At 38.7% G+C, this 288,358-nt stretch overlaps 5 protein-coding genes across 8 annotated transcripts; 4 read left to right on the forward strand and 1 right to left on the reverse strand.

Moving 5' to 3' along the window:
• Positions 1-26,746: 26,746 nt before the first annotated feature.
• On the forward strand, positions 26,747-91,350 carry PRICKLE1 (prickle planar cell polarity protein 1). Of its 2 annotated transcripts, none has more exons than XM_083859655.1 (8): positions 26,747-26,902; positions 83,200-83,378; positions 85,645-85,758; positions 86,602-86,739; positions 87,228-87,431; positions 87,935-88,121; positions 88,260-89,123; positions 90,354-91,350. In XM_083859655.1, exons 2-8 carry the CDS (start codon positions 83,247-83,249, stop codon positions 91,208-91,210), a joined length of 2,496 nt encoding a protein of 831 aa, XP_083715781.1. In that variant the 5' UTR covers positions 26,747-26,902; positions 83,200-83,246; the 3' UTR covers positions 91,211-91,350. The 2 variants fall into 2 exon arrangements, with proteins under 2 accessions (XP_083715781.1, XP_083715782.1); XM_083859656.1 differs by lacking the exon at positions 26,747-26,902 and adding an exon at positions 28,569-28,587.
• Positions 91,351-93,691: 2,341 nt separating this feature from the next.
• Positions 93,692-160,064, reverse strand: PPHLN1 (periphilin 1). 3 transcript variants are annotated; one of them, XM_083859968.1, is made up of 11 exons: positions 160,001-160,022; positions 158,227-158,334; positions 154,532-154,574; positions 153,353-153,444; positions 150,007-150,195; positions 149,512-149,567; positions 132,305-132,555; positions 128,772-128,851; positions 125,685-125,804; positions 123,040-123,180; positions 93,692-98,102 (listed from the first exon to the last, which is right to left on the reverse strand). In XM_083859968.1, coding segments are annotated over exons 3-11 (1,140 nt in total). In that variant the 5' UTR covers positions 154,533-154,574; positions 158,227-158,334; positions 160,001-160,022; the 3' UTR covers positions 93,692-97,892. The 3 variants fall into 3 exon arrangements, with proteins under 3 accessions (XP_083716094.1, XP_083716095.1, XP_083716093.1); XM_083859969.1 differs by lacking the exon at positions 158,227-158,334 and having other exon boundaries at positions 132,347-132,555; positions 160,001-160,064; XM_083859967.1 differs by lacking the exon at positions 158,227-158,334 and having other exon boundaries at positions 160,001-160,064.
• A 153-nt stretch (positions 160,065-160,217) lies between these two features.
• Positions 160,218-170,246, forward strand: ZCRB1 (zinc finger CCHC-type and RNA binding motif containing 1). Its single transcript, XM_083859518.1, has 8 exons — positions 160,218-160,301; positions 164,871-164,958; positions 165,109-165,137; positions 167,310-167,421; positions 167,504-167,611; positions 168,376-168,485; positions 168,582-168,657; positions 170,002-170,246. Exons 2-8 carry the CDS (start codon positions 164,875-164,877, stop codon positions 170,131-170,133), a joined length of 651 nt encoding a protein of 216 aa, XP_083715644.1. The 5' UTR covers positions 160,218-160,301; positions 164,871-164,874; the 3' UTR covers positions 170,134-170,246.
• Positions 170,247-202,263: 32,017 nt separating this feature from the next.
• Positions 202,264-234,702, forward strand: YAF2 (YY1 associated factor 2). The gene is made up of 4 exons (XM_083858738.1): positions 202,264-202,449; positions 202,587-202,712; positions 222,421-222,573; positions 225,134-234,702. The coding sequence occupies exons 1-4, from the start codon at positions 202,424-202,426 to the stop codon at positions 225,369-225,371; spliced, it is 543 nt and encodes a 180-aa protein (XP_083714864.1). The 5' UTR covers positions 202,264-202,423; the 3' UTR covers positions 225,372-234,702.
• A 7,904-nt stretch (positions 234,703-242,606) lies between these two features.
• GXYLT1 (glucoside xylosyltransferase 1) lies at positions 242,607-276,379 on the forward strand (the record flags this gene model as incomplete). The annotated part of the gene is made up of 8 exons (XM_083860053.1): positions 242,607-242,788; positions 250,528-250,620; positions 260,953-261,127; positions 262,087-262,212; positions 263,020-263,271; positions 269,229-269,352; positions 269,667-269,839; positions 271,847-276,379. The coding sequence occupies 8 exons, from the start codon at positions 242,607-242,609 to the stop codon at positions 272,006-272,008; spliced, it is 1,287 nt and encodes a 428-aa protein (XP_083716179.1). The 3' UTR covers positions 272,009-276,379.
• Between the last annotated feature and the right edge of the window lie 11,979 nt (positions 276,380-288,358).

Raw genomic sequence — 288,358 nt, forward strand, 5'->3', positions numbered from 1 at the left:
AAGCTAAACATGTCACTTTTGCAAACACATGCACACACACATGTTCACATCCAGATACACAATGACTTTTAAAAACTTAATGACAATAGAAATAGTTTCATGTGGAAAAAGGGAGGCCCTGACCAGAGCCATTGACTGCAGCAGGCTGTGCTCATTCTTGGGCTCCTCTCCAAACCTCCCTCCAGCCCTCCTGTTTCACATCTAGTGTAAAGATATTTCTCTCCCCCAGACAGTTTCTCACAAATCTGAAACTTGGGATTTCTGCCAGATGCTGGATCTTAAGCTGAGTCCTTTGCTTTACTGCGACTTTTTCCATGTCCTGTCCCTTCCCTTTGGTCTCAGAGAGCTGCAGCAGATAGCAGCAGTCAGGATCCTTTTTCATCCTCTTTCTCTCCTGCCCTGTGTGAACAAGGAGAACACTGATTCCTGCTCAGCCATGGGCACACAGTCCCAGGTGTTTTAATATGACCTCAAAAGAGAGGATTTGATGAAGCTAACTGAGGAAATCACATGTTTGGGCTGGAGTGTTATCAGTTTTGAACCACCATGGCTTCACAAGGGGAAAGTTCTGCTTATCAAGACTGATTTCCTTTTATGACAAGGTAACCCACCAAACTGATCAAGGGAAACTAGTTGATGTAATCTTTTTGGATTTCAGCAAAGTTTTTGACAATGTCTCTCACAAGATCCTTCTGAACAAAATGTGTAGCACAAGGCTGAATAAACACATCATATAATGGGTGAGCAACTGGCTCACATGTTGGGCACAAAGGGTTAAGAGAGAATTCAACAAATGAGAGGGCTGAGCAATCACCAAACATATGAAGTTCAACAAGGGAAAGTGCCAGATTCTGCACCTGGGACAAGGCACCCCAGATGCAGAAAGACTGGGGAATGAGAGGCTGAGAAACAATGCCATGGAAAGGGACCTGGGGGTCCTGGCTGAGGAAAAGTTGAATATGGATCATCAGTGCCCTGGGGCCCCAGGGAAACAGTCACAGCACCAAACCTGACAGAGTCCAAGAAGCATTGGGACAACACTCTGAGGCACATGGTGTGATTTTTGGGAGTGGTACTGTGAAGGGCCAGGAGTTGGCCTCGTTGATCTTTGTGGGTCCCTTCCCACTCAGCTCATTCTGTGATTCTGTGATTCATCAAAATCAAGGATGCAGCTGCAAGGGTGTCTGCTTTTTCAATCTCCCTCCTTCTTTGACAGCAGTTCAACTTTCAGACATACCTTGTAACCACAATGGTTTTGCCCCAAAATATTCTACTTTAGACAGAAATTATGCCCAGTATATTCTAGGATCTAAATTATAACTGCCAGAATTACAAAACCAAAGTCATGCATGGTTTGCATTACCAGAACTGACTCCCTGAGGATCTGAAGTCCTAATACATTTTCTCCCCATGCAGACTGTGCTGTACTCGGGAGCTACAAGGCTTTGCATTCCACTTCATATTTTAAATTGTGTACTTGCTGCTTGGAAATGCTTTTACCATGAGGATGCCCTATAAAATGTTTAATTCCCCTGCTCATCTACACAGGAGTTACAGCACAAGTAATGGCAGAAGACACTCCACTGCCACTACTTCCTGAGTCACCGCAATCTTATTTCTATGGCAATTTCATAGAGATGATGCTTAGTCAAGTAATATTATGGGATCAGACATTATTGTGGTCCCAAGGTTTATGGCATAGCACATGGAGCAACTTCGAGGATTCCTGCTGCTCTCAAGTAGCTTACAGTTTTTGGTGTGACTATTCCTCGGTTATTTTACCATTTTACTTAACAACCACATTTATAGAGGTAACTCCAGTTGTGTAAAAGTCCATTTTCTAAGATAACAGATGTTTCAAGTCAAAGAAGATATACCCAACTCACCACCGAGTTAGTCATTCAGACTGAACACCAGAAATGAGAAATAAGAATTGGTCTCACAGGATTGCAGAGAATTCCTCAAATCACTTACAGTCATGATTATCCATGGTGCTCATATGTTGGTTTACTTTTCAATTGAAAAAAATTATGCTCCCCAAGGCAAAAGATGGGTGCAGTTTCAGAGATAGTTTACTCTAGGAATTACTCCTCACTATGGCAAGCATGGTTCCCAGCAAGCCATGTGGTACATGCTCACACATAGGCATGCAACTGATACTCTCAGCATCAGTACTCTCATAAAAACACCAGTCTGCAACATTGCCTCATGATTCATGCACCTTACGCTGAAAAATTACTGGCAAAAATAGGCATTTATATATACATGCCTGCACACACACGTCTTATGGTCACAGAGATACTACTGGTGCCTCTATGCACTCAGCAGCTCTGCTATAAACTTCCTCAAAGGGGTGCAAGAGAGATTGCTCTATCTGTACTGTTTAGGCACTGTTTGGTCCCATCCTGCACTATTCTTGCTGTACTGGAAGAGACATCTTTCCTTGGAGCACTTCAATCACTCATTTAACAATGTTTGTATAACTGCTACATGAGGTGACTGTGATCCTATAAAGGAAAACATACAAAGAGTACAGCAAAGGAAGGGAACTAAGTTTGCACAAGCATCTTAAATTTGGCATTTCCTACACTATGAGTGACTTCAATGTAGATCTTGTATTGTGTTTTACTGTGAAAATTCCCATCCTGATTGTAAGGATATTTCTCCACTACAGATCACAGAAAGCTTGATTTGAAGTGCTCCAAAATGGGAGCTCATCATCCTTACATTTTTAACTCTTTTTGGATCCAAGCCAGAATTGACTAGTTTAATGTGTCACCATAACAACTGCTGAGCAGTCCAGTTTAAGCATATTTTCTCTACTTTTTTGTTCAAAGAACCAGTAGCAGAGACATAGATTTTCACACTCTTATTCTGAAACAGGCTCAAGCAAACCAAGGCAACCATTTTGAACTGTTTGTCCTCGACACACAATAGACCACAGGCCAAATGTTTCCTTGGCCCCAAGGGGTAAAGCCATTGAAGAACAAACTTTAAATCCATTATTATTGTTGTGTGCTCAGAAGAAATTCATACTTCTGACAAAATGTTGGTTTTGATTTAGTTACCATCTTTTTAATATTTCATTTCCATTCCTAGCAAATCTTGAATCAACATAAATAAATATATCTAAGCAACAGATTTCACATATCAATACTTTCAAGGATATTTATTTTTTTAGTGAGCACACCCAAATAGATTTTCAGATGAGCTTTAAAATGATGGTTTCTTTACAAAAAAAATCCTTTACTGGGATCAAATACTGGAAAATGCTTGATAACAAAAACTTTACCTAAAATAGCTCATAGTACTTAAAGTAACAGACATGTTTCATCTCTGAAGCATTTAAACATAGCAGGATTCTTAGTTTTAGAAATATTAAAATAAAATGTATCTGTTTAATTACCAAGATTTTGTCATTTAAAAAATTAAAATAAACACAAACTTCCATAACAGATTTCCTATAGAACCCCCTTTGCTTTACTCACCTGTTGGGGCTGTGGACAACAGAAACTGAGACACATGTGGAGACCAAGCTGCTACTTGCTTCTGCAGCTCCGGTATTGAACTATGCAAACAACGTTGGAACAAGATGAAGAAAAAAGTCTCAAATATACATGATGCAATATAATTTGTAAGAGGTTTCCAGCTTCATCAGATATAAACATCAGGATTAATTAATGAAAGAGGCAGTTCTGCCACAGCCATGGTGCTATGCACACGTGAATAGCTACACATGTCAGAAGGCTGGGATGCAAGACAAAACATTGGCCAATATCAAACAAAAGCAAACATGTATCACACCCTTGTTTTTTACACTGCTCCTTTTGAGTGGCTACATAACATGAATTCATTTTCATGTTAGAGATGTCCCTGGTCATATAAAAAGCCAGAATAACATCCTGAGTGCTGGAATCTTAAAGCATTGCTGATGCCTTTGAAAGCTCATTTACACTAATTCAAATACCAGATGTCGATATCAGTCAGTGTACTTCTTAAAGATGCTGTCTAGAACACTGTGAATGGGTAAGAATTAGAACAGCTCAAGGCAAATCCTTCTGTGGTCTTTCTACAGATGGGACTGCAGCTGAACACCTGTAGGAAAGATTATGGACAGATATCTTCAAAGACCCAAAAAAAGAAGAGCATTAAGGAAAACAATGTCCTGTGAATTCAGGAAACTATATTTGGATCACTACAGTCACCAGAGCACTGCAGAAGTCAGACTAATTTGTCATCTAGAAAGTCACAAGAGCTAGATCTGTCAAAAAATGTGAACCTCCACCAGCCCCTATCCTGTTTCAAGGCTAGAAATAGCATTTGATTAAGTAACTGAGAAAAAAAAATTAATTAAAAAGTAATAAAGCAGCTTGCAAGATCATAGCAGTGTACTATCCCAAAACTATGTAGATCTATGATTTATTTACACACATATGAATCATCCACTGCCATTTTTCAGGGTTAAGACACAAACTTTTAAACAACACACAGTAACATACATATTCACAAGGATTTTCTCAGACAGACAAATTTTCTCAAGTCTTGATTTTGAAAAAGCAAATGGATTTCTAGAGTATGTTATGATACTTTGATGGGGAACCTAAGCTCAATTTCAGTATCAATGTTATTTTGTGCCTACACTGCTCAGACAGAGGTCTCTTGTTGTGCCAGTAACTACCATTAAATCTCCACATTTTGATATGATTAGCTACTGACTCATTGAGAAGAAAGCCCACCAGTTATTATTCTGAAAAATATAGATTTAGTGGCGATTCAATAAAAAATAATTCATCTCAAATGCAATTCTCTTGTAAATTAGTTGAAAATATAGGACAAGCTTGTCTGGCTGAGGCAGAGATTAAATCATCAGGAGCATATTGAAGTATGCTCCACAGATCTTTAGAAATTCTGGCAAGATTTCCATAGAGCTAATAGATTGTTATCTTCTCTATAACTAAGCAAGATGAATCAATCCAAGGAAAAGTGATCGAATTTCAAAATAGGATGCTCCAGATACTCTTTTCTAACAATCTAACCAAAAATTCCTGCCCTGATTCCCTATTCATTCCCTCATTGCACAGGATATTATGAGGCTGTCCACACTAAACAGTGTGATTGATTCAGTAGTACAATAATGGAGTCATCCAAAATCCTAAAATAAACAACAAAAAGAAAAGACGAAGTCTGTGAACTCCATTCTTTCATGAGAAGGAGAAATCCTTCTTAGGGAAGGATTGCTATTATTTGGGAACAGAAGGGTAAACACCCTGTTTTTGAGGGGAAAAATACATGTCTTGAACTATACATGCGTTGTTTACCCCAGTGTGCCAAGGACCATTCACTACTCAGTGCCCTCAGGCCATGGTCCATATTATTCATCAGAATTACCATAAATCACAACACCAGACTAAACACCTTCAAGAGCTGCTGAAAGACAAATTCAGCATCTTGTATGTTACTGTTGATGTTTGTGGTGTTGTTAGTAGGCAGGGAAGTGCAAGGCATAATAGAGAAAATTTTCCTACTATGTCCTATTCCCACAACCTTTTTCACATTTTCTTTAAATCCCAGGTATGCATTTCTTTCATTGTGGAAAATTTAAGGCCCAAAACTAAAACACTGCTTACAGTAATGCTTTCTTGAGTCTTATTAACTTATGAACTTTTGCTGGGTTGCCCAGCACTCAGAGCAGTCTTTCTGTTATTTTCCAAGCTACATCAAAATGTTTGTCTCAAGGGCCTGAGGATTTTTAATTTTTGGTAAGGGAAAGAATATTCTCAAGAATAATTTTCTAATGATAGTCATGTCAGCTGTAACTGTGTTTTTCTCTTTATTCTAAGCTTAGTGGTCCCTGTATACTTAGCAGAGAAGGGAAGCATTACTCCAATTCTAGACAAGTGATGTACAGGTTACCTGATGTTATTCCTTCTAGCAGCCTTGGGACTCAGAAGAGGGCCTCATCCACACAGTGGTAATCTATACCCAAAACTGCTTATACTTCAGTGACTCAGGATATTACACAAAGATCTCAGCAGACTCCAGGTGAACTGCAAGGCAGTGCAACAAGTACAACACAAGCTTTTGCTTACAATAGCACCTATCATTCCCATATACACTAGATCCATATCCATGAAAAATATGTATAAATACAAATAATGGTCTTTAGCTAGCATCATTCACAGCTAAAGATAAATAATGGACAATATGAATTATTCGTGTGTCCATGCTTGGACAGTGACAGACCTTCCTTCCTTTCCTATAAAGCCCATTTGTATAAACAGTACTTTTTGCCTCTGAACCATATGAAGTGAGTCCTGAAAAGAAAACACATTGCTAATGGGATGTGAAAGCCTTAGCGTAGCATATCTTACAGACTACAACCTCTATTTGGCATATACTGGACAATATTTAGGTGATTAATATCCATGCATTTCCTGAACCATGCAGGGCAAAGTCATTTAATAACAATCTCTGACCTGTGAAAAGAGTCACAAGCTTCCCCTGATGCCTGAAGAAGCAGCTGCAGCATCAGTCAGTCAGAGATGCAGGAGTATCAGCAAGCTCCCCTGCCTTGGTGCAGATGAAGTAGGACCACTCTGCACATGGCCAAGCAACACAGAGGTCTGTGCTCAGATTCAGCTCCTGCTCACACCCAGAGCTAGCAGCCAGTGTAAATTTTGCCACTGTATTTTGCCTCACCAGTTTCTGGAAAACTTGAGGGCAAGATGGCATATTTTAATTCTTTCTACTTTTTATCCTTTTCCCTTCTGGAAGCAAAGCTCTTTGGTTGTTATCCTTTTCAGACACCTGACATGGCTAGTGATACAGTAACTTCAAGCCACAGCAGCAAATAATGATGCCAGGAGTCCTGAACATTTAGTGCCTCAGCAGGACACTGAAAATCAAACATGGCAAACCAGCAGCTCTCCTTCCAGCAAACAAATGTCCTGAATTTGCTTCCGAGGGAATCAGAGCTTCTCATCCTCCAGCATCAGCTTCTTAGAGAAGAAAACTACTTACATCTTGTCTTGTGATGCAAGATGTAACCAAAAGTATGTATTCTATTACCATCTGTTAAAACCAGGTTGGGCAGTGTTCTTTATCTTTTCCATGATCCATGCCTCATAACTCCAGGGGAATGTCTTCTGTTAATGGGCCATTGAATCTCACTGCATGACTGATAAAATTATATCATCCCATTGTGAGATACTCCACCCAGGAGGAGAAGCCAAGCATTCCTACCTTGGATATAATCTGAGATTTGGAACACCAGAGTCAGCCTTTGCCCACTGGATTCACAGAGGAAGACCAGACCCTTCTTCATCACCACTGGACCTTCAAAGGAAAACTACACCCTTCTACAGGATCACTGCTTCAACAGAACCATGTCTGTCACTCCAGGAGGACTGCAGCCACCATTTAGTCAGACTACTACCAACACCCTGAATGACAGGGTGTGAGGTTGCATTCTGACTCTGTTAGTGTTTTTGTACTCCTGCATTCTATTTTAATTTTCCTATTAAGTTGTAATACTTGTTTTTAAATCTATACATACTAGTAAAGAACTGTTAATCCTAGTCTTGTATCTTTGCCTGAGAACCCCTAAATTTCAAACTTATAATAATTTCGAGGGAGGGGGTTTACATTTTCCATTCTAAGGGAGGCTCCTGCCTTCCTTAGCAGACACCTGTCTTTCAAACCAGGACACATCTAAGAACTCCAGAGATCTCCTTGACTAGAAGAGGTCCTTAAGAGCAAACTGGACTGGACCTAAGTCCACAATATGATTGCTTTGTGTTGCTATGTGAGGTAAAGTCACAGTAACCTCCTAATACAACTCCAAGATTAGGGGCAAATTTGAGTTAGCAATAATCACTATGGGCATGGATCTGCAAAGAGTAGCCAGGCTTGCTCTTTAATACTTACACAAAATAGACACAGACCAATGCTTGAGAGCAGTCCAGAAAGAAAAAATGGTATTATGTCTTGCTTGTTTTTTTTCCTGTGGAGCAGGGAGTGTGGGGATTAATCAATATGTCTGCAGTGTAGATGATGAGAAGACGTCGGCTCCCATGGAACAGGGAGAGAACCAGCCAGAGTGTGCAGCCCTGTGCTGGGGCAGCTGCATGCCACTGTCCTGTGCTGCCCTGGAAACCTGCACAAGAAAATCCAGAGATGTCATTCCATGGGCCTCCCTTGAATACCAGGAGATTCACTCATGGAAGGACAAGCTAAGATTAGCTGTTCCTGACTTTTCCCCAAACTGAGCCACCTGCACAATGCTCAACAGCAACACAGCACCAAATCAGTCCTCTCAGCTCTGACACTACCCAGACTGGGTAAGCTTTAAGTCTCAGGATGAGCTTTGCAGTTTACAGACAGTTCTTTTAGTATGTGCTGGGTGATTTTATGCTATGTGTAGTGTATTATAATTCACTATATATCCCCCTTCTCACTGCAGCTTCAAAGAAACAAACTTCTTATTTATAAGTATTTTATTCATTTGGGGCTACAGGCAACCTTAAGTGAACCCAAAGGTAGAGACAGGTAACAAAGACAAGACCTAACCTTGAGCATGTTAATGGTGAGTTTTGTTGGGAATTTTGTCAGAGCTAGGATAAGAGGAACTGGCCGCAAAGAATTTCTGGAAGCATAACTCTCTCAGAAAATGGAACCTATTGAACTTCTCCTAATTAGCAATCAGGCTCCTTTCATTCATCTGAATTACAAACATCAGCAAGAAAGGGAGGGAAAAATCCACACTGATGCTTTACATCAATTAATTCCAACAGAACATTGGAGTTTTTATATTATTTAACCTCCTATATAATTATACCTCTTGCAGTTGTTTGTTAGGTATGTAAAGTTATCCCTTTTTTCTGTATCATTTGCTTCATTTCTTCCAAAATTTTATCTGTCATTAAATAGTTGTTTTGGGGTTTTCTTTTAATATAACAGTTCTTTGGTTCTGATTAGCCATATGTCATTACTAACATTGATCTAACATCAACATCAACAGTAATGCAGGACCAGACTCTGGTCTCATTACTTGCAATAGTCAAAACTTGTACCTCTGCTGACTTCAGTGTAACCTCTTGTGAATATCTGTTCACCAATAAAAGAGCTTCACAATCTGGCATGTGCTGCTTTGTTGGTTACTGACGCTTCTGAGTTCAGCCAACTTTCAAAAAGACAGTGACATCATTATTCTGTCATTGATTTAAATCTTGACAGTCTTGTAAATAAGCACAGGTGAAAGAAAAATGTTCCTGTTAGCCCCATTTTATAGATTTGAGAAGGTGCACAGAGAGATGATGCACCACATCTAAGCCTTGGCTTATGAGTATTTTAGAAATAAGATGGAAAGTGACTGCATCACTCAGTACTGTGGCTCATGGGCTATAAGACAGATTGTCAGGAGACTTCTGTCTGCAGCTCCTGGGTTCATGCCTTCTGAGGCCAGGATGAAATCCAGACCTAAGTTGTTCCTATCTATTATTTGTGTATTTATAGGGTGTCAGTCACTGAAGTACTGAAATGCCAGACTAGCCCAAGGCCACAGACCCAGAATCCAACTGGAATTCAGATTTTAGGAATTCCTCAGTCCCATTCCCATGCTCTGTTGCCTCCTCTGTGCCACATAAAAATAAAGTTCAGGCCACCTTTATCTCCAGGACTATTTGATTTCATACAATGGATACAAGAACAACATCACTGCTGCCAGAAAATATTTATCTGTTTTGGCCACATTTCTATAGGAATTTTATGATGCAAAAGAGCAGTGCTGCAATCACATAAATTAGGAGACTTATTTCAGTACTGTGATAATAAGCCAATGGCATTCCCCTTGCTTGGAGTGAACATGAAGGAGTAAGAGAAACAGTGGTGATAGAAAATAGATATTAACATTCAGCCATATCTCCAGTGTGCTCAGCAAAGTGCTAGTTTGCTATCTTAATTCGCTCACATTTTTTTTTGCCCTGTTCAAGACCAAAAAAATGCAACTTGGGACAACAGTGAGGCAGCGCAAGAAATGAACAGCTGCTTTCTTAAAGTTATTTTGTTGCCCTTACTTATTATTTTTTTCTAGTAATAAAAATCCTGTTATGAGCAGGGAAGGTGACCTTTTATGCAAGTTTTGCAAACTAGAGGGACTTGGATACCTCAAATCTAAATCTGCTGAGGAATCTAGAGAAGTTAACTCCTTCATTCTCCTCTTGCCTAAACCAAGTCAAATCAAAGAGAACAGAGCAGGGCTCACCTAATGAAACATGTCTGACTGTATCTGAGTTAGTTATCCATGTTCCCTTTACTGTTAACAGAAAGAAACAGGCAACTCAGCTAAGGAAGGCCAGGTAAATCTTACTCTATTTTCTTTTCTTCAGTAGTTATGTGGGGAGTTTGTTGGCCATCTTAAACATGGCTATCTGTACTAAAGTCCTATGAAACAAATCCTAGATTGAGTCACCATAGTTTAATCAGCTTCATCCTTATTGATTCTGGATGATGAACAGTTTAACACAAGGCATGAACTGTATAACCATTTATTTCACCTGCTTGAAATAAATATTGTAGCTTATCATTTCCCTGTTCTCTCTGAAAGACTCAACCTGAAGGCCCAAACTCATTAGGTACCAGTGAACTACAGCTTCTCTTTAATGAGTAAGAAACAAGTGCCAAAGACTTGAGCTCACAGAGCTTCTCTGCCCCCCTGTCTTTTAACTTCTCTCTGTATTCTTCTCCCTCATCTAAGCTCTCATCACCATCTACAGCTTTTAGCAGCTGGTGGCCATGATAAAGCAGGTCAGCTGCTGAAATTCTTCAGATAGCTTTTGACAGTCAATTTGGATCAACAGTCTACAGGAATAGTACATTTCTGAAAGCCACACTCATTTTATATGTGAGTGCAAATGGCTAATGTTCAAATATGTCAAATGGCTCAGGATTAAGTGCACTGGAAAGTATGAATTTAATTTCCTCTGTTTAAGAATTAGGAGAGAAGGTTGTTTTTAAATTTCCCAGTTGCAAAATAGTAATTTTATTTTATTTCAGGCTTGTTCTCTGTGAGGTGAGGTGGTTGGTACCATGCACAGCATTAATTCAAAAATATGCTTAAGCACACAGAGTTTTAAGCAAGCAAGTAGCCCTAATGAAGTAAAGAAATTAATATTGCACCATCATTCAGTAGTCAAGACCTGAAAGTCTGAAAAAAATAGTTTCTATTTTCATCCTCACAGGAAAAACAAGAGAAAAACATTTATTTTTTTAAAACCTATTTATGCAGTAACTAATGGCTTGACTTTGGACTGTGGCATTGTCTTGATAAATGTTCTTTCCAAGATACTCCTTAGTTTAGTCTGGACCAGGGAGAAAGTGCGCAAGCAAGAAAGATTGACACACAGTTGTGTTTGAGGCCAGATTACCCAGAGGCACAAAGTGGTGGGCAGCCTTCCTTGGGACCCCGTTCCAGTGACATAGTATGTCTTTTCATTAGAGAAAAACTGCTTTCAAAGGCATCATAGCAACTCCTGAAGGACGCTCTGACATTCAATATGGGACAGAGAGTTACTGTTTAACACTGAAATACTGTTTTTTAGATAAACATTACATTTAAGTAGCAAGAACACACATGAAACTATTGCAAAAGTTAATGTATTTTCTTTGCTGCAGCTTTGTCCTTTATGTTATTTTTCTTGAAGAAAGAGTTTAGTATTGAAGGAAAGGTTCAAAAAGCAGCAGTAGTATAAACCAAAATTTACTTGCTCAGTAACATTGTGTATTCACCAAACTGTTCCATCACTGGTTTCGATGTTTACTCCTGAGTAATAGTTTAATTTTTCACAACTCAAGGATCTTCTCAGTGGTGCAGGAAGAAAATAAAAACTTCCATGTGTGTGACAACAATCTTCTGCCACAGCAATGCATGTCATCTTACATGCAACCTTTTGGGCTAAATTCTGCCCTTAATTATACTTGATTCATGCTGTTGGCATGCATACTTTTACAGGACTTTAAGAGAGAGAGATCTGTTGTATGGCTATTATGAGTACAGCTCTGCTCCTATGCTAATCTTACTTCACCAGTCTCAACCAAGTTGCTCTTGATTTATATTAGTTTACCAGAGATCAAGTTCAAGCATGAAAACCATCAGGAAGTTATAGACCTTTATTCAAAATAAAAATATCTTCTCTCATTAATCAGGAAAGGCTGATGGAAAAAGTAAAATAGTGACTTTACATTTTGTTGATATGTGAGAACGTTTGTCCAAGTACTAAATCCCCCTTTAAAGAAAAATAACATGTGCTAAAGCTTTAAAGGGAGTCCAAACAGAGCATTAATTGAGGAGATTGATTTCAGTTCTCCCACCCTAGTTTAATAGGCTTTTTCTCAACTGGATTTTGGGGAGACTGGTCTTTTAGACCACTTATTCTTAACAGCAGTTAGGAAGAAATCTAGAAATTGATTTATTGTGAGGATTTTCCATCAAACACAACGGACATTCTGTGCTGTCTTGTTTTTTGCTTTTTGTGGGGTTTTAGTTTTGGTTTGGGAGCATGAGGTTTGCCTACTTTCTAGCTAATATGAATCCATTAGGGTTTATACTTTGCATCTATGAGCATGATATATCTTCCTCTGACATTGAACACAAAAGACTTGGACCCTGTATTTAAAAAATGAACATTTCATGCTGGTATTATCCTGCAATACCAGCTCTTATTTTCAAGTTGCTTGGAACTGAGAACTTGCTAATACACTGCTGTGCTTTAGAACTGCTGTGTTAGCTGAGGAGAGTAGAGTTAGGTCAAGCCTGAGAACAAAATATCTCCCGTAACAAATGTAGCATTTGACCAAAGACCAAATCCTGGTTTGGTTTTGGGTCATAAAGGTGCAAGCCCCTCATCAATCAAGTTCTTTTTTGAACTGATCTTATTCCAGGACATTAACTCTTAAGAGCCCCAGGAGCCAAAACAGAGAGGAAATTACTCCTTTTAACAGAGGATGCTCTTGTAACTGCAGCACCACGACGCCCCGACAAAGGCGGCTGTGTCCGTGTTTTGGGAGCCAGAGCTTGGGGCAGCTCTGCTCAGGGACCTACCCTGACTCGTGGTCATATTACGGGTGGGGACACGCACTCAGAGGAAGCTGTTTCTCCTTGTTGCTCTAACCTCCTGCTGTTGGAATCTCTGGCACAGAGGAGTGTGATCCAGCTTTACTGCAGCCCTGCTAGCAGATTTGGTCTGCTCTGCGAGCACCGGTGTAACTCAGAGCAGTCAGACACAGAGCCAGGCCAGACCCTTGGCTGCATTCACAGACCACACACCAGCAGGCTTAGCCTTCCATCAGCTAGTAACAGCTCAAGCTGCTCAGAAACCAGGAGGTGAGTACTCCTGGATTTTTAACAGCACAGCTTTTAATTGCGAAAATGTTCTTTCAGGTTTATTTAAGCCACAAGAGATCAGAATGGTTGGCAGGGGATCAGCTCCCCAGAATAGTATTCAAGGCCAGGTTGGATGGGGGTTTTAGCAACCTGGCCTAGTGGATGGTGTTTCTGCCCATAGCAGGGGGTGGGAACTAGATGATCTTTAAGGTCCTTTCCAACCCAAACCATTCTGTGATTCTATGAAGAGTGTCCCAGGCACATATCTTTCTCTCTAGGAACAGCTATGTCCATACCATGGCCAGAAACTGCTGACTCTGTGATGCAAAGCACATGATCTGGCTCCTGTACTACATTTCCTGTCAAAGCTGTACCTAGAATTTATGAAACTCTGCTGATTTTTTTCCCCTTCTGTTCTGTTTTAGATCAGGCTGAGAATACATCTGAGCATTCAGAGATTTTTAATATTGTCTTTTTCTGGCTAAACAGATGTAATGTTTTATTGTTTTCCCACACTTCAGGCTTTCCAAAATGTACTGCTCTTGCAAGTATAAATGTAGGGGAGGAGATAAAATTGGTAATTATATCTTCTATCCTTTCTTATCAAAGCTGTGTGTTGGACAAGAGGGAGAAACTGAGAAAAAAAAATGAGAATAAAATTTATTGCAGACATTTCTCAGATGAATATCTTCCAACTAAGCTTCCTCTCCCAAATTTTGTGATTTTGAAGACAGTGTATGATATATCTCATATTCAAGGATTTAAATGTGGGGGTTTTGCAGTTCAAGAAAATAATGTTTCCAGTCTAATTCAAACACCAGGGGAAAAAAGTGTGTTTAGTGATATCTCCCAGAACCACATCTGCATTGTGATTGTATAGCAATTTTTAAAAGCCTGGCCTGTCTATAGAAACCAGCTGGGGAAAAAAAAAAACCCACTATTACTACAGGAACCTGAAGGAAAGCACAGTTGGTGGATGTTCTCACTTGCTCTCCAAACACTATAGCATGTGCTTCTTTCCCCAGGACATACAGTATGATCTCAAAGGAGCATTTGCCTGTCACATTATACCCTGGAGCTTTGAATCAGTATTTGCCAACTTCTGCCAACCTCAAGCACTTAAAAGTCATGACTCCTACCCTAGGTCAATGCATGATGATCTCTCAAATATGTGGATGCTTTTTCCTGACCCTTTCATTTTTCATTAGAAAGTTCAGATCTTATTTTTAGATCATATCTTTCCTTGCCAGATATCCATGTAGTGTTTGCAGCACTGCCAGATCCAAAATATTGAGAATATTGAGAAGTACTTTTGGAAGTTCTTTACAAGACTCCCACTTGGGAGGCACAGCTGTAGTCAGCTCACCATGGCTTTGTTTAGGTGTTATGTAACCCTCACTTCCATAAAAATTCAGGGACGTTCATTCCCACATCTACAGCTTAACTTTCGAAGCAGCTCAACCCAGAGAGCAAAAGCAGGCACACACTCTCCAGTTATAGATCAGTTCAGCCCCCAGATCATCTGTTCACATCTGTTTCTTGACCTAGCATCACCCCTGCTCCTTTTGCAGCACTGGAGGCTCCACATCTCATGGGGTCAGTCTAGGGAGGGTTTTGTCCCTTCCCATCCTTTTTGCCCTGAAGAGAGAGACGCCACCGTCTGAGCTAGTAAGATGAGGACGGAGTGGATAGTGAGGCCCACAGTCCTTCTGAACTGCTGGGTCTTTCCCTGACACTCTATTTTTCTTCTCTCCTGTGGGGTTAATTTAAGGTTCTCCTTCCTCCTCATTCCTACAGCCTGCTCATGCCAAGTGGGAAGGAGTTCTGTTGGCTGTCCCCAGCAGTCCTGCTGTCTTCCCTGTGGCTGCTGGGGACATTGCATAGGCAACAAAGAGAGGACTGCAAAGCATGCAAGGACTGCAACCTGTCACTCACCCGCCTCAGTGTTTGCTGCACATGCTCTTAATACCAAGGCCTAAAATGGGACGATGCTATTTCTTTCCTCCCGTCCCTTGAGAGTTCCAGTCAGGCTGGTTATATTCAACCACACTTGCAGGAGAGATGAGATCTTGTGTCTAAAGCTGCTTTCCAATGACTTCTTTTATTCTCCAACTAGAAATTTTCTGGGACTCCATTTCATAAAATATCGAGTTTATCACATTTCTTATTACTTTTAGTGCCCAAGCTGTACTGAAACATGCTGCTATCAGTTACACTCATAGTTCAACACTCCAGTAGGAAAATTGGCTAATCAATCACTCACATGAGAGGTAAGTTTCAGGTCTGGCCTTAGGTTCTGAGGTAGATTTTTACAGTTCTTAGTATAAATTATCATTATACCATTCAGCTATAACAAGCAATTGGAGTTACCACAGTAACTAGTGAGAAAATGAGGAACCTCTAATACAAAACAGTGGTCTTTCACCCTGCATATAGGCATAGAGCATGCATTAAGTTCCTTGAATGGAAACTACAGAATGACATGGGTGTTACGAGTTAAGACAAACAACAGGGTTCATATGAAAGATCATCTATATAATGGGAATTCAGCTTTGAAGTGAATGTTGCCTTTGGGTTTGAAGTAAACATGGGGTTAGACTTTTCACATTTTTCAATGCACTCTCCTCCTCTATATCTATTTTATAGTGATCTATTTGCCTTCTGAAACTACAGCACCACATACATAAGAAAGAAGAATGGTTAGCTGTTTATGGGTATAAATTCTTTTCATTCTAGTCAATGTGATGAAGCACCATGAATACTTCCACACAACAGTATCTTTAAAAATAGATTCAGCCTACCAAGTAAGACTGAAGAGGAAATATCTGGGGAAGAGTGTTGTTGCATCCCAAAACCTTATACTTTAGTATCTGGGAAGTTATGAACAACATGTAGGCAGGGGAGGTTCCTGTAAGATTTAGAGAAAAGAATATTGAAAATATAAAATCCGATTGAAACACTCAGCAGAATTAGGAAGCCTAGCAATCTAGAGACAGCTGCCTGGAAAATGGCAGGGAGAGAAAATAGCGAAGAAGGTTTTCTATGAAATATGAGTAATGGTTTAAAAGTTTGCTACTGCTGAATTGAGTAGCCATAGGACAAGATAGGATGTTGTTGAGAAACTCAGTCGGCTCTGTTTACTCTTTTCATGCTGGAGGTTATTCTTTATATAAATATATTTCTACAACCACATGGTCCTAGGGACTGGATTAGCAGCCTTACATCTTTCATCACTACTATACCTGTCAAAGGAATTGTACTTAAGTTATTTATATATTTTCATCTTTGCAACTCCTCTTAAAGGACTCCTCAGTGACTTGGGTCTTGCATGCAGGACATGAAGTCTTGCATGCATCTCAGTGTGTCGGGTGAGAGTCATGGAGAGCAAAGCTCTCTGCCATATTATATATAACAAGGAATCAGTCAAATGAATCAAGTGAAGTCCAACACCTCCAACAATATCCACAGTGGGACTGATTTTGATGATTGTGTCAAGATCTATCCTCACTGCTTGATATTTCCCTTCTTGAATGTATTTACTAGCACACTCTCTCACCCTCCACTACACCTTCTACAAGCCTGCTGCATGGAAGAAGTATCTTTTTGCACACTGATAGTAACTCAGCCTCTCAAAGGCACAAAGTCAGCTTTTCCCATTTGAATTGGGAGATGATGCAGGTAAAGAAAGTAGTGTCAGCAAATTTCTACTGGTGAAGAGAGTGGTATAGTCTCTACTAGATTCTGTTTTACAGGCAAAATTCTGCTTTCAGAGTAAAAGAGCCACTTTTCACTGACCTCAGCAGAAGTCATGGGTGAGTATCTGAGGGCAGAGTTTGTCCCCTTGACATTTTTGTGAATCAAGAAAAGAGAAACTAGTTGTTCAAGGATTTCCAGGTCTAGCTAGTGCACCAAACATACCCATTACTTCAGATACATTTTATACACATTTACCCTCACAGTATCCTGTACCTTGTATTTCACTTTTGTTTGTGAAACAAAACAAAACAAAACAAAACAAAACAAAACAAAACAAAAAAGGAGGATGTTCCTTTTGCACTACATTTCTGTGAATAACAAATCAGACTCTAAAGAGGTCATAAAATTTGCTTATAGGAGTCAGATTGATAAAAACCTTTCTGGTTGATAAAACCTTTTGTGGACACAGTGTTGCATCCCTGATATTTGAATGCTCTCTTCCTGAAGAGGAACCTTTTAAACAAGCACCCTGGCCCTCAGTAAGGAAATAAGGGAGGGAAAAGCCCTTCACTGCTGCTGTCAAAGCTGTACCACCACCCAAGAACCCTGTGCCCTGTTTCTCCAGTGTAGTTTTCAAGTCATTCTTCTGCAAAGTAGGAGACATTCATTTTAGCCCTTAAGCTGTGAATGGAAGAGAAACAAGGTAGTGAAGCCTCAGGTTACTGCTCTGGTGACCAGACTGATGCATGAAAGGTGGGAATCACACTCTCCACCAACTGTTACGTCAATCTGAGCCTGAATTTCTTACAATTGGTAAAATCACTCCCTTGATTTTCCAGGCCAGGACCACCTTTTAGGAAGTACCAATACAAGTACAAATTTTCAAAAGAGAGTGCTCTCCTCAGTGTTATGGCCTTGTCTGCAGGGTCTTTGACCAAGTCTTAACTTCAAAACTATATTCATTAGAAAAGCAAATGCTTTCACTTACTGAATGCAGTTTCTTCTCTCTCCCTCTTAAAATATATTTTCATTTTGTGTGTGTATTAGTTACATTTGAAAAATCATGAGCTAGGGGTCAGTGAGATTTTGCCATGGTTTGACATAGCTTTGACAAGTACTGACTAATCATGACAGATTTCCCACTGATTACATTTCAAGTTTTGCCACTGAATCAAATAGGGACTTTGCAAGGTGTCTTTGTGAGCAAATTTCTCAGATTAGTACAATGAGAAGAATGAAAGGGATCTGAGTTAACAGGCACAAGAAAATACTGCTTTCTAAGTATGAAGGAAATGTACTGAAAGATTTTACAAAATGTTTTTATTCTGTATTTTTTGTACCCAATTTTAAGCACATTGGCTCAAATGCTTTAATTTGATACAAATAAGCAATGTACAGAATAAAATCATGCTGTATTATAGAGAATCTCAAAACAATCTTTTGAGTTCAAACTGAAAGAGAGTAAACTTAGGTTAGTATATGTAAGAACTTATTTACAGTGAGGGTGGTGAGGCACAGGTTCCCCATCCCTGTAAGTGCTCAAGACCAGATTAGATGGGACGTTGAGCAACCCAGTCTAGTGGGATGTGTCCCTGGCCATGGTAAGGGCAGTGGAACCGGATATCTTTAGGTTCCTTCCAACCCAAACCATGCTATGATTCTATAATCTGAAGAGTACAGTCAGTCCTGAGAAATTTTCTTCCCAATTAGCATAAAACTGGCCAAGTAATTCAGTGTGAGTTTGCCAAATCCTGCTTTGCTGACTCCTTTGTTTTAACTTTCTGGGGTTTCCATTATATCACGTTTAACTATTGTAAAAGGCAATATAAGGCATATTTAACTGATAGATCAGGTGGCTTGACATATTTTCACATCAACCTTGACAGATAGATAGGCGGAGCCTGAGAAAATTACATCTCTAAATGAACAAGGATGCCTTTTTATAACCAGTACCTCAGCTTATTTAATTGTTGACATCTCAGCAAGGCAACTAATATACAAAGAACCTTACAGGATGGAGAATGAAGTACAAAAATTTGGCAACTCCCTTCTGACTAGAGAGAGACTTAGTGTAAAAGGGAGCTGTCATGGCAATAGCAAATTGTGTTGTGACACTCCATGGAAGAGAAGAAAACTGAAACACAGATCAGTGCTTAATTATCAAAAACTGTGGGAAAAAAACAACAAGCATTCAAATTCTGTAAACATTTCTGATTTTCAGAAATGCTGCCCACTTAATATTCTCTTTCCCTTCTGTTGGATTTCTGGCTCTTACCCATCCCCAAAGTGCATCCTTTGAGTAATTTACTCATGGCTTTTATGTTTCTGTGAAGTCTCATGTTACCAAGTTTTAGAACTCAAATGCTTTCCAAAAATGCATTTTGAAATTATTTCAAACTGCTAAAGGAAGCAGAATCCTAAATTTGTCAATATATACACCAGCAGCATAGTGTCTTCAGCCAGTAAATAAATAAAAATAATGCAATATTGTCTGATACATGGGAATACAAATAATTTGAATAAAGAACATCAAATTCTGAAAACAAGATATGCATTTAAAATACAGAAAGAAGATGTGTTGCATGGTTTCAATAATATAAATCTGAGATTTTTTTTTTATTTTGTTTGAGGTCTTTTTTTTTCACATTTATTTTTCAAAGTAACTTTCAACAAATTTTGAAAAGAAATTATTTATTGATACTTTAAGACATAATAAAATGCATTTTGTCTAAAAGAGAGGAGCGAGAAAAGGAATAGTTCTGATAACATTACTATTTCTGCCTCACTGCACAGGTCTAGCTAAAATGCTATTTAAATTTGATTGAATTCTGTTTATCCTTTTCATTTTCCAAACCAATGGCCATTTAGGCAATGGAATACATTTACCCATGTGCATGTATGTTACCTGCAAACTCTGCATTTATGGCTCTGAACTAGTCATATGCATGTCGTTGAGGCAAAAAGACCTTAAAAACTGTGAGACAGCTCATATCTAAATCATAGTCCTAATCGTAACAGAAGGTGTATTCCCAGTATATGAATTTCAAATCTACCTAAATATTTGTGCTCTGTGTTTACTGCACTCATCCTATCAGCATCAAAACAATGTCATGTGAGGTTATTATTTGCAACTAATAGCTGCATTCAGCTACATAGTGCGAATAGTGATTACTTCCAGAGAACATTTCTGGGGTTAAAATATCCCCCAACTTTATCAATTCTTCTGAAGTATTTTTCTTTTAATTTGAAAAGGAAACATAATCTGGTACATTAGTGACCTTCCAGTTTACTTCTTTGGGTGGAAGACAATTTCATTCATCTCACTTTTAGCACAACGGTCAAAAAATCCTGATCACTTGAAGAAAGTTTTGACATCTGCTGGGGACTGCTGTCAAGGTCAGACTTCACTTTACCTGAGTCCAGCTGACTGACAAGTTATTTCAGTAACAGTGGTTATGGTTCAGACTAGTGCTGAGGTTTTTATTGTTTCTTGGAGAATCTTTTTCTAGGTATGACACATGACTGAAGACAAAAGGATACTTTCCATTGATTTAAATGTCCAGCAAGTCAGGCCCTTTATTCATGGAAATAACCAATCAATTAGTAAATTTTAAAATCTATAAGGCTTGTAAAACTAAATCCTTACAGCAATGCAAATCCATTTTCATTTCTGGCACTTAAAAACATGAATTAGGCTAAAGATAAATTTAGCCCAGGAATTAAATGTTTAATTTGTTTTTAAGAATGTGCTTTATGTTTTGGAACTGTTGCATTGGTCACGTAATAATGGAGGAAATTAAAATCTATAATAACAACATCATGTTTGCATTAGACAGAAGTAATGCATGGGAAAAATAGAAAATATTTCAGGCATCAAATGTCATCTCTGTCCCCATACATGAATAGGCTCTTTCAGATTACGCTTTTGTACAATCATTACTCAGTGCCTCAATCAGGCTACTCACATTTTAATTTCAATTTGATTTAATTGCAAGAATTGTAATTTCAAAAGAAGTTATCAGTACAGAATCCAGTAGTGTTTTATCTTAATTACATCTTATTCTTCATGCCATCTATTCTTCTCTAAGAATGATGAATAATTGATTACAAGATTTGCCACAATTATTTGATGAAAAATCAATGGTATTCAATCAATTTGTTTAGCGATTGTACTTTGCAATTTACATTTAAGTAAAAGATTAAGATCTCTGCATAGTTAAAAAACGAAACATGTTTAAATAATGTTAAAACCGTAACACAGTGAAACAAAAGTTAATCAAGTTAGGGTTGTGATTTACACTTTTGCCATTATAGAGAAGGAAAAGGACAAATAGTGTGGCATATTATCCCTAACTTCTAACACTCTGGCTTCCCAAAGTGCCTGTTTTAAGCAAATTGAATTTACTAAGAACAAAAGATACTTAAAATAATTATTGTTATTTATTTAAAATAATATTTTTTTTGCCTTCTGTGAAGCAGTTTTGGGTTTTCTCTGTGTAGCACTTACAAAACTGGATCAATCATAAGAAAGGATTAATCACCAAGTGTCTTATTGCATGGTGGATCAGACACGTGCTCTCAAAGATATTTTCTCTCTCAAAGGGGAGGAAACAGAAGGTTGTTGTTGTCTCCTGTTCAAACAGAAACACCTCCATGCAATGAAATGGCCACTGGGTCTTGGGGAAAATGCTGTGAAAAATCCATTGTAGTCTCATGCAGGTAGGAGACTGGTGGGATGGGGAAATAGATATGCAAAGAACCACTGGGTCTCTGAGTATTCTTTTGGAACTAGAGAAATGCAGGGAATTCTGCCATTGTTTCTTGAATGCAACCAGATTCATCTGAAACCACTCAGAAGGCAGAGTACAATCATCCATGGCTGGAATAGTTACAGAAATGTTGGGATGTTTTCCAAGAGCTGCTCCAAACGTCACTGCAGCTCACAGGACTGACTCCAGCTCTGGCAGAAGGCAGCAAGGCATTGCAACAGATCTTGGAAACAGGACTGGCATTACTTATATGTATTGTAAACTAAGTGTTGCTTTTTTCATCTCAGTCAAATTGCCCATTTTTTCCTAGTCCACAGGAAATAACTAGGCTGGAAGAACCAATGGAATAGTTTGTGATCAAAGGCAAGGCACGAAGCCTTTGTATAAGGATAACAGTTTAGCCCAGGAAAGACATAAAGTGTCAAACATCAAGGGAAGGTACCTGTGAAAGAAATCCATAAGAAATGGTTTTTTAGCTGGCCATGCAAGGATTCAGCTGATTTTTAAACAGAGATTAGGCAGGACAATACAGCTGAAAAAGTTATGGGGCCTTAGGATGAGGCCAAAACAAACAAAACAGACAAAAATCAGCAGGAGGGATCTTATACAAAAAATGAAGGACTATTGCAAAAATAAATCAAAAAAGGAGATACAGTAAACTGGAACAATATTTGAAACTGGAAAGCCTGAGAAGTCATTCCCTCTCCAAAATGCAAGCATGCACTCCAGCTTTGTCCTGACCTTGTGGCAGGATGCAATTCCCTCCATCCTTGGATGTTTCACCCAGGTCTACATGAGAAATCAAACCTGGAACACTGTTATGGGACTCATAGTACTCCTCAGTCTATCCCTGCTTTGACTCACCAGTGACCAGGTTTCCAAATACCCTGCAAAACTATGGAGCACTCAGAGAAGGTTTGGTGTAGATTTTTGGGTTCATGCAGATAGAGAAGACAGAACTGGCAGAGACGCTTGCTAAGGTTAAGGGGAAAATCACCCTCATAATGTCAGTTTGAAAACTCATTATTAAGACTGGGATGTTTCTTTAACCCAATTATATACAATTGATAAAGAACATATTGCTGGGTACAAGCCAAAGAAAAGAGTTGAGTATATAAAGAATCAGCATCTGAAAGCTTATGCCTAATTGCTTTAGCCAGTCCACATTACTTGATTATAGTGAAAATGTCCCAAAACCATCAAAACACCTAACACTGAGTTTTAACAAGTTGTTCTCATTAATATTAATAATTTATGTGCTTCCATACAGCTTTTTGTCTGAAAAACTCTGCATAAAGATTAAATAAGCCTTATATGACCCATGTCATAAGTAAGACAGTTTTATTCTCTCCATGCAAACAGGGAAACTGAGGAATTCCTACTGCTGCTTAGAGGCACATATAGGAAAGGAAAGGCCATTGTATCCATTATGACGTCCCTTATGAAGAAAGACTAAGTAATAAAAAGAGAAAGTAAAAATCCAATGTACAGTGTTATAGAAAGTAAGCAGCAGAAATTAGAGCAATTTGTTTCTCTCCCAAAATCCCCAAATGAAGTGGGTCTGTGCTTCACGCCTCAGAAAAAGGCTAAACCAAAACAAAACAGTACAACTGGACCTTGCACAAAATCCAAATCTTGCCCCTAGTTTAACAAAAATTTGTTTTAATACACAGTAAACCCATCACAGACATCTGTGGTGTGGCCAAAAGTCAGTGTAAAGAACTGCTGTGTTTTACTCAAAACTCTCCATCTCCGAGCATGGCCTTTTTCTATTTCCCATGCTTAAATGGCTTTAGTAATCAGACAACATAGTCAGACCTGTATTGGCTGAATCCAACAGCTCTAGATCACAGGATCAGGGTTGGAAGGCACCTCTGAGGGCTGTCTGGTCCAGCCACCTTCCAGGCCAGCCTCAAAGCTGCATCAGTGCTAGATTACATGTTTGTTACACAAGGAACTACTCTTGTTTGCTTACCTGCAGTTCCAGCTGCAACTCTGTATGTTTCTATATGTAAACATGGGATACTTTAGAGATAATAAGAAATATTTAAAGTATTCACTGGAAGAGGTGGGATTGGAAAAGAAGGTCTGATTGATTGCTCTAGGCATTTCCTTACAGGCTACCTGTATGAATCTGTACAGAGACTTTCCTCCTACTTCAGAATCACAGAAAAACATCTCATACTTCACATTTTTAAATTTTAACCTCCTGCAAAGTGGGCCAAAAACTGCATTCCTCACATGAAATTAATGATAACTGTTAGCAATATTTTCTACAGAAAAATTCTAAATACAGAACATGTCTTAGAAAACATTTTTCATTAAATAGCCAAGAGTCTCATGGAATTTGGGGTTTTTACTGTGTTACAGTACCAAAGGTGGGATTCAAGCCCACTCGTTCATCACCAGTTTTTTTTCTTGCATAGACATTTTTGAAATATTTAACACAAATTTAAGATATACAAACAGATATTGTAATTCTGGGCCTTTTTTATGTGTAAGCTTTCCTTACACCCTCTTGCAACCTATTCCAGTGGCAGACAAGACCTCATCCTCAAATTATCCACACTTCAAATGAATGAAAAGTGCATGCAATTAAAACCTGTGAACAGTACCTGGGGAGAGAATGTAACAAAAACACAAAACAGCCAAATAGTTCCCACAGAAAATGAAAAAAAAAATTGATGGAAATATTATTGTCCCTTTCTCTCTAATTGCCTTTACAGGTTGTATTTTTTTTATCTTTCCTGCTGTTTGCAGTAGGTGTGTTTTCTCTTGGACACTAAGCAAGCCCTGTAGGTGCAAAGAGAAAACTGTCTCTAATGTTTCAGGGTTACAGTTGGTAACTTGGACATGCTGTATGTGTGTCCATGTTGTGAAAAACAGAGCAGGTTTTAACACTTTTTAAACAGCCATGCTCGATTTGCATTGCAGACATGGCCATAGAATGGGTAAATTACATTACTGTAGCAAACTTCCCAGGCTACCCATATGGTTAAGTAGGAACTAGGAGTTTATAGCTTAATTAGAGGCACTTGTAAGTGAGGATCAGATAAACAGATACACAACTTAAAAGAGTGCATTGGCCATAAATTCTTTCATTCCAGATTCAGATCTGCTAATATATGACTTCAAACACCTTTGACAAGGTTATTTAAAAGCCAGGCAATCTTATTTCCTATGTCTTTGGAACATGAAGTGGGAAGAAGTAAATGACAGAAATCATGCATTGCTGCCAGCGGAGCCTAAACGTATTTAGATCTTTGTGATAAGTGACATAGAAATGCTTGAATAGGTGGCAGGGAAGAACACAAAACAAGGGACAAACAGCTCTAAGGCAGCAGATGGCTCCTTTGCCATCCTTGCCACCCTTTTCTTCTCATTCCCTTTATAACTAATTTTACAATATTATTATATAATGTTATTATTATATATTTTACAATAGATTTTTTTTTTCACACTCCTGCTTCGTCCTCTGTGTTTTTTCTTCAGTTAGAGGAGAAATGCAAAGTCATTCTGACAGAAAGAGTGAGAGAGACTGGCTCTTCTGAGGTTTCCCCTGTCCCTGTACAAGCCTCTATTCTTTTTGTCTGAAAATGTCAATGATTCAATTTGGAAAAATTTATTTTCAGACTTGGTTAGTATTTAAAAGGAATTGAAAAATTAACATTTAAAAATTGAAAAACTAAGATTTAAAAGTGTACCCAGGGTTTGAATTGCCGCTGAAATTTATAAGGTAATAAGTAATTTTAGCACTCTTGACCACAGCAAAGTTGCAGTCTATGGTAGTCTGAAGTTGTTTACTCTGAGTTAAGTTTTTATTTTTTAAGGTGGAGAGAAATGATTTAGACCAGACTGGAATACAGATAAACTTATTCAGTTAACAGAGGAAAACCAAATGTGCTTCAAAACTCTAAGGGAAAATTTTCATTTCCTCATGTAATTCCTTGTTTAGAGAATCAAGAGAGACACTGCCAGAGACACAGCTTTATATAAAACAAGTGTGTTTTCAGGTTCCAAACACAATTGTTTCACCAAGTGGGAAGAGTTTGACTGCCTAGAAGTCACTCTGGCAAAATTATTCTCACTTTTCAATTTGCACCTATAGAAGAAATATAACATTGAGTCAAATGCCACGTTACTCATCCTTTGATGTTCCCATAGAGGGTTTAAACACTGAGACCACCAGAGAACCTGGAGCTCAATCCTCGTTGCTTAAAGAGTGTTAGGTGTGACAACAGGATCCAGGGCTGGGGACTGCAGATACCAGCAGTGCCGCTAAAGGGAAAAGGAAAGGGTTTTATACGTGTGCCGGGCTACTTCAGTGTCCCTTTAACGCCGATCACCGGGGTTTGACGTCCCTGGTGCTGACACCGGGGCTGCTTTGCCCTCGGGCGGCTGCGGGCCCGCCCCGCCTCCCCCACAGTGCCCGGGTGCCGGCCGGCCGCGGCTGTGCGCAGCGCCCCGGGAACGCGCGGGCCGCAAACGCCCGGAACGCTCCACCGCACACACCCCCCGCACGGACCAGCGGGAGAAGTCTGTAATTAACTTTCCCCGTCCCGCTCCCTCGGTAACAGCTGGCGGCTTCAGAGCTCCGTCTGACCGAGGGAAAGCGAACGCAGCACCGGCCGGTGCCCCGCCCGCTCCCGGCCTTCCCTCACGGGTTCTCCCCGCTCTCCCACCGGCCCTGCCGCGCCCCGAGCTCCTCCCGGCCCCGCCCCGCGCCCCGCCCCGCCGGGCCCCGCCCCGCCCCGCGCCCCGGCCGCACGGCGATTGGCGGGCGCGGCGGGCGGCAGCCAATGGGCGCGGCGGAGCGCGGCCGGCGCCGTCCCGGGCGCGGGGCGGCCGAGCCCCATTAGGGCGGGGGCGGGCAGGGGCTGGGGCAGTCGCGGCGGGGCGGCCGAGGAGGCTCCGGGCGGTCCCTGCCGGAGATGCGCGTCTCCCGCCGGCGCTGACTCCGTGGGACAGAGCCGGGTATCCGCGTCCCCCGCCGTCTCTGTGACGGACCACACCGCCTCCTGGGAATACGTCGCCGCGGTCCGGCCGCTCTGCGGGGAGGGTAAGTGGAGGCTCCGCGGAGTGACGGCTGACGGGCGCCCTGCGGCGGAACGCCCGGCGGGTTTGGCGGAGCGCCGTCCGCAGCCGCACCGTGCCGCTGGCGGCGGAGCGCTTCCCACGGTGCGGCGGGGGCCGTGCGCCCTGCCCGGGGCTTGCAGAGCCGGTGAGGAGCCGCCCGAGCCCGGAGCCGGCGCTGCGCCGTCCTGCGCGGAGTTGTCGGACGGGGCTGCGGGCTTGGGAGAGCGGAGGAGGCGCTGGGGAGCCCCGCGGCGGCTGTCTGTCTGTCTGTCTGTCGGGGGAAGGGGTCGCCGCCGAGCCGGCTCGGTGTGCCCTGCGGAGCCAGCGGCGCCCGCGGTGCCGGTCCCAGGGAGGGTCCGGGTGCGGGGGCTCAGCTGTCGCCTGTCAGTGCGGGACAACCGGCCCTTTCCAGGCAGCCTCCGCCCTCGCCCTTACCCTGAGCGGAGCGTCCGCCCCTGGGCGCCCTCCTGCCCTGGCGGGGCCCCGGCGGGGTCGGTCTCCCATCCCGGCGGCATCTCTCGTGCTGCCCGCCTTAACTGCGGGCTAATCCCGCACCCACCCCTGCAGCCACCAACCTCGCCGGAGTGTGTGTTTGTGCTTCCCCTCCTGAACGAAGAGAGCTCTGGAAGGGCGATGGACCGTCCGCGAGCCCCCTCTCCCAGAATATTTATCCCCCCGCGGGATTTGGAGCGCCGGCAGCCTCCATCCATCAATCGGCCGGGCTGGGCTGGGTCCAGGCGCCTTCGCTGTGCTCCGAGCCCGGGCGGCTGGTCTGGACTTTGACAGGGATCTCTCACTGTACCCAGCGGGGGTGGCCCAGGAAGGCAAAATAAAGCACCACCAGTACAAGTGTTTCTAAATGCCATCAGCTGGAGAGCGAGGAAACGCAGCGGGGGGTATTTTACAGGCTCGCTGAGAAATATTTATACAGCGAAATTTAATGGTTAACAATCCGTATTCTTAACACGCTAAAACCTAAAAAATTGCATAAATAAATTACTAGCATTATTCTGGCAAAATTCCCTGTGGTCATTGTATAGCTGGTAACTAAGATCCTTAAACGACATGTTTTGCACGGCAAACTCTAGAGTAAATACTGAGTTTTGGGGGAGTTTTTTGGTGGTTGTTTTTTTTTGGTTTTGGGGTTGGGTTTTTTTTGGTAGGATGATGTTTTCTCCCCTTTAACTGTAGTTCTTAATATTTCTAGGGGGAATTAATGTAATTTGTACTATTTCTTTGCAAGGCATGTTTATCACAGTGGCCGGATTTTCATCCCACGATGTGAATAGATCAGAATGAGCTTGGACAGAGAATGGAAAGGAAAGGAGATATAAAGAGCCGTTACTCTGATGCAGTGACAGATCCTTTCATTTCTCCCTGCAGAGCCCCGGATGAGCTGGGCTGGTGCAGTTCTGCCAACAGCACAGTTAATTGTGTCCTGTAAATCAAGGTCCATGGAGCTGTTCTCTTTCTGTACAACAAAAGGTTTTGTAATGAGTAAGCCCAGATCAGTCATATAAAAATTTTAACATCAACTGGGCAAGGTGTGTGTGTAAGGACCTTACAGGGTTAATAGCTAAACTATTAAGATTGGAGTCAGATGTGAGTAAAAGCAACAGGAGAGTCTGGTTTTTCCTAATATCCTGTAGTATGATAACTCTGAAAAAGGTAATTGTTTAAAAAAAATCTGTTTCAATTTAAGATTTATTAAGCAAGGAGAAACTTACGTAAACATAAGAATCCCTTTCTTGTTTGGAAAGGCAAGAAATGGCTAGAAATGTCATCTGAACTGAAAGACTACAAACTATGTGTGGATTTCCATGCATATGTGCAAGAATGTTATTAATCTCATTTTCAGCCAACTTAGTCTGTGTCTTAGGGGGAGTGAGGTGTTTTACTCAGGCCTTTGGCAAAATGGCTTCTGTGCCTTTAGTGTTTGGTGGGGTTTGTTGTGGTTTTGTTTTTTTTTTTTTTTTTGTTCCTCCCTAGCAAATGAGTTATTTCTAGCATTTAATAAGACTTTAAAATACAGGAGCGAGAGATAGCAAGTGCCTTCCAAAGAAGGAGAAATGGAGGGGGTGGGAGGGGGAGTCAAGTTTTACTTACATATGTTATAAGTTGGGGATGTAAATTTGTATATAAGGAGAAGATCTGAAGAATGACTTGGCACACTAATGACCTGGCTTTTTGGAACTTCAAGAGTTTGGTCTGTCTCCCCCTATAGTTATAATAAGAGATTAAATGCATTTGGCATATTTAATTAATTAGCATACGAAAATAGGATGACTTTTACTTTGTCATTGTTTTCCCGTGAAACTTCTCTATGCTAATGAATGTCTACATTTTTAAAGAGTAATTTAAATGGCTTTGCTTCATATTATGCTTTTGCAGATTGGTTTGACCCTTTCTGATGCTGAAAGCCTTTGTAGCATAGCCTAAAAGTCCTTCGCCTTTGTTGTATGAATCTTGCGTAATAAATACATTGTCAATGACTGCTATACACAGCTTCTAACAGAGCAGACTGAAAGTTGCTCTTAAATTTAAAGCCTCTGTTTGCTTGGGTGCTATGTCTTATGCATTCCAGACTTAATTGGATGTGCAGTGATGAATTTCTTTTAAAACAAACAAACAAGCTGGGTTGTGTTTCTGTTTTCTCTGACTATGTTATCCTAAAGTAAAGAGATCCCTGCTGCTGGGGTATAAAAGCATGCTCCTAAACATTACTTTTTATTGTTTTAGCACTTGAGAAACATCATTTGTATTTCTGGGAAAACTGTTGCATGATAAAATATTGCACTAAGAATGCTGTATTGAGATGGGTCCCTTGTGACCAAGTGGCTTATATCAATATTCAGTTTACCCCCTTGTATTAAGGCTTAAGCTTCAGTTTGGCCAGCGCTGGTTTTTGCTTATGCTGTTTAAACAGAAGTAAACTTGAGGTTAGCTCTAGCCATTAGTATATGCTTGGTGTAAGCCATGGAAGCTAAGGTCCTGCTCCTGGAAATGTTTACAGAAATGAGTAGCTTTTACTTGTGTGCTTAAATTGTTTGGATTAGGAGTTGTATGATGGGAAGAACCAGCTTGGAAGGATACAGCACAGCTATTGCTCATCTTTTCCTCCTCCCACCTTATAGCTGAAGAATGATGGGAAGAAACATGTTTGGCAAGTAATAGCACACTGAAGTCGTGGCATTTCTGGCAGAAATTCCCAGATAGACTATCAGATCAGCTTGCCAAAATTACATGCTTTTTTCAGAAACAACTCTTTGGCTGCTGGTTCATTGACAAAGGATACTTCCACCTACTGAAGAAAATTTCACAGGTGGTCTGCTACAACTCTTCCTCTTTGTATTTTACTTATTTATAATAATCACAAAATACATTATATATTTTTAGCAGACCTAAAAGAACATTAGACTTCTCAGCACAATGTGACAATACTCCTTAAGCATGTTCTTGTGCAATGAGGTTTTTTTTTAAATGTACTAAATGAGTGAAGTGCTCATATGCAGGAGGTAAGAGCCAACACAAACACTTTTAGTATTTTTAAAATGTCTGTAAATGACAACTTTTTGCTAGTTTACCTTTTCTTGGAACACTGCCTGGAAGGCTTCTTAAAAGTTCTTAAATATAGCCATAAGGTTGGTGAATTGCTTGTCAAGATCATTACGAACCTATCAAGCCCAATATTTTGCTAGCTAGTAAACATGGGTAGAAAGTCTCTCAGGTAGGCCTTTCATTTCCAGTGGATTACACATCAACAAATGCCAGAACTGTGTTATTTCAGTTGTTCTGTACCAAAGTCATGTACTCCTGCCTAAGGTCTGTGTTTGAAGCATTGATTTATAGCAACTGATAGCTCTTGTTGTTCTGTCTTGTGTACTTCTCTCCCTTATTTTCTCTCTCCTCTGTCCCCTCTTTAAGATGCAAGAGTATTATGGAGTGTGCTTGTAGGTTTGTACCTATAACACCTTTTATTCATTCAGATATTCACCTTTTATCTAAGGACAGATCATGCAGTTCACAATTACTTTAGTAAGAATTTTTTTTAAATGTTTCCAGTTGCACACAATATTAACTTTGTGGAGTAGTTGCATGTAAAAAAAGCATTTTCAATTGCCATCCAAATACTGAAATATAATTGCTTGCTTTTATTTAAAATAATTTTGTTTCCTGTGATGTTTTTCTAACCACCTTTTTGAGCTTGTTGCCTTCTAATCTTGCATCAAGTAACCTCAGACTTAATATTACATGATTCCAGAACTAGGCTTCTCTGTCGGCAGAATGCCAAATCCTGTCTAATGTCTGTGTTAATGTAGTGTATATGAAAGCTGACTTCTCTGTGGATTGGAACACTGATTTGTATAATTGCAACCAGCATGATTAAAAATCTGCATGTCAGTCTCATGATGCTTATAATAAAACTTACAGATTTTTTTTAAGCAGAGTGATGTTAGTTCCTTCAGTATTCCTTGAGTCTTCATTGTCCAAACATACTCATTTCTGAATGTGCTTGAGTGTTTAAAAAAGAAAGTAAGAACATGTATGCAGTAACAGATATAATAATAATGTTGGATTATACTGCATGGTAGGACTGCACCCTCTTGTTCTGTAGGAAAGCTGCATCTTCTCTCACTAGTTTTAAAAAGGCTGATATCAAAGACTTGTCTCTGAATCTTTAAACACATCTAGACAAATGCTTCTCTGCCTTTCCTCAAAGCACACATCTCGCCTGTACTCCTGTGGTCTCTGCTGGAGCCATGTAAGCCACTCCTGACACAGGCACTGTAATTGTTCAGCTTTACCCGTTTTGCTGTCCCCTGATCTGGTCATTAGCAAAGCACTCCTGTGACAGTGGTAGTGCTGGCTCAGCAGGAGCCTCTGCCGAGGCACCCAGGCACTCTTGCTCAACCCGTTGAGCACTTGGGCTTGTCGGACACTGCCCTCACCCATGGCCCATTTCGGTAGCAACAGAGACTCACAATAACCATGGCACAAATTGAAGCCACCTTGTGCTTTCAGATGTGGATCAACTTGTCTAACAGCAGTAAAACCTGACTTGTTTTCAGGTGTGTTAAAAATTAATGCATGATTAGTGAAGGTATTTTTTAAGGAACTCTTTTTGTAATCAAGCTTTAATCACCCAGAAGTTCAGAAGTGTTTATGTAAAGAAATTGCATGTGTTTGTGTGCATACTTTAGGATTAATATATTTTTACTTTATTTCAGAATCTTTGCAGGAATTGGTATTTTTGTATAAAAACAAAAGCTTCACATGCTGAGATGACTATTCAAAGTATGAATATTTATATACTTTAAAATTAATTTTATGGAGGCACTAAAAATGTCTGAACCTTGCATATTTGCATCTCTATATACAGACTGCTAAATAAATTATGCTAGGTCTAGAACTTCACTGGAGAATTGCAGATGTCTTTTGTAAAAGTATACATATGGCTTTCTGAGAGCTTTGAACTGTTTCCTCATGCTTTGCTCATCAGAAAGATGGTATGGAAAACTTCATTGTGAGAGGGCATTTTTCCAGTCTTGTTTGCAAAGCATAGTGGATCTGTGTGGTAAATATTGAGTTTTCATTCATCCTCGGGCTGAAATGAGCTCATTCTGTGCATATGGAATACAAGAAAAATATATACAAAGGATATGTTTAATAAAATTAATAGTATCAAGTAAGTGCAAAGAAACTTGCAAGCCTAAACAACTTGGCAGGCCAATAGCCTGCAAATGTCTTAGAGTACTGCCAAACATGTAGAAAACAGACCAGGCTCTCATCTGTTATGAGGTACCAAAAAACTTCCAGCCTCATGAGGGTGTTGTTTACCCAGGATGCAGCTGTGTTCTGTTCTCTCGGCAGCTTGGTGTAGGTTTGGATTTCAGCAGGTATCTGCTAGGAGGTACCAGTACTATTCGGGAGAAATGTGAGTGCCTAAAAAACCAAGCAGTTGTGTTACAACAGCACTCCATAGACAGATCCCAGAGTGTGGGTGCCTTTTTACAGGGGATTTGCCTCTCCTTGGGAGGCTCTGGGGAAGGAAGGAGTGTACCAGAATAAGTCTGGAGAAAATGTCTGCAGGGTAAGAGGAAGGCCTATGTATTGCTGTTGTGATCAACCATGAGCTGCCAAAAAGCTGTAGAAGTGCTTTCAGCAAAGGATGCTGTAGAGTAGATTACTGAGCTCAATGGTTTCTTTAGCTGTTTGTGAATCCAGTAAATGTCAAGCTTTAACCCAACCTTTCATACAGCCCATCTGCTTGGACAGTATTTGCTGGGGGTTTCAGGGGGTGTGAAGCTGAAGTTCAGTGGTCCAGGCTAATACCCCATTTTGTTCTCGATATATGATTTTCCGTTATATAAAACTGTTGATGCCATGCAAGAACAGCTTGCATGTTTTTAGAGTAGCTGTTAATATACTGAAATTGAACAGTGCATGTATTTGATTGAACTGACCACAGTGACAAACAGGCACCTGTTTCATTGCTGCAGATTTATTGCTTTTTATATTTCTTTGCAAAATGTCCCCCGATGCTCAGAGCTCTATTGTCTAGCTCTCAATGTGCCACCTTTTAGGCTGTAATTTTGGAAGATTGCTTTTTTAATATCTCCCTGTCTTGTATTGTGCTGTAGCTGTTCATAAACATTTCTGACCTATTAGTGGATGTCTTATTAGCCTGGAGCTGATGCTGTCAAGAGGTATTGATATTGTGATGGCCCTTTCACAAAGGTATACTTGGTGGTTTTTTTCTAGGAACTGGGGTGGTACCAGGCTCCTGTTCATTTAAGGCTTTTTTTTTTTTTTTTTTTTTTTTTTTTTTTTTTTTTTTTTTTTTTACTTTCATGCATAAGTCAGTGTTCAACATCTAAATGCTAAGCTCAAAACAAAGTTGGATATTCAAGGACATATATTTGTTCTTGGATCTCTTTCTACCTTCTGAAGGCCTCTGGAAGAGAGGCCTTTGAAAGAACATGTCTCATGGAGATCAGCAGATATACCTTCAATTATGCAGATAGAAGTCATGCTCCTTTGTGCAATTCTCTGCATTTGCCTTCATCCTACTTTGTTGCATACTAAATCAGCTGATGATATCTAATGCAGTTTTGAGTAGATAATCTAGACTTGCTTTTAAAAGGAAACTGTTGGCACACTGTCCTGCTGGAGTACTGGGAGGTGACTTAATATGTGAATTGTGACAGGGATTGTGCACATGAGCGAAAGTGGGGAAAATCCATTTCCAAACAGTAATGTTCTGTCAGTGTTAGACTCTGAATAAATATGAATTATTTCAATTTTGCATTTCTATGGTATATAAAATAATGAATTAAGTCTGTATTCCTTCTGTAAAACACTCAAGCTGTTTCTCTTGCACTGTCACATAGTCATGCAGGCATACCTCAAATGGAGATACAGAGATAGTTTGAAAATATTCGGGACTTTTTTGTTTTAAGTGAGCTTCCCAAATCAGCCCAATCAGTACAGAACAGTACAAGGATTATGTTTGTGCATAGTGGGGTGGTGAAAGAGGAGCTTCCTAACTACATGCTACTACCAAGCAAAGAAAAAAAAAAGCCTAAGAAAACATAGACTATAAAGCTGTAGCTTCTGTTCTGCTATACCTCCAAACCATGAAGTGATTTTGTCACCTATGTCACATTTAGGACTTTGTCTGACTTGAATTCCAGTCTCAAGTGTTACTCTTTCTAACCTCTGTAATACTGGCTGTCCAGATGATCCTGAAGAGTTTTGGAAGATCATCTGCTTGGGCTTGGACATAAATGATCATTGGGCACTGTTTCTGGTGATGCAAATAGGTCAGATCTCCACTTTCTAGGAATGGAAACTCTCTCTTCCACGAATAAAATGGCGTGCTCCTCATTTTATAGAATAGCAGTAGTAAAATATAAATCAATGATGTCTGTCTGAAAAAAATGCAATAGCTATTTTATCTCTAAAACTTTTTTGGTTTTTTGGAAGCCTGTTTACTGACTGGGATTCTGACTTACTAAAATCCTCCCAAGTCTTAAAAAAAAAAAACAAACAACCCCACCACCCCTTAGGTAAACTGCAAGTTTTCTTCCTCCCCCACCCCCAGCTAGAGCCTTTTTGCCTGCCTTTGCTTGTGTACTCTATCGGTTTCACAGTTCATATACTTGTGTTTTTTTAAAATCTCCCCCTGCACTCTGGTGGGAAACATGTCTGCTGTTTCCTTTCAAGCACACAAGGCTTGATTCTCTTCTCACAATGGCATAAATTGTGAAGAACTCCACTTGAAATCAATGGAAGTAAAGACATGTAAAATGGGGTGAGAGAAGAGCCTAGCCTCTGGTTTCTATTTTTAAGTGAGTCTGGTTAACCTAAAATTGTTCAATGTGCCTCTGTGACTTTAGTTTGTAGATATCAGTTACTATGCTTGTTACTTTTGGTACATAATGTTTCATGTTCATATATAATACATCACAGCTAGCACCCCTAATCAGGATGCACATGTCTTTAATTTAATACCTTGGTACTACTACGTCAGTTTTGGTACATAATAAGTAATATGTATGGTAAAGTACTTACCTTACTAGAGTCAGATCCTGCAAAAAGTCTGGGGTGTGGCTGTATTCCTGTGCAGGCCCCAAAAGAAAGAGCCAATCCAGCATCCTATCTCTACAACTTAAACTTTCTTTGTGGTTTTCTCTTGCTTCAGTAGTTCTAATCTGGGAATCTTGTTCCTCATTATCCAGGTTCAAAAGACTAATTCTATATAAACAATGCTCTTCCAGTTACTGTTGCTTTTTCTGAACTTGTGAAGTGTTTAGTTCCATTCTTATGCTTTGTACATGTTAAGAACTTATCATAACTTCAAATTTTCTCTGAACAGTGAAGTACTTTGCAAGAAACCTGGTATATCCACACACGGTTTTTTTCTATTGCCCAAGTTTTGGTGGTTGTTCACATTTGTTTACTTTTTGGCAATGGATTATGGTCCTTAATTACCATCAGTAGTCAAATAACTGAATGAGATTATACAGCAGTGCTGTAAAAACTGTTCATGGTAGCTGTGATCTGTACATGTGTGGATATCTTTGAGAACAGTCACCTCATTCATTAACCAGTGCAACAGGCTCCAACTTTACCTCTATTTAGTTTTTGAAATTAATGCAACCTTCTCTACCTAACTGAAACATTGCTTTGACTGCCTCTTTCTATCGTTTAAAAAATGCCCATGAAATAGTTGGCTCTTGTAATGTATTCAGACTTGGAGTAAATTTATTGGCGTATTTGAATTTTTTTCTGCTTGAATAGCAAATCACAGGTGTCCACAAGAGGGTCTCTTTAAATCTGGAGTAGACTTAGTATATCCTTTAAATTTTATCTTCAATTTTATTATTATGAGGATAAAATACCCTGTGGTGTTTACCTTTTAGATATTGAGCTTTCCCCTTCCATTTTAGTCCACCAGCCCCCAAAAAGTCAAGAAGTTGCCTAGCTAGTTATGTGGTGGCCTTATATATGAGGGACAGAAGATGTCATAGAAGTTTGCTGTGGGTTGCACTGGGTTGGAGTAATGCAGATCTCAATATTCAGTGTGGCTTCCAAGTGATGCGGAGCTGGCTTCTGACCCCTTGACTACAGTTAGTAATTCCAGTAGTGAATTCTTCCTTGTCCCTGATAGGTTTTGCATGGCTTACCGTGGGGAAAGTGGTTTATCATAGTAAGTTCATTGTGGCTTTAACTATGGCTTTTTTAAGTATGGCTGTCAGACAGTGAGGTGGTGTGGTGGAGACCAGGAAATGGTCTCCATTAAGCTGCTGCTGTGAACTGCTGTGGTCATGAGCAGAGTTGCTTGTCTACAACTGATGTGAGGAGTGGTGGGGTCAGAGAAAGGTGTTTGATAAGGATACATGTGTTTGTCAATTCAATGTGCTTTTCCTAGCTGGAAGCTGGATATTTCTCAGCTTTGTTAGATAGAGCTATCCTTGTTGTGGAGTAGGGAACTGACAACCTTCCAAGTGCAGGTGGTCTTCCTTGAGGGGGGCTTTACTCATATTTATTCTTAAGGTTTTAAGACTCATTCTGTCATACCATTTTGAGGGCATTTTTAAGCTCTTCCGAAAGTTACGTTTGTGGAGGCTGCAATGCATATGTGGAACAGAAATTACTTTTGGTAGTGTTTTCAAGGCATAAGGTCTGGTGTGCAAAAGTAATTTTTGGGTACAAGGGAAAAGAAAGGTGATCTGGTTTAGAATATGAGACTCTGTAGGAAAATTAGTCTGTAATACAGATTGGTATATACGGCAAGCTTGCAGAAAGACTGAAATCTTACGAAGAACCTTATCAGGTTTATGGATGAAGTGGCTTCTATTGGAAAAGATAAAGGAATAGAAAAGCATGCTTCTGGCTCTGTCATTAGTTGTAGTGGTTAAGAACAAATAAAAGGTAATAATGTGGAATCAAGTTGATGACTTAAAGGCTCCGAAGAAACTTAAGACTTTCTGCCTGTTGTGAAACTGGTGATGTAGGACTTGACCTCAAGAAATGGAGATGGTTTTGGGGACTCAGCGTTTGAATCTGTTTATAGGTACTTTTGAAGAATTGTCACCACAAAACACAGAGCTGATGGTGCAATGCTTCTGCAAGACAGAAATCTGTTCTGGAAGCAGCAGTAAGCCCAGGGTGAATCTTAGAAATCAGTCCTTCTTGTAAATAATTCCAGAGCCATTTGCTTGCAGTCTTGATTTGTATGTAAGTATGCTAAAAACTATGACTACTGTATACTTCACTACCTATTCCAGCCATCTTTAAAAGCTATATTTTTCACAGTGAAGCTTTCTGACAAGAGACCTCAGATGGATTCATAGCACTCATTTCTTTTGTGGCAGAAAGCAAAAATGTATGGGATCAGAAGTCTAAGTAGATTAATCCTTCTGTTCAGTTAGAGGTCCATGTCATGGTATACACCATAAGAAAATGTTTAAAGCTCTTTAAGAGTATTCAGGTGTTAAGGACAAAGTGTGTGTGATGGGGAAGTAAAGCAGTATTTTTTTTTTAAATGCCAGCAGGCTCTAAGTTTTTTATCTGTGTCCTGTTTAAGGAAAGTTAAAAATGACTAAAAATTGGTATGCTGTGGAAGGGTGCACGGAAAAGATATATTTCTTGACATACTTCCAAAAGTACTATTTAAAGACGGTTTTGTAACATTGGTGTCTTAGCAGCATTCTGGTATCCTCAGTTTTCTTTCCTGTGGAACAGTTCCAGCTCTCACTTTCAAATTAGCCTGTTGTGTGATACCTTATGAAACAAAATAAATACCAGGAGGACACACTGCAACACTTATGACTAAATTTGACTCCAGTATGCACACAGCTTGATACAGCTATGAATTTTGTCCTTAAGAAACATTTCAGAAAACACTTGATCATGTGTGCACATGCTGCACCTGTACCACCGTAGATGTACACCAGGCACACCTATATAAGGAAGCCTGAGATCCACATCTCCAAAGCTGAAAGGTTTGTGTAGCTGTCAGGTTAACACTGGAAGGTGCTTTACCAGCATGGAGGGCAGAGCATTCCAACATGTGGTCTACATGGTTATCAAGTCAGTGCTGTGACAGCTTTCGGCAGGAAAAATGCTTGAGAAAAGTCACCTTGAAAATGTATAGATGAAATATATGCAGAATTAATGTACAGTCCTGGACATTTTCACTTAAATGCTAAAATATGAAGCTTGAGTTCTAACTACACTTCTGGCTCTGCAAAGAAAACCAGACTGGTGTGATAGTGCCTGCCTCACCTCTCTTGCAGCTGGTGACTCCAGGGTGTTACAATTGGGAAGGCAGCAGCCGAGACTGGTTAGGCAAACACCAAGTACAGACTCAGAGATGGCAGAAGATGAATTAGTTAACTGGTGGGGTATGGAAGGCTCAGCTGTTGGTTTTAGGGCTCTGGCTGCTATTAATGTCCAGTGTGGGCCTCACAGTTGGAGGAAAAAAGGCCATGTGCTGTTACCTCCTTGCCAGGGGGACGTTCAGTGGAATTGTTACCATGGAGTTGGTGTGACTTGTGATGGTGGCCTAATGGGGAGCTGAACAAAAAGTTGATGAATTGTCATAGAATGATTTGGGTTGAGAGGGAACTGAAAAATCACCTAGTTCCAACCCCGTGCCATGGGGCAGGGACATCTCCACTAGACCGGTTGCTCAAAGGCCCCTCCAGCGAGGCCTGGAATACTTCTGTGGATGAGGCTTTTCTGGACAACTCCTTCCAGTGTCTCATTAACTTCACAATAATTACTTTCTTATTAATACTTAATCTAGAGCTATCCTCGTTCATTAAAAATCCAATACCCCTTGTCCTATCACTGCATGCGCTTGTAGAAAGCTCCTTCCAGCTTTCTTGTGGGCACTGGAAGGCTGCTATAAGGTTTTCCTCAAGGCTTCTCTGTCCCAGGCTGAACAACCCCAATGCTCTCAGCCTGTCCTTACAGAAGAGGTGCTCCAGCCCTCTTATCCTCCTGGCATTCCTCTTGACTCTCTCCAATAGGTCCGTGTCCTTCCAGTGCTGCGGGCCCCAGGGCTGAGTGCGGCATTCCGGGTGGGTCTCACCAGACGGGTGCAGAGGGGCAGAATCCCCTCCCTCAACCTGCTGCCCAGGACACATTTGGCTTTCTGGGCTACAAGTGTCCATTGCCAGATCATTTTGAGCTTCTCAATGCGCCCAAGACCTTCTCTTTAGTCCTGTTCTCAGCCCATTCTCTGCCCAGCCTGTGCTTGTGCTCACCCTGACCCAGGACCTTGCACTTGGCCTTGTTGATCTTCATGAGGTTTGCACAGACCCTCCCCTCAGGCCTGTGAGGGCCCCTCTGGGTGTCATCCCTTCCCTCCAGCACGCTGACCACACCACACAGCTTGGTGTCGTCAGCAAACCTGCTGAGGGGCACTCGATGGCGGTGTTCGTGTCACTGACAGATGTGTCACAGCGCCGGTCCCAGCACTGACCCCTGAGCAGGACCGGCTGGAGCCCGTCCCGCCCCGGTCCCGTCCCGTCCCTCAGCGCGGGGGCGGCGCCGGCACCGACCGTTGGCTGTGCCCCGCCCGCGCCCGCCAGGTGGCGCCCGTGCGCCGGCCCGGCTGATCCCGGCGCCTGCCCGGCTGATCCCGGAGATGGTGTTAATAAATAGCATTGACGGGCGCGAGTAAAGGAGATTGCTCGGCTTTTCTCCTTGTGCTTGTGGCGCTTGGGAGCGCATCTGCCTAGCTGTGTTTTCGAGACTGAAGATATTTCAAGGGCTGGTTTGGAGTGACACCAAAAGCAAAGGTTTTTAATTTCTCTCAAATTGCTCAAATCATTCTATGAGTGATGTTTAAATAGTTTTGAAGGACAGAGAGCAACCTGTCCGTGCAGGAAATACCCAGAGAACTGGATATTTTTCCTATTCCTCTGCTTGATTTGTCTCTGTTAATTTGTCAGTGTTCAAAATTTTACCAAAACCTAAAGGAGAGGGGAACAAGCCTGAAGGTCCCAGCCCATATGCTTGAAGACCTGCATAGACATTCATCTTTTGGCACGACATCTGGCTTCATGCCTTCTGTCAGGAGGAGATGGACGTGACTGCCTGGGTAGGGCTGGAGAAGGGGGATGTAGCCCCCCGGTTTCCCAGCTGGCTGGGGGGTCCGGCAGGAGCCTGGCAGGCTGTGGGGCTCTGTTCTTGCAGTGAGCTCTTCCTCGCCAGGTTTTCACTCCCCACGAGACCCTCTGGCAGCGTGTGTTGCCTGCTGTGGAGCAGCTCCATAAGCGTGCAAGTGATCCCAGCACGTAGGTGGAGGCAGGAGCCTTCTGACAGCCACTCCACAAACACCAAAGACAACACAAGAAATCCAAGCACTTTGATGTGGTTCTCTAGGCCCCTGGTAAGCTGCCCAAACTAGTTTAACCAGGCCCAGAGGCAGAAGAGGTAGAAAGAAATGGGCTCTGCTGAATAGCCAAAGGAGGGCTTCCTTATCAGCCTCATTCCTGGGGAGCTTTTGTGCTGAAGTGAGCCTGTCCCGAAGGTACAGGGGTGAGATAGGCCTGCTGAGACTGAAGGAGAAATGCATCTTCTTATTAATTGTGAGGGGACCATCCAGGGTCAGTAACTGTTGGTTCTGCTTTTGAAGGAAGGATGGGCAGGTACTAAATTCAAGTCTGCAGAGTAACCCTGCTTGGGCTGCAGGCTGTGACTGCCACCACATCCCACTAATGGCCTTAGAAGGAAAAAGGGCACCTCAGGAGGTCGCAGGGACTTCAGATGGACTGGGCCTTCAAACAACAGTGTCCATATCTTTCCGTGGATATAGGGTGACCATCAAATAAGGAAGGGATGTGACTTACCTGGCAAACAAAAAAGGCTGACAGCCTGTGCAGCCAGATTTGTGGATCAAAGCTGTCGAGCACCCTGTGCTGTGTATGGTGAGCTCCTCCACCTTGATTAAGCTAGTCTAACAGCAGAAGAATGGATGAAATATTCAGTACTGAGAAAATTTTCTGCAGAAAAGAAATAGGAAGGAATTGCTGGTGCTGCAGAACTTGGGCATCTGGCCAACTTGACCAAAATATTCTTTAAAATATGATGGTGGTTTCTCAAAATTTTAGGCATGTGGTTTGAGATGTTTTCAGTTAAATCCTTGTAAACATTATCCTGTTAACATGAAGTGTTTGTAGCTATATGGACTTTCTGATGGGGCTGTGAGCCAGTTCTTATAGTGAATCACCTGAATGGCAGGTGTTGAAGCCATTCTCAGATAGACCAGAAGACTTTTTTCTTTCTTTCTTTCCCCCCCCCCTAATCTTCTACAAATACGGATTAGGGCTACAACAAACAAGACCCATCTTCCCACAGGAGAAAGAAAGCATTCTGTCAGGAGTGGTGGGTTTGGGATTTTGGTGAATTTTTTTCCTTCTTTTTTTTTTTTTTTTTTTTTTTTTTTTTTTTTTTTTTTTTTGGTTTTTTTTGGTTTTTTTTGTTTGATTCCTTGATATCAATCTTGGGAAAGGGAACCCTTGGTGGTAAATAATTGCATTAGGAACTAGCAGGATTGGCTTAATCAAAGTGCCTTGTTCAGCAGTTCATTACTTAATTGTACAATGGACTTTCTCAGCACTGCTTCCTGGTATTCATCCAAGTCCTTCAGCTCTGATACCTGTAAACAATTAGCATTCTCCCACATGGTACACAAACACTTGATCAGTGTTTAACAGGATATTTGTGTGTGGCAGGAGTTTAACCTCCTTAAGAATCTTCCTGTACTCCTTCTGCCTTTCTCTTCCATGGTTTTTCCTCCCAGTTACTGATGTATTAAATTTATATACAGATTCTAAGTACAGCTGTCTATATGTGATGCTGCTGTTTTCTCTGTTCTAAGAGCTGTAATTGCACAAAAAAAAAAGTCAGGTTTTAATTATGTATCTCTAGTAATCCTCTAATGTTCACACATGCTTTTCAGTTTGTTATGGGGTAAACTGCTGATGGGAACATGATTTTCCCCTTTCTCATATTGGAAAAAATTAAGTAGTTCCTGGGACTTCTGTGATGTTCCTTTTATTGCTGTCCTCCTCCTGGGTTTGAACAGATTACAATGCTATTTGCCTCTTGATTGGCCAAAAGCATGGTACCTGGAAGTAAGAATTACTATGAAATGTGCATTACCCACTATGTAGCTTGACCATTGGGTGACATGGAGTTAGACCTGTGGTGCTGAACCTCTTATAAGGTGTTAAAATGGATTGAAAATCAACATATGATGAAAGACTCTTAGAAGCACATTTCTGAATTACAGGACTTAGATATGTAATACATACAAATGACCAGAGTCTGGGAGCTACTTCTTAGCCAGTGGTGAAGGGGTAAGTAAAACCAACCCCCAGCTGAACAGTAGAAGTGATTGACTCTTATGTGCTTCTGCAAAATGGAAGATATGTCTGAAACAACAGCTTTCTTTGAGTGAAGCATTGCCAGCCCTGGTGCTAGTTTTATTGTCTGAGGATGAGACATGAAAATTGCCATAGAGAAGTTCTCTATGCTGCAGTACTGCTTTGAAAAAGAACCAAGCCCCAAATTTGTGAATGTTGTTGCATTAATTAACTTCCAGTTTTCATCAGATAATGCACAGCCTAAATGATGTGTTTACAAAGAACTTTTTAAAATGTATTGAAGTAATAGAAACAATGCAGTGGCATCTGAGATGCCCATCCTTTGAACAACAGCTGTGGTTGAAGCACTTGAGGATTTGATGTATTATGCTTGTAATTCTCTTGGTCTTCAGCAATCTCTGCAAGAAGCTGACTGCAAGGATCAAAGTTACCCATATTTTACACCAAAAAATTGTGAATAACAACTAATACCAGCAATTTACCCATCAACAAGTATTTATTTGTCAACAAAGGCCATCAGAACAAAGGAGAAATGGAACTAGCTCTTTTTTAACAGCTTTTTTTTAATATAATGACTAAAGTTTCTTAATATCTATGCTTTGCATTTAAAAGTAGAGGTACTTTTATTTGGAACTTGGAATATGTATGTCTTACTGCAAGTACTACCAGTATGTTTTGTCTGACTGACCATTTCTTATTAATTACAGAGCTAGAAGTAGATTGGGTTGATAAGGCATAACCCTGAAGCTGCTTCCTGTACATGATCCTTAGTGTTTTTTAAATTCTTTTCTTATCACATTCTAATCATGTCTGGCATCATGACACATGCCTTCAGGGGATGACTGGCTGTGGTCCTGTGGGATTTTTGTTTAAGTCTTCTAGCGTAAATTTTAGGAAGTTTCTGTTGACTAGGTAACACTTTCAACTTGTGGATAACATGTTGTCTGTACCCTGGCATGTAAAGACTAGTACAGGTATATAAAACATTGACATCACAGGCAACAGTCTGAAGTTGATATTCCATAGATCAGTGTTTGTGCTGTGACCAGAGCAAGCTAAGATTTGACAGGATTGTTAGGTCAAGGAAAGCCTAGTGAAGTAAATAAAATTCTCAGTGTTGCTTCAGTCTTAAAAAATTCCTCTTAAAAGGTAGACAGCTCTTGCCCTTCACTGAAGCATGAACTAAGTATCAAAGAAATTTCTTGAAATAAGACCAAATGCACTGAAAAACAAGTGCAGAGTGTTTTTGGTTTTTTTTTCTGGAAGCTCAAGTAAGTTAACTGAAGGGCTGTTGTTTCATCAGTGAGTACTGCTGTCTCCACACAGCACCTCTTTGCATCATAAAACCATTCTTTTAATGAAATCCTGAAATATCTCCTATCTCTTACTGTAGAATGTGTAGCTCTGGTGCCACTAGCTGGGTGGATTTTTTGGTTTGTTTTTTTTAATAGGACTGAATTAATTTGATGGACCTAGTTTGTGAATTTCTTCTGTAAAGCCACCATGTGGTGCATCAGGGCAGCATCTGAACAAAATGTTTCACAGAAGTATGTAGTATCACTGGAGAACCTATCTCATAAAGCAAAATGAAGATCTAAAACACTGAAAAAGACCATCCTCTGTAGCATGTCCAGCTCACAGTTTCTTAACTCTTCTAAGCTGATGTTTCGTGAAGGCAGCTCTTGGGCAATTTTATCCTGTATAAAAATAATCAGTTAACAATTCTGTACTGCTGCTGCCAGGTCTTTGGAAGCTTCTCCCTTCAGACTAAAACAATGTTTAATCAACCATCTGTACACAAACAAGGCAAAAAATCCACTTTAAAAAGGCAAGGCAAAAGGTCACTTTAAAAAAATCCATTGTTTTTCAGGAAGTGTTCATACTCAATTTAGAGTTAACACTTAAGCTGTATCTGTTTATCTGACTTGTTTTTGGCTTGTTCAATAAAATTGTACTGTACTATCGCTACAGAATACCTTAAATTGTTGGAATACTGTGACATCTGGCAAATATTGATTACTTTGGCAGATTTACACAAGATTATGTTTATTCCATCAAAAGCACTTTTTTCATCTATATGTTAAATTTTAAAAAAAATTAAGAATGTCTGAAGAAAGTTATTTGTTCCTATCTGTAGTAGAGTCTGTCAGGAGGACATTTAGAAAATTTAACTTCTTATATAACAAGTCTTATTTCAATTTAAAGTATTGCATGTGTTATTTCCTACCACTGGTTGACTTGGTCTGTGCGTGGGTCTACCCTTCTCCCAATCAGTGTTTTGAGTCCTTGATGATTAGAGTGGTGAATACAGAAGAAAATGGCACTCAGAGGAACACTGGAAGAATGCAAGAGGTAAAGAATCTGGAGAGACAGAGAAAAGAAAGTAATTACCATATCTCCTTTTCAAACAGTTCCTCCTTTCATTTGAATAGTAAGAAGCTTATAGTGACCCTCTACCGGTAGTAATGAGATGGCAATATAACTCTGACCTGAGTGGGAGTTTTTCACTTCAAAGGATAACTTAAGTAGGGTGTTGTACTCATCAGGGGACAAAGTTACTGTGTGAACAGTGCATGCACATCTCTACCACCTACTAGTTTGCTTAGAAAAGCACATACAAGGATATCATGTAAAAAATGTTAAAAATTCATTTTAATGGAGAATGACAGTAAGCTGTAGTGCTTCAAGTATGTTCTCACCAAACTGAACTAGCCACCACATTAGGTGGGAGAGTTTAATCACAGTTGTAAAACATCAGTCTTCACATCCACAGACCACTGGAAAACTCAGGATTGGACACTTAGATTTACTTTATCATTTATGCTTATTTATATCAGGTCAAATGAATGAAAATCCTGTGAGAGAACTGGTGTAGTTACTGTGTTACCCATGTACGAGAGAATACAGGTGTACAGTTTTCTAAAACCATTCTGCTTGGAAACAACCTCCAAAGGTCAGTTGATGTAATCTTCTCTCAAAGCAGGGTTAGATGAATTCAGACCACTCTGTATCAATGCAGCATTTGGCTTTCTGCAGCATGCAGCAGGTCTCTTAATGAATAAACCAGTATTTCTCTGAACTGTATCTTCGTAAATTAAACACCTTTAGTAAATCACGTATTCCTGGAAGAATGGGAATAATAGAAGAATGCAGGTTTTCCCCTGTCTGTACAGTTACTCTTTGAAGCTGCAGTACTGCATCATGATCAGTTGCAGAGTATGTTGACCTGTCTGACTGGCTTCCTTCATTCTTAGATATGTGGTAGCTGAACTAGCTGGCTTCAGGGTAACTTAGGGGCACTTGAGTTACTATATTCTCCAGTGTTGTTAGATGGGATTAAGATTCAAGTAACCACTAAGTTGCTTTTCTTTTGAAAATACCTTCTAAAATACTAATTTTGAAGCTGTATTCGTGAAATATAGGCTTCATCTTGCTGTTTAGAGATGTGATATAAGCAATAGTCATTTGGGCTTTGTAATGCTAAAGCATCTTGCTCATTATGTGGGACAGCAGACCCTGCTCATTCATGGGCCCACAAATGGTCAGGGATTTGTTCTTGAAATATTTACAAGATCTTCAGGAAATTCTTCAGAAACAACTGCTTGTAAGTACCAGTCCAGGGTACTTCCAGAGGAATACATAAATAAAAGGCAATTAAGATTTTCATCTTTTAAATCTACATGATATCAACTGAGGTTGAGAAACTGGTCATTCTGGATGAGTAGCAATCTTGCAGCTGAACTTGGACCTCTGAGTTTGTTTTGTTTTCATATTCAGTATGAAATATGAATATGAAAATATGAATTCAGTATATTCATCATGCTCTCTTGCAAGGAGCCAAAGTTGCATGTTTTTGTACCCTTTCAGACAAAATTTCTATGGGTGTATATTCCCTCCAGGTAATCTGGTAGTAAAGGGAAAGTTTGATAAGCCATAGTTATATACTTAAAAGAACAACTCTGAATTTTTGGATGCCCAAAGGTATGTTTAATGATTTAGCAGAAATTGGTATTGGGTTGGAGGTTATTGTGGAGGCTGTAATTTGATTCCTGGTGGTTTTCTGGGCATCCGAGGCTGTTTAGGGAACTGTTTGAGGTACCTGAGCATAACAAGCCTATTGCCAGTGGGTGCTGGTGGCACTGCTAGGTGAGCTGGCCATGCAGGAAAATCATTCCTTCTAAGGAATTCCACTGCTCTGCACTGATGCTCAGATCCACACTCTAAAGGGTCCATTGTATTTTCAGGGTTTTTTGTATTACTGTCTAGCAGTACTCTCAATCTGTTACTGTTCAGTCAGTCTGCAGTGTTCAATGTAAGTAAGTAAAACTTCTTTATTCTTTCTGTAAGCTGTTAATCATTCGTAATTCTGTTTGTATAAAGTATTCCAATACTTCAGCTGTAGATGTTTGTATATTATACTTTAAACCTCTAGTTGTCTTTGCTAATACAAACAGCTAATGGAAAACAAACACCTGATGGAAATCTATCCTGTGTTCTTCCTTGCCTACCCCAGTGTGCAACTGCAAAAGAAGAGAATAGTTCCCATTCAGGGTGTCCCACTGAATGTGAAAGTGGAATCACTCAACAGGGACACAGCAATAATGGGTTGAGAACAGAAAGGGGAAAAGTGGTCACAGAGGGTTCCACTGGTTCCACTGGCTTAGAGCACTGTTTAGATAAGTGCTGCTATAGTCTGCCTCTCCCCTTGTAGTGGCATTCCTGGTTGTCTAACCTGATGATTAAAAAATCAAATCAACAGGAAATTTCACTTTTCTCTCCTTTTTTTTTTTTCTTTTTTTTTTCTTTCTTTTATTTTTTTCTTTTTAGCATTATCTTTCTGCTTGTTTAAATTTCTGCACAGTTCCACCATGCAATCAGCTGAGTGCATTGCTAACACAGTGCCTATGGTCAGTAAGAAAGAAGAAGTCAGGGTCCATGCAGCGTAAATGGGTTCAGTTTTGTCTTGAGTCCTCAGTTATGTAGTTCTTGTGCATCTTGCTTTGCCTTGTTCTTCAGTTGAACCTACGTCTCTCCTTCAGCCCTGTTTGCATGGCTCACTTTTACGACTTCACTAATAGCAAAATGTTCCTCAGAAATGTTGGCATGTGCTTAAATTGTTGGGAATGTTACTACCCATGGTCACTGCTCTTGGTGGTGCAAATGTTGTTAGGGATTGGAGCACTTTGCCTGCCATTTCTGCATCAGCATGGCTGGTCACCCAAAAATTACTTTGCCAAAAATTACTCCCCCTCCCCAACAGCTGTGGTGGGGCGTAGGGTGGGTTGAGGAGGTTTCAGTCTAAACCAGGAATAGAATCATAGGTCTAAATCCAAATGAAGGTAAAGAGTACATGCTGTGGGGAAAAATATGTGTATTTGGACCAGGATGAGGGAAGTAGTTAAAAAAGCTGACAGACTTTTAAATTTTTTTTTCCTGTAGATAAAATCTGAGATTTATCCCTAGTAGCTTTCTTATTTTGTGATAGACTGTGGGATAGAATTAATTCAAATTAAAAACAAACAAAAATTTGTATCTAATTAATTGTGTTTGGTTCTTAGTTTACTGTCCAGTCTTCTGAGTCTTTCTCTAGCTTACTGTAACTTATTTTGGTTTGTGGTTGTTTGGTTGGTGTTTTGGTGTGGGATTTTTGGTTTGATTTTTAAGTGCCAGGAAAAGATTCCAAAGCTTCGCATTTTTCAAATGAAGGGGTTTGTATGTCACACTTTTGTCATAGTGATGTTCATGCTGATAAGGAGAGCAATAGTAAGAGATTTAAGAATGCTTTGCAGTAAATGTCCACCTCTAAAAATTTGTGGAACTTGCCAGATATTGAGTGCTTACTTTACTCTGCAGTGTAATTATGCTGTTTGCTTTTGTAAACATCTCCAGATTTTCTGTTCTTAGTTTGATTGTTTGGTCTCCATTGCACCTGTGAATGCAAACTCAGGTCTGGTGCTTATAAACAGCTGCTTGTACATATCAGGTGTGCAAAGCTGAAAAAGAAGGCTTAACAAAGAAACCCCAAGCAAACAACAACAACAAAAAAGAACAACAGAAAAAAACCCCAAACAGAAATACCAAACATTTTTAACGCATTCCTATTGTGTGTTCACTCCTCTGCTTTTAATGAGTACTTCAGAGGTCCCACTTTAAAGGCTTGTAGAGGAGTGCTGTGCCAGATTAACTTCCTCATTAAGTTGTACAACAGTAAATAGATTTTGGTGTTGTCAGAGAAGAGTTCCTTGAGAAAGGGAAATCTTACAGAGTGTTAAAGTTAACTGTTATTTAAGAGATGATGCTCTGACATGAGTGCATACTTTTAGAGATAGTTGAATAAAATATTTTCTTGGTAGATCAGCTTTGTGATCTAATGGTTAAGTTATCAAAAATAATCATACAGTAAATTCAACATGTTTTTAAATCATGATCACAACTAAATCTTTAAAATACTAGTACATTGTTGCAGAGAGCAAACTTTTGATTTAGTAGTAGTACATTATTGTGAGTCTCAAAATTGGTTATGATAAACTTCACAAATTTTTGAACTAAAGCGTGATTAAGCTTGATCCATGCAAGTTGTGGCTATGAAAAATTTGCCAAAATTTGTTGGTTCATTATATTCTGTCCTAGGGAAGGGGGATCCTGGATGCAGCTGTGTGCCAAGTGCTTTAGCAAAGAATCCAAAAATACAATGTACAGAAATAAGTTCATTTGAGGTGATACCTCTCGTTAAGTGATAAATTTATGTTGAAACTCTACATTGCCAGAAATCTGTGCAGTTCTTACTGTGGTTAAAATTTCTTGTGTATTCTTATAAATGTAATTGTCAGAAGAAAAACAAAAGGCATCAGATCAATTAATGCAATTTAAAAAACACAGAACAGGCCATGCATCTTCAAACAGCTCATTGAACTGCTACATGATCTCTTCTGTTTACACTGTGTGCAGAAAGTCTGGATGTTTAAAAAAATGATTGGACAAAAGAGAGCAGGCAAGGAGTGGAAAACAAAGTTGCCAGATCCTCCAGCTGCGGTAAAAAGGTAAACTCAAATGCTAGCTGTTGAGGTTTCTACAGCACTTGGCTAATAATGCATTATCCTGCTGTATTCTTGAGTTTGAGCAGCTATTGTGCTAAAGTGTGGGTCCTGGCTTGTCAAAGTCTTTCCCACTTTCTGTGTCCAGGAATGGCTGGAGCTCTGAGAGAACAGATTGTCTGGCTCTTTTTTTCTTTTTTTTTTAGCCAACCTTGTTTCCAATCTGGTCTGAATGCAATCAGTTATCTGTAGATAGCAAGCAGTGACTGGCAATGAATAATGTCTGTGTTAGTTAGAAGTGACATCTGTGACTTGCCAGACTGCCTACGTGAAATGCCTCCAATGATCTCACTGTTGCTCATGCACCCATGTAGGAGGGGACAGCAGCCTTAGTGCAGGACCAGAGTGCTCTGCTTCAGTTTGTTGACCTGGGTCATGCACTGCTCTAGCCTGAGATCCCAAATCATGGTATATGTGATCCACTTTAAAATGGCACCAAGGCTGGAGTGAGGCCACATGCCACTCCTGTTGATGATGGCTGTGCCCTCTTCTGGTATTGTACAAGTGGTAGTACACAGGAAAACCAGGACTTCAGAAACATTTCTTCAGGGCATTTAATTTTCTGAAAGAGCTTATGTATTGAGCTTGACTCATGAGGATTTTGCAGAGAAAGCTGAATTTTTACTTCAAGGGTCAAAACACAAATCTTTTGAAAGTGATAACATGAACAGTAGATCAACCTGGTGGTGGCTGAAGAGTATATTTTAAGAGACTTCTGAGCTTCATCTGCCTCTCAGAAGGAAACAGAAGGATATTTGCTCAACTGTCATTAAAACTAGGATTTAAAAGGCTGTAGTTCCTCTGAGGTGTACCTGTTGCAGTATAAAATAAAGTCTGATTCAAAGGGCTGCAGTTGCTAACTGCTTGCACTTACAGCCTACAGAAGATATTGATAACAGATTGCTCTCACTGTCATGGCAAGTTCTTTATCCCACTATATTTCATGATGCTGTGAGGCTTCAGCCTGGTGATCATGGCATCTTTCCCTACCTGCCCTGAAGTGTGTGTAGTGTTTGTACTGTTTATGTTTACAGGTGGGTCAGTGTTTGCAACCTTCAGAACAGATGGAAATACCCTTTTTAGAAGGGAAGAAAACTAACAAGGACAGTTAATTGAACAAAATCCACTTATTTATCAGTAACCTCTCACATCTGTTAGCTGTCCTGAGTGTTGATTTAACAAGGAATCTAGAGATAGGTTTAAGTATAGAAGAAGGCTTGTTTGCTATGCTCACATCTTTCTTCTTGGTTCACATCCTTTTCCTCTTGGAAAGAGGAAAATGACTCTCACATATAAGCTGTAGTATGTTGTGCAGAGAAGCGGTTTTAGAAAGAGTTCTAATAGTGAATTCTGTCTAAGGAGCAATAATTACAGCTTTGAAACCTCCTGAAGCAAATGACTGAATGCTGTCTGAGAATGCTATTATTTTGAGTCAGACTTGATGATTGCTCTGGGTCACTACCTATGCAGGACCTTCTGTGATTTTTTAAAAAGTAAATCCACATCATAAGATACTTAGAAACTCAATTAGGGTTAAACTCATCAACACCAGGTAAGGGGTTTTTTTGATTTTTTTTTTTTTTTTTTAATCTCAGTTCTTGGTGAGTTGTGTGTAATTAAAATACTGTATAGTTTGGATCATGTTAACTTAATCCTGAGCAAGATCTCTAAAGCATAACTATTACTTATTTGTATCAATTAATGGTGAAAAGCTAGGTAACTGAGTTTAGTTATGTCTAAGGAAATCAGACAGTGTTGTGGGTTAGGATGTCTCACAGTTCTGACCAAGTTTGTGTGTAATTTGTGTCCTGGACCCTCGATGTTCTTTGGGACTTTTGTTATGGACAAATGAATAAAGCTTTGCTGCTCTGTCACTATTTCTCAAGCCAGCAGGAGAGGTCTTGGGCTTGCTGTTGGCTTTACATCTATACTCTCCAAAAACCTAGTAGCAAATGGGATGAGTTGTTCTCCATCATCTATGTAGTTAACTGGTTAATTTGAGGAACTATGCTATGCAGATATGAATATTATCCTTTGAAACCAGCCCTTGAATCTGCACACAGGTCTTCTTTTGCAGCAGATGAATAACTTGTTCACACATGTTAAGGTGTGTATTTACAGAAGTTCTGTTTCCTGTCTAGCCAGGAGATGGCTCTGTCTAGCCATTCCCAAAGCACATCAAGATTTCTGAAGCTAGGGATAATTGGTATTCCTTGGGAGAAGTGTGTTTAAAATTGGCAGTTTATGCATCTATTCCATGAGTCACTGGATACTGTAGGGGAAAGCTTGAATGGGAAGGAACTCTGAGCAGAATTACAGTAGGAAAAATAGTGCATACTGACATGCTTGCCTGCAATTGGAGATCTGTTTGTAGGTCAAGATAAAGACCTTACAATAACCAGAACTGGGCTAAAAAAGCCTGGCAAGCAGTCACAGCATTGTCTGGCTGCTGCAAACACAGCCTTTGGGCTGAAGCATAAGCAGCTGTGAAGCATGGTTTTCTTACTTCTTTACAAGTGTTGTTACACCTAGTAGCTGCTTCCACTGATCTTAAAATAAAATAATAATGGTACATGCTGAGTGGACTCTGATATTTCATCCCATGTCAGTCACAGGAAGAAATGAGAGAGCTACTGACACAGTCTTTGGTACTTAGTGGTCTAGTACAAGATCGGGGGATCCAAGAGGTGTGAATAAACATAGACAATTTTACTAAATTAAAACACCAAGGCAAATACTTGGGAACACTCATCAAGAGCAGTTGTTGTCTGTCTGCTGCAAAAAGTGAGGAAAGCACATATTGAGTCTCATGTGCTGCACTGAGGGAAATATCGTATGGAGGAAATGTTACATGTATGTAGATTTTATAGTTAAAGAACTCAGCTAAAAGAGCAGATGCAGTCTGAACATGAGTTGTGTTTTTGACCTATTAATGCAGGTGGTGAGGATCATAATCAATACTTTTGTATCATCTAAATGTGCACAAGTGAATCCTTGATGATGAGGTCATGTGAAGTAACTACTGAGTATCTTGTCTACCGATGTAACTTCTTAAATCAAAGAAAACAGGAGTGTTTCTCCTGGGCAGTAGGTTATTAACAGTTGCTTTTTTCCTAAAGTCAAATTAAAACCAGGTTCTTGGGTAGTATAAAGCTCTTTATTGTTCTTGTGGTGTCTTCTGTTGCATTGCGGATGACTTGCTGAATTTAGACATACATTGGTAAGTCTGTAGCGTATTCACCAGACATGGGTCTCTTAAGGTAGAAGATTTTAGTCTAATTGTACTCTCTACTGGTAACAAATGTTGCTAAGACTTTGCGTAAGCAAACATTACTGAAAAAGGAGGGAACTGCAATTTCCAGCTAGTAAATATTAGAAAGTTTGACATTCTTATTGTCCCAACTTCTAAACAGCTGGACTTCTCTGTGAGTTTTCACTATGGTTGGTTTTGTTTTGGCTGGGAGAAATGTGAATATATTTGCTTTTCTTTTTCCTTAGTGGTTTTATGAGTAGCTTTTGGGCACACAAGGCTGACTTGTTTGGATATGTTGTTGTTGGGGTTTCTTTACCTGATATTTAAATCTTTATCTAATAATACTCAAGTATTTCTGACCAAATTTCTGACTAAAATCTATATGGCTGAATGGTCTTGTGTAAATGCTTTGTAGTGTGACAACATATGAAGAGCTAATCAGTAGAGGGAGCTGTGTGGAAGATGAGTGGTTTTTTACTTTCTGGGGTCCAAGTTCTTCAAGGCAAGACAAGACTATTTAAAAAGGTTTGGAGAACTGACTGATTTGCTGTAAAATACCACTGGCTGTTTACTTGAGGCACTGGTGTAAACTGATGTAAATGCATTTCTATACAAATAAGTATAGTTGCAATTATCCTTTTCCAGATGCTTCTGAAGCCAAAAGCTGATCATAAGAAAGTTAATTTTGACATGCAGGTCCCAACTGTACGTATTTTGAGCAACAAGTTACAAAAGAGAATGAAAAGCACTGATCTTTTAAACCCATGAGTATCTGTAAGGCTTCTCAGTACAGGGAACATCTTTGTCATAATTTTTCAGGGTTGATTTACAACTGTACGAACACTTACCCACTAAGAAAAGTAATGGTACTTGATTTTCCCCCCACCTTCTTTAATGCTTGGACTTTTTATAGCTCTAAAGTAGGATGGCTTGACAGCTGCCTCATGAGCAGCTGAGACATCTTTATTAACACTCATCTTGGAGAAGTGTGGGATAGGCAGGTGAGGAAGGAATATTTACTACAGTCATGTAAAGAGAAGCTATTCCAAACTCTTGGCACATTTAAGATCAAGAGGATTTAGAAAGCAGACTTGAGCTTTTTGTGATTCTTTGATTTTCTTCTTCTGAGTCTTCTAAATCTATGAGAATTAATGTGGGGCTTTTAGTGCAGCACTGTGAAATAGAAGGTTTGCATTAGTAAGCTCTTCACTTCTGATGCACAACAGCTGGTTGTTGAACATGTAATTTTGCAAAAGTTAAAATAAGTGATTTAAGAAAGAAGCTTTTGCTTGTAACTTGTGCATGCATGTAATTAGTAGGTTTAAACTTTTCCATCTGCGTGATTGTTCTTTTGCATTACATAAGTCTTCAAGAACAGGTTTAATTACCTAATTAAGGCTATGGGTATTATTTCCTGTGGAACATTTTAATTACAAATAAAATCTGAAGTGAAGTATCTAATGTTGAAGGAAAAGGTTTGTTCTGAGATTTTACAGCCATTATGCTGGTGTAACTTAGTAAATGTTTCCATATGAAACCCTAAGGAGTGGGAGCACTTATTTACATATATCCACCCACAGGAGCAATTCCTCTAAAGGTAGCCTGCAGAAGACATTTTTGAAGGTGCTCTCAAGCCACCTTTGCTTTGTACCTCAAAACAGGAGGCCTAGAAATGGTTGCAGTTAAGTGGTATATATTCTTTAAATAATGGTTTCTTGTACATGTGTTGGATTAGTTACCTACATCTTGACAGACTGGTGGTCAGGTTCTCCACAGCATGTGTTTTTGAAGGTCTGCAAGGTACAGGACAACAAATTGAATTTCTTCTAAACTTAGATCCCTGAAGTATTAGAAGGTGTTAACTAGTTCTTTAATGATTAAAAAGTAATTATCAATTTCATACATCAGACTTTTCTTTGTGATGAGAAGATAATAGAGAAAATACCTACTTAGACTTTCTCTAAGTCCTGGATTCTCAAAAATGTTGATCTTTTGAATTAAACATTGAAACCTGGAAGCAGATTGGCTGAACTCTTATTTGGTTCTTCAGATTTTATTCTTTTCAAGAAGGCATTTTATGTGAGAAGATACTCTCTCAGCTGTCAAGAAAATGCAAGCCAAAACCTGTATTTTTGCAGCTGTTTTTTCAACCAAAGCAACAAAAAGCAGGTAATCCTATGTGTATGGTAATGGCTCAAGAACTAATGCTTGTACAACCACCTGAGTTTTCTGTTAGCGAAGACCTGAAGCTTTAGTCTGAAAATGATTTGCAAGTAAGAAAAATGTACTTGGAAAAGGACACTCTAAAGATCAAGCCCACAGACTGCTTTTGTGGAGGAAGCCACGTTCTCCTTTCTACAGGAAAGAAAGTGAAACAGATGGACCAAGTGGTTTGGCAGAAGCAGAAAGTTTTATTGTTGGAAAGGATTAGAGTTTAGGAATTTTGGTTTAGTGGCTTGCACACACCCTTCTGACTAAGTACTTATTAATTTTTTTTAATAAGGATGTGGTTTGAGATACTGAATTTCTTGAGGGGTTTTGTTGAGAGGTAGGGGAGGTAGTCTTTCTTGACAGTTTAATTCATATGGGTTTAATGCTATGAACTGGAAATGCAACACAGACAAGGCTCCAAAGATGAGCTCCAGAAATCTCTCTTGCTGGGGAGAAGAATATCTGTGATTTTTTTGCCCTGGTGAAGTGAAATGTGGTCACAGATACGTGCTTGCATTCAGACTTTCCAGTGACTGGGAGAGTTGTGGTGGAAACAAACCAGATGTCATACAACTTCCCAGAACACGCATGAGCCTTTTTTGGGACTGGCAGTGAGAGAGGTTAACCTATTTCTTCTGTGTTGGTGAAGCTTTATGGAATGTACATTCTGTGGATGGTTCTTGTTCTCAGTGGATTTTTTTCTCCTTCAGTAGTCCATGTCTGGCTCAGGGCCCTAGAGTGCAGCAAATCAGGTGGATGGAAGAGATGTGTCACCTGGCTGTTAGGCTAGTGCTTTAGGAAAAGCAGCCATGGCTTTACACAAACTATAGCATAGCTATTCAGGCTCTAGCCATAGAATGAAATTAAGGAAAAAATCCCCAGCGATTTCAGGCTTGTTAAGCTTGAAGATTTCAAGTTAACGTATTTCGGGGCAAATGCCTCTTGTACCCACACAAATAATTAAGAAAGTTCTGAAGTCAGTTTCCATTAATTACTTTGGAAACAAATTTTACTGAATACAAAATGAATCTTATTCCACCATAAGATAGATGAAAATACTTCTTAGAATAAACTACTTTGCATCTTTTAGCTGTCAGCGTGCTCTTTAAATTGTGCTATTACTTGCTTGTATCAACCTGTCTGCTGTTGTGTCCTTAAGTGCCCTGGAATCATCTTCCTTGCTTATAGGCTTGCCTGTGTGTGTGAATACATACATATACATACATGTAGTGTGTATCTTCCTTGCTGGAGCCTGCAGCCCAGCCTGTCTTCATTGTAGTTCGCTGTCTGCTGCCCGGTTGTCTTGGTTGAAGATCTTTCCCTCCCTGTCTTTCGGAGTCCTGTCCTGAGTACAGCAACCAAACTGTTGAGAGAGGGAGGGAGTGTCTGGATCAGTACTGCAGTGAAGTTGTCAAAACTGAGGTAGCCCTGGGCAGAGAAAACCCAAGGCCTGTATTGTGTCACTTCAGATCATGAGACAGGTGATGGGGCAGGTTCTCCTTTCTGCCAAGCAGACTACCGTGGATATTTTTGCCATCAGGAAATGGTTGAAACCTGAAGCTCTATTAAGATTCTAAGCCAGAAAAAAATCTGATGCAAAATCCAGTCATGGTGCTGGGCATCCGTTATTCCTGGGCAGAGGAGTGAGCAGCAGATGCTGGGCTGAGTGTAAAGCAGACTGCATTCTACACTGAGCAGATCATCCATGGCTTACTATGGCTTTCTGGCTTGCTCTTCTGAAAACTCTGCCTTTTCAGGAAAGTTGGCTCTGTACCAGCATTGTCTTTGCTGCAAGGGCAGCCTCTGGAAGTGCAGATGCTGTTACTGAGCCTGCTCCTGCTGTCCCTTTCCCCTTCCCTGAGATGTCCTGGCACTGCTGGAGCCTGGTGAGCCAAGATCCAGTCTCAAACAGCCTCCAGTACGTGGTCAGTCTTCTCATTCCAGTACTTTTCCCTCCCTATAAGCAGTTCAGTGATTTATGTGGCTTAATGGAAGTTGTCTTCTGTTACCTTTCCTTTCCCTTCCCTTCCCTTCCCTGCTCTGCACAGCAGTGCCTTGTGTTTTGGCCTAAGGCTATGGGCCTCCCTAAGCAGCTTTCCTCCCAATTTCCCAGTCCCAGCTCAATCTGCTCAATCTGCTGTGTTGGTGTTGGCTGTTTCCCCACGATGCCAGTGCTGACTATGCTGCTTATTTATCCCATTGGACATTGTTAAAATAAAGCTTCAGTGTCATTTTTAGGCTATTTGGTAGATGAGTGCTGTTTTTACCTAAGGTGTCAGTTTCATTGATATTCATTGATTTAACTGAAAGTAATAATCCTTTCTACATTCTGTCAAGTATTGAAGTCCTGTCTGAAACTTACCTTAAACAGCTTTGCACTTAGAACATTTTTCTTTGGAATGTTTTTTTCCCTTGATGAGTATGTTTCCAGATCCAAACTGTTGGTGTTTGCTCCCCTCTTCACCTGAATCATTTCTTCTGCTCCTGGGTATCACAACTCCTTGTTAGGATGGGGGATGAGGATGGGGAAGGAGATTGGTTGTTCAATCTCTTCCCATCCTTCAGCTGGCAGGAAGATGGTGATTCATCCTGTCAGCTTTCACTTGGAGCATTTCTAGACCCCAGATGCATGTTCTCAGCATTCCCAGATTGGCTCTACTTCCTTGGAAGTAGAAGCTGTGGGGGAATGCAAGAGACCTCCAATTTTAGCAGCACAAGAGCTCTGTAAATGCAGCTATATCACTGCTGGGCCAAGCTGGATATCCAGCTGCACTGCATCATGTGGCTTTATGAGCCTGTGTCTCCACCAGCTTGTGAGTCTCTGTTTCTGATCTGTTTCTTGGTGTCGGCACGCACGTCTTTGCAGATGTGAGAGCTCAGGGGTCCAGCCCCAGACAGTTGTAATTCTTTATCTTGCTATTTTAAGCACTGACCCTTGAGCTGTGATTGGCAGGGAGCCCAGCAGCCATATGGCAAAGGGCATATTGCCCGATGCTGAATTCTCTTCACTGACTCTATTTGGAGTCATATGTAAGTTTTGAACCCTCCACACTTTTGGATGGACTAGCCTGTTCTTCCTCTTTGAAGCACTCTCACCAGAAACAAGTGGGCAACAGTGATCCTTAAACTACAAAGGAGGATTTCAAACTTTTTTCTTACAAACCCCATGAAATGAACTCTCCAGCCAGGACTTTCCTTAGGGAGATGTGCTTAGAATGTGATAAGCAACATGAGCAAACCCAAAAGGGTGATGGAGTGGCTTAAGACATAATAGCATTAATGAAGGGATCAGATCTTCTAGATCAGTAGTAACTATTTCAGAAAACCTAGTCCACTTTCCGATAAAACTTTACATACTGAATCTTGCTTTCTTTGGCTCTCAGGGCTGTCCTGGATTGCTTGTGTGTTACACTATAAAGTTAGGCATGTGGTATTTTTAATAAATGCTTATTCCTGTTTCTTGGTCTAATGAAGAGATGTTTCAGGATAAGCTGAACATTGCAAAATCTTATTTCAGTGTTTATTTTTCGTCAAATCATGTTACAAAATGACAGGTTGCACAGCAGCTAAAGCATGATTGTCAAGGGAAGCCATCTAGATATTAACTGATTAAATTTTAACTAAGCTTTTCCATGATAGAGCTGTTTTGTCAGCCAGGTCCCTGCTTATGTATGCATTTGAAGAGTGGCATTAAATTAACTGTTCTCCTTGAGTTAAAACTTACACGGGCATTTTAGCCTGCTGTCCCATAGTTTCCTACTATAAAATTTGCAAAAATCACTTTATGATGATTAAATCCACTGTAAATTACTTGTTTTAAATAAATGTGTGCCATACAAGTAGTAGAAATTCATGCCTCATTGCTAAACTTAAGATTTTAACTCTAGCTTTTTTCTTCCCATAAAGCCCACTAAATAGTGTTAGATACCTGAGGATCATGGATCATTTTTCAGTAATACTGGCTTAAGATTTCTTCTAAAGGGAGAAATTAATATGCTGCATCTAATTACTAACAGAGTAAAATGGCTGGATGATCCCTGGCAACCACTGGAGTAATAAAATTCTTCTCTGGGCACAGGTTTAGAGCATCCTCTGTCAGAGTGCTGTACGTGGCTTGATGTTGAAGTGCTTTCTATTTCAGCATGTACACCTAAAGCAATATGTTTACCAAGGCACAAAGACTTATCTGTACAGATGCTCAAGTTTTGAGGTCTAAAGAAAGTGGGCAGCTCCAGGGAAGGGACTGCTGGTGTACGTGCTGGTTCTGTAAGCATACTGGTACACACCTGGAAGACTCAGGCACAACTGCTTGGTTTTAACTTTTGAGAGAATCTTTTCTGAATGTATTTGATAGAAACAGGCATAGAGGTTGCTAGCATAAATATTTTAGAAATCTCTTACTAAATTCCTCCAATTTTGTCTTCTCTGAAAAGCAGGCTCTTGTTGAAAATATTGCTCCTCCTAGAGAGAAGGCAAGTACCAAGTGTTTATAGATTAAAGAGATATAGACCTTTACCACTTAAGAGATCAGAGAACTGTGTGTTTTGCTGTACTTCTGTGACTAATTGAAAGGTAATGCATCAGAAGGGAGGTGGGAAGCAGAGGACAAAAGAAAGGAAGACAGACTATAGTGTGCAAGTCATAACCATGAGCTGTACTACTTTGCTGCCGTGGGCATGGAAGGAGAGGGCACATGAATGTACATTAACTGAGATGGAATAAAGCTGTGAGACAAAACTGTTTATAACTTGTGTGTTATCACACCTCAGCCTATCAGCCGTGGAGGCTAGGGCTTTATTTTGTCTTGGCCAGTTTTAGTAAAACTCCAATGTTTCCCTGTGTTGTGGTTGTGCCCTGCAAGGTTTCACATGCTGGCATAAACTGCTCTTGCAGCTTTACTGCTGGGATAGGTGGAAAGTGTGTGGGTCTCTGCTAGTGTTGTGTATCTTAGTGGGATGCGATAATATAATAGCTTTTGTTTGCATGTGTTCTTTGTAATCATGCTTGCAGAGGCTGATATGCTGATATCCAAGTGAAAAGGCTTTTTGCCATTAGAAGGGAAGTACAGTAACTGGAAAAAGGATAGTTCCTTCTGTGAATATTGAATCTAACCCATATCTGAGTTTAAACTGCTTTTGAGAATTAAAGCTTAATTTAGTCAGGGTTTGTTTGTGCTATCAACAGGCCTATTTTAGAGGAGATGACCTTGGTTTGCTGTGGGTCACAATGTTTACTCCAATGTGTAAATTGTGGCCTGTTGATCAGACAGGAAACGTTTTGGGTTGAAAGCTTCCTGTCATGTCTCATTCATGTGAAAATGAAGCTTCTTACTGTTACAGTCCTTTCTGGCACATCTTACCTGTGTCCCAAGGGTTACAAGCTAAGAGGTTGAAGGAACTGCACTGAAGATATTCCAAAGAGACTGCAGCACTATTTGCAAAGGATGCTGTTCTATCCAGGTGGATGGTTGGGCTGAAAAAATAAGGCTGGGACTCTGGGCTGTTCTCCAAAGAAAGTGGGGAGAGAGTTAAGTGAAAAGGAATTTTAAAAAGATGAATGACGTGCATACTTTTTGTGCTCAGGGCAGCAGACCTTTACTTAAAACATATGGTTTGTGTGAAGGTCACACCAAAGGAAGATCAAATACTGGGAAAAGTCTGAAGCAAGTCATCCAAGATCTAGGTAAAGGTATATGCATCCAGTGCTGATGCAAACGGGCAGATGTGGGATGACCACATATGCACCTTAACATGTGTGACCTATATCACATGATCCTGTGATAATTAGAGAGTGACCATGCTGACTATGCCCAGTCTCCTCACCTTATAGCAAGCTAAAAACAAACCAACCCCATGTCTCTTTAATCATCCAAGGGAGTACCGGCTGTCCTGCCTGTACAGCCTGCTTAAAATCAATCCAGGTTGGTATGTCAGACATCAGCTAATCAACAGGTCTGCTCTTGCAAGTGTCCCCTCCTCTAAGTCCTCCTCAATAATACTACTGTCTGCATGTTTACTCCTGTGGGAAGGAAAGTTGCAGGTTTGCAGGATATTCACAAGTCCTGCTGGACCTGCTGCAGCAGATTCATTGAGCCTTATCTTGTGGTAGTCCTGTTTGTCTCTTGGCCAGGTATGGGCTTCTCTGTACCTGGGAAAAGAAGAGGACCTGCTTTGGCTGTAGAGGCATGTGATGGATTTGCTTCATTTCACATGACTTATTTTATTACCTGTTTTTCATTTGCTTTGTAAGGACTCTGACCTCTACATGAAAAAGTCTGTTGGATAGTGATGGCATAGAGAACTTGGCAAAATCAAAGCATTTGCAACATCTGTATCTTTGAAGTGCCTGTTTAATAGTGCCATTGTCATGCCAGTTGGAGGCAACACTTCTCTTTGCAATTGAAAGGCTCAGCAGACCTAGCTGATAAGCACTGGTGCCCTGCTGGGAAATTGACCCTTTGAACTGGCAAGAATCTCTGCAGATAAGCAAGTAATGGAATTTTTATCAGGTCTTGCTTTTTATTGTAGCTTGTTTAGGGTTGTCAGGCTTTCTATGTAGCAAAAGTGTTTTCTCTCTAGTCTAGTAGGTGAGGGGGTAATGTAATATTCACAAGCTAAAGATGCGGCTTCCAGGCTTGGAGGGGATAGCCGTGCCATGGTCTCAGAGAACAGAAAAGAAACAATGACAGTATAACTTAAATAACAAACATATGTTGATTTAAGAGCCAAACTTGCTGAGCGTCCTAACTCCCAAGGGAAAGGAGAGAAGTTTTGAGGATACTCTTCAGATCTTCATAAAACAGAACTAAAGTTTTTTCACTGTTTCCTTTTTTTTTTTTTTAAGCCAGGAAGCTTATTTAACAAACTTCAGTTTTAATTTCGCAATCGAAATAAACTAAATTAAATAAATTCCTCTACATTAAACCTCATAGAAATATTTGTTTCAGCAACATAACAATGGTTGAAAGCTAAGCACTGTTAAACACTGGGCTTTTTCTGTTCGGCTGGGAATCTGCTTTCATTTAAAACGGGGATTGAGCATTTCAAGTTTTTTCTTTCGAAGCCATAAAACAGACCCATTAGACTTCTTGTCTCAAATCTCAAACAAAAAAAGCAATGAGAAGGAAACTAAAATTCAGACTCGACCTGGTTTTGAGTCATGTTGTGTCCCTGTTCTGAACTGTTGATATTTCCACTCTGACCATTCCAGGAAAGCGCAGGGCCTTGTGCAAGGGCTGCTCTTGTCTGTGGGATCGTTTGAGTCGGCTTTGCATGTTCTGAACTGGGGCGTTGCATGTTCAGCCCACACAGTCTGTTTAGCAAAACAGCCATTTCTGGGAGCCTACACATTCAATACAGATGGTTTGAGTTGTGAAGTTTGAGACAATAGCAGAGAAGATATGACTCTATTAAAGATGTCAATTTGAACAAATCTATCTCTTGGATGACCTACAGATCAGAAGAAAGCTCTGAGGGAGAATATAGCAAAGCGATGTGGGAAGCTGCTGCCATTGCAGTGGGGGACAGGACATGTTGCTCTGAGTACAAATTAATCAAGTTCAGGCTGACATTCCTTCATGTCAGGTTTCCCCTTTGGTCTCCCTAAGACACTGCTGCAGTAGAAAACGTTTCTCTCCAAGTAGTTTTATACCACCTAATTGCTCTTTAAAATGTGCTTTATTCCTTGCTAATGATGTAGCACTGCTCTGCTATATTAATGAATTTGTATTTTAAAGAAGGAGGGCAAGGGCTGGCATATGGCAAATACATGCTTTAATTCTGGTAAGCACATGATTTTGTAGATAAACAAAGCTGTTTCCTTATCCTCAGCATGTACTTTTTTTTGTTGTTTTGCTGATAATGAGAAAAAATTAACAGTGTTAAACTTGATTGAAAACAGCAATATCGTCTGAAATTAATATCTGCGTGAACGACATTGAAAGTCCTTTGCTTTTTTGCATTTACTCTAGGGTTCTTTTGTAAGTGTAATATGCATTAAAAAGAATCATCCAAACTCAGAAAAGGGGTTTCAAATTTCTCTAATTTTGTTTTCAGTCTAGTAACAATGGTTTCTCTGCATTTGCTTCTCAAATGTATATAACTAGAAGCTATTTTTATTAAAAATTTGATTCTATCAAAAAGTTTCCGAATGATGGAAGAGTTTCTGAAAGTATTTTATAAAATAGATGTTTTGCATTGAAGTTTATAACTACTTCCAGCACGCAGACTGGAGTAAATCATCACTCCAAAATTTATTTTTATAAGGACGTGTTTAAAAGACGTGTGGATGCAGCACTGGGGGGACATGGTTTAGTGGTGGACTTGGCAGAGTTAACGGTTGGACTTGATGATTTCAAAGGTATTTTCCAATCTAAATGATTCTGTTATTCTAAGGAAATTTATGTAAGCCTAAAAATCACGGGAAGGCAGCAGTTACACTGCTATTCCATATTTTAACCATGTTTATTAAAGTCAGTGGAAGACTTCTCAAAAGCCAACACGATTACCTATCTGGGCAGTGTTTCATTTAGCAGTAACTGGTCCTCTGACCCTGAGACCAGGTGCTAGACTGTCCAAATCCATTGCCCTGGCCCATAGTTTCCCTGCACTGTGCACTGCACCACACACGTGCGCTTTTCACAGACCTTACTCTTTAGTGGATTGTTTTATTTCACATTCAGCACATCTGAAATACTCATCAGGGAGCTGAGAGTGAGTGTTGTGTGTGTTGGGGTACTACATGAAAGCATGGGCTCAAGGACTCTTTGAGGTGGACTAGAGGACTGTGGAGGGAGGATGGAGAAACCATCTCCCAAGCCCAACCCCTTCCTGGCCCACAAGGTAGTAACAGTCCGTGTATCCTACTCACTGTGCCCAGCAGTGCTAGTTACTCAAAACTGCCCTGTGAAGTGTGCCACCAGAGAAAGGGTGGGAGTGACTGCAGGCTGGGGCTCACCCTTAGGCCCTGTTCCTGTTTAATTTACTAGAGCAAGGATGGTTGGAGTGTCCTTTCAGTTAAAGGAGGGCCAAGGTACTCTTAAGTGCTGGTATTTGAAGTACTGGGGGTGTTTGACACTGTGCAGGCTGCAGCTGCACCAAAAGCTCTTGGCCTGTGTCTCACTGGTTCTCCCAGACCATGCTCTGACATCAGTGTTCTCCAGTGTCTCCTAGACTGGGGGTGAAGGCTTTCAGCACTGTTCTCAGTAGAAGTGCACAGTGTAACCTGCTCAGCCAGTCTGCCCCTGGGGGCTTCCTTTCTGGTGGCTGCCTGTCTCCAGGGAGACAGTGGGCCAGAAGTGCCCAGAGCATCACTCTGCACCTACAAGGTACAGGTGCAGTTAGTTTATTCTGCATATGCAGTACATGAGAAGTTAATTTAAGGTGTAAAAAGAGGAGCTGGGCTGAAGAAATGCTGTAATGGGTACCCTTCCTGAGACTGAACTGTAGTCAGTGGTCTCTCCAGAAAAAAAAGTTTGGCACAGCTGCCTTGCAGTAGTGTTGCAGAGGTAGCATCACCTCGAACTATTTACTGAAGCATTCTAGCAGCGAGGCTCGTTGAGTTTATTGGGAGGGAGGCAAGTGCCATGAAAAATAGGAACTAGTTTATAAAGATCTCTGGCATAACCTAAGTCTATTCCCACTTTATAAGATAACACCCTTATTAATATAAAGCCCAGCCTCTGAAATGACTTCTCTCTGCCAAATCTGAAAAATGTCTTTGTGCCCTTGAGTTGTGGGAGGAAAAAAGAAGCGAGCATGCAGTTTGGGGTCATCCTGTGATATTTTTTTTTCCTCTCCTTTTTCTTTTGAAATAGAGAAATGACCTATCCCTTCTTAGTTGTTTCCATGGACTGAGCTGTAGATGTAAATTTTTTAACCCCTTGTTATTTATGCTGTGTATGATGTTTTCCACAGCACAATGGATTATTTTTTGTTTCTTTTTAATTCTGATTAATGATGTCTGATTTCTTCTTATGCCTCTCACAGAAGGGTTTTAGCTCTGCTCTTTGAAGCAGATGTACACCTATGACAGCAATTAGATAAACTCCAGGGACTGAACTTGCCGTGATCCCCTCAGAGGGTTTCTCCTCAGGGTCCACAAGCAAGAGAGCTCCATGCAGATCAAAACATGTTATTTAGCTGGAAAAATGGATTCTGTTGCTGCATTGGTCTTCTAGATAAAAGATGTGCATGATGAAACCTTTACTAATCCAAGGGCAAAGTTCCAGTCATTCAGAACAAACCAAGCAATTTGTTGCCCGTATTTCATGTATGCTCCTTTGCAGGTGAGTTGAGGCAGCAGTGCTTTCAACATTCTTGTATTGTTTCCCCTTATGGTGAAACATGTTTTCTTGTAACATAAGAGTTGGAACCAGAGTTGGAACAGTGTGACATTAATTTCTCCATTGTTGCAAAAAGCTTTTCTTTGCTTTCATTTAACTACATCAAAGTAGCAAAATGTTGATGATATACTGATGCACTATTTTATAATATTGTCAAAGCAGCTTTCAAATAAGTAATGAATCTGTGAAAGAAAAGGGTGGTATCAGCCCATGTTTCAGATGAAGAGTGCTGGTCACAGGAAGTCAATACTTAACCTTGATCTGTATTTGAGGAGTTGGGTTTATACATGGCACTCTGTTTTCATAGCTGTTATTTCTTTCTTTAAATGTTCTGTATGGGTCTAATGATACAGAAACTTCATTCTGTCTCATTGATCAGAATTGCAGGGTTAATACACAGGTATCTTCCTGAAAAATGTGACAGGATGCTACTATTTTGCAGTGGGTACAGTTGCTGCTGCTTAGGATAACTAAGAAAATGTACAGCTCTGCCTCAGGTAGTCAGCATTGTTCCAAAACGAAAGCTCACTGTTCAACAGATTCAGTCTTTCCCAGGACAACCCATGTGCTTAATTAGTACCTTGGTGTTCAGAGCAGAGACTGGCTTTCTAAACCATGGGGTTTGCTTTGGGTTCTCATTAAATGTTGTATGCTGTAGTGTGACACACAATATGCCCTGCAGTGTGTCATGTGCTGTGATGCTAATCAACATTCAATACCAAAGGAGGAGAGCAGCTGCTCCACAGTCAGCATGTCTGAACAGTCCTGCACTCAGCAGGGTATCACTTAATTCTCACTAATGGATAAAAAACTGGCCTCATAACACTTTTGTAAATGAGGCTAATGATCAGGGAAAAAATGCAAACTAGTTTTCATTTATTCATAGAGATACGTGTAATTAGAGGTAATAGCTGGATCCAAAAACTTGCTCTCCAGCATTTATTTGTTGATAATACAAAATGTGAATGACTCGTTCCACTGTTTCTCTCTTGTGAAGTTATTAACTTCACATGGGACTTGAAATACCTATGCTCTTAAATTCTCATTGAGAGAGTTACAAGACTTAATGGGAAAAAGCTACAGATAATTGCATCTCGTAAACTTACCTCAGTCATTTTCAGTGTGGTAACGGATTTCTATTGTAAATCCACTGCTGGCAGGATCAGCATATTGCTTCAGGTTTTTTTACCTTTTTCCATTAGCTCCGCTGTCTTCGGTAGATTAGAGAAATCAAGTGGAGGCAACTTGTCCATTGCAATGATGGCAGCTGAGTAATAAGGTTGTAATTAGGTACGAAAGTCTTACCTTAGCATCTAAGCTGCAGAATATTAACTGCCCTCTTCTACTTCCCCAGCATTGTTAGTTTTCCTCTTTCAGGAAGTCTGATATTCCCCTCACAGGTGTGTTGTCCCAGTGGCACTGCTGATGCCACTTGACCATACGTGTCCTGAAGGATCAATCAGGACATTGTGTCACATTGTGACATAGTCTAATGGTATCAAGCAGAAGTTGATCTACCTGAAATTTTAATAAGTCATCATCTAGTTGGGTTTGCTAAGTGTTGAGCATATGCTTCTTACCCTGCTCTACACTCTGGTTTTGACTACGCCAATTTCTCAAAGTGTAATTTTACATGTGTGATGTGCAGGGAGGAAGTAAATCCAGCCTAAACCTAATTTACAGGAGGAAGTTGATCAACACTTGAGGCTGTTGCCCCAGCACAGAGCCAGTCTGGGTTTATGTGGGTATTCCTTATTTTATGTAGCCTAATGTTGCGCAAACTAGCTACATAAAATGCCATGAGTGTGGGTTTCACTCCTGCTAGGCAGGCCCCTTTCTGGACCTCTGCACAGTAACTAAGTCTTGAAAAATTTTAGGTTTTTTGTATTTGACCAGTACACCAAGGATTGATTGAGGAAGGACATTTTTAATCCAACTACAGTTGGCACCATGTTGATTGTCAGTATTCTCCGTTTGTGAGTCCTCCATTTCCTAGTGAAACTGTAGCTAATTTAACTAGATGGTCTTTTCAAACCTTTTATCTTTTTTCTTGTTTTCTTTTCTTCGATGTGCCCATTAGGCACATCTGTCAAGTTCCTCTTTCTGTGCATGGAGCTTACACAGCAGTCTGAAGGTGTGTGTGGGATATCTGCTGATGAAGGCAAATTGTCCAAACCTAAAAAGTGATTCTTGCCCAAATCCTCATCCTGCTCTTTGGTGGAAAAAGTGGTTCTTGCTTTAAAACAAGGGAGGGAGGTTCAGAGTACCTTCAGAAGACTTGGGTTCTTGTTATCAAGTGGAAGTAAAGTCCAGGCCAGCTGTCAACTGTATTTACAAAAATAATATTATTATCACTGAATTATCACTGACTCATTAGTTCTGCATATCAGAGAAGCATTATGAAGGAGTACCACTGAGAGAAAGTAGCTGCTGACTGAGGAGGGAGGAATTTATGTGTAACACAAAAATCCAAAGATTACATTTAAGCTGGAGAGTTATGTGTCTATGGCTGTTGTGAAACACTGATTCTCATCTTTCCTCTGCTCATTGATTGTCTGAGAGCTGATCTTATCCTAGCAGTAAGTTTTGTAGACAAGAAAGCAACTTAGGAAAATATGCAAGTATAAAGGGACTAAGTTGTTGAAAGCTTAAAATAATACTAAACATACATTAATATTCTTAGGACTTTAAAAGTAGATTCTATCTGTGATGAGTGCCATTCTTCTGACCTGTAAAAATGCCATGTCTTGACAAATCACCTGTCATACATATCTGAAGTCATATCAAGCAGCTCTGATATTCACAGGTTTTACTTAACAAAAACCTGGTTTGTTGAAATTTGAGTTCATATTGCTATCTCAAATATAGGCTTTCAAAACCTATTTTAAAAAATATTATGTAGTGGAAGGGTTGGATGCTTTTCTTCTGTTTCCTTCTGAAAGTGGTCAAACCTTTTTCAGAAACTGTAGAATTTCACAAATTAATCTTGAACTGTCTTTGTGCAAGTGGCCTGACACTTAAGTAGATTAGCTCAGTCTCTATTATTGGAACTGGTAGTAATGGTAAAATGGTTCAATTTATAGTGGCTGAATATAAATATATTCTAATATTCTAAAAAATGGGGGTGAAAGTTATCAATTCTACAAGCATGCATTGCCTATGGCCATAGATTGCATTAAGCACTTATTCACTTCCTTTAAATTCTGGTACTCTTTCAAAGCTAGGTGTTATTATTTCAAGGCTATGCACCCGAAGGAATTCATCCTTCTAGGCAAGCTGCTAAGAAAAGCCAGGATGTGCTGGCAAGCCCAGGTGGGTGTAGCCTAAAGCTCCGTGGCTGCCAACTGAGTATCAGATGTCAGGTATTGTCAAGCAGTTGCTGTTTCAGCAGCTGACAGTTCCATGAGGGATTAGGGATCAATGGATACTGCACAAAGGTCACTCATGTCAAGGGCTGAGTGTCTTAAAACAATTTCATTTGTACTATCTGCTTCATAGATGAAGATTTTTCAGTACCATAAATAATAAAAAATATTTTGCTCCTAAAATATTCTTTTATATTCTAAAGAGTCTACAAACATTTCTGTAAACATAGTTAAGGAAATACATATGTGTTTGAGGCTCTAGAATATTCTATAGTAGTGTCATGTTGATGAGATGAAGCTTGATATTTAGGGGATTTAAACTGATTTTCCCTGTTGTAGTTCAAATTAATTATCTCGCCAGTTGGTGTGGAAAGGATAACTTTCCATTAACTGTATGACTGCTAGCTAAGAAATATAATTAACTGGATTTCTATTTGAATATTTGTTTAACTACAATCTTCAATGTTATCCTTCTGAATGAATAGACATGCATCTTGAACTGACACTGCCTGCCCACTTGGCCTTTAAATTCCAGTGCAGTGGAGATGAAGAGAAGGAAAGGAGCACTTTTATATTTCCAACCACCCAATCCTAAGCATCTAGCTTTATGGAGAAGGAGTACTATTTCCTAGTATCATCATAGAATCATAGAATAGTTTGGGGTGGAAGGAACCTTAAAGATCATCTAGTTCCAAACTCCCTTCCACTAGACCAGGTTGCTGAAAGCCCCACCCAGCCTGGCCTTGAACACTCCCAGGGATGGGGTATATCAAGCCATTGCAGCTGTTTGTGTGCCACTGTCCGGCCAATTTCTTATCCTTTCAGATGCCTGTGGATGGTGACTCTGCTAGGTCTGGGGGTTTTATTGAATTAGCACTTCTTGCCTAATCTTTCTCCTCAGTTTATATCTGAGTATCCATAATCACAATGGTATTTGGCATGCACCTGGGCAAAGTGCTCTTGGAGCCTTCTTCCTGACTACCTTTTGATGTGGTTTGGATGTGTCAGTGTAGTTATGATAGCTAGCTGCTGACCAGGAGTGGGACCATCCCTCTTTGTGTTCCTCCTGTTCCATTCCTAACACTAATAACTGGGCTAAACTCATCCTGCAATAAACCAGTTCTGGGAACTAAACCAGCAGAGGAAAAACTAATCATGCTTAAAAGAAGCGGGGGGGGGGGGAATATAAAGAAAGAAGCAAAAGGAAGGGGAAAAAGAAAACTCCATAACCTCCAGATCAGCATTCTTCACTCTTTTAAGAAGGCTGAGTTTCCCAAAAAATTAACTCAGTCATCCCATTGCCCCCCTTCCCTCAGGAAAAGAAACAGCAAATTTCAACCATCCATGTTTACCCCACATCTTATTTTGTCACACAGAGTTAGATTCATGTTAGTGAGGTGAAGTTTGTGCTATGGGCAAAAGCCCCTTAACACTGGATTTTTATTTGCCCAGCCATGTAAATGGGGGATGGTTTGTTGCCTATTTTGGAGTAGTGGGTTACATTACAGTGCTTCCATTGGGAAACAAGGGATTGGATTTTTTTTTTTTACCAAAATGCCAACATATGGAGTTTCACAGTGCATTTAAGAAAGACATGGGAGTGAAACGTTTGTGGCTTTCATTGAAGGAACTTCAGCTAGGTGGATGACTTTTTGTTATATTCTCTTTTGGTTTCTTAGCTTTTTTAATTTCAGGGTTGGAGAGAATAAGAGGAAGGAGGAGATAAAAGTATCACTTCTATTTTAAGGCAGCAGTTTTAAGGCAACACATTGCAAAACTGTCAGTTCTGGAGTCAGGCTGTCATTTGAATGCTGCCTAGCCCACTCAAAGCCCTCTTAAGTGTGAGGAAAAAGAAACCTTACACAAATCAAACTACAGATACAGTAGTGGCAGACTGGATAGAAGTGCAGTGAACCTCTGGTGAGGTAGAAGCCTGCCCAACTTTGTTTGCTGAGCAAGAAGGGAGAGGACTGTTCTCAGGCTCACCTGGCACAATTATTTAGACATTGATCTTTCTATGCAAAATACTGAAATACTTATTGTATTTTGGTGATGCTTTTTGGTAGAGTTTCATGGTCTTCAGTCTTGGCAGCTCATCAATCAGGTAGTGTCTCTTGCAGCTGCTTTACTAAAGAAAGCTAATAAAAGTGTAATGCATCTCATTGTCCACCTGACATTTTTGCATTCTTCTTGTATCATCTGCCTTGAGGTTGACATGTGACATTAATTTGGTAAAATAAAACTAATAGTTAATCTAAGCATTGTCCTCTCCCTTGTATTTGTAGTGTGCTGTGCATGCAGCTTGTGGAAAATGGCAGCGTATAACCATGCAGGATACCTGTTTCAGTGGGTGCTGGATTTCCCTCCTTCTGCAGAATTTTAAGCAAGAAGAGATTATCGCAAACCTTTGCAAATCTCATCTTTGGCTTTAAACTCAGTTTTGTTTTCTCTGGATATAATGCTGCAGGAGCAGTGGTAATCCTCCATGTCAAATTTTGCCTTCACCTAGAGTCAATCACTTGTGTTTTTGCCTGAGTTCGGGCTATTGAAAAGCATTGCCAGTGATAGAAGACTGAGTGTAACTGGAGCATCACTCACACAACAAAACTGCACTCACAAAGGGTTTTAAATTTGTTTTCAAATACTAGCTCAAATATTTGTTTCAATTATTAGTTTATAATATTATAACTGTATTATTTTTGTTATTATATTAATAATTTCTTTACATGGGTGCCAGCTCCTGGGTAAATGTCCCTTTGTCTGCATGTATGAATGTTGACCACAGTAGAAGATCCACAGAGTTCATGCCTTTTCCTTTTTTAATCTAAATCAATTTTCAGACCAATTTAGATACATTGTGAGGAGTTCTTCAGAGGCAAGGCCTGGGAGCAGAGCTTGACACAGAGATGACATCATTCACCATCCACACAGGCTTTGGCACAATACTTGACTGAAATTCCCTCAATAAGCAAACAATGTGTTAGCATGGGCTCTGCAACACCTTCCCCATTGCATAATGGAGTTTGTGCTGGGGTGCTATTAAAAACCCAGGCAGCAATTCCACCTGCGTCAGCCTCTGCTGCTGGCAAAGCACTGCAGGCTCACGTGGTTCCCGGGCAGTTGTTGTGCCTTGTGCAGCCTGGGAAAGGAGCACTGACCTGCTGAGGGTGCTGGGGTGCTTAGGGGAGCCCCACTCACACCCCACAGCTGGGAGTTGCAGTGGGCACCTGGGTGTTTACCTGTATGACTGTGGGCTGCACCAAGCCAATTATGATAAAATCAAGATTGCTGTTTTCAGGAGAGCCTGTGGGGTTAAGAGTTTCCAGATACAGCAACAGACCTGTTGGTTCAGGAGCAAGTCCTAGCCCGATCTGACAAGGAAGGGCATTTTAATGAAATTTTAATTCTTTGCTGCTGAAGCAAAGTAGGATCGTGGTTTTAGAAGGTGTGTTGGTCTTCAACTCTAAGAGCGTTTAGCAAAGGAAATAAAATAAACCTCTCTTAGTCAAGCATTCCCAACACACAGCAGTTTTATACTAGCCAGTCCTCAGGCCATTTATAGCTGGTGTAGCTCTCCAGAGCAAGCAGTAGAGACTGTTTCCCACCTCGATGCCTGATTGCTTGATACCTCAGCAGATTTATGTACCATTGAGAGGTGAAAATAAAAATGAACTACTATTATTATTAGTTTAGTACTACTTGATTGTCTTCTGATCGTTACCTGATGTTAATATTTCCATTGGTGTATTGACTTACTGAGGCTGGCAGAGAAAGGGCAGGCTGTTAGGATGACAGGGAATGCAGCAAAGAGAAGAGTGGAAACCAAGCACTGTCATACAGTCACAAACCCTTCCTGGGCAAAAATCATTCTTATGTTTTTAACTTGTTGCATTTCATATGCATGCTTCCTTTTAATCCCTGTATCTCTTTACTGTATATCATCTCTTGTGTTTTACATGTATGTCTTCTACAGAGGTGCTTTTCTCTGGATTTTAAATGTTATCTAAATGTTGTTTTTAAAATATTGTTTAAAGATTGGCAAAGAGTCAGATTTTGGATCCTTGAGAAGTCATGAGCTGCTGCCTCCATGCCCTTTCTCTGCAACCTCATAAAAGAAAATAAGGAAGATGCCAGTCAGTGGTACAGTTCCGAGGCCTCAATACCTTGGTAACACCCCTGGTTTGCTCTGCTCCCAGCAGCACATGGTGATCCACTGTTGGATCCCCGATTTGGAGGGACAGGAGAAAGTAGGATTGAACAGGGAGAAGTTTCACCCATGGCTGTAGGCATGGAGACCCATTTAGGCCTTTGCCTGGTGACCCATTGGGGTCCTTCAAGGTTCATGCTTTGCTTCCAGGACATCCCATGAGTCAGGTGTCTCCTAGTGACTGTAGACAGTGATAAAACTGTGCAAACTGTTCCCATCTATGAAGGCATACTTCTACACTCATAACCTGTGAGAGGAAGCCTAGGACTGGTTTTGGCAAGATGTTTAAATATCTAGATGTGCAGGTTGATGTCCATGGAGGTTTCTGAATACACCAAGTGCTCTTGGAAGTCAGACCATTTTTATACACCAGCTAAGCAAGTGTATGTAAACAGCCAGTTTTTCTGGAAGAGAGAGGGAGAAAGACTGGCAATTCCATCTCTACAGCAGTCCAGTCTCACAGGCATCAGTCATGGTTTCTCCTTGTGCTAACACTGGCAGGTCTAGGGAATTATTCTTCAGTGGGTTGGATTTTCCTGTTGATCATCTCAGATCATGATGAAACTACTTTCCTTATTCTGATCTTCTTGCTCCCTTGAGGCACAGACCCAGAGCCACTGAGGGTGGAAAGGACCTTGGTGCTATAAATGCATCCTGGAGTTCCCTGTGCTGTAGCCTTCAGGGAGGACCATACATGGTTGAATCATCATCCCTAAAATTCCTGAAGGTCATACCTGGCTGTGTCAGACATTGCTTTGATTTGTGCATAACCACTGCTTGGGAAGCAATTGTAATTCCTGCTCCATGGACTCCTCCTGTGCTGTCACATATATGAAAAATCTTTCCTGCTTTATTTAAAAATACAAAACCTAGCTTATTTTTTCTCATTGATTTCTCTGAAAGAATTATTACTGAGATTTTCTTGTTGTTGTTTTTGTTCTAGTTTCCATTCACCCTTCTTCATACTTTCACCTTTTATAGCTGAATTGTGACTTTTTATTTTAAATGAACACGGGATATGATAATTAGAATCTTGGGATGGAGGTGGTGATTGTTAAAGGGTGATGATGTAGATGGTGAACTCCCCTTTTTATCCACTAATATCCAGAACTATCCAGAACTAATCAGGCTTGAGAGGTGGGTGTTGTGCCACTGTCCTACCTAGAGAAGCTGCCTCTGATGCACAAGAGATTAACTCATTTTCTGCTGCTTGGTCTCTCTTCTGTGACTGCCAACAAAGGTAGCAATTAACCAGTTTTATCTCAGAGGATGTTCCCTGATCTGGCTAATTTGGAACTCAGGAACCACACTGACAGCTCAGCAATTTTCTTAACAGGCCAGAGAATATCCTTGGCCTGGTCAGTAGTACAAGAAAGTTGTTACCTAGACTAAATTTGTACTAATGCCTTTGGGCAAAAGGTTCCGTATCCATTACAGGTGCCTTGAAGCATTTGGTTGTTTGAAGGCTCAGCTCTACCCAGACACAGTCAAGATGTGGTGCATGCTGTAAAGGACCAGTCAGTCTGTGCCTGTCTTTTTAGCTTGCTTTTTTTTTTTTAAAGGCAATTTCTGTGGCATAGTTTGTACTTCACATAATGAGTATGTATGCTGTCATATTTGTTGTGTGAAAATAAAGAAGAAATCATAGCAACACATCTGTTCTTGTGGAAGCAGCCGAAATCAAAGGAGGTAGTTCAGGAATGACTTTCACAATTTGCAAATGCCTAAGGGGAGTTATGATAGCTCTTTCTTTAGCCTAGTGTTCAAGGGTACCATAGAATCGAGTGTTTGAGCACTGAAACAGCAATCTGAGATTTAACAAAAAAAAAAAAAAAAAAAACAAAAAAACAAAAAAGAAATGAAAAATAATGTACTGTAAAATAATTGACCACCTGAAATAATTTAACAAGGGCTGTAGATGGATTTAACAGAACTTGTGAGTTTTTCATTGCTGGTACTTTTAAATCAAGATAAAATGTTTTGTTCATGCACACAGAAAATGTATGAAAATCTTATGACCCCCATTAGTTCAGACTAGAAGATCACAATGGTTGGTTTTGGCTTGGTAATGTATAAATGCATTGTCCAGAACAATATAGATAGTTTCTGTTCTCAAATCACAAAAGTCGAGGAAAAAAAATAAGAGCCATGTAACAAACCATCTCTGTACACCCTCCAAAACTTCAGTGGCAAGGAAAGCTTTAGCAAAATGGGGGACAGCATGATTTTCCAAAGTAGGTGAACGTGTCATCTTTGGCTTTGGTAGACACTTGGTCACAAAACTTCACAAACTTATCTGCAATCATTGAGCTGGTTGCGCTGCAGAAGTTCCCAAAGGAGATTCTCATTTTTGCAATTTGCTGTGCAGAGGTGTTGAGCCCTCGGTGTGGGGACCTGCTGAGAAAATGTCAGGCTCTTCTGGAAAAGGAGGAGACAATATATGCAAATTGTTGGTATTTATTCAGTCATGTAGTGGGGGAGAATAAACATTATTCCTGACATTTCCATTTTCGATTAATGATGAATGGAGCTGGCAGATGTTCAGCTGGCCGCCAGATGGGGTCTGCTCAGTCCAACAAACAGAATAGGAGCAGTCTGGGTCTCCTGAAGCCAGCACTGACAAAAGCTCTGACAAAATCTCTAGTTCATCCAAGTGATACGCCAATTTTGACCTCAAAACGACTAAGCTGTTTAAGAATGGAGCTAGTACAACCAGAGAAACTGCTTATGGAAGTGAAATGGGGTGTGGAAGGATGGGAGCTGGTTAGTTTGCTGGAGTTTAGCAGGTTTTTTCCTGCCGCAGGAGCCACAGAGTGCAGCTTTGATTCCCTGTGAGTGGAGCGGCGCGGGGCCTTCTGCCTTTACCCGCGGTCAGAGTGCAGTGCTCGTGTCCCTGGGCCCCTCTCCTGCCTTAGCGGGGGGACCGGCTGCGTGTCCTCCGCCCGGGATGGGACGGGCTGTGCTGCTCGGGGCCACAGAGCCCGGCCTTGGCTCCTGCTCCCTCGGCCGCTGCCTGCCTCTGGCCATGGGGGATCAGCCCACGGGAGGGTTTGTGGAGGCTTCTCCCGGCTCCCAGAGACTCGCGTGTGCCCAGCCGGGGGTGGGGGTGACAGGGCTGGGGACGGGGCCGCTCCTCTCTCTGAGCTCAGCCCGCGCCTCTGCCCGGCGGCTTCCTTCAGCTACTGCGGGCAAACCATTCAAACTGCAGAAGTGAATTTAAATCCATGCAAATTCGGTTCCTGGGAGAAGCGCTAAGTGTCTGAGAAGTGTCCCGTCGCCGTCCCGCATGGCGGCTCAGGAGATGAGCCGGCCCGGGGCCGGGATGGGATGGGATGGGATGGGATGGGATGGGATGGGATGGGATGGGGGCTGGGTCCCGCTGCCCCTGGCAGGGTGGGGCGCGCCGGGGCCGCCGGTGCTGCCGCTGTGACCCTGAGCTGCAGCGCGAATAAATTCCCTTTGATAATGACTTCCCCAGGGAGACAAAGAGCAGGAGGGAAGAGGAAATTTGACCGCGGTGTTCACGGTTCCAGTGGCGGTGCCGGGGGGAAGCCAAGCCGCCCGCCGGCCTTTGAAGCCGAACCACCCCCCTCTCGGGGCTTTTATGCTTCGGGCCTGGGGGAAGTGGTAAAAGCGGGGCCCGGCTGGCTCTGAGAAAATGCCCCGGTGCCGCTTCTCTGTGCGAAAGCTGGGGCTCGGCCGCCTCTTCCCACTTGGAATGTCCCAAGGGAGGCAGTGATGGACGGCTGCTCGCTGAGATCCTCGGCTTCAGATAGGGTTTATTATTTTTATTATATTTTTATTATTCATGTACAGAGACCTGGAACAAATGTTTTCCCGTCCCGACCCGAGTCCTTCCCGTCGGGGGGCGGGGGCCGGGCCGGGTCAGCCCGGGGCGCCTCCAGGGCGGGGTGGGAAATCTATTTCGGGCTGAACACCAACAAAAGTACTGTCGCCAAACCGTGTGTCCGCCGTGTCCTGAGCGCAGAATTTATTGCTTCTGCAGGCGCTCGGTCCCCTGGGTGGGCGGTGGCAGGAGCCGCTCCCCTTCCCACGCTCCGTGCCCTCCTCGGGCAGCGCTCTGAACGAGGATCGCTGGGGGGAGAGTCCTCCCGCCGCCTCTGGAGGAGCGGTGAGGGGCGCGGGCTGTGCCGGGGTGCCCCGAGCGCCAGCAGGAGCTGCCGGGGCCGCTCGGGAGCGGGTCTGGGAGGAGCGCTGGGAGCGGCTCCCTGCCCTGCCCGGCCCCGGTTTGCCGCCCGGGGAGGGGCCGGGGCGGCGCGGGCATCCCTCTCCCGCTGCGCTCCCGGCAGGCGGGACGGGGAAAGGAAGCGGTGGCGCCGCCGGGCAGGGACAGGGCTGGAGGAGCCCCCGCCGCCCCTTCCCTGGGCAGGGCCGTGCCTGGCGCTGGCGGCTCCTCCGGGCTCCGCTCCGGCTGTGCGGGTCCCCGCAGCCCGGGCTCGGCAGGGAGCCGTACCCCGCATCGCCTCTCCTGCGCCGCCTCCCCGGCTCCTGCCCGCTGTTTGGGTGTCGCACGGAGGTAATTTGCGGTCGCTGTGTCTGCTCTCCCTCGGGGCAGCCTCGCCGAGGGGCAGGGGACCGGCGGGTGCTGGGGCTGCCGGCGCTTTGCGCGTCCGGCCCCAGAGCGGGGGGACCCGCGGGGACGGGGGGCCTCTGACCCGCCTTAACCCCTCTGAAACTTGCACAGGGTGGAAAACCTCCCTATGCCCTTCAGGGATCTCTGCCTGCTGAGGAGGGCACCGGCCCCGCTCCTCCGGGCTGAGGGCGCGGGGCTGTCAGGGGGCACGGGCTGGGCGCTGAGGTTTTTTACTTTCCTATTTTGTTACAATTCCTGTCTTGTGACTTATTGAACACTTTCTTCGAGTGTTTTCTCTGGAAACTTGTCTCAAATGAGGGCTGTGAGCCCTAACAAAGAAGGGTGTTGTTCGACAGCCAACAGGTGATGGGTTGAAACCTGAGTACATGTGTACATTGGAGTAAAGTCTGGCTGCTGTTTAAAATAGAATTTTTAAAATCAATGGGAGACTGTAAAAGGCAAGATTTCCTTGTTTCTAAATCTGTACTCCTCTTAAGGAGAGAAGGGGGAAGCATCCGTGAGAATGCCTCTTTGCCGGCTGGAGGTTTGGGTCGTGCCTCCCTGCGCTGTGCGCCTGTTTCCATCAGCGATGAGCAGAGCCAAGGATAACACGGCCAGATCAGATGTGTTGGCGTGGGGCGATGCTTTGTCACGGGGCTTCCTCCTTTCGCTGAATGCAGGTAGCCTGCCTTTGCAGTATGGCTCGTCAGAACAAAATACCCTGAGAAGGATCGTCTGGCTAACAGTTGGAAAAGTGGTCTTTGCGCTAGGATGCTGCAGGAGGAAAGCACTTAACTCCTCCGTTGGCCCTTGTATATTGGGTAACAAAAAGGAAAACAGTCCTTCTAGGGTCCATCTAGAGGTCTTTTGAATGAACAAGTAGACTGACTATTCCTTCCTGACTGCTCTGGGTAGTTCATTATTCAAAAGGACCTAGCAGCTGTGTTCTGATGCAGATTCTCCTTATCAGTTCGGGATCCGGATTTCCCACACAGAGAGCTCTAGAGCTCACTGTGGATATGTTATTTGAACTGTAGCTAGGGAATGGGACTTCCTTATCATGTGCGTAATGCATATTGGAAATAGGCTTTGAATTATTAATACTTTCTTTGTGGTGGTTTATTGTTGTTATATTGTGCCCTTCCTCTTCTAATGTAGTTATCTTGCACCAGAGATTGAATAAGCAGGTGAATGGGCTGACCATGCTAATCTTGAGTCGTTGAGCCTTCATTGTGAAGGGATGCATGTGATATGCATCTTGTATCCCCTATAGCCTTGTTAACAAGCCTTCTAACAAAAAAGTTGTTAAAACAATTTGCCCTGCAGGACAGAGTAAAACAGCAGGGGGTGGGCAAAGAGATGTTTGTCTAACTTTGCTTACAAATCATGACCTCTTCTATCTGGTCAGGGGGAACATAATCAGTGAGCTGGAAATCCTAGCATGGGGATAATCTTCATATAGGCTTCAGCAACAGCTTTGTTTTAAGTTTGATATCTTAGTATTTTGTGTACCCGTAGCTTTGTAATAAGGAGTGTAGTTTGTCTTTGCCTCTAAGGAATTTGTCATATGACTGTTTTAATTCATCAGTGGAAAAAATACAGTAATTGCTTTTCTTTTCAAATCAAATTTAGCTGTGTAACTCAATTATGTTATTCATCGTTGTCAACCTGCCAGTGAAAAACCTCTTTGTAGGCTATAAAGCCTTTTTTGAGAGGCAGTATTTGAACAGAGCTGAAACCTCAAAATGTTCCATGGACTTTAGGAAAGCAGAGCAAAACAACACATCCTTGCTGTGTTTTGTAGGTGTCATGGCAAGAGTAGAAAGACCACCTTTCTAGTCATCCCTTGGAAAGCGCTTATTTTTTCAGCTGTTGTTTATATTCATTTGAATCCTCCTTAGGATGTAATCATTTTAAACAGATCACTTTGAAGGATGAATGAGGCTTGGGGGCAGGGAGGAAGAGCCCTGTAGTTTTAAAATGCAAACCAAATTACACTTTAACGGGAAAGGAAGAAGTCCTAAACAAGCAATTGCTAAAATAGTTCTTCAGATAGCCTGCTGTTAAGATAGGCTGGATTAGAAACCTTTTTCTCAGCAACCCCACAGTATTTGTGATGTGGCTCTATTTCAATGTGGTGTATTGTCAATCATTTTATAGCCAGCTTCACATTTGCCCTATGGGAGCGTTTTTCTTTTAAACTGAATGATGTCCTTTGAGCTGTCCTAATCCTCTGTTCGTTGAGGTTTGTGGACCTTGCTTTGAACATTTATAATCACCTTGTCTGGGGAGGAGAACGCTGATTGTAAAGTTGCATTTTACATTTGGAGGTAAGATGCATTTTTCTTTTACTTGCTACAAGCCAAACTTTCAAACTGCCCTGTATGACTGGAAGCTGGACCTGTGGGTTAGTGGTTTCCTCTTGTTGGAGCTGGTGTGTGCTTTCTGAAATGGATGTGTCAGAGGAGGCCCAGGCAGGACCAGTCTCTTCAGGAAAGCAGCCTCATCTCTCTCTTACCACTGCCTTGTCTTCCTTAGGAATTAGGCAACACTCCTACACTTATGTACCTTTGCTGTGCTTAAGGTCCTGATGTTCCCCAGTGCTGCTTTGTTCATTGTGGGAGTAGCCTTAGTGTTCAAAATACTCAGAAAAGTTAGTAAATAATCATGCATTCCAGTTTTGGATTGTTTCCTTGTCTTTCAAGAGAAGTTGGAGGTGTTAATATTTGATCTTGTGGAGAGAGGGTTTTGAACAATCAATATGAAGCAATTACTCAGTTACTCGGTGTGCTTGTGAGTGTTGGGTATTGTGAGAACAAGGCAGGAGTACACTCTGTTCAATTGCCCAGGCACTGCCAGAGCTGAACTTCTTTGGCTAAATTATGTTTCCAGTCTGCTTCCTGTGGGATGTGGTTGAGGTCATGCTGCCTAATGAAATATTGTCAAAGATGTTTAACCTACTGACTCTTTTTATTCCTGTGATATTGGACAGGAGTCAGTTCTTGAAGAGGGACCATTTGACCAATACAAGTTCTTGCAATGCCCTAGGAACCCTAGGAACTGGAGATACCAGCTTAGGTGTCAGTGAATGGCACATTATTGCAAACCAAGCATCTGCCCCTTTCTAAAAGGAAATGGTAAAATAGTTCATCTGCTGCTGAGGTCATCTTGGAAGGAATTCGGCTGCTCAACGATATTCCTAGTGACTTTTAAGAAGTACTTGGATATAGGGGACGTGTGACACAAGCTGCCAAACTGAACATCCCTATCCATCAGCAACAGTGAACGCTGTTGCCTTTTGTTCCTAGAGTGATTTCCTAACTGCATCACATTATTCCTCTGTCCCTCTTTCCTTGCACCCCAGATTTATGCAAGCAGTAACAAAAATATGCCTGTTGAATGACTTTATTTCCACGAGTAAGTGGGAAGGGGAAACAGTTTTGTATTCCTTGTCTTATCGTTTGTTTCTGAGAGCAACTAATTCAAGAGATACAGTATGTACCAGGAAGCCTGGCTTTCTATTTTACATATATAGGACTGAGCTTTTAGGATTGAGTTTGATTATACTTACCTTCCTTGGGGAAGATTGTAATATGGTGATTTTAAGCTCAGAAGCTCTGTTGTGCTAACCTTTAGTTGTTCAACTTGAGTAAGATTTCAGACATATGCCTGACAGCTCACCAGCTTTCCAGAAATAGCCTGTTCTCAGAGGGGAAGTTGGCAGGTTTGCTTGCCCCATCAAATATTAAATTAATCTTCTATTACAGGGCAGCTATGAAGCATGTTGGCATCTTAGCAGTGCACCAAAAATAGTGTGTATGTTTTTGAAGTAAAGTTAAACAATTCTAATTTTTTGGACCACTAGCCTGGTGGAAGAGTTACGTAATCCCATCTCTTTTTATGGGCTATGGGAATGTATAGACATAAAGAAAATAGGGGTAGATGAGACTATATACTGGATATTATAATTTCTCTGAGTTTGTAGCTTTTGGTTGCATATGGCCACTTTTTATGAAGCAGGTTTGGGTTTATGTGCTGAATTATCAGAATTTGGCACTAACCAATGCCTCACACTTGAAGGAGAAACTCCTGTTGAGTAACCAGCAAAATATTTGGGTAAGCAGTCTTAAATCTTCCACTTGTGATCTAGGAGCAACTTATTTTCTCTAGAACAGTGGTGATGAGACTGGAAATGTAACATAGGACCCATGAGAAATATTTAGATTGCTCTTCTCATTAGACCCACCAGCAAGGGTTATGTCAAGGAGATTAAAATTCTCTACAGCTTGGATTTAGCACTGACAAAATTGGATCTGTGTTTAGGTAAACAGGTGAAAGAATGTCCTCAATCAGGGAAGGAACAGCTCATGCATAATGTGGTACTGTAAGAGCAAGCTTGTCCCTACCCCAAGTAGTCAGGATATCTGTTGTGTTAGGAGAAGTTCTCTGTGATTTTGATTATCTGTATTTCATTGAAATGCCTCATCTGAATTTTTTAAGCACTTCTGCTAGAATTAATATAAGACATATATCTTGTTAAGCTTTTTACTGCAACTGCTGTGGATCTTGGTGAGAGCCTTCTTTGCCAGTTGTGACTCAAAACAACCCCACTGATATTAAGCTTTGCAGGCTTCGTGAATCAACAAAACCATCTCAACTTGTAGGGTTTTAAATTGACAGAATAATCATGATGTATTTTACAGAGACTAATCTGGCATAATTGGATTTCAGATATTCAACAGGGTCAATGCCCTTCCGCTCCCATACAGCTCAACTAAAGTTCTCAGAGGAATCTAGCAGATGCTTGCTGCTCTGTGCCTGCCTTGTGAACAACAGGATGCTACTTGCAAAACCATCTTTACCCAATAATTTCTTTAGCTTTTGACAAGTGTTTGTCACATCTTTTGTTTTACTAGGTTAATGGTAGTAATGGCTTCAGGAAGAGTTTGCGTCGTTCCTATTGTTAGTGTCTGCTTAATGAGTCTTTCCTAGATTTACCAAATATATATATATATATATCCTGTGATGTGAAACAAGCGGAATTGTAAAATGTTACACGTGTTAATACTAAAATACATTGTGATTGCTAAAAGTGGTAATCTGTGACTAGGTTTCTGGGGTTTTTTTCCTTCAATAGTTCTATAACTTTTGAGCACTTCTGAATTGCTTGTAGCAAGCTGTAATGAAGCTTCACTAACTTATCGTTCTGGGCAACAAGGGATACTAAACTGTTGTAAGATCGTTTACACTGATAATTAGTTATTCATGTTCAAATCTATTAAAGCTCTATTAATCTTTTTCTCCAGATCACAGCTTGATGAGCTACAGCTGAAGTATTTAAAACTTCACACTTATGCCATTGGAGATGGAGCCCAAAGCCAATAACCTCGTTTTTGGGTGTCAGCGGAGCTCAACCTCTGATGATGACTCTGGCTGTGCCTTGGAGGAATATGCCTGGGTCCCCCCGGGCCTCAGACCAGAGCAGGTACCAACCATGTTTCTGCATTTTAAAAATAAGCTTCATAAGGACGGTATGAGGGAGTGATATGCTGCCTCTATAAGTCTAATTAAATTCTTATAATGTACAAAACTTTAATTCATGTAGAGCTTTTGATTTCTTTTTTTGTTTCCTGTCCAATGAGACTGTGTGTAGGGAGCTTAAAGTTCTCAGCCCTGAGGAGTTTTATGTTCCAAAAAAGTTCCCAGTCAAGGTTTTTCAAAAAGTATATGCTGCAGAGGTATGTACTGCCAAGTAAAAGCAGCATAGAAGTTTGCTTTCTTTTTGAAAGAAGTTATTAGGTTAAATTAAAACTCATGGCATACCTCATGACATTGTGCTCCCTGGCCAAGTATTTCACTGCACTTGTATGACTCTTTAAATAATTAGGCATTTGACATATAGAACATGGATGGTAGAGCAGAGCATATAAATGAAAGTGTTCAGTCACTGTGACAGGTAATAATGTATTTTACACTTGTTTAAATAGTTGTATGGCTGCCATTTGTTCATGCCAGGATTTCTCTTGCATGGTGTCTGGAGCTGACACTTGTGGTTTGGTTGGGCTCTTCAGTCCCCTTTTTTTGTCACATGGTAGCGGGAATAAAAGTGAAATTACTGATGACCAAGTTGCTATGGGAGATCAAAATGAACTGCTCATGGTATTCATTCATGGTATTGATGATATAGCAACTGTGCTGAAGCTGTGTATTAAGTAATATTCAGAACTCAAGACTTCAGTGTTAAATGGCCAGGGTGGGTTTGCAACATCTGCTAAAGGAGGCAGAGCAATTCTGGCATGTTTATACAGTTCATAGTTTTAAAAAGTGCAAAAGATGTCTCTTTTTTGCAATGCAGAGATTTTCTTAATCATGAGTAAAGTAACAAGTCAGCAGGAATGGCAAATAACAGGCTATTTTTAGGGCAACTCTTTTTATCACTTACTTAAGCATCTATAAGAATCCTGATGAATCAGACCTTAAGGCAAACAGCAAGCTAACATTCCACCAGAACAATTAAGTGCCCTAAAATATCCTCATAATCCCAGCTAGCCCAAACTCACTAAAGAAAGGAGAGTTTTTCCCCCAGAAGGATTACTTATTTTGAGAACAGTGCAATAAACTTGAGAAAAGGGCATAAACTATTTTTGAAGCTTCACTTCTTGCTGCATGTTATCTTTTTCTGGAGCACCCTGAAATATCGTCAGTAGCAAGTGGGCTTACAGTAGACTTCAGTTGTTTAAATTTTGGTTAAATGAAGACCAAGTCATGTTTTGTACAACCTGTCTCTCGTAATTTTGATTGCTTCCTGACTTAAATGACTGATTAATGCCTTTTTTTCATCTGTCTTGCACATAATAAGCTGTTGACCTGAGCATTATTTAAATCTGTATGGCAAGTAATATTTTTGCCAATAGTCAGCTCTTACAGCCCCAGGCCCCGTGACAAGCTGGAAACTGCATAGGAAAAACAATAAATCTGTAGCTGTTCCACAAAAATATTTTTTGCCATTGGGCTTTGTCCTAGTGTTCATTACAGCTTTCCTGTCATAATACTCTTTGGAAAAAAAAAAAAAAAAAAAAAAAAAAAAAAAAAAAAAAAAAAAGAAAAGAAAAAAAGAGTGAAGACTGATACAAAAACATTCATCCCGTGAAAATTTCCTAGTTAATTTGCATCTGATTGAAATGTGGCAGGATCCAGCCTCCTCCCAAGGGAAGGATGTTTCCACCTTCTTACCAAAGCCCACATGGAAGCAATGAAAGCTGATGCTTAGGGTGAACCTGATCAGCAGGAGACTACAAAACTGCTTTTGTCTCAACAATGTGTAAAATGCAGAGAGCAAATTAAATTTGTTTATATAGTGGCTGTTTTCTGGAAAGCTTCATGTCTTATGTGGTAAATTGCAGAGGGAAACTTGGAATTTCCATGGAGTTGTTGACCAGCCCTGAAGGGGGTGGGAATAATGAGAACATTAAATGTGCATAATTTATGATACCCCCCCTAATTGTCACTGCAAATTGCATTCCAGAAAAGCAATTCAGCAGCTGGGTGCTAGTTTTATCAGAGAATTCAGGTTTGCTGAGCTGGTTCATCTGGGTCTTGTATTTTCAGCACAAACCCTGTCACAGTCTAATGTAGCGTGACCTCTTCTTCCTTCGTAAATGAGACCTGAGATAAAACAGTAGCCGAAGGACACTGGCAGTGCTTGGGGCCTGTGTGTCCCTGGGTCTGAACTCTGCATTTCTCCCGGTCAGGTCCAGCTGTACTTTGCCTGCTTGCCAGAGGAGAAGGTCCCTTACGTTAACAGCCCTGGAGAGAAACATCGCATTAAACAACTTCTCTATCAGCTGCCACCCCATGATAACGAGGTAAATACAGAATTTAGGATGAACCATCAGGGCTTGTGTCTCTCTGGCAGCTTTTCCGTGGAGAATTACCTGCCTGTGTATTTATTACAAGCCTAAACCATGGCCTGCAGTGGCATCTGAGCTATAAAGCAGCACGGTGTGCACACTGAGTCCATTGTTCAGCTGTCCGCTGGGTTTGTGTGCAGATAAGAGCTGTCTGGAAGGACACTGCCTTTGCTTGTTAGGGAGGCTGGTGTCACTGCAATAAACTTAACACAAGTCGGTTTTATAGTGTTTGCAGCCACCCACCAATTACCAGGAACCTACAAATTCCTGAAATTGCATTGTGGCACACAAAAAGGATGCTTTGTGATAGTAAAAGGTTTGCATCTCAGTTATGCAGTGTAATTTAGAGTAGAAGTGAAAATAACAAACAAGCTCTTTGTAAGGAAAGGGGCGGGGGTGTCAGTACTTAAGGTCTTGTGTATACTGCAACACTTAGTTGTGGGCACTTAACCATAAATCTAAAGGACAATGTTATGGTTGATTTAGGTTCATTCCGTTATTTTAGGTTAGCAGCAGATTTTGGGTTGGCTTCTAAAAATCTCTTTCTTGCCTAAACAACTCCTTAGTTCAGCGTGGTGGGCTTTTTCTTGTAATGAAAAAAAAAAAAATCTCTCCATACTATTTTTGTGTTATGCCATACTACCTAAATATTAAGAAGGTAGAGAAGGCAAGCAGGAAAAGTTTAATGATGATTGGCAGCATGCCTGATGAATTCCATGCATATATACACTTATTCACTCGTCTGTTACATTAAAAGCTCAGTGTCTAATATAAGTTCTCCTGTGTTTTCACTGGAAGGTGAGATACTGCCAGTCGTTAAGTGAAGAGGAAAAGAAGGAGCTGCAGATGTTCAGTTCTCAGCGCAAAAAGGAGGCCCTGGGACGAGGCACTATTAAACTACTCTCCAGAGCAGTGATGCATGCTGTTTGTGAGCAGGTAACTGGTGCCATAGGCTAGCCACGGGGCTGAATTATGTAAAACTAGAGTATCTCAGTATTAAAATTTAAATTTACCTCTACAACATCAACAACAAGAAAAAGATTATTTTTGAAACTGCATGGAAGAAGAAAGAAGGTAGTGCTTCCTTAAGCAAAATGTTACTTTGATACTACTGGGAAGGAACCGAGTGATATATTTCCTACTCAAAAAAACCCCAAAAAATCCTAATGCTGACTCATACTAAAGTAATGACAAATAAAATGCAGACATATGCTTTAAAATGTTATTTTGTATGAAATAAACTTATATTCACAGAAGGTTCATTGAGATGTCGTTCATCTATACCAAAACTGATAATATTTTTTCCTCTTGTCAGAATTTTAGAATAAAGTCTCATATTGGGTTTGGTGTTTTAACTTAGTTTAAATGCAAGAAGCCAGTAGTTTAGGATGGGAAGTGAGTTCACTTTCTGGGTTTGTTCCTAGTGTGGTACAAAAGTAAATGGCGGTGAAGTTGCAGTTTTTGCCTCAAGAGCTGGGCCTGGTGTGTGCTGGCATCCCTCCTGTTTTGTGTGCTTCACATGCAATGAGCTGCTTGTTGACCTTATCTACTTCTACCAAGATGGAAAAATTCACTGTGGCAGACACCACGCTGAACTACTCAAACCTCGATGTTCAGCCTGCGATGAGGTAAATAATTCACATTTTACAGCCAAGTTACACTCCTGTTGTTCAGTTGACAAATTGTATCACTTCGGAAATTCCTAACTCCAGATGCAGTCACTTAAGAAGTCAGGACTCTGCTGCTTAGATGTGTTTGAAAGCTGAGGGATATTTAATTTCTTGTCAAACTGGAAATATTACTAGCAATAAAATGGTATTTATAAAGCAAATATCTGTTTGTTTAGAATTGAGCATGCTGAAATATTACAAAATATTGTCCTTATAGAAGCTTCTTTAATGGTTGAATTCCTAGGTTCCTTTTTTTTTTTTTGCTTTAGAGTGTACTGTTTTTCTTTCTTGTTATTTTTGTTATGGGAGATTGTTGTTTCTATCTTTGTAGTCAAGAGGGAGCAAAATAAAAATAAATTTTGTGTGTGAACTGCAAAGTGTTAGGATAATTTATATGCTGTAACTCCCAAGGTGAGATTTTGGCCACTTAACTAAAAGTGTCCTTTTTTATCTCTGAAAAGATAATTTTTGCTGATGAGTGTACAGAAGCTGAAGGTCGCCACTGGCACATGAAACACTTCTGTTGCCTCGAGTGTGAAACAATCCTGGGTGGACAGAGGTACATCATGAAGGATGGGCGGCCCTTCTGCTGTAACTGTTTTGAATCTCTCTATGCAGAATACTGTGAGACCTGTGGAGAACACATTGGTAAGTGTGTCCTTTTTAAGCATTAAACTTACAAATTAAGGGAAAGGCAATTTATGAAATGATTTCACATTCCAGAAGTATGAATTCTGCAAGTGATTTTTAAAGAGACTCAGAGCATTGCATTTTCTCTCCTTCCAGGTGTTGACCATGCTCAGATGACCTATGATGGACAGCACTGGCACGCCACAGAAACTTGCTTTTCTTGTGCTCAGTGCAAGACCTCTTTGCTTGGCTGCCCTTTCCTTCCAAAGCAAGGGCAGATTTACTGTTCAAAAACCTGCAGCCTGGGGGAGGATGTTCATGCCTCTGACTCTTCTGACTCTGCGTTTCAGTCTGCTCGATCCAGAGATTCCAGGAGGAGTGTCCGCATGGGAAAAAGCAGCCGGTCAGCCGACCAGTGCCGCCAGTCTCTCCTCCTGACACCTGCCCTCAATTACAAATTTCCTGGCCTTTCAGACAATGCTGATGATACTCTTTCTCGTAAGCTGGATGATTTAAGCCTTTCAAGGGAAGAGGCAGGCTTTGTTAATGAAGACTTCTGGAAAGGAAGAGTAGAGCAAGAAATGCCTGAAGACCCTGAAGAATGGGCTGAACATGAAGACTATATGACTCAACTTCTTCTGAAGTTTGGTGATAAAAGCCTCTTCCAGCAACCCACTGAAGTAGACATTAGATCAACTGAACACTGGATTTCTGATAGCATGGTCAAGAGTAACTTGGACTTGGAAAAAAATAATCCAAGCCTAGCAAGTAAGAAGTATCAATCAGACATGTACTGGGCCCAGTCACAAGATGGTTTGGGAGACTCTGCATATGGCAGCCACCCAGGCCCTGCCAGCAGCAGAAAAATCCAGGAGCTAGACATGGAACACGGGGCCTCAGGATACAAACATGACCAAACACAGTGGTATGGAGGTTCACTTGAGTGTTTGTCTGACCTGAAACAGCAAGAACGAAGCGTTCGAGACTCAATGGATTCTTTGGCTTTGTCAAACATAACAGGTAATGGGGAAATAAAAGAATGGTTTTGATGGAGCAGTCAACAAAAGCATGTGCGTTGGAGTATTTTGAAGGAAATTTTTTTATTTTGATGATTTCTAAAAAGCTTTAGTATCAAGAGATGCATGTAAAGTAGGCAACGGCTTTTATCAAGCACATAATCTTTCACAGGATATGTTTCTGCTACTTAAATTGTATTAGATTGTTCTCCTTTCTTTTTGAATTCCCTTTTTTTTTCTCTTTAAGAAAAAAAATTGATGTTAAACAGTCTTCAACTACACATTTATTATGTACAAACCACGGCTTTAAGCAAATGACTATTTTTCCATACCTTTATGTATAAGAAGTTGCATTATATATTAGCATGATATTAATCTACAAAACACTTTCGATAACTTCTTGATTTGCTTGTAAAAAGATGTAGAAAATCTGAAAAGATGGTAAACTTCTAAGCCTTAGGCAATTAAGTTTATGAGATTATTTTTCCACATTGACTAAAGTAAAACTGATAATCCACTTTTGTGAACCTCCTTGTCAAACATAATTGAAGTTACCCAAAGGGATAAAGTGTGCACTAACCTTCCTTTCTATTTCTGTACAAAAAGCCCAAACCTGGCAGTTAAGACCCATTTGAAAAGTTGCCCAATCATCATCTCCTCTCCTTTCCTCCTGTAACCCAAATTACTGTAGCTACTTGTCTAGCTGAGGCCCAGCCACAGGCTGGCTGCATTTGCCAAGCAGCAGTGAAGGAAGTGGGGAGGGAAGCTTGGGAGGAGGAGGCACTGGAGGTATTGCACCCGAAACCATCACAGGGCACATGACGCTGTCCTTGTGGGAATGAAGGGTCAGTGGATGCAGAGGTGGAGGACAGCAGGCCAGCTTCCTTTTGATGATTTTTTGAGAGTAAGGATCCTTTTTTGCCAGGCAGTAAGCTTGGTTTCCCTGTTGCAACAGCTGGAACATGAATTTGGCAATACTAGAAATGTGAAATATTTTAGCCTTAAGAATGGCAAGCATAGACTGCAGAATATGATCGCTAATTCTTTGGTCATCAGAGCTAATACTTAAATGTTTTAAGTAAAAACAAAGCTTATTCTACTATGAAAGGAGTCTATTTGGTAGTAGTTCAAAAAAACACTTGGCGACAAGAAGTGATTCGTGTTTTGTTATAATACTTGTCTCTTTGGTACTCCTCTCATTTTCTATTTCCTCCTTTCTCCATTCCCACCACAGGGGCTTCAATGGATGGAGAAGGCAAGCCACGACCATCTCTCTACTCTTTGCAAACTTTCCAAGAACTGGAGGTGGAAGACTGTGAGAAGATGAGCAACATGGGAACTCTGAATTCTTCAATGCTCCATCGGAGCACTGAGTCCTTGAAGAGTCTGAGCTCAGAGTTGTGTCAGGAAAAAGTGTTGCCAGAGGAAAAGCCAGTGCATGTGCCTGTACTGAGACGATCTAAATCCCAGTCTAGACCACAACAAGTAAAGTTTTCAGATGATGTTATTGATAATGGAAGTTATGAGAATCTTGAAATACGTCAACCTCCAATGAGTGAAAGGACTCGTAGGCGTGTTTACCATTTTGAAGAGCGTGGAAATCGGCCCTCTCACCATCGCAGAAGAAGTAGGAAGTCTCGTTCAGATAATGCACTTAATTTGGCCACAGAAAGAAGATGCTCTCCAAGAGAGAGATTTCGTTATTACTCCCCTCAGGATCATGAAAAATTTATTCAGAATAGAAGCTCACGTGAGCTTCGGGCCTATATTCAAAATGCAGAGCTTTATGGACAATATGCCCATACCAGGTCTGACTATGCACTGCGGAATCAGATGGTTGATAAGTTTTTTGGATTGTATGGTGAGGAAGATGACTCCTGGTGTTCAACTTCATCCTCATCATCTGATTCTGAAGAAGAAGGGTATTTTCTAGGACAGCCAATTCCACAGCCACGGTCATTGAGATATCCATACTATACAGATGATCTTTCTGGTCCAACTACTGCGTTATCTAGTTCTCAGTTTGGACAAAGGACAACCAAATCAAAGAAGAAGAGGGGGCACAAAGGAAAAAATTGTATTATATCTTAATTAATTAATAGTATTTCTTAATTGGGAGGACCAGTCAATTCTGTAGCTACAGTTTGAACCACATGTTTTTATGTAATAATTGTACTTAGGCAAGTTGCTAAAGTTCATAATGCTTTGCCACTGTAAATTATAACCATGCCAGTTTACATTGTAAAAGTAACATTCAGAAATGTCACTGCACCAAATGATCTGCTCAGATTAGGTTTACATACTGTGTTTCATCTGTCAAAATATTGTTGTTGCAGTTCTTAATACAGACTTTTTGTAGGAATTTTATTTTATGCTCACTATTCACCTACGTCTGAGAGAGAGGATTCAACAAAGATGAATAAATAAAAATGTCAGTCCTGTGCTGTAGCTATAGACACGCAGGGTGATCTTTGACATCTTCTCTTGCTGCCAAGAAAAAGAAGGCTCTATACGTCCTATACTGCCCTTTCTTCACTGATAAAGGTCACTCTTTTACATTCAAGTTGCCATACAAAAACTGGATTCTTTTTATTTGTGAAAATGCTCCTTAAGAAAGCAAAAATCATAATGTGGGAGCTGACATGCTTGAAGCCTTGATGTATCCTAAAGCAGCAGTGAATGTTTTGTACATTTAACTTTCATGGTTTTTCCTCTACTATTTTTTGAGAAAGTGTGAGGTGGTTGGTTTTGGTTTGAGGGTTTTTTCATGCCTGTTTAAAGGAGATATTAATTCAGCTCCTGGAATTTGACTTAGCTGCCGATGAGTGGTGATGTTTTTTCTGCCCCCACCCCTCAACAGTGAGAGGTACAACTACTGGAGTCCTTTGCTCAGGCATGTAACCCCATTTAAGTCAATGGATCTACTTATGTAACAAATATTTTCATATGGGTTTAAAGGATTAGGCTCCGGAATTGTGTCTTTTCACATGCATTATCCAGGTTTTAAAATGTATTAGCTGCAATTCTAAGTAAAAAAACCATTGGTATTTATAATGTAGTATTTCATAGGCTTAAATGTATTCATAATTTAACAGTGCAAATACTAATGTACATATTGTACAGTTAAAATTTTAAAATCTGAATATTTTTATATCCCTGAATTTGAAGAAGTTTGTTACAATATCAGACTAGATTTGTTAGAGGTTTAACAGCAGTGTTATGGATGAAATATTGCTTGTATTTTAGTCAGAGGGTTTAAGTTGGAAAATGTTCAGTGCAAAACAGCTTAATTTTGTCTACTAGGTATTAAAAGCTCTATATGCATGGTGGGGCTATGTAAATACTCTCTACGGCCCTCTTAATCTTGCAAGTATTATTTATGGGTCAAGCAAAATGTAAACTATATAAATGTAAAAAACCACACAAGCTTGGAATATATCATTACAACCAGTATGCAACTCCTGTGGATGTGAAATTTTTTTTATTATTGTTCCCCCTCCTTCCCCAAAAATAATTTCTGAAGTTTGCTTACCTAAAGGAAGAGAGATACTGAGTGGTTCTAGAAGGCAAGCTGGCAAAAGCTATAAGGAGATAATCACAGTAGTTGCCTTGAACTCATATATGGAGCAGGAGCTATTTGAAGTTATAATAAACTTCTTCCACTGTTTTAAATTAATTTAAATTAATTTCTTAACAGTGATATCCACTAATGAAGATAGTATATGCTAAAGCCATTGGCTTCTGACTACCTGAAGAAAGGGAACTGATGAAATAATAGATGCTTCTTACCAAAAAAGCCTGTGAAATGGAACTAAGCTTGCCCTTCCTGATGACAGAGAAGTATGGAAACAAAAGCAGCTATAAGTAAGGGATGGAATGAACACAAGCACTGGTTTACACCCAAGAAAATTAGGCTATTGCTAAGAGTAATCAGACTAGCAGTTACTTGCTTGTATTTTTCAGGGTAAAATGAGCAGCAGATCCTTTCCTCCCAGAGGTGGTACTCACCACACAAGCCACTTTCCTAGTGCACACGTCTTGTGGAGGTGGAAGCTGATGAAAGCCATGGCTGATCCCTTGCGTGGGGCGCTTCCATCTGGCTGCCGTGGGGCTCAGGCAGCTTTCCTGGCAGCCAAGTCCCCGCTGGGCTCAAGGAGCTTACAGCCACCACACTGGTGGGACTTAGGGGCTGGAGATGCTGACTTGTACATAACCTTCCCCAGGATGCTCCAGCAGTGATTAGGACCTCTCATTCTCACCTGCATTTCCAAAAATGGGAAACCAGGATCCAAAGAAACAAAATGCTGTGCCACTACTGCTGTGTTCCTGTTGGACCAAGTAACTGTCTCATGGAGAAATGCCTCCACAAGTAGTTCTTCTGCTGCCACACCATCTCCTGAGATGCAGCAGATGTACTCTCCCAAACTGCAGTACCTTATGGAGTACTACAGTTCTCCTAGATTGTTAACTGCTTCTTAATACTTTCTTTTTTAAAAAAAAGTTTAAAGGTGACTATACAACTTTGTTTATGTCAAGCTGAAAAAAAAATCTTACTATTTTTTACAACTTCTTATGAGAAATATTTCTAATTGCTTCCTCCACCTTGAAGAGAATGCCATGGGACATAGTGTCTGTGACCAGCACAAGACTCAGAAACAGCCACACAAGCTCTAAAGTGGGGTTAGTGTTACTGGAAGTAGTACCTATATTCCTGGTGGAGCATATAGCCTGGTAGGCACCTAAGCATGACACAGCTGCTTACTCACTACCCCCAGTGGGATGAGGGAGACAAAAGTAAGAAAAATAAGAAAACTCAGGGCTGAGTTAAAGACCATTTAATAGAGATAAACAAACAAGCAAAAAACCCCAAACAGAAATAATACCAAAAAACCCACTAGCTCAGCACTAGCCAACTACTACCCAGTCTGTCCTTGAACAGCAGCAGCCCTGGCAAGCTCCTTGCCCCCATCCCTAGTTTTATGTCAAGCATAGTGCCCTATCACCTGTGGTCAGCTGTCCTGGCTGTGTTCCCTCCCAACATCTTGTGCACTCCCAGCCTTCTCACTGGTGGGGTGGGCTGGGGGGCAGAACAGGCCTTGACTCTGGGTAAGCTCTGCTCAGCAATAGCTAAAATATCACCATGTTTCCAGGAAAAACATGAAGCACAGCACCACTGCAGCCACTATGAGGAACATTTAACTCCATGCCAGCCACACCCAGTACAACCTTCATGACAGTGAAAAATATGAAGGCAAAACTTTATCAAAACTGAAAATCTTGCAGACAAGAAGACAAGGATTTGGTCCTTCTCTGATAGGAGAATTAGCATGTTCTAGGAGCATTACCTCCTTTCACATCAATAGTGTTTTTGTTGCTGATTTTCACTTTTACTGCTTACATTGTCAATTAAAGCTGCCAACTTGCCCCAGCGAGGTTACAGAGGTAACCCCTTCAGTCTTGGCAGACAGCACTGAATTTCCATACTGCTTCAATTTCCACCTTCTTTTTAGTTTTTAAGGGTATCTGCAACATTAACAAGTGCGAGGAGTAATTTCTGTTTCCAGGAGCTCTGAAGGTGACAAATTAAATTCCTCCATCACAGCATGCTTCCTTCCCCCAGTGCTCTTTCCAGAGCCCCACTGAGGTTGATCAATAGACCAGGGACCAGGGACAATTTTTTTTCCATGACATGAAACTAATCCAAAATACATACTTGTAAAGCAAGCAAGACTAAAAGCCATGTTTCTTCCTTCAGTTAAGGGACTGCCATAATATATTTTACTTACATCAACTCAAAGCATACTCACAAAAGGTTAAATGCAAACATTCAATACAATGCCAAATATTAGATGGAAAATCAGTTACTTATCACTTGGAAATGTGAATTAAACCCTTCAGAGAAATAACACTTATAAAAACTCAAAAGACTCCATAGTGCACAGGTAAAGTTTAATCAATTTTTAAAAAAAGGCAGATTAAGCAAATGATTAGGCATAATGAATGGGGTTGCCTCAGGCTGGCAGCTGGTCACCAGTGGGACTCCACAGGGCTCAATTTTAGGGCCAGTGCTCTTTAATGGAGATAGACAAGTCAAATGTACATTGAGTGAGTTTGCTGATCATACTAAACTGAAAGGAACTGTGGGCTCCCTCAAGAGTAGAGAAGTTCTGCAGAGAGATCTGAACACACTCACAAGCTGGGGGGCAATGACCAGCTGCATGAAGTTTAACAAGGGCACATGCCAGATTCTCCACCTGGGACAGGACAGTCCCAATTATCTGTAAAACTTGGTAAATGAGGGGCTGGATAGTATCCCTGCAGAAAGAGATTTGGGGGTCCCAGTTGTTAATAAATGATACCTGAGTCAGCAGTGCCCTGGCAGCCAGGAGGGTGAACGCTTTCCTGGGGTGCATCAGGCACAGCATTGCCAGCCAGACAAGGGAGGGGATTGTCCTGCTCTGCTCTGCACTGGCAGCCTCACCTTGAGTGCTGGGGGCAGTTTTGGGTGCCACAATATAAGGATATAAATCTATTTGTGTGCCCACAGTGGTGTGACCTCACTGCATTCTACAGGTTCCTCAAGGTGGGCAGCAGAGGGGCAGGCAACAAATTCTCTCTGGTGACCAGTGACAGGACTCAAGGAAATGGAATGAAGCTGCATCAGGGGAAGTTCAGATTGGACATGAGAGGGTGTTTAGTCACTGGAACAGGCTCCCCAAGGAACTGGTACAGCCCCAAGCCTGCCAGAGTTCAAGGAGCATCTGGACAATGCTCCTAGTGGTTCAGTGAGAAGGAGGGAATTGGACTCAACTAACACTACAGGTCCCTTCCAGCTTGAGATTCTGTGACTGTAAACTTAGGTCTTACTTTACAGAAAAGCACTTGAAAACTTCGATACTTTTATAATAGTAAACTTAATCAGGGTTCTAACAAAGAAAACTCCTAACAAACTGTACAGTAACAATGGAGATTTTTAATAAAAAATATATTACACACATTATAATCTTTCCATTAGCATTTCTAACCCAAAGTAGAAACTCAGATGTAACATCCTGAAGGCTCCAGTCCTGTAGAGATGTACTTATGCTTCTGCATCAGAGAAGACTTTGACTGATCTCAGTAAACCAGGTTGTTGCCAGAAGGGGCAGGTCAGGTCTCACTACTATGTCACAACAGCTTGCCTCTTTTCCCCTCTCTCCCTCCCCAAATTAGCATCCTGTAGGATCCATGAGCTGATTCCCACTCACTGTGCAGCCCACACAATCCCAGGTGCTAACAAGGGTAGTTGCAGGTCATCTCCTTGGAGCAATGTGAACTCTTAGAAAACAAGAAAAGTGAACTGCAAAATCTCCCCTTACTGACATGAGAACTAACCAGGCATCTCAGGAATCCAATGCAATACATATTTAATGTACCATATCAAGATTGCATGTGTAAGATGCTGTGATACATACAGTACCTTGTACATGAAATCTGGAAATAGTGAGTTTGGTTATTAACCCTTCTACAGAGTTTCACATGTTCTAAATGCAAATGTATACAAAACAATCTTATAAGTATGCTTATACATACTTCTTTGTGATTATGACTCAAATTATCCCTTTCCTAAAACGTTCATAAAAAAACCAGTATGTTAATAATTGTTTTCATCAGGATTCCACCGAGTCCTAAATATTTTTCACTGGGAATCTCTTGGCTTTATTCAATCACTGTTCCCAAACTGCAGGTTGTTCTGTCAGGTCAAAAGTGGTGCCAGACACTAACCAGGATCACCTAAGTTTGAAATGATAGTGAATTTGAGGCTTTAGGGATAAACTTTGTATTACACCTAATCCAAAGCAACCTGGGTTTACTGGAGAGATGGCCCTGCTCACTTTCCTTGCCTATCCTCCAAACCCCAATTCCTGCTCCTTCTTGAAGCTGGAAATAAAGATTATACACAGCCTCCTTATTGTTAAAACTGATGGATGAAAAGGCTTGAGAAGTTATAAGTGCGGAGAGTGACAGAGTAGGAAATACCACCTTTCCCTGCTCAGTGGCTGCCTACAGCTACATTCTGTACAGTGTTGTCAAACAGAAAACAGTAACAAAAAATTGAATCCATCCTACATAATACTGATTACTAGTAATGAGGCATGATATGGAAAACACCAAAATTTAAAAGGCATTTGTAGAACCTGCAATTAGAGGAAAAATACAGCACTTCTTATATCAAGCAGTTAATTGCTCTGGCAGTTGGAGACTAGAGATAACCCCTAGTGTAATTTTACAGAATTCATCTGAAGTTTTAAATTAAACCAGAATACATAATTTAAATCATAATTGTGACCAATTTTGCAAGTTTTCCCTTCCTATAGTATGTACGATAATAAGACGTATTTGTACATAACTTGAGGAATGAGAGCGGCTTCATGAAATTTTAATAAAAAATACAATGTTTCAAGTTACACTTGTAAGCATCAAAGCGTAAGTGTACAGACATCAGACTGATCATTTTTTCCAAGGTAACTGTGTAAGGTTTCAAAAATAGTTTGTTGCTTTACAGCATTTTTGAAAAGAACATCTTTTCAAAGGAATATGTGTCAAGAAGAACAGGTAGGATGAATACAGTCATGGAGACCACAGTGGACAAGGGAACAGCCACCTGAGCTACTACAAAGGAGCACAGGCCTTGGGTTCAAACCTCGAACAGGAGCTCTGCTTTCCCCACAAAAAGCAGATTTATGAACTATGGCAGACACAACGCAGAGGGTCTAAAAGCATATTTTTGTCCTTAGTATGAGCCTTCTTTGAAGGACTCTGACACATCTTGGTTGGCAGCATCGTACTGAGCAATGAAATGTTTGAGTTCTTCAACGCATCGCTCACCTATTTCATGCAAATTCTGCCTCAGGGCAAACTGAATGGACTTCTCTAATGATGGATCTTTATCAATTAGCATCTTCACTACCATGCCAAAGGTTTCACAGTCTTGTCTGTAGACCTAGAAAAAACATATTTTAAAAATTATTAAATGCAAAACTCTTTACAGTAGCACACCAGCAGCCCTTACTGAGTTAGATCCAAATGTAACAAAGGATATTGGATTTAACATGAGCTTCAGCTGTAAAACTTACTGGCCATTTCCTTTCTTCTGACCTGTGCTAATAAAAATGTAACTAGCTCAGCACTATCTGGATACCAAAAATAACTTTTATGGGATGAAATACTATAATAGAGAAATGAAGTTCCCCTTGCGGCAATATTTAATAAATAACAGTAGAGCAAAGTACAAGTACTAAAATCAGATTTTCTTTTCATTTCAATATATTTAAAATTAAACTACGAAATGTCTAGCAATCTCAATCTACATACAAAGCACCAATAATTTAGTTTGTAATATTTCCTACTATTTTAAATACAAGTTGTGTTTAAATAATTTCACCAAATTTTGTTTGTTTGTTAGATATCTGTTTCTTGTAGAAGTCCTTGACAAAGATGACTTTAATTAGTTTGGATGCATTGGTGATTCATTTAATCACCATTTAATCACCAAGGATTAAAGAAGTCCTGGCAGCAGTTTACCTGAACCCATCTGACCTCCTCCCATAAAGAATGAAGAGTTTGCAAGTCAATCATACACCACATTTGAGGTGAAGTAACATTTCATTATCACTGCAACTGTTTTTCAGCAACAAACATATGACCATGATGCAGTTTCCAAAGCAAGGCAGTGTCATTTAAAATTTTTTCCCAGATTCCAGGTAAGTTTATTAACTTAAACACCCAGCAAAAAAGGAACTTCTTAAAGTCTTTCAACTGCAGCTCATTTTCAAACCTCTCAGGCCATTTAGAAAATACATTAGCTTTTTGACTGAGGATAAGTAAGTTTTCTACCTCCATACATCCTTATTTTGAGGGAAAAAAAGCTAAAATGTTGATATTCTTTCCAAGTATGATTATCTTTTGGTATTGTCTGCTTATCTTAGAACTTGTTTTTCAGAGGGATGTGCAACCCCTTCTCTTCACATTTATCTGTATTGTGGACAGAAATGATACAACTGTATGTAAGCAAATCCCCTTTACTAAAAATGAAAGAAAAAAACAAACAAAACACACTCATCTCTCCTCCAGTGAAAACCCACCCTAAGAACCAGTCTGAGGTCAGCTCAAGCATTTTCATGTCAGAAAAAGGGCAAAAACCCCCAACATTCTGTACAAAACCAAACTATTCTTAGAAACACAATGATTATCATGATACCTTTAATGAAGGCAATTCTCAAATGCTTAATAGCATAGTCTAGGAAAACAGTTTAAGATCAGACCCACTTTTGAAACACTGGTCGGCAAAGAGAACCTTTTTGAAGGAACTAATCTTCAGAGGAGAGAAGAGTGTAGCCCAAACCAAACTTGAGCTAAACATTTTTTAGGTATGGAAATGTGCATGGCATATCTTCAGAGAGGAGTTTGTTTCCTGCTTTTTAGTTCTTTGGTAGTAAAGTAACAGCACAAAACCCAGACTTCTCAGAGCTCATGCTCCACAGCAAGTAAAAACATGGTACTTGGTAAAAGAACTTCAAACACAGAAAAACTTTGTTACCTTTTTCTCACTTCCTAAAGAAAAAGCTCAGAAAGAGTTGCACGGGGAGGCACCCAAGGCTACAACTGAAGGAAATGCTCTACTTTTCATGGGTCTGCAAACTAATGGGAAACGGTGCTATTTGCTACTTCTCCCACACACCACAAAGAACTAACAAAGATGAAATTCTCTGACTCTTAGCATGTAAGTACTAGCTTGATCTAAGCACATTTTTCTTCCAAACTTTCACAAAAGAAGACTTGGAAGAGAATCAAGAGACCCCTTGTCATTGCTGAATCTGAAGTCAGAAGTCACTTTGCTGTCACAACAATATGGAAACTAAACACCTTCATCTGAGAGATGAACGTTTTCAGTACTTTGTGACAAAAGACTTTAAAAAATAGAATTTACCTAAATTAGGGAAAGAGGGCAAAGGTGGAGCGGGAAGGCACATTTAACAACAGAAAACAAAGGAAACAGCTCAGCTCCCCTAAGAATAACTGACCAATTTTCTCTCAACAAGCTTTCTGGCCCAGCTGCTAATTTTGATCCTCCTGGTACAATCTGCCTCTTTCACAATTGTGCTGATAAATCTATTTGTATAGCTGCAATGTAAATTGCATCATTGAGATGCTCTCTTTTAAAATGACTTCCCCCCCCCAAACTAATGTGATTCAGTGATTCAATTCTAAAACCAGATGCATCAGCACAACTGAAAGAACTGTGAGCCATGGTCAAAACGTGAACATTTCACAAACCTATAAACAAAACAATAACAAAACTATAAACTTCAGTTTATATCTGAAGCCAAGGCACAACTACCAACTTTCAGAGACATGTTACTATGCTTTACAGAAGGAAAAGGATATTATCAATTATGAGAATATCAATACAGAATATGTTAATTAATTACAGCTTAATGGTACAATCAAGTACTTGAAAAATTTGTAAAAGTACTGAAAGCTCTTGAAAGAAGAGGAATGGTGGCATGACATTAATATCTATCATTAGACAGAATAAAAGGAGGCTATTTCTGAAAAATAAGATGAGAATGTGATGCTTGAGGAAGAAAGAAAACTGCAGACAAGATTCTAACCATGCAAAAAGAGCTCTCTGTTGGAGAAAAATGCTGGAAGAATGTTTGACCCAACAACATATGAAAATAACCCTATCTTTAAAATTCCAGCTGATACTGATTTTGAGCTCAGACCATGGAAAGCTCATCTGTAAACATCTGGAACTAAAACCTGAAAATGATTCCATATGTGGAGAAAGACAAAATAACATTTTTAAAATTAAAAACAAGAAAGAGAATGATACCAATGACATGATTATTCTGTCTGACACATAAATCAGATAATCCTGAAAACAGCTAGAGCCACAGGGCGATCATTTACCGAGGCCATAGCACACATTCATTCTCTGACCTAAGCTACAGCACCAGCATAATGGAAAGAGCATGTAAAACTTTAGTAAGTAGATGAAGAAGAAGTAGAAACAGCTGTTCTACTTTCAAATACGTAAATACAATTTTATATACACACACTGTATATATCTGTATGTATATGCATCCTTGCTTCTCCTTGCGTGGCAAGTTTTTAAGCAGAATTTAAGTTCTTTGAAGTGTTTTCCAAAACATTGTTTTTCAGCACATCTGGCATCTGTGAGGTCACAGGATCACAAATATGCATATTTTTATGTTACTCTCATGGAATTTTAGAATGTTACATAAGGGCATAGAGGCTCTGGCTGAGATCAGCCCTTTGCCATGCTATTCTCTGTGTAAGTACTTGATGCAAATATAAAGTTGTGATGCACCTGCAATATGTTAGTGAACATATCTCATTTATTTGAGAAAGCTAAACCAAAATTTGCACTTAGAACTGTTTAAATATAGCTAAAAGACAGTTAGATAAATGGAGATGTCAGTTGCCCAGGTTGGAGGCAATCAAGCCCTAGAACTCCCCAAGCAGAATGAAACTTTTGAGAACTCCCTCATCTATATCTATGCCAAATTTTCACAGTGAACTTCAAAGTGCCATCAGCAGTGTCTTGAATTACAGTGTATGACATTGACATGGAAAAAATTATGGATACCACACACTCTCTTCTTCCAGCTCAGCTGTGGAATGTGAACCTCTGAACAGGAAGAAAGAGTGGCAGAAGCAAGCACAAGGGGACTGCTCATGTCTTTGCCTGCCATATCCCTTTTTCAATGATAATCTAAAAATGGTCTTGGCTTAAACTGAAGAAAAACATATTGAATGGCTTTGCTGATGGGTGAAATTACACATAGCTAGGGAACACCTTGACAACATGCCTGCTACTCACTGACAAAGTCCATATAATTTTCTGACTAGCACAGCACCATGTTTTTCTTCAAAACTGTTCCAGAGCTGCACATACACTTTGTGTAAAAGAGCTGCTGGACTATATAAACAGTAATGACAATGCAAACTAGATCTTAGGGTGTTCTCCCCTGCAAATAACTACAGGCTGCAGAAGAATCATAAGAGCAATCTTGATCTCAAAATCTTGCATACCTGGCCAAAACCCAGCTTTAGTTCAACAGCAAGAGCAAATAATGGTATTCAAAAGGGATGAAGACAAGCCTTATTTCAACCCATGCACCAAGTTTGCCCAGCTTAGCTCTACAGACTGTGCAAAGAAAGTTTTTTTTAACTTCTCAAGGTGACTCAGAACAGCTAAAACCACAGTATCTATTCTAAACAGGCTTTGAGGAAAAAGGAAACAAGAGAGAAGTTATCTGATAATTTGAATAACTCTGGAAGAGTGGTCCCATCAGGATACAAAAGTTAGCCTCTGTATTTCTCATGTCCACAGTGTGTAGAAAGTAGAACTGAGTAGCAAATGGGAGATGCAAATTTCTCCTGTTTCAGAAAGGACTCGAATGAATCTCCACTTCTCATTTCTGTGAGAACTGTTCTAATGGATATGCTTCATTTTCTATGCAGATATTAAAACACTTTCCTCTCCAAATACAGTTTTGAATTAATATGACACTGTCACTTTTTTTGAATGCTCTTGGCTTCATGCACACATGAAATCCTCTTCAACAGAATTCATCCAGAGACTTGCAAATGCCAGGCTTGAGCAGCAAACTCCAGTGCAGAAGGGGGTACTTCTGCTCAAAAAGACAAGCAGGACCAGCAAACATGATAAAGACCACATCCATTAGGTGGATACGATGATTTAGCATGTGAAATTGATGCCCATGATTTAATCTGAAATTTCCAACACCTTGCTCTTTTCCCCCACAACCTTTCCTGGATTTGAGTGGTTTTAGCATTCCATACATTTCAAGATTCATCTAACACTCTCTCGCCTCCACCACAACTCCTTCAGAGCAACACGACACAAGTCTCGACTCTCTGAGCAGCTCTGCACCATCTGTACACAGCCCACCATCAGTGCCTGTGAGTCAGTACTCACCTTCAGAGATGCCTGTTCTCAGCTTCTCATCCAAAGGCCAAAGACCCCCAAGGCTCAGTGAACACAGGGGAAGGAGCTAGGGTTGTGCCTCAGCAACCACTTAAACAGCCTGCAAACTTTAGATACTAACTCACTTTGGGAAGACCCAACATGCCCAGCAATCGCAGTTTTGCATCTGTGATTCACTCAAGTACTCATTTAATATATTATCTTTCAGAAGACAGAAGCTTTTCAGTTACTAAGGGCATATTTCCCATACGTATCAAATACTCCATGCAAGGAGGAAAGATGCAACGTGCTCACTGGTAGTTGTTTGATTTCTCACTGAAAGGCAGAGCATCAACATGCAGAGCACAAGTACAGCACCAATTTGAAAATCATACCATGTCCATTCCAGACACTCCATGAGCAAACTGCTGGAAATTTCCCTCACTTCAGTTATGCCCCAGGGCCTCCCTACACTGGACACCTTTTGTTCCCTCATCTAAACTATGATAATTGGTTTGGTATAGCCCTCTGGTGGTATAAACCAGCTTATTTCCCCTCCTGAGCAGACTTAAAATAAGTCTGACAAACCACTCTTCTATTAACCAAGCCACATCTATGACAGGTTTTCCCAGCGCGGGTGAGACAGACTATGAGGTATAATTTTTCTTTTACTCCTAACTAGAAACAATACTGAATTTTTTTGTAATGTAGACCTAACTCTAAGCTGATTGCATATGCAGTCAAATTTGGATTTTAATTGTGCATGTAAGCTTAAACAAATTGGGAAACTACTGAACATTGAATTGCCACTATCACAGCTTCTTCTTTGTCAATGGCATCTTTTAAAAGGAATTATTACCTCTCCCTAAATCTCTTATTATTAATTTCTTTATATGTTATCTTGGAATATTTTTGCAACCATGGAAATTAGATTTCATTAACTTACCCAAAATTTACTCTTCCAAACTACAATAAATTAATCCTCTACAGAAATTTTCATCACTGCAGTGGCAATGTAATTGTACTGTTGTGTTTATGAGTACAAAATATAAGTTTATAGCTCCACAGTGCAAAGAATGCTCAGAACTGTTATTAAACCACTTGCAGACAATTTTCATGATCAAGACATTTAAAACTGATTTTCAACTAAGACAAACTATTTTTTATGGTTACAAAAAGCTAAATTAACATAGAACAAGTTCAATGCTTGGTTACAACAGTATGCAGTTTACAGTGCCATACAATTTTAAATTATAAAATATCAACAAGTGTACTCTATTCCTTTCTTAAAAAACACACTAACAATTTTGCCCTGTATCTATGTAGCATTTTCTGTACCCATTAATCAATGTGTTTATAGACCAATTAGATACTCATTGAAATGCAAATTGGGGGAAACAAGTTATTCAATCTATTATGTAATAATGAACAATTTCATGTTCATTTGCTTCTTACTGAAGATATGCAAAATATTAAAGTTATTTGCACTTAAATGCAATTCTACCTCCCTTTCCAATGAAACTTGCAAGCTCCTTTTTAGGAACTTCAATAGATTTAATCAACTTTCAGAACGAAAGCCCACTATTTTTAGCATCTAAATATCTGAATGACAAGTCTCCTGGAAGCCCCGTGTGTGGAAAAGATGTTGATAGAGCCTTCACTTTAAAAAAGAGATAGGAATTCAGATTTGAACTTCACTTTGTCCACAAGGACCAGTACGGCCACATGTGGGGGCAGCAGGTGAGGAAAGCACAGCAGGGGTGGGTGCTGGGAGCCACAGTGTTTCTGTTCAGCTGGTTTACAGCACTTTGCATCTAGGTCACAGCACCATTCATCCCTTTGACTAAACTGATCTGATAGAGGACATGCAGTCTAAAACAGTGCCGCAAATTCCAAATAGTTGCTTTAAAACTACTACACACAAGTTTTCAACAAGAAGCAAGAATTTATTTTAAATATTTTGCTAGTAAATCCATGTGCTTACTTTAGTATTTTTTTAATACTATGGTGGGGAACTTAACACAAATGTTTAAATGAACAAGAACTGGTACACAACAGAAATGGACATGGCGATACACTTCATTTAATGTTACATTTTGGCAGGAACAAGTGTATTATTATTTCTCCAAGAAAATGTCTTGCTTAGTCAAGCAGAAGTTGCTCCCACGTGGGAGAGCAAGGACTATTATGTTACATGGTTTTACTGGAGATAATTCTTTACTAAACCAATCAGACCACATAATAACAGCATTTTAACACCAACTACAGGCCCTTGGAGACCACTTTGTGTGTGGCCTAGATTTCATAGGCTTCTTTACAACAGATGTGTTGGATGAGGGTAGAGTTACTTCATATATTAACTTGTGTGTTCCTTAGGTAAAACAGCAGTATGAGTTTCAATTCTGCTTCTTACATATTCTTATAGAAAGTGTGTGCCTTGTGCAAGGAGATGATAAATATGAAATCAAAACATCCACTGCAATTACAATTGATCAGTTTCTAAATCTCTCTGGGAATACTGATGATCTCTTGAAGGTGTGTCAATGGCATCTTTTCAACTCACATATAAGAATACCCAGCTGTATGTTTAAGAATGCCAAGGTACAAACAACTGTGCCGCCAAGTCCAAAAGTTGTACAAGGGCAATTAATTATATATATTATAATTTCTCTTTGTTCTATAATAATATGCAAACGTAGAAACTATATTTTTGTAGGAGCACAAATGAAAACAAAATCCTAAAAACTCCCCTCTCCAAGAGATGCTAGAAAACTCCCATTAGTTGAAATACACCAGTTCAGGATTAAACAGGAAATAATCAGCTTTATGCCAAAGGAAGTGCCTCACCCTACAAGTTTTTATTTATAAAACACTGAATTGATGGAAAGCCACTTCCTAAATCTGATCCACAGTAAAGTTATTGCTCCATCCAAAACAGGAAGGGTGAAGTTTATCCACAAAAAACTCTATGTTAATTGTCTTGTAAAAATGCTTTAAATAATTTTCAGTTACATCCACGACCATAAAAGAAAGTGATACTCATTTAAGCTCAGCAGAATGGGCTGTATATTAGGAGCAACAATAAAATGACAAACCAATCTTTCTTGTCATACAACCAAATATTTTGTATGAAATTCACAGTAGTTCAAAATCCACATAGACTGGTTGAAGTCAAGATCAAAAATGATGCATTCAATTTTACCCAAAACTGACTTGTGATGACTTAGTTTTCCCTCAACAAAAGTCATTCCACTTTCAGTTTCAACAAATATCCTCAGCTACAAATATGCTCAGATTCAGCAACATTCTGCATTAAGTGGGCTCATTTTTGTTAATGGGCATGACAGCATTTTATCCTGAAGTGTGGATTGCCTGTATTTTTCTCCAACTGCACAATGAAAATAAGCAGTAATAAGAAGCAAAAACAACCCCCCCCCCCTTTGTTTCCAAATAAGAGCAACTCTGAGCAGATTAGTAGTACAATTAACTGGCAGCAGCATTTCTAACAGAAATTCAAAGCTGGTGGATCTATGAGTTTAAGAACCAGCCCTTAAAAGAGAAGATTTCCTCCCCCCATCACTATACAAAGAGCAACTTAATTTTTTTTTCTTTATTGGTTTAAAATATGCTTAAGCAAGTTTGAAATTGCAGGCTAAAGGGTAGTTTTTTTCACCACATATAGAAGCAGCATAAAGAAAATACTACACAAAACAAGTAAACTACTGTATGTAATGAACAGCTTTTCAGGAAAGAAAAGCAACAGCTGCAAGAAGAAAAACAATTACTTCGATTACCAACATTTTATGACTTGGTTTATGTCAAACCTTACTGCTTCTGAAGGTTTAGAATTACTTCACACATTACAATAGTCTCACAAATCAGTTTTATTAGTGCCTCAATAATGAACCAAACTTTTTTCAAGTCTAAGTCACTGTCCTGCCTTTACCCTTGAAATAGTCACTCATCATTTACTTTAAGTACTATTTCCAAATCTAAAACCAAATAAATGAAAAAGTAAATTATTTTGGAAGACTTCTCTAATCTTTCCTTAGCTTGTGGACAGGTATCTTTGTCCACATGCAGCTGTGACAGCTGAAAAGGCTATTCCCCCTTCCCAGTTGTCAGCATCCCTATACTGGAAACCATAATTCCCCTTCTTTTTGGGAGCCAGTAACATACAGAACTACTCCTAAAATTAATTCTTAGGCAAAACCAGTCTGATTAAGTCACATTCTAGGACATCAGTAAGGCTGTAGGGAGGAATTACCTATGCTGAGTGAAAAAATGATGAGCAGCTACGGATGATATCTAAAGAGGACATTTATCTATAGCTTTACACTAGTGTGTCCACATTGAGCTCATCTGGAAATACTCACAGAACTTCCTAACCCAGAACCTAACCCAGAGAGACGAAGAACACAGGATCTATGTTTAAATGGTCACCTATCTTAGTATGTAACTTCAGTCAAATACAAAATACATACAGAAATAGAACACAAAGCAGGTGCAATGGCTGGGGTTGGAGCAGGTCAGAGAACCTGTATGATGAAGCCTCATTTTTTACTGCAAATATGTTCATTCCTTCTGTGTTTTTAGCATTCAACGCACAAACTATCTCTCCTTCTAAATCTGTTCCCACAATTCTAGTTATTTCCACATCAATTTGGAAGCAGAAATCTGATCCAAAAATTGGTAAAAACAGAAAGCATGTCTCTCCCTAAAGACAAAGCCACAAGGAATAGAGATTTTATTTTATGGTTAGTAAATCATATGTCTTACGGCAGCGATTACCAACTGTGGTTCCATGAGAATTTAGTACAAGTTCTGCATTTACTGAGTGGATGTACTCACAGACTGTATCCCCACAGTACTTGGAATTAATTATTTGATAAGTTTGGGTTACAGTCATGAGTAATACTGAAGAATCACAGCCATCAGCTGGTTCAAAAGAGCTTGGAAATCACTAGTCTTTTTAATTGTGAAAAACAAGCCCACTTTGTACTTAAAAACATCTTCTAAGAACACTGGCTTCCTACAGTCTCTTTTCAGGCTTTTCTTAATGAGATAGTTACACAAGGCTGCAGAATTTCAGCACAAGAACTGTTACCTATCAAACCCACTAAAGGAATGTCTGCCCTATTCAATCCAGTGTCACTGAACATTTTCCAGAAGTTGCCTGATGGGGTGGGTGAATCGACAGAGGACAGATTGGGAGCAAACTTGGCAAGATATGTGAACACACTCATGACTTTTTGAAGTGTTCGATTGTCTTCAGATTCTGGCATACACTGAAAAGCTTTGATTCTTTTCAAGTCCGGCTTCAGTCTTTCCTTATAAAAAGAGAGAAGAAACTGGGATCACCAAATACTGTTCTGCTGGGGTTTCTTTTTGAGAGCTTTAACTCTGTATTCTTCAGACAGCTTAGAGCAGCTTTCTGTGATCCCTGACACCTACAAATTTTGGTAGGAGCTTGATGCAACAAATCCACCAAGACCAAATGTAACAGGGATATTTCCAGTACTCAAGAGATAAAACTCAGAGTCACAGAACCATTAAGGTTGACCTTTAAGATTGAGTCCCGCTGTAAACATAACACTGCCCAGTGCCCCACTAAACCTTGTTTCTAAGTGCCACATCTACACATCTTTCAAATACCACCATGGATTCCACCACTCCACTGGGCGCCTTGTTCTAACGTTTGACAACAGTTTTGGTGAATTTTTCCTAATACCAAATTCAAACCTCCTCTGGTGCAACTTGGGGCCATTTCCTCTTGTCCTGTCACTTGCTACCTGTGAGAAGAGACTGACCCACCGGGCTACAACCTCCTTTCAGACAGTTGTAGAGAGTGGCAAGGTCCCCCCTGAGCCTCCTTTTCTCCAGGATAAACACCCCCAGCTTCCTCAGCTGCTCCTCATAAGAACTAAGTTTCAGCCCCTCCAGCAGCTCTGGTGCCCTTCTCCAGACAAGCTCCAGCACCTCAATGTCCTTGTAGTGAGGGGCCCAGAACCAGCCACAGGATTCGCCTCACCAGTGCCCACCCAGTACAGGAGGACAATCACTGCCCTGGTCCTGCCAGACACTAATGCTGATATAAGCATACAAGCAGTCTAGACTCAGTTTTCTTCGATTTACTTCATGAAATATCCTATTTACTCCAACTATAAACAGAGAGGCTGATTATGGTATCAGTATTTGTTCACTAGTAACAACAGTAAAGCATCATGTAAATTAACAAGTCAATAAAAAAAATAACTTGAACAAACTAGCAGCTGCCCTCAAACTCTGTCAGCTTCCTGCAGGTTACAGATTTCTTGAGTATCACCAGCAGCATTACAAATTATGGTCACTTCAGACATACAGGAAATTCTGCATCTGGCCAATATTCCAAAGTGTAGAACTTCACTTTGGTAAATCACACAGACAACTGAAGGTATGGGGGACTTGTTTAACTAAATAATTCATCAAATTTCAAATTACCACCACCATGTTGATGATTTGAAGAGATCCAAATAATTAGAAAATCTGACAAAAATCTGCAAAGATACTTACTTTGCCATTTTAACCTTACCTTTAGACAGATATAAGATGTCATGAATAGTCTAAAATAACTCACTTTACAGTGACACCAAACTAAGCAATTTCAAGTCAAACAGCTAAAACTGAGGGAAAGAGTAAGGCAATAAGGAGGTAATACAAAAGATCTAATCTAGATAATGAAACTTGAAACCATTGAACTACAAATAAAAATATTTACTGAATAAAATGTACTGTTACAACATAAACTTTTTATGCCTAATCTCTAAACAATAATAGCTGCTGCTGATAAAGTCTACTGATGCTGGATTGATACAGTGTGTTTTGGATGAGAACAGCATGGAAAGAGAGCAGTGAAGTCTCTTTTGATAAGCAGAACTAAACAGTTTAGTGCCTAAGATAAAGACAGGTTCCTAAAGGTCAAACACTTTAATGCAATAGCCAAAAGAAACAGTACCATACCATTTACCTTTTAACCTTACTTCATACAAAATTACCACGTTCTCAAAGATACAGAATTCACAGAGGTTATTCATATAAACATTTCCTGAAAAATAAGGCATTCCTTCCTTTGCATAGCCTTTCAGAACTCAAAAAAAAAAAAAAAAAAAAAAAAGCCAACCTACAAAAAAACCAACAAAATACAAACACCCTCCCGCAATAGCACAAAAAAACCCCCCACAAACAACTAAAAAATACCCAACTAAACACAAACAAAACCAAGACCAAAAAAACCTGAACAGCTCATGCTAATAAAGACTGAACTATAGTGTCTGGAATCAGAATTAAATTAGGAAAAAAATACTTAATTGTTTAGAACAGAGCAAGCCAAATTAAATAAAAAAAAAAAATTAAAATGAATTATATTTTCTTATTTAAATCAGAAAATCCAGTGGGCTTGTTGTTCCTTAAAATCACATAAAGGTATAAACATTGCACACTTCCTATTTTTAAATCAGCTGATAAAGAATTTTGCTATTTCAGGGTTAAGTGTACACAAAGAATTGATTAACATACCAAACAAATAATTATTTAATTTATTTATGCATTTTAGAGTACCATGGACTGTGTAAAATAATAACAGCAACTGTTCAAGGGGAAAAAAAAGTTGCCGTCTCTAGGGTAAGTCAAGAGCTTACACTCTTGATGAAGAAAACACAACTAACACTTTCCAATTTTTGGCTGCAATGCACCTAAACCAGATTTTAGAAACTACTGCTTAGTTTTAACATAATCAATTTACTCTCTTTATATTATTTTAACTTAGTATTAATCTTTTTCACTTGTTTACATCTTTTCTTCGTTTCCTTAGTTCATCAATGCCCAGCAAACTGCACTATGGACAAAGCCAGATCACTCTTCCTGCTCCAAAGACTCTGCAGTTGGCCAATAACTACCTAACAAAGGGAGCACTACTATGTCTGACTACCTTCACTTCTCCCATATTTTATCTGAGTCCTCCCCATCCCCTTAGCAAGTATTTACTCAAGCTCTCATAACCCTAGTACCCCGAAAAAATCAAAAATTCATTAAAAAATATTTTAAGTCAATTGCATTATGTGAACGTCTTTGTATCACCTCGTGACAGAAATGCATTTACATTTCCTGCATTTCTACCAAACAGGAAAATAGAAACAAAAGGTAAGTTCCATAACTGCATGGAAACATTATCTAAAGACTGGAAACACTGCCCATGTATACATTACATACATAGGCACACATGTTCTTTCAGAGCTGTAATGTAATATGTAATACAGCAGCTTTAAGGAATACAGTAACAAAACTACTGGCTTACTAGTTACACCTACATGCTGAATGATACAGTGAAATAGATTGCAAACATGCCAATGGAAGTTTCTGCCCTTACACCCATAAAACCTTACCTGACACCGGACACTGAGTTATTCATACTCAGGTAACATGCTAAATGTCCTTGTCTCTTTTAAAATCTTAGCTGATCCACAACAGACAAAAAACCAAGCTCAGCACTTTATCCCCAACAGACCTTTGCATATCTCAATATAACTCCTCAGCAACATGCACATATGTTTTGTTACGAATACTTAGAACAACCTTTACAGTAGATGAGATACTTCTCTTTGGGATCACTGCTCTGGCTGTTTACTGTGACACGAATAATGCCTACACACATTAAAAAGCTTCAGAGCCAGCCCAATATAATGATACACCCTTTTCTGGGTAGCAAAAAGTCCATCCTGCTTAAAGCAGAAAGGAACACTCCTAAAGTACAGCACTTTTTAGTAACTTATCTGGGTCATGAGACACCATATAATTACTTGCTTATCTCTGTTTCTCATTTTAGCAAAAACATAGTTGCAAGAAATCTCCTTCTATAGCAACATAAGAAAAAGGAAAACTGTACAATGAGCTGCAGTGAGGGTAAATTTGACAAAAACTGTGAAAGGCATTAAAAAAAATTTGTCAGGGCATTTTTGAGTTATGGCTAGACCTACACTTAGGTAAGCAGGTTAATAATTTCATTAAAAATTCATTTTTACATAAAGTCACATTACATTTACATCCCAGTTGACAAATTCAGTAAACTGAACAAAACAGACAACAGAACAACAGCAGTGAATGGCATGTTTATCAATTTTTTTAGTAAGCAATTTCAGGTACTTGATGCAGGAATGCTGCACTTCCTGCCTTACAATTGTGGCTTCCTGCAGACGCCTTGAGGGCATCCAGAGAGGAAGACACCAAGCTGGAAGCACCTGACTGCTCCCCACTTGTTTCTGGCACCAGAAATAGCAGCGGGTTTTCTCGCTCGATGTAGTGTCTCCGTCCTCCAGCCAGAGAGAAACTCCACTGCATTTGCCCATGGGCTTTAGAGCTTCTGTGGAATTAATTCCCATCTCCACCCATGTTCCCCTTCCCATTCCTTCCCCCACTCTCTTGGCTGCAGTTCCTGATCTTGGCAAAAATATCTTTTTTTTTTTTTTTTTTTTAACTGCAAGGCCAATCCCACCCTTGTTCATTGCTTCCCACACTCAGCTACTAACCCTACCTCTCCTGTAACCATAAGTCCTTTCATCTCTTCCAGATATCTTCCACGCTCCAATTCCAAGGTCACCTCATTCCTCAGCTAGAAACAGTTGCAAGAACTTAGGGACCAGCTTGTTTCACAATAAATCAAAGTCTGGCTCCAACAGGCCAGGCAAAAGGGGCTGTTCTGAGGCATTAGTGCTTCCAAGTGCATTAATTCTCACAAATACATAGAACCAATCCTGTCAATGTTAGAAGATGGTGAGGTCTTAAAGGAAGATGACAGTTCATCTGATCATAGCAGCTTTAGAAACTGAACAAAAACTTTTTTATCTTCCCTATGATAAGAATAAACAGTTACTGTGCAAATACCATCAAAGAGTACAGCTTTCTCTAGATTTCTGCCTGATGATTAAGTAACTGTGTCTAAAGCAGTACTTTCAGGATACTGATTGTTCAGAGACAGTAGTGGCTCTGCAGACAACATAGGGTGGCTACTCCTTTGTAGAAGCAAGGACATGTAAGGAAGCACACTATGTTTAAGAGAACTAGTTAAGTACGTGCCTGCAAATTTTTCTTTTTTTTTTCTCTTGATCATGGTCAGGCCCCACAAAGACTACTGTGCCATCAGAGGGAACAGTACAATACAGGGATGAAATTCCTCAAACTATGGTTGCCACCAAACTCCTTGTAACATGTAGCTGAAGTCTGCAATGCTACAGGTTGGTTTTGACTGCAGCACCTGCTTAAGGGGACTTCTCAACGTATAATGGGATGCAATCATAATAGTCTCCACTGGAACTCATACAGTTTCTGTTACTGCCTATTTTCATAAAGCTTGTAACAACTAATCATCTTGGTTTATGCCTAAATGTAATTCAGTTGAAATCAGACAATAGAGTCGAAAGATAACAGCATAGATACTGAGATTGCACAAGATAGTTTCTCCAGGAAGACAAGTGAAGAAGAAACATAATAAAATGGGCAAATTTCCAGCTGGAGATGATCACTGAAAAGCTTGTGTCAGCATACCCTAATCTATTTATGATTTTGTGTTTAAAAATGCTTATGTGGATTTTTTTTTATTTAGGTAGCATGTGGCCAAAAAAGTTAATATATAAATTATTTACTATACTAAGGTGGTAAATTGCTTGTGAGGTGTGTAATTATGGTCAAGTAAGCACACACAGTACCCACGTAAGTGGAACATTTCATGTTGTAATGAAACCAAGTATTTAAGCTATCTGGAGTAAGGAGAAGGGGAAAGGTTGCTAACAAATAGATTAAACCTTGGAGAAACAGTATCAAACACATCTATTACAGGTTACTAGTGTCATTCAGAGCAGTACTTGAAGTTCAATAGTTCAGAAAATTAATATATGAACACAGCGCAAGGTGGTAAACAACCAAGAACAACCCATGACCCACTCAATATTGTCAGTATTCACCTTCTGTGGTTTTTTCAAGTCAGACTGACTCTTATTAGCCTTTCCCAGTCAAAGCAGCAAGATAAAATAGGCACATGATAAACTTTGTCCTGTGGGGAATCTTGGCCCTGGTTTTTCTGCCATATTTTGTAAAGCATGCCATTGTGATATCCATACAAGTGTATGTCCAGACAACCACAGAAGACTCACATCACCACATGAATGCAAATAAGAGTCAAACAAAACAGGAAAGTGATCTTTGGTGAGTCAGCAATAAATGGTTGTGTGCATTAGTCATTTATACCCCAAGATAAAAAACTAATGTTTTCATAATCTTAACTTAAAGAATCAGCACATGCATAAGCAACTAATGCAACTATAGATTTCTTCCTGACATAATTTAGGAAATTAAACTTTAGAAAAGTTCCCAATTCTGATGCCTTTTAAAGCTGTAGTATTATGCTGTATTTTAAAGGTCAGACAAAATGAATAGGCATAATTTGCTCATCTTTAAAACATATTGAGTTTAACCTACTCAGTGGAACAACTGCCAAAAGAAAGAAGACATCAGGCTAGGTGAGACACTGAGAGACAGCACATAAATTTTAAGGACCAGGTGACAAACACAACTTGTCACCGAAGCGTCTTTGGTAACAGATGATCCTATATTTATACATGAGTCAGTGTTGTATATAAATCAGATTACAAACGGATTAGAGGAATAAACTACAAGCACCAGGAAAACTGTCTACAAAACAAGCTTCTGCTGTATAAAGAACAGTCTGTAAAAAATGCAAAACCCCCCCACAAAACTGTAGATTTACAATTCAGCAGATTTTCCCTACTTACACGTTTTGTGTGTGACACTCTCCTGTTGCTGTCTATTTCAACCTCCCAAGGCCTGAAAGTACTTTTCAGTGCAGAAGAAATTGAAACCAGCTTCCATGCCAAATATCAAGTCCTTCCTGTCACTTACCCTCTTGCCACTACCTTTCATTTGCCACTTTCCATGAGTTTTCACTTGTTTGCTCAGTTACCACCATCCCATCATTGCATATGGTTTTATGAAATCTCTCCTCATGACACAGTTCTCTGTTTGCCCTATATATATCTTGTTCTAAGCACCACTTGGACTTCTGCATCCTCTCTTTCAGAAGATCAATACTCAGACTGTACCAGGAATACCGATAGAGATAATACATCATCAATGTTTGGGGGAATAGAGATGCCAGACAGTAGTTCTTTGAGCTAAAGCTATTTCTGGTGGAATTTAAATTTCTGGATCTAATTACTAGGTATAGGGGACTGATTCAGTTCTTAGATTCTGTTTCAATCCAGGAAGCAGCAAGTTTCCCTAATTACAGTGATGTTGTAAGAATAAAAAATACTTAAAACTTTAATCCTTAGTAGATTGAGCCTACTAAGAGATAATTTTATCTTTAATCCTTAAAACAGTTCAAAAATAAAAACCACACTGCTAACCTACTTCTTAAATCCACCAATGCCCTTCTGTTAAAGCAAGAATAAGCTGGAGAGAAGGATCTATCCTCTGAATTAAATCCAAGTTATTAAAACCAACAACAAAAGCCCATCATAAAAAAAAAAAAAAAAGGAAAAAAAATTCAAGAAACAAACCCAGACAAAACAAACAAAAAACCCCAATCCACAAAAAACAATAACCCTCACTCCCACCGAAACTACCACCTTTATCAGAAAGGCTCAGATGATTCATTTCTGGTTTTATCCTTCATCATTCCCAGGAGGTTTGCCAGTGTCAATTCTGCTTATCCTTCCAAGCATCTCAACTTCTGACAGCTTTTTCAGTAGGCAATCTCTCAAAATTAATTCCTAATTATATGTCAAGGCCCACACATTTTTAGTGAGTTCCATCTCTTCCTAACACCTTTTCCAATCCTGTTGACACTCATCATCTCTTGAAACTAATCTTTCTTCTTTCCAGCCCACTCACTATTATAGTTTCCAAGTCTTTTATCCTGTTTTTCCTCTTTGGGTTTCTCACAACAGAACCAGAAATTTAAGTCAAACAGTCACTACCACCTTTTGATTGAAAAAATGCTATTTAATAAATAACTCCTTAGACTTTCACTTTATCTGACCAAGAAGTTGATCTTGTCTTTTGGATGTGAACTACAGTTTTTCACAGTTTTTCTTTTGGTTTCAACTAAATCCAGCAATTTCATCAAGTACCTAACTACTATCCCTCTCCCACTTAACTCTTCCAGAGATCTGCCACTAAATTGTAACACCTGTAAACATTGCCCTTTAAAAATGTCTGTAAGCAAACAATCCTCTGAGATCTTGCAGTGCTGCTTGATCACATAATGAAGTGCTACTACATGAAAAATTCTACATTTGTCAGTGGGTTGAATAGCCAGCATTTGGCAATTTCAAAATAATGTGATCAGCACAGGCCTAAAACTGTTTACATGAAAAAGCATAAGGCAAACATGATCTTCATTGAATGGTGGTAAAATCTAAAGGTGAGTTGCATTTAATTCAAACCTCTCTAAGAAGTGCCCCACTGTTACTGGATAAATGCATACATTTCTGGTATTAAATTCTCTTAAAATTACTTCCCTATGAGCGCTGCATATTAAATAACACTCATTTTTATCAGCTTCCCAATGAAAAAAGCTGCTGGCAAAAATCTGAAATGTGGTAATATATTTCCTTATTAAACCATACCTTCAGGTGCTGAGTGAAATGAGTTGCACTGCTTTTGCATATGCAGCAGTTTGTAATTACGAACACAGCAGTGCACACCAAATAACATATTAATGTCCACAGAAGAGGAATACAACAAAGCTGAGCAAATGGAACGTGCAAGATTGTAACTTCTAAAGCATGGTGGTCCAAACACAAGAAAAGTTAAGTAGCTGAAATTTTCATGTCCTTTTACAAGTATCCTGTTTTAAATAAATATATTTGTAAGGAGAATAAAAGATACAGTGAAGAAACTTACCAAAAGCTTTTATATTTGCCACCTTGTAGTTTCACAAACATGAAAACATAAATTTCTAACAAATAGATAAATAGGTCATATTTGCAAAACTGAAAGACACCAGCACAAAAAAACCCCAACAAACCAACCACTCCCCTGCCCCCCCCCCCCCAAAAAAAAAAAAACCAAACACAAAACTTAAGGTGAGCATGAAATATAGAGATCAAGTAAGCATGACAATGTGACTGATTTCATTTTGTAATGGTAAAAAGGATGTCTAGAATAAATACTAAAAGATAGTAGAAAAATTAGTAGGTCAGAATTTATATGAAAGAAAAGGTAGAATAGAATATGTAGAAAGAAATAAATCACTTGACTTTTATACATAAGGAGAAGGATACTGATACAAAAAACTAATGAACCACATAGGCAAATGATATAATTAAGTAAAAGAGTTATGATCATTTCTTCTGAGAAGCTTAAGGCAAATAACAAAACCTGACACAAATGCTTTCCTGATTAGGAAAAAATAAATCAACACACTTAATTACAACATACATTTAAGTAAAATAAACATAAGCTCAGAGGAGGCAGGATACATACTACGCTACCAACCAAATTAGACTGATGATGATGAGTCTATCATTAAGGCCTTGTCACTGTTTATTAAGTACACAAGGTTTGAAGGACAACAGCAAAGCTAGGAAGGAGTGAAAATCTACAGCTTCCTCATCTTTTACTCTCATCTGGCCTATTACTCTTGTCTGGTCTACTCCTGTCAAAAACAAAGCATGTCTGACCTCATCTACAACCAGAAATAATCCTTTAATGTGTTTTTAGCTACTGTTCCAGTTCCTTCAGCTTCACTTAACTCACCTACTTCTTAACTTATATTTTAATTAGGGGAGTTTTTCTAACCTAGATAATTTTGCCTGAAATGAGCAATAGCACAAGCAGACCAACAGGTTAATCTAAGGAAATGGTAACCAGTTTCCCTGGCTCAGCTGAAGTGAGCTTTTCAAAAGAAAAGGTACATCCCAGGGCCAGCTCTGACTCCTTCATTCCTTCCTGGATTCCCATTACTCCCATTTATTAATTTACTTATTTTACTAAAACCACTAGAACTTAAGACATTTAATCTGTCACATCCAAGCCTTACAGAACTTTTCCCATGAATTTATCCCTAGCCAAGATGAGGAAGCTAGTTCACTGTTTACATCCTCTTTCATGTTTATACTGTGGAAGAACTGTAAAATAGTTTTGCTTGAAGCAAAACAAAATTACCAACAGGAGAGGTTGAGGGCAGGAAAGCATACAGTAAACTCCAAAACACTACACAAACTGTAGCTATTTTATTATGACAGAAATGCCTGTATAATTTTCTTAATTTTTTTGGTATTAAAACCAAAATTTTTTTAACAAAGTCTTTCCAATGTAAAGTATCACTTTGTGAGAGGTCAGTCTTCTCTCAGAGCAGCATCTCCAGAGAACAGAGTTTCATTAACAAGTATTAAGTACACATAAAGATAATTCAGCTATTGCTACACAGATCTTACCAGAACAAGAGCTATGACAAAGAAGGGAAACAAGAAACAGTTCTTCTCAAACTACACACACATTGTAACTGCTAAAACTTATTTTTCTTACTTAATTGTAACTTCTAGGTCAGAGATGCCAGTATTTCACCTAAAAAAGGTAAAGGAGTTAGACAGCAGACCTGGAAACAGAATTTGGACAGCCTGGACCTAGCCACACCCCCATTTTTCCTTCTTTCTATGCCCCATAGCTATGAAGGTTTAAACAAAAGCTTTACCCATTAGGGTAACAGTTCCTTAATACTATTGAGGACTCTTAACAAGCAGTATTAATTAAGAATGTAAACTAAAGAAGCAATTAAACTACATTTAAACATTTAAAAATATTGTTCCACTGAACACTTAAAAACATTGTGAACTGAAAGCATAGTCAGGCAGTGATTTCATTAAGAATAAAAAAGCACTCATGAATGTATTAATTCCTGTACCTAATTAATTCCTAAGATGCCAGAACTCTGTGGTACTAACTAAACTGAGACAGAAACTCACACTGATTTTTTTTGCCAGAATCAAGGAGGGTACTTGGTAAAATTGTCATTTGGCAAAATTTGCCTTCAGAAAAGAATAGATTTTCAGAGGTAATACATGTCACTCCAACTTGAATATGCAACATGTAAGAAAAGTGGACACATAATAATGGACTAATTAACACAGTGTTACAGACTTGATGTCTAGACAAGATAAGACACTTCAAGAATCCCTGCTACCCCGAGCTCATGAAGGAAGAACAAAGAGATAGCCTTTTGTGTAACACTGATGCTGAATAGCTCCAATTATGAATTTAACACCAGGGACATATTTGTCATCAGTTCTGAAAAAAACCCCACACTTCAGCACATTACATTCTAAAAGCATAAGCTGATCCTTAACTATATAAAACCAGAAACTAAACAACTCCAAAATATTACCTTAATGCATAATGCATGTTATTAAATGCAAAGATATTTAAAAAGTGCATGAACTGGTTACATTAGCAAACTATAGACATTCGTTGATCCTGACACGGAGATGCAAAATTCTCTATGTTGTCTTCAAGTAACCAGACCAATCTCTTAAACATCTGTTTAATGGGTTCTACCTCACCATGCTCAGACAACATTTAACACCTCATTTCAAAATTGTAAAAGCAAAGAAAAGAGGGAAATGCATGTTCAAAGATCTAAGGAAACACCTAACTTCAAAAAAAACCAAAAAACCCAACCAAACAATCAAAAAACATCCTAACCTAGAAAGGCAATTATCTTTGTATTCTGTCTATTAAAAAAACTCTCAAAAGCTTTTTATTATAAACGGAACATAAAAAAACACCTCATGGAATATATTAAAATAGACACATGCATTAATGCTGCAGAATTTCCACTCCATACAGAAGCACAAAGATTGAAAGAACTCTGCACCTGGATTGAAGGGAACAGTTTCCACACTACCCACCATACAAAAGTGCCAGAAAAAAACCCTATTCTTCCAATCATGAAGTGTCAGAGCCAGAGGGTTCTAGGAAATGAACCCTTCCCTGAGAGCAGCAGAGCAGAGCAGAGCCCACTCCCAGTGGAGCCGGACCCAAAAGCAGGGGACCAAGGAGCTAAGATTCTGCAGTTCAAGAATGCAGACTGAAAGCTGTCAAGAGAAGAAGGGAGTAGAAACCATGCCCTTGGTGGAAAAAAAGCATGTTCTGGAATGCAATGGCAGCTGAGCTCAAGACACTGGAAGAGGCTGCCCAGGGAAACAGCGGAGCCTCCTTCACTGCAAATACACAGGGCTCAATTTGACAGAGCCTGAATGACCTGATCCAAGACCCTGTTTCAAGGACTTTGGCTCACGTAAGTCCTATGCAACCTAGATGTTTTCACAACAATGTCACTACGCCTGTTGTTTCAAAGATGAGAACAAAAATGTCCAGGATCTGTAGTTCCAGTTCAGAAATGTTTTCAAGCATCTGTGCATCTGCAACCATATCCTTCCTTTCCAAATAATATTGGCACATGTCAAATGAAATACATACTTCAAAGTTTTTCTAGTTTGGGAGTGACACAGATAATTATTGGCTCTGTTTAAACAGTGTCTGGATTTTTCCAAGCCTTTATCCATAAGCAGAACTTCTAGTTTTACTCTCTTTGTGTCACTTTCAGTTCATATTTGCAAAGCAACTGCAGATTCCTAAAAGGTAGTCACTATACAGCAAACAGCAACAAGCCCTTGGTTTGACACATTTTGCCCTGTCATCATCAGCACACCAAGAACTTAGTTTTTCTTCAAACTACAAGATTTTACATGAATGGTTGCAGTAAGTCCCCCATCAAATAAATAATATACAACTATTTTCTTGATGAGCCAGAGTGATAATTTACAATCACACTTCATTTAAAATTCTGAAATTGGTAATTGTGTTATTGTAGCTTAGAGAAAAGGCAGAGGCAATTTTACAAAAGAGTGATATGAGTGATACACAAGATACTGAGATGGACTAATTTAAAACAGAACACCTGTATGAATATTTCATTCAATTGCTCAAGGGATATTTTCACTTGTTTGTCTTAAGAGAACAAACAGACTATATCACAAACTACCACCTCCCTCCTGCCCAGGGCATCAGACTGCCTGTTTCTCTGCTGCACAGCAATGGATGTGTTCATTGCGACACCATGCATGTTCTGTCAGCACAGTTTTTTGCCTCTGGGTCTTTCTCCTCAAATAGTATCAACCTGTGAAGTCAAAGTACATATTTGGAAAATTCTGCTCCTTTTCCAGGTTAGAGCTTTGGATACAAATGGATATGGAGAGGGCAAAGCAAAGAAGGCTTTATCCGGAGTCTGGAACAGCCAAGAAATACTTGGTAATCAGGTTGAGAATAAATATGAACCAAAAAGCAAACACAGCAAAGATCTGGTGCTCTGAGAGAAAGAAAAATTTAGGAGACAGAAGCAGAAAAGGTTCACTGGGTCAAACTTCACTTCCAGAAACATTAACTGGGCCCTCACCAATTCTTTAACACATAACCAGTGAACATGCCCTGTCTGACTTCATTTCTTACTTATTTTAAATACCTTAATAGCTGTCCAGTGCAAACTGAAAAACGACCTCTTGAAAACTTTTAGATGCTGAGAACTCTAAGTAAACACAACAGTGTACAAATTTCTACAGACTGATTCCATATATGGTAGGAATATTCACAGCATTTTATTATGATGACTCATTATGATATTCATTATGATTATGAAAATCATCATGACTATTACAACATTTTTTTTAAATCCAGAAAATTAAATTGCAGATCCAGAAGTTAATTTTAAATATTTATGTAAAAATTATGAATTTCATTTTCCAGTCTTAATTTTTAATGATTAAATAAAAATCTTGTCTACCTCTTAAAAAATTCACAGTACCTGGTTTATAAGAAAATAAGCATCTTGATCAGTTCAGTAATATACTTCTATCATCATTCCAGAATCTTATTTAAATTCTGCAGAAGCTGACAGCTTCAATATTCAAATCAACAACAAGAGAAACTGGTTGTGCAAAACCCAAATCGAAGGTACTACTCAGGCTTTTGTGAACCAGAAGTATTCCATTTATAGAACATAATCTAGATTGCCCTAGAATTAAGTGCAAAATCTACCAAACACAATAGCATTAGATCATATAGAAAACAATATTTGGATTTTATGACAAAATTTTCATCCAATTTCACTATTAACCTCTCCTTAGGGCCTAGGGAAAATTAACCATAGATTCACCAGCATGAGGCTAACTAATCACAACAGCTCTTTTTTAAAAATCTGTTTCTAGCCTGTGTATTTTTCTTCATTGTCATTTTTAAAAAGTCCTAATTTTATGCATTTTGTCCTAGCTCTTTTAGGCCATTTGTGACCCCTGTGATCAGACACACAGGGATAAACCAACTACAACACGGCTCTTGTAGTTACAGCACACTCTGCTACACTCCATTCCAGCAGGACCCCACACACGTCGAAAGCTGTTCCCACCATGAACATGATTATGCAAAGTCGATATTAATAGAAGGGAAAAAAAAAAACCAAACCAAAAACAATTGAGTAGAAAGCTGTTTTTCAAGTGTCAATAAAAAGGAACAGTGTTGCAGCTCAGGAAATGGCCTTACAGGCAACTGAACAAAGGCCACTAGAATAAGAAGGCACTCGTTGTCTTAGCTTACAAGACAGCAGTTGTTGCATGTAAGTTGCAGAAAACTACCATTCATTTCCATGTGCAGATAAATGCCATGGTTCTTTGGAATTAAACAGTTGGAGATGTTACCACATCATCTTGAAAAATCAAATTACATTCATATTACACTCCGAGGAGGAAAAAATAAATCAAGGTAATTTTAGCAGAGCAAATCATTACTGTATTAGTGACAAAATACCAAGAAGACTCACCTGTTCAATCTCCTTTGTCTTAGCTGCAATTGCTTTTGAACGACTAAGAAGCTGGCTGTCCTCATATAATTCTGTATTATCCATTAGATTTGCTTCTGCTTCCTCTGTTTGCTCAATGTATAATGGAGCTGAAGATTCAGCCTTAAAAAACCAAAACAAACAATAAATTCAGTTTTCAGAGAAAAATAATAACTGGAGTGTGAGGAAAAAACCCCTAAAGCCCAGATACAGTCATAAGAAAAATGAGTTTACTCATCAAGACTATTAGTGCAGTATTATTGCTACAATTCTAACAGATACAGAAATACGGATTTTAAACAAGTAGAAAACACGACATGATAAAACCTGCTGTGACACAGCCTCAACTGTGTAAAGACAATTATGTCAGATAACCTCTACCTGCTCATCCACTGAGAAGAAATTTGTGTATGTGGTATTTTTAACACCAGAAAGCAAGAAAAATCCATAATGAAAATTCTGAGAAAAGGATAAGAGTAACAAAATCAAAGTACATAGGCTTCAACAAAATAAAAATGTTGTCAGGGAGATCTCTAGAAGCAGGGCCACAGGTCCTGTTAAAGGAAGTGCAATAACTATCCTACAGCAAAGGCAAACATGTGAGTTGAAGACTTCTAGTAACATGAAAAGTCAAACTGAAGTATAGGAATTGTATAAACTTCCCTCTAAGACAGAAATTAAGACAGTATTCCTACTCCAAAGAAAACAGATGCCAAGTCCAAGGACTTTATATAGAAAATGTAGTAATTTTGTTTTACAGCAGGATTTAAATCCAGTATTATAAAACAAATTTGTAATTTCTTTTTTTAAATAGGATTTGAAAATTGCAGAAGATGAAAAATAGAGGTGAAGAATCTTAAGACTTAACTAACATGAAAGAGAAAAGCATTAGACAGAAAAAGGAAGTAAAAAGCTTAAGTGGTCCCATGAAGATACGCTCAAACCTTAGCGGCAAAACAAACCATTAAGACTGAATCCCAAATCTTGCTATCCCAATAAAGAATGAAATTCCTGAGAGTGAAGGCTACTAAAATGCTCAGTGCAACACTAAGTTCATCTATTAAGCACTATGTAAGATAAACAGGAAAAAGTTAAGAATTCTTGCAATTCGTATGTGACAGCCTACTAATCAAGGTGAGAACTCCTTACTTCTAAGACTAAGAATGAGACGCCTCACCTCCTTCACTAGCATTTCTACAGCCCACTTTCTTAGTCAATAAATCTTAGGCTACACCACAATCAAGTACAATTGCTTCAATTCAATTCCATATGTTTAATCTTTTTGCCATTGCAATTTTCTCTGAGGTGTCTAGGATGCCTTGAACAACTTCTCCACATGGCTCACCGTTCTTTCCTCCCTTGCATTACCTTCCCCTAATCAAGAAGCACAGTGATATTTCTCTGCTGAACCTCTCAGAAATGTCCATGCATTTGTTCTCCCTCATATGGTATTCATCCCTGGATCAGCTGTTGCTTTTTCTTCACTCTTACACTTCCTCCCCTTTTTTCTTTTCTTAATTGCTTTTTCCAGTTTATATATCTAACTAGACCTTCTGACCACTACTGAGGAGCTGCTCATGCATTCATCCATTTTATCAATGGACAGGACTTGAAAGTCCAGATAAATATGGATTCAGTGAGTTTATTTCTCTAACCTAGCCCTTGTATTCTACAACTGGAAATGTGATACTTCCCAAGACACATTCATTTTCTCTAAAATTATTTACAAACAAATAAAAAAAAAATCCAACCCATTAACTGGAAAGGTTAAAACATGACTTTGTGAAGTAGATACTATTTTGCTTTTTTTAAGAACCCCTCTAAAGCTGAAACAAAGTGAAAGTTAAAGAGAAAATTACCACAGAATTAAAACAGATTATTTTAGATTACATAATATTTGGGCTGTTTTAAATGACTAATATATTTTCCACTAACATAACAGAACCCAAAAAGACATTCTATCCAAGAGCAGTGTAACAAATGAGAAGGGCTATAATCTCACTTCAATATAGCCAGAAAAAGACAAGGAGAGGTGAAAACAAAAGGGAATAAACTGGCAAATAACTAATGTTGATTAATAATGAAATAACCATTCTGGGGAAAATAAAAAAAAAATACCCACTGCATTAATAAGGTAAGCTCTATTTTTAACATAATGGAGGATTGCTTTCTGAAAAAGAATACAGGAGATGGGAGGCTGGCATGGCTTGAAACAGAACTCAACAAACCAGAGTTTCTCTCCTTCAGTCTTTACATGTACACTCATGTTTTGACTTGGAAGTCCCCTTCTAATTTTCAGGAGTTCAGCAGGCATACAGACCTACACTACTAGAAGAGCTCCTTGGAGAATGCTTGGGAGAACTGAAATTTTATTGTGTCAGTTGTAGCTCAACATCAATTCAAATTATACTAACAAAACATACTTTGGCTTTGTGTATTTTTTCAAAATACATAAATAAATTGCAAGATTTTTAGTCTCCCTCTCATTCCCTTTCAACAAATATTTAATAGCAGAGGCAGAAAAATTCAGGATTAAGTTACAAAATGTGCCTTTATGAAGAGTACAGAAAAACGAGAGCCTATTGTTGTGACACATTGAATGAAGTGGATTAATAATCCTTTCTTACATCATACTCTGTTATTTCAGGTATATTGCTTTCCTCGGCCTTCTCTGACTTCTCAGCTGCCCACTTGCTTGCAGCTTCTGCAAGTTCCTTTTCTGACAGTCTGTTGCTCTTCTCCAAGGCCTGTACAAAAACATTAGTCAAGGTTTAACATGAAATACACTTACATGTGGCAAAAATCTTCCAAATTAAAATAAACAGTTATTCCAATCCCTAAAACATTTTAACATAGGAAAAATAAAGTTGAAATTATTTCATTTGCTGTCCAATTTATTTAAAAAGAAAAGTGGGAGGAGAGAGAGCAGATAATAAAGAAACAAGAGAGGAGGAAAAAAGATAAATCAGTGAAGGCCAGTGGACTGCTAGAAAACCATTATACATTCCCAATAACGTTTATTAAATTCACAGGTCAGAGATAATAGAAAAAAAAATTTGAGACCTGTTGGGCACTGAAAGAAGTCAGATACAAGAGTGGAGTTAACTAATAACTCAATATGATTTTCACGTATAAAACGTAAAAAAATTTAAAATAAACTGTTAAATACTAGGTAGGGTATAAAACCTGAGCTAATTAGGGACAAAATATATTTTATACAAACTAAATAATCAGAACTGGTTCTATTAAAACCGATTATTTTTTATTGGAGGGAATGCTAATAATTTATAATGGAGTTAGTAATGACTTTATGTTCTTCTAAATCTACCTATTCACACGGAAATTCTCACATAAATAATATCTAAAAATTGATTTCTCTTTAAGAACGCTATTTGGCTTTTACTATCAGAGCAGCAACCAATGACAAATATCAGTTTAGGAATAGCTAGCTTTATAGATCTTGTTACTCAAAGAATCTATATCACTCTACCATTAAAAACTTCAGCATTAAGATGGGTATCTGAAAAAGAGACACGAAAATTCTGTTGCCTGAAAAAGGCTGTAACAATTTCTACCCAATGCCTGTTCCATCTTAGCAAACAGGTAGACAAAAAAAAGCAAACAAAAACCCAGATGAAAGAAACCAACATTCCATCTCTTACCACTAGTTCATTCTAAATTACATAAAAGGCCAGTACCTAAACTCCTTTGGTCTTCACATCTCTTGTGCTTACCTCAAGCATACTGTAGTATAGCATAAATACACAATTCACAGAACCCTTCCAGGATACTGTGTCACAAAGATACCACCTTTATCCGAATTCAGAAGAGAAATTCTACACAATGTTCCAATAGGAATCTCTGTTTTCTCTAACTGCAAATTACAGAATTACAACCAGTGAAGTCAGGAGGTGACAAATTTCAACATGCAGGGATATGAAGAAGGCGCTTAAAAGAAAGGAGTAATAGAATTCATAGAAAATCTCACATGACCTGCTACATTTCCACAAGCCATAAAAGAAATTAACTAATAATATCTATTGGAATACAGAAAAAAAATCTGTTTAATCTCACTAAACTTAATTCTATAGGTTGAATGTTAATAAACACGTATTAAATCTTAAGTTAATTTTATGGAATAAAGTAATGGTATTTGCACAGGTACATTTCAGCTGAAGAGACAGAACAGGAATATATTTCTCAGCTGAAAATAGCAGCAGCTATTTAGGCTGCAGACTTGCAAGAAACAACCAACTAAAAGATCTCATAAAAAACCTAAACTCCTTTCTCTCCCCACCCCCTGCCTCAAAACAGAAGTCTCTTTTTTTGTGGGTTTTTTGTTTTTTTTTTTAATCTCATCAATTACACAGAAAAGCAAAAGCCTGTCACTCTGCTCAGCAGCTGTCCCTGTCTCACACAACCCTTTGCTCTGTGCTGGATACAGCCTCCAAGGCTTACAGTCTATACAGTTAATAAAGAAAAACACAAAAGATTTCATGCTATAGTCAAAGACATCAACATGTATTAATTCATATGCATGAATATGTAAAAAATAATTGTAGATAAAAATACCTTTTTAGATTTGCAAATAGATACTACAGTGAAAAGAGGTATTGCTATGGAAACATATACCTTTGTAAGAATTTCAAAGCTAAATTATAACTTAGAGCATTGAAAATCATCTCCTTTAATTGCTAATACATAACATATAACTAATTTCTCAAGCCTTGATAAATTGTAAGACTCTGGCTCTGCAGATATTCATGTTTTGCCAAGACTACCTCTGTCACTACTTCTGAGTCAGTGAAGCACTTAGGTAACTTAACTGCTCAATGCAATTCCAGCCAAAAGGCTGATTCCAAAAGGCTCCACTGACACAGGGCAGTTACATTATAAGCAGATTTGGGGACTGAAGAGAAAAATCAATAAAAAGTCATGGAAGTATTTCCATTTCTGAATCCGATGCATACCAAATAAATATTTATGCAGTCTGGGGAAATGACTTCCACCAAAGTTTCATTTTGTGCAGCCTATATGAAGTGGATATCCACTGCCAGCAGACACTTGCAAACTGATGGCAAAAAACCAATACAGCATAAATCAGACCTGACTGAAGAAGTAAGTGGAATGCTTAAAGAATACAGAGTTCAAGCTCACACTACATATTAATACAAGAGCAAGAGATTTCGCAATGCCTCCTTGTTCTCAAAGGTGTGTATTAAGTAAGGCTTTGATATTAAACTGCGGTGTGCTGAGTCTAGAAGCAAAATAGGTGAACTAATTATAAAGTGTATCTTATTATCCGAATCAGTGTAACTTGTACATAATAGCTTTTACCTTATTTTCCCTATTTACATCACTGAAAATACATTGCTTGCTTCCTCCCTTAAGGACAGTGGCAATCAGCTAGCACAGCAGTTCTAAGAGAGATGTGTAAGAAATAAATACTTAAAATGACATAGCACAACCAAAGCCTGGGGTTTTTTCCCCACTGAATAACATGGCAGTTGTGTCTGTGTCAAAATGAGTGGTAATACTAACATACTCACAACAACACAGAATTCTGAGACCAATTATTGTAAGGAATAGGAAGTAATATAGTAAGGAATATGCATTTTAACAGGTGTATGCAGTATCTCCTTTCAACTGAGGAAAAAAATCCAACAATGAGCAATCTAAAACCATGGTGTGAAGTACTCAAAAAGAAAATTCACCTTTGATGAAGGTACTGATGTGGACCCTGAAGGTGACGCATCTCTTGATGTTTTCAGTGACTGAACTGTCCTCTCTTTACCTACATTTAAGAAAAAGTTAATGACTGAGAGATTAAAGATATATATTGCAAATATGCTTACTGGCTTAGAAAAATTGCAGTGAAATCTTCTCACATCAGACATGAACCTTATCACCCTCAGCAACAACTGACAAGAAGAAATGGCCTCAAGCTGTGCCAGAGAAGGCTCAGGCTGGACATCAGGAAGAATCTTTTCACTGAAAGAGTGGTTAAGCTTGGGAACAGCTGCTCAGGTAGGTGGTGGAGCCACTGTCCCTGGATGTGTTCAAGAAATGATAGGACATGGCATTTAGTGCCATGGTCTAGTTGACAGGGAGGTATTTGGTCAAAGGCTGGACTCGATCTTGGAGGTCTTTTCCAACCTTAATGATTCTATGATTCTATAAAATCTATGTACTCCATCATCTGGTAAATATTGGTAACACTTTTTTTCTCTTCCCAAGGAGAGAAAAGATACAGCTGTGTAATTTCATGCATTTAAGAAAACCCACTGTTCTTTTTTCCATCATTAACTGAAAGGGTCTATCAGTATGATTGTGCGAGATGATGTGATTTCACTTTTTAATATCCCTGCAATAATATAAACAGTTGAAATATTAGACACCAGTCAACCACTAAAAGTAACAAGGTAGTGTATGAACTAGTTTAGCAGGGCACAGTATGTTGAAAAGACCTGCCATGGGAAACAGTCCTGTGCTGTATCAGCCACAGAGTAGATGCTTCTTGTAAGATCACTGTCTTTCTTATAGAAGTTAAAATTGGCAAAATGTTAAATCAAATTTACAGTGCTAATCACAATATGTGCATAGTCTTGCCATAGACCAGTTACAGGCAGCCCATAGCAGCAGAACTGGTTGCAGTGTAAACTACTAGTTTTCAACTTGTGGTCCACAGATTACATCTAAAACATCTGCAAAAGCTAAATAAAACAGCAAACATGTTGTCTGTACACCTAAATTAACCAGACTATTCACACTCACTGGGAAACAGTTGATTGATCAGAAATAAGCCCAGGTAATGTAAACTTACATTGGCTTCCATTAAATTTTTATAAACACAATTATTAAAGGGATTAATTTTGAAATCTATTAAAGAGCTATGAAAATTGGGATAGAAATTATTTTTGTAGAACTATAAATGCAATTTTTAATTATGACCTTAAATATTGCTTTAATTTATTGAGTCAAAGCAACAAAGCACAGAACATCTCCCTTGTCACCACTAAGTAACACAAGCGTTGCTCCTGTGATACCTGCTTTTCAGTCCCATAGATGAGCCACCTCCTTTTAAATTCATGGACAAATCTAACTCTGCCTCCCACATGCCTCCTTTGTCAGACTGGATTCTTTAAAGATTATCTCAGTTGAATGGATTATATGTTTGCACCTGAACAGATGAAATGAATTGATACAAATGGCCAAAAATTATTCAAAGTCATCCAAGTGAAAAACCACCATTTAATTAGAAGACATTATTAGGCCTTTTTTTTCTCAGAGTGTGTGTGGCTATTTTGATCCCCACAGCCCTACCTGTAAAATTAAACATGACATTCTCCAAGCACCAGTATCTACCTTCTTGCACTTCCTCAGCACACTACTCTACTGCCTGGGCCTGTGAAGGAATACCATCCTGCTTCTTTCCGCGCTCTCCCATCACAAATGAATGCTTGACCTTTCCTTTAGCCCTTTCCCCCCTTTTACCAAGCTTCTTCATGTCCCCACAGTTTTCTTTGTTTAAATTCTGTATTTATCTTAATGTATGAAGGGTTGTAGAGCATGGGATATTCCTTCTTTAGTGGAAGCCATGTGGCCAAACCAATTCAAACAGCATGATTTTAAACAGCATTATAACATTTTAGAAAGATGTCCTGTTGCAAATTCCACATGAAATAGTATGTACTTTGCATGTTGTAAATCCATTTAAATGTACTACTGACATATATGAGATGTCCCACTTGATGTTGCTTTTTAAATATGCAATACATGAACTTACCTAAGGCAAATCACATTTAAAAAATCATTCTAAAAGCGTTATTTAAACTATTTATACCTTGCAAATAGGTATTTTAATTCAGTCATCTAGAGGGACATTTTAGAAGTCCTCCTTTCCAGGAAAAGGAATAAAGAAATAGTCCAGTATACAACTCACGTGGTCTCTTAAAACTTAGCTGAAGGTGATTGGGAAAGGTATTTAACCAGGCAAATGGGAGAAAATATCAAAAACCATAGACCTAGATGTACATTCCTCTCTTGATTGGGATCTTCTCTGGTTTGTGAACATATTTGCTTCTACATCACTACCTCCACTATTGTCTGAGTAATTCTTACAATACAGTATATATATACATGAGCGATGTCAGTTTAAAATTTAAAAAAAACCCATGAAACATTCCAAAATTCTGTATGGTTTCTCACAACATTGTTTTCCTGTCCCTAGTAATTACAAGCTGCACACCTACAAGACTTCTAGAAAATTACTTAACTATCTTATTTTTTCTTCCTCTCCTACACTTAGAGGAATTTATGTTCACTAAGTATTGCTACAAAATGTTAAAAGCACTGTAATGTTAACTAAACTACAAAGATCTTTTTTGACAAGAAGTGCTGCATAATGGTTCAGTGTCACTTTGGAAACACAATGTGCCTTCTCAGTGAGTAAAAAAAACCCACGTAATTTATTTTTAAAAAGCTACCAAAATGAACAATTTGCATAGTTCACTAGAAAGCATTTGCAGAAAGGAAAATCAAATTGGATTAATTTACATAAGCTGTACAAACAGAGTGGCTAAGATTGTAGTGTACTAAAAAAAGCAATTTCTTTTTCTTTTTCCCCAAAATCATTTAAATATGAAACCTCTCAAATATTTTCAAAACAGATGACTCATTAGACTTCTGGGAAGCATTAAGAGCTAAGCTTTTAAAAGTCAGAATAGACTAAACTGAGATATGCTTCACATATCTTTGAGGAGATCTGAGAGGTTCTGACATTGAAATGTAATTGCTAAAAAACAATTAAGTTTCAAAAGCCTAGTAAAATTTAGAGAAAATTCAACAAGTAGAAGTATGTACTTCCATTTTTCCATTGTTTTAATCCCTGATTTATTCTGGTTGCAGGAAGAAATGTCTTTATCTGCTGTAGATGAAGCAAAGTTTCTTGTCAGTGAATCCAATGAAGCACATAAAGAAGTAACAGGAGCTGATGCTAAAAAGAACATAAAATACTAGAAAAAGCTGTGCAGCTGAAACTCCTACAGTCAGTCTAGACCTGAGACCAAAATAACACCTACAATCTCCCACATGAAATACATAAGGGAACAGAGAGAGCAGACAGCACATAGATGGTACAAAATGTCAGCTTTTCCCATTTTGAAAAGAGCATGTAAGAAAAAAAGGCTTATACAGTGAGTTGCAGTTTCACCTCACTAACCAGTTCACATCATTAATCCAGCATTACCTTGCTGAGAAGAAATATTTCTTTTATGTAAAGATGACATACTTCTGCTATGCTGGTGGAAAGGATAGGCTTTGCTTCTTTCAGGAGAGTAGCTCCTGCTGCTGACACTAGAGCCAGATCTGCTGTGCGGAGAATCCCTTCGGCTCCCTGGCGATTCCCTGAAGAAAGGAGAGTCTCTCTTGTGAGGGGATCGATCTCTTGCATAATGAGAGGAATAGAAGCTTTTCCTTCTGAAGCCATCTCTGACATCCCTTGGAAGACAACAGAAAAATACAAGTCACTTGGCTATCCTTCCAATGTTTATGGAACAGCACATATACAATAGCAACAGTTCATGCCTGGTAAACACAAACAGGTTAATCGTCATCTGCGCAACACATTCAAAATCTCTGGTGTTTTCAAGAGTGCTAGGCAAGGAATGAAAAACAAGCAATAAAAAAAAGAAAAACATCATTTTTTCAGATTTCATGGAGGTACCTCATTGCTAGAAGCTAATTCCTTTCTATTTCTTGATAATACAGTCAAAATGTAAGAAAAAGACATTGACGAAATGAGAACTCTCACAATTTTTTCTCAGATTCAGTACACTCAACCTGGAAATTAGCCTTAATTTACAGTAGCTAAAAGTGCATATGCAAATATTGCTTACACTATTTGGCATTTTTCAGGTATGTTTTTCTCTTATTTTCAAAGAACAATATTCCTCATTTGATTTCACACACCTTGCTACACAAAATATCACTGAAGGGTTTCAGCTTATATCCAGCAAAGACAAAAAGAAATCTGCAGAATATCTCTTCTCTCACCCCTGAATCCACCCAAGGTCAACTCTTGAATGAAAATATGAAGATTTGTATCTCCTAAATATGTTTCTCACAATATTAATTTTGAACTTTAATGTAAAATGTCACTAACCCAACTGATTTAAAATCACAATCTAAAACACCAAAACTTTATACTAAATTTAAATATTGTTACTCCAGACCACAGCACAAATGTGTTGGTTATTTGTAAATCATATTAATGTACATATAAGTGCAAAGATGAAAATAATCCCTAGCATCATTTCAAACTTTTCCTATAGAATCTCAGAGCTAAAAGACATGAGCCAACTGAATCTAGATTTGTCACTTCTGCCTTGGTCAGAAGAAGCATTGGTAAGAATAGCAAGCCCTTCTCAGCTTCTCCATAGAAATCTCCAAGATTTCACAGCATTTCTAGTAAATCAGAACGTATCTTCTCTCCTATTGCACATCAGAGTCCAGAATTTTAAATAGGGGAATGTCTCACAAAAATCTGGCGGTTTCATTTAGCATAATGTAGCTATAGCTAATTTTATGTTGGTGGAGAAGAAGAAAAAATGTACAATTCCTACAGCATGGCACAGGCCCATATTTGTGACAAATAGCAAAGGATTTCCATGTGCCAAAGGTGCCTTGGGCTACAGAAGCTTCACAAGTAGCACCACAAAACAAAAACTGTGACACTGATGGTTTTACACAGTGCAGGTTTACTTTTTGCATGGAAAGCACATCTTCATTATATGTATGAACATTTTATGTAGCAACAGACATGAAGTGTAAGTTCAGGCTTGAAGAATACTAGATTAACTCAGCACTTTTTCTAGCTAAGTGGGGGGTGATTTATTTATTAAAGAACATATTGATCAAATATTTATCAGGAATGAGTTAGGCACAGCCCACTTTTTCTTCCATTTCCTTCTTAATCTCTCTCTTCAAATAATGTTATTTATTTTAAAGCCCAAGCTTTCTGGCAGACCAGTACACCACTTTTATGTGTAAAACACATTTTTATGACCACATTATTAAACCCTCATATACAGAGCAGTTTAGTATGGTAATGTTTACAGAGCCCCAGTATTGCACATGAATAATAAATGCTCTAATATCCATGCAAGATTTTAACAAATATATAATTGAAATGCACTTTTAAACAGGAAAACATCTGAAAGCCACATTCTGCAATAATATTATGAACCCTAAAATAGAATCTCAATTTCAATTTTCAAATTTTTATTTCATCACTCCATGTTAATTCTTAACAGGAGCACATCTCATACAGAGCATTTGAGCCATTAACAATATAAAATCAGTTTGGGACAGCATAGCAACAGCACAGCACTTCTGATGTTTTCCATTAATGTAGCACACTGAACAGAACAAAGCAAGTATTGTTGTACAGTTATTTTCTTCCTTAAACACTTAAGCTAACATACACCTGCAATTTGGTAATGAGGGCCCAAATTCAGCAAAGCAGTTAAGCACATGCTTCAGATTCTAACACATACTCAAAAGGTTTATTGAGCAGGGACAATATTTAGTAGAGATGCAAAATACACTTTAAAATAGAGCTACTGACCTTAACAACAAATGCAGAATTAATTCCTTTTATATAGCATCTCTCAAATCTTTGTATTTTGTGTTCCTAATTCACACTTAACCCTGAAAGCACAATTTTGTTCTCTCAGCAGTGTTGCAACAGGAAGCAGTATTGTTGTTAACCTCGATGAAACTTGAGCATTAAGTTCTCACTAAAGCTGACAGTCTTGGAGGAGCTTCTGAAATGTTACAAAAACAGCCATACTGTGATATACCATTCACCAAGGGCAGCTGGGGGAAGAGCTCCAGCCTGACAGCTATTTCAGTTCACCATCAGTTCCAGTTTTCTCAAGGATAAAACACAACTACAGAACAGAAGAAGGTATGACTTTCTGCACAGCAGCAAACCAAGGGAATATAACACCGGGGAGATTTTCAGTTGCCTTTGGATCACAAACAACACATTAGTATAGCTTAAGCTCTGTGAAACAAAGATTAAGACAAACAAGTGTGTCAGATTTATCTCTTAAGAGTACTTAGAGGTAAAATTAAACCACTTCCTGGATGTGAAATACCAGGGAATAAAGAGGAACTTGGGTACATGAAGCACATCACATGCAATAAAGGAAAAAGCTTTACGGTAAGAGGACTCTTAGATCTCTCTCATTGAATTTGTGTTACTGGGCAACAGCCTACAATATTTTGTCCTCGCTATTCTCTGGGAATTCTATATCCCATTACATTCAACTTTTCAACTAGAACATTAATCTACATTATGGTCCAGCCACAGTGAACATAACTCACTTCTTGACACTGAGCTGAAGACTGGAAAAAAGCCAGCATATTGCTGTGGAACAGAAACAAGAGGTCTTCCAGGAATTCAAGGTGATTGCTGTCTATAACTTAGATTAAAAAGTCAACAGAGATGTTTTCATGATCCCTTCCATCTGAGAAAGACTACTGTTATTGCCAAAGGGATTAAATGCTCCATATACAGGCTCACGATTAATTACTAACCTGGCCTGGAAATAACTCTCACACTTTTATAAATAAATTGAAGAAGCTGTAAATATCTTCTGCAACACCAGACTTCAGTGCAAAGAGATAAAATAGTCAAGATCTGAACTGAATCCTTAACTGAACATACTTTTTCTGTCTCGTAACACAGATGCAAGGGGAAGGGGGGAGGAAAACTGTAATTCCTTTTGCCTGCCTTTTCAGGACATTGCAAGAGCTAACAACACGAATCAGATGATGTAGAAAATATTTAATAAAATATGCAACCTCCCCAGCCTCTAGAAGAAGAAGCAAGAACACCTCCACTTTTAACATCTTCCAAGTAAATGTAGGTGGTGCAAGATTACAGCCACCTCTCTCCCAGAACTCATTCAATTTCTTTCCAAAGTACACAGTATATGGTTGTGCAACAAACTAACAACTTACTCAGGTTCTGCTTTGGAGATTTGCTATAATATCTCATTATGGTCCAAAGATCCTTATGCAGATTTATCCCAAGCTAAAATAATACAGTGAATTACACCATCATAGATAGAAAAAACTGCACCTGGTTCAAATGGCTTTCATTTGAACATTTGAAATGATGACAAGATTTTTTATTGACAACTGGTTTTCAACATTTTATGACTAAGCAAGTAATTGGAGCACTTGTGATATCTGCATTTTGCTCTAAATGAAATTAACATAATTAGGAGCAGTCAGTGTAATCTTATTAACAGCTTTCTGGATGAAGGCAAAAGGAAACAGGCATTGTGAAACACTGTTTCAAGCAGAAAATGATATTCAGAAATACTAAACATATAAAAAAGATTGAAAACATAAAAATATTTCATCATTTTTATGCTGCACACAGTACTTCTCAAGTTATCATAAGCAAACACCAAATCTTCACACTGATGCCATTTGTCCACGTCACTGAGTATGAAAGCTACTCAACTCCTCTCTCTCCCTGCCACCACCTCAGGATGTCATGACAGATCAGAGAATAAAAAATAAGACAATCTGAATATTATAGCAACATTAGACAGAAACGTTTCTGCGTCCTTTAATTGAATAGTAAAGCTATGCACTTCAATGGCACTGGAAATCCCACTACATTGCTCTTTCTCCTTAGCACCCTCCTCCTTTTACTGTCATTGATAATGTACCATTACACTTGCTGCAAGAAAAGCCTACCTAATAAAAGTATATTGAGACTAAAACTATCTATTATCTGACAATTATGGTCAATCACAAACAGAAATTATGGTCAATCACAGACAAGGACAGAGAAACAAAGCAACAAAGAGCCCAGAAAAACACAGATTTAAGTTACTAAAGAATTAAGAGCAAACAGCTTTAGACAACTCTTTGCAGAATAAAGACAAAATACGTTAGACAAATTAAGATCAAATTAGACAAAATAACTGCATTCAAATGCATGTGATCTTGGTTTTTTCTTCTTTTTAAAAACAAGGATTTAGTAACACCCTTCCATTTCTCCAAAATAGAAAACAAAGCGTAAGTTTTAAGTTCCAGAGGGAGTATTTGCTTAAAGTGATGGACCAAATTACAATTTCTATAAACAGCTACAATATTTACAACTGCACTTTGAGCATCCCATCAGCCCAGAAGGGTAAAGCAGTTCAGACAACCAGCTCAGGGAGCAAACCTCTCCCATTTTATGACTCTATGGAGCAGCAACTAAATCAATTCCTAAACAGACTTAATTCAAAATGGAAACAACTGAAATCTTTTACGTCAATATAAACTTTAAAATTGGAAAAAAAGCCAGAAAGCACAAAATGGTACTTTACATACTTTTTTTCCCGCCCCTAATACCCTAACAGAACAGAGAAACTGGTCAACATATTAGCCCCTAGACAAATCTCCAACGCACAGAGATTCCTATGTAGGTGATTGCAGTTTTACTGTTGTACTGCCTCAGACAGAGACGAGCACACAGGAAATTAAAACATTTCCCTGAACTACCAAAGGACATTGTTACCCCTCAGAAGTGTCTTTTCTTTGAGGGCTTTGAATTTATTTTGTTTTTCACTTCACACTTAGTACATGCCAAACAATTTAAAAATGTAGACAAGCACTTGCCTTTTATACACACAAAGCCCCAGAAAGAAATATTTTTGCACTTTATTTTAGGGACATATGTGAATTTTATGTTCAGCAAGCTATTACTCTTTCCCCAAAAGCTATATTTAAAATCCTTCCACAGAAGAACCCAGAAACCATGATATAGCTGCTGGAAGAGCACTTAAGCTTTTCATCAGTGTGCTGCAGAATGTGATTAGTTCATTGACAAAAGAATGCAACAAGGAGTGCTAGGATATGCTGATTCGATCAACTCTTGGAGCTGACTTTCTAACACTATCAATAAAAAGCTGTAAAAGGAAAGAGCAAGTTGTAGAACAGGTTTGTAAGCAGTAATACCTCATGTCAGTAATACTGACAGACAATACCCTTACTATATTTACTTTTTTTCTATTTCCAAATCTTTTAATGAGATCTATAAATCAGAAAAACACTCCATTTTTTCTCTGTATGGGAAAAATACTTCACAGATCCCTATGGTTTTATTTTTAAATTACAGTGAGATTTGAAGCAGTTGGGTCAAATAGATTCCACTTGTTTATATGCCTCAAAGTGTTGTAACAGTGGTATGGACTTATGTGTAGCAAATTTCAGTAAAGTTAGCACACTGCTACCTCTGCTTCTGGATTTCTCAATATAAAAGACATTATACACATATGAAGAAAAAAATCTATTGCACATAATGGGATTTTTCTTTATGTGATCTCATTCCTTCCTGTCAAGTATATAGTTTGTTCAAAATCAGAAAACTAAAAGAGACATTTCCTCTTATAAATTATTCAGCTAGGCAGCTTTATCTTTTTTTATTTTCCAGTTTGCTTTTTCCCTTCACTTTCATTACAATTTACATTATCTCTATACTAAACATTAATATCTCTTGCCTCTTTCTGTAGGCCATTTCCTATATATTATAAATATCACTTGTTTGAACATATTTAACAGATAGATAAGCTATGCTGCTTGGGTAAATTCCTTAATAAAAATCCTTTTGCAACTCTGGTATGCTTTATTTCAGTGATTTAATAACAGTTAACTTTGGAGCTCCAAAACAGCTCATACTGATTGAAACTGGTGCTGCTGCAATCCTGAACTCTGCAACCTTCCTTGGATCCATATTTCCATCTGTGCCTAAGCTGGCATTGATATTTTCTCTCAAGACAACAAAACTGACAGACAAATATTTAATTCATTGTGGTGGGTTAGCACACTGAACCAACCTACATGAAATGTACAAACACCTGAAACAGAACCAGGGAGAGGGGAAGGACTGCAATGGCACCTGCTTAGATAGTTAAAACTGCTGTGGAAATATACTTTTACTGTAGGAAAACCAGTCTCTCTACCACATTCGTGACTTTTAATTAATTATAAATAAAACAGGTTCCTTCACAGAATTCTAGAGCAGTTGAAGTTAGAATCTGTAAGTTTCAAAGAAGCCTCCTTTTTTTCTTCCCTAAAATAACAGACATACATATCTAGCAACACTGTCTGGCTGTAAAAAACTAAGTTCGAAGATAAATTTTAAAACAGAATGTTGTTTAACAGACATAAGTTTTAGTAAGTATTAATAAATTAATAGTAGCTGAAAAGAGGTTTTAAAGAAGGTAATTAATTGCTTTATACTTTAGTCTCCTCTGTTAACATAATCTTTTGCCTTACTTAGATAATCCTTGTACAAAATGCTTCAAAAACTGCATCTAACAGCATAAAAACTGTAGAATGCATACTGAGTCTAGTAACCCATTAAACCTGAATTAGTTTGCCCATCTACTCTATTCTGATGAGATCCCACCTGGTACACTGCACCTAGCTCTGACGTCCTGGAAAGACATGGATGGACAGCTGGACCAGGTACAAAGGAGGGCAACAAAAATTATAAAGTGGGATGGAGCACATCTGTGATGAAAGGTTGCAAGAGTTGGTGGTGTTCAGCCTGGAAAAGAAAAGGCTCTGCCAGGAAATATTTATGATGAGGATGCTGAAACACTGAAATAGTTTGCCCACAGAGGTGGCAAATAACCTGTCCCTGGAAAAACATTCAGGGTCAGGGTGGATGGGGCTCTGAGCAACTTGATCTACTTGAAGATGTTCCTGCTCACTGCAGGGGGTTGGCTAGATGACTTCTGAAGGTACCTTCCAACTCAAACCATTCTATTATTCCATAAGTCAACGCATTAAAACATTTTTTCCATTTTACTTTCAGATTTCATAATCATGCTCTCAAGCATCATTTCCAAAAAATAATTAGGCTTACTAGGCTAGATAAGATATGACTTAATTTAACACATGCACCTGTTGAAAGTCAGTCTTATGAAGAGGAAGACATTTCCACAGCTGGCTGACCTTGTTGTGTGTAATGACACTAACATACAGTTTCACTTACACAACAGCATTTATTGTCAGCTCATAAACAAGTTCTACAGAGCTTCATATGCAAAGGAAAGAACCTTTAAGGTTATGCAAATATATATCATGAACTAATGTCCAGACTAACACCGGCAATAATTTGTTACCATATAAAAATAGTATAATCTTTTAAAAATAATACCAATAGCATGAGATCATGGAATTGCTTTATTGATGAACTTTTCTTCAGATGTAGATCATAACACTCTAAACACAAGAGTAGATGGAAATGGCATATCAAACATTTTCTCTTTAAAGCAAAATGCTTAACAAATGGATGCCTAAACTATCAGTGACACAAAACTTTTTCCTATCCTCTCCTGTATCCTAATATCCCCACTCTCTCTCAGTGGAAATCAAATCTAAAGCATTTAGTATATTCAAAATATAACAAACAAGTCCTTGGAACATAACAGATAATGAACAAGAATTTACCCTCATAAGGGAAATTATGTCAAAGTCCTCTGTGAAATGCACCTCAACATGAGAAAGCCATGACTACATTCATCAGCCCAATTCATAGGGCTGATGAATGACATGATTTGATTTAGTTAAATGCCATCTTAACAGGTGTTGTCTGGACTCAAAGGGAGACTCCTCTCCTCCTCTTCTCTTTCCTTCTCCCACGATCTCTCAGTAGCTAGCTGTTTTTCAATGAAGTAGTTAGGAAACTTTTCCAGAATAATCAAGTGCTACCCATGGGAGTTTGCCTCATTTTTTCCCAATCCAGCATTAACCTGCTAGTTTTGATACCATCTATAGTGCTAACTATAAGACTGGACCAGGTGAGCTCACTTTACAAAGACTTCCTTTAAGAGACATGTTAACCAAGACCTTACAGTGTAAAGGTATGTAATCTTATTTTTAGGCATGTTACCCTACCACACACTGTAAACAGAGGAGCTCCTCACAGTTTATTAGCATACCGTTTATTATGTAAACAACATTTATTAGAAGGAAATCATAATTCTCCCAAGATATGACTTAGTTTTAAACGATGAATCAATGTTATTACAAAATTTAACTGAGTTTGCACAGACTACTGAATTTTTCCTTATAGGTGTATCATATCAACACCTGTAGCAAACACTTCTAACACAATAGCCCCTGTTAAAAAAATATAATGACGGCATCAATTTTATACAACAATTTAAAACCTTAAAAAACTACAGTGGCAAACAGTTGCACACACAAAAAGCCATAAATCCTTAAAATGTAACACAGCTTTCGATCAAAAGCAAGACAAATAAACATGATAGCAGTTGAGAATTGACATGATGAGAACTTCTGGGGTTTGGGGTTTTTTATCAGATTTGGTGCGTTTGCTGTAATTTTGTCAAATAAATACTTAGAAGTCAATTTACTACCTCATCATTCCTTATTCAACAATTTTTAAGACTATAAAAATGTTCTTTGCGAAGTTTATAAATATCTGTCTTTATCCTTTCTCAACACCTCAGACTCACAGCAGGGAAGTTGTATTTTAATGTAACTGATACATTTAAAAGGATCAAAGTATAAAAAATGCTATCCACACAGAATCAGACTGAAATACCTATTGTAATTACGCTTTACAAAACAAGCATACCAAATTTTCTCTCAGGGCTTTTAGAGAAGTAAAATCCAAGATTTAGAACCATCCCACATTTCATATAACACTCCAGCTCTATTGTAGGAGGCTGTTTATTTACAAGCTCAGCAGAAAAAAAAAAATCATGTAGTGGGAAGTCCTGCTAATTTAATCATTTAAATTCCTTTCTCTCATCCTGAGATGGAAACTGCATAACCAATTAGAATTCTGCAAGATCCTCCAAAAGGAACAAAACTATCAGTATGCAATTACTAAAAGCGAACTTTTTTTTAGCATCAGATGGATAAATTTTGCAAAGAAAATAAAATAGCCTTCAATAAATATCACAGTTAATTGTTATGCAAAGAAAAATATTTAAAATATTAATCTCTCAGCAACGAAAAGTAGCTGCCAGTAAAAGCAACATTCACCTTCCAATTTAGCCACACAATTAGCTAAAACATGTATCCTAGGGTGACTTAATGACGCTTGTATCCCCAATACTCTGTTCTGTTTATGCTAGATATTAAGTTCTGCACCTTAAAGATGGGTTCAGAGAACAAAGGAAGGAAAGAAGACGCGTGGAGTTTGTTATCAGAAACTGCACTCATTCATCCGCATTCCTTCATTCCTTCTCACGGACTGTGTTGGCTGCAGCATGGACAACAGGAGAGAGCTCCTCTTTGCTTTTAGTTAATTTTTAGCAAACTAAAGCAGAAAAATTCTCCGGACTGTGACTCTTCTTTTCCTTGGAACTGATCAGCCCTGCCCTAGACTGAAAACCCAAACCCAAAAAACCACTGGGAGCTCACACCTGTGGCTCACCAGGGCCCAGGATGCTGCATTTCAATGCAGGAGGGACTGATCAGGGACTGGGTGAGCCGAGCTACACTCCACAGCAAGGACTTTCTGAATTTACATCTCTTCAGAACAGCAAAAGTTTTTATTGTTTAATATTATTCAATTTTTATGCTTGTGAATACTTTGCTTTTTAAATAAACAGGTTTTTTCCACTTTTCTCCAAGGAAATCTTTTCCCTAACCAGCTAAAGGAGGAGCTGCTTAAATCTGCTTTCTGGAGAGACACATTTAGAAATTTCCTCCCAAATTTGCCCTAAACCAGGACAACATGTAAAAAAAAAAATCCCAGTTGAAAATAAGAGGAATTTCTACCCCCTCCCCATACTTTTACATTTAGGATGGGGGCAAAAAAGTTCTTCAGTTTAAACCCTGTCTACTAAGCTCTTCTTTTCTCTCCATTCTCAAGTGACAAACATTTCAGAACTGGATGAACAGCAGTCTTGCTTTGAATGAAGTTTGCAGCATAATTCCAGATGTATGCACACAAGGCCCATATGCAGCAGAAACCCAGTTTGACATAAAATTCCCAGTAAGAAAACAGGCAGTGTTCATATAGTTGGTCTCTGAGTTCTAAGTTAAATGGAAGAAAGATTCACCACAGCAATAAAATCAGACTTGTCCAAATGGAAACTTTTTTACTTTCAGTTGACGTCCAACAGTGGACACTTCTGAACTGCTTTTGATTATACTCAGTGTTCAGCACAGGGCATTTTTAAAATGCTATGTGGTATCTGCATGAGAAGATTTGAGTTCTTAAAATCCATTCAAAATAAAAACTTACAGACCTACAGAACCCCAAAGTGCTGACATACAATCTGACATATTTAACTCTGACTGAGTAATGACAGTCAAATTATGAAACATAAATCTCAGTTTGCAAACAAATTGGTTGTCCCAAGCAAAAAAGAGCTACAGCCCGTGGAGCAGAAAGCGGTTCTTAAAGAAAACGTAGCAGCTACTGAATCAGTAAGAGTGCTGCATAAAACATGAACTGAATATGAAGTCATCAGATATTTAGTGTAAACCAGAATCCACTTTTAAGTTGTGTATTACCTATTATCTTGTTCCAAAAGCTTCTAATTTTCCCCCTCCACCCTCCAAAATATCATAAGCCAAGATAAACCGATTTAGCTAGCAGCTTAACACAATGGGTTTTCTGAGCAAAAGATTTCAACAGACAAGTCCTTGCCTGGAGTTGTAGACAGGTATAACGAATCTACCACAATGATCTATTATGAGGAAACTGTAATTTTGTATATGAATAAACAAGCTAACTCAGCCATTTGAATACCTGAGAGGTTCAATGTTCTGGCAGAGATTCTATTTATTTATTAAAAGAAAAAGGCATGTGCTAATGAGTATGATTACAACTCTGCTTATCAATTTTTGTCAAAAGCAAGACCATTTTCTTTGGGTGACTGCCATATTTATTTGCCTCCACACGTGCTTTTTAATAAAGAATGAGTTTCTTGTATGGTGTCCCTTAAGAGCTGTCAAACATTGCAACAAACAGCAGACTTATGTACATTTATAGCACCATCTCATAAATCCCTTTGGCTAAGTTTATCTTCTATATGCAAGACATGTTACAAGAAAGTTTAAATCCAAAGCCTAAAGGCTTCCCACAATATAATACACTGCTTTAAAATATTATACTATTTAAACATGTTCACTATTTCATTAATTAAAGAACACATACAGAGAGGAGAAAAAAAACCCAAGAAACAACCTACCCCCTGTAATTCAAAGGTTATTGCACAGTGACAAACTGCCTTGGCCTGTTACACATCTGGACTCTCTATATCAAATACTGCTTGAGAGAAGATTAGTGACCCTTACTTTTATCTGGAAGCTCTCTCATCAAAGATTTTCATTTAAAATAACCCTTCTTACCAAAGAAGAATTTTCTTCTCAATGTACAATCTTCAGACCACAACTCTACAACATCTTGTCATTGCTTTGTGCACTTACAAGGGGTTAATCACTAAATGGAAGGGTAACTCAAGCAGAGATCAAAAAACCAGGATTGCTGAGCTTCTGCCCTCCCCCCCCCGCTTTGCAAACAATTTACTCCACAGCCTTCAGTAAATACATTCTCACGTGAAAGTGTATGCATCTAGAAAAACCAAGATATATTATGCTTTATCACCCTAAAGTGGTAATTGCAAGTTTAATGTTCAGAAAACCACAAAAATTTTTCAGAGGAAAGACAATGAGCCACTGATTTAAAATACTTCCAAAACAAAACATAGAACTGGTTGATGAATCTCAGTTGTTCATGGATCACAAATTGTTTACAATTAAGTTCCTATATTTTGCCAGACAGTTTTCTCTCATTTCTAGCACCAAAATTATTTCAGTATTTCCATTTATTACAAAATATTTTCTAAGTACTCCATGAAATAAGCAGATCTGCTTTTAATGGACAAATGCATTAGTATTAAAGACTGGACTACTAACACTACTTCCTAATTTCACTTAGATCATGGGAGAAAAATCCAACCTACAAATAAACAAAACAACACACACAGTAGCAACATGTTTCCTCTACGAACAAAGGAAAAATTATTCATATAAACAGCTGAAGAGGAGATATTAAAAATGTCCTATGTAATCCATTTCTCAGGAGTCTACTTTTTACTTATTCTACAAATATGGTAATCCTTATTTTACCAGAATCTGGGCCTCAGGTAACTCTAAGGATCAAATTTATTGCATGTATAGCTGGGATTTACAAGTGCGTCATTTTGTAGCTTCTCTTTGAAGATGAGTCTTACCCATCTTAAGTTGCCAAGTTTTGTATATTTCACATCTTGTGAACTCAGTTTGGTTGGTAAAAAAAAAGAATGAAGTAATGCTCTGTACACTCAAAAGGATTAAAATTTGGCATGACTAAAGTGAACAGCAGCTAACAAACTTCTAAAGTATTTCACACTGAAAAGTTCATCTGACCTTATAAAAATGAACTTGGATGCAAAATCCATTGCTATTGAGGCCCATAGGGAAGTACTGCAAACCGGAATCCTTCAACATATAGCTCAACATAGTTCCCTGATTTTTTAAAAAAAAATCTGACATGCATGGGTGCTTTGCATAAATGAGTTTAATATATTGCTGAAGACAAGTAGTAACACGGCTGCAGAAATTATCAACCTCAGTACAAGATAAATGTACAAAAAGTCACCTCTTAATGATCTCCATTCCTTTCAATTGCTAAGTCTCACAATTCTCACAGCATCAGCAACCAAGACATTAAAATTGCCTTTAATGTGTGCAGAATTTTTTCTCCAAACTGATGTACAATTTTTTACATATGCCACGACACTTGAACCAAAAGGCACTTCAAATCACATTAAAACAAAACTCACATCAGCTTCTGGAGTTCAGAATTCCTTAGGTGACAACAGGAGAGTAAGAGCTTGGAACTCATTTGTGTGCCCCACATATCCTCTGAATTACTTTATTTTTTACGTATAAAATATTTATTTTTGCGATGAAAAAGTCATGGTCTAGATGATAGCCGTTCACTAAACATAGTATACAACAGGGGTAACAACTCTCAAAAAGCATGTGCTCCAGAAAATAGCAGAAGGATCAGTAATGCTCCACTCAGCGCTAGATGTGATAATGTCTACGATGTAAATGACAGCTGCTTGGAAACTGGAGCATAACCCTACATGGAGGAAGGCAAAAAAAAAAAAAGACAGTAAGCCAAATACTGGAACATCAGCAATCCTCTTGTCACTCATGGAGAACTGCTGCTGGTCACTAGACATATCACATCTGAAGCCACAACTCTACAAATGCTAAGTAAGCAAGCATATCAGATTTTTAAGAAAAAGCCAAGAAGCTTAAAAAACCTCAACAAAATACCACCAAAGAAACAATAGGAAAAGAAACTCAAAAAAATCCCTAACTGCTGGTTTATTCAACAGCAAAGTTTAAGAGAATTACAGAATGATAGAACATGAGAGGTTGGAAGGGACCCACAAGATTGCTGAAGTCCAACTCCTGGCCCTGCACAGGACATCCCCGAGTCACACCATGGTTCCTGAGAGCATTGTCCAAACACTTCTTGCACTCTTTCAGGCTGGTGCTGTGACCACTTCCGTGAGAAGCCCATTCTGGTGCCCAACCACCCTCTGAGCAAGAAACCTTTTCCTGATAACCAACCTAAACCTCCTCTGACACGTCAGGCCATTCCCTCAGGTCCTGTAACAGGTCATGAGAGTGAAGAGATCAGTGCCTGCCCCTCCTCTTCCTCTCACGAGGAAATTGCAGACTACAATGAGGTCTCCCCGCAGTCTCCTCTTCTCTAGGCTGAAAGACCAAGTGACCTCAGCTGCTCCACATAATCCTTCTCCTGAAGACCCTTCACCATCTTTGTTGCCCTCCTTTGGACACTTTCCAATAAATTAATATTTTTCTCATATTGTGGTGCCCAAAACTGCACACAGGACTAACTCAGGGACATTCGATATTGCAGATAAGCAGCATTTTACTTTGGGACAATCTCAAGTAATGTTTTTAGCACTCTAAATCAAGATAGCGGGAAGACAAACACAAAGACTAAGAGATCAGAAACTACTTTCTGACAAGTATGTTTTCAAAAACCAAAATGTGAATGATGAACAGTCAAAAGGAAATGCTAACATCGTATTGACAACAACTTCTTACAGCACATTTTTAGCTGCTATTTGTGATTTTAAAAATAGTCAAGAAAGCGATTATTTCTGTCAATAAACAAGCCAATATTTTTAAGAATTTAGAGTCACTGTGCTAACTATGAAAACCCATTAACCATACAAGTCTCCTGATTGTCCAGATTCTAAGTATCCTTTAGCCATGTTCCATGCAGTTTTTTTAAAAAGTTCTTCTGGTTAAAATAATCTTAAACCTCCTCCATCTTCCTCAAAGAAAAAAAAAACAACTATATGTACTCCAAAGAACTTACCTGAAATAACTTTAAACATATCCAACAAGAAGGAATTTTTGCATAAATTAACTTTTTAATATCATGTTTTGTGGAGCAAATGTCTTTGAAATAGAAAGTAATTAGCATTTTCACCACAGGAGATAACATATACCATGAAATGTACTTTGATTTTCTCCTTGAGATCCACTACATTGCTCAATAGTGGGCAATATGCAAAAATAGTAATTAAGTTTATTACAAACATGGAACACTACAAATGTTTAGCAGTCTGATCTCAAGAATTTACTTTCAAGATTATTTACTGTATTTATATAATGACTCAGTAGGATTTCATTCAATTGCAATGGATCTTTATGAAGTTCATTCACAGCATTATTGCAGTTGTGTAACCGTTTTATACTCTGAAGCATGTAATAAATACACAGATGGGACTATCATATACCACACAACACACTTACAGAGCCTTCAACAAAATGAGCTGACCTTTTAACCTTACATTTTGAAAGGAAAAAATCAGGATGCATTTAACACAATCTTTTGACCACTGGGTGCCACTCTTGTTCTGTGTACAATAAACTGGCTGACACTCAGCCTTTTCAGGTTTTTTCCTAAGCTTTAAGCAGCTCTGATTCTTCTAAATTGAGAGGAAAAGATGAAAAAAACTTTTACACAAGTTTTTATTAAGCACTCCTTTTCAAAACCCTTTATTATTTCTTCTAGCCCCAAGAATGCAATTCTGAAAGAAGTCCATTTCACACAGAGCTTTACAATATATGAAGGATTTCCTTTATTGTGAGGTTATAGAATAACCCATCCATGTTATGCCTAAATCATCCCATTCAATGAAATAGGTATCTACTGCAACTGTGTGGCCCTGTATGGATGTTCCTACTAACAGCTTCATACTGAGTTTGCAACAGCACAAGACTAAGGCCTTGAGCAAGCCTGTCTGAGCTTTTTCTGACCTGCTTGCAGTCTTTTTTTTAAACTTGCTGCTGGTTTAACAGTAGTTTTTCCAACTGGCCAGATGTCTATATTTAACTCGGTTTACTTCTGTTAATCTTAGTATGGTACAACCATAGTTTTAAATACATAGCAGTAACAATGAGCTTTTCTGTGATATTACGAGTAACACCACAATGCAATATCTACAAATACAGGCCTGGTATACCACACATCTTGAGAAGTGGAAATGCAGGATGTGGCATATAAAAGCACAGCCATCAGATGACATTTTTAGATCAGACTGCTACTATTTCACCTATACTAACAATCGATTCCTGTCTAAATTTAAGGTGACTTTCATCCTTGTCCAAAAATTTTGAGTGCAACTCTATTTTGAGTGCACTTTATTTGCTAACTCAAATAATCCCTATCAAACATCATTGCAGGCATATGCCTGCATTACAGCCCTATGATTTACTACTAGTCCTTAAATTTCATAAATGGGAACCTGAGGTACAGACTAAGAAGAGTTCATAGAAATTAATGTAACATATGATGGAAACATATACTCATTAGTTCAGCTGAGAAAACAGGGAGCTCAGAAGAGGGCTGTGGTGAACTTCCTAATTCCACGATCTATCCCACCAAACTTTAAAATGGCACAGGTATCATTATATTGCATACCCAGTGTAATGCAGCTGCAGAATCCAATAATAGACCAAAGAATTCTCTTAAATCTTGTAAAAAGTGTGATTGATCAGAGCTGCATTAAATTACATACACTTCCAGGTTACCATCCTAAAGATGCTATCATTATGCCTCCTATCCTTACTAAACAAATTCTAAAATAGAGACTTTCATGTTATAGAATTTCTTTAATTTCTACTTCAATACAACTAAAACACATTTTTCCACTGTTGTCTTTTACTTCAACAGATGTCCTTTCCCTGTGATTTCACTGGTCTGCTCTACCAACCATTTTGATGACCAAGTAAAATGCCCTAAATATGCAACCTATACATGGAACTACTAGAATCAAAAAATACCTGTATTCAGGTCTTGTAGGATGACCATCCCTTGCCCATCTGTATCCTGATTCATCCTGCAAAACATATGCAAAACGACTGCATGACATGTATCTCAGTGTCAGATGTCAAGTACAGTTAGTTGCCAAATGGTTACTTAATTACTGCAAAACCAAAGCATTTAATAAGCTAAAAAAATATTAACCCCTGCAGCAAGTATTTTCTCAATTTATTCACTGTATCCCTTTACTTTTTATTCTCTTCTTCTGTCAATATTCAAGAGAGCAAATCTGCAATGTCACACAAAACACAAGAACTACAGAAGTTTCCAAAGCGCATATATTTATATGTGCTCTGATTTCAAGAAATATAAGTTATCATCAACACCTTGAAACTACAGAATTTCAAACAGCTGTGTTGCAGGGCGCAACAATAATGACCTTCCCAGTATTTGAATTACCCAGTATTCAAGCCTTAATGGGAGAATGAACATCATAAACACATGAGAAGACTCACCTTACGCACGCCGCGGTGTGGGGGGCCACTCCTCCGGTCGTGGGCAAAGCTCCGACCCTCGTGACCCTCGTCGTAGTCTCTGTACTCGGCGTGCCCGTAATCGTCATAGCGACTGTAATCCCCATCCCCAGGTCTCTCCAGCAGTGGTGGCTTCTTGGGCACAATGTTCACTATTCTGTGGTAATCACCCTAAATAACAAAACAAACATAACAGCAAAAAATATTGCTTTCAACAGCTGAAAATCTGCAATGAATAAACAAAAACAGAACCAAGTTATTTCTAAATAAGGGATTTAAGAGAAGAAATTGCACAGGGAAACAGTGAATATTAAAAATCATGCCAGAATAACTCATTAAATCTAATTGGACATTACTCATATTCAATTCATTAGGCATTACAAGTTTAGTTATAGAGGGAGAATTTCAAACATGGTTTAATTGTCTTTTGAAAGTTTATAAGCAGTAGCATTATTTATTTTCTGAGTATCAGTTAGCTCCATGTATTTCTCACATTTTTACGTTATCTTTAGAATGCAACAAAGAAAGTTACCTGTGATGCCTACAAAAAAAAAAAAAAAAAAAAATACTCCATTTGAAAATACTAACAATTTTCCTCATGTCCATAACATCCTCCACACTGCAGAGACTGTAGTTAAAATAGACCTTGCTTCATAATCTGAATAGACAAGCACACACTGAATACAATGCAGTATAAAATGACAGAATCTTAACACTCAAGGTTTTTCTTTTAGTGCAAATTTCAGGCAGCTTTTTTGCTAGAACACAAAATTAATTTATTTCCTTCAAATAACATGTCATATACCATTTGTCAAATACAAAAATTCTTTGTTTATTAAGTACAAATTGCACAACTGCAAAAGATACAAATTCAATTTTATTAGAACTAAGTTTTATATAAGTCAACTGCAAATAAAAAGCAAATGAAAACATGAATGCAAGATTTTGTATTTTAAATAGTCTTCCTTTAGCAAAACATTTTTTAATGGGCCTTAAACACAAGCTACAAATGCAGAGACTAGACTTAGCATGTGCAATTTAGCATGGAGGGAAGACACTAAAGCTATTTTTTTAAAAGTAAGAAGTCACAATATAATGCACTGATGGTTTTTGCAGAAAAATACATTGCATTCACAAACTACTAAATACTGTCATGCAAAAAAAAAAGTTAGCTCTGATTTCAGAGACGACCCAACAGACTAGAGAGCAATCCAAAAGCCAGCCTAGAGCCATACTGGTGCAAAGTGGAGACTACATATACAGTCACAATGCTTGATCTACTCATTGAACATCCTCCACGTGTAATTTTTTTTTTTTTTAGTTTGGTGTCTTACAAAGATGTGCTGTGCAGCTTAAATAAAACTGCTCCATGCTTTAACCTCACTCAGAAGACCCCAACACATAACTATACTGACAAACAGAGGAACAGTTACATGAAAGCTCTATGAGGATCCTACTTGCACAATTGTATCAAGTGCTTGCAATTTTATGCTCTTTACCAGTATCTGTGTTTCAACCACAATCTGTACTTGATATACAATTAGCACCCAGTTTAGATGAGGATATACCTCTTGCTCTCTTCAAAAAAAAGATACTCCATTTCTGTAGCATCAGCACACCTCATTTCCAAGATACTAACTATCAGTAAGCACCAAGCATATTAAGAGATTGAACAAATTAATTCTGTTTCACTTGTCTAATCAAAATTAAGCAGACTTCTACATGTGGACATAAATACAATGGCACAGGCTTACAAGGACAGGAACTGCCTTCCAGCTATATTGAATCTGCAGAGCTGTATGAGAAGCAACTCCATATCCATCTTTCAGTATAGCAGAGAGACACTATATCTTGGTTTGCCTAGCTTCTGGGAGAGTTGTTTTAGTACAGATGGATAATATTAACTGTGGTGAGTGTACTTTGTTACTCTCTTCAGCCCCAGTTCCAAATATATGTTATATAAAGCTACCATTGAACTATCTAGTTAACTCTTGCATCAAAATGAGTGCATCACATCTTTCAGACTGCAAATTTTCATAAGGCCTAATCACACATTATTCCCTGGACAGCCTGAAAGACTACAGGAATTTAGAAAAGTCAATGATGCAATAGTTAAATTAAACTGGCAATATGTTATTCGAATGACTTTAAAAAAAAAAAATCTGTGAAAATACATTCTGCCTCTCCTCTTGCCCTATATAAGTATTTTGGAGAAAGATGTAGCTAAACATCCTGTGAAAATCAATCTGATTTCCAGCTTGCTGAAAATGCAGAAATGTTGCAGTTGCCTGTAAAGAGTTAAAAACGTCACAGAGCGGCCAAACACTAATAAACTACTCAACAGAGAAGCCTATGTAACTAGTTACTAAGTTACTACTCTTGGTAAGCTTCCAAAGAGAAAGCTGAAAATGTAACAGGAGGAACCCAGAAGATACAGTAAATCAGCTATGCTATTATTTACCATAGCAAAAGAGAAGTCAGGTAACAGGCACTGGTACCCAAAATTTCATTATGCCAAAGGTACATTACACAGAATGTAAACAGAAATATCAAAAATTTTAATTACAGTATAATACCTCCAAAGACAAGGCTACAACCTGTTTTATTTATTTGTTAGAGACTTCAGACACGGAAGAAAAACATCACCCAGCTCTGTGGAACAGAGAATTCCTAAAAGCATTCTGAAGTTATTCTATAACACAGTAAGGACAGCTTCTACATTTGTTTTTACAAGCATAACATACATACACAACACATCACAGAAGACTCTGTAGCTACAAAGTAGATTTCTGTTCACACTCTTCTTGTAAAGCATTTCCCTTACAGGACTCCAAAGCATAACTTTAGCAAAGACTTTCAACACTTGTTAAAAACATCTTATCCTATAATTTAACAATCATAAAAAACCTGTGTTGGTGACAAGAACAATCATGAAAGAAATTCCTTTATCACCTCAAGCTATTTAAAAGAAATATTAACATAAAAAGATTATGGAAAAATATAACATAGTCCCTTTGTCCCCAGAAGTCATTAAAAATCCTGTGTTTAATAACAGAAAGAATTACACCAAAAAAAATTAGTTTACCAAAATACAAATATTCTAAAACAGTTCCAACAGATTTGAAAATTTAAAAAACCACAAAAACCCAAGACTTAATTCTATAGGCAGCCTATTATTTCTGTGCAGATGCATGTGCTAGATTGCTGACTTCAAGGAACAGGGAAAAAAAGAACTTGGGGTATACTAGGAACTTACACAGGTACATAAATACAGCCTCTATGGTACAGATGATTGTATAAAGGTATACAATGCTTACTATACACTTACATCACCATGAATCCTTGGAGGGAGACGTTCTCTCGGAACCCTTTCATAGTCGTATCGCCCCTCAGACCACATTTCATCTCTTCGATATGCCACTAAAGACAATAAAAATACAACTAGTGAAAACCAGACTCATTAAGAATAGACAAAAAGACAGTAAGCAAAAAAAATAAATGTTCCAGGATTTCTCCCAATATAATGTATTATGCATAAGCCCTGTACATACATTTTTTTATTATCAGCCCTTTAAAATAAATCTTCCAAGTTATGTAAAGTATGTAATGTACTTGGAGCAAAAATAACTCAGAGTATGGGCAAGAACATGGAACTAGAAATTAGTTCAATATAATCAGTAAAATTAAAGGACTTAGAGATACTATAAACAGCTCTATTGAAATATACACATATTGCAAATACTAGATGTCCATACACCTGCTACACACACCTTACAGCAATTTTAATACTGTTCTGCTAAAAATACTGGAACTTTAAAAAAAGTAATTCAACATCTATTTATTAAATAATTTCTACTTTTTAATAAAACATAGTAACTTTGACTTATTTCATCAACTCAACCAGCTTGAAAGAGATCAAAATGCAGCACATCATTTCTTAGTACAGAGCCCCACATTTTGATTATATGGATAGAATACATTGTTCACAACATGCAGATACTTCCTGTTTTAAACTGGGAGCCAGCAGAACAAAAAAATACCTCTGCCCAGAGAAAAGCGACTTTCAAAGCAGAGATAGTTATTAAAGCAAGTGGAAATAAACCATCACCCTAAAAGATTCTAGTCATGCTGTGCTAGACATCACAGACTTGAGGAGTTCAAACCTTTCTGTTGATTATAAAGGTGACAAATTATCTACTATACAACACTGAAGGTACATATGCAGCTGCTAGAATTGTATTTTTCAAATCTTCCCTTCACAATAGTAGCTCTGGCTGTTAAAAACAGTCAATATGGAAAACTGACAGCAGGTCAAATTCAGAAATACATAATGTTACCTACTTGCACAAAGTAAAAACACTTTATGGAAATAGACTTCTGAGGCTATATAAAATTATTGATTTAAACAAGTTAAGAATCAACATAACAAAAGGATTTATTGACTGTAAACACAGGTAGCACTAATTCTGATATACACTTTTGCAAAATATAACAAACACATACTTACTTTTCTGTCAGTTTTAGCAACTCTCCTTCTGAAGATCCATTCACTAACCAACAAAAAAAGAAACAGGTTAGCAAAAAATATGAATATATTCATCATAAGTGCATTTATTTCTGCTACATAAATCAGAGAGGTACAATCTAAATGTCTAAACTACCTGTACCCTGTGACCTGTCTTTGTAAAGAAAAATAAGATTCAGTTTCATGTGATGAGAGGTTAATGAAAAGCTTGATTTAACAAAGGCTTTTCTTTTGGTAAAAGAGAGTAAATCCTGATAAAGAAGCTCTTTCCTCAACTACAAGATGCATCTATGTTCAGAGACTTTGACCCTACTTCAAATGAACCAGATTATCTTCTTAAAATATAGTCCCATTTTGTAACAGACTTGACCTTGAGTTTGTTCTACAACCAAGACACAGAACTAGTCTGATGTAGCTATAGTTATAGATCAAAAGCTGACTAAACCAACCAGCTGATGCTAGTTTTGGTAAGGACAAAAGAGAATATCCACTGTCTCTGCCCTCTCCAGTAAGCTCCATGAAAGAGTTACTAATTCTGAAACCACTGCTCATATTGCTGCATTGGATGGTCAGGTGCATCATCAGAAACACCTTCCCGGCACTTTCACAGTAACTGCCTCAACTTTTCTTTATTTTGTACTTCACTGACTTTTTCTAGAGCCTTAAAAATGCACACCAGGGCTGTGTGTGCATGAACAGCTCTCAGACCAACCCCATGCCCTCCTTCCCACATTACCAGGAGGATGCTCTATCTGCTCTAAAGTTGTCCTCGCCATCCTCTTTTCTTTGTGCCTGGAACATTACTGGAACATTCTGCGGTTTTATGTACCAGGAGGGACAGAATTATCCACAGCAAGACAAAATTATTATGCTGAAAAGGCATATACATGCTCTGCCTTAAAACACTTCACTGCTGGGCCCTTCATGGCCAGGCCTGGCCCCAGGGTGGACCATTCCTTCTGTCTATACCTGCCCACAGCTGGGAAGCTGAACTGCCCACAGCAACCACTCCTCCCCTGCTCATCCACAGCCCACCCACCTCTCACACAAACAGAGATTTAAGTACTTGATGGCAACTCTCAGTTTTTTTGGCAAATAGCAAAAATACCAGAAGCTGAATTCAGATGAGGTTTTCAAGAGGGCTGCTTTTTTTTCTATTTTGACAAATATAGTAGTGACCCTGTCCTTTCACCTCCAGAAGTTATTGAAACTGTTAACTGAACACAATGTTCAAAAAGCAACACATCTCAGATAAGTGCTACAGAAGCTGAGTGCAAATTTACACCTCATGCTGCTTTGTCAGTCAAACCACATCCAACATCCCAAGACTGGTAGCAGACACCAACACTCACACATACACTTTATATTATCAGGCAGCAAGGCTGATAAAAATACTCTCTTTTTTATCACTGTTGGACCTCACTGAAATGGGCAAGAATTAAAACGAGTATTTTGAAAACAAAAAAAAACAAAACAAAACAAAACAACCAAAACAAACAAACAAACAAAAAAAAAAAAAAAAAAAAAAAAAAAAAAAACACCAAGATGGGAAAAGGTAGAGATACACTATCAGACTATCAGAAAAGTCAACTGACAAAAAAAAAAAAAATATACACTAGACAACAAACAACTATGCAGGTGAAAGAAAAATCTCATCGCATTTAGAGGAACGAAATGAAAGAAGTTAATCAGGCAGAATCAACCACCAAGTACATTGGTTAAAATGCTCATAAGGTAAACAAGTAGAAAAGATCAATTTTATACAGAAGACAAAACAGACAAATTTTAGCTGAGACCAATGAGATAAAATAAGGATGTATGTGAAAATACCAAAAGAAAAAAAAAAGTTTGAAGGGGAGAAAATGTAATTCCCAGCATCCTGAGCACCTTCTTTTGCTTGTATAGAAAAGACAACAATTCATTTCTTATACTGATGTGTCCTAATACAGCTTTAATAACAACCATGGGCAGTCTAAACTCCTAGGATCAATATCAGAAGATTCTGTTATGAGGAACATACTGTATTAGATAATTCGTGCTGAAATAAAGTATAAATAAAAAGCAATAAGCAAATATCGGTTCCCGGGAAAACTAGGTTTGCATTCAGGGATGGGTGGCTCTGGGAAAGGAAGAAAAGAAATCAACACCTAGAAAGAAAGTCTCAGCCCTGGAGATGGACCATTAATTGTGATTAATCAAGGATATGCCGAATCAGATAAGCCTCAACGACTGAGAGCACCCGATGCTGCCTTCCCGGAAAATTCATCAATTCATCAGGCTCTGCCCGAAAAACTACTCAGAAGAAAAACTGTTTCAAAAGAGGACTCATGAATACACAATCCAAGCAACAAAGGAACCCGGCCTGGGGGGAAATAAAGAGTATACAAACTGGACTCATGGTGGTGGGATTCGTGAACAGGGAAGGGATAGGTGCAATAGAGGCCTGTCCATACGTTCACCCAGTCTCGATCCCGGGATCGGGGCTGTCCTTTTGTCGTGGCTTTCCAAATTTACTGTTACACAAAAAATAAATTATGATTATTTTATTTTCCAAATCTGGCTGTCTCATTTATAATAATTCCATTAACAAAGACTAAAGAGCTCAAATCTCAATTTTTTTTATCCTGTATTGAGATTCATCTGTTTTCTCAGTAAGTACAAAGTTGTTGTAAAACAAAGAATGAGAAAAACCTGGTTTTGTTTCACACCTAATATTATAACCCATCCTGATTAACTATTTTCTAGTAGCACATACAACAAAAATAGTTGATACTTAATATCATGATATATAATCACTTGCTATATTAATTTAAACTACCTCTTCCTATTTTTGATCAGAGGTCACTATTTTACCTAAAGCGAACTCTTCTCTCAAATGAACACATTCTGTAAGGGCAGAGACCGTTCTATTAACACAAGCTGCTCTACTGTAGCAGCCACCAAGAATGGCTTTACTCCCATTAGCACTATGTTGTGCTCTATGCTAATATAGGCTTTTTCATCAGGCAGACTACACAGGTCTCTTCAGATTTTTTCACCACTGGGCTTTCTTTATCTAACAATCAATTGTTAATTTTTTTATTCTTTTTCGCTTTCTAAATAATATGTGCTAAAAATTCCTGACGCATTTGCAAAACCACTCCAGTACTTTGAAACATTTTGTACACAATCCTTGTCTGTTTACAGTTACTCAAGACATCAATTTTCATCAAGGATACAAACATCTACTTCTCCATTATTTGTAATTTTCTAGGGTGTGCTTTCATCCTTCTGCATTTTTGTTTTCAATACATACAGCTTCCTAATCCAGATGGCTACATCTTTGCCATATGTGAAAAAAACATAAAAACAATGCTGTGCTGCAAATGCAGAGACAGGCAGCTGAAGTGCCACCCATGCCACTGGGATAAATCTGGTTTTATAATGTTACTTTGATAAACAACACAGACTGACAAATGTGAGCCAATGCTGTCTCTCCTCTACTTTGGAAAGCTCTCAAAAAAGCTCAAACGCTTTCGTACAAGATATAGGAGAGCTGTAACTTATTAGCAATATCACTATAAAACTTGCAATGACTCCTGCTGTGAGGATATAAAGACAGACAGAAAACACTGTTTTATCTTTCAACAGTTAGTTCTGTATTTGATAATCTTCAAAGATATCACAGTGTCTCTTACCTAGACACAAGGCAAGGCAGACAAAAATGGGTTTGGAGGAATAAACAACTTTCCCATCTTCCCCTCATACATGGGACAGGTAGAATACACTGAATAGACACAGTCCTACTGGTAAAATGAAAAAGCAAAAGAGTAAGAGCAGAGGGAAAAATCCAACACATCAGGAAATAAAATAACATGAGAGAGGCTTTAAGAAAAAAACCAGAGATTTAAAGACAATCTGTCTCTGCCTAATAGCAAATATTGGGCTATATTTCAAAAGCAATTAGAAGTATGACTGCAACAAGTCTAGGGATATTCACCTAGATACCAAGCAGCTTTCTTCCAATCTTTCTCAACCCATTCACAGTAATTCTGACTTCAAATAGCATGCATAAACTGAATATAATTAATAACAGCAGCAGCATTCCAGTGAGGATTTACAATCCCACCAGTTCCACTTCCTTACTACATCATTCTAATATGTCACTGGGACAAGAAAAACAGAAGCAATGCATTCGGGATTATATTAATAGAATGACTGATATATTAGCACTTATCTTTGCCTGACCACCTGCAGTTACTGACCTGTCCATCATCAGTGTCAATGCCATGAAAAGCAGATTCTACCAGGCTCTGATCTACTGCAGGGATCGCCACTGCTCCCGTGGCTTTCCATCCTGCAGCACAAGCACTCTGACAACAAAATACAGCAGCTTTTCATACTGCTGCCATAACCAGTCAAAATCACAATGCTCTCAAAAACTACTCTTGAAGGCACCAACCAACCCAGAGCACTTCGCCCAGGGCAAATCACTGTATTGAACTGTCCTCACTGGTTGTGTGTGTATTCACATTCACACTGTGTGGGTATCTTTTTGTATATTTCTGACTGTCTTTGTTCCATTGAAGTCACAGATAGCCCAGATAAAGAATTTATAGACTGTTCTTGAAAACTCCAATGGATGGGAAAGAGCCTACTTAAGAAGTATGAGTAAGAATAAAGAATCATGAAGAGCAGACTTGAGATGCTTAAATAGTAGTAAGGACTTAAAATACTACAACATATCCGATTGCTAAACTAATCACACAGATCTATTCTGAAAAGACTTATTCTAGTACTTATTAGAAAATGAGCCGAGTGACACACTCATGTCTTATTTATCCCTCTAGAAACAATAATGATACTGATCCTGCACCAACACACCCACCACACACGCCAACGAAAGTGTTCACAATGCGATTTATATAGCCTCCAAACATTCGGCACGAATTATTGTTTAAAATTACTCTCAGAGGTATGTACAAGCAGGACGATCCTTCCCTTCAAAACAAATGCACAAATTAAACTGAGGATCAAAGTCTTCTGTCCCACACGGGTTTTAAAGAGGATTCAATGGTAAGGCATACAAGCCGTCTCGGGTACTAACCCAGCAGCCGCCCACCCACAGGAGCCCGTCCTTCCAGCGCTCCTGTCCCACCACTGAATTTCCCCCACCCCGTGGGCAGCCCGGCTCCCCGGAGCTGCCGCCGCCCCTCGGGCTGCCCCCGGCGCTCCCAGGCCAGTGCTCCAGGTGCCGCTTCCCAGGACCCCCGAGCACGTGCTGGCCCCGGGGGCGGGAAGGGGCCCGGGAGCCCCGCGGGGAGCCCGGCGCGCCCCCCGCAGCCACCGCCCGCAGCCTCGGGCCGGAGGATCGGCTCCGGCTCCAGCCCCGGCCCCGCTGGCTCCGCAGAGGAAGGCGGCTGGCTGGCGGCTGGCTCCCGGCTCGGCCCCGCACCCGGCCCCGCCGCTCACCTGCCCCTCGCTCCCGCGGCGCGACAGCTCCGCACCCCCGCCCCGCTTCCGGCGCGCCCAAGCCGTCAGCGGAAACTCCCGCCCGCCGCAGCGCCGCCGCCGCCGCCCATTGGCCGCAGCCGCGCCGGGAGCTGCGCGTCGGGGGAAGCGCGACGGGCCGGGCGGCGGCCAGAGAGCCGGGAGCCGGAGCCGTGTGTCCCGTCCCGTCCCGCCCCGCCGGGCCCGCTCCTGCGCCTCTCCGGGCCGCGCCGCGCCGCGCCGCAGGATGGGCTCCCGCGCGGGCTGAGCCCCGCCGTGACGGGTAGGCCGGGCCGGGGGCACCGCGGGTGTCGCGGCCGCTCCTCCACGGCTCGCTCGCTTCCGGCCTCCGCGGAATAGGAGGGGACAAACAAGCGGCTGGCCGGGGCCGCGCTGCGGTTGAGGAACGGCAGGGTGATGTCAGGGCTAAAGTGTTAACAGCGTGTGGAGGTTTCCTGAGCAGATCGTGCTCCGTTGCTTTAATGTCGCTTTGTGTCTCGTGATATGAGGAGAAAGGGCCGTAATGAAATTAATTACCCAGACCTGCCCCTCCTGGGTGAAGTTCTGGGTGAGGCCAGATGCGATTGAATCAAGCAGCTCTTCTCCCATATGGGAATCCCTTTTAAAAGTCACTGTTGAAAAAGCATTTCTGGGTTTTTCCTTTGGAGCGTGGGGGAAATGGTAGTGTAGAAATTAAGAACTTCTGAGGGCCTGGGTCTCTCCAAGTGGAGGCTACAGAAGACAGCCCAGGCCTTGAGCACTCCTCACTTCTGTAGGTGTCGTGCATTTGTTGTCGAGTAAAGCACTTACTGCTGATCATCTTAATTCACAATAAAGTATCAGCAGATGCTGTGTAGTACTGGGGATGAAGGTGAAACCATATCATTATATCAGTCTGTGATTAAATTGTACCAATTTCCGCCAAGCTCGATGGGACACCTATATGTAATATGGAAAAGGAACATATATAAATGATATGTGTTTGATAAATAGTCCCTGCTGATGGTCTGGTTCCCCAGTGTTACTGTCCCCAAGCTACATTAGATCAGTATGTAAAAGTGGTTTGCTTCAAACCACAGTTTCTTTTTATGTTCCCCTTTGGCTTGAACAGATTATATTCCTTCTTTGCTGATAGTGCTAACCTTATTTATCAACTCTTGATCGTCTTTAAGTTTTGCTTGGTGCTATTTCAATGACTAGGAGATAAAACAGATTATTCTCATACAGCTTGTTCCATGCCCCTTGTGCAGGGCACAATTGTAGCAAGTGGTTGATACCCTCGCCAGGGACCAAGGGGAACAGGAGTTTGGTTTCGTCCTTTACCACAGACACTTCAAGCTCCTGCCACAACTAACGGTTTGTTCATTTGGGTCTAAATCTGTTGACACTATTATATCAGGAAGAAAATACTGTGTTTTAAGGGTCAAGATAGAAAAATTCGAATTAATTGGCCTGAGTGGGAGTGTCTTGAGAAACTTGCTCACAAATCATTTGTACATACTTCAGTTGATTAAATCATAAATCTGACCTTACTGTACTGCACTTAAAAATAAATGTACAAATTTCTGCTTTTAGGTTGAAATACCAAAGTTAAGTCATGAAAGTATCAGTAAATTTAGACTCCACTTGATGATTCAGAGGCATCTGAACTGTTTTGTTGGTGTCCTCATGTGTTCTGGGATAGAGTAGAAAAGCCAATTACTGAAATTAATCATTGTCTTTTTGTGATATCCCCAATGCTAGTGACAGATGCTGCCTTAAAGCATATTGGATTGAAGCAAAACTTTCTCCTGTACCTGATCTATTTTTCAGGAGACTTAATAATTACTGACAGATGGCTCCTGTCAAAAAAATAGCTTCTTTTAGTTCGAGTTGTTAGAAAAGACAAAAAAGATTGAATTCAAGAAGTCATTGTAATGAGACATAACTCTATTGTCAAAGTTAATATGTGAAAATGATAAATGAAGAAGGCATTAATATTACAGAGAGGCCATTACATTAATGGGAGTTGTGTGCAATTCTATGGAGGCATTGTATAGGCTTTTAGCCAATGCTTTAAAGTTAAGTAATTAAGATAATAACTTGAAGATCAAGAAAGCCCCAGAGAAGCATCCAGGATAAAATAGAAATGTTTTGATTTGTTGAAAAGCTCTAGCTCTACCTCTTGAAGCCAGGCTGTACCTAGCTTTCAGGTGAGTCTCCTGCAATAAGAAGACTCAGATGTTGTTTTTTGGTTCATCTGGAAAATTTTCTGAGGGAAGGGGGTATTTTTTTTTTTTTCTTATCAGCTGAGCAGAGAGTCTGGTAATCATGGAGAAAGAATGTGATGAAAATGTTGAACTTACATTAAATAGTTCTATCAAGTTAGAAAGTTCCAGAAGTAGCAGGATTTTCAACCTTGTAATGATCAGCCTCCAAATGACCTTTCTTGTCTGGAGAGGTAACTTAAAGCTGGAATTGGCATTTTTTACTCCTCCCACTAGAAAACGTTGTTACAATAAATGGGGATAACCATACAGTTGCTGTACTCCCTCTTGTATTACAGTTGTATAGTGAGTCAGACATAAAAAGTAAGAAGTACTTGCACAACAGTCCTAAACAATACAAAATGCTAAGAATATTTGGGCAGTTGGAGCAGCAAAACTGTTAAGCTTAAATTTGTCCAGGGGAGTAGAAATAACATTCAGCCTCAGCTGTCTGGCAGCCAGCAGTCTCAGGGTGCAACTCTTTCAGCTTCTTCTGGAAAAAGCAGTGTGCAGCTGAAAATGGTGATTCTGTAGGCTGCTTTCATTAATAATTTCCTAACAGGTGAACTGTTAGGCCAGTAGTAATCTCCACATGATGCCTCACCTTCTCTGTGGAGGTTTGCACCGTGGCATTGTGGAATCTGCAGGCTGACTGCTGTGATGCTGTTCTCCCTGGTGCCTGCCCATTAAAAGGGGACTGCTGTTACAAGGTGCTCCAGCTTCTCTTGCCTTTTAGGCAGAGTGAAACAAACCATTGTATTCAGACACTTGAGGTTCACCTCCAGTGTTTTCTCATCCACTGCTGCAATATATTAGCACTGGCAATATACCATAGTGCAGTGCTGAGATTGCTCTTCTTGAATCCTTCTATCCACTGTACATCTAAATAACTGCACTTCAGGCCATCTATTCAAATGGCAGGTTGCCAAGTCAGTCTGGTTAGGCTTGTCAAGGATACTAATGCCAAGCAGAAAGGAATTTGGAGTAATGAACCCAGTCTGCCTAACAACAGATGCAACGTGTGGCCTTTATTGCAAATTTATTCTGTTTTCATTTGCTTAACCTTTGTGTTGCCATTTTTGCTCATGCCAAAAAAACAGTCTCTGAACATGGAAAACCTCAAAATTCAATCTCTTGGAACCTGCCACTCAAATGAATTGTGATACAGTAAGCATGTCAGGAAAGAGAAGCAAAGCACTTGGACAGCCAGTGTCTACTGGGAATATCAGGCCTTCAGATAAGTAAATCATGAAATGCCAGAAAGTATCAGCCAGATTAGAGTGTGATATTAGTTACTTTGTTGGCACTTGGCCAAGCAATCTGTTCAGACTGGCTACCCAAGAAGCCCCCTAAGAAACTGTAATATGGCAGATGCTGATTTTAATACTTTAGGGTTTTTTATCCTTTCATCAGCTTTTGCCTGCATTTTAAAAATGACTCGGTCTTGGTGAAGAAGTGGCTTAATCCTCAGTTGGGAATTAGTAGAGGTGCCAGGAAGCAGTAATAAGGCTGTAGGAAAATGGACAAGGAGGTAGAAATTGAACTGTGTAGGGAATGAGTTTGCTGTACTATTTGGTGTGGCCTTTCATAAGGGGTATGTTTTGATTTTAAATTTTACTCACCTAGCTCTTGGTCTGAACCATGGCTACAGAATGGATCAAAGAAAGTGTTTTGCACAGACTACACCACTAAAATTTTTGAGAAATGTCCAAATGTGAAGAAAAACATTGCCTCAACATTCTCAAGTTAGTTTGGTTATTCTTCACCAAGTATTAGAGGATGTGTATGTGGTTATAACAGTATTTTTAACTGATTAGTTGTTTCCAGACATACTCAGTTTCAAGAAAAGATTGGAAATTAAAATGGAAAGATGGGAAATTTTCCTGCTTCCTACCAGGAGAAATCTGCCTAATCAGAAGGAGGAAGGAGGGTGCTCTTCTATAGAGATGCTGCTTTATGGTCAGCTCTGGACACATGCAGTTCTAGAGGAGTGCAGACTCTTGAGCAATAGTTAAGAGAGAAAATGAGAGCGTGCTGCTTTAGCATCATACCACCTTGATTTTAAAATGTATTTATCTCCCTCCCCACAGTAATTAGGAGTCTGCTTTAGGGAAACTTTTTTGTTTCTCCTTAACCAATTTATTTTATTGCATATTGAATGCAGCTGAACTGATACTTGTATAAAGAATCAGATCATGCTGGTACTAGTACAAAGGTCAGTAATTTGACACATTGGCCATAATGTTTAATCAATGGACATTGCTTGTTTCTTTTGGCCCCCAACCTTTCTAATTGCACAGATCAGCACAGGATTATTGTAAGTACACTAACTTGCCAGTTTTTTCTTGACTACAAATTGACTCTAGAGCAAAAATATGTTTGGATCCAGGAGAGGAAGAAGGAATGTATGTCTTCTGTAGTCCATGAAGGCAAATACTAATTTTCATGTAAAATGATGCAAGGGAAATGAAAGCTGTGTTCTCCTGCAACTTTATAATGGCTGTCTGGGCCAGGTTTGAAATATAATTGAAAGTTTTGAAACTGTTTTTTAAATTGATTTCTTTGTTCAATACAGTTTAACTTTTCTCTCTTTTTCCTTTCCTCAGAAAAATGAGTGGTGGGTTGGCACCAAGCAAAAGCACAGTGTATGTGTCCAATTTACCCTTTGCTTTGACTAACAATGATCTGTACAGGGTAAGTTTTAAGAGATTGATTGTTTAGATAAAACCCGTTGACAATTTTGACTGTAAAATCAATACCAATATATGTTTGTCATGATAAATTTATTATTAGTGAAATGCAATTATCTGTTGTTAAATCTTTTTATTTTCTTTTATATTTCAGATATTTTCAAAGTATGGGAAAGTTGTCAAGTAAGTGACCTGATATGGCTTCTATTTTTGTATCTCTCATTTTAAATATTTTATGTCTTTTCTTCACTTGAAAGCTTTTTGTAATTAAAGTATCAATGTGGAACTGTATTGAAGTTCTGTTCATTTTTAATATCGTATAAATTTAATTTAACAACTGGAAGTTCTTCCAGTTACATACATAATACAATAATATTTGTGTTGGGGACAGGTTTTGCTAACCGTTTTTTAAGAGCAAGTAGAACATTGTTAGTAGAACATACCATTAGTCCTTTCTCTGAAATAGTTGAAACAGTGTTCTTCTATTCTTCTAGTATTATTCCTCTTTCCTTAAACACTGTGGGGCACGGTGGGTAAGTGGGAGCTTCTTCTCATGTGAGCTGGATGTCACAGTTCCCACAATTGCAGGGTACAGTTCTCTCTGATTCTAGAGGGGCTTGTCATCGTGACTACTTAGTATTTTACTTAAAGCCAGATGTAAGGCTGCATTAATGGCTTCAGTATGTGGGGTATTCAAGAACAATATATGTGAATATCTGCCTTTGTGTTCAAATAGATAGAAATAGATAGAAAGAAAATAGATAGAAAGAAACACCAAGGTAAGGAACTGACTGGTTTGTTTAGGTTTTTTTAATTGGTCAGAATAAGGAGACTCAAGTCTTCAGTTTGTAATCCTAAACCAGCAAGCATCTTCTCTAATTTATGGCAGCTGTTGCAATAAATAATCTGTGAGACACAGAGTTTCAAAGTTTTTGAAGTCTCAGAAGTGTGTTTCAGGTGACAAATAGCCAGAAAAGCAAATATATCCTGACTATTATGACTTCCACTGAGTTTGTTCAGTAAGAAATCAGACTTTCTATGGCCCTAAGCTTTTTAAAGATTTGTCACATTTGATTCTTTCTGTTCTTATGTTATTAACTGGTATGTTGAATATCCTAATCAGAAGCCTGACAGTCATACTGGGCTTCTGTTGGAATTCTTCAAAGAGTAGCTTGGCAGAAAATTGAATAGAATTGTTTTAAAGTCAGTTTTATTGACACTTGAACTTGATACATGCAGTTGGACATGTCCTGTCCGAGAGGCTTTGATAGTAAAACTGTTAAGCTGAACCTTTTTGTGCATGTATTTGGGGAAATTTTATAATTTTTATAAAAATTATAATTTTATAATTTTTTTTTACTATGTAGATCATCTGTTACTTATACAGGTTGTATGGTAGGCCTTCTGTATTGAAGTGGTGTTTGGGGGTTTTTTTGTTAGTTCTTAGAGTTTTGGCTTGCCCTATGGCTGAACCTTGTTCTGACTGTGGTGGACACAGGGAGGAGTGTATTCCATAGTTTTTTACACATACTTTGGTTTTTATGTACATGCAGCCTGATGTTCTGATTCTCACTATTGTTGTTTTGTTAAGTTTTTTTCAGGACTATATACAACTGACCTTAAGATTGAAAGAATTGAGGCTGTGTGGGTTCTGGCCATACACAAGCCCTGGCCCTGTCTTGTAAATTTTTATCTTCAGATTCTGTTTTACTGTTTCTAGATTTTCATGAACTTCTCAATGTGCTATTGAAGCCGTTGATTTCAATGTTAGACTGAAGATTTAACTTTGTATGTCATGTGAAATAACACATGCATCCATGATCTTTGGATTTCAGTTGGAGATATTTGTAGAACAGTACTGCGTATGGTTAGTATTTCCTATTTTAGCTGTTCAGTGATTTTACCTGTTTAGCTGATTAGTTCTACGTGAACATAGATTTCTCATTTTGGAGGCAGTTCACACTGTGCTTTTCATCAATAATAGCAATGGTAAGATTACCCATGAATTTTCCTTTCACCTCCAGTAATACATAGTTCCCTCAAGTTAGGTTGCTTGTAAATCTAAAGATTATGTTCTCTGTTCTTCAAATCACCCAAGGGAATTAAGAATGATACTGATCCCAGAAAGACCCCACATGCTTTTTTAAAATCATTTCTGCTCTATTTCTAAATATACAGCCAGGTTACCTGCTCTGTTGAATTTCTATTTAATGCGTATTTTTATTCTTAAGTATACTTCAACCCTTTTGCTGTATAACAGAGGTAAGATCCCACTGAGATCTTTGAGGAAAAAATATCTCTGAAGTAATTTTAGTGTGGTTCACTAAAATCAATAATGGTGTTATATGTTTCCAGAGTTACCATTATGAAAGACAAAGACACCAGAAAGAGCAAAGGAGTTGCCTTTATTTTGTTTTTGGACAAAGAATCTGCACAAAACTGTTCTCGGGCACTTAATAACAAACAGGTAAGTTGTGGAACGTTTTTATGACAGGAGGATTGGGCTTTCAGTCCCAAAATATTTACTTTTTCTTTTCAATTTTCTGTAGTTGTTTGGAAGAGTAATAAAAGCAAGTATTGCCATAGATAATGGAAGAGCAGCAGAATTCATTCGCAGGCGTAACTACTTTGACAAGTCCAAGTGCTATGAATGTGGGGTGAGTAAAACCAAAAACGTAGAGAAATGGACAGAAGTTGTGGCTTGAGATAAGAACAGCTTAATAACGGAAATAACACTAAACAGTAGTAGTAATAGTAGACAGTAATGAAAGTAACAAAGAAACAAAACCCAAGAAATATAACTGATGCAAATGAAAACTATTGCAATGATAACCTCCTACTCATTGCTTCAAAGTATCTGCTTTTGCTATATCTTTGGAAGTTCATGATTTAGTTGGCAGGAAAATAAATACAGGAAACAACTGGTTTATATACAAGTGAGTTTTAAGTTTTAAGTAGTTCCTGACTTTTCCTGAACATAGTAATGTAGGACAATGATATTTGGATAGTATTTAATGTCCAATACAGACTTGATTTATATTCTTAACACTTCTTACAACAAAAATGTTGCTTCATTCCTGTGTCTTAAATTGTTAATTCTCAGGTTTCTATCTTGTCTTGAATATAAACCATGTGTAGTGTTATTGTTGTTATATGTCTGTTACTGCAACAGACAAAAAAAAAAAAATTCTACTGTGCTCGTAGCTTGTTTTCAGTTTGCAGTTAAGCATGCATATCACCACAAATCTCTTCATTTCCATGGCAAGCCTAGAGAAGAATTTGTCTTCTGTGTGCTAGTTCAGCATTCCGTTTATCGTACTAATCGCTTCTATTTTTTCCCCCATGAACTTCCCTCATGATACGTTTTAACATATAGTTGTTTGTAATGGCTTCTGTTAACCAATATTTCTTTTTCTCCTAGGAAGCAGGACACTTAAGTTATGCTTGTCCTAAAAATATGCTTGGGGAGCGGGAGCCACCAAAAAAAAAAGAAAAGAAGAAGAGAAAGAAAATAGTGGAGCCAGAAGAAATGTATGTATATTGAGTTACATGTTAGTACATTTTTTAATTTTCATACTAAACACTTAAATTAAAGATCTATTTTTTTTCTCTCTCTGCACAATGAAGTGAGGAAGAAGAAGAAAGTGAAGAGGAAGGAGAAGACCCTGCTCTAGATAGCCTCAGCCAAGCCATAGCTTTTCAGGTACAAAATTGAAGCATGGCATATTTATTATTATTTTTAATTCAACTCCCTTATTTAGCTGCTTTTCAGAAGCTCTGATATACATGCATAGGTCTATCTGCTCTATATAGCACTTAGTGGGCTCTGGTTTGGTAGCAGTAGTTGGTAACTATAGTTGGCTTTAAATTGCAGGCATGTTCAGTGGAATTTTATTTAGGTTTCTTGCTCTTTCAATATTGCTGTATTTGTGTGATGCAGCCTTTTTTTTCCTTCAAGTTCCTTTGCTATTTGCTTGTAAGACCTCAGCTGTGATGCTCTGCTAGGCTTTTGCCCACAAATCCCTGTTTACTTTGTTAACTGAGGAGACAGAAAAACAGTCATGTATAAGTGACCAGACACATTCTCTGTCCTCACTGGAATGTCCTTGAGTCATTTATTACTGGGACACTTCCTTTGCCTAATACAGACCATCACATTCTCTAATAGACCTCATCTCCCAAAACATATTGAATCCATATTTTTTGATGTAGACAGATTATCCAACATCTGTATTACTGCCTTTATTACTTCTTTATTACTACACCCTTTTGCTTCATGAAACAAAATGTGCCTGATCTGATACCCAAATTTCTTAGCTTCCTGGTCAACACTGTTGCCTGTGTGTCTGTCCCCCCCAAAAACCCTCAAGAGTTAATAACTTTATTCTGAATATGACTGTAATGAGTGCAGGAGTTTTACATGATGTAGTCCAAAAAAGTGATTCAAGTATTCACAATGTTCTTCCCTTTCCCCAAAAACTCCACAATTGGAAATAAAACCTATAAAGCCAGGAAACATTCTCATTTCTATCACCATCCAAAGAGTTTAATTGGTAAAAATAGGAAGCTTCTATTTTAAACTATTAGTTGAATAACCTTCAGTAATAATCCCCAAAGGTACTCATTATGTGAATGAATGACTGCAAAGGACAATAGATAGAAGACTTATTAATGGAACAAAGCTGATTCAATAACATCAATTTAAAAATGAGGCATTTTTTGCTTTAGATCTCAGCTAAAGAGATCTGCTTAGACTTTTTGCTTTAGAGCTCTATATTTTTGGAAGTTTGCCATGGGCAAAATTCTTCTTTTCTGAGAATACAGGATAGTCCAGGCAGCTGCTGTGGTATAGAAGACAGCTTATATGTGAGAGCTACTTTCAGAAATGTTTCCTAGTGCTTTGATCACACAGTTTACCTGGAAATAAATCCTTGTAATTCTTTAACTTATTTAATAATTCAATGCATATTAATAATTAGCATTATTATTTGTACTGCACCTTAATTTTTCTTAATCTCAGCTAATGCTTCTCTTTTCTTCGTTATAGCAAGCCAAAATTGAGGAAGAACAACAAAGATGGACACAGCCTGCAGGGGAATCTTCAATTTCAGATGATTCAAAACGTCCACGGATTAAGAAAAGTGCTTATTTCAGTGATGAGGAAGAACTTAGTGACTGAAATAATACTGTTCTAAATGCATAGATAAAATATATATAGTGTACATTTTGTAAAGTGCTGCAAAGTGATCTGTAATACAGATTTGTTTTGGTGTTGCAAGACACTGAAAATCATGTTGTGTTTTTTTGTTTTTTTTTCCTGTCCCCTGACTCTTCCCATCTTTTTATATCTGTGTCTCAAAACCTTAACTTTCAAGGCAACTTTTTAGAAAATGATGTGATTGTACCCTTAAATCCAGAGGAGTACCTGTGACAATGCATCTTGCAGTTAGTATCTAGACCCAAGTCCTAACACTGAAGTGTTTCATGAGAGAATTTCCCAAGGCTTTTTTCCTAAGAGGAGATCCTCTTAGGATGACTGCTAACACCAGTGATGCTTTATGTATTGATCTGTTTGGAAGCAGCGCTTTAGTGGTATTTAACTAGAATATGAAACTTGCATTAGTTGAATTTCAGCTTTAAGCATTGTCTTTTTAGTCTTCATGCAGTACTGTAATAAATTATTGTCACATCAACACTGTTGATCCTGACTGCAGTTTGAGTGCCTAACAGTCATTAGGGTCCACAGGATCTAACCTGCATCACAGCCATCTGAACCTGTCAGCAAAATCCAAAAGGCATAGTTTCCTACATGCCTGAAAAACAGCTTTCATGTGTACTTGGAACTGTCATGGTCTCCTAGCAAAGTGTGTTGCCACATATTTTGCAGACAAAGCTTTTCAGACTTTTTGTGTCCTTAGATCTCTCTAGGGTTGTAGGCATGTTCTCCTGTAGCTGTGATCGTTCACAGAAGCATGGTGATGGTGGTACCCATGTTTATATTTTATCTTCATTTTTTAAGGAGCACAATATAAAATACATTCATAATTTCACACTTGGAGGAAGAGACAAGCTGGCCTCTTTCTATTTTCAGTTCTTCCTGTTTGCTCATCAGGACTTGATTTTCTTCCAAATATAGAAAATGTAAATCTAAATATACCATTATGTATTCTTAATTAATACCAATTTGCATTCAAATATGTAACGGGGTGCAAAGCAAAGAAACATGCATACACACCCTCTAAGCTAATATAGTGACATTCAGAATGTCATTTTGGTGTCTTCTGTTGTTCCTTAAACACAAGAATTCAGAAACAAGAATGAAGAAATACAAGTGTTTTCTGTGCAAGCTCCTCAATTCAGCAGAATAGGAGGGAGTATTGGGCTCTAGATATAGGAGGATCTGGGACTCAGTAATCCAAGGAACATTTTCAAGACGGACTGACTTTTTGCTAAAAGTACTGTAAATTAAAGCTGAAGCTTCCTCCACTGAATTTCAGGAAGATCTCTTAATACTGACTGAGAGCTAAACTGCCAGGCATAACTTACTGTTAATAAATGCAAATCACTTTACATTGTGTATGCGTGCAATAATGAAGCTTGAGGAGTTCTAAACTCTACTAAGGAAGAAAGTAATGCTACCAGCATGCTTTTCTTCAAATATTAAATATGGGCTCAATGGCAGTCCCACCTTACAAATAAAATAAAAAAATTAATTAAACACACACACACACACACAAAACAGAAGATAATGCCACACTGTAAAATCAGAGTTTGTCTTCTTTTCAAATACCATATTCAATGCTGGTTTTAAGAAAAGATAGAAACCTAGAATGTGACAGAGGACCAGTTTGACTTTATCTATAACTTTGATTTGAAAATATTTGATAACTTGTAAGAATTAAGATTTGAATGAAGTGAATAGACAGCAAGCTTCAGACTTTTATTTCATTACACCATGTAATGTAGTAGGGGGACTCACTACTGTGAGACTTTTTCAGGGTCATGGGGTCAAAAGGACTTATATGTGGAACACAGTATTTTAAAATGTTAAAGTTTCTGCTCAGAAATACCCTCAAATTAAAAAAAAAAAAAAAAAAAAAAAACCACACACAAAAAAAACCACAAAAAAAACCTGACTGTTGTTCTGACCTGATACAGTACTTTTTCCAGAGTTCCAGTAGCTGAAGCACGTTGATGTATCTTTCTAGTCTGCTGCTTCTGCCTCACAGCTTTCCCCATAGGACTTGCTTTGCTCAGTCCAAACTATTACAACTGACCCAGTGTTGTTCCTCCATGCTCTTTTGTTCCAAGCATAAAGTTCACTTGAGGTAGGTGACATTGGAAAAGAAACATAAAAATTAACCTATTTCTGTGCAGAATTGACATTTAGAATTTTTTACCTTAAATCATCTTCCTTTAACAGTTTTCTTCATTCTGAACTTCTGTTGAACAACTGTGTGTGTAGTTTTTGTCTTAGAAGAATGCACCTAATGCCTAAAACACAGTCTAAAGGGACTTTCAGAAATAGGGGTTTTGCACTTGGCTTCCTGTATAATTTTAAGTTTCAGTTCTTTGTTGGCAAGATAACAAAGCATTTCTGGGTGAGAAACTCTGAACATTAGCATTAGATAACCATTATGTTAGACAGTGTAAGTACTTGTTCTGCTTGCTTGAATATAAAGTTGTTTTCTACAGCACTCCCAATGCAGCTGCCTCATTCTGAAAAAAAAAAAAAAAAAGGCCAAAATTTGTCAATAAAGTCTCTATGACTTTCAGTGTGGAGGGATTTGCTCGTGTTTATGCCTACCCTCACCTACTCTAATCAGCATGGCTTCAGCTTTCCACCTGAATCCCATCAGTGGTGAGGAGCAAGGGAAGGTGTTAACAAGGCTCCTAATTTAGATCAGGCCAAGAGGGTGCAATTAGTCTGCAAAGCTCCAGCAATGCAGTGGTGCTTTTATCAATTTGGTATCATAAAGCAAAGTGATTGTGGAAGCAGGAAATGTGTTGGTGGCTCTGGGCCAGACAGGTGAGACTGTAGCCTTATTATCAAAAGAGAAGAATAGAAAATGCCTTGTAGAATGCCTTCCTGTTATTGTTAGAAAAACCACAGAGTTTTCTTCTGAGAGGTTCATGTTCGAGTTGTATGTTGGTTTGGCGTTATTTTTAATACTTTGAGGCCTTACCTTAGGCTTGCAAGCTGAATTCTAGTTTTAGAGTATAAGTAATATGTAATCATAATATATGATTGCATATTTTTATACTCATATATTACATATGTTTATGTAAAAATATATAATCTCTGATTATGGAGAAAATTAGAGAAAAGTGGGAGACTTTTTTTTAATAATGTCAAAAACTTGTGCAAATATCCACTTATTATATTTGTCTTTCATATTTTCAGAACAGCTTGAAAATTGTCAAAATATGTTCTGGGTCACAGGACCTCTTGTCTATTGAAATGGCTGACACAGTAGTGTCTACAAAACCACTAGGAGATGCCTTTTATCTGTCCTTGGGGAAGAAGGGGTATGGAAGTGGGATAAGGATGATTAGCTTACCTGATTATAAATGGTGTTACTCATACTGTGCCTGTGCAACACTTGTTAAAACCATTGCAGCTATGAGACACAGGAGTAATTTTAGTCCATGTTTAGCAGGCTCCCACTATGTTTTTGGCACAGTCAGGTTACTACTCTCAGCAGAGCAATAGAAAGGACTGTAAAGAACCATATAGCTAAATAGGTGATCTTTGGAAGAAATTGTAAACAGCTAATCTTGGGCTTCTGGGTCACTGTGTTTTCTGGGATAGCCCTTCCTTAATCTGTAGAAGTGACTGACTGTAGCATGGGAGGGTGAGCTGTGCAGGCTGTTTAGCTGTAGTCTTCTGAGACAAAAAATAATAAATGCCGTTTTAAAATATCATGGTTTTCATACAGCTTTTCTAAGCAATTTAGTATGCGCTACTATGAATGTTTCTATTCTATTTTGCATCTGCAGTGTCAGTATGATTACATATTCTATCATTCTTCTGCTATTGCTCTTCTATAAAAATATTTCAAATAATATTCTTCCAAATGTATTATCTTAAAATAACTGGTATTAGAAGGCTGATTGCGTCTTTTTAGTATAGATTACAAAACCATTTTTAGGTGTCCTTAAAATGCTTATCCTCACCAGCTTTGTTTATTTTATAGATCTTAACAGGGTGAAGGTTTTTTCCCATAGCTGTTGAAGGCAATATTACAAAATTACTACACTGCTCCTTCTTTACAGAAAAAGGTGTAAAGTGGAGGATTTAATTACTTTTAATGTAGATGACCTTATTTCTTGTATCTATGCTGGTATCTGTAAAGCATAACGTAGAAGGAATAAGCTGAAGAGATTGTCCATATAAAGAAAGCAATATTTTTTTAGATGAAGAATTCTACAGGTTTGAGAAACAACATCCCTGTCAGGCTAACCCTGACCCTGCTGTGCATTCAGACAGACAAGATGTGTGCTTTTGCATGCATTTAATGGATGTGACAGGTAATGCAGCAAGTAAAGAGTTGCAGAAATTGTGGCAGTAGAATGTGATAAAAGCATGTGAAACATTTAACCAACCTAGTTAGGGAATGTAGGTCACAGTGCCTTGAAGAAATACCACAGTTACTAATATGAGAAGTTTCCTGTCTGATAAATAGGATGCTCCAGAGAATCAAAAGCAACTCTGAGGTTTCAAGTTCATGAAAGGCAAGGGCTATGAGCCTACATCAAGATGAGCTTATCCATGAAAATTCAGTTTTATCAATATCCAGTTAAAGAGAATTACAAGGCATCTAAATTTAGGTACTGCTTTAAGCTCAGTGCAGTACAGCAAAAACTGTCACTTGGTTGCAGGAGTAAAGATGCATTATTTTAGCTGCTTATGTGAAGGCAGAGGATGTAGATGTGTTCTGTTCAAAGAACAGATGTGGCTGTAGAAGAAGGAGAAACCCAAAATAGAACCAAAAGATGTATTAAGGACTCTGTGGGTATACTGTGAAATTCCAAGGCACTGAATTGTATTTTTAGAGTGGGATAGAACTGCTTGTACCTTGTTTGCTTAATTGAAGAATGAGTGTTTTATATCTGAAAATTATGAACCTTTTGGAAGTACAAGTTTGTACTGATGTTCAAGATGTTCAAAAAAGGAAGAGAAACTAAAGGAGGATACAGTTCTAGAAAAAGACCTCACTTGAGATATATTTGATGTGCGAATTTGATTAGGTGGCAAAGAGCCATCTGCCCACGAAGCCTGGAGCCATGAGGGTGCATATAAAATGAAACGACTGAGCAGCATATGGCAGTTAGGAAAGATGAGAACATGCAGTACTTGGACGCACTGCTTTTGAGTTCATGAACTGTGTATCTGGTATGAGTGATCATAGTGCTTGAAATTATGCTCTTTCCAAGAATGTTTTTGAAAATTCATCAGCTAGGTTTATTTTCATCTGCTGCAGCATAACATCTTTAAAGAGTTTTTTTACTGTGGGAGGCTTTCACAGGAAAAGCTAAACTGAGGAAACTTGGTTAATTAAAACCTGGAGTACAGTTCTGTAGCAAGGGTGGATTCTCTGCGAGTCCCATGCCTGTGGCATCCCAGAGAATGCAGGGCCCCGGGCCTTATTCATGTTCATATCTAATTTAGCTGAAGCTGCTGGAGAATGTCCAGAATTCCTTTTCATTCACTGCAAAATTTAGGTCAAGCCCATGATTAAGTGCTTGAGCTCAGGACAAAGTAGCCCTTGAAAAACTTTCACCTTTTTTCACTCTTTTGTTATTTGTGCTAGGATAGTGAATTTTGTACTGTACTGCACACCTTTGAAATGGCAAACTGGTTGACAGGAAGGTACTCAGCTCTCTTGATCTGAATGTGGTAGGAGAACTGCACACAGATTACTTTGCACCTTTAATGATGGGGCAAGGAGTAATTATTGTAACAGCATTGTCTGGATGCAATTTCACTGCTTCCAGCGGTTGAGAGGCAGCAGAGAAGGGAAGAAGGCAGGCAGGGCAAAGGATAAGTAAGGCAAATATCCATCCAGAATAAGTCTGTATCAGTTATGCTAAACATTTTTAGGTTTCCTTCTACAAATTGTCCTCTTCACTGTACTTTAGATCAGAGTTTATGTGGATTAAATATATGTGGTTGTCTGGAGTGTGTAGGTGTAATATGTCTAATTGCACAGACTTCATTTCAGTTACATGGAAGTATAATGTGGATTATATTAATGCAAATGAGGTTCACTACATCTTTGCGTTGTCTTCCTGCCTTAACTGGCTTTTCCTGGAGCACAATGATACCTATCTGTTAACTATTTTTTGTAAACTACATAGGTAGATTCTGACAGGAGAGACTTGAATGTAGACAGCACAGTTATCAACTAAATTTAGTGTTTAAATAAAAGTCAAGGTTTCCAATTGAAGACTTTACTTGTTCATATTTTTCCTTCAGTAAGCTGCTAGTAATGTGAGTGGTTCTGTTATCTTGTCTTACTTAACTCATCTATTTTTTTAATTAATCAGAAAAATATAAAATGTTTAAAAATGTAAACAACTCTAGCAAGCTGAAGTGAACAACTAATAAAAAAATTCATTTTATGTTTTGTTCTAAAATTACTTGTATTAATAATGAATAAGGCACAAGAATTTAATTCCAAAATCTGCTGACTGGGAAATTTCCTTACATGTCTGTTTCTCTCTCTTCCTCTGCAACGTATTTGGTATAGTTCTTTCACGTAATATGAATGAGTTAAATTGAATTCACTGAGATTACTAAAATATACATGGTCATTATTAAATGAATTATAGCAAAACCAGCAATGAATCACACAGGTTAATGTTTGCTGCTACATTTGTTGACAGATGTATCATACTTGGGCTTTAGCTGATGAGAGAGGCCAAGAAACTATATCTCAAATGTCTAGACATATTCCTTTGGCGAATACTCAAGTATGAGTTGCATACATGCCTCCAGTCTAAGTGATAAGTGCATTATTCATTCATAACAGGTTTTAAAACATGTATTTTGTGCCACAGCATTATGATAGGCAGTATTTTTTATGTTGCTATCTTAAAAGGCTTATTAGATGTTCCATTGGTTTTTTCTTTCCTTTTCCCCTCCTTTTTAACAGTTTCAGAGTTCATTGTGGGAATCTGCTGATGTTTGGCAGAAAATACTTTAGAATCATATCTTGATTTCTAAAATAGAAAGCAGTGTAGTGAGGAATATCTGTAATATATGTACATGACTTCAAAGATACTGTCTTAAGCTTATGCATTTCATCTATTGTACTGCAATTCACCTAGAAACAAAAATAAGCTCAATGTCCCTTTTAGTAAAAACAAGCTAACCAGCAGATGGCTATTCCATTTTTTGATTTTTATTTCTATAGATCTATAGTAAGGTTGTTTCCCAAATGTTCATATTTCTTTCTAGCACTATTACTGCTGAATAGTGGTTTAGGGAAATCACATTTCAACTTAAATTTCAGTTACAGGGGGGAACTGAGAGACTAGGAGGAACCTTACTAGACTCTTATCATTTACACAGCATGAGTGGTTTGTTAAGAAACAGGACAGCAAAGAAGCCACTTTGCTGAAGAGTAACACCAGGTAATTGGTTGTTCACCCCTACTGGTTTCCTAGCCTACTTGTCTCATCCAGAGACAGTAGCTCATGTTTCACTTAGTAAAATTGTCATTGATACCATTAATTTTCAAGTAGAGCCACAACAGAACTGAAGCAGTGAGAAATGAGAATTTGGAGCTCATGGGAAGTGGTCAAGAGCAAAACAGGCAGTTCTTTAAAAAAGCAGTAATAAAGGCACTATTGCCAACTACTTCAAAGTGGAATAAAATTAGGACTGAGCTAAGAACCCAACTTATGAAATCTTAAATGATGGTTAAAAAAAGGGGGCTGAACCTTGATCAGTTTGCTAAGTGTAATTAGCACAAGAATACAGAGGAAAAATCAAAGGATCAGCCAATTAAACAAGAAATAATGAAGTGTGTTGTATAAAGATTGAAAAACAAGGAGTATGTTCATAAGGTAAAACCAGGGAGCAAGTTGATCCATCCTTCAACAGGGAGGAGTCTTCATTGCAGCATCTGGAAAGGCTGAGGTGTTTCATCCTTGGCAGAATGGGCCCTCACTATCAAAGCCAACTGCAATGCTAGTAACAACCCATCAGAGTGAAAAGTACAGCTGGGAAAGGAAGGGATAGGGAATGCTTCAGTTGGTTAGATGTTGTTAAAGAGGTTGGGCTTTGTAGAGTGCATAGAGAACCTAGGAACTTTTAGGAGCTGTCTGAGAATATATATTTACAATTACACACTCAAATTCTGGTTTTCAAAAGTGGGAGCTGAGGAATTTTAGACCTGTGGTTTAAAAAAAAATCCAGGAACAAAATTATTAAGCAAAGATGTGAAATGTAAAACAAAATTAAGATAGACTCTAATCAATCTAATGTCTTTCTGTACAAGGTTGTAGCTCTTACATGTAAAAGAGAGGTGGTAGATGTCGTTTATCTTGACTTCATTAAGATCTGTGCTATTGTGACATGTTAACAACATAATTGCTATTTCTACAACCCAAGTGAAATTTGGGGGAAAAACTGCTTTTAACACCTCACAGATAAAGTGAGGAGATGTGCTGAGGGGGGTTTTGCAGAGCTCTTTCATGAATGAGATACTGTTTTGTAGTCTCTTTAAAACCTTGGATGGTGGAATGGAAAATATGCCTGTGAAAACTTTGAATAATGAGCATCATAGGACACCAGCTGTCTTGGCTTTTCATCTGATACTGCTGAATATTGAATGGGGATAAGAATAGCTCTTCCTTTCCTGGTGGTTCCTGAGCTAATCCATTACCTCTGATGACCTCTGCAAGTACCTTTTGCTCAGCCCATGCTTCTTCCATGCTGGCATAGGCTGCACCAGCTGAACTGATCTCTGCTCAAGGCTTATGTGTCTTTGTCCTAGGGGGACAATAGCAAGATGTTTGATAGCTAGACAGAATATTTAAATAAGGATTTTCCAGATAAAAATGAGACAGAATCCCCTAAATCTGGTTTTACACACCTGACCATTTTTTCCTGAATGATCTAAGTGTTCAGAAGATTCTGTATCTCTTTCCCAGAAAATGGTAGAACTAATGTTTGGTTCATGAACACTTCAACATTTCAGAAAGTGAGCCTTTAAAGCTTGGTGGGGTGAGTTGCTTTGGTTTGTGGAGAGGGGCCAGTTGTCTGGGGGGAGTGTTTTATTTGTGAGGTGTTTTTATCTTCAAAGATCCTGTCTAGCAAAACAAGACTCTCTTTTCCTTGGAGGCAAGTTATAAGATCTTCAAAGGTCATAACTGTCCTCTGTCTTTCAAGGCTGGGGCCTTGAATATTGAAGCCTGTGGCCATAGACTGTGTTTCCCACAACCCCAAAAAAGTTCCCTTATGCCTCTAGTTGTGATGCTTCTCTAAGTATCAATAAGCTGCCATCACTATAAATACCACATTTATAAAACACTTCAGTGCTTTTAGATTGAGGACAACCCTATCTTTGCCTGGGCTTATACTCCTTTACAGCAGGCTACTGGTGCTCTGGTGGAGTAGCTGGGGTGGTTGAACATCTGTTGCCAATGTAGTAAATGCCAAAGCTGAAATCCATACTTTCAGGGCTTGTTTGCGTTCAGCCCCTTTAGTCTGTCCACATGAAGTTTATCAGCATGTGAGGGAAAGAAAAATGAGAAAGAGACTCTTGAGGGACAAAAATAAGGGACAAAACTGAAAAAAAAAAAAAAAAAAGGGGGGGGGGAAGGGAGGCTGCTCTTTAAGTACGTTCTTACATTTCAAGACTTATCTTTAGTTGGAAAGAGAGTCTTGTCTGGAATCATTGTTTAAAGAGGCAACTGCAAGCATTTTGCATTAGATACCAAGAGACAGTAAACCTGGGTGAAGTGTTGGACATGTTCATTACATTTCTTATCTAATTATTTGATACTATCAAGCCCTATTCACCAGCAACCCAGACACTCTCATTATGTACAGAATGATGGTGCTAAATAACAATGCGCTAAGATGAGAAGAGTCAATGCTTTAACTGTTTTGCAGCCCTCCATGTACGTTTGCAGAGAATAAAATGAAAATTTCCAGGTCCTGCTTTGATAGATCACAGCTTATAATTATAGTCACGTTGCATGGGAACGTGGGCACACTGCTGGCTAGACTGGAGAAAGAGACAGATAAGAGCGAAACATCCCCGTTACATTTTCTCTCTAAGTGTGCTAACTTGTGACTATTTTAGAAATTTGGATGTGTTCATGCTTTTTCTCATTTCCTCATTTGTATAGCTCTGAAAGCACCGGTGGTTCTGCTTAGTTTCACTTCTAGCAAATTCTTCTTTTGCTTGTCCTTTTTTTATTTCCACAGTGATCAATTTACTGTCCTGTGTCCCTTTTCTCCCTCTGCCCCAGTGTGGGCTCATGGCCGCCTGCAGAGCTGTCCCCACCTCCCCGCCTGGAGGCAGCTCCTGTGGTTATCACCTCTCCTCCTCTCCTCTCTTCCCCGACACAGGCGAGAAGCTGATGACACACAGCTTCCTGCTTAAAAGCACCACCACCGCCGCCTTTTATTTATTTAATAGCCGTCTTTCACAGCAGTGCTCTAACGCTGATCGTCGAAGATACGGGTAGAAGGTCCAAGGGTGTCTGACAGAGCCGAGGGCAGAGCTCTGCTCTCTAACCCTGTCTCTGCCTGTACCGCGGGCTCCCGCCTGAGCCGGCGCCTGCGGGGGCCCCGGGCAAAGCACCAGACGGGCTTTTCACTGCCCGCCTGCCCGCAGAATGCTGCAGATACAGCATGCTCCTCTACATGCCAGACTTGACCACACTGATGGGCTATACAGTCCCTCCGGAAGGTGAAGTGTTCCCAAAAGGGGTCGAGTGCTTGTTGATACGGCTCTCCTGAGACCAGCCCAGCTGCCCATTTTATCCAGTAATCACTTATATTTGACTTAAGTGATACTGGAAATTAGGTAACTGTTTTGGAGTAGAAACTATGCATGCTGAGGCACCTTCATGGCCAAGATTTTTTTTGTGTGTGTGAATTACTTCTTTTATTTATGTTTAATTTAGCCCAGAACAAATTACTGAATAGATTTACTTATTTAGGTAAATAATCTAGGCATGATTATTAACTCAAAAGTAAGAACTGCACAGTTTACTCCTTACAGAGCTCCTTAGAGAGGTACCAGTTTCTTTTAATTTCACGGTAGAACAGATTCTCTTTCCCAAATGTTGAACTCAATTTTGAATCTGCCAGGCCTTTTACAAATGATACGCAAATGCACCTAACAATGCAGGTAACAACTACCCACAAAAAACCAGCTAATATGCTGCCTCCCAAGCAATGTTGCTTTTATCGGTAACCTCCTTGGAGAGAGTTATACTGCAATTTCACCCAGGTGTCCTACTCCATACTTGATATTACTCAAGACAACAAGAAATAAAAGGGGAAAATGCTGAATATGCGCTTCTGAGGGATGAATGCCCTGGAGCAATAGAAACGTAAGGCAGGTCCCCCAGGAGAAGAGTAGGATTAATGATCTTGATTGTTTTATAATGATCTCTGGTATGTTTTTCCTGTCATATGGGGAAAAAAAGCTATTTGCTACCAAAAAAAAAAAAAAAAAAAAATATATATACATAGTAGAGCCTATCTCGTGCTAAAAGACAAGGGCATGAAGTATAAATAACTTAGTGAGAGAATAAGTATAAAGGAGTCCTCCATAGTTTCATTGAGGAATGTGTTTGTAACAGTTTAAGAAAAAATAAAAGAAAAAACAAAATAAATTCACATTTAATTTGAAGTAATTCTCACATGTATTTAATTTCTAAAGTGCACAGACTGCGTCTCTAGCTGAGAAATTAAAAGCAAACTAAAGAACCCAAAAAGAGTAGGAAGTAGCTTATGTTACCTTATAAAAATATATTTTCTTTCCATAGAGAAATTGTGGTCAACACATTCTTCTACAGGAGTGGTTCATGCCACATCTTAATCTTGTACAAATGTGGGCTGCCACCAAAGATGGCAGCCTTTCTGTCTTCGTGTCCCCACTCCCATGTGTGTCCCTGTTCTTTTCCTTGCCTCACATCAAGGGATTGTGCAGTTTCAAGGCGAATCAGCTTCCCAGGTCCAACAGAAAATAAACAGGTTTTTAGTGGGGTAGTTAGCTTTGGGGTTGCCCAAGAGATCTGAGCTGGAGGTACGTGTGGAAGATGGGGAAGAAACTGGTGGGTGGGTGGGGGTGACTTCAATGATTCTGTCAGTTTTAGCTGGAGAAGCATTTTTGACTTCACTGTTAGGCAGCTTCAAAACTGGAAAAGCACACAGGGAGAGTTGTTCTCTATCAATATGCTGCTCTTGATCAATATGCTGCTGGACCAGCAGTAAAGATTTGGGGGAGGAGGAGGTTACAATAAATGTGATGGAAGAGGCAGAATTCTGAAAGGTTTGAATGCTAAAGCATATGGGATATTTGGAGAATGGGAAGCCTCCAGCTCAGCTCTTTTTGAAGAACGGAAGGAACTAGGCTCACGCATCTTCCATTATCTAGTGACTGATGAGAGTTTTTACTGAAGAAATTAACATCTCATTCAGGTTCAAACATGGTTCTAAAAATATGGTTTTCTCATTTGCTTTTGTTCAGATATTTGCTACTGATCACAATCTGGTGGATGATGTGCTATGAAAGGTGGAGGCAGCATAAAATGCCATGCTGAATAATTGATCACCAACCCTCCAGGCTATGTCTATGGATGAATGCATATGCCAGTTAGGATGACTGTGTCCCTGGTTAATGCTCTTAATTGACAAACACCTGATCTGAATTAAAATAGTATTTTTTAAGACATCTTATTTATGTCAGGTCTTTCATATTTTACAGTGTTTCTCTTTTGTGCATGTTTTTCTGATTAAATGCAGGCACCTTTTGGCCCTTTAATTGTAGGGACATTTAGAAATTATTTATGTATTTTTTTTAAACTGTAGCGTAAATCTTGATCATGCAAAATCAATGGAAAATCTCCTGTTCACCTTCCCGCTGTACTTCTTTGTCCAATGTCTGTTGCTACCAAGTAGTTATAATTCCCACATCTTCTTAATAAGAATTAGGGGAATAAATAAAAGCCAATATAACAAGTCTCTGTATCTCATTCACAAAGGCAACACAAAACAGTAAAGAGACAGAAGGCTAGACAAGAGTGCTGCTGAACTCAGTATATGGCAGAGATTTCCCACCTTTGAGTCCAGTCTAGAGATTTCTTGGCCTTTCACAAGAATCATAGGAGGATAACAAATTCTGTCTTCAAGACCAATAGCTCCAAGTCCTAAAGAATCAAAAATTTTAATGCAGCTGATATCATGCACATGGTGCCTTCCGGAATTTACTTCAGACTCTGGAAGAAGGGAAAAATATCAAAGGAAAATTGAAAAAAGCAGCAAACAAAACAACAACAGCCAAAAAACCCTCCTGAAGGAGTTAAGAGAGTTGGGAAAAGGGCAGAATTAGTACCAAAAGATGCCACTGTATATGAGCTCTCCTCTCAGCTTCTTGAATCATCTCAGCTTTCTCTATGTTGCATCTTCTGAAGTGCAGAGGCTCTTAGTGGCCTTAGGCCATTCTCTTACCTGTTCACCTTTGGGACAATAGTGGTTATTTGAAGGCAGCTGCCTAGATTTTCTCCCCATGTGACTGTTCACACATTGGTTATGTTTGTTTTATATTTGCTATGATAAGCTGATTAACTGTTTTCTATATAAATTGTTTAGCATGACCTTGTAAGTCTAGAGTTAACATGAATTATAGAAAGAGATAAAGTAAAATTTCATCATTAATAATTTTTTTCTGGTTTTTTTCAAGACATTTTTTACTTTTCTTTCAGGTGAGAACTTTCTCCAAAGTATACACATATGTCCACACACCGTGTACTGCATGTTCCCTTTTGCATTACAGGAATATTAATAAGGATATAAGGGCCAAGGTGAATCTTTTGAATGTTAGAAAGCAGCAAGTTTAAAATCCTCTTATTAGTCTTTTTTCATCTGTATTCTGCACTGAAGCAGATGGAGATCCCATGGAGGAACAATATGTGCTGATACTGCGTAATGCACTTTGCACAGGGGACTGAGTCAAGGCCATGTAGTCACCTGGCATCTCATGATTTTTGGGTGACTGAATTGCTACCCATATAACAGACTTTCTAAGTAGGTTTCTTGCTTCTTAAAAAAAAATTTATATATATATATAAAGAAGATATAACCGTGTATGGATGTCCCATATTATGGACAGATCTCCTTCTCCAGATCCAGCTGTGCTGAGGTGAAGAGTTGTTCTCCCTGCAGTTCACAGTCACCCACCTCTTCCCCAGGAAATGTTCCTTCTCCCAGGTACCCACTGGTTGAGCCTGCTGTCCACCTCCAAGGTTGTTGAAATCATGAAATCATTCCAGGTTAGACAGGGTGAGCAGGAGGCTTCATTCACCTACTTCATTCAGGTTGAAATGGTTAGAGGAAAGTAAAGCTTCCCAGGGAGTTCATAACTCTTTCATCAGACCCTGAGAAATGCTACCCATGAGCTGATTCCTCCTGAGAGAGGAGGATAAAAGTGTGCCAGTGCACTGTTTGCAGAGGCATTTCCCGAGTGCACTTCTGCTTACACCTGAGCAGCCCAAACAGGACAGTGGACATTTTGTTCTCTCCTTGAATCTATATTAGATGCTCTTGTGACAGAGGAAAGGCCTTTCCCTGGAAAATACAACAAACTTTATGTAAATTGTGCATCTTCTCAAATAAAAAGAATTAATTTTGAGGGGAGGGGAAAAAAAACAAAAAAAAAAACAAAAACAAAAAAAAAAAAAAAAAAAAAAAAAAACAAACAAACAAAAAAAAAACACCCTAAGCAAACCAGTCTAAAATCTCTGCTTTGATCAGGAGATTGGACCAAAGACCTCTTGAGATCCTTCTAACTGGAATTATCTTGAGAATTTTTTTAAAGTAAAAAATAACCAGCTCTAGCTGGTTATAGCTGTCACTGCTGCTATCAATTGAATGCATATAATTAGTGCTTTGGGGAACTTTGAGGAGGGTTCCCATTACATCTGAGACAATATCATGCCTAGTTGTTCACAGAGGGATGGTTTCCAGTCTGCCAGTCTCTGGTTCCTCTAACTGCTCACATGGTCCCACAATTTTTCGGATCTGCTGGCTGAGCTGGTAGAAAACAACCTCATGAGCTGATCTGGCTCACCCATGGATCAGACAGTGACAGAGACAAGAAAATGGGTAAAGGTGGAGCCACCCAGCTAGAAACAAAACCCTGCTAAAGCAGGGCCTTAGCTTCTAGCATTAGCAGTCTGTAAGATAGTACAGTTTTATTCTTGTAAGCTAATGTAGATGTGTGTACTCACTGCCTGGGTCAGTTCTCCCATTATCATGTTTAATTATTTAATACAGCATCTGATCCTTTAGGACTGCAACCCCATGATGTAAGCTGGTCTCTGTGCCTCTGTCTTTCAATGTACAGGCTGAGAACTTAGGTTGTGAGTGCCAGAAATCAAGTCATGTCCCTGTGAAGTACCACTTATGTCTCTGCTATTAAATAAGTGATAAACTACAAAGAGCTTTTCACTTCCCAGTAAGTTGCCTGTTTGCAGACTTTTCTGTCTTTTGATCAAAGGTCAAATTCAATCTCTTTTTTTGTTAGAACAATTTGGTTTTTCTGACTGATTTTCAGTGCAATCTCCAATGCTATTCTTTTGCTGAGGGTTACTTATACTTGTGTTGCTGACTTGTGTGCAATGAAGCTTGAGTCACTGCAGCCTAGAAAGAACAGGCCCGCTCTCTCCTCCTTACCTCTGGTTGCTAGCTCCTGCTGTTTCCAGTCAAACAGCTGTGGGCTGAGCTGGACTAGCTCACAGATCAGAGCAGAGAAAATGAACTCTGCAGTAAACCCAGCAGAGGGGTTACAGTCAGCCTGGCAAGGTGATCCAACTCCCCATGCCCTGCTGCCCTGTCCCTAAGGCACCCAATGCATGAGGGAGACAGGAACAGACCACTGGGCAGGGAATGGGAATGCTCCCTTGGGCAGCAACCTACAGTTTGCAAAAAGGGATTGTGAAATGGCACGATTAGTTACCGTTTGCTCTTCAGAAGTACTTGCATTAAAATTTTTTTTTCAGGTGATTTTGCACATAAAAATATTCTATGAGAAATTTCTTGTGAAGCTGCAGAGCCGGTAAGACACTCTATCATAACTTCTTTGCCAAACAAATGTAATGGAAAAGAATTATTATTTTAAAATATTATTTCATTTGGCAGAGAACAAAACCAAGCCAGAGAATATTTTATACTTCATCAGTTAAATATTTACGATAGTAAAGTGAAGTGGTGGTTTTCTTTTTAGCTTTTGGCAACAAATGCAATGATTAGCTACACACGAAGTCCATGTGAATGAATAACAGTATTTTGAAGAAGCTGTCAGAAGCTTATATCACAGCTGCATCTATTAATACAGTGATTTCTAACTCAGACTCCAAACTTAACACTATCCATTAAGGAAGACTGTGGAGTGCTATAATTATGTCAGAATACTTTGACTGTCAATAATCAAGTCACTCTTAATGTATGTATTCATATCCATTAGCACAGGTTTCTAAACAGAGAAGCTGTAAGTTTGGGGGGGTTTGATACAACTTAATCCATACATCATTTAACGTAATCCAGAAAAATAACGATTTGTCTATTATTTCCACATCAGCAATTTTTGTGGAAACTGACCACTTTGATGTGGTTCTTTTTTCTAGCAAAGTTTTCGTGCTAATATGTGCTTTCCCCTAGCCTCTTCAGGCTTCTCAGAAGTGGGACAATTACTCCAGACTCAGCAGGAACAAATTCCAAATTATCCTCTAGCTTCTTTTTGCACACTCACAGAAAACAAATCCCCTGCAGTTATTCTCAGAAGACTTGAGATTCCATCTGCTTACTTTATTTGAGGTGAAAAAGGAAACCCCAAGAAGATAAAACTGATAAGTCACCATTTAAATCTCTTCAAAATCCAGAGTGAATGCTTGGATTTAAGCAGAGTCACTGAAGATTTACAGTGGCAGGCAGACAAGAACTCAGAGAACTCCAGGGCTGAGTTAGGAACACGTGTAAACAACCTCAAAGCAAATTTAAAGAAGACTGAATTTGTGTCTACTGTTTATTTCAGTGTAAACACATAATGCTTGAAATACCTTGAAATACAGTCTGTGAATCAATTCAGGCAGTAAATTTGACCTTGTCAACTACCAAAAGAAGGGTCCTCAGCTGGCTCACTGAAGGAATATAGCAGACTAAGGTCCAGTGATCAGCTCCTAGTTGAGTGTCAAACTAGGCTAGAGTAAAGGAGAATGTTGCTATGATTCTGGGAATTAATGTGTTGTGAGGACAGCCTACAAAAAAATTGAAACAACCTAGTGTATTACTACTTTTACAGCTGCTCTGATTCTTTCACCTCTATTTGATTTCAAACACAGAGAATGACTCTGAAATCATATCTGTCTGTGTAAAATATTTCATGTGCAACAGAAAAAAGATACAGTTGCTACCCTCTGTATGAAATTCTTTGGGTTTTTTTTAAAGTGTCTACTAAAGGAACTTAGAAGCTGGTAGGTTTTTTCCCAAGAAAATAAAAAACTAAACTGATATACTTTGTACATAAAATATTTTGGATTATGGAAGACTCATGTAATCCATAAATGTGTAGGGGGTCTGAAACTGAGGTCTCCAGTACTGTAGGAGGCTGAGATTACAAACATGTGAAGAAAGCAATGTTGGCACAGTGCTGGGCTCTCCTTGATATGCATTTTCCACTCCCACTGCCCCTGGAGGGGACATGAACCCATGACTCTAAACCTAAGGGAGACTTGGGGTTGAAACTGAGGTCCGAGCAGCATGGCTGGCCAACATAAGAAAGATGCGGAGAGACCAATGTTGGTGCATTGCTGTGCTCCCCTTGCTATGCCTTTTACAGCCCCAGTGTCCATAGAGCTGTAAACATTGTGGTTCTCTGAACTCAAACCCAAACCTTGACCCTAACGGTAGTTTTTGGTATGGGCTGAGACCCAACATACCATGGATGACTGAGCTAAGAAACATGTAAGAAGTGTCAATGTTTGTGCTGTCCTGTACTCTCCTTGGCATGCCTTTTTCAAGCCTCAGTGTCTCTGTCGTGGTAGGCTTTGTGGTTCTCTGAGCCCTTATCCTAACCCTAATTGTGGCTTTTGGTTGAGACTGAGGTCTCAGGTACCATGGCGGGCCCAGACCAGAATGATGTAGCCATGTTGGTGCAGGTTCTCCTCACCTCGCCTTTTTGAGACCTGGTGTCCCTGGGTTGGTTTTCTTTGTGGTTGTCTGAACCCAAACCCTAACCCTACCCCTTGACCCTAAGGGCAGCTTGAGGTTGAGGCCAATGTACCAGGTACTATGAGTGGCCCAGACTAGGAAATGTGGAAGGAGCAGTATCCCTTTTTCAAGCTCCAGTGTCTGTGGAGCTGTATGCCTGCTGGTTGTCTAAACCCCAACTCTAAACCTAATTGTTTAGGTTAAATCTTGGAGTTTAGGATGAAGGTTCTAGGTTCTGTGGGTGGCCCAGGTAAGAATGATTCTTTCAGGAAGAAGGAATATTGTTGTAATTGCTGTGTTCTCCTTGGCATGCCTTTTCCAGGCCCAGTGTCCCTGGAGCTGTAGGCTCTGGGGCTTTCTGAACCTTCTACCTTGCTAATTAAAATGAAACATACCACACAGTAAAAGTAAAGTTCCACCCAGACCATCTTATGGAACTTATTGTCTCTTGCTTTTAATTCCCTGGCTTTCCCACTGTCCAGGTACAACTATGACATGCTCATATGATCACTGATGTTCCTGCTGTTCATCTTTATATGGGTAACATTAGCTTCACAATACTTCCCATCTTTGATAACACTGGAAACAGACATTTTAAGGTTGCTTCTGAACTCAGAGGTTTTGTATAGCAACACCATTCATCAGCACATCTAAGATACTGTGATTCAACTGGCCAGAAATAATTCTTCCAAGCTCTTTACTGAGGACTTCATACTGAAATGGCAGCATGCTGTTAGAGATCATCCTAACTATGCCTACTATGACAACCCTTTTTTACAACTTTTGAACATCAGAGAAAGCTTATATAATCTGTAAAATCATCACCATAGGTGAATTTTTTTTTCTCCCAGTTTCAGACTTTCAGTGTACTGTAAGGAACATAGAGTACTGGTGTGATTCTAGTATGTGTCTTCATATAGAGTTCTGAGAGAATGATTCAAAACTTCTTTGCTTTGTACATATCAAAGTTCAAGATCCTTTTGTATGGATTGTAGGATGCATCACCAAGGATGTGTCATAGGCTGCATCACCTATCCTTCAAGTACAGCACTTTTTCTGACAATTTTTCTGACAATTCTGATAAAATGTTTTAAGTATTTTTTAATTTAAAATAGAAAGCATAAAAACATAAACCAGTCACTTCAGAAACTTGTCATTTGTCAGTCTTTTATCCCACATTTCTGCTAGAATCATACAACCATTAAGGTTGTAAAAGACCTCCAAGATCATCAAGTCTAACCATCACCTACCACCACAACAAATTCACCACCAACCCATGTCCTCAAGAGCTATATCTACATGGGTTTTTTGAAAATTTTCAGGATTGTGATTTAACCACTTTCCTGAGCAGGCTGTTCCAGTGCTTGACAACCATTTCTATGACGAAATTTCTCCAAATATCTATTCTAAACCTTCCCTGTTGCAACTTGAGGCCATTTCTTCTTGTTCTATTGCTTGTTACAGGGGAGAATAGGCTGAGTCCCCCACATCACCACAGCTTCCTTTCAGGCAGTTGTAGAGAGCAATAAGGTTTCCTGAGCCTCCTTTTCTCCATGATAAAGACCCCCAACTCCCTCAGCTGTTCCTCAGTTGAGTTGAGTTCCAGACTCTTCACCAGCTCCATGGACACGCTCCAGCCCCTCAATGTCCTTGTTGTAGTGAGGGGCCCATAACTGGACACAGCGCTTGAGGTGTGGCCTCACCAGTGCCGAGTACAGGGGGACAATCCCTGCTCTGGCCCTGCTGGCCACACTCTTGCTGATCCAGGCCAGGTGCCTTGGCCTTCTTGGCCACCTGGGCACACACTGGCTCCTGTTCAGCTGCTGTCAACCAGCACCCCCAGGTCCTTTCCCTATGAGCAGCTTTCCATCCACTCTTCCCTCAGCTTGTAGCACTGTGTGAGGTTGTTGTGACCCAAGTGTAGGACCAAGCATTTTGCCTTGTGGAGTCTTATCCAACTGGCCTTGGCCTGTTGAACCAGTCTGTCTTTATCCATTGGCAGGGCCTTCTTACCCTCCAGTAGATCAACACTCCCACCCAGCTTGGTGTCATCTGCAAAATGACTGAGAATGCACTTGATCCCCTCATCCAGATCATCAATGAAGATATTAAAAAGGACTGGCCCCAGTACTGAGCTCTGGGGAGCCTCACCGGTGCCCAGCTGCCAGCTGGATGTAACTCCATTTACCACCACTCTCTGGGCCTGCCTTCCTCCATCCAGCCAGGTTTTTACCCAGCACCTATCCACACTCTGGGAAGCGAGTTTTCCCAGGAGAATGCTGTGGGAAATGGTGTCAAAGGCTTTACTAAAAGTTTAGGTAGACAATATCTGCAGCCTAAGACCTGGCTGCATGTTTTCGTGGAGCTCTGTCTGGGTTGCCACATCCTTTCTGGTGCATGCAAAGGATGCAACTTTTTTGTTCATTATTTTGTTCAATAATGTGAAAACACAGGAGCATTCAAACTTTCCTTAGTGTTAAATCTCCTGAAATGTTACATGCAGGCTTCATATGGAGGACATACATTGATAGTATGGTATTAACAACTGCTATGGAAGCTGCTGTACACAATAAGCAGGCGCAGATCTCTCCCTGAGTGTATATATGCATCTCTATACAGATGTATCTATACACTGATACCTGGAGATAACAGTCAAGTGTCATGCTTCCTCATTCCCTGACTTGCATGATCAGCTCAGCTGAGCAAAAGCAATTGGGGATACTGGCCTCCTCTGTTAATAGCTCTCCCTGAAAACACATGATTACCACCGAGTCCCCAGTGCCGCTCTTGTAAGCACGTCTGTGCCTGCCTGCTGGTTAATTGATGATCAGTCTCTTTGACTGAAGTTAGTTCACCCAGTAACGCAAAGCAGCTGATCAGCAGATCTGGCCTAACTTGTATCTCCCTTTGCCTTGGTATGTAGCAGCACAAAGCAACCAGTGCTCACAGATGAATCTGGTTCAAAGCTTCAGGTGCTTTTCATCTAAGCCAAGATTCTGCCTTTATATCTTCAGGTTTTGTGAGGTATTATGGTACTTTTATTGCCTCTTACTGGGTTTGCTCACAGGCTTTCTGGTTAAATATTCACACATAAAAACTTTTTGAAGAAATTCTCAGACAAAAATCAATGTTAAATTGGAGTCAATATTAAGAATGTATAGCACTGAATATATGTAATTTAACTGAAAGCAATCCTGGAAAAGATACCAGCTGCAGCCACTGATGGCTACTCTTAGCAAAATCCAGCTCCACTTTTTCCCAGATTGGGTTGTATCTGCAACCAATGAACTGAATGTCAGGTCCTTAATGAACACAACCAATAAGACTACAAGAAAATGCATATTTTTGCACTGAATTCTACTAGATATTTTATTTTTTGTGAGTTGATATCTCAAACATAAGAATGCTTTGAATTATAAACTGAATAGTCTGTTTAGTTTCTATACTATCCTTTAATCAATGGATTACCAAAATTAAGATATACAAATCTAAAAACCTCTTAGATTGCATTTGTGTATTTTATTGGTCTTAATAAAGCAGGCAGTTTGTTGGCAATTAGAAACTGTTTATTTTAACAAAGCCTATATTCAGTCATGCATCTCAAGGTAATCTGATGATTGAAGACTTCTGTATGTCCATCCCTTGCCCCAGTCAAGCCAATTGAAAAATCCCAGTGCTTTGTCTGTTACCAGCATGCTAAATTGAACTTCAGCCTATGCCATATTACTCCTTGAAGCTATATCACTCTTTGATTGCTATAGTGTCTAAAATAAAAATCGTAAGGATGATACTTACTGTGGAACCCAACCAATTCTATAGCTTCAAAGATCATATATTATGTAGATTTGTTTTGGAAAATTGGCTTATCAATAATATTAGCATTAATGAAAATAATACCCTTCTGCCTTATAATGGGCTTTCTTCCATGTCTAGTCTGCTGTCCTTCTTCCTCATACCTAAGAAAAGAGCTCCAAACATCAAGAATTCCATATTCCAAATTCTATTTAAATAATTCATTATCAATGTTATGTTGAATGCTTGTTTTTGAAGCATGTCACATTTTCTCTGCCTTGAGTGTTACAGTGCCCTTTATTCTTTTAGACTAGTCCAAAGAGCTCACTCAATATATTTAAGTGCTCTGCTCTGTCAGAATGATATCTCTGGCAAATATCCAGCTGGTATTTCATTTAAATTTATACAACAGAAGCCATTACGTTTTGAACTCACTTCACTCAATTCTCATCACACAAACCCATGTTTGAACCCCAATGCCAGTACACAGTCTTCTCACAACACCGTTTGAAATTAAGGGATAGTTAGCTTCAGGACATGCCATCAAACTGTAATCCATCTTAAAGCTACAACTTGAATAAAGCTCAGTTTGGCAGACCAGAGAGATTATGATTCATGCTTCAATTTTATCTGTCAGGTGCTGTTGCAGTGTTATTCTGGCTAGTGTCCCAGGCAGGCTCCTAAGAAGACAGAACAAACAGCTCTTAGAATACACACAGTTTTTAGAGTTTGAAGCTTCATGACTTCTCTTGTATTTGACCTCCTGAAGTTATCAAATGAAGACAAGGTCAATCCATTTTTTCCTGACACTTTTTTGTGGAGCTGCTTCTTTCCTATGTCTGCTATACAGTTAGTTATCTTCTAGTTACACAGGGACAGAGTGTACCTGGAGTTATGTACAGTTTGAATAGCTTGCATGAAGGTACCCAAGCACAGCGTCTACTGCATTCTCCTGCATATTAATGAGAGACATGGCTGAAGAGTTTTAGATATGTCTTTCTTCTTAACTGTGCAATAGCTTTTTTCCAACAAATAAATCCAATTATAGGATTTTTTTCTTTCAAACAATTCCACTACATCTAAAATGCCTGAATTTGTTTAAAATCTTCTTACATGGGCAGCTAACAAACATTCTGTTAATATATGAGCTAGTATTTCACATTATTAATTACTTTATCTACTTAAGTACTTCCTCAAGAATAAGGGAAATGACTTTATTATATATTCTACTGATATGATAAAAAGGGCATTCAGCACTTCATTCTTAGCAATATTTATCAAGGTTTATATGAAAATGGTAGTAGCTATGGAGATTCGATGAGAACAAATTTGGACATTGGAGTTGTCTGGAATGCTACAAGATTTGCAATTAATTAAAACCAGAAGATTCTAGATAGTCTTTTCATAAATCCAGTCTTCAGGAAAGAGCAGTTCTTCTCTGAAATATATAACTACATAGATTATGTATAAAGACTTTATTCTGGAAGAGATACATTAAGGCAATGAATGTCCTTATTTATTTTGCAAGTGGTAATGAACAATCTGAGACAGAAATCTGGTTGGTATGTTTGAAAACATAAATCAGAAACTGTCATTCAAAGCTGACTTAAAGCTTGTGCTTACACTGCCTTGATCTCAGGGTTTCTTTGAAGATTTCTTTGTAGGGCTGTAAGAGAGCATTTTGAGGGTTAGTCAAGTCTGTGTAACAGCTACAGATGATGATAACTCTGATGCAGAATTAATCATAGAATATGAGGATTTGTAAGGGATCCATCAGGATGATCGAGTCCAAATCCTGTCCAACAGGACACCACAAGAATCACACCAAGTGTCTGAGAGTGTTGCCCAAACACTTCTTGCACTCTGTCAGGCTGGTGCTGTGACCACTTCCCTGGGGAGCCTGTTCCAGTGCCCAACCATCTCACCAAAGGTGAGAGACCTTTTCCTGATATTCAACCTGAAGGTACCCTGACTCAGTTTCATGCCATTCTCTTGGGTCCTGTCACTGGTCATGAGAGTGACGAGATCAGTGCCTGCCCCTCCTCTTTCCCTCATGAAGAAGTTGCAGACTGGAATGAGGTTTTCCCTCAGTTTCCTCTTCTGCAGGCCGACCAAGTGACCACAGTTGCTCTTCAAATAGTTTGCACCCTTTGCCATCTTTGTTGCCCTCCTTTGGACACTCTCAGATAGCTTTATATTTTCCTCTACATTGTGGCACCCAAAACTGCCCCCAGAACTCAAGATAAGGGTCCCAAGTGCAGAGCAGAGTGGGACAATCCCCTCTTTTGTCCTGGTTGGTGATGCTGCATCTCAGAACATGGTTGACTGTCCTGGCTGCCAGGGCACACTGTTGACTCATATTCAACTTGTAACAAAATTTGTCATTTTTTAAACTCCCTTTTGTGTAATTACATGTCTTTTTTTCCTTTTTTTTATAATAGCAAGAGGGCAGCAGTTTAGCTTGGGAGCAGAGCTTTTGCATCAATGATGTGCCTTTGCAGCATTAGCCATGCAGCCTCACGGTCATTTGCTGGCTTGACAGCTCTAGTCAAACCCCATGGAGTAGCTGCTTTGTGAAAAGTCATCTCATCTTAATGTTCAACTGCCAGTGATGGTGATCTGTAATGATCATCTTGATAATTGCAGCATTTTTTTCCATGGCATGTTTAAAGGTTTGAGTCATCTTAAAAATAGCAGCACTGCAAGGTTCAATAGTCTTTTATTTTGATATGTTTTTCTTGAATTCTGAACAATTTGGAGAAAATTCTTCTTGAACAATTACCTAACAGGAGGAATCAACACTGATCCATGTCAACTGACAGGTTCCTCTGGGAGATTTCTGCTTCTTCCAGCCCTAGACCACCTGTCAGTGCAGTAGGCTCACTGTAAATAGTACTCTAAATCTACAGGAAAAGCCTGAGGGTACAGTCCACATTAATTAAAGAACTTCATTTTTCTTTTTTTCTCTCATTTATATACTAATTTTGAAATTAATACTTCAAATTTATTTTAATAAAGAAGCTCTGTAAAACACTTTTATGCAATATTGAGTCTACACAATCCAGCCCTGCAGATGGCAACAGTACAAGTCCAAGCAAAAGGATGGGAAGAGAGGTAAAAGGATAGGAAGAGGGACAAGTGGGTGGTAAGCTACAGTGCATGGTTATTTAGGGATATTGGTATTGCAATGACCTTAGCACAGTGGCAAGGAGACCTCTGTTCTTTTTTTATTTTTTTTCTTCCTTTTTGGTTTTTTTTGATTCTATATTTTGTATTCAATTTAATTAAAAGGAGGAGGAAGAAAACAACATAAAATGGAAATGTAACACTGGAGCTGGAGACAGAAGATACCGACATAGATTATGTCATGAAGAGTATAAACTTTGGCAAACTGAGACCAAGCAAACAATTCCAAGCCAAAAAAGAAAAGTGAGATCTCTTATCAGCACTCCTGCATGCTGCACTTCTATGACATTCATCATTATCTTCCGTACCTAGAATAATGTGGAAATCAGGAAAAAAGAGACTCATGAGGTTTCTCACGGAGATCTCTTACCTCAGAATATTTCATAATGAAAATGTAGTGGGCTGATATAGGAATACCTTTCAAGAAAAATTTGCAATTCTTTTGAATGTTTAAGTACCCATTTCTCTGTGTTTGAATGTGTGTATATATAATTATAAGCAGTGAAATATGCTTTTTGCTACACACAGAAAAGGTATTCTTCTCAAAGACTAATCATCTTTATGTGTTTTTTTTCTACAGAAGGTTGGTTTGTTCATTCATTACTTCTATTACATCTGAAAAAATCAGTACATCTGCAATATCTTTTTTTCCTGCTGATCCCACAATGCAGACACATTCACCCTTTTCCTATTGTTAGTCAAAGATAATGCCTGTAAGTCAAATTCTGATCTCAGAGTAAATCTGAAGGAATTCATAAAAGAGATTTACAGTGAGAAAAATTGAACAGCACTTTTGATCCAAAGGCAGCTTCTGGCACTTGCAAATCCAGCCATTGCAGTAGGTGTTTGCATGCTGTCTTGAAACGATGTTGGAGCACTGAACTAAGCATGGAACTGGCTTAGTTCCAGTATTTCATTTTTTTCTCTGACAGCCTTTAAAAAATGCTATGTAGAACCAAGAAGCTATGTGACTTTCAGCCATATTACCTAATCAGATTCAGAATGCTTTAAATATTGCCGTAAACTGTGAAATCTCCTTTTGCTGCTGTTCTTCCTTTGGCACTAATTCCGTGGGAAGCCTGCCACCTGCGTGACACAAAAATAGGAAACTCAACCTCCTATCAAATTTTAACACTTTAAAACAACTTCTAAAAGGGAGAGAATCAGTGAAAGTGAAAATCAAGCAAGAGAAGAGTGAGAATGACAGAAAAGGAACCTGAAAGATGGAGCAGGCAGAATTAGTAATACAGAAAACTAGGCAGAAAGACAAATCTTAAACATAAAGACAAGGAGGAAAAAAAAAACATGAAGGAGAATGAAGGAACACATAAAGAGGAGGAGAAAAAACACAACGAAGAAGATGACAAATAGCAGAAAAAGAATAATGGAGCAGATTAGGAGGGATCGGGATCGAGAGATGAAATCAAGGAGCAGACATGAACAGATAGCATTGACAGTGGGATGTTTTTTCTCTCCTATAGCCCCAAGGGAGCTTGGCTTGCTAATGGAGGTATCTATGTGTTCACTCCTATAACCATCTAGATCTTATGCTGATGTCAGCAAGAAATAGCAGAGATTTTTTTCTGTTTAAAGGACCCTAAGCAATACATACCTACTCCTTCTCAGGAAACTGACTTTGCCCAGATAAATCCCTGTTGCCCTGACTTTTCTTGCTTTCAAGTGTTTGAGCCCTCACAGCATGATTCTCACAGAGCTTGATGTAAACTATATGTACTTTTAGAAATTATCTATGTGTTTTGCATAGTTCTTCTCTGAGAGGAGAACTTGACTGATCGTCAGAGTGACCAATGGGGTCATGAGGTTGTAACCTTCTTGGGCTAATCCTGGCCTTCAGTAAAAAGTGTATTTAAGTTGATGGAGTCAGAAAAATAAAGAAGCTTTCCATGTCTGACCTGCTGCTGCCTGCTGTCCTCTGTGTGGATCTGCACCCACGTCACAACTTGTGACCTCTCTGTGTGAGGTGGTCACAAATCTCCCCTTGGTGCAGGGTGTATGGGACACTATCTCAATTCACCTTGATGGGAGCAGATAGGGAAAGATTCAGCCCCAAATATTTAAATAGTTGATAAGGGCAGCTTCACTTGAGTTTAACCCTGGAGATCCAAATTCACAGATGCTAGTGAGCTTTGTCTTCCTCTGCTTCCTTTATAGATGGTTCAAAGCAAAATCCAGTGATTTCAACGATTTGCCCTGGAGGAGCCATTCTATCACCATTTGTTGGGTTGAAAACTTCCACTGGTTCCTCAACTCCAGACACAGGATGTGAACACCTTTCCAGTGTCTGAAGCAATTGCCTGGCTTACCTTCAATTTAGCATTTACAGGCCATTTTTGGCAAACCTCTCCTGCATGAGGTATGATAGAATTAAGTATCAGTACTATTCATTAATGATCTGACCCATGCAAACTAAATCTTCTTCAGTCTAAAAGACTGTCATGTGTACCACCAAATCCCAGAAAAAGGACCAGAAATATTGAGCGAATGTTGAGAATGTTCTTTCATTCCCACCAGTGATCCTTCACATCTTGGATTACCTCAGGGAGAGGCTAGATGGAAAAAGTAGGGAAGCTTCTACATTAAGAGTTTTCTTTGATGAAGCAGAGGATTTAAAGAAACTATAGAGCTGAACAACTTTAAAATTCACTACAAAATCTGAAAGTATAAAAGCTGGGCCCAAACTAGGAGAGTGAATGACAAGTAAGTAGTTACTGAAATAATTACCAAGTACCTGAAAATAAGTGATTTGATAATTTCATTCCAGTTCACAGAGGACAAATATAAAAATAACCATTATGATCAGCTTTTTATTGATCTTACACATGCAGCTACTGCTGCTGTGCTGTAACCTGCAAAAGTTCTGTGTACAATCCTCTGTCTTTTGAATTTGGAGCTAAATTTGCATAAACATACAGTCAAATTATGACCCTAGAAAGACTCCTGGACTTAATTACCACCATGTTACTCCAGGTTCACAACAGCATGTTCCCGCTGATGTCAGGGCCACTCTAACAGTGTGAAACCTGAAGGATCTGGTGATGAATCAACTCTCCTAAGTGCTATATGTCTCTAAAAGATATACATTATGTTTAGGTCAGGCTTGTACAAGAAAGGAAGTGAAAACTCTTTTGAAAAAAAGTTCTTAGGCTCTCTGATATTATGAAGTATTCTAGGTGTGGTCTATCTGTTCTGGCCCTTTCTAAAGAGGAATTTCACTCTCCTGCCTCCACACACTAGTAAGAGGAGCATGAGGACCCACTGATGCTTCTTTTGATAGCTTGGGGCTGCACTTGAGGCTGAGCAAATGTAGGCTGGAGGGGCAGTGCTCGCTGTCACCAATCTTATTGTCATTATTATAATATCTGCAAGCAGCTTTCACTTTTCACTATCTCGGCTTTTTAATTCCCCCTCCCCCCCTCCCAGTATCACATAGAAACTCATTGTACCTAACATGTCAAAAAACCCCTGGCTAGTCAAATTCCCATTAATGGATTTAATTGTATTAATTTTATTATATCAGTGCAACCCAAGCAAAACAGATACACCGTGCTGGAATATCATGCACTTGTTCCAGTACAATTTTATACTTATGTAGTATTCCTCTTTATGAATAGAGTGGTTTATCTACAACATGATCATAATTATCTGTATGGACAGTTTTTTAAGCTCAAGCAGTGGCAAAGTGATTACTTAATTGCTCAAGATGCTGATAATGCAGGAACTGTCATAGGTTTGATGTGTACAGCGATGGTTCAAGTATTGACTAAATGGCAAGTCTTTGTATGGATTTATATAGCACTGGCTTGTTCTTAATAAAAGGTATACGAACAACTTTTTTTTGAGGGGGGAACAACTGTAATTTTATCTACGGTAAGAATTTTCACACACTAAGTACTTAAAAATTGCTACCATGCTCTTTCACATCCTCTTTATTATGAATAAACTTTTAGCTGAGAAGTCATGAATGCCAGAACATTTATATCATATATAGAAATATATAACTTCCACAAAGCTATCAGCATGTATCATTTTCAATATCATAATCATATAATGAGCATTTCCCTTGTACAATGCTACAAAAAAGGTCAGTTTTAAGAGAGACCAAACACTAGCTAGAGTGATACCTGATGTAAAAAGATACAATTATATTGCCCATCCCTTCTGTCTTAAATGTGTGTTTACTTTAGCTTAGCTGAATTAAAATGGGACAAATAACTGTGCTCTGGAACAACTGTACTAGACAAAGTCAAAATTTAAGGCTATTCAAAATGATGGTTCATTCATCCCTTTTCTTTCCCAGAAACATTTTTTTAAAGACTGCTAATACTGATGTCATCAATTTTGTCATTCAAGCTTTCTAGAACATGTGCCATACAAATATTTAGCAAAGACAGATGAGTTTTCTGGGTTCACATGAATATGACTGGATGACAAATATCTGACTGGAATTCTCAATTTTTTCAGTTTATCAAAGTCTCCCCGAATCTCTTCAGTATCTGACTATTACACACACCTCTTACATGTGCTTCCTAGCATTGCTGCTAAATAATGCCTTCCATCACTGTTTCACTTGCAGAGAAGACATGGGATGGCTTGATGCTTTCAGTGGTCTCCTCTTGTGTTCCTATTTGAGGACAGAACAAGGATGCAAGGCAAATGGTCTTTCACTCCTTTTCAGCATTATTCAATACTAAGTCCCACACTTGCACAAACCCATGGCCACTGTGAGTTGCATCATGACCCATACACCTGAACTTTTGAACCATCCAAATTACATTTCAGCTCCCAAAATAAGGTTTAGTTGGAGCTCAGGGGAAACATGATCACTTTTAGGCATGGTCATTTGGGTGATGACCTTGAAGCAGAAGGTCTGCAACACAAAAGTCAGAAAGATTATTCTTCTGTTAGGGATAACATTTATGGCTGACAGTTGCGTTTCCTCCTCCTGGTTAGAAATGGCCCTCTCTAGGAATGGTTCCTGAGAGATTACAACATATCTCGGTGTTTTGTAACCATCAGTGGAAGTTCTGTTGCCCACAATCGGTATGGAGAAAGTAGGCTGTGACAGGGGAAAGGTCAAGAGAAAGCAGATGTTTCAAAATAATTACTTTCTAAAAGTGGAGAAATAATGCTTATTTATCCAGTAGAAAGAGTGTGCTGTGGAAAAGGGCACAAGGAGACAGGTTTCTCCACTGCTTCCCATCTCCCAAGAGATTTCTACATAATGTCAGGTTCAAGCACAGGTGAGACACCTCATATAATTCTGTAACTTTAAACATCCACTTTTGGACTACTGGTGCAAGACACTCTTCATAGTCAACAGAAAGAAATAGTCTCCATAAGTGAGAAAACTGTTTTCCCGTCTTAGCCATCAGATCAATCACCTTCAGCATGAGCTTGTTTCTCCTGCTGAGAGCTGGGTCTGGGCCCCTAGTCCATGAAGATATCTAACTAAATGCAAATGAACCCAGGCCAGCTGTCTGTGTGCAGCATGCCGCACCCTCAGATGTGCAATCCATACATTTTATTCATAATTTACAGAAGACTGCATAAGAAGCATAAAGAGATAGGGAAGAAAGAAATAGCAATAGAGAAATGAAGCAAAAGGTCAGGCAAATACAGAAAGAGAACCATGAGGTGAGGAAAAGGGCAGTACTGGAAGCTGGATGTGAATGCAGAAGGAATTTGGGATAAATGGCCAGCCACAAGTAAATCCTACACAGGTTTCCAATTGCTGACATACAGCATTCCTCAAGAGACAGAGAAAGCTGTGAATCTTGTAAAAGTCTTAGTTCTTTTGCATAAATGTTACATCCCAGTTAAGGGGTCTTTAATTGCTTCCCTAACATGTTAAGTACGTTACCTACATTTTCCCTCCCTATACCAGTATTTCTAGCTGGAATTTGTCTTGACAACTTTGCCTTCAGAATCAGAAAATTTCTCTGTTGTTCACTTGCTTAATTTTTAAACACGTCTATGTCTTCACACACTTCAGTAAAACTCCCCTTGGGCGTATTTTGTTCTCGAAATCCCATCATTTCTCGGCAATGCATCAGTAATAGCTTTGGCCACTGAGATGCTGACCGGTATAATTCCCTTGTCTGCTGGCATCCTGCTCTCTACCTGTGTCTAACTGCTGTCTTTGTTGTGTACCTAGGACATGTGCTCTTTGTTCTGTTTGCACGGCATCCTGCAAAATGGCATCCTGGGCTGCGGCTGGGCCCTGGTGCACTCTGATAATAGAGGTGATAACAAACACACGTGTCCTGTCTGAGGCCGCTATCAGGCACGAGAACCACGCAGCACTTGCAAGCTTTTAAGTGCAAAAGTGGCGCCCTGCACACGGCTACAGGGTAACACCGCACTCCCCTGGTTTTGTATCGGCACCCGTGGTGTTCTCCCTCCCTTGGCCTCAGGCCACCGGGATGCCTTAGATCAAGACTTCTAAGCAGAAGTTCATGTTCAGTTTATCCCCATTTGTTTCGTATTGTAAACCAGGGCCTGGAGCGACTTCTGTGGGAGGAAGCACGAGACAATCTAGACGCTATTGCGAGCAGCCCCGGGCGCCCAGAGGGGCGGCTTTGAGGAGAGCGCGGTGCAGGCCGCCCGCAGCCACTCACCCGCCGCTCCGCCCGCTCTGCCCGGCACCGCCTCCCCCGGGGTCGCCTCCCCCGGGCCGGTCCCGCCCCCGGCCCGCCCGCCGCCCCCAGCAGCCCCCGCGTTGCCCGGGCTCCGCCGCCGCTGCCGGCCCGAGCCGCCGGCGGAGCGAAGGTGCCGCCGTGCGCGGCCCGCCGGGCGCCGCGGCCTGCGGGCGCCGCTGGTTGGCGGCGGGGGGACACGTGAGCGGGGAGGCGGCGGCGGCGGCAGCGGGAGTTTCCCCGACAGCTGGAGGTTGCGGCGGCGGCTCCTCCTCCCCGGGTCCCCGCTGGAGCCCGGAGACCCCCCGCGCTCCTCCTTATTGACAAACGCACAAAGGGCCGCGCCGGGGCCGGGCCGGGACGCGTCTGGAGCCGGCATGGGAGACAAGAAGAGCCCGACCAGGTAGGGGCAGCGGCGGCGCTCTCTCGTTCCCCGGGCCCGCCGGGAGCGCGGGGCCGGCGGCGATGGCGGCGGGGGCGCCCCGGGGGCGGCGGGGGCGTCGCGGCCGGTGCTGCCCTGGGGCGTGTGTGTCTCCGCAGGCCCAAGCGGCAGCCGAAACCCTCCTCGGACGAGGGGTACTGGGACTGCAGCGTCTGCACCTTCCGCAACAGCGCCGAGGCCTTCAAGTGCTTGATGTGCGACGTGAGGAAGGGCACCTCCACACGGTGGGTCGCCGGCGGAGGGGGAGCGGGGGCGGCGGGGAGCGGCCGTGACAGGAATCGGGGCAGGGGAGCCGCGCAGCATCCCCGGGGTGCGAGAGAGGGAGGGCGGCCGTGACGGGAATCGGGTCTCGTTTACCGGGTGGGGGCGAGAACACGCAGCCTCCTCCGGCCCACAGCTCCGCGGTGAACCGGACCCGGCGGCGCGCCGGCCTGTGGGGAAACAGAAATAATACACACCAGGAAGGGCATAAGTGCCTAACCCTGGAGAGACAGCCCTTTCTCACGGAGAAAAACTGTCCCCTAGGGTGTGCCTGCTAAGACACTTCCCCTTTTAATTTATTTTTTTTTATTAATATTTAAAATATTTTTTTTCATTAATTTAACTTTGCCTCATACATAACCCATTGTTCGATTATTATTAGTAGTATTAGTATTATTTTAAATCGCTTTTCATCACAGAGTGTCACCGTGCAGGTTTCCGAGTGCTGGGGGGGGGTGGGTTATAACCCTTCAGTGTTTAGGGAGGAATTGTTGGCTGAATTGCGCTTTATGGAATTCCCTCCCTGTGTAACAGTGACTTCCCAGGAGGACATTTCTCTGTACACCGGTCACAAAGATTGCGGTGGATTAACTGGCTCCTGTGCCTGCCGGTGGCCTGAACGTGTGTGCTTGGGGAATGGAGGCTTTTTACAGGCGAACTTGAGTGCACTTGTAGCCATGCATGCTAATAGAAGAGAACGTTTCTCAGGAATCCTTTCTTACTGTTACCATACCTGTGGGTTAATCCCATCAGAAAGAGAAGTTTAAATGGCAATCAAGTTGCAATCCTATCAAAAGCCGCAAGTACCTTGTAGATATTGGTCAAAGCGGTGCTGAGTATGACTTGCAATAAATGTTACATGTTTGAAATTGTAAGTACAAGGTTGGGTCCAATTACTTGACAAAAATGATTATTCTTTATTTCTGGAGTTGGTTTTCCTGACTTCTGAAAAACAGAATGAATATTGAAAGGACATCTCATGACTTCAGTTGTGAATATTAGTTGAATGTTTCGGTTTGTTTGTTTTTTAGGGTTTTTTTAACAAAGGAAATCAGTAAGGTAAATGACAAGAAGGAATTGCATCTGTCACATATATTATGGTTTCCAGTCATAACAATGGCATTATGTTTACATCACAGAGAGATGTGTACAGATCAGTAATGTTCAGCAAAATAAGACTGCTGAATTAATGCAAAGTCTTTAAAAACATCGTGAAAAAGGCCTCTTTAACATCCAGTCAGTTTGATAAGAAAAGTCAGTTTTAAATTATGTTTTACTGCATTGGAAACTCATCTGGATAAAAGTGTTGAAACTTAACAAACAAACAAAAAATGAGAAACAAATATTTTCAGTGTCTTCTGAGGCCCTACTTGAATATTTCATCTTTTAAAGAATTTTAAATTATTTAAATGTAAAAAAAAAAAAATTAAATAATTTTGCAACAAAAAGTCCTTTTTTTTCTTTGCTTTCCAGTTACTCCCTGACCTGGTATGTGAAGTTGATAGGTTGAGTTTTGTTTCTCTCTTAAACTCTGGGAACACAGGGACACATCTAACATCTAACCTCCTTAAGGTTTAGATGGGTTGCATCTTCATATGATTGCAAAATCTGTGTTTTACACATGGCACTAGGTTGATAAAAGTCGAGGTTTCAGGCCAGGCAGCTTTTGTCTCCAGTTCTGGTATATGATTTGCACTAGTAAGTAGACCTTTGTGTCCATGAAGAGAATCATTAGGGTGCCAAAGAAACACAAAAGGCCAACTCGGTGTTTTTTTGAGGGTTTGTGTATTTTTTTTGTTTTCCCCCCAAGGACTTGGAGTCCAAGTGATCAAATTATTACCTTGTTAAAGCATTAGTTGGTGTTCCCTATAGGACAAAATGGTTTTCATCAACACGGGCAGGATAACAATACCACCATGTTTTGATGGCACGGAGAATGCATTATTTATTTATTTTAGTCTTCCATTTTGAAGCTTGATGTAAGATTAAGTTGATGCATTAGCATGGTTGTTGCTGTGCAATGGTTCTTACTTAGAAGCTTTAACTGTGTTATTTTACTGATTAGAGCTTTGTCTGTAAGACGTAAAACACTACTTTTTTTGAATTGAGAGAAATCTCTTTCTTTGTGTGGAAATGTGTAATACCTGATTGTGCATGTTAAACTTCATTAAATGTGACCATATTTGCAGATGGAAAAACAAGCATTTGTATTGAAGCTAAGTAGGTTTGAAGGCCACTGTAAATTAGGTGCAAAGTTGATTAAACTTTTTTTTTTAAAATATACTGATTATGCACTTTTACCTTTACAGAAATATTTTCAGGTATGGGTAGGGTTTGTGGGTGTTTTCACTGTTGAATAATTTCTTCTCCCTGAAAGAGTTATCTTTTGTGCCAGAGACTAAAAGTGGATTATGTTCTTTAGTAACTGATAGAGTTATTAAGATTAGTGCAAATAAGTTTTACAATTTATTTCTTTATTATATTTTATTTGTAGACTGAATTTTCAAAGCAGATTAGATCATGGAGTTAAATTACCTTTTTGTCTATGGCATTGAATGGTTAAACTGGGCTGTCCTTGACGGGGGATGTCTCAAGGGAAATCCTAGATGCTGCAGGAGGTGGTGTAACTGATTCCCAAAGTGGCACTCTGTGGTTTAGTACTAAAGCAGTGCCCCAACATGGTTCCAGTTAGATGTGCCACAAGTCAAATGTAAAACTAAGATCCTATCTGTCAGATGGAGATCCCTGTACCTTTTACTCTACAACTATTGCCAGGCGTTAGTTTAGTAATGTCACTGAGGATTTAAACTCTCCATGTACACATAGCTTTAGTATTTACTTTCTAACCTAAATTGTTCTGTTTTGTTGCCTGGGTACTGAGAAATTACTATGTTCCTCTTGATAGGAGACTGCATTGAGTATAGTAATTTTCTACGTGTGACCTTTAAGAGATTTTGAAATCTTCCTAGATGAAAGATGTTATATAAATGTAAGGAACATATGACTTTAATAATTACTCCTTTCTTGAACATATCTCCTGCTGAAGTTCATTAGAAGCACAAGTAAGGAATAGAACCCTAATGGTACTATGTTATAGAGGGAACTGGTAGCTACCTCTATATTTAGGTTACTTAGTAGTTTCCATTACAAAGAAACCATATGACCTTTTGGAGGTTTGTTGTTTGCAAAAGCCATTAGTTTGGCAAGAGGAAAAGTCCTTAGCCTAAATAAGTGGTCTGATTTCCTTGCCCCATGAAATAGTTTGAGTTTTGCTGAGACTAAATCACTTGAAAATCTTAATTTCCCTTCTGTCACTCATATTGTACAGAAAAGTCTTTGCTAGAACACTGAAAAAGCCCAGACTGGAACTGTGTAAAAGCAACAGAGGCAATGATGGTATGCTGAAAACATGGAAGGGAATTATATGGCTCCTCGAGAGGTTATCATAGGGTTGCTGAATTTGGTTTGATTCTCACAATTACTGCTTTGTCAAAAGAAAGTTGCCTCCACTGACAAGTTACCATTTCTTTCTTTCCTTCTGTTCTTCATGGCACTGTCTGTATCAGGAATGTACCAATACTGGTTGACCTTCAAGAATTGGGCTGGGTCCTTGGACAGACCTTATTGCAGCGAGTATTTGTTCCCAGTTTGTCCATCCTTCAATAGATGCTTGGATTTTGGTTTTCTTGCCAGCTAACACCATAATCACTGTACTTTGGATGTGTTTTAAATCTGAAGATTAAGAGTTTGTGTTGCTGGGAAGAAGTACACAAGAGGATTGTCATTCCCTCTAAAGGAGTGGATGTTTCCTACTCTGCTGCCTTCTTGGAGGCTGCATTACTGCCTTGTTGTCACTGCTCTGCTTCAACTTCCTCCAAAGTGTTAATGCTCTTGTTATTCAGTTAGCAATAGCATCCAGATTTAAAATTACCTGTCACTTTGCTTTCCTTCATATGGTTTTTATGCACATGGTCTGATCTCTAGTTGCAGGATCCTGTTCTTTTTCCCATGCTGTTACAAACCACTTCTCCTTTCAGTGTGAACAATGAGTATCCAGGGCAGTGTTAGTGAGAGCTACAGGAGAAGATGCAAATATTGGCTTTTTAAACTTTGAAGTGTTTGGAATGATATTCTACTGTGTAAACAAACAAAAAGAAGGATGCAGGTGCCTGGGATCAATTTCCCGTTTTCAGACTCAGTAACATTGTGTGATTTTTAAATTAGAAAAAAGGGCCAAATTCCAAAGGATATTTTCACTAATAGTATTCTCTTAGCTAGTAATAGGGGAAGATTTGTTATACAGATGTGTATTTTATGATTGTTATGGTTTTATTTTATTTTTTAGAGCTACTTTCATTACTTGCTTTGAATTAAATAAAAACTTAATCTTGACAATGAGTCTTAGTGCATGCTGTTCAAGCTCATTATTTTTTTGGACTGGGGGAAAGATGAATAAGGAGATGAGACTGGTACAAAAGGCTTCTGTGAAGTTTTGTGGGGTTTTTCTTTTTTTCTTAACTTGTATTTAGGGTGTTTTTTTTAAGGATTCCTATATTTAGGGTGTTTTTTTAAAGGATTCCTATTTGATACACGTGTTGAGTGAGCTCTTATATGCACTATCATTTATAAAATAACCCCTGAAATTTATGGCCAGAATGAGAAAGTCATGTTTAGTCAGGATGAATTTTTGTGGATTTGGGATCTATACCTCTTCATGTCCTATACTGCTGAAGTCGAGATAATATATAACCACCCAAATGAAGACATGGCTTCTGTGTTCTATCATCTGTTGATCTTCATCACTGAATCGTTCCTTTTCTCACAGACTAAGGTATGAAAAGCCAAATTTAAATCCCACCAGATACCTAAGAGTGTGAGATATAAGGAACTGGGATAGAATCTTTGTACATTTCCTTGGTATTTATTCCTTGACTGTGCCTGAGAGTTTGGCTGACTAATGTATTTTATAATATCTGATGATCTCCCAAGTATGAGATACAGGTCTCTGCTTGGAACTGCCATGAGTTTGTTTTGTGCTTTGAGACTCATAAATAAAATGTTTAATTTTTTAACTTGGATATCAAGGTCATTTTTCTTCAGAAAACATGGGCAATGTGTTTAGTCATGTACCATCTGGATGTTTATAAGCACAAATCAGTTACATTTAATCAAATCTGGTATTTGTATTTCTGTTGAAATGCAGTACTGCTGAGGACAGAGAGTTGGTACTTCTCTTGCATATCTGGTTTAACATATCTGTTTCACAACAGCTTGTTAAGGGCTCCTCTGCCTTCCAGAAAGCAGCCTCTGTGTGTGCACACACGCCTGCGTGTCAGGGGGAAGGTTGGGAAGAAGAAAAAGAGGAAGAGGTGCCTGTCATGCTCATTTTACAAATACATGGCTGAATCAAGCTCAACAGGCTCAAGAGCTGTTCCTTACTTCTGGTAGTTTAGAGAAGGAGATATTTGCAGCAATGAAGTGACTGGAAAAGTCATATAGAGCTTGGTAAAATATGGGTTATATATTACAAGTTTTATTGTTTAGTGTTAATATTAAATTATGAAGAGAAGCAAGAATAAATAGTTCTCTTTTGCTCTGTAGATAGCCATTGAGTCATCCAGTCATTCTGGACTTCTAGTCTTATTTTTAAAAAGATGTTTTAAAAATAATCTTTGAAATTGTTTAGGAATTTATTTAGGAATTGTTTTCCCTTAAAAACAGAGTGAAACTTAAGAATTCTGCACAAATCTATTTCAGTGTTGTTATAAAACAATGAATGAATTTTTATTGGGTGGCTCAGTTAGGTGCTGCTAATGGGTGTAGCTTGTATGGGCAATAGAGAATGCAATGGGCAGCCAACCAAAAGAAAATCAAGTCTGTATTTTAGAAGGGAGCAGGAGGAGTGTTGTTGATTTTTTTTTTTTTTTTAAGGTTAAATCTCATGTTAAATCTTTGTAGTTTTGAACCCGACAGGTATTTTCATTAGGTACTCTAAGAAGCTCACAGAAAATGTGATCTACTTGATCCACTACAATCTTGGTATCCTTTTGTATCTTGTTGTTACTTTAATAGGGCTTTTTGTGATTGTGGGGCCTACTGTGCTTTGTGCTGTCTTTTTTGGAATTCGTAATTTTCATTCTGAGTCACCTTCATGCAGGATTGTCTTGTCAGAGAGTTCTCATCACCTCTCAGCTTGATTCTTGTTCTATTCCTTCTACCTTTGTCCAAAGTATAATTAAAAATATTAAATATTATGCCTGTAGAACCTCACTATAAATGCTACCCCATAGATACATGTAAATATATCTACAGCTGGTTGTTGGGAACTATTAAACAAGCTAACCCAAATTTTGAACTTCATTCTGCACAACTTTGTCATCATCATAGTTTAGCTTAAGTGGGAGAATTTATTATTGACTGTTACAAGTCAAGACTGGCAATGTGTATTTCTTTTCTCCTAGTCAGCAGGGCTACTAGTCCATTAAAAAACAAACTAGACTATCAGCCCAATTGGCTTTATCCTTTAATGCTCCCAATTCTTAAATAATTTCATTCTAGTATCTTTCTGAAATTTGAGTTAGATTGAGGTTTTTATTTGCCCATCTTATGATTTTTCATTTTTTTTTTCCTTCTGCAGTACTTGATGACTTCTTTCACCTTTTCTGCAGTTCTCTAAGCATTTTTTCCTGAGGGTGAATTTCATTAGAGGCTGTTGACTGCCATAAATAACATTCAGTGATCTGTTTCTTATTCTATCTTGAACTCATACTCCCTTGTTTGATTTGGTTATATGGAATTAAACTTTTGTGTGGGTACTGAAGCAAAGAAGACTTTATGCCATCTGGTATATGCTTTCTTTCCATGTTTAAGTACTTTCTTTTGGGGCATTAGTAGTGCATGCTTTGATATATGTAGCATTGCTTGCTGGGGTGTTTTTTGGGGTTTTTTTTTTGGTGTTTTGTTTTGGTTTTTTGTTGGAAATGTCATTTTTGTTTTTAGTGCCACCAGTGGTATTCTTATTCTATGTGTCTTTTCTAGGGCAAATTGTCTGTCCTAGACTAAAGGGTTTGAGTAAACCCCTAAAATAAGATGAAGTATGTTAAAAGAGAAGATTAGCTGGTAAAAAGAAAGCTCTTGTATCACTTGTAAAGTGATGAAAATTTGCGTTTTCTGCTCCTAACTTTTTTCCAATTTTCCTTGATTGCTGTGACAGCCCACTATGCCTGTTCCTGTTTAAAACTTGATAGAAATATCTGTACTTTTCATCTTGAAAGTCAGGTTAGGACAGTGTGCTTTGCAGAACATTTCCTCAGAGTATCAAATGATGTCTTCTTGGCTCATACAGTCAGCTACAAGATACTTTTGAAGTAGGCTAGTTAGAACAAAATACTAAGTGTTCAATTTTTATACTTTCACACAGTAGCTTATCCTGGTTTAAGTAGGACAGAGAGATCCTGAGGATTGTCTGTTCTCTGAAGTGCATTCCACTGGTATGTGGTACACTAATGTAGAGCAGGCTTGAACTTGGAGAGTTCAGCTGCAGAATGTTGTTAGGAGGCTTTTGGCTGGCAAACTTTCCATCAAAAGTCAGATTGAAGACTAGAAGATATGACCTTGATGTCTGCTACAAGTTTTTTCTTGTTTTCTTAGGAGTTGAGGGGTGGGAAGGAAACAGTCAATTGAAAGTTTTCCTATTCTAACTTACTGAAGATTTGGAACCTATCTTTAAACTTTTAAAAAATGCTCGAATATACTTTCTCTGTACCATACAGTTCATATGACAGTGCCTAGTAGGAAAAAAAATGTATGAATTAGTAGGGGCTTGAAAATTCACTATGGAAAGAGAGTTCCCAACTCTAAAAGCTGAAGAAAGTTGGTTTGGCACATGCTGTGAAAGGAAAGTTATTTGTTTTGGCTATCACTGAAATCTCTTATTAGGGTCATGCACTAGAAATTTTGTAATTGAATAAGGAGGATAAAAGAGAATGTGAGGACTCATTCCGTGGCATCTTTTTAGATTAATGAAGATCTTAATGAACTTTAATGGAGACTTGATTTTTTTTAGGGAAAGTGTGTAGCCTTTTCCCCTAAGGAAAGGCTGGACATCTTTGGGGGGCTGGCTCTGAATGGAAGAAGTTTCTAGATTGCTGCCAGCTTTTGGGAGGGTGACACCTGCAGTGCAGAGCAAATAAGGTCAGAAGCAAGCTCCTTCCAGTTTGATCACAAAACTAGCTGTACCAAGTATTGGCCATGGTCAGTGCAACAATGACTCTGCTGCCGCATCAGTGTGATCCTCATATTTTGCAGGTTTTTTTGCATAGGTGCAAGAGGGTTTCACAGTTTCTGCAGGAAAGGGATAGAGGAGCAGCGTGAAGGATCCAATCTTTTGTGGGATTGGCGTTTGGAAGAGGTCATTTCCCTGTGAATTCCAAGGGTCTAGGAGACTGTAACCATTCCTTTTTCTGTAGACTCCCAAATACGGCCTCCTCAGAGGATGGTGTTAGAAGAAACTGAGCTTCCTGACTCCTGCTCATATGTAGCTCATCATCATCTAAGAAACATAAATTAGTTGATAGCAGTATGTTTCTCAAGCAGGATATTTTCAATACAGCTGTCACACTGAGTGTTGCTGCACCACAGCCTGTGGCATGTGGGGAAGAATTCTAACAACAATATACAAGAGGTTGGGGCTTTTTTAACTGCTTGTTGGAGAAGTAACATTTGATGGCTGCTTTGAAAACTATCCATAAAGATGAACTTTGTCTTTCTAAAGGTCCTGATACAGATATTTCTTAGAGCAGTCTGTTAGGCTCTGTACCAGTTGTCTTCAGGAGACTCGCTGGCCTCATCTGTTAAATGTCATCTGGAAAATAGGGCATTCCCTTTAAATGATTAAATAGGGACACTGCCTCAAGGGGCGGTTTTCTGCACATTTTTACAGTGACTGATAAAACCATATGGATCATGTGAGTCTATTCTAATTGAATCAGCTTTTATTGAAAGACAGAATTGCTAGAAAAGCACTGACTGAATGAATTCCAAGTAAATGATTAATGCTGTAAAACAGCTAGGCATATAAAAGCACAAATCAGAACTGTCTGAAGGTTAGAATTCAAATATACATAGGATATGTAGAAATTGCATTGCTACTCTGCTATATGGAGATGGATCTATATCATGTTTTCTCCTACAGACCACTAGCTCCATTGTTTGCACTGTCATAATTATTCAGTTGCACTATTTGCAGTGGCAGTGAAATGGCCTGTTAACACTCTAGGATATGACAGAAGAAATGGTAATGAGAAAAAATTATTTTGGATAGCAAAGTGTTGAAGATGCATTTAATCATGAAGTGCTTCAATGTAGCAATAAAGACCAATTTCTCTCAAGATGGCTTTGTGTGGTGATTAGTGAGGGCATATTCATGGGACACAGCAAGCTAAATGTAGTTTAATCTGATAGTTTTGGTTCTATGAATAGCTTAATAGAGTACTGATGACTGAGGGAGAGTGAGCTGATCTGTGTCAGAACCCAAAGACTGCTTCTTCTGCTAGTGATTTAATTTAATTTAATTGCTAGCAACTTGTACTTGCATTACAAGAACTGACAGTAGGAAATATTTTTTACTTTTTATAGGACTTAAACTGTTAAAAATTAGGAGTGGCATCATTATGTGAGCTGCTTGCTTCTGTGTAGAACACAGGTTTCAAGATCTAACTGGCCACAGCATTTGCAATACTACTTAGTATACACAGTATCCCATTGATTTCCTGTTTTCTTTAAATAGTATCACTGATGTACTTAAAAGTCACTGAAGTGAATCTTCTTTTTTTTTTTTTTTTTTTTTTTTTTTTTTTTTTTTTTTTTTTGTTAGGAGGTAAGTTGTGGCTTACTGGAACTTCATCTCAAAAACCAGCAATAGTAATGGAATCAAGCTTTGTGCTGGGTGTATAGTGAAGTTGAAAAAGCAACTTCCTTTGTTATGGAATATTGTTTGGCAGAAGCTAAAAGCTCTTGTGCAAGGTGCTGCAGCAAGAGATCGTGGAGTAGATATGATTGTCAATAAAAAGCTAAATGTAATTTTAAAAAGTAGATTTTACTTATGATCAAATCTAGAAGAAAATGTTAAGTTAGTTGAAAAATTGCCTGAAAGCAGAAAATAAAGTCTGAAAATACCGTAGCTGCTAGTCTGCAAATATATGGAAGGATATATTAAAAGCTGTTGTGCTTTTCATTGTGTTGTGCAAAAATGCTTAACCATTTTCTAATTATTTGGGAATTAGTGTTTTACATTTGACAAAAATAGTCCCTCTATTATTGAAGTTTAAAAAAAATATTGAATGCTTTTAAGTGTTTACTGTCAAACTAACACTTGAAAATTTCTTTGTCTTGAAGCACGAAGAAAGGTCAGTAAAAAAGGTAGGGAAATTTTTGCTTGGTTTCTGTGCACCCAGATTGCATATAGTTGCACCTTAGTGGTACAGATTTAAGCACAAACTGGAATGAATGGCCTAAAATGTAACAGTTAAACTTTTGCCTTCTTACTTGGAGGTTTAATAAGACTCTGCCACTCTCTGTGTCAAATTGGTTGTTGAGTGCCAGCATTATTACATTAGGACAGCTCTTACAGTGCTTACAGCACACCTACGTGTATGCGTGTCTTGGTTGTAGTTATTTCTTTCTGTATTATAAAGAGTTCAGGTAACAAGTTCTTGACTCCTAGGAAATTCTTTTGCATTTTAAGCATTGATAAGATTATGATGCGAAATTTAATTTTGTCCTGTTTATATAACATTGTCAATTCCATTTCAATGTCGATACAAACGTAGGCCTCAGCCTTCCAACATTTTTTGTGAATTCCTAGTCTTGAAAAGAAGAGCAGTCTCTTTGAAGTTAAGCTCTTCAGAGGCAGAGGTTAGCTCAAAGCAAGGAACAGTCAGGTAGCTGTGTGTATGCTTAATTTTTTAGGTGAATGTTTAGGTGAAGTTGCGTATATTTTATTTGTCCTTAAAACCAGTTAAAGAAAGAGGAGAAAAGTTAAACTGAGAGGGAAAAGAAACTCTGGAAGGGGCTTAGCTACAAAAATCACTAGTGTCAGTGTTACCTGTTTTGCTGAAAGACCTCTGAAAAAGAGTGAAAACATGCCTGAGGAATTGGGAATTTGCTTGATACAGTAACTCGTTATGGGGATAGGAGAAGGGAGGTAACCCTCATAAAAAACCTGGCTAATGGGTGGGAGGAAAATTTATTGACTTCTTAGTAAGATTTACTTCAAGGTAATATAACTTGTTGCAGAAACTGAACTTGAAATATCTTTCTTTCATTCTGGAGCCATCTAGACATTCTGCCATCTAAATCTGCATCATCGATCCATCATGGAAAGTCACATTCCAAAGCTGCTGGTAGCAACCTGTTCTGTGATCTGCTGAATGAAAAGCTGTCTAAGCTCTATTACAAAGTTAGAGTTAGATCTTTGCATAATTAATGTCTTTTTGAAAATGCACAGGAAGCTTCCTTTTCATACTCTAACAGTGCTACAATACTCAACTATAGATGTGTCCTGTAAAAGTTACTGAAGTAAATGCTGTCAGAATTGCTCAAAACATTCATATCTATGTGAAGGTGTTCTAATAGGTGTTACAGGAGTATTCATTCCTTAGAAAATCTTCTACTTAAAACCACTTCTTCACATCCTTCAATTTGTTTAAAAAGCTGCTTACTGTAAAATCATGCCTCTTTCTATTTGTCTCTCTGTATATATTGCTTGCTCCTTTTATTTTTAAATTAATTGCTCTAGTTACTGTGTTAAGAGATATTTGAGAATGTGGACCTTAGAGTAATGAGGACACGTGGTGGAGGAGATAGCAGAGACTAGCCAGAATATGATGATCAAGTAGAAGGTATGTGAAGATAAGCTTTTCTTGAGATTCTTGTAATAACTGGAAAAATGGAAATTAGAGAATTACTGTGGATATCAGATTTCTATTAGCTTCGTCAGACATTAATATTTAGGATAGATGTGAGTGGAAAATGATCTTCAAATAAATTATAAGATATTTAAAGCCTGTACATTTGTATTGCGAGATGACCCAGTGTAGTAATGAAAGAACAGAGTAGAATTTGAATGATTCAACTTCGTTCTCAACAAGATTTTCATGCCCTTACTGTATGCTGTGTAGACTTTAAAAAGATGTGTATGAAACAAACATCAGCAAATCAGGATTTTTATCGGGGTTTGGAATGTTTACAAGGCAATTCTGAAATCATTGCTAGATGAGAGAGTAGCGAAAGCTGGTGGAGGAGGAGTACTAGTATACGAATGATGCTGGAATTCCGTTTGGAAAAAATATTAGCTGAGTCAGCTCAGTCAGAAGCACAGGAGCAGATGGAAAGGAGATAGAAAGTCTGCAGGGCATGAATACAGGGAGGGATGGATACAATCCATCTCTTCTGTTTACAGAAGGTTGCTTTCTAAGCAATTGTCTTTCATGAGTAGTAAATGAAGAAAATGGTGGGGTTCAGGAAAACTTGAGTGGTTAGTTGGAGGAGCTGACTAACTTTCTCTGAAGCCCAGTGAGTAGTTCTAGGTATTTTTTCCTACAAGCTTCTTCTTTTATGCTTTGCACAAAGATACTTAATTGGAAATTCCTTGACTTTGATTTTAGAGTTTCTGCTACATTTGTCAGAAGTGTGACAAGTGTTCTAGGTTTAATCCATAATGCATCAGCATACTCTGTGTTTACAGTGCAGCTTTTGGAATGATCTCCAAGACTTTCCCAAGGAGACACCATACAAAAAGTCATATGTGAAAACTATAAAGGCAAAAGCATTTCTTTTTTGCACTGATTCAATTCTATAGCAGTCAGCTTCGTGAGTTTGACCGTAGATGATATATATAGATTATTTAGTACTTGTGAGATCTTTTGACTACAGCAGTTTTGCTAATTCCTGTAAACACCTGGAGAGTAAAATTCAGGGCGCTAATTGACTAGACTTTTGGAGACCTAAATCTGAGTTTCCAAAGAATGAGTCCTGCCATGCTATGGCAGGACTTTTTTCTTCTGAGTACTTGATGACTTCTTCAAGTCGTGCTGAACTCATTGCCTAGGCCCTGTGCAGTGAGGGCCTAAAAGCAGCAAGAAGTTGAGTAGAAGATGTAGGAACTTGCATTAGCTTGAAAGCATTTTTTCTGTCCTCCTGAATCACCTGAAAGGGAAGAATGCTTTAAATATAAAGACTTTTCTTTTTTGAGGAAAAATTCTTTGACCAAGGGTCAGATGAAATCAGTCAGGTTTCTGTTCCAGGTATTTCTAACTTCTCTTTCTTGAGGAATAAATCTGCTGTCTTGTCTCCCTGCAGGGAAGAGAAATGTAGATAAATGGTACTGCTTAAGGATTATGGCTGCCTTTAAATGAAACCTCCTTAAGTCTCTGAAGCCAGATTTGGTTTGGTGGTGGTTTGTTTTTTTTCTAAGTGAAGAAAAGGATGAAATTCATTTGCAAAGTTGAAATTTAGTAATGTATGTGATACCATGTAGAGATTTTACATTTAAAAAGGTGAAAAATGTTGAAGAAATACCGCAGGCTTTGTTTTTCTTGGGAATGGGGTTTTTTCTGGGAAGGAAAACATGGTAGGACATAAGATATTGCTGATCAGTCTTGAACTGTTCTGATGAAAAGACAATTCCAGGTGTGTGATAGTTGCCTCTTCTGTTTGATAGTATTGTCATGATCATACAGGTCTTTTCCAACCTAAATGATTCTTTGATTCCATGATACTACCTGTCTCATTGACTCCTACTGTCATTCAGAAGGTAATTGATTAGTATTTGGAAGAGAAACTTGAGTCCATGAACCCAGAATAAATCAATACCATCTTGGGCAGCTAGGACATCCTTCTGTAGGAACAGTGTTTCACAGCCAATTTCTTCCTGATTTTTCAGATGGGACAAGATGAGTTTAATAGGAAACCAGGAAGTAAGAGGATTTTGTAATTAAAACTGTATCAGCTTTTTGATACCTAAGCAAAAGTGGACTAGATTATTCTCTAGTTATTGGAGGAAAAGTTTGGCAAGTAGGTTGACCAGAGCCCAGTAGCAGCCTTCAGTATCAGGCCTAATGTGCTATTTTAAATCTTTTTAGATCAGTTGCGTGTGTCCCTGGCTTTAGAAAACAGATAATTCGCAGCTTGAGACAGGATAAGCCTCTGGCAAGAGTTATTGGCCTGAATTGATGCCAGGAGGTGGTTGGACTTGAAAAGAGGAAAGGCAAGGAAAGACTCACATTAAAATGGAAGCTCTGCTTGACTGATATTGTGGATCCAGGTTTTCCATTGAAGAACTTCCTTCAGCTTGATTGAATGCTGAGGTGACAGCATTTCCTTAATCTAGACCCATTGTGTTTCAATTGGGAAATTGTAATTTTAATATTTCTGCAGTAATAAAATATACAAAACAGGCAATAGAGCTTCAGGAGAGAGTGTGCCTTTGAGTAAGTTGCCCATTCTTCAGGATGTTTGAATCCTCTAAACTGCACATTACAAATGACAATACACTTCCATCAACAGGTTGGAAAAAACACTGGGATTTAAATATAACATCTGGATTTCTGTATAGAAAAGTATAGATTATGTTTTGAGATCTGTGGATAATGGGAGGATAGGGGTACTGGTTCTGTGTATACCGGTTCAAGTCCAGGATATCTCCCACTAAATCAAAGCTAACATGTTAGCAGATAAGTAGTTCAGGTCTGTCAGAATTGGAGCTTACACTCTGAGTAGTGCAGAACACATTAGATGCTTTATGGACTTGTGATGGCTGCAGAAACGTCACTGTGCAAATGTATAAATTGTGCTCTATATAAATTAAATTCAGCTAAACACCAAACGATGCTTCAGCATTAAGCCAGTTTGGTTGTCTGCATGTCTGATGCACAATTCAGGCAGCTGAGAGTTTACTGTACTTCTGGTGTATGTGTTGGTCATCAATATTGGATAGATATTTTTTGTTTATTTTGGTTCTCAAAATGGATCTGCTTTGCTGTTATGAGACCAAGTTATTCATCATATCAAATTAGTCAAAATAATATTAACATAGGTTATTGGTGAGTACTAGGTGAGGGAAATCAAGGAAGCATGTACTGCTGTGAGAGGTCCAAAATTATTTATGTGCAGGAAGGTATTGTGTAGAGCTCTGGGTCATGGAAATGACTCAGGACTATAGTTCTAGTTATCATGTGGTCTTTAATATTTTTCATCTCTAGGCATGTAAATTGCTGTGCTATAAAGATTTTTTTAAAGAATGTCAACAATGAAACCCAGTCCATCCTTCACAGTATTAAATATTTTCTTTCTTTGAGAGTGTCAGTACTGAATGAGTTTCTGCACACAAATGCTAAAGCAAAGACAAGTTTCTGCAGCCTTTATAAATATGCTTTCTAAATCAGCAGCTAGATCAAACCTGGTAAGATAAAATGTAGTCACATCCTGCAACAAGAAGACTAGAGTTAAAATGATGACATCTTTGGTTTTGAGCATTTATATGAATTTTAGGAGAAGACAAAAACTTTATCCTTGTATATTTGTTTTAATGACTGTTGTTGGCCGTTTAAAGACCAAAAGTGCTAGTTTTCCTAATTTTTTAGAGGAGACTGAAGTGCCTATCAAGATAGACCTTGAAAACAACATTGGAATTAGATAATTAATAAAACTGTAATAAATGAGATTGGAATAGAAGTGTAGGTAGAAGTATGGCTGATGTCAACTTAGAAGAAAGATAACACTGAAAAGGAAAACTAGGTAGTAGAGAAGGGGAGGTGCAATATTCAGAGATGTGATGTTTAGAGATCTCTTGGAAGCTCAGTAAATCAGGTTTTTGGTATGGCTACAATGCTTAAACCATGGAGTTCACCTCTGGAAAGAATTGCTAGCTCTTATCTTCTGTAATAGTGTTCTCCTTCAAATGACTAAAGTGGAATTACTAGGTAAAAATGCAAACTTTTTTGGGGCTGGATAAGTAATAGGTATTGTTTTTATGAACATTTCTGCTTGTATTTCTGGATTGTTCAGTTGTGGTGGTCCAATAGCGGTTCAGTGATAGAGGGAAAAATGCTTGTAATCCTAATGCAGATGATGATATAGTTTCTTTCTAAATACCACTTAGCTCAGGTGCTCTGAAATATTCTTAAGGAGCAAATTACCATAAATATAAACAAAAGGCAGTGTTAATATTGTATCTACTTAATCTGTAGCATCATATTACAAGGAGTCTTTAACCGGTTTGAAAATGAGCGATTTAAAATGTTGTATTTTGGCAAGTCGTCAAAATCAATTTCCTGTTACAGGGATAGTTTGTTATCTTCTCTGAAATAGTCTTTTCTCTATGAATTTATTCATGCTTGAATGACATGATTCAGCTACCACTAAGCAGGAACAAATCTATCAGGTTCAAGCTTCATGAGTGTAGTAGAGTTACCTCCTGACACCTGCATGGCTTGTGAAGTGCTTGGGTGCCTGGTTGCAGTTCATTAGCCCCTTTTGAGTACCTGGGGGAAAAAATTGAGCACTTGAAAGGCATTCCTAGTGTTGAGAGATGAATTACTTTTTTTCTCAATGTTTTTAATACAGGGACCTTGAATGCCTCATTTAATAAATCGGGACATGAGAAAGCAGATAATAAAATTTAGAACACAGATATAACTGATAGCTATAGAAAAAATCGACAACCAAAGAAGTGGCTATTTAATGGAAGGAATTTCTTGTCACAGCAAAGGCACATAGAACCTCTTGATTAATTTTTAGTGCATCTCCCAAAACATGATTTCTCTGTGGGTTTTTTTGTCTTTACTGACTTCTGTTCCTTGTTGCAAGGATTTTTTTTTCAATCTCATTTGTTTTGTGGTATTAGAAGAAAGTTCTAAGCCTAGGACTGAGAATTGAGCTTAATTTTTCAGCTGTACTCTAACAGAAATTTTCTAGTTTGCCCTCAGGAACTGAAACTGTTATAAATTGAGAGCTTACTTGGCTAAGATTGTTTGTTTTTTTTCTCTCTCTAACCCTTTTTAATGAGTTTCCATAATCATGGTGTCCACACTCCTGGGAAACAATTCTTTATGTATCAAGTTCACTAGTGTCTCAGTTCATAAGTAACATGTCCCATCATTCTCTCAGGTAGTAACGATGGGATTGTCACTTGATTGTCATGGCAAACTGTATCCCTGTCTCCTGGAGCAATCTTCAATTCAAGACAGATCATCAGTTTTCTTTATGTATCACAACTGTTCTCCATCTGAAATTATAAGCTTGTGCATTGTTGGGAAAGATGGGACAGGGAGGACTTGCGGATATGATTGTATGGTAAGAAATACTGCAGATGTAAAACCTGTGAGTGAAATAGAAATGAAAGCCAGTTTCGAGATGTAGGCATGGCAGGCAGGAAAACGGTGATTAGCTGGAGATGAGCTGAAGGACAGAAAACAAAAGGACTCGGGAATGTTGCCTTTCCACTCTGCCAAAGGCATCAGGGAGAAAACAGATAAGAAAAGTAGTCTTTAGAGTTTAGAATATAAAATGACATGGTAATATAGTAGTTCTTATAGGCTGCATGCAAAGTTTGTAGGTTTTGTATCTTGCACTGATTGGTCACTGTAAATTAGAATATTCCACAAAAAAAGAGATACAATGTATTGTAACAAGGTGATCGCTCTCTTAGGCTGTTCCTCTCTTGCCTCTTGCTCTTCCCTTTCTTCTCCTCTCTTGCTTCACCCCACTCTTCTCTGCTCTTCCCTTCTGCCCTCTTGTCCTCTCTTACTCTCTTCTCTTCTACTCTCTCTCTCTCCCTTCTCTCTTTAGGGCTTTGCATCAGCCGAGGCTGGTGGCTGAAGGCAAAGCCCTCTTTACCCACGAACCTCGTAATAAAGCCACATGTTTCTAGAATATCTCAGGTCTGCAAAGTTCCTTGTCCCCACCGTCCACAGAAATTACTACAGTGCATCAGTTACACCTTGGTGGCTCTTGCTCTATTTTGAACTACTGTGACAAAAGGTTGATAAAATTCTGAGACAAGTTTTCTTAAAAATGTGTTATGTACTCTGTTAACCTACACATTTGTAGTCCATTGAGTCTATTTGAGTTGTTCACTGTGGGCTCAATACCGTGTGTGCTTTGCAAGGTCCCAGTGCTATAAGCTGGCTAGTTTTCACTGAAGTGATTTGTTCCTGTTCTTCATTCCTCTATGAGTCAGCGTAGGCTCAGTTCATGGCTGGGTAAGGGATAGTATAGTTTTTATCTCAAACTTCTATTGTGTTGACAATTTATTAGTAATCTTAATTTATTCTAATTCATTAAGAACTTATTGTGAAGACTCATGAAATCTCAGCTGGTTTATATTAACTGTTTTTCCCACACTATGAATTCTTGTAATTTGGCTTTCACTCTGTAACTTGAACTATTGCAGTCATTACTGAAAATATAACTTGTTAATGGGAGCTGCCTTGATTTCCTGCATTTATTTTTCTCATCTCTTCACCCAAGCAAGAAGTGCCAGTAGTGTGATCCTGTGGGTTGGAACAAATGTGTGTGTGAGCTGATAGCTTCTGTTGCTTTAATAACAGTTTTGTATTTTCAGAGTATCACAGTGCATATAATTTGTGCCTTTTCTATTTTAAAAAACCTAACATCACAATCCAACAAACAAAACTGAAGAACTTGCAGGCTAAGCATTCTTTTGGAGAAGAAATTTCCATCTTCAGAGTTTTAATAACAGAAACTTTTTTATATATCATGACTTGAATTTTTTTAATTCCAAAGCTACAGAACAAGTAAATACAGTTGCAATGGAACGAGTAAAATGTTTCATTTCGAATTAGGATCATTGTATTATGATATAAAACTGAATTAAAAACTAATCCATTTCAAAATATTTTTTTGGAAAATGTAAAAATAATGAACTGTTGAAATTCTTTTTGCTGCTGTTGCTCTTCTCACACTGGTTTTTGGTTTGGATCAAAACTTGGAAATGAAACCTGCACTGTGTATACTGATGGAATGTGATCTTATGTTTCTGTTGCCAGCTTCCAAAGTATATGTGTTCTGAAAGCTGTATCCTACTAATATTATTTAGCAGTGCATTTTTTTCCAGTGAACAACATGATAAAAATTATGCACAACAGGATCTATTATTGCCTCAAATCTGTTTGAGCTGAAAACACTTAAGTTTTATTCTATAAGGCCAACAGTGGTTTTAGCTCTGATACCTCAAAGGCCAGCTTTTTCCTTTTTGTGATATGGATTGTGTGCTTCTGTATTGGAGTAGACTCAAAATAGACCATTTCAGCATTTGAAGGGACTGGGAGTGGGTGATAAAGCAATTTCTGGAAAAAAATGTCTTTTGGAGCTCACTCTGTATATGACAGCTGTGAGAAGAGGGCACATTGCAAATATGTTCTCTAAATCCTGTAAAATAAAAAAAGGGAATCTCGTTGTTAATGCAAGTAAGTGAAACAAAAGGCTATAATGGGTTTAAATTTTATATGCTATCTTAATGAAGTATTAGCAGCAAGATATTAAACAATGATGATGTTTAACAATGATGGTTAGTGTTTATAACTGACGTGTAGACCGTTTGAGGCTTGCAAAGTCTAAGCATTATGCATGTCTGTATATATGTGCACACAGGAAACCTCGACCTGTCTCTCAGCTGGTTGCACAACAAGTTCCTCAGCAATTTGTGCCCCCTACACAATCAAAGAAAGAGAAAAAAGACAAAGTAGAAAAGGAAAAAAGTGAAAAGGAAACAACAAGCAAAAAGAACAGTCATAAGAAAACCAGGTAAAAAAACCTAGAAACTTTTGTAGTATTGGTAAAATGTAATTTACAAACTAAAATAAGAGTGTTCTTTGATTTTACTGAGTGCTGTGGCAAACAGGTTGTATATTGATGTGAAGTTATATTGGTTTAGGTTGTGTATAAAATATGAAGAAGACCTGCAATGTGTAGTTGTGACCAGAAGATGGAGATCAGCTGAACAGAGAAAGAAAGACTTTTTAAGGGTTATTTAGGATATTGTTTTAAGGGTTCATAGAAGTATTTTTTTATACCACACAAAACTGGATAGGCAAATTGATGATAGTAATCTCTGAAAAAAAAGAGGGGATGGGAGTGATTAGTTTTCATGCAAAATAGTAGTGGGAGGAGAGAGAATCAGTACCAGACTGCAGATGAGTAGGGAAAATAATTTGGTTATAGATAGCCTTGTAGAACCCTTCAGCTTTGAAGGGCTGAACTAGGGTATAAATTAATGTGACAGGATAAGGTGTGTGTATTACCTAAAGATAGATGTCTCTATGCCACATCGGGGATGCTGAAGGACTCTTAGAACTGAAAACATGAAATGTTGCAGTTCAGACAAGCAGTTGCAAAAGCCTTGATCTTACTGTAAGGAAGGAGGGTGCAAACAAAAGCAGCAGGCCTAACCCCTAATTCATCATAATCTAAGCATAAAGTTATTGTGGCAAGAATGCTGTGTGAAAAAAGCTGAGAAGTGCATAAGACATGTAGTCTAAGCAAATGTGGGAGGTACTATTGAATTTTTTTTTTTTTGGAAGCTCTCCAAAATGGTCCAGCCAAGAAATATCCTGTGGGATTAGTTATGCAGAGAAGTAGCAGATGCTTCTGTTGTGCCTGAAATAGCATCATTAGGATCAGAATAAGGGAGGGACTGAGTCAGTAGAGAGCAATCGTTAGGAAAGTCATAGTTAGGATTAGGGACACTGAGGTGTTATTTTCTTTCCTTTTTTTCTCTTTTAAATACTCAAATTTACAAGCTTACCTCATGCTGCTGAAGTACTTCAGTTACAAAGCGTTTGATGTTAGCATAGTGAGCTTTATGTAAGCCATTTAAAAACTATAAATTGAAATATTAATGGGTAAATTGCAATAATACAGTAAAAATGCAAAAAGTGAGATAGGGAAAAAGTAAAGAAATTTGAATAAAATCTTGGACTGAAATATCGGTATTACCTTGCATTAAGAATTGCTATTTTTGCTATGCTTCAAATAGTTAATGTTTTTCAAGAACTGCTTCACGAGGTAGGATAGTAAGTTAAGAATGCTTGATTAGTTTAGACAGATTTCTTCAGTATTCTTTGAGAAAAGTATATTCTTTTCTTTTTGCCTTAAAATGTGTATATTATTGCTGGAAACAACTATAAAAATCTTCATGCATGCTCAATATAATTAATAAACTCCAGGTACACAACACTTGCACAAGTTGATAATTCTGAAGTTTTCTCTCTATTTCTCATGATGCAGATCAGCAAATTTTCATTTTTTTCTGAGATGCTTCAGTCTTGCTGCTTCAGCCTCAGGGGAGCATGATGTCAAAACCCATCTTAGTTCTAGTGGAGAAAAGGCATGAGTTATTTCAGCTCAAGTGAATAGGAACCAATCCTACTTCTAGCAAAGTTGATAGGGTAAAGGTTAGAGCTTTGCTGTTATCATACCTGCAAGCATGTGATGTCATTATTTTATTGCAGCTTGAGCCAGTGGTAGCTGTTCAGTCAGTTCAGTTAAATGCACAAACTCTGCTGTTCATAACTGCTTGTATAAATTGAGCTGTCTGGTACCAGTTTTTCATGGTGGTCATGGGAAAGGACTAAATTGAAAGTACTTTATGCATGGCAAAATAATGGCAAAATATAAGTGAAATTATTCTTTAGTTCTTTTTGTGGTGAAAAATAAAACAATTGGAAGATTGAGCGGAGAAACTTACTCTGTCAACACTGTATGTTGCATTCATCTCTGCATAATTTAAAACAGAGCCTGTGCCAGGAACACCAGAGTTATACTGTGAACACAAAGTCCAGTTCAAATAGTATGCTAGTGGTCCTAGTGAGGTTTTGAAATGAGGTAATACCTGCTGCAAGTTAACACTGTCTGTGTTGTTGAATTCAAAAGACAGACACTGTCTTCATTATTGAACATCATTTGCTACTTAGAATTGTTCCTTCAGGCTGCTGCAGAGAGGGATGTTTCCCTGGATCAAATTTATAACTTTGCATAGTCACAATAAAGAAAGACTTGGGTTTTAAAAGTAAAAACCTTCACGTGTGCAGCACATACATATTGCTGCACAGTGACATTATTCAAAATGTCAGCTTTAAATAGTTTTAGGAGATGGTAATGTGTACATTCAACTATTTCAATGTAAAACATACTAGGAAACACTTCACCATTAATACTGCTGGTATATTGTTTTTCTACATATTACATGTTGCAAAAAGAAATCTTTTATATACACATTTGTTCTCCAAAGCTCCTAAAAAGTAGGAGGGAGACAAGATAGTAAGATGATGTGTGTGCTTTTAATATGATTATTTGCTTTATTTAGGCCAAGGTTGAAAAATGTGGATCGAAGTAGTGCTCAGCATTTGGAAGTTACCGTTGGAGATCTGACAGTCATTATTACAGACTTTAAGGAGAAAACTAAGTCACCACCTGCTTCCAGTGCTGCTTCTGCAGATCAACACAGTCAGAGTGGTTCTAGCTCTGACAACACAGAAAGAGGAATGTCCAGGTCATCTTCACCCAGAGGAGAAGCGTCATCACTGAACGGGGAATCTCATTAAAGATAATTTACTCTAGTTTCTTTAGTCTCTTCAAAACATGCAAATACATAAGTTCTGTCACCTGTTACCACATTTTCATGACAGATTAGTCATGCATAATTGATATGTTGACTGGAACATAACACAGTTTTTTTTAAAAAAAGAAAGCCAGTGCAGTGGTAGAAACAATAACAGCATGAAGCTGAGTCAGGGGAGGTTTAGATTAGATACCACCAAAAGTTTCTCACTCAGAGGGTGGCTGGGCACTGGAACAGGCTCCCCAGGGAAGCTGGCACAGCACCAGCCTGACAGAGCTCAAGAAGAGTTTGGACAACACTCTCAGGCACATGGTCTGACTCTTGGGGCTGTCTTGTGCAGATCCAGAATTTGGACTTGATGATCCTTTTGGGTCCCTTCCAACTCAGCTTATTCTGTGATTCTATAATAATTTAAATGCTTATGAAGCATCTTCAGACCAACTTTTTAATCTACATGTGTAAGGGTGCCATGAAAATGTGGTTTGAATGTTCATTATGCAGTGTTATTGGTATGTTCATTTTCACTTTTAGTTTAGTGAATTCTAACACAACTCTTGGAGTCTCTACTATTGGCATGTACTGAATTTAAATTTTTATAACATAGTTCAAGCTGCCTAAATATGTATTATTTGAGAATTGTGAAACATAGTTATATGTATGCAAGTCAAAGATCAACTTAATCAATTATTGCTGCAACAGAATTTTCATAATAATTATCTTCTTAAAAGCACCTGCTGGTACTTGGTGTGGTTAAATAGGAAAAAATGTTATTAAAGAAAACATTTGTATGGATTTTTGCCAATGTTTGACACATTTTACTAGATTACTGAATTATGTTGATGGTTTCACCAATATTTTTTGACGCTTAAAACACTTATTGTAATGTTTACAAGCAAAATAGAAAACACATTCTAAGCATTGATTAGTTAACCTTGCAATTCAGGTAAAGTACTGCATTGTCGCTGTACACTGGTATTTTGTGTTGTGTAACAAATACTGAACCTCAGATGGTGATGCATTTGGCAAAAACTATTTGGAAATATGAAAGTTTGGAAAAGCTTTAAAAAGAACAGAACTGCAGTTCTCATTTCTGCTTAGTGCTGTTTCCTTGCCCCAGATTTTTCTAGTGTCACAGTCACTTATCATTTCAGGACAAGAATATCAGATGTTGCACAAGAATAAGGAAATAACAATACTATTTTTTTTTTTGTTCCTGAATCAGTTTATTTAATATTGAATTGGCCTATTAGAATACATTGTCATAAATAATTTTAAAAAGAGTCAGTATCCTACTTTATGGCATAAACTGACAACACTTATGCACTTAGCAATATACTGATAAAGAGCAGAACTATTTACAATACCATCTGGTATTATGTAAAATTACCAATAAAATATTTTTGTGAATACAGATTTTGCATTTTTGTTTACAACCAATAAGTGTTTTGATACATACATACAATTCATGTATGGATTTTAAATTATATATCCTGGTTCAGTACAAAGGTCCATTTAGCTTCTTTTAGTGAGGTAGGCCACTTACACTCCCATGAGCCTTTTCTTTTTCATTCAAAGTAAATATATTTTTAAGCCTATGTGAAAGTTGGATGGACCTTCTTGGTAGTGAATCCAGCCCCAAATTATTATCCACATATGATATGTCTTCTTAACAGCTTAAAAACAATGAATTTTTGTAGCCCCTGACAATTGTGATGTTTGGTGGTTTCTTGTAGTAATGTATTTTTCTGTTTTTAATGCAGTACTTCTACAGGCACAATGGTACTGTTCTATTTTGTAAGATGCTAGTTGTGAAATACAGTTAGTTGCATAAAATGAGAGTCTGATGTGATATCTGAGAACATACATACCTCATTCCTTGGTGTTGCTGTTTAAACTTTTTAGACATCAAATGTTAATTATAGGCTATTTCAGATGAATAACTACTGACCTGTTTATTATGTATTCTGCTTTATCTTACTAAATAGGATGTCTTTTCATTGCTGTTACCTGGCCAAATTTAGTATCTGTAAAACAATGCTTTTTAAGATTCTTAAATGTTTTTTGGGCCGGGCTAGTGTTCAGAATAACATACACTAGTTTTTAAAAGAAAAATACATGCTTCTCAACTTTATTTTTTTATATTTTATTTTTGGGTGGGACTATTTGCAGAATATACTGATGTAATGGATTACAAAAGAGCTGAAATTTTTTAAAGTAAACAGTGTAAGGATAGTAAATCTCATTGCAAGAAGTTTTATGAAATGTGTTTCTAATTTGAAATGTAATGAATGCTAACACATTTCAGAATTCCTTGCGAAGAAATAATAATCTATTACAGGTAATTCACTAAATGGGAAATGTATTTTTATTTAAGTTGATGTGAATAAACCACCCAGCACTGCCAACAAAAGGACTCTATCTTCAGAATTAAGTAGCCATTTGGTTTGAAAGTAAGGATGGAGTGGATTTTACTATGATTCAACTGTCTCTAGAGAATAATCTCAAAAATGTCATACAAGTATGGTTATCAAAACAAATGCAGAAAGTCTCACTGTTCTTTATGGAACAAGACACTGTACAGGTGCTACAGCGGTCAGCTAGGATCTTAAAAGTTGTGGTGGTTTTAACTGAACTGTTAGGTTGCCAGAGTTTCATTGCAATGATGCTTGTCTTAGCATTAAGCAAAGTTAAGCTTTTTGCCTGTTGGTGATTAAAGGGACATGACAATACTGACAGCAGAGTAGACAAATTCTAAGCAAAATACTGCATTTGACTCTGTTCATAATATAATTTAAATGAATTTTGCTTTCATAATTTCTAAATAATTTTGACTTATAGTAATCCTAAGTCTTCTAACTGTAAATATATTTAAAAGCATCTTTACTCCATTTATAAAAAGTGAGAATTTAATGTTGTAATGTGTTCTGATTAGCTATTTTTCTCTGTGATTGCTCTCTGCATAAGAACTGTTATTTGTTAAATCTATATATGCACCAGTCTTCAACAGCCATACATCCTGGGATGTTCATGAAATGGTGGCCCCACAAAGACAAGTGTGATAGTGTTCCATGTAAATGAGTTCCTTTATGTGCTGATTGATTGTCTGGTTTCAGAAAGGAAAAGGGGGGAGAAATGGGGGAAAATTAAGTATAAATAGTTCATTGATAAAGTGTACAGTAATTCAGTCTCTTATCTTCCTAACTTTGCCATTAATTATAGGTTGTATAAGAAAAAGAACAAATATACAGTTGACTCTTCTCTTTTTTTCATTAATTTAAATCTACGTAATGGAAATATTCTTCTACTCAGTAGCAGGTTTAATTATGCCATATAAAATCTTGATTCCAACAAAGGAGGTAGTAATAAATAAATTACATTTTAAAATTTAAAATTCTTGACATTGAGTCAATAATTAAGAATATGTCTGAAATTTTAATCTATTATTTATCTAGATATTAATCTAGTATTTATCTAGATATTTGATATTTTGGGGCATAGATTGTAAAATCTCAAAATGGCATGATTTTATAATTTGTGCACTTTACATTTTTTAAATATTATGAATAGCACATTTTCAAGTAGCCATGTGAGACAGTACTTTCTAGAATTTGTTCTATTGGTTCACTGTAGTGTTTAGGCAGTCTTCTAAACTTCACATCTTGCGTCTTAAATTCTTTACTTTTTTCCTCTCCTGTCTCAAAAGTCTGACAGTTTCCTGTTTGGGTGATTGATTTTACTTTGTGAACAGGATTGATTCGGCATGGAACTGTCTATTGTGTACTTTTTATCCAGGGTTCTTTAACTGTATCTGTTTGGGTGTTTTGTTTTTTTTTTTTTTTTCCTGTGGCATGCCTTTATTTGGCTCTTCTCCCTACTAGGGAGTCTAGGTATACTTCATTCAAAATCAGAAACTGTAGGGAAATAGGCATTTACATTTACTTTCTTCAAAGGCAACAGCAAGTGCTATACTTGTAGTAAATTTAGCCTGTGTTTACTCAGGAATAAGACAGATAAGATAAAAAGTTAATGCTGGTTTTGGCTACTGGACCAGTCAGTCAAACATGGCATTTTGCAAATGTGTACTTCTTCTGTTAGCAAACAATGTTAAGATTTGGGTGTGCTGGAAACACAGTTTGAGCTTTCAGAGGTTTTCCTAATCTGAAATTATGCCCTTTTGAAATTATGACTTTTGTCAGAGCAGTCTCAGTTTGAATGATTGTAACTTCAAACTAGCAAAAACTGTACAGTAAAATCAGTCAAACTGTAGGAGCTCAGATGGTTTTCTTTTGTGCTCTCAAAGTTTTAAAAAGAGGAGAAACTGTTAAAAGAGGTGTAGACTTGTCTAAGACAACAGTCAGATCTTAAGCTTAACTTGACATCTAAAGAACCCATGTATTAACAAGAATTAACAGGATTTAACCACTAATTAAACTTGGAAAAATAATTCATAATTTAATTACAAATTGGTGCTCTATAGAAATTATTGTAGCTTCCTGTCTAGAATGGAGTAAATGGTACAACAGCAATGAAAAATTGCATACTTGCTGGAAAATACTATTATCCAACAGCAAGTGATGTTTCCATGACTTTCGTAAGACATTGTGCTAAAAGACTGTGATATGTCTGTGAACAAGGCCTAGGAGTCCATGTGTGTCCCCCCTAACTAAACTGTACATTAGATTCAAACAGTGAAAGAAAATGCAGTAAAAAAAAAAATTACTTTCAGATCCTAGAGTCTTAGTAATGCAGGAGCCTCCATTTAACGATGTTGGTAAAAATTAATAAATAAAACCCACCACTGGATCACTCTGATGTATTCAATTCTTGCCCCTTTTATTATGGGAGACAGATAAAAGTCTTGAGAATGAACTTGCTCTGTCTGCTGATGACAGATTTTAAGAGCAGACTCATTAATGGGCACAGGAACATGTTTAAAGTTAAACATGGAAGATGAAGGGCAAAAGCATATTCCATAGCTCTTAATGATTATTATTAAGAATGATTACAAGAGATTGCTGTCCCATTTGGAGTTTTGTAAAAGACAAAATTGTAACCTTATCTAATCGCTCCTTGTCGCGTATGTTTAAAGAGAAAATTACCACCAGAAAAAATATTGTTCAGTAACAATACTTTAAAATGTAGTTCCAAAATGTTAATTATTTTGTAGAAAGTATGGCATATCTTGGCAGAGGGAGGACTATTTGAGCAAGACTATGTTTTCAGGATCTAGGCCACCTAAAAAAGTGTAGTCTTTGATTACACTGTTTTCTGTCATGGTTTAACACCAGCTGGCAAGTAAGTACCACACAGCCCTTTGTGCATTCTCCCTCTGTGCAGTGGGGTGGAGAATTCGAAGAGTAAGAGTCAGAAAACTCATAGGTTAGGATAAAGACAATTTAACAGGTAAAGCAAAAGCTGCACATGCAAGCAAGGCAAAACATTCACCACTTCCCATAGGCAGGCAGGTGCTCAGCCATCCCCAGGAAAGCAGAGCTCCATCACAGGTAATGGCAGCTGCAGCAGACAAACACCATCTTTCCAAACATCCCCCCCTTCCTTCTTCTTCCTTTGGCTCTCTATACTGAGCACAACACCACGTGGTCTGGGATAACCCTGTGGTGAGTTGGGGTAAGGTGTCCCCTCACAATTCCTTGTGCACCTCCTGCCTCCTCACTAGTGAGACAGTAGGAGAAGCAGAAAAGGCCTTGACTCTGTAACCTCTGCTCAGCAACAGCTGAACTATCTCTGTGTTATCAACACTGTTTCCAGCACAAATCTAAAACCCAGCCCCCTGCCTGCTGCTGTGAATAAAATCAACTATCCCAGCCAAAACCAGCACATCTGTGTATAAATACTAATCTTGGTCAAAGCAAAGTGAAAATGGTTCCTCAAGCTTTTAAGAAATGTAGCTGTAGACCAATGGAGCACTAATTTACAGTGGAGTTACTGAGAAGATAGTTGAGGAAAAGAGACTGCTAATGTATTTTTTGATAACCTTCTAATGATGTGCATGTAATTTTCCTCTTCTGTATGAAGAAGCAAAAGGATGCAGAAAAAAGAAATAAATGCAACGCAGGCTAATGAAGTGTGGCTCTTTACCCTCTTCCCACGATCACTAGATTCTACAAACTGCAAATTCTGTTGGGTTCAAAGCTAGTCCCAGGTATTTGTGACTAAAGAAGGATGGAGTTGTTCAATCACTTTGCATCTGTTAAGACAAATGAGGGGTCAGGCCAATTCTACTTTCTGAATACCCACTTTGGGAACACAGAGATCTAATTTGCCACTTACATGCATCTAATACATAACTGCCATGCATGAATAATCTGTTTCAAGCTGATTGTTCTTTGCACAGAATAAATAAAAATGCTTCAATGTCAAGCCCAGTTCCTGATGGCACAGATCTCTGAGCAGGAAAATCTTGCATCTGACTGATCATCTCTTCCTGTAACAGCCTTCAGCTATGAATTAATCTAGGCAAGGTAAATCTCTTCAGGTTACATGTATTACTCCCACCTCTGAAGGAAACACGTTCTGATTCCTGATTCTTTCTTCTCCCTTTTCTTTTGTTTCTCTTAAATACTCTATAGTATAAGTGGATGCAGTGAGTTTGGAGTAATTTATTATGCCTGCTTGCCTGCTTTTTAAGTGGGGAATTTGACTGCTGTTCCCAGTTCTTCAGCTATATTTTGGTTTGTTTAAGATCAACATGGTCATACAGAATAATGGTATGTGGGAGCTTAGAGGTGAATATCAATTTTGTCACTGTTGTCTTTGTTTCTGTATAATTGACTACTTGTACAGATTCTTGCTAAGCAAACTTAGTTACACTGATCCTGTACCATTCAAGCACTCTGTCTGAGGTACCTGGCATTCTGGGATGCCAATTATCTGTGTTTCTGCAAGTGGTATTCTTCTTTGCTGGGAGCCTTCCAAATGTGGCAAAATAAGCACATTTCTTTCCAGCTGATGGAGGCAAATGTGAAGTAAAATGCTTTTAGTCCCCGCTGGAGAAGGAGATCTGAGGAGCATGCACAGATACTGAGTGCTTTCTCTGCTTTCCTATGGAAATTCCAAGTAGGAAGCTTCTTTTTCTAAGATGTCAAACACCTTCAAACCCCCCCAGCCCAACAAAAAGACAGAGTAATAAGCAGGGGGGAAGGAAGAACAAAGAAAAAGGCATTTTCAGAATAATCCCTAGTAGAGCCATATAGTGGCTTCTTTGTCTTTTTTGTCTGTTTAGTGTTCCTTTCTCTGTGTACTGTATTAGAAGTAGGCAACACACATGCTTCTTAGAGGTGTGTCTTGTTTCATAATTCTTGATGGCTGTTGGTTGAGTGACATTTGGCCTAAAGATGCAGGGTTTTCTGAATTAAATAGTAAATGCCATGAATATTTCACTCTTGCATACAAGTTATTTATTGAAAGGGCAGAAGTTTTGATGAAAGAGTTAGGAACAAAATTAATTCCTGTCATACAATTAGCTTCTACAGAATTTTAAAGGGTCTAATTCCTGGACTGCTAAGAAAAGGGTAGCTTTATGTTGCAAGGGTGATATGAACCTAGACTAGAATGGATGTGGCTTCTGAAGAGTTTTGTGGCCAGTAATTCATATGGCTGTTTTCAGTGATTATTCCACACCTTAACCTGTTAATCTTGAAGTGTTGTTAGAGCATCCTCACAAGCAAATTAAAACTACCAACAGTACTGTCAGATGCTCTTAAAATTTACTAAGTGCCTTACACGGAGCATCGCTGAGGCAATTATTCAATTGCAAGGAGGTTTGATAAAAAATTTTACTCCTCTGGTTGAAGTCACAGGTTGTTGGTCATAACCAAGGTGATGTTCCTGGTTATACACATTAGAATCTTTATTGGTGATATGAGTACCTAATAAAAAACAGTGCAGAAATTTTTGAGGCTTTCAATTTGTAAAACATCCATTCTTTGGAGGAGGTTTTTTTCTTCTAGCCAGTTGTGATGGTCTACTGGAATATCAGAGAAGTGAATAAAACTTGTGAGTATTTCTGGATGCTTTCAGATTTCTCAGTTTCTCAGTCAAGGACAATATTACCTTTCTTGGGAAGGGGTACCTAAGTTGGTTTTGTTCATAGGGATTATGTTTATCCAACTAGTTTTTTCAGGGTTTTATTATTAGAAAAAGGGCTTATTACTTTGAAATAAAAATCTTACCTACCAGGTGTCTTCCCCAAAATGAGTAAGTGCCTTTTCTGTTCTGACTCTTAGAAGTATTTACTTTGTCAGATTGAATCTGAATGTCCTGGATAAACCAACTATTAAGTACTGACTGTTACCAATGGCTTGAAATCCTTTCACTGAAACGATGAGATAGATTGTAAGCCACTTGAATTGTTTTGAGACCTGATGTTATCAGAAGTTTTATAACTGCTACGAGTAGTATACTTCTAAGAACAATGTAAATTTTCAGGAACTTGATATCGATAGGAAATAAATATTTATTAAAAGAAGTATATTAAATAAATATTTATTTACCAATTTGAGTAAGACAAAATGTTACACCATGGGGGCAACAGTCTTGCTGTTAGCAGTCCTGACTACTTAATGGAAAGTAAAGGCCCTGGAGTCTAACTATAAAAAAAAGGGTAGTATTTGGTGAGAGATTGGGACTGTGAATCTTAGGTCCACATTCTAATAAAGTAATTTTTCCTACCTATGTTTTTACCAATTCTGAAGCAGAAAAGAAAGCATGAGCAGATACTAGTAAGAGGCCCTCTGGTTTAATTGGTGCTGCTTCCTATCTCTAGTGGATTTTTTTAAATTTTTTTTTTTAAACTTTGCTCAGGACTGGTACAGCTGAAAGTATATTTTCCCTTCATTCTTAAGCCTAGACTTTGAATGGAGTTTCTCTGAGACACTTTTGTAGTGAAATCGTATTCCCTACAAACATTGAAGACAAAAATAAACATCTCTGTGAATGAAAGATCTTGTGTGGTTGTAATTTTTTAATATACACAAATATATTTTAAAAAATCTAAAGGTACTCTAAGAAAAACATAGTATATTGATCTATTAAAAGCTCTCTGTGTAGCAGTCAGAAAGTACCATTTGCATCATGAGATGCTACAAATTTTCTGTCTGATAAACTGTGTTCAGTTCCAGCTTAGCACTCCTTTAAAGATGACCATACATTGCATTTAGACAAGTGTATAGCAACCCTTTGGGATACTGCTTCCAACTGACCTCTTCCTGACCTCAGTTCAACGACTATATTAAACAGTTTAAAGTTCTGAAAGCTTGACAGGAAAGCTGAGGTGGAGTGTCTGGAAAGAAAGAAACTCACACAAGAATCACAGTGCAAAGATTTTTTTTTTTCTATGACAAATGTTACACAATTAATGATAGTGAAGTAGCTTAAAAATATACATCCCGATAGTTATTTCACATTGATGACATATTGTTAGTTTCAAGGAGCATAAATAGATGTTTTTGATGGCTAGAATAGTGACACACATTGAAATGCCTTTCCCAGGAATAAATTAATACTTCTTGCCTGTGAACAATCTGATGAGAAAGTATTTTTGGTGGAAACTAATATAAGTTGACTACAATCTTGAGTAGCATTGGTGATGCTTAGGGTGTATTATGATAAAATGGTAAATAAAATTATTAAGTTGTTCAGAACTCCTCTCTGTATGTATTATTTGTGCTGTCTAGGAGAAAGTGCAAGAAATACAAGTGGGCAATTTGGGGATAAACAGCAGATTTTGGAAATTTGATCTCAAAGTGCCAAGAAGCCTGTGCTAATTTATTGGCAGAGATGATTCATTACCGCTTTTGGTTATGATGGAAGTTGAGATATTCCTGGGAGTACTGCTTCTGAAGCAAGAAACTATGAAAGCATCCGTCCATGCTTGCAAATTAAGGTAACAAATGAGGTAAGAAACTTGAGAAGGGGACTTTGTCTAAGGGTTCATCTCATTGTATATAAAAACTGTACTTTGCTATTGAAGCAGGTTATAAAACAGTGGTCTGCATGGTTTCCCTCATCTTGTCTTCAATTCTACAGTTCACGTGTTCAGTTCTCAGAATTGTTTGTCATTTGTGTTGCTTTGCATCATGAGGCAAAGGTCCTACGAGGCATTCTTGAAAGAAGCCGATTCTCTTGTAAATACCATCGGAGTTTCCCATTTGTGCAGCAGATAACTGAAGTTACGGCCATGAGTATGGGACCTCATCCCCACTCCAAGGAGGCAGCATGTGAGGCTGACACTTCCTTGGCTGCAGAATGCTTTAAATGCTACCCTGTTGTGATTGGGCATAGATTCCCAAGTGCTGGCAGCAAGTGTTGGGAAAGTGTTGATGTAACTACCAAATTTGGTACTAGCAGAAATACTGACTAAATTGTCATCAGATACCAGAATAGGGCTATTGTCACTTATTAAAGGGGCCTAATTTAGTCTTACTTACTCCTCTATTTTGCAAGAACAGAAGGGATTCAAAAGAGGAGAGCAAGTTGTTAAGCCCTTCTATCACCCTTTTATTCATTTCTTTTTGCTATTGACTGTTCGGCAAGACTGCTACACAATTATGGGTCTGAAGATCAAAACAAATTTCTTAAATTCCACACAAATGTTTTGGCAGCCATGGGAGATCACAGCATTCCCCCGCAGATATGGGCCTGGTGCCTGGAGATAGTTTAGGACAGTGTCCAATTTTATTTTACCCTTTCTTGTCCCGGAAAAAAAAAAGAGTAAAAACTAAATTTGTAAAGTTGCAGAATAAAGATGGGCAAAGGAAGGCTGAGTTATGTATAAGTACAATCCTGAGTTAGTACTTTATTTTGGGTGTTTCAGGCTCAAAGTTCAGCGCTACACAATATCCCAACTACTCACTGGCTCTGCTGCTACTGGTGCAGCAGAAGGGTCTGAGAACAATCCAATTGACACCATAGATAAGGCAGTGTAATGTCTGCACACTCCAGGGAGGGCACAGGGCAGTGCAGGGCAGGCTGAAGTGTGAAGGTGCTGCGTACCTTAACACACTCGTCTGTGATTAGGCTGTTCTATTCAGTGTTAAAAGAAGCAATCAGTAAAAAGGGCAATATTAATGTCTTATGTCTTCTTCCTGATGATTCAAGTACTAAATGCTTTAAACAACTACCACATTTGACTGCTTTTGAAGAAGTCAGGTTTATGAAAATTGAACAACGCTTAGAGAAACATACTTAGTACCAGTAGTATAAATTCACTGTGTGGAATCTACACTGTTATTGTGAAATGGAAAAGGTAAAAAATACCTTAGATAACTACTTTCAGATTATTTGATACCTTTCATCTTAAAAATTAAACTTTCAAGGCATAATGTGAAGTTACTGTTGCTTTTGGTTACCGCTAGTAAATACTTTTTCTATTAGAGGTAAAACAATATATTGTCGAAATTTAAAAACCCTGATCTGGGTATTGGGACTCAAAACAGTTGATGCTGTAGCAAACAACAGCAGGACACATCAGGGACTTTTAAATTTGGGTATAGTTATGTATAAATAAGTAAAAACCAGCCCTGCTTACCTTATTTCTGTATTTTTTTGTATATGGGATGAATTTGCATAAGTAAGTAAGTTTGGTTTGACTCTTTGCGAAAGTACTTTAAATACAAGTCTTAGAATCACAGAATGGTTTGGATTGGAAGGGACCTTAAAGGTCATCTAGTTCCAATCCCCTTGCCATGGGGCAGGGACACCTTCCACTAGACCAGGTTGCTCAAAGTCCCATCCAACCTAGCTTTGAAAACTTGTAGGGACTGGGCATCCACAGCTTCTCTAGGAAACTCATTCTAGTGTTCTACATCTTCATAGCGAGCTTTTTCTTTGTTATATCTAATCTAAACCTACCTTCTTCCAGATTAAGGCCATTCCCCCTTGTCTTACCAATTACATGCCCTTGTAAGAAGTCCCTCTCCAGCTCTCTTGTTGGGCCCTTTAGGTGCTGGGAGGCTGCAGTTAGGTCTCCCCAGATCCTTCTCTTCTCCAGGCTGAACAAGCCCAGCTCTCTCAGCCTGTCTTCACAGGAGAGGTCTTCCAGCCCTCTGGTCATCTTCATGGCTCTCCTGGACTCAGCAGGTCCATGTCCTTCTTATGTTGGGGACCCCAGAGCTAGACACAGTACTACAGGTGGGGTCTAATGAGAGTGGAGTAGAGGGGCAGAATCCCCTCCTCTGCTCTGCTGGCCAAGCTGCTTTCATGCAGCTCAGGACATGTTTGACTTTCTGAGCTGCAAGCACACATTGCTGGGTCATGTCGAGCTTCTCGTCAACCCAATTCTGGTTTAGAGACAAGGATATTGTGTGGGACAGTTTCAGATGTTTTGCACAAGTGCAAGTATATGACATCTCTGCACTTCCCTCATCTATCAGCATTCTAAGCCCACTGCAGAAGGTCACCAAATTTGTCAGGCATGATTTGCCGTTAGTAAAGCCATGTTGGCTGTCACCCATCTTCTCTTTGTTATAACCATGCCAGGTATGGTCTTTGGAAAATTTTAGATAATGCAAAGAAACAAAAGCCCAACACTGAGAAACCCTTCCAGACTGACGTTTGAGAGCTCCAAATGTAGAAATCTTTACAGAAAAATAAAGCACTTGACACACAAATATTGAAAAGAAGATAAAAAGAAAATTATCTTTCTGCTTCTAGAAAGTATTCATTCTGCTTTTATAATGTATTAAATTACTAAATACTGTGCAACCCTACGTATATAGATGTTTATTGATTTAGAGGATGAAATTTGAATTGAATTGAATTGAATTGAATTCTTAAGGGGAATGATACAAATATTTTGACTAATGTTTAATAGCTTACAATTGTTCACAGAGGATCTCTTAAATAAATTCTGAAGTGTGCTATTGATAAAGAAATAATTGATTCAAATTAGAAGAAACTAGGAAATTTGCAAAGTATCACACTGCTTCCTAAATAGTTTACAATGCAGCTTAATTTCGTGCACTCTTGTCCTAGATGTTTTTCCTATTTCTGTTGTCCTTGGGTGTTATTGTCAACTATAATTGCAAAATATTTTAAGCTCCTGCTTGAAGTAGGTTGAACACACTACAGTGCTAAGCAATGAGAGCTAAATAGGAAAGGAACGGGGGAAGGCAATAATATTTTGGTTATCAATTTGAGAATTTTTAATATTTTTATACATTAGGAAATTTGAAGGGGTAGATGCAATAAGAGTGAAAAGCATTTGTACCAAACTCAGTCTTTTTATTAAAAGGTAATAGGCAGGGAAAAAAATTGATATCTGGCAGCAAGAGAAAAGGGTCATTGCCCCAAGAAGTCTGATGATACCATATGTACAACACATGGCAGCAAAGCAGTTTCTTCCTGCTTACCCAACCTTGCAATCTGTCATAGCCAAGTGCTGACACTGCAGCTTGTATGAAAGGGCACTTGAACATCAAAGAAGGTGTCTTTGCCTTTGAAAAACATTTAACTGGTCTGCATACAGGGCAGTATTGACACAAATCTATCAGCACAAAATCTTATTGCTTTACAAACTTAATAACTGAATTTTGTGAAAGAACAAAACCAGGGGGAATGATACAAATGCATCTGATACAAATGCATCTGATTAGGACTGGGTGTGTTTTTTTTGTTTGGTTGGTGGGTTGGGTTTTTTTGTTGGTTTGTTTTTGGTTTTGTGGGTTTTTTGTTTGTTTGGTGTTTTTTGTTTTGTTTGGGTTTTTGGGGGGTTTTGTTTGTTTTAATTTAAGTAGATCTGATTTATCTCTTGATCTAATGAGGTGTTAGAATGTTGGTTTCCTTTTCTGGCTCACAGTGACTGCTCTTATGACCCTTAGAAACACACTTGCAGAAGTATCAGATGCTGATTCTTTTTTAAAAATTGATTGTCTTAACAACTAATTTAACACCTATAGTTTATTAAGATAGCTTTTTTCTGGAATTAAGCTATTTTCTGGACATAGTAAATAGAATTGAATACTAAAGATACAAAAGTTACCATGGCTAAATAACTAAATTCTAGTCAAGAAAAAGGATTTAAAGATTTAGAATCACTAATAAAACCAGAGAATCTTGCATCCAATTATAACTCTCCACGTTTTAAATTAATTAAACACCAGCAGACCTTGTAGCATAAAATGTTACATATTGTTCATAAAATATTCATGGTGAGTAATAAAGATACATAATTATTAATCTTTAAAGAATTTATAAACTGAATTGGGTAATTATATACCATCTGATAATGTTTTTTTTCTCATTGATACAATTTAGGTATGGCATTTCAGTAACTTTTTCTTATCTTCCTTACTCATGAGACCAAGGTTTTAGTAAGAAGCATTTTATCTTTTATCAGGCCAACTGATAGTTAGATTAAATGGAGAGATTTTGCAGTGTGAAAAAAGCCTTATGTGTATGTAAATTTAGTTGTTTTTTTCTCCCCAATAGCAACAGAGAGCTTAACAAAGATGTTTCTCTCTGACCTTGCCTGAGTTGTATTCTTAGAGCACTGTAGATACATTCTCATTCGTTAATTATTTACATATCATTGAACAGTACTGAATGAAGTCCTTAAATTCATATTTGGGTAATGACATGGTTGATAATAATAATAAAAAAAAAATCTCCCTGTGGCACCTCTCTTTAGCACTTCTTATGTATTATTTTCTCCTCTAAGAATATAATTTCTTCTTCTGAAGCCTGAGACCGTTATTACGACCCATCTGCCACATTCATTCTTAGTGCCACTGTAACACCCTTCAGACCTCATTTTCCCTGGCTGGAACACTCTTCCATATAAAAGACAAGTGTCACACCTCAGCAGGGAATAAGTGGTCTCTGCTTTCAAGCTTGCTGTCAGTAAATATGCCAATGTATCTCTCTTCTCTGACTCTCCTGTGCCTGTGTTACTCATGCCCTGCCATATGGACTTGACAGTGTGTGTAAGGGGTTGTGAAGCAGGAGAGTGCAAGAATTTAAGGCACAGGTCAGCAGGTAGATGTGCAATGAGAGCAAAGAACCCAATTTTGAACACAAACACAAAATCAGGGAAGCTGAAGGGCAGGCTGTGGCAAAAAGCACTGAGGAACACAGAGGGGCAGAAAGCCCAGCTAAGACCTTGAGTGGTGCTTTCAGAGCTAGTTTTTCCTACAATGCAAGCCAGTAATTGCTTTTCAGAGTTCTTTTTACAAATCCTCTGCCATTTAATCTATGACTCTCCCATCACCACCCTGCCATCTTTGGCCCTGATTTCTCTTCATCCTCCCTAGTTCCTTACTTCTCTTGGATTCTACGTGGGTTTTTTTTTTTTTTTTTTTTTTTTTTCTCAGCCCCCATTTCCCTGCTTGTATCTTTTAATAATCATGCCAGTATCTCCACTGCAAACAGAGTAGAGTATTGCATATTTTCTGAGGGACACCTTTTCTCCTCGTTTCTTTTTTTGTTTTGAGGAAGAGGCGATGCACAATTTTGGCATTATTTCTCTTCCAACTTCCAGAGTTGCCAGCTGGCATCTTGCTTTCCCCTTCTTTCAAGCACAGCCAAGAGCAGTAGTAAGCTATGGCTCAGGTTTTATGGGTATTCACATATAACATACATCATTAGACCACAAAAGCTATAACAGAACTATTTTTTTATGGTTTATTGGAAATTGTGTTGGCGTTTTTCTTAAAATGCAGGGTCCTGAATGAGGATATTATAACTTATTTTAAAAAAGGATGTTTCTAGTCCATAGAAAAAATGTGAGCCAAATGCACTATAAAGACAAAAAAGTAAGCAGAATTATTCCAAACTTGTATTTTTTTAAACCAGTGTCAGAAGCTGAGGGAGCAGCATTGAATGATGACTTTAAAATACTTACCTTAGCAATAGTATAGATTAGTTGAGCTGTTAGGCCTTTACTCAGCAGTCTGGGCAAGAGAGAGGATGCACTACTGTGTTGGATTCAGCTGAAACCCAACCAGTATTCCCCCCATCTGGCATGATGTACAGTTATTATTTCTTCTGCCACTTCCCACACCTGCATTTTGTTGTCCAGGAGCACAACTTGGTGAGCTGAAATACCCCTATCTTTGCTAGTGACTGCACACCCTCCAGGCTCAGCTCTCCAAGCTTCTCTGGCCCAGCAGCAGGCACCTGCTCCTCAGGCCAGGGGCCACGCAGTCACCGGTGTGCCAAGGCCAGAGGAGGGAAGGGGGCTGGACTCCAAAGTGATTTCCATGCTCAGACTGTCTGTACAAAGCACAAAAGACACATGTGTAACTTCAGCTGCCTAAGGAATGAGTGAGAATATCACAAAATGGGTAAAGGTTGGAAGGGACCACAGTGGGTCATCTGCTCAAGCAGGATCCTCCTACAACACATTGCACAGGATTGTGTCTGTATGGTTCTGGAATATCTCCAGCGAGGGAGACTCCACAACCTCTCTGGAAATCTGTTCCAGTGCTCAGTCACCTGCACAGTAAAAAAATTCTTCCTCATATTCAGGTGGAACTTCCTGTGTACCAGATTCTGCCGCTGCCTCCTGTCTATTGCTTGGCACCAGCAAGAAGGGTTTGTCTCCGTCTTCTCGGCACCCTCCCTTTAGATACTTACATGTACAGAATATCCCTGTGCAGAAACAGCTGTGAAGCTCTCACACAAGAAAAGTTAGTGCAACAGAAACAGTGAGAGCAGGGAAAGAGTGTCATTTTGAGGGACCTTTTGCCATTAATAAAGACACACACCTTCTAACAGCTCTACATTCTTCTCATACGGAGGTTCTCAAAACGGCCCACGGGATTCGAGGTGTTGGCCCCACCGGTGCGGAGCAGGCCGGGACTGCCACTGTCTCTATTTTGTATCTTTCGTCGCTCGACTTCTCCCAGGGAGCCCTGTTCGGGAGGCCTGAATGGGGATGGGACCAGGCTGAGCACGGAGCCGTGACAGAAGGAGGGATGCAACGGGACAAGCGGGGATGCGGCTTTTTTTCACTTTTGGGGCAAACAAGCAGCGGGCGCCCTCACGGCCCCGCCCTGCGGCCCGCCCGGCCCCGGCCCGCCCCCTGTCCCAGTACCGCCCCGGCTCTGCGGCCCGCCCGTCCCCAGCCCGCCCTCGGTCCCGCCCCGGGCCGCCCCTCGCACGCCGGGCCCGCGCTGGGATCGCGCCGCTGCCGCTCCCGCCGTGCTGTCGCTGCCGCCGGAGCCGCGGCCCCCCCGGCTGTGCCGCGCCGGGCGGGAGGATGCGGCGGGTGGCGCGGGTGGCGCTGCTGTGCCTGGGCTGCGCCGTCTGCTCGCTGCTGTACGGCCTCAGCCAGCTGGCCCTGTCCCTGGAGCCGGAGCCCGGCGGCGGCGGGCAGGCCCCAGAGCCCGGCGCCCGGCGGCAGGCGGGGAGCGCGGCCCGGGGCCAGGCGGGGACCCGGAGGTAGGCGGCGTGGGGCCGGGGCCGGGCCGGGGCGGGCGGTTCCCGCCGCATTCCTGCGGGGCGGGCCGGGAGGGCCGGGGGCGCGGCGGTCTGTCTGTCTGTCTGTCTCTGTCCCGGCTGCGCGGGGCCGGGCGGGCCCAGGCCTGGGAGGCGCTTTCGGGGCAGGGGCGGTGGGGTCTCGGTGCACTCCCTCCCGGCGGGCCGGGCACGGGGGAACGGCGGCTGGGGGAGCCTTAAACAAACAAGGAAAACTTTGAGGAGCGGCGGCCGAGGCCGCCCCGGGCGCGTCCCCGCGGCGCTGAGCCCGCCCCGGCCGCCCTTGGCGGGACAGGGCCAGTGGAGCCACGAGCGTTCCGTGTCCTTCTTGCAAAAGGGGGAAATTTCCCGGTGCTCCCTCGGGTCTGAAACTTAGTAACTATGTGATTATCAAAGATAACTTCAGTGAAGCAAAACTGTTTATTATGGGATACCTTAATACAGCCAGTCTTGTCACAGAAAGCGGTGAGTTCAGTTCTGTAATTATCGGGGTGCATATCCGAGCAGCTCACTCTGCAGGGTTCTGTTTCCTCTGTCAGCAGAAGTTTTAATGTGGCCAAGTGGTGAGTGAGGTTATGGAATGGAAATTACTAGTTTTCCTTTAGATTGTAGTTTCATAATCCTGTTCCCCTGTGGCTACCAGGATCCTAAAGCCAGGAAAAGAGGAGAGACGAGAAATCTGTTACAAAAAGTGGGGGGAAAAATTGGGACCAGACCATTCTGAGCCAGTCTACTTCTACCTGTACTGGGATTCTACAGCAGTTAAAAGCCAAGCGAGTTTATTGTTTTGGCGGTGGTCACAGTGCTGTAGAAGCTGTGGCGCCGCCCAGTCCTTGCTCTGCCCGTGGCGGTACAGCTCACTCCTCTGAGCACAACAGTGAGTGGGGCTGCTCTGGTGACCTGGTTGGAAACTACCTAGGTTTTGGCCAACTCAGCGCTCTGTGTTGCTTCAACATGTAATTATGCAAGTGTCGATGCTCTTGTAAAGGATTTAGGGAGGATGGCAAGCTCTGATTTAATAATCTCAAAATACCATGAAACAGCATTCTGAGTTACTAGGGGTGGAGTCAGCTGAAATGTGAAACCCAGCTTTCGACTGGTCTAACTACTTCAAAGAATTCTCCCCCCCTTTTTCTTTGCTTTAGTTCAAGTTAACACGGATTATAACATGAAAAAAACGTAAGAATGATTGTGTCTCACTTCTAGTTCATGATTAAAAACTCCTTGTGAGTGGTTGAAATCTACTAGTTCTAAATAAAAACATGATAAAAAAAAATCATACATATGATATTTGCTTTACTAAAGAGAACATGCAGTTTAAATGAAGCAAACTTTTGTTGGGTAGAAGATGATGATATAAATAAGTGATTTTTACTATTAAACATTAAAATTACTTTAAGACACATTGTACTGCTAATAAGCAAAATAATCAAGTTTACTTTACAAGCTATAGAGTTTTAGTATTTGTACTAAAAGTGTAGATTTTAAATTAAATATACAAGTGGAGAAGAACCTCAGCAAGGTGCAAGAAGCTTCTTGCTGTAGTGACATTAGAGGAGATATAAATCTACCCTGTGTTGTCAAATAGAAAAGTTTTACTGACTGAGAAAGTTCTTTCCTAAAGGTCCCAAGTGCCGCAAATAATTCCACTGTATACAGTTTTGTGGGGGCATGTGTCCTTGCAAAGCCAGTGTCTGTTGTCACCTGTGTGGGAATTCTTTACTTATAAACTGCTGTCAAGGCTCAGGATAAACATCCCCTGTTGTAAGTTATCGAAACATGCTGTTTGTGAAAAATGTGTGTGTAAAACTTATTAGTGAGTCAGAGTCTTAGAAAAGTTCCTAAAAGGCTTTTGCTTAAGGAAATGCTCTGTCCTGTGGCAGTTAAGAAATGTCTCACTGAATGTTCCTTTAGATGCATTTTTTAATTATTCTTGAGTGTTAAACCACATTACATTCACTTTTATAAGTGATACACACATCTTGCTGAGTGCACTGGTTTTTGCTGAACAGTTTTTATACCTCAGCTGCTTCTTCAGTAGAGACTGAGCACTATGGCCACATATCTGTTTTATGCCCACTTCTGACTGTCTTGTGATCATGTAATATCTTGAAGGGTGCATAGCCTTACAGAGTAAATTGCATTTAGATGCACCTTCTAATCCTTAAAGTTTAACATTTTGTATGCATTAATAGTAACTTTCATAAATGGGTTGCTTTGGCTGCGTTCACTGATAGCTTTAAAATACAGCAAATCTATCATCTGATGGGGTTCATCCACTCAGCAGTGGTTTCTTTTCTCTTTAGCCAAGAAGTGTTTTCTTTGCCTGAATAGTCTAGTTCGATATATACCACAAGGGCAGAAAGATCTGTCTCATACTCTGGGATAGGAGAGGGAGATGTTGAATTTTCTCTTAGGTTTTGGAAGCATGCAAACACAAAACCTGCAAGCCTTGGATAAGGCTTTGGAATACTACACCTGAAAGAATTTAGCAATGGTGATGACATGTTTAAGAAGAAAATAATTTAAAAGGAGCTACCATATTGAAACCAGAATTACAGGTTGAGGCGGGATCCTCCAATAAACATAATAATTAACAGGAATTTATTGGGTAATCAGTTTGATAAGGAGTTGTTTCAAAGGCTACTCTAGCCTGAGGAACAAGAGGACTTGAGACTAAAAGCTTATATCTTGAGATTTGATATAAACAGTTGAAGAACACTTTAAGAATTTAATAGCTAAATGTCTTCATTAATGCCTTGGAGACAGGACTGGAAGGGATACTAAGCAAGTTTGCAGATGATACAAATCTGGGTGGAACTATTGACTCCCTCAAAGGCAATATTTTGTCAATATTGCCACTTCGGTTAGGCAGATAATGTTCATCTTTATATTCAGCTCCAAAAAAGTGCTATTCTAATGACACTTTTGAGATGTACAAAAGGAATCAGTTCTATGAATTTAGTGAGGTCAGTGATTTTGACCCTCTTAAAATGGAACATGTTTCCCTTACTGGTGTAGTTCAGCATTTTTGTGCTGCCAGAACCTACTGTTCTGCTATGTGTGGCACTGTTATTTGTTTGTACCAGTCTCTTGCTAACTCTTCTGGCAGAGGGAGAGTTTAATGGATTATAGTGCATGGAAGAGGGTAGGAAGTATATCCACAAGCTTGGCAGAGGAGGATGGTTATGACAGGTAGCTGGTTCTTTCCTCGGCCTCTACACAGCTGTTTTTGTTACTGTCAGAGCTTAACCAGCAGTTTCACCAGTTTGCTTCTCAGCTATTCTTTTTTTAAGAAATTGGTCCAGAACCTGTCAAAGAACTTCAGAATATGAGGTAAACTTAAAAGGATGAAACGTTGAATGATTTGAAGTTGAAGCTTCATTTAAAAACTGCTGAATTTGACAAGCTTTTGACCAGCAAATAAATAATATTTGCACAGGAATGCAGTGAAGCAATGAAGCATTGTCAAGATTTTTCCAGTTAAAAAGTTTAGGTATCAGACATCTAGCATTGCTTCGACTATCTCCTATCTAATAAAGCCTCTATGACAAAATATGTCATAACAAATTTGTGGTATTGCTGCAAATATTCAGAAAAAGCTTTTGAGGAGAATTAGAAATTCTTAGTGCATTTGGGAGTTGAATTAAGCATCTTATCATCCCAGTTTTTTACTCCTGTGTGATCATGAGCAGGAAGGAAAATCATCTTTCCTGTTTTGCTGCACTTGTGGGCTATGCTGTAGGAGAGACATGAGTCTTCCGATTGGTTGGTTCATGCAGTTGATAAAACTTAGGTTGTTAAAGAAAGGAATTACGACAAGAATGTACTCATCAGGGCTGCACCCCTCACCATTTGGACATTCTGCTAAGTTTGCTGTGGAGTTACAGTAGTGCAAAAGATGCCACATGGTTTGAAAAGTGTTTGTGACAACAGTGGTCTCCATTAACAAAAGGAGGTTACGACTGATTGTTGAGGGATTTCTTGACTTGTCTGAACACACGGCCTCAGTCTTCACAACTGCAACTTATGCACTGCTGTGTATTTTGCACACTAGTTTGAAAAGTTTTCAGGTCACAATATAGACACCTTTTCTATGTCTGCAGTGCTAGAATTTCTACTCCCCAGGGATCTTGAAGCTGATAAAGGTAGTTAAGAAATGGCTGGTTGCTTAAGGAAGAGATGCTTTGAGTTGGCAAACAGGTCACTGAGAATGACACCGGTGATTTTTGAAACTTCATATTTCTTCTTTTTTATATTTTTGACAGTGGTAGATGTTAGTTGACCACACCAGTAGTGTGATGGAGGCAAGGCTGCTGCATTTCCATGTTCCTGGGTTCAGGCAGTAGCGAAGCAGAGCATTTATTCCAGTGGGATCATAGGCTCTTAGTGCATACACACAGGAATGACCACAGAGATCAGCACACAGGCAACAGGGCTTGCACAACCACAAACAAGCGTCTTGATCCTGTTCCCTTCTCTCACTGATCAGGGTGAAAGGTTTTAATGAAAAATACATCAATGTATGTAAGGTGGATCCCTCCAGTAACTGGCCTTAGACACTTGGTCCATCCAGGAATGTGTTTCTGATCCTCTGGCCAATCCACTGTTGCTGACCTGAGTGTGTAAACCCTCTAAGCTTGCAGCCCCAAATCAGTTTCTGGTACTCACACCCTCTTGGATGTGCAGACACATGTACAGGTGAATGTGATGGTTCTTTTGAGTTACTGGTCTTAGCCTTGTGGCAGCTGGCCACAGGATTGCCTCATGAAAGGGAATCTTTTGGATAGCTGGTCTTGACCTATAGCCTTAAACATTAACCACTCCTCAAACCCCAAGTGGCCAGCTCAGACTTTCTGGTGCTTCCAGTTGCCATCCCTCAGACCCTAATCTCTTGTGGCTCTGTAGGAGACAGGTTCTTTCAGTAGCTCAAGACTTGCTGTTCTGTGCAGTCTGGCCCATGTTTTGGCCTGTCTGACACCCAAGGCCCTTGCTGTGCATGCAGGCTAGTCTGGTTGCTAGTTGGTGGTTATGTGCACCAACATGCTCACACCCACACACATGCTGTGTGCACACACATCTCTCCAGTCCCTGGCACTACAGGCTCCCTGGGATCTGTGGCCATCTTCTCTCTGGGATCTGTGGCCATTTTCTCATTTACAGACACTTTGACCCATCTGTGCAGATGGGATGGAGTCACTCCTGTCACCTAGGAAAGCAGAAGTCTTCACATGTGACTGGATCCTCTTATCTTCTCTATTTTTTGCGCTCTCCTTCCTCCCCAGTCCACCTTTGATCCCACGATGAGTCCTACGCCCTTTCAGGCAGTAACCCCATTAGGCAGTTGGTAAACTGGCCCGGAGAGTCTCTCCTGTTACCTGGGCTGGTGGATGGATCATCTGCTGATTCATGGGCTCTCTGCCCTTTCAACTGGGGCTGCGTTAGGGTTCTCCATATGCCTTGGTTAGTTTGCTTCAGTGTACATTCTTTGCCACTTTCTTTTTGTGGAGACTGGCCTTTAATCACATAACAATAATAGGTGTGAGCAAAATATCCCTCCGTAGTACTGAAGGTGGCTATTCCTGTCTGACTAGTAACCTCTCTGAGGTAACAATGACTGTGCCTGTTTGGGAAAAGGTACAGTGCATCTCCCTAGCTGTGTAAAGCAATTGTTTGTAGTTCAAGCTTTCCTCAAATTTTATTTCAAGTAAAAAAATACCTTCATGAGTGGGATTTTAAATGACTTTATTGTGAATGACAAGAAGAAAATGTTGTACAATTATTCTAATCCCTTAATTCTTTATATGAAAAAATTTAGGGGAATATGGTAGCATGTTGAGAGAGCATTGAGAGTGACAGAATGTCTTGAGCTAACATTAGGTAGATTGGATACATACATATCCTAGTAACACTTTTGTTTTAAACATGCAATTTATGAATCAAACCCAAGGCTGATAATCCTGTGTGAAGTGGAATGTTGGAAAGGCCTAATGTGTCAGAGAAATGACTTGGCCATTAGTTCAGTTTCGCCTCTTGCCTTGGTAGTTTGGGTAGGGTAATACTCAAGACAGCTAAGAAGACTTTTGTTGACATCTGGAAGAGGAATCCCCTGTAATGATAGCTTAATAATCTTCCAAACCAGAAAACTCTTTTGGAGCAATTGTCATTTAATTTATTCTAAAAGTAATGAGAAACAGTTACTTCAAAAAGCTAATAGTGGAGAGCGTAAAGATTGTTCTTTAAGACCTTATGTGCCTTGAAGTGTTTATAAAACTTCTAAAGCCAAAAAGAGTAATGTAAGAAAGAATCTGGCAGAGAGAACTCGTGGTTTTATACTTTGGTAAAGAGTAGTGCAGATATCCCTGAAATAGAGTGCCAGTCTATATTTTCATTTTTTTGTACCTGGGTATTTATTTGTGGAGAGCATTCTTAAGTCATGAAATAAAATTACTTAAACACATTTATCTACAGAATACAAGGATTTCCTGTGATCTGCAAAAGAACTGCACCATCCCCCACAGCGCTTAAATGAGGCTTTGTGAAACACTGTGTTTATCAGGTCGTTTTTCTCAAGTGTTACAGAAAGCAGAAATTACACATCTTGACATTTTTTGATGCTACATTAAGCTATTATTGTCTGATATTTGCAAAACATTTGCCTTCACAGGTTTCAGATTACACTACCAAGATGGTACTGATTAATTTCAAACTTGCAAAGCCAACTTTCAGTGGAGTTCTGAGCTATAGTCCTTAAATAACCTTTTCATCAGCAGCTTTTGTGTCAGTTTTCTTGCACATGTCTTTCATTCACAGATACTAACTTTCAAAGGAGAATAAACACACTGGCTTTGTATCACCAGGAGAAGGAGTAGAAAAGGTCACTCAAGAGAGTAGCTCTTGCTTTACAATATTCTGCTTACTTATTTCAGATCGTAATTCTTGGTATTGATTTTCTCACCAGAACCTTTGAAATACACACTTTCGTTTCTATTTTAAAATATTTCATATGTTGCTGTTGCATAAAATGTAATGGTGAACTAGTAAACCCTGCTCTTTTTTTTAGCTGTTAGTGTAGCACAAGTCAATAAATTATTAGTCTTGCTATTAGTATGAAGAAAGCAAACTTGTGAAATGTAATTATTTCTGCATTGCATTAACAATGCAATGATACAATGAAACAATGGAATTCCTTGGTGCTGCTAAGTCACGTTTTTTATTAAAAATCAGATTTGCACGTGTGCACTGACTAGAGCGAGGGATGAATAGGGATTGTGTTAAATGGACAATGTAACCTCGAAGATGAAGTTATAGTTGTTCTCTGCTTTGAGTAGACAAAGGTATTGAAAAGGTGAAGTTTTTTCTAGCAGTAACTGTTGCTATTCACTTGTTATCTGTGGGCTTAATTGAAGCCTGAACATAGAAGGATCCTCAAAAATCTCAGCCCCTCTGTTTCTCTCATTCTGAAAATATAGAGGAAAGAGGAAGAAGAGGAAAGGCTAAAGGGTGAGGATTTATAGGATTAAAAAAATTCTGATTGGCATCTAATACCTTCTCCTCTGTATTCAAGTTGCATTACATAACCCACTAATTTTTCTGCCACCTAATTAACTGTTCAGGTTATGCTTGAGCTAGGAGACTATCCATTTAACTTTGCCATAAAATCAGTAACATTTATATAGGTTATTTTTGTCTTATTCTGTTAGGTGTAAGAATTTGTCTGTATCTTTCTGGAATTCCTATTGGATGCTGCCCTCTGATGTTTGTGGAATGAACTGCTTTTGGGAAGCTGCTTTTAGGTAGGATGTTGTTAAATAGTACTTTATTGTTTGATTGCAGACAGATGTAGCTGATGTTTTTTGGCTCCTTAGCAACGTGGCAAAAAAAAATGTCTTGATTACTTCACGTGCATTTCACCTGCTTATATTGTGGTTGCCTTTAGCTGTTTTTTTTCTTGGTACATTATGTTTTGTAATTGTAGACTCAAGTGTTACTACCAAGAGTAGATTTTTTCTATTATATTGCTTTGTTAAATAGAAACTTGTTAACATCTGTCAAAAGCCTGTCTGAATATAGTCTGAAAAGTTAATGATAAAGTGTTTTCCTAAAATGAAATTTGCTGCACACTAATACCCATTATATAACTTGCAATAAAATGATATGCTTAGTAATTACATGTGGATTTTTTAAATTCAAATTACATGTTTTATAGAATTTAAGGAGGGTACTTCATCCACTGAAGAGATAATTTTGAATGTTCTTTAGCATTTACTATGTTAAAGAATAGATTGTCTCCTTAATGTAGCATCTTTAACAATAAGTTGAAATGTTTTGATGTGGCGGCTCCGATGCTTTAGGCTGTCACATTACACAGGTAGCTTGAACAGAAGTAAGCTACTTGTCAAGTTGTTCTCTAACCTGCATAGCTCTCTTCAGTATATAACTAAAGTTGTAAATCAGTTTTTCTTACATTTAAGATTTTGCTGCTCATCCTTTGATATGGTTATCTTTTCCTGTTAGTATGAAGCTTGAATTTTGAGGAAAGCAAAGGGGAAAAAAAGTTCAGCTTCACAAGGCTTAGTATTTTTTTGAAAATTATGATTGTGGGAGAGGCTTTAGATCCCTTATTCCTCTCTGCTTGTGTGTTGTAGGTGCTTTTTAAGCTCATCAGTTGTCAAGAAATTCATTAAAGAGGTTACTTAGATTGATTTTTAGTCTGTTAGTGAACTTCATCTGCAATTTGGGGCTGCTGAGTTTTTCTCGTTGCCATTGGTAGCAATCCATACTGTGTCAATCCACAGGGATTCATCTGGCTTTGTTAAGCAGATTTAGCTGTCTGAATAGACAGAAATAACTTTTTTTCCTTATAGATTAGCTTTTGGGAGTTTAGCTTTATGAAGTTTAGCACTGTGGGATAAATCAAATGCTGTTGTGATTGAGGGTGTAAGGGCCTAGCTTATGCTGGGTGGAGGGACAAGGGTGTGATTGTAAGCTTCATTTAATCCTTGGACATCTGGGCCAGTCTAACAGTTGTAGTGCTGGGAGACGAGAGGGTCTTGCTGTCTTTTGACACCACTAAGCATGAAGAAGTCTATGAATACAGAGGAATGCACAAAAATAGCAGAAAACTTCCTTTCTCTATGTGCTATCAGGCTTGGGGCAAATGGAACCTTGGAACTAGAAATGGACAAAACCCATGCAGTTTATTCGCACATATCTTAAGCCGTAACTTTTATTAATCTATTAAGAATTCCATATGTGGCTGTGAAGACAATTCTGTTGAAGTATGCATTGATTATGACTTTACTGGATGAGTCCACTTTCATGTTGAAACATGGTTCATGGTGAACTCCTGATGTTTGCAGAATTTCATGTTTATACATTTTGAAATTGAAAGGAAAAAAGGCTGCTTAGATGAGTAAAGGGTGCCTGGTGTTGAGATTAAACATTTCACATTAAGGTGGATTGTTTTATCATTATATTACTATTAAATTAATCCCCTTATGTTGCACTGACTTCAGTGCCTGTTGAATTCCTCAGTGAGATGCTCTAACTTAGAGTGGGCCACCATGCTTCTCCCAAACTTTATTTACTCTTATTCTGTTTAAGAAGTTCAGTTGGAGTCGGAGAGGTGCAGTGAGTTTGTGTAAGAGAAGAAATGAGGAAGATGGCAGGGAGGAGAAAGTGCTCTCTTTGGATAGCAGCAGCAATTGCAGTGGCCCAGCATCTGGGCCTGTGTCCTAAGCCTCAATTCCCTGTATGGGCTGGAATAACAAAGAAGATAATTGCAGTTTGGTTTCAGCTTTGGTATGAGTTATAATTGTGTTTAACCCTCAGCCAAAATCTGTGCATTGTACTGGGTATACTGAGAAGCTGAAGGCTGCTTCAAGTACAATACTTATTAGTTGTTCTCAGGTTTGCATAAGGATTTTTGGAGGAAGAGGAATAAGCTTAATTGCATGCATGTTTATTAACCACAACAAATGAAGTCTAGCATTCTTGTTTTCTGAGATAGTATCTGTAGGGCCACTTCAAGATTGTTCATGAAGATAGTCTCTTGAAAGCTTTTTCCATAAAGAGGCAACATTGTGATTCTAAATTGGGTATCTTCTGAAATGGGAAGGAGTGATTGTTCTATCATAACAATGTCTTAGGCCAAATAATTTCATCCTGGATTGACTAAACCTTTGTGTTTGTCATAGACGTGATTGTTGCAGTGAGGTACAGAATAAAGCTGAGCTATGGAGAGACTAGGGTAAGGGAGAGGGATATAAGGAAAACCTAAGAGTTATATATCTGATTGGAATCTGAGGATAGCTAACTCCACTGCTTATAGGAGTCCCAATAAATTTGCTTTTAATGGAGGTGGCAGAGTCTGGTTATTTAAATGCATTAATACAAATCTTGAATCTATTTGTCCTGGCTTAGTCCATGAGAACAGACAGCACTGCTTAACCAGATCATAAATGAGGTTGTGAATGGAAATTCTGATGTTCTATTCTTGCTGTTTCAATAAACTAACCAAATGAGTTTGTTTAGAAGAGCAGATCATACAGCTGGAATATCTTTGCTAATACTACAGTAATAAAATTTATCTCAGAGTTAGAATGTCTCCTTTCCATTTTCCGCTGAAATTTGGGAGCTTTTGGATTTTTATGTATTTTTATTGAAAAAACTTAGCTTGTTATCTCTGTTTCTAGCTTGTAATTTCACTTTGCTTTTTTCTCCTGGATATCAGAACCACAGAGATTTGTTTACCACTGAGAGAACTTGGCATAGACACTTACAGGAAATAATGTAGAAAGCTGCATTTCCAAAGTAGCTCTAAGTGTATTAAGTGAAAACTAATGTTGTATGGGTTTTTAAGATTCAAGAATGTGTGATAGCAATGTTGGGGACATAGAGAGGAATCTGGAAAATTTTTAAGAGGGATGTATATATAGACTTCAGTATGAGTCATGCAATAGTTGAAGATCATTTGGAATTGATGAACTCTGAACAGGTGCTGGTTCTAATAACAAATAGTGTGGATCTTCATGTTGATCATCGTAAGATCAATTGCTTTTGCTGTATGTGGGAAGGATTTTGTAGCTATTCTGCACCCACATTTTTTCACCACCATTCTGATTATCAACTTTATTGAGAATGTCATGTGTTGTGCTTCTGTCACAGAGTATTTGTTAGGTTTCACCTTGACAGAGGAAGCATGAGATTGCTTTTATGTACAGTGGTATAGATTTAATCAAAACTCTAAAAATGCTGATAAAGATAACATGAGGCTCAGATTTTGCATGGTCTAAATGATGCACTTTCAAGGTGCTCAGTGTTGCCTAGCTGGTATGGCTGCTTATTTCCTACTGGGAATGACTGAGGAGAAATTCTTAGGGGTCATTACTATGGCTATCTGACCAGGCTGGTTGCAGTTGTTGGATGATGCAGCTAAGTGGATTTTAACTTGTGTCTGCTAAGTAGAAAGTTTCACTAAGTTTTTGGGTATATTGAACTTCATGTGGTATGGTTATATTGAGATGAATTTTGATAGTCCTGAAAAAAGGAATTTCTCTAAACTAGCTGGCTCATTGGAGAATGGGGCTTCTGTTTTTATAGTCAATTTAAAATTACTCATATATCGTAATTTCAGACCTAATCTACTAATTGAGTTGGCATTGAGTAGATTACATATGGCCATCATATGCAGTGGTATCATTAGCATACTTTTACAAAATAGGCTTTTGATTATGACATGTTTTTAATGCAGTGCTGTAGTAGAACATTAAGCTAAGTAAAAACTAGAATTTTCTTCATTTTCAAATCCAGATAATGTCTGTAGTTACCTCGATCCTACTTGTAATGAGTGTGGGAGTGATTTAACAGCTGCATTTTAATCAGTGTAGCTTTGCTGCCTTCTTACTCTGCTTCTTTGCTTTTTTGTTTTCTGGTGACTAAAGACTGCTGGGTTAGGCTTCTTAGTGCTTGATGGATTTATATCAAATAGGGCATTAAAAGAAAAAAAGAATGCAATAAGTAAGCCATCTGTATTGCCCTTAGATATCTACTGTTTGATTTTCTGAGGTATAGTGTAGTGCCAGCTTTGAAATAATACAGTTTGATTATATGAAAATACTTTCCCTGCATAGTTTAATGAATATTATCAACATTTTCTATGCTAATGATGAAAACCACTTCTATGGTTTTCATATGTATACAGATGGAACTGTATACAGGATGTTCCTGAGGTTTTGGTACCCTCTCACCTGTGCTTTCCATGTCTTACGTGATAATAGGAGAACTTTACCTTATACAAATAAAGCTGACATCTACCGTAGTTCCTTGTGGCAAATCTAAAGGACAGAGCAAAGCTTTTAGTGGAGCTGGTGGGCATTTTAGTGCCAATAAAATTTGTGTTGTTTTTTTTTTTTCCCCAGGAAGTGGAGCTGGGATGCTGTGAAGGTTCTAGAAAAGTATAACCTGTCAAAACATACCTCTAGTTTACTATCAAATTACAGCTTCATGATTGTAATTGACCTAGAAATGCTAATTTAATATACAATGTATCATGGTAAACATCTTTAAATACAAGGTAGTGTCTTGACAGACAGGCTCTGGAAAACCTTCTTGTAGCAGATTCACTGAGGATATCCACTTGTGTTCTTCTCTCAGAGGTTATTAACAGCAGAATTAATCAATATAGAATGAAGGTCTACATTTGGCACAGAAATACTTCAGGGCAAGGCTGGTACCTGGCCTTTTGCTGCTGTTGAATAGAATGTTTTAAAATATGTTTTTTACTCACATTGTCAAAAGTGGATTGTTTTAAATGTGTTTCCTGAACTCATGGGAGTATGTGTGCAGGTATGTCTCAAGTGTTTTATTTTTACTGTCCCTACCTGTCACATGTAATTAGTATCCTCACAAAAACTAAATTCTCTTATTTCTTCCTAAAGACTCAAATCCTGCTCAGTATCTTTTACAGGTGCCTTCTTACTCTTCCATTGTAATTACCAGAGGTTTTTCTCTACTTGCAGGACCTACAACTCCCACATTATTTGAGATTTTTTTTTTTAGAAATTAGGTCTGTCAAGTTTTCTTTGTTAATCTATCCAACACCCTTTCTAAAATACAGTTTGTATTTCACTCTATTGTTGCTTTTTTCCAGCTTTTCCACTAAGTTCTCCCACACCAAAAGATGAAGCTATTAGTAATTAGAAATGTGCATACAAAAATCTACATTTGTGTTTTTCAGCCTCTCAACAAGTGTTTTGAAAGTATCTCCTCAGTTTTGAAAGCATCTTAAGCCTTTCAGGGCCTGTATTTTAGTTTCATTAAAGGTTCATACCAGAGCTGTGATAACCTGATACCAAAACTGCTCAGGTTCAGACAAGTTACCTAGTGGGTTTTTTATCTTCTTTTCTTCTGTTAGAGCCAGGATTAAATGCTTGAGAGACTGATTTTTGTGTTCAGACTCAGATGTTTACTAATTCTTATCTATAGTAGTCTCACAAGTTGTGAGTTCCAGCTAACAAGGTGAAAAATGGCTCAGTCTCTATCTCTTTCCAAGGTCTTTTAAGCACAAATTGTCCAATTATGAAAGGACACCTAAATTTTTTTACTTTTAACCCAATAACAAGAGAGATTATTCTATCCAATTACAATGCACCTCCCAAACCCATGAAGAAGGTGAAAAAAGGACTTAGCCTACACCCTAAAACCTCCATCTTGCTTTATATATATTACCATATACTAAAACCTTAAAAATCCAAGTTTTTCCACCCTGTGATATTACACACTTCTATTCAATTACACACCCATAATCCCAGTGCTATCAGTCAATTTTGGAAGCCTGTTCCATGGCCTCAGGTCAAATGTAGTGTTTTCTTGAGGGTCAGTGCCTATTAGCACAGAAAGCCTAAAATTCTCAGCTTCTAGGGTTGCAACAGTTACTCTTCTTGTAGAATAAATTTTATTTTGCTCATTGTCAACTCAGCAACTGAACTGCTAAAAGAAAAAAGTATTGCCAGAAGATGTTGCGTCACTTGGTATAGTGGTTTGAAAGGAAAACCAGTGAGAGACTCCAAGCCAGAAATACAATTTAATAGAAATAAGGTAAAATAAAATAAAAAGCAATAGTACGGAAGACCCCTGACAGAGTCAGAATACAACCTGATACCCTGTTTGTTAGGCTGGTGGTAGCAGTCCAGATGAAGTGGTCTCATTGAAGCAGTGATCCTGTAGAAAGGTCTGGTAGCTCTTATCCTCTGGGAATCCAGGGGGTAAGACTGCCTGTACTGTCCCAACCCCCAGATTATATCCAGGTGGGAATGCTTGGCTCCTCCTCCTAGGCAGAGCATCTCACAATGGGCTGATATCTTTTTATGAGTCATGCAGTGGGTCCTTGATGGCCCATTAAACAGAGAGAGCTCCTGGAGGGAGTTACCTGTGAGTCATGGGCCAGGCGTTGATGGGCCATTAGCAGAAGACAGCCCAAAGGCAGGGGGCCTGGGAAAACATTGTCCCACCTGGTTTCAACAGCTCATGAAGATGGTGATAGAAACTTTGTGCACATCCTATACTACAACCCAGGACACTTGGTCGTAACAGATACCAGGTTAGTTACCTAAATGAATCCTTTCCCTGGCTTCTGGTGAGGTAGCTGTGTGCCTAACTGCAGTGAAAGAAAATGGGAGAAGGGTTAAAGAGGTGGGAAAAGAAGGGAGCAGTTGAAGGCAGAAAATTCAGGAAGAACTTAGTGGAAAAACTAAAGCTATGTAGGCATAATATTGAAGAAGGGAGTGAAACAAATAATGAAAAACATAATTGTCTCAGTGGGTGGAACATGTTCCATTTTTCACATTGAAGGTGAGACTGCAGAACTCAAGCTGATAAGCTCTGCTGAACAATTTGCACTTCATGCTGTCTCTCGCATCAGGAAGAGGAAAAAGTGATGAAAAGATGCTGACAGCTGAGGGTTATCAGTAAATATTGTTCCTGGATGAAGATGGGGATAGGACTTCTCTCTGGGAGTGGACAGAGCTGTATATGAAAGGGAGAGGAGCAGCACTGAGGCCTGGTTGCTGAAAAGCAGGCTGTGGTTTCAGTGGTCTGTACGCAGAGAAGTCAAATGCAGCTTATAATTACTAAAGGGTGTCTTTTTATGGAGTCTGAAGTAACCACAATTCTGGAGTCTCCTAACTTCTGCCTTAATACATCTAGTATGTCTCATTCCTTTTGTAGTGGATAGTCCACAGAGGGAATGGTGGCTTATTCTTTCCAACAGCTTCTTGCTCCATCTGCTTCAGGGATAAAGCTTTAGGTTGTGAATTTATGGATCTGAGTCCAACTGTTTCCCATTTGGTACAAGCTGAAATTCAGTTTTTGCTAGCTCTAATTTTTTTTTTTTTAAGCACAGAATTTAAAAAAATGCACTCAGTAAGTCTGAAACTTACAGAAGAGGTTGTGTGAGCAAAGTGACTGCAAAAGCATTATAACACGATCAGTCAGTTTTGTGTTGTGTGGCTTGAAATGTTCTTTTATTCACAGAGGTCTCTAGATGTAGAAATAATAAAATACACTCTTTGAATCTTAGTGCATTTTGGAGTTTCTTCAGCATAATTTTTGTCATACTTTATTCATGGAAGGCTGTGTAGCCCATGTGGTTCGGGAGCTTGGCTTTCAGCTGTGCAGTTTGTGTAGGTTTTGCCCTTATTTATCACATGACCTTGTAATATCACTGTAGGCTCTCATGACTTCAGGGCTTAATTATTGTAATTCCCTTTTCAGTGGATTAGTGATGAGGCTAATCTGCTGCTTGCAGCTTGTTCACACTGTGGCAGTGTACTTATTTCTGGGTTTCAACTAGACTCATCATATTCAGCTTACATTGTGTTTTTTACATTACTACTTATTACATGGTGTAATGTTTAAATTCGCTTTATGTATAAAGGTCTGAACGGGCATGTCTTGATTATATTTCAAGATACTTTTTTTTTTGTGAGTGTGTGTGTTAACCTGAGCTAATTTTCAGATTTTGCTTCAAGATTTATAAAAGGTTTCAACCTGCAGATTAAATAATCTGAATATAGATGTCTGTGTATTGGTGTCTATGTCAGGTAGGTCTTAAACAGTCACTAAAATTCAAAGGGCAACTTCCAGGTGACCAGCCATTTAGCTGCTGAAACATAAATGGTTGGTGTTAATCAGGAAGCAGTTGGATATCCTAGACATCTTTTTAGGACTAGTAGTCACAAAATTATCTTTGAAATACTCAGTCTTTTGGCATCTGGAGATCAGGTGGAATATTCTAGAACTTATTAAATGGGACTATATCTATGTTAAAAATCTATTCAAGCCTTAGGTGTTTACTTTGAAATAAGATGAATTACTCTCTGTACTCCATAACCTGCTCACTAGATCTCTACTGGCTTTCATGTGACTGGATGCAGTTGAGGTTAGCATCTTCTTTTAGGTGCTCTATTTTGGATCTAAATCTGACCTATGAAGTCTTTCATCCATGTGATTTTTAATAACACTCTGAACCTTGACTTAAGACTGGCTGCATAATCTAATTAAAATTTTATTAATTTTAAATCCCTGAATTTAAGATTGAAAAAAATAAAAAAGGAGTTTTTCAGTTCCAGGACATTAAATTATTTCAAAACTCAGAATGTTTTTTAAATGCAGCAATTATTTATGGCATTAAAATCTAGCAGTTTTAGTGAAAACTTTGCTTGTATTTTGCTTTGTGGAGGTGAAAATAATATGTGTAGCTCTTCTGTCCCTTAAAGAAAAGAGGCATATTTGCATATTATCTATTGCAAATTTAAAGGAAAACTTGTATGTATGTACATGGTTGCATAAATAAGGTGGAGATTATGTGCTAAGAATTACATCTGGCAATTTCTGTTTTAAAGTGTCTCTCTTCAAGTTTCTAAGACTGGATGATTTGTCAAGCATTTCTCTCTCTTAGTTTGGTAAAGTCTTTTCTAACTTCAGAATTGGTTTTATCTGCATAATTTGGCATTAAACTTGTAATTTAGACCTTCAGATACTTTTGGTTTTATTAGCCCCCTCCTCCCATAGACTGTGCAAACAGCTCAAGTGCATAATATTGTTTTGCGGATGGGCTTTGAGTTGATATGTGTTTAAAAGCTTTCAAAGCTTTCCTGACTAAACCTGTGAAATCCAGGAGATTTTTAGTATCCCCACTGTGTTTGCCACCAAGCTAATGATATTTACCTGATGGCAGTTTTAGTTACTATATAAAAATAGTGAAATAACTTTTAAGTGTGCTCTATATAATACATTCCAGGCACATCTCACCATAGCTGTTGCACAGGTGTCTTCAGAAATAAAGGATTTCTCCGGCCCCACTCCTTGCAATGATTTAGCCTCAAGGCCATGTACAGTGTGTGTGGTCAGTGTACCTGAGGGATTTCCCAGAACCACTGGGAGCACCAGGGCATCCCACAAGGCCATCTGAGCTATTAGTGTCCCCCCTCATCCAGCCCACATTGTACCCCTGCAAGACAGAAGGACAGGAGAAAGCTTTCTGTGTTTTGTCAGTACTTGGGTGAAGTCTGACAAAAAAGGACTTACTTGAGCAGAAAATGGATAAAACCTTGATCAGTCAAAAATATTCTCAATAGAACTTCTTGAAAGTAGGGGTTGTCTCACTTTTGTTGTTGAGTTCAACTCTGCTGTATTTGTCATTTTTTTCCTATGTCCTTATTTAGCCCAGGGAAAGGGGAAAAAACTCATGTATAGGCTTAATGTGCTGTCAGCCTTTGACATTTTGAAGTAACTTCATGTAGTCTTTCTTTTAGCATAGCTATTTTGATGCATTTCCTTGCTAGTGAGTAGTAAGATTGTAAGAATAAATGTTTATGTATAGATCTTCTAGACCTTTATTCCCTTGTAGGCTGGGATGGTGGGAGTGATTATGAGAATGGTTCAGAATAAATGTAGGCATACATATGAGGTGTAATGCTGTAGTTTGCATGTTCTGTTGAGTTATACTTTGCTGGTTTAAGTATGATAAATGATATTTTGTTAATTACTTGCTGCAGTAAATAGTAGAGTTTTTCTTTAAGTCTGTGCTAGAAATAATGTCAAATGAAAAAATATTTTTGTATCAGATATGATTATATGAAAACACATCCTTCTGAGAAAATGCATCTAGCAGTGGTGGCCTGTGGTGAAAGACTGGAGGAGACAGTTACTATGTTGAGATCAGCCATTATTTTCAGCATCAAACCTCTCCATTTTCATATTTTTGCTGAGGACCAATTGCATGAGAGTTTCAAAGACATAGTAAGTATTCAAAAATGTATTCCATCAATTTGTAGCAGAATTTGAGTAATATACAGCAATTCTTCTTCTACTTGTTTGATTGAGTGGCAGAAATGCAAGATTTTAAAAATAAGGTAATAAGGCATTCATAGTGTTGGATGGGGGTCTTTGAATTTTTTTCCTTTGGAAGAATACCAGCTGCTGATACCAGAGTTTCTCCTAGGGACAGAACAAAATTTTCTGATTTGTCATCTTGAATCTGTTAAATACAAGCCTGGTGTTCTAAATGCAAACCAGTTACCTTTTATGAGCTTATTTAGAGTTGGCTTTACAAGAAAAAAGTAGAGATCTGTCGTTTTTTGTCCCTGTGCTTACAGCATGAATCAGTCTTATATTGTTTAGAGAAAGTGAAACACGAGTTTTTCAATATGGTAGATACGGTTATGTCTAATTTTAGTAAATTTCAGCTAATGAAAATTGCATTATGACTGAAGTAGCAGTTTTAGAAGCTGACAAGGCTGTAACTGTGGAGAGTTTTACTATTTTTGTGCTTAAAATGTCATATTAACTGTGACATTAGTGTGTTACACATGCTAATTTATATACACTGTTATGCAAAGAGTAACTGTGGCAAAAATGGAATACGATTAAATTTGGAAAGATTTTGTTGGTATTTGTTCCATGGTAACTAGTTAAGAGGGGAAGAGTTTTAATTAATATACTTACTTTCTGTAAATATTGATTTATTTTGCTTCCTCTTCCTTTTGTATGTGATCTGATGTTTTTTTCATAGTGGCCTGCAGGTGCCACTTTTTGTTCAAGTCTTTTCATTAGCTGACATTCTTGGATTTCTATTATGAAAAAGAGGCATTGCATTTGTGTTGAAGTATCAGTTTAAATGGAGAATTGATTTTTTTTTTTGTAATAGAATTGAATAGAATTTGCTAATAGAATTTTTGTGATTTCTTATTTTCACATAGCTTGATGAATTCCCCTATGAAGGAAAAGTTAATTACACATTATATCCAATAACATTTCCATCTGAGAGTGCAGCAGAATGGAAGAAATTGTTTAAACCATGTGCTTCACAAAGACTATTTTTGCCGGTAAGTTACTTTGTAATAAGACAATCCAGAAGTCTGTTTATAAAGCATCAAACTGTCCTTGTTAATATGATTTCTGTTTGGTTTTAAATGAAGAAGTACTACTACTCCTTAAAGTTTTCTGACATCCGAAAAACCCACTGAATTTAACGTTCTTCTGTGGCACTAGTACCCTATGGAATAAAGTCCTTTTCTCACTTGGTGCATTATGACACATTATCCTCAGAAAGAGGTATAGGTCATGTCATCATCTCAGAGGTAAGATGAATTTATCACACTTCATCTCCTCATTCAGTTGGAAAGTCTCCTGCATGTATGGGTTTGAGAAGTGTTAGAGAAAAGGAAACATGAAATGGGCTTTGTTGCCAATGTTTTGTGCCTATACTCATCTAAAACACTTCAGAAAACATACTTCAGGCTTGGTGAATTAGACCAGTGGGAGCTATCTCCAAACAGGGCCTCTAAACACTTGTTTGATAGGCTGCATGGGAAAGGGAGAGAGCAGGAGCAAGAGAGGAGCTCCCGTTAGAGTAACATTACACCTGGCCTCCACCTACTCCTAAGGAGCCCTGATATATAAAATGTAGAATGAGTGCCTTTGCATTGCTGTTCTATATAAAACTTATTTCCCTCTACAAAAATTCTTTAAAATGTGAAAAAAAGGAATGATGACAAATTTATTGACTGTAAACAGCCAGCATAAAGTGAATTTATTTCTGTATGATAAATATTTGTTAAACTTTCTTGTGTTTTATGAAGAGAAGTTCAATAAAGCTTAAAATTCTGGTTTTAAATTTCTTTCCTTCACAGTTAATCCTCAAAAATGTGGACTCACTACTCTATGTTGATACTGACATCTTGTTTTTGAGGCCTGTTGATGATATTTGGTCTTTTCTGGGAAAGTTCAACTCCACACAAATTGCTGCAATGGCACCAGAACATGAAGAGCCTCGTATTGGGTGGTATAATCGTTTTGCTAGACATCCCTATTATGGAGTAACTGGAATTAATTCAGGAGTCATGCTAATGAATATGACACGTATCAGAAGAAAATATTTCAAGGTATGTGTATTGCCTCAGTTGCATTTTATGGTGGATTTCCATCTTTGACTTCTATTTCTGTTTCATATTCATACATATTTTTCAAAATGTTTTTTTCTGTAATTGTAATAGTGCTCTCTATGTACACTGTTTAAAATAGTATCTTTTTAAAATGTCATTCATTGTAAGACTTGGACTTCATGTGTTTCAAGTGTGCTTTATTGATTTAATTTTTCTTAGTTCTGAGAGATTCTTAGACTTGATACAATTTGCTGTAAATTACATTTGCCAATAGATATACTCACATTATTTCTTCACTACAGGCACCCCAGAAAAAAGTTATTGTAAACTTGTAAAACGTGTGTAGTTGTATGACCAGGAGGTGGTGCTAAAACATCTAGTAAATTGTTGAAAAGGAAAATTTCCAAATTTTGATCTTTTACATTGTAGCCAGGTGATTATCACCCTAAGTATCTTTTAATTTGCTTTGAAGTCCTAGTTTTGTAGATAAAGAAGTTCATCCTGAAAGTAGCTACATGCATGGAAACAATGCACACAGCAGTAGAAATGATCATTGCTTCTCAATGAAGATTGAGAATTGAAGATTTTCTTATATACTTGAAACACAAGTACAAAAACAGTGCTATATGATTATGCCTGGGGGAAAGAACATCTCTGTTTAAGAGGAGTTTGATTAGGGAAAAATAATCATGCAGTCAAAAAATTCTGGAAGATGCATCCATAAGAGGAGCAATATAAACTTGGCAGTAGACATTAATTCTCCCATATTTCCAGTGTAATAAGCAGCTTTTATCCTAGCATTCTTGCTGTGTATTTTTCTTGAAGGAAATTCAGAGAATTTAAGAGAAATGGAGAATGAATGATCTCAGTTGTAGTTAAAAGTAGAAAGTTGTAGTAGCTGTAGTATATGGATGCAGTTACTCCAAGAAAACTTCTTTATCGTTATTTTATATATATATATATATCATCAGTGGAATCTTGCATTGTCTACTTTGTTTGTTTGTTTTACTGATTATATTATGAGGAAATGAAAATACTGAAAAGTATAAACAGAAAAACGTGGGTTTGAAAGCTACATATATCTTAAGCTCTGACAGTGCATTTCTGTATAGTGATTTATTTTCAGTGTGGTAAAAACTAAGATAAGTTGGTCTTTTATTCATACTGTGCCAGAATTGTGATATGGCTTCTCAGTACAATTGAGGTTATCAATTAATTGGAAACTTAATGCATTTTTGGTAAAATTGGAGTTGAGATTTTTGAAAGTATACAGAATATGTAGGATACTAAAAGTGTCATTAAAATCAACTGTAGTTTTCTAGAGGACAACATGAAATCCTTTCTCCTTAACACTTAAAAACTGGCGTTTTCTTCAAATTTAGTTGTATATATATATGTATATACTTAAAATATAAGATTTAATTAAGTGTAATAATTGGTGAATATTCTGAAATTCAAAATTAAACACTGCATTTTCCCTTGGTTCTAGAGGGCAGGGCTAGAATATTTTTTCTGTGATTCTGTGAGATCTGAGCAGGGAAACCATTTAGTTTATTCTCCCTCAGTATTTAGAATGAGGTCCCACAAGCTTGCAGAGCATCACAGTGCCCAAAGATGCACAAGCTTTATTACAAAAACTACTGTTCATGGAAACTTGCAGAGACTATGTTTTCATCCTCAGGTTCCTTGAATGTCTTATCGTATAGAGAATTGGCCAATAGGAAAAATTGCAGACATCAAAGCAAAACTTGGAGAAGGATTTAGTGTAGCTGAGTCTATACACAGAGGGCCTGAGAGTGTACAACTTTCGCTTGTGATTGATAGCAAAGGACCTACTAGTCTCAAACCTTTGGAAAAGAGGTGGAGCAAATTTAGGGGTAAAGACCGTCCAATACCCCTTGCCAGTGACACTGCAGATGCTTTTGGACCTTACAGGTAACAGTTCTATGTTGTGTCCCATTAAATTTTCCAGTGAAATACAGTAGGGCTAGAAAATGCTTCATTGTGTTATGGAAAGGTGTGAATCTGTAAGTATTCTTTCAGGGGGCTCAACAAATTCTTCAGGGAGTATATAAGTTCTGGGAATTTTTGTATCTTTTAAAAGACGCCTTTTTGCATGATGCTGTAGTGCTAGAGCATTTTTCTGAAGTGAAAGTTTTGGATCAGGATTTGGATTTAAAACTGTGGGTTTAAAACTGTGTCTGTTGTAGCCTGAATTACAAGGTGAGCTGCTTGAGGCCTTTAAGCATCTTTCTTCTGTTGTCACATTGATTTTTAAGAGTCAGGACGATCTAGAAGATGGATAAATAAAAAATAGAACCAGAGACTTTAGCCAATGGTTATAATGTTCACCTGTAATAACCTGTAGCTCCATGTACTGCTCCAGGATTAAGTCATCTTTTATCCACTTACCTACTCGAGCCTCAGTCTTCTCAGGACTGTCAGGTCAGGCCATTTTAGACAAGCTCCTTGACTGTTGGTGGTGCCTAATGGATGTTGTTCCTTGTGATCCTGTCTTATTTGTCTTGTGTGTTGTGAGTCTCTGTGCCTGTGTATGGCACAAATACATGCACTGAATGCACACATATGTATATTTGTATTCGGATACATGTGCACTCACAGATGTGTTACTGAATCTAGTGTGGTCTGCATAACTGCACGAGTCTAGAATTCATAATGAACCTTCTGATTGTTAGTGCCTACATGTTGTCTCTTGCTAAGCAGCTGTTTGAAAATGGGAATGTAGAGCATTCCCATAAAAGACTGTTTAGGATATGGAAAAGGTAATAGTAGGTGACTTTTTTTTGTATTTGTATACATATGGATGTAGATTTTTTTTAAACTGGAAGAGATATAGCAAATGCTACAGGTAAGGTGCTTTTTAACAAAAAGACCAATGAAGCAATGTGAATAGATAGTAATGATTTTTATCACATTTATTAAGAAGGTTAATTGTGATGTCTGAGATGCAGGCAGTCAAGGAAGGGAATAAGCTCTTGGAAAATCAAACAAGCCCCAAATAAATTAACTTTAGATAGAGTGTGCAAAGTAGAGGTTCATGGGTACGATTTAGAAAAAAACCCCTAAGTTCAGAGAGCCTCTGTGACCTAAACCACTACATTTTTTTTACCATTCATTGTTGCTTAGGGCTGTAGTTGCAAGAAATATGGTGAGTCTGCACAAAACCAAATTGCTTCTAAAAGGAAGGTTCCTGTTTTTTACCGGCTGCTTTTCGCTACTTTTCTTATTTACTTGGTCATAGCCTTTAGTGTTTGGTCCTTTCTGTGATTCAATTCAATTTGCTAACAGTAGAAAACATAAATCCTCCTGCTGGGTTATTGAAGTGCATTAGCTTACATAAACATGCAGAAAGTTAGCAGTACACTGTTAGTGCAAGAAAAGGGTAGAATCATGTAACCAGAAGGAAGAAGGATGGCTCTCTTTTGGTATTAAGGAAATTTAAATTGGCCAGCTGTTTGTGGGGCACAGCTGCAGTTTGTTTACATATTGCTGTGTGATTTGAGATTTTTTCCTCAGCTTTATATTTTCTTACTAGAATTTAAAAAAAAAAAAAAAAAAAAAAGGCTAAATTTGACAGCTTTTTAAAGTATGACTTCAGCCTTGGCCAGGCAGAAGTTTTCTGGTACAGAAATGAGTAATGACCAAGCTAAACAAACAAACAACAAAACAACCTGAAATGTCAGAAAATATGTCGATGTTCCTTCATATATTTTGTTCTTACACATTTTCTTGTGCTCAAGTAAACTAGAGTTTTTAGAGTTCTTAAAAACCTGTCTGGATCAGTTTGATGTCATCACAGAAATGCCTACTAGAATTTGGTTTTTTTTCTCAAATCACTGACATTCTTTGCATGTTGTGGAATATTGAGAGAAGGCTTATATTCTGGGAATTTTAAAATTATTGTAGCGTTTTTTCTCTGAGTCTTTCTACTCGAGTAACTTCCAAAAAGCTGTTCTGTCAGCATCACTGCAAGTTACAGTGAAATATTTTAAAGAAGGAAAACAAGTAATTATTCAAGTAGTTTCTCTTGCTCCTACACTGATGTCATTATATATCACTGCTATTTTATTAATATGTAGCTCTTTTCTGTTTATGCAAAGGTTATGGAGATATTACAATTTCCAGTTCTTAAATCTGACAGCACTATTTGTCAAGTAGTATTGCTTCTAGACATCTGACTATGTGATACATGTCCTTACCTGCTTTGCATCTTCTTGGGATATCCTCTGGATTTCTCTGCTATTAAAAATCTGCAAGTAAAAAGAAAATTCTATTAAATAATGACTTTAACAATTTAAACTTCTGTTTCTGTGTGTTGCTCTAAAACTGTATTTGTTGCTGTATATTCCCTTACCATGATTTGCCTGGTATGAGTGAGCTAATTTAATTCTGTTTTTAATTCTTAGCATTTTGTCTAAACTGAAACCTTAGGTCAATGTTCTGTGAATTGCAAATTTCAGGTGAGGGAGTAAACTTTACTGACTGTGATTCAGTCTTATTTATTTGCTTTTTTGGAAGGTTTTAGCTTAGCGTTAAAGCGTCTGTTTTATTTCATTTAATCACTTTGCATTGAATCTAATGATAATTCTTACTAGCCAAGAATTTTCTTGTGCATTTCTTATGCCGTTGCTCATTCAATACTTGCAGGCAATCATAATCATAAATTTTTTAGGAGAGAAGGGACTGTAATATTCTGTTTGGCTTCTTGCATAATATAAGGTATAGATCTTTTTTTGTATTAATTCTTGACTGAAATCTTGTATTTCTTGGTTTAATCGTCAGTTCTGAAAGCCCTTCATATTTGAGGGAAGAGTAAAAACTGAACTGTAATTTTGTGCACTTTCTACTTTGTCAGTGTAAAGCTCAGAGAAAGAAGTCTTTGATACAGTAAATCTCAAACTGAGTATTTTGCTCCTGGTAATCTGTCTCTTAACATGATATTCCTGTATGCAAATCCCAAACTATGCTGGAGTTCTAATTTATTTTTTTTTAACTTGCTTAAAAAGAAGCACAGGTACAATACTTGTACTTGTTCAGGAATTTTCTCTCTATGGGACTTATTGTTATTCCATCTGCACTCTCAAAACTGTGAAGTGCAGGGTACAAAGTGAGCAGCCTTATTCCTTTTCTGTTCTAGTTGAGCTTAAATAAGGTGTAAAGATATGAGATTAATTATTAGTTTTAGAATATCTAACCATTTAAACTGCAGATTTGAATCCCTTTGTTAACATGGAATTCAATGTAGGCCAATTTACTCCAAGTAGCTGTTCCTCAACCAGAACCTTACAACAGCTCCTTTTCTTTTGAAGTGATTCTGCTAAATCAAGAATTCAGGAATTTGGTAATAGCTGTTGTTTTCGTTCTTACTGACTTTTGCTAGTGAAAAGTTGTCCTGTTGATGTGGAAATTCAAGTTCAGTACCTAAAAAAAATAAGTTCAACTTGATGAAAATGCTTCTGAAAACCTTTGAAGGATTTCTGTATTTTTGTACACTGCTTTGTAGCCCGTATTTTTTATCTGTATATGTTTGGAACCACTTAATAATTACTTCTATATAAAACTGGTACGAATTTTTGCAGTTAGTGTTAGAATCTGTGTATATTATACCTCTGTGATAATATACTTGCTGCATGACTTAAACACAGTTTTGGTGTTAGATCCTACTGCTGTATAAAAAACCCCTTGCTATTCTTAGAATTCTTGGTTTAAGATGTTAGAGGGAAATTTTTCAGCAAGTTGATCACTGAGAAATGAAGCATATTGGAAATATCTAACTAATTTACTTAGATAGGCTTGTTGGTTTAAAAGGAAGAAGTTATCTGTACATTTGAGATTTGTACCTTTGAAGTGCAAACTACTGAGATTCTGTAAGGCATTTCTTTCCCTATATGTGTAACTCCTGGATGTGTGTTGTTTTGCTTTCTTTTGTTTAATAGAATGATATGACACCAGTCCGGTTACAATGGGGAGAAATTCTGATGCCACTACTGAAGAAATACAAATTGAACATAACATGGGGTGATCAGGATCTATTGAACATTATGTTTTTTCACAATCCAGGTAAATCCACATTGATTTTCAGTCTAACACTGTGAAGTTATCTTTTCCGTGGAAAAAAAAAATCCAGGGAAAAAAATACAGGAAAACATTCAATTAGCAGGCTTTTGGGTGAAAGCATTCAGGGGACTATCCACTTAATTCTCTGAAAGCATTTGAGAGACAGTGCTGGAGCTTGCTAGAGTGTAATTAACTGTTAGATTTCAAAACAACTGTTCAGAAATTTATAAAGCTGTCCTAAATAAATTAAGAGAAGATTGGTTCATTTCTTGAAACAATTTTGATACTTAACCCAGAGGTCTCATTTTTCCACACAGAAAGTCTTTATGTCTTCCCTTGCCAATGGAATTACCGGCCTGACCACTGCATCTATGGAAGCAATTGTAAGGCAGCTGAAGAAGAAGGTATATTTATTCTTCATGGAAATAGAGGTGTTTACCACGATGATAAACAACCGACTTTTAGGGCCGTCTATGAAGCGATAAAAAATGTAAGTGATTTTTGCATTGTACTTGTTATTATTTCATGTATATTTATCTATAGTGGTACATGTATTTTGTAGGTATGTTGATATCTCGATTGCAATCAACTAATTTTTTTCTCTTTTAAGTTATGCCAACTGTTTTACTACTTTTTTGGCTTTTATTGTTTGGATGGAGTTCCAGTATATTCCTGCTTTGATGAGCATCTTTTGAAACAGAGTGTAGACTATATCTAGGTTAGGATTCTAAGACAATGCCTGTAGTTGTCAGTATTTATTTAAAAGGCTTTTTTCTCATTTATTTAATAAGTCACCTGGTAAGCTGTTTCATGAGCATTTGGACATCTTAGAATATCTGAATAGGAAGGGGCTGACAAGGATCATTGAAATCCAAGTACCTGGCCCTGCACAGGACTGTCCCTGAGAGTCACACCATACTCCTGAGAACATTGTCCAAACACTTCTTGCATGGTGCCAGCCTCCTGCTGTGACCACTTCTCTGGCGAGCCTGTTCCAGTGCCCAACCACCCTCTGAGTGGAGTAGCTTTTCCTGATATCTAACCTAAGCCTTCCCTGGTACAGCTTCAGGCTGTTCCCTTGGGTGCTGTCACTGGTCACTGCAGAGCAGAGATCAGTGCCTGCCCCTCCTCTTCCCCTCTCCAGAAAGTTGTAACTGCAATGAGACTTCCCCACCAGGCCCTTCACCATGTTTGTAGTCCTCCTTTGGACACTAATAGCTTTATATCCTTCTTTTTTTGTGGTGACCAAAACTGCACACACTGCTTACTCAAGGTGAGGCCACACCAGTGCAGAGAGGGACAATCTTTTTCTCTAGGCTGAACGAGCCATCACCAGAGGCTTCATTTTTCTGGAGATTTTAAAGTGCAGAAAAATAGCCCTTCTTCCCAAAGTTTGTATGTATTCACTGCAGCATGTTAATACCTAATTGTATCTAGATTTAGATTGTAATTTTTTTTTTAAATACTATGTTCTGACCTTTTCCAGAAATTCAGTGTATTAATATTTTGCTGTTCCTTTAAATACTAAGCATATTGACTTCTTTTCATTCTGCAAATAAGTCATCTAATAAACTATTTATCATTACATCAGTATTCTCACAGAAGAGCTATAAAACTTAGCACCGATGCACATTTTAATGTAGCGGGCTACTGTGTGTGTATAACCTACAAAAATCAGAGTATATTTTAATGTTGCTTTATTACGCGTTGTCATATAGATATAAAAATGAAGAAAAGTACTTCTGAGGGTCTGAGAATACATTGCAGGGAAAGTGATTGTATTTCCATAAAAATATTACTTCTTTGTTTCCTTTGAGCATTGTCAAAAATAGAAGAAAAAATTATTTCCTTTTATTTATGATCCCATTTCGTACATGAACATGTGAGAGAAAGTATGCAAACCACTACTGATTCAATGGCAGTAAGATGAACAAAATTATATTACTCCAAAATGCTGTTTTCACTTATCATTTGTTTATAAAAATCATTGCAGTGTTGTGCTAATGACAACTTTATTTCATGCCCATGTTAAACATAGTATGTGTTTGATCATCATTCAGTTTAATGAAACTTCAGTACCATTTTTTGTACTGCTGTTTCATTAAAATTTGATAAGAATTGTATTACTTAAAGGTTATATGTCATTTGAGAAAGTTACCATACAACAAAAAAAATACGCAGAAAAAATTTTAGGGTTATAAATTTTTGATTGGGTAACATAATTTTAAATTTTCTCCTTGCCTGTCTGTTCATTTGCTTAACATTAAAAAAGATATATATCTTTCTTGTTAGGTTTATTGAAAGCATGAGAGTATATTTCTGTAATTTAGAGGTGTTTTTAAATTACTGCATTCATAAGCACTCATGAGTTCTGGAAAACATTTAATAAGCCTATAGACAGAAAATATGATGCTGAAAATAATTTTTATAAAACTAATACCTCTGAGTAATGACAATCTTCCGTATAAACCTTAAATTTTCTTAACCTCTTTTACAGTATTCATTTGGAGATGACCTGGTTCATTCACTGCTGCAGCCCCTAGAACAAGAATTACAGAAAACCATGCATACGTACTGTGGAAGAGTGTACAAAGTATTCATAAAGCAGCTAGCAAAAAGCATAAGAGACTTGTATGCCAGAAGATCAAAGGGAAGGTGATTTTTGACTCCTAGCTGTTATATCAAGAGACTGAATTAACATAGCTGGTCAAAAGGTGCAAGAATTCTATTACAGCTTGAATGGGCTCTTAATGTGCCCAGAAAAAAGTTTACTAGCATGCATAAAAATGAAGAAAATATTCATGTAATGAAGAACAAGAACTTTTTTCTGCAAAGGTGACTTTTTGGTTTTTTGAAGTTTAATCAGTGCTAATGTTTATCTCATCTCTGATGATCTGGGTGTTACTGACTTCTATGGTCAGTACTTTTAGTCTGCATAATTCAGTTATCAAATGATAAATGAACAAGGAAGAAATGAAGATGACTCTGGGAGTGTACCTCATATATTTTCTAAAATTCTCTTAAACTGTGAATGTAGCAATAACTGAGTCAGCAGCACTAACCTCACTTTAAAGGTGTGAGCCTTTATGTAAACAAAGTTGTTTACAAGTGCAGAAAATACTCTCTTGTCAAAGAAATGTGTTGTAATCATTGACAATCTGTATGTGCCTTTATATGTTCATCTCTTACATGTTGAAGTACTGTTTTGACAATCTTGTTTCATTTATCTCAGATGTAAACTGCACACTATAAGTAGGATTTTCTGAGAAATTAATGACTAGTATGTGATACTACTTTTCTCTGTTAGTAAATACAGAGACTTTATATTAAAAATAATTTGTTTCAACATTGTAGAACCATTAGCACCAAAAGGTAGAGCAGAATTGAGAGGGTTTAAAGTAAAAATCCAGTTTGAAGTTGTTTGTCTTACAATACTTTTAAAAATTTTCATGGTTTTGCAGCTTTATAGGGCATTTTGGAAGTAGAAAAAAAGGCCCAGAGGTGGAAAACTGTTGCTGGTGTATTTCCATACTAGGAATTTTTACCTGATTATTGTTAGAGAGTATGTAGTACCTAAAAGTGAAGAGCTGTAGTAAGAGTTCTGCTGCTTCATCAGACTCTGTGTAGTAGGTGGGTTTTTTAGAGAATATATCCTGTTAAAATATTTTTTTAATAAATGGCTTTAAAATAGTTTTGGGGCAGACCCTCAACTACATGAATGCATTACTGTTGATAAGGTGATAGTGATTTACAACAGGTAAGGATTAGGTTTCCTACAATTATCTTAGTGAAAAAAGAACAACTTCTGTTTAAGTAATAAAAACTTTTTGTCTCCAGAGAAAACCATGAAGAAAAGGACTGAATTCTAATGTTACAGTGAAATATTTAAACTTGCACGGTATGAAATGTATTTGTAAAGTATATATGAACTTAGATAACCTGTGTAAGTGAGATGAAGTCTTCATAAAGTGAGCATTTGGGTTCCAGGAAAGTTCCTGTGTGTTGGACATGGAGGATCCACTCACTGACTTGCACCTTCATCCCAATCCCATTTTAGAAGCTTAATTTTTGTAGCTGTTTCCGTGTCAAAGATAGATTGACTCTGACTTCCAGATCTGTGTGAGCTGGAGAAATGCTTTAGCAGTAGAAAAACACACTCCACTGTCAGCAGAGTTTGTGTCCTGCTTCTAATTTCCCTGCGAGCTCAGGGTATAAATTTTTGGCATGGAATGTAGGAAGCAGTCTGCCTCTCATGTAGGACTCTTTTCCTTGCTTTGTAACCTTTTGAAGCCTGAAAATGTAGAAATCTTTGTGAAGGTGAATACTGTAACTGACTGATTTTACAATATGCAGTGCATTATTTTTTTACATAAATACTGATTTTTATATCAATTTGTCTTCATCTTTCCTTTTTACTTGTACTATGTGTTTGTATTTAAAAAAATCTTTCTACTTGTTTTTTGTGTTTGTCTGCAGAAACTTTCTGTTTTGAATTTATTTTTAGTATGTTGTAGACGTGTCAAGATACTCTTAAAACCCAATGGGTCATTTAAGAAAAAAATGGAGAATGTGAACTTTAGCAGCAATATTTCCATTTAAATTTCAAATTTTCTGGGGAATAGAACAAAAAGAATTAATATTGATGCTTATTGTAGGATAAAAATTCTTACTCTGTGCTTCTGTCTAGAAATGTTTACTTAGCATATTACAAATAGCAGAATATGGCCTTATGCCATAGGTTTTGATTATTTTTTTTAGTATAAATGAAAACTGCCCATCTCAGGTCACCTCCAAGTAACACTCATGAACACTTAGTAAACTTAAAAAAGGCAAGTAGCTTCCATTAAGTAATTCTCCAGAGTATTTGTCTGTTTCAAATACATTTTTAGTTCTCTAATCTATGTGTTTCAAATTTAGAAAAACAACGTACCTTTACAAACAAAATCCCAAATCTGGCTTATAAGGGAATATTTAGAGATGCTAAAAAGACTGGGAATTCAGATAATGTGTTAGAAATTATTTATGCTCCCAAACATTTCAATACCTGATTTGTAAGGTTAGATGCTTAGAAGTACAGAGCTTACATCTAGTTTGGGAATCCTTATTGCTGTCTAGTTCTGGAAGCATTGCTTTTTCTACAAATGTAGCGAGTACTAACAAATTTCAGACCTTTAGTAATCCCATTTTTAATGATTTATTTGTTATAAAGTTATTATAAAGTGTAAAATTTGATAGAAAAATGTGAGCATCAGGATATATACATTTAGGTTAACTGAAGATAAATCTTTCTCATGTTTGATCAGTGTCTATGTTATTATTCTGTCTCTTTTAAAGGGATCACAGTCTCATGGTAAAGAGGTCTGTGTGAAGATGTTATTATCTTATTTGGATGAACTTCTGTCACTCATTGTAGACAGTATGAAAAGCAAACTATCCCTTAATGAGACTGAAACGTCCTTGTGTGTGGTACTTGTGCCACTGCCAGTTAATAAGGCTGTGTAAGCCTTACGAAAATGTCTGTCAGGTTATTTGTAGTTATGCCAGAATTTCGACTGAGGTGACCTTTAATGCCACTTGAATTGGTTTTGGTAAGATTTTGGTTTAAGTTTAGAATGATTAAGAAAACAGATTTAGTGGGGGAAATATTTTTCATTATTCTTATTTTAAAGATATTTTAAGAGTATGGTGTTGGCTTGTGCTAGTTTTGACCTAAATTTGGTCAAGTTGTAAAGTTCTGGCAAAATGCTGATTGGAAGACTGAACTGTCAGCATATTTCGTAATTTGTACCAGATTTCTGTCCATACCAGACATACTACAACCATTCAGACTTCCACACTTCTATCTTACACACTTTACATAACAGGATGACTAAGAAGCCAGCTGTCTTTCTTTTCCTCCTCCCAAATTATCTTTCGTATCTACACAGCATGGAAAAGGAAGTAGCTACAATCTAGAGGTAGGAGGAGAATATGGTCTGGGTCTGCTTGGAACATTTAGAAAAAGAACATGTAGGAGGTATAGCTGAAGATGTGATGTGTTAGCTGTATATGCACTATTGGGCTCTTTTTTTGAGTGGAAATAACAATGAATTACTGCTGCTTATTAACTCACATTTATGGCTGTGATGGTGTTTGTGGCAGATTAAATGGGGTGAAACTGAGCAGTAACTTCAGTTTACCTGTAGGAAAACACTAAACTTCTGGTTTCTTCTGCCTGGTTTATAAAGGTGTCACCAAATGTATAGACATATATGGAATTTCTACTCCTTAGAAGGCTTAAGTTATTTTTCATTGTCTGTTTTCTGGTTCAAATTGAAAGATTTTCAACTATCAAACAGGTTTAACAATACCCATTTACTGGCAGTATAATTTACATTTTTTACTTTGTCAAGTGGAATATTTATGTATAATTAAAATGAATGTATGGGCTTTTTGTCCTGATTTTTTTAGTAAATTATCAATTTTGAATAGTTACTATTTTAATATTCTGTCTCATGATATCTAATGTGATTATGATTGTTATCATGGCTTTCCTACCCACATCACTACTTTGTGAATGGATGGCATTTGAAACAGCTCTCATGGTTTTGGGTGTTAAAATAAGTTGCAGAGAACCGTAATATGAATGTATGTAATGTATGACTTCTGTTAGCAGAAAGTGGATTCTTCTGTAGCAGAGACGGTAGAAGTAGCAAGTAATGGGAAGGTACTTCTCATCACGATGGATCTTGCCAAAGATCTTGTATCTGTCTTATGGGGTGGTTGTTGTCAGTTTGAGTATTCTTCTATGCACAGGAACTTAGAACTGACTTTTCTGTTCTATTTCTAATTTTTCTGAATATCTTCTGTTTCCTTTTTGGAAGTTCCGTTTTGTTCAGTTTCATTTTTCTGTATATTTGAGAAGAATAACTGAAATTCCTACAGAGTTTTGCACAAATAACAGCCAAGTTAATTTGCTCATGTTGTCCAAATGGGCAAAGCATGAACTCAGCAAGTGAAAAATAAGGAAACACAAGTGTATGCACTCTAGGTTCCCTTAGGAAAACAAAAAATGTTGTTTCATCTTTATAACACTACAGAGAAACATTTGACAACTTGCTTTCTGTATTCAACTCCAAATCTTAAGTAATGCAGGATAATTTCCTATAGAAAAGCAGGTTGCCTCACAGTTGCATTGTAGTCCTAGTAGAGTATTCAAAACTATTACTTGGGTTTCAAAACAGAAGATGTTTACAGAGGTAATAGTGAATTTTCCACTTCAGGAAATGAGGAGGAAATTTCATTTTAAAGTAGTTCTCAAAATCTCTCTCATAACCATTTAGTGGATTTATATAAGAACAGCTTGTCCTGCACAGTTGTCATGAAATTTAAAATATGTTGGTCTCTCAGGCCTTTTCAAGCCTTTGTGGACCTATTTAAATTTTAAGTTTTCTGAAGGAGTATTGAGTAATTGGAAATTCTTGTGTTAAAGTTCAGTTGTGTCTCTTCAGTTTTGTGGTTGCTTTATGCACAGCTGCAGTCAATTCTTGAGATGGTCCATATCTAAACTAATGCATGTACTGCTTCTTGTATATTTGCTTGCAAATTTCTGCAGGGGTTCTTTATGCTCCCTTCTGCCTTTTCCCTGCACTGCTCTTAAAAGATAATCACTGAGCTTTTCTTTCATTTGAATGCTTATTAAAATTGCAGGAGGTACTATTAGAGGTCTCTTTGCAGAAACCTGTAATTAAAGGAGGACCTGTATTCCTGCTGTGGTTGGGTTTTATTTTTTCTTTTTCTTCAGACTGCTATTTGATGATGTTCAGGAAGGAGGAGGTTTGCAGCCATTAGTAAAGTCTTGTTCTTGAGTGTTCCTTGAGTGATCATCTGATAGTTTCTTCCTGGAATATCTGTTCTCTTACAGTAGATGCATGGCTGGTTCCTGCCTACTTTGTCCGTATGGCTGCAAGTTTCTTTAATCAAAGCAATGACCATCAGTTCTGCTAAATCTGAATTTTAAATGCTTCTCCTATATCTGGGTGCCACTTTAGTTGCACAAACCAGGGACCCAGTCTATCTCCATTTACAGATCATAGAATAATAAAATGGTTTGGGTTGGAAGGGACCTTAAAGCTCATCTAGTTCCAACCCCTTTCCTGGACAGGGACACCTCCCACTAGACCAGGCTGTTCAAAGCCCCATCCAGCCTGGCCTTGAACATTTCCAGAGATGGGTATCTACAACTGCTCTGGACCTGTTCCAATATCTCACCATTTTCACAATAAAGAATTCTTTCCCTGATACCTGATCTAAACCTTCCCTCTTCCAGTTTAAAGCCATTCCCTTATCCTGTCACTAATGCCTTTGTAAAAAGTCTCTCTCCAGCTCTCTTGTAGGCCCTTTTCAGGTATCGGAATGCTGCTCTAAGCTGTCCATCTTTTAATTTTCATGCTTTAGTTTCCAGCTAATCCATAGGAATAAAATAGATTACAAGGAATACACATTTTTTCACAACAGGAGCTAGATAACTACAGATTTCTGAGATACAGTTAACAATTTTGAAGTAGTTCTCTATCCTTGAATCTAATTTCTGATTTGGTAGATGTAACAATTAGTGTCCTTTGTTTGTCAAATGATTTGACTTTTCCCTGTGTCAGCCCCTTATGTGGAAGGATGGGCAGATAATTCTTAAAAGACTGATTCCGTGTTTTCTGTGAATTTCGAGGAAAAGAACTGCAAATTGTCACTGCAGATCCTTAGCATCATCTTATCTAAATTCTTTGAAACTAGGAATAACTGCCCCCTTGCTGCTGTATTGTACTGATTTTAATTGTTTCTTAATGGTCATGCTAAAAGGGAAAGGGAAATGATGCAGTTATTTGCATCTCCTTGTTAGTTCCTGGCCTGCTGTCTTTGAATTCCACATGACCCTTAAAAATCAACAACTAAACCCAATTTCAGAGTATGGGTCAAAGCCAGAGATATTAGCACATTAACATCCTCATTTAGGAGCATGGATCATGGACCATACTCAGATTAGACGTGTGCTGTTTTACCAAAATGGATCTACAAAAGCAGGACTTCTCAAGTCTGATACAGTTTGTTGCTGTTTTAAGAATGCCAGACACATAAAATACAGGTATGTTACATTCTCAAAGTGTGTTAGAAGCCTTTAAGCATATAATCTAACCCTGTGGTCTGTAAATGTTATGACTACTTTTCAAGGTAGTTGAATTAATTTTCTCCCTCAAATTCCCCTTCCCTCTTTCCCACAGATAATTAATGAATTGTCTCCTTAGATCAAAGCAAAAATTTGGGAATTTGCTTTAATAAATGTTCACTTGAAACCAAACAGAATTTTGCAAGGGGAGTAAAGAGAGTGTGAAGTTTGTTTGCCAGGGATTGTTTCTGCACTTCAGACCACTCTAAGGCCACAGAGTGCGAACTTGGGGCTTACCTGTGGCTTTCTCACCACTTGGAGAAGAGCTGCTAGATTGTGCTGTCTTTAATTTTCTCATTATTAGCATTGAACACTGATAGCTAATGCTTTTTGTGCCTTTCTAAGTGGCCTTTCTATTTTATGCAGCTTGTATTAAATTATTAAACTGAGATGAGCAATTTATTAGCATTTTCTATTACCTTCATATTCTGGGAGGTCACTTTCCCTCCTGTTCTTCCTTTGGGTCATTTAATATCATGCCCTCATTTTCAGAATTATAATCTGGGTACAACAGGTCCATTTTTTCTTCTATGTTTTATGAATGTTAATGTTCTGCCAGTCATTTCTGTACACATTTTACTAGAGTAATTCACATTAAATCAGTCTGTAATATTTATAAGAATAGCTTTGGAATACAAAAGTAGATGTAGAAGTTATCCTAAACTGCAAACCTTTGTGGTTGAATTAATGAGTATTTAGGGCTTTTTTTTTTTTTTTTCAGGCTTCCAAGAGAATTAAAGCAATAAAATCAGTTTTAACTCTTGATTTGAGACTAGGAAATCAAATTTAATTAAAGCTGATGTTTTAGCTTTATGCTGACCTGCTGTGTCTCACTGGGCAGCTGGTGTCTAGGAAACTCTGCTTGTCTATTGGATGACATGAAACTTCTGTCAAGTATTCTGTGCAGTTTTGACTAGTCACTGGTATTACTATTTCTTTAATTTCAAAATATTTTGCTATGCTTTACTTTATTCTTTTGTTTTACATTTTTATGTCATGGATAGTATTATTCAAGGTGAATTTGGATTGCAGCTCTAAGCCCAAGAAATAAACCAAATTTTGCTACCTAAAGTATGTTAAATACATTTGTCTTTTGATTTGATAATACTCACCAGTCTTGTGGGTAACATTGATGTATTGGGGGTTTACTGCCTCTTATCCATTCTGCTGGTTCCTGGTTTGTCTCCTTTCTTCACTAGCCCTCCAGTCTACACTGCCTGCCTTTTCCAGGGGTTGGTGTCATTCTACCTTTCTGATCTTCTGGATCTCACAGGTAGTTGTATGTCTTCTGCCACCAGGTCTGTGCTTTCAGAGGTGTTTGCTGAAATAACAAACAACTTTTACTAGTTCAAGGCAGAGCAGGCATGCTGCTTTCTCCACAGAGCTACTGCCTGAGCACCATGTCTGGGCATCTACACATCTGAGTGTCTTCTTGTCCCATTGTAGTTCATAAGCAGTGCTGTGTGTTTCTTGGGGAATAAATTTAGTTTCCCTTTCAACTTTGTATAGACCATTACAAAATTTTAATTATCTTTATTTTTCTGTAGAGATAAAGGCTTTCTACCAGAGGCATGCTTTCAGGAGAAAGCTTGGCTGTTGAAGCCATTACAGTTGAAAGGAGGTGATCTGAGGCATTCTGTTTGCCTGAGGCAGACAGGCTCAGCAGGGCTTCTGAGAACAGCATGAGCACCTGGCTGCCAGGGCACCTGATGTCAGAGAAGGGCTTGGTCTCTGCCCTCTTCCTGTAGGTGCTGGACAACCTCTAAGGCAGAAGCAATCTTCAATCAGCTCTTCTGTCTGTGAAGGTACAAGGAGAGAAAATTGATTTATGGCTTCAAAAGGCCCAAACAAAGTTTTAGAAGGATCGCTGAATGCAATAGAATGCACAGTAGATAAAATTTTTCTGGCTGAAAAATTAACAGCTGCAAATAGCCCATTGATACACACAGGATTTTGAGAAGTGCCGCCTTCACTGGTCCATAAAAGCAATAAATAAACTGAGCAAAAATTAGTGATGGTAGGATACTGCTTAAAAACTAGATCAATACCTTATTTTTGCAGTAATCCTATTTTGCCTACTTTGATTATTCTTTGCCCAGAAGGATAGGGTGTAATTAATGAAAATTGATTTAACTTGAAGAATAAAGCATTAACAGTTTGCTATTGTAAGAAAAATTAAACAGCTAGCAAATTTGCAGGATTTTTATATGCTAGACCTCAAGCAATCTCTAAATTAATTAGAAGTCACTTTATTGGTGTACCTTTGTCAAATAATACATTGGGAATTTTTATATATTTTTACAAAGTAAACTTGAGTATTTTTATAAATTTTAGAGTCCAAGTTGCAATTAATATCTTTATGCAAAATACATGTCTTTTGAGGACACTACATCCTATGCCATAACTTTACTACTGTTAGATGTGAAAGTGCTTGTTCTCCACATAGAATGGTATTGTGTCTCTGAAAAGGTGTAATTCCTAAGGAGTATGTTATATGGTACTTATGGTATATGGTTATATGGTATATGTGCATACCAGCACTTTTCATTTTCATGTAAATTATGACTTTCTGAGGATGCAGTTCTTTTTTGTGCATGTCAGTAAAGCAAGTGTCCATTACCCTAAACAGCACTGGAAAATTTAAGAGTTTTGTCATGATACCCACTGGCACCTTGGCGGGCATTAGAGGAGACAAACTGAACTGAGTTTCTTAAACAGAACCATTTAGCAGTGCTGTGCCTGACTGAAATCACTGGCTCACTGCTTCAAAATACTCCAAAAACACAAAGGAAATACAGAAATACACAGCCTTTAACAAGAAAGAGAAATACAGACCTTCTGACCTCTTAAAAATCCTCACCTAATTAATTTTACTCCTGAAATTAGACATTTCAGAAGCTCCTTGGAGTCCATTAAGGATTTTGCTATTGATTTAATATTAAAGTGCTCAGATACCCAGCAATGGATGGCAGCATAAAACACTGAGTTTGGCCTTGGTGGGGGGAGAACGTTAGTTCATCTACTTTGATCAGTCCTATATCACAAACTATCAAATTTTTCCCTGTTACAGCCAGTAATTTATTTGACCAAAGCATAACTTGTGTCCATGCCTTTCAGAAAAATATCCAGTCCTGGTTTGAGTGCATGAAGAAAGAAAATGCTTCCCTTTGCCTGTTTGTTGCAATGGTTCATTGCTCTCACAGTGATTAATGTCTCATTTGAATTTTTTCTGGTGTTTGATTTCAGCCATGGATTCTTTTTATGCTTCTCTCCACTGGGGTAAAGAGGTCCTTAATATCCTGCAGTTTCTCCTTGTGGTGATACTTAAATGTAGCAATCAAATCACTTCTCAGTTTCATTTTGGATAAGTCAAACAAATTGAGTTCATGAACTTTTACTCAAATACATCTCTTAGGTTTTGTGGCTCTTTTTAATACCTTCATCAGTTTTCCAGAAGCCTCCTTAAAATATGGGCACAGCATAAAATAGAAAATATACATGATTTCAGTATAGTATACAGTATAGTTAAGGATTTGGTAATTTAAATACACAGGTAAAATTTTCCTAGTAATTTCTAAATTTGTACATTGAGTGCTCATGTTAGCATAGTTTCCATTCCTGGGCTTAGATCTTCATTCCTTGCTCTGGGGACATTTGTCTTTGTTAGAATGAGCTCAGCCTAATGCTGTTTCATCACGATAATGCAGATTAAGCTGTGGAATTGCTGCTCTTCTCACTGTGTATTGTCTTACCAGGTATTGTCATCTGCAAACTTCCCCAGCCATGATTTTATATTTACTTCCAAACTACCAGTGAAAGCTTTTAATAATGTTGTCCTTCATAACATCACTGGTAACAGCTCTTTGATAATGATTTTCTATCAAAGATTATTTGTTCATAGTGGCCAGTTAATCTTGCAGTTTTTTTTGTGTTTCTGGTTTTTGTCTGCATAGCATAATTTCAGCTTCATGGAACAAAAAAATATATTCAGGAATAAATATACTTGTTTGACAAGCTTTATTTTCCTGGAAAGCATATTAGTTACTTCTGATTGTAGTATTTGTTTTCATTTCTTTCCAGATAATTGTGTTGCAACTTCTGTAATATTTTTGTGTGTGTGTGTGAAAATAGTCTCATAGTAGTCTTAGCTAAAAGTTACTTAGTATTTTAAATAGTATTAAAATTATTTAGATTGTTTTGTAGAGTTTTCGGGGAATTCTAAGATTTGTTGAACCTATTAACAGCAGTGTTCTTCCAAAAATTCTTTCACAGTTTCCTACTGTAAATTGTCTAGATCTGCTGAATTTGAAATGTTTATACTTGGTCAAGGTTTGCTTAAATTTCTTCTGGTCTACTAATGGACATGAAAGTATTTCAACCCTCTCATGCAATGCAAACATATTTTATTTCTGAATTCAGAAGACTTACTTGAATGCCTTCACATTATCAACAACATTAGTTAGTAATGAACACAGTTTTATTTTCTTTTGTTCTTAATTTATTCCCAAAAGTACAGCATTGTATCCCGCTTAATTAGGAAGGGAAGTGGTGAGAAGAACTGTTGCTTTTCAAAGCAATTCATTGTTAAGCACAAATACCATAATATCATTTTAGAGCTGTTGTCTTGGAGGTGTGTTGGAGGGATGTCTTGCCAAATAAAAAAGGAGATACCCCAGTCATTTATTTGCTTTGGGATCATGCTACGAGGTTCAGAGAAGCTGTGACACAGTATTGAGTCAAACAAATCATCATTACCCTTACCTCCCATCTTCCCTTCTCTCTCTCTTTCTCTGTTTTGTGCACAAAGTTGCCTGCACATGTGTAGTACAGAGACACAGGGAAGAACATTCCTTCCCCCATCTTCTAGTTTTTTTTAATATCCAGATTGAACATAGAAATGAAAAAGTAACTTTTGAGACTTGAATGATGGATGTGAAATAGCTGGTAAACTGAGTAGAGCATGAGCAGCAGAATCCAAGTACAGAGTAGTTTCTATAACTTTTAAAAACATCTTTGAATCACAAGAAGGATTGGGGTTGGAAGGGACCTTCCACCTCACTGCCTAGGCAAGGCTACATAGAGCTGTTTGCCTAGGACAGTGTCCAGGTGGCTTCTGAATATCTCCAAGGACTCCACAACCTGCATGAGCAACCTTTGCCAGAGCTTGGTCACCCTCACAGTAAACAAAATATTTCCTGATGTTCAGAGGGAACTCTCTGCATGTCAGTTTGTGCCTGTTGTTAAAATTATTGAAAACCGAACTCTTCAGGGAATGTACATAATACCCATTCTCTTCAGACAGCAGCAAGGAGAAACCTTGCTGGCCAGGATAGTACCCACTTCACAGCAGAGTCTTGCATTGTATTTTCTCCTTAAAGTTAACAGTCTAGTTATATCATTTCTGCAAATTACTAGGAAATAAACAGATGATGAACTTTAAAGGAATGCAGATGTTTTTCCATGAAAATATTTCTGCTACTAATAGTACATTCAGTTTATTTCTGTCAGAGTGCTCTAGCTTTTGTCTGGTGTCCTTGAACGGTCCTGTAAGTTACTTTTTATAAGGCAATCCTTTGAGTTGCAAACTTGTATTGATACAAATCTGTGTAATTATTGCTAATGGTCTTAGGTATCGTTATATTGGATCACAGTCCTGAAGTAGCTCAGAGTTATTTCTGTTGCGTTCACATAAAATTTAGGTGCAACTCAGTTCTTTTTTTATCGCTGTAATAATAGTGAACCTCATAACTTTGCAATGGAAGAGAAGGATTTTTGACTGTTGTTTATACCAGATACTACTTTTCAAATATTCTTTGGCGCTACTTGTTAGGACCCACCCCTGAGGCAGACTAGAACACAGCATCCTGCTGCTTTTGTAAATGGCCAATTGTTTGAGTCATTAACCTTTAGCATTTCAGTCTCTCACACTCCCTTAATGAGGAACTCATGCGCCAGGAAGTTTATAGCTCCTATACTGAAAATATATGTTGGACTCATAACACCAAGTTCTCTGAATTAATGGCTTTAGACCACCATTTAAAGGAAATTCTGTGGCTTGATTCATCTCATCCTAAGGTAGACATATAATGTAAAAAAAAGAAATTTTACTTTAAAAGCAGTTGTTTTTTCCTTGCTGATAGAGATTAGGACGTGAGCTTAGAATCAAGTGCCACAATGCAGATTCCTAGTGTGAGCTAAGGTGAATCCCAACCAAAGCTGGATCCATTTAATGTTTATTCCATGCTGCTCCAAGTATTTGTGAATATGTCCAGGAAAGAATTTTTCTTCATGAAACACTTTTTTGAAATTATTTAAATGCTAAGTGTTGGTCTGCCGTTAAAGAGAAATCAGTAGCTATTAAGTGATATGTGTTCTGCTTCCTGGCAGGATAACATCCTGTATTAGGGTTTCTGATGCAAATACAAATGTAATTTTTTTCCCTAGCTAATATATCTGAAAAAGCCACTCTGTGTTACTTGTTAATTACTCTTGTTAGTAACCTCTAAGGTGATTTCACAACAATCGGTGAAGTTCAAATTGGGCGTTAGGTTCTTCATTGAGAGGGTGGTCGGTCATTGGAAAAGGCTCCTCAGAGAAATGGTCACAGCCCTAAGCCTGGCAGAGTTCAAGGAACATCTGGACAATGCTCTTAGCCATTTGATTTTGTTAGTCCTGTGAGGAGGAAAGAGTTGAGCACAATGATCCTTATGGGTCTTTTACAGCTTGAGATACTCAGTGATTCTAAAGAAAATTAGCTTCAGGTCAACTGACTGTTGCAGCATGTACACATTATATCTGTAGAGTATTGCTGATCTGAGAGTTTTGGCTGATACGTGAATTACGGTAATCTCTATGTCTGCTCCTCAGTCAGCATTTCTAATTCCGGCTGCTGGTTTGTTTCCCAACGTCCTTTTGATCACAAAAGAAGGCCTTTGTGTAGGTAATGCATAATTAAAATAAAAGATGGACTTCAGAGACTGATAGAAGACTCTTCTGCCTTTCATTTCTGGGAAGTAATCCATCTATGCCAACAAAGCCAATTAGGAACTTTCCACAAGTTACTGTCTTTTCATTTGTGCTCTGTGTACAGTACTGGCTAGACAGCAGCTTTATGAAACCTCTGCCAAATACTCACATTCAAGATCTGCATTTATTTCCAGCATTGTGGAAACCATATTCACTACTTCCCACCTACTGTGATATAAGGTTGAATAGACATAGAAGGCCAAGTAAATTTCTGCCCATAGGTAACTGCTGAGCTATCTCCAGGGAAGTACTTCAGCCTGACCATGCCAGGGAAGGGCATGGAGCAGAGCATATTGAGTGCTGTCATGCCACATGTACAGGACAACCAGGGAATCAGGCCCAGCCACCAAGGGTTAAGGAAAGGAAGGTCCTGCTTGAGCAACCTGAGCACCTTTTGTGACAAGGCAATCCACTTGGTAAGTGGGAGAAAGGCTCTGGATGTCATTTACCTGAACTTCAGTAAAGCCTTTGAAACTGTCTCCCATGGTATTCTCCTGAAGAAACTGGCTTCCCATGGCTTGGACAGCTGCAGTCTTCACTGTGTTAAAAACTGTCTTGATGGTCAGGCTCAGAGAGTGGTGGTGAATGGAATTGCATCCAGCTGGCAGCTGGGCACCAGCAGGGTTCTCCAGGGCTCAGTATTGGGGCCAGTTCTGTTTAATATCTTCAGTGATTTGGGCAAGGGTGTTGATTGTACCCTCAGTAAGTTTTCAGATGACAACATGTTGGGAGGGAGTGTTGATCTGCAGAGGGATCTGGACAGGCTGGATCAATGGGCTGAGTCTGACAGTACTGAAGTTCAGTAAGGCCCAGGGCTCCACATGGGCTACAATAACCCCACACAATGCTACAGCCACTGTAGAGTGGAAGAGTGGCTGGAAAGTGGCCTGGTGGAGAAGGATCTGGGGGTGCTGCTCAACAGCCAGCTGAACATAAGCCAGTGTGTGCCCAGGTGGCCAAGAAGACCAAGGCATCTGGCCTGCATCAGGAACAGTGTGGCCACCAGGGCCAGGGCAGGGATTGTCCCCCTGTATTCAGCACTGCACCTTAAGTGCTGTGTCCATTTCCCCCTGAGAAGGAAGGAGCAGCAGAGACATGAGGAACTGACTGCAGCCCCCATTCCTCATCCTCCTGTGCAGGGGCAGAGGAAAGGGAGAATTGAGGAGTGACCTTCAGCCTGGGAAGAAGGGAGCGGTTGGGGGAAGGTGTTTTTAAGATTTGGTTTTATTTCTCACTGCCCTATTCTGATTTCATTGGTAATGAATTAATTTTTCCCAAGGTTGAGTCTGCTTTGCCTGTGACAATAACTGAGTCAGTGATCTCTCCCTGTCTTTATCCTGACCTCCAAGCCTTTTGTGCTATTTTCTCTGCCGTGTCCAGCTGAGGAGGGGAGTGATATGGCTTTTGGCAAGTACCTGCTGTCCAGCCAGGGTCATCTTACCATACAAGGTCTAGTGACAGTAGCCCTTCCTCACTATTTTCAGTCCTGAGTTTTATAAGGAGATTTTGGGAGAAGTTTATGAGTGGATTAAATATTATTTTTCCTTGATACTTTCAGGCATTTTGTTTTCCCTGGGGCTGGCTCCACTGAATTCACAGTTTCCCCTGCCCCATGGCCATGGCTTTCTGTGGCAGCTCTGCACACCCAATAGACCTTGTGCCCCACTCCTCTTCCCATTATACATGGTGTGAACCTGCAGCGTCTCCCAGCCCACCTAGTTCTTACAACAGTGCCCAGTGTGGACCACAGCTGTGCTGCAATGAGGCAAGGCATCAGCACCAGTTCTGGATTTAGGGGTTGCTGTGTGAAACCCCTACAAATCAGGGCTACAAGTACTGAGTCTCTCTGGCTCCTAGCAACCTTTGGAAGAGACAGGAATGCCCACCAGATTTCCTCCTCCTGGTCCTTTTTATCTGGTCCGTCATATGCTTGAGGGCATCCTTGTGGGACCTCACATGGCAACAGTTTTATTCTCAGCTGTTCCTTTTTCAGCTGGAGAATGCAATAAAACACTGAGGTATTTTTTTTGCCTCTGGATCATGTAGTATTTTTGTTTTGTCATTGAAACAGTCATTATCACTATTTGGGTCTCTTACTGATGGTCTGTTGGGTGTCAAACCATCTTTCTTTTTAACAGCTTCTGTATTGGTATCTTGCTGCTTTGAATAGCAGGATTTATTTGCTTTGCATTTCAATAATGAAGTAGCTGAAAGTCACCTTTACTATAGTCCTTAAAAGTAACTAATCTCTTGATACCCTAGGGCTTTGAATCAAGGGTTTAAAATCAATATTTTCTCTATAAAGTTACTGTTTTTCTTCACCCTGCACTCTATGGACTGAAAATTGATGGGGTACGTTTGGGAATTGTAGAGAACATGGGATAGGCAAAGAATTAAGTATTGTGTTCTTTCGGGAAATGCATGAAATTATGAAAATTAAGTGGCAGTCTTCTCAATAAAACCTCTAGTATTATCATTGTTTTCTTGCAGTTTTGTTCTTAAATATTTATTGGGCACTAACTGAAAAGGAAACCTTATTTTTCAGGATGCAGTGAAATCTCAAACAGCAATTAAAACACAGAATGCTTTGGCAGTCTGTAATGTAATTGGTTCTGTGGACTGGAAGAGCTCACAGACTGATTTGCATTTCCTTCATATTTGGTCTTAATTTTAAGAGACCATTACTGCTTGCAGTCATTTAGGAGCCCTAGATTCAGCAGAATCTCAGGGGAAAGGGAGCACAACAGTGCAACTTTAATAGCAACAGATGTATGTTTATCTCAA

Source organism: Zosterops lateralis (assembly GCF_965231275.1).
Source record: "Zosterops lateralis genome assembly, chromosome: 4".
In the NCBI taxonomy this organism is placed as follows: Eukaryota; Metazoa; Chordata; class Aves; order Passeriformes; family Zosteropidae; genus Zosterops; species Zosterops lateralis.

Excerpts from the sequence above, each read along its gene's own strand:
- PRICKLE1 (XM_083859655.1), top strand. The coding sequence starts at position 83,247 with ATGCCATTGGAGATGGAGCCCAAAGCCAATAACCTCGTTTTTGGGTGT. Across the intron at positions 83,379-85,644 it reads CGGGCCTCAGACCAGAGCAG|GTCCAGCTGTACTTTGCCTG; the intron begins GTACCAACCATG and ends TCTCCCGGTCAG. Across the intron at positions 88,122-88,259 it reads GACCTGTGGAGAACACATTG|GTGTTGACCATGCTCAGATG; the intron begins GTAAGTGTGTCC and ends CTCTCCTTCCAG.
- PPHLN1 (XM_083859967.1), bottom strand. Across the intron at positions 128,852-132,304 it reads AAATATTTCTTCTCAGCAAG|GTAAAGAGAGGACAGTTCAG; the intron begins GTAATGCTGGAT and ends TCTTAAATGTAG. Across the intron at positions 123,181-125,684 it reads CTGAAATAACAGAGTATGAT|GCTGAATCTTCAGCTCCATT; the intron begins GTAAGAAAGGAT and ends TGGTTTTTTAAG.
- ZCRB1 (XM_083859518.1), top strand. The coding sequence starts at position 164,875 with ATGAGTGGTGGGTTGGCACCAAGCAAAAGCACAGTGTATGTGTCCAAT. Across the intron at positions 167,422-167,503 it reads GGGCACTTAATAACAAACAG|TTGTTTGGAAGAGTAATAAA; the intron begins GTAAGTTGTGGA and ends AATTTTCTGTAG. Across the intron at positions 167,612-168,375 it reads CCAAGTGCTATGAATGTGGG|GAAGCAGGACACTTAAGTTA; the intron begins GTGAGTAAAACC and ends TTTTTCTCCTAG.
- YAF2 (XM_083858738.1), top strand. The coding sequence starts at position 202,424 with ATGGGAGACAAGAAGAGCCCGACCAG. Across the intron at positions 202,450-202,586 it reads GACAAGAAGAGCCCGACCAG|GCCCAAGCGGCAGCCGAAAC; the intron begins GTAGGGGCAGCG and ends GTGTCTCCGCAG. Across the intron at positions 202,713-222,420 it reads AGGAAGGGCACCTCCACACG|GAAACCTCGACCTGTCTCTC; the intron begins GTGGGTCGCCGG and ends ATGTGCACACAG.